This window comes from Dunckerocampus dactyliophorus, chromosome 14, assembly GCF_027744805.1.
Source record: "Dunckerocampus dactyliophorus isolate RoL2022-P2 chromosome 14, RoL_Ddac_1.1, whole genome shotgun sequence".
NCBI lineage: Eukaryota > Metazoa > Chordata > Actinopteri > Syngnathiformes > Syngnathidae > Dunckerocampus > Dunckerocampus dactyliophorus.
The window spans coordinates 10,007,843-10,295,381 of NC_072832.1; the positions used below are offsets into that span (position 1 = coordinate 10,007,843).

At 41.7% G+C, this 287,539-nt stretch overlaps 5 protein-coding genes and 1 long non-coding RNA gene across 16 annotated transcripts; 2 read left to right on the top strand and 4 right to left on the bottom strand.

Annotated features, from left to right (window-relative positions):
- Nucleotides 1-11,430: 11,430 nt before the first annotated feature.
- npas4l (neuronal PAS domain protein 4 like) lies at nucleotides 11,431-35,829 on the bottom strand. The gene is made up of 12 exons (XM_054799245.1): nucleotides 34,374-35,829; nucleotides 28,634-34,106; nucleotides 23,039-23,136; nucleotides 19,940-20,031; nucleotides 18,673-18,836; nucleotides 18,424-18,563; nucleotides 18,215-18,320; nucleotides 15,200-15,452; nucleotides 15,007-15,116; nucleotides 14,189-14,330; nucleotides 12,520-13,643; nucleotides 11,431-12,438 (listed from the first exon to the last, which is right to left on the bottom strand). The coding sequence occupies exons 4-12, from the start codon at nucleotides 19,996-19,998 to the stop codon at nucleotides 12,410-12,412; spliced, it is 2,127 nt and encodes a 708-aa protein (XP_054655220.1). The 5' UTR covers nucleotides 19,999-20,031; nucleotides 23,039-23,136; nucleotides 28,634-34,106; nucleotides 34,374-35,829; the 3' UTR covers nucleotides 11,431-12,409.
- A 43,683-nt stretch (nucleotides 35,830-79,512) lies between these two features.
- Nucleotides 79,513-114,813, top strand: LOC129194105 (uncharacterized). 7 transcript variants are annotated; one of them, XM_054799030.1, is made up of 35 exons: nucleotides 79,513-80,168; nucleotides 80,780-80,869; nucleotides 81,312-81,416; nucleotides 81,925-82,041; nucleotides 84,982-85,128; nucleotides 86,425-86,616; nucleotides 87,028-87,111; nucleotides 87,326-87,444; nucleotides 87,529-87,643; nucleotides 87,729-87,806; nucleotides 87,911-88,026; nucleotides 88,838-89,000; nucleotides 91,198-91,331; nucleotides 91,431-91,527; nucleotides 92,488-92,637; nucleotides 93,426-93,575; nucleotides 94,028-94,284; nucleotides 95,175-95,361; nucleotides 96,118-96,309; nucleotides 96,582-96,734; nucleotides 97,941-98,158; nucleotides 98,460-98,643; nucleotides 98,740-98,895; nucleotides 99,136-99,486; nucleotides 99,654-99,764; nucleotides 102,271-104,148; nucleotides 105,609-105,686; nucleotides 105,777-105,851; nucleotides 105,944-106,030; nucleotides 106,119-106,210; nucleotides 106,316-106,401; nucleotides 106,479-106,542; nucleotides 106,614-106,819; nucleotides 108,685-108,852; nucleotides 108,987-114,813. In XM_054799030.1, exons 1-35 carry the CDS (start codon nucleotides 79,668-79,670, stop codon nucleotides 109,220-109,222), a joined length of 7,137 nt encoding a protein of 2,378 aa, XP_054655005.1. In that variant the 5' UTR covers nucleotides 79,513-79,667; the 3' UTR covers nucleotides 109,223-114,813. The 7 variants fall into 7 exon arrangements, with proteins under 7 accessions (XP_054655005.1, XP_054655009.1, XP_054655006.1 ...); XM_054799034.1 differs by having other exon boundaries at nucleotides 106,698-106,819; XM_054799031.1 differs by having other exon boundaries at nucleotides 91,434-91,527.
- Nucleotides 114,814-117,355: 2,542 nt separating this feature from the next.
- Nucleotides 117,356-121,851, bottom strand: ntpcr (nucleoside-triphosphatase, cancer-related). Of its 2 annotated transcripts, XM_054798780.1 has the most exons (5): nucleotides 121,783-121,851; nucleotides 121,288-121,450; nucleotides 121,097-121,199; nucleotides 119,748-119,957; nucleotides 117,361-118,022 (listed from the first exon to the last, which is right to left on the bottom strand). In XM_054798780.1, the coding sequence occupies exons 1-5, from the start codon at nucleotides 121,814-121,816 to the stop codon at nucleotides 117,945-117,947; spliced, it is 588 nt and encodes a 195-aa protein (XP_054654755.1). In that variant the 5' UTR covers nucleotides 121,817-121,851; the 3' UTR covers nucleotides 117,361-117,944. The 2 variants fall into 2 exon arrangements, with proteins under 2 accessions (XP_054654757.1, XP_054654755.1); XM_054798782.1 differs by lacking the exon at nucleotides 119,748-119,957 and having other exon boundaries at nucleotides 117,356-118,022.
- A 638-nt stretch (nucleotides 121,852-122,489) lies between these two features.
- On the bottom strand, nucleotides 122,490-125,063 carry map10 (microtubule associated protein 10). The gene has a single exon (XM_054798790.1). It carries the CDS (start codon nucleotides 124,963-124,965, stop codon nucleotides 122,644-122,646), a length of 2,322 nt encoding a protein of 773 aa, XP_054654765.1. The 5' UTR covers nucleotides 124,966-125,063; the 3' UTR covers nucleotides 122,490-122,643.
- Nucleotides 125,064-125,880: 817 nt separating this feature from the next.
- On the top strand, nucleotides 125,881-243,258 carry LOC129194454 (signal-induced proliferation-associated 1-like protein 2). 4 transcript variants are annotated; one of them, XM_054799731.1, is made up of 22 exons: nucleotides 125,881-126,043; nucleotides 180,840-182,601; nucleotides 186,700-186,833; nucleotides 189,512-189,700; nucleotides 194,666-194,840; nucleotides 196,335-196,438; nucleotides 197,398-197,555; nucleotides 198,060-198,636; nucleotides 204,244-204,518; nucleotides 211,103-211,357; nucleotides 221,559-221,705; nucleotides 223,633-223,736; nucleotides 223,821-223,909; nucleotides 224,745-225,118; nucleotides 227,569-227,838; nucleotides 228,685-228,738; nucleotides 230,179-230,317; nucleotides 233,815-234,034; nucleotides 235,338-235,469; nucleotides 239,760-239,877; nucleotides 239,950-240,025; nucleotides 241,858-243,258. In XM_054799731.1, exons 2-22 carry the CDS (start codon nucleotides 181,095-181,097, stop codon nucleotides 242,002-242,004), a joined length of 5,244 nt encoding a protein of 1,747 aa, XP_054655706.1. In that variant the 5' UTR covers nucleotides 125,881-126,043; nucleotides 180,840-181,094; the 3' UTR covers nucleotides 242,005-243,258. The 4 variants fall into 4 exon arrangements, with proteins under 4 accessions (XP_054655706.1, XP_054655709.1, XP_054655708.1 ...); XM_054799734.1 differs by lacking the exon at nucleotides 235,338-235,469; XM_054799733.1 differs by lacking the exon at nucleotides 228,685-228,738.
- A 31,550-nt stretch (nucleotides 243,259-274,808) lies between these two features.
- On the bottom strand, nucleotides 274,809-284,645 carry LOC129194127 (uncharacterized). The gene is made up of 4 exons (XR_008573696.1): nucleotides 284,455-284,645; nucleotides 283,348-283,477; nucleotides 281,013-281,077; nucleotides 274,809-275,934 (listed from the first exon to the last, which is right to left on the bottom strand). It is a non-coding gene; the product is annotated as an uncharacterized LOC129194127 (long non-coding RNA).
- Nucleotides 284,646-287,539: the final 2,894 nt, after the last annotated feature.

Genomic DNA, 287,539 nt, shown 5'->3' on the forward strand with positions numbered 1-287,539 from the left:
CCTGCAAATTTGCTGTTTTTTTTTTAATCTTTTTTTGTTTTTGGCAGAAATTCCATCACATTCATAAATATGAGATAATAAAGCAGGAAAATACATACTGCATACAGCCGCCGCTCGCTTAGCGCAGTTAATTGGTTCCAGACTCGACAGCGATAATCCATCCATCCATTTTCTATAGCGCTTCTCCTCTGTAGGGTCGCGGGGGCATGCTGGAGCCTATCCCAGCTGACTTCGGGCGGACAGGCGCCCGAAGTACACCCTGGACTGGTCGCGAGCCAATCGCAGAGCACATATAGACAAACAACCATTCACACTCACTTTCATACTATGGACAATTTAGAGTCACCAATTAACCTAACATGCATGTTTTTGGATGTGGGAGGAAACCAGAGTACCCGGAGAAAACCCACGCACGCACGGGAAGAACATGCAAACTCCGCACAGAAATGCCCAAGGGAGAATCGAACCCAGGTCTTCCCGATCTCCAGACTGTTACTGTGTTGGCCAACATGCTATAACCACTAGACCACCGTGCGGCCGTGGACCGCAATAAGTTTCCGCAAAATAGGATTCAATATAAATAAACTGAATATTTTTGTAGTTAGAGCATAGAAAACCTGTTCACGACTTTGTAAAAACAGGTTTTAACAATATTAGAGCCCTGTAGACATGAAATAACACCCCTATAATCACCTTCACACTCCATTATTCTTTGTTTACACCACATTGCGAAGGCTACAGGATCACTGCAGGGATATAAGAGACGGCCTCCACTAGCACAGCAATCTGCTGAGCTAACTTGTTACCTAGCTAACTAGCTAGCTAGCTCTCCAAGTAACTTATTCTAAACTTCAGAAAGTGTTTCAAACGGAGTGGGGACGGACAAAAAAGCCAAAAACTTCCACACGGAATGGGAGGAGAACTTTCTTTCACTTCATCATGTCGGACATGCCATGGCGACTACATGCAGTGGGAAGGTAATGTCAAATCATGTCTGACCAATGTAACATTACTGACACCTAGTGACCAGAATACTACATATACAGTGACTTGTCTTTTAATATTTTTAACTAATAATAGGCCATAGTCAATGACAAAACAGTGATTATTTATTAATACAATTTTTTTTGAGTGAGGGCGCAATGTTTGAACCGTGATGTAATGAAGAATGACTGTACGTACCTTGTACTTCCTGCTGGTGGCGCCACGTCCACGGGAAAGGAAAGCAACTCGAGACACGCTAGTTGCTCTTGTTCCCCGGCACCTTGTCAAAGTGGTTATTTTTGCCGTGAGTTTTTAGGATTTTTAATGTTGTATTTACGCCCTATGATGCTGTTGACACATCCGACGACATGTCAGGCATCTGCCAAGAAACGTAAGCGCCAGAAGAGTGGTATTGATGCTGCAGGAGAAAGTTCTTCTGCTTTACTGCTTTTAACTAGAACAAAATTGACAGACTTTGATTCAGAAAAGAAGATGCAGTACCAGGAGCAGGAAATGAGCTTTGCATTTTGTGCCGTATTCAAGACACTTCTCATATTCGTCTTGCGCACCACATCACAGACAGTTCACCAGTCATGTTAGCACTGAGCTACGCTTCTAGTCATCTGACAAACAACAGCACGCTACAATCTCTTTTACGCTTCCCCAGTTTAAGTTTTTCCCCTCCTCAGAATCATCTGAATAGGATGTGACATTCAAAAATCCCTCGCGTTTATTATTGAAGTCATACAATTTTCCCGAATGGCTGTTTTTCCACACCACAAAACTACTTTCATTTCGAAATGTGCTGTTGTAACATTGAGACACGGTGTATCAGTGCAGAAAGAAGAAATGACTGAAGACCGACATGCATCAAAGTAATAGAATCGTCTAATACAGAATGAATGGTGTATCATTCTGAAGCCTAAAACTTAATATACTGTACATAAAGAATGCTTAACATCATCAAATCATATTGTGTGCATAAAATGTCATATTTTTGCTGTTGGATTAGAAGCCACGGAAGCTTGAAGGAGGAAAGAAGAAGGAGGAGCAGCCTGTGTGGATTTTTTATTTTTATTAATTAATTAATTTATTTTTTTCCCATTGGTGTGGCAACAATATTGAATAGAATGTCGCAATCTCTTTTCTTCCACAAGTCACTGACTCCACTCAATGACATCAGACGATGGCTTCATGGTATAAATCACAACGTCAATATCAGTGGACATCATACGAATCTTTAAGATGCTATCTCTTCTTGGCTCCAAATTACTTTAAACCGAATGAGATTTGTCTTTCGGGCCGAAAAGGGGGATAGGGGTTTGCACAGGCACATGCGTGTGGTGTGTGCGCACATCCAGAGAAGCTATCGACAATTAGCACACATCGATGAACACGAAGAGGACAACGAACGTATAGTACTTTTGCACGCTAGCGCCCCCATTGCAATACAGAACCATGAGAGAGAGCACCTTTAATTAAAACGCAAAAAAATCAGCTTGAGCTTAATTATTTGAGGCATGAGAGAATTTTGAACATCCACATCCAAATAAACAAAGACTAAGGTTGTCTTTAGCCTTTCTTCCTGCTTCTTTGGACCGCATTGCTATCGGAGAAGTAGTCACTGATCACACTATTTAAAAGGTTTTCAAATTGTACTGAAAATAAGAGCAATATATTTGAGGAACAGCCCAAAATGTATGTACACAGAGTCTATATAGCAGTTGCCGCACCTACAGTGTGTAGAAAGTGCAAGTTAAGTTTGTGTAGAAGTGAGAGTTCAGCTTGTGTGAGTGAGAACAACGCATTTATTGGGTGTCTGCCTCGTCCAGTATTTTTCCATCAGTCACATGTAACTGTTGCGCAAATCTGATTGTGCTGTGTGAGTGTGTGTGTCAAGAAGGCTTTCCATGAGAAGCTATTAGGCTGACAATGTACTGAGGTATGAGACTGAATCTAAAGGTGTAATAACATCTAATAAGGTCCAATATGTATCTTGCAAACAAAAGCAAATGTATGACATAGAAAAAAATAATTACATTTCCAGGAAATAACTATTAACAGAGCAGTCCTTTATTAACTCATTCAATACCAAAGATGTATTTGTACGTCTTTAATAGGGTTTTTGTGCGAGAGGCAAAAAGATGTGATGACACAAGTGCACAATAAAAGGGGGCACTTTTCAAGCAGTTTTAAGCCATAACAACGGCCACAAGGTGGTAGAAGTGCCTTTGATAAGAGCTCGGCATGGATCGTTTGCATGTATTAACATGCTCCACAGCAAGGAGGAAGTGGGAGAGCGTGGAGGAGTGTAGCGTGCAGAAGGTTACCCATTTTAAGGGAAGTTTTAACACAGAGTTTAGTTCCAAATGTGAACATTGTAAATAGTTCATGGTGTTATATTTATGTAAAACAACCCCTTTTTTGTTTTATGTTGTGGTGTAGTTGTTTTAGTTAGTTGTTGTAGATTTTTGAGCTGCCACAAAAGCAAAAAATTGGTGCCAAAGTCAAAGTTCTGCTTGAAATGTATCTTTAAAAAAAAAAAGCTGTTTTAGAACGAAATATTCTGTGTGCTTGAGGAGTCAGTCAAAATCGTCTAAAATGGCCGGTACTGAAAGGGTTGAATTTTGAAAAATGGCTGGGATTGACCTTCAAAAAATACAACAGTGGAGGCTCAGAAGTCAGAAAAAATATTTTTTCACCATAGAAAATCATAGAAATAGAAATACTGTACAATTCTGTTGGTCGACTTCCAAGGTGTCTATATTCAAAAACAATATCTTCTGTTGAAATAAAACAGAAAAAAATAAAACCTAAAACAATGTATGCACGCTCATCTGTTCATCTGCGGGCGCCTCATTAGTGGCGTGAGTCATTGCCGGTGCACAAATTGAGTGAATGCAATCGCGTAGTGGAAGGCATCTCCCAGGGTGGCGCTGGCCGAGAACACTTCCAGTGACGAGATTACTATAAATCATGACATGTCAATGTCTCGGTCTTCGCCACGAGAACTACTGTTAGAGACCCGCATCTGTGCCACCTGACTCATAAAGCAGGGATCGGAGCTAAACACCAGGAAATAAAGGATATCACGGGTGTGAGAATATGCTGTCTCAGTGGGTATTTGAAGGTTAGTTTGTGGAGATCAGGTCTGATTAATATCACTAGGTTTACTTAGAAGGCAAGCTGAATTGTGTGTGTTTCATGATAAAAAGAGTGGTTTCCTGTCCAAAACCTAACAAGATCATGTCTGATTATCTGTAACATATTTATTGGATGCTGTTGGAGCAAAATGCCATTTGGCAACATCAGTGTGTGTACGTGTTTGCATATGGCCAGGGATTGCAAAGTTAACAACGTGTAACAAATGTATTCACATTGCACTTTGTAATGACTAGGGATGAGCCGATAATGCATTTTTGTCAAGTACACCTCGTCATTATCCATAATCCTGATGAAAAAAAAAATCCTCATTATGTATTCACTCTTCACGCTCTGTGATTGGCCCGTCACACACAGTGACCGTCCCTCCCGAGATGCAGAGGAGCTGAGCGGCGCCTCATTCACGTACACGGTGCAATTCAATTGGCAAGTGGACGACGGCTCGTGTGCCGTTGCCCACTGCCTCCACTTTATTAGGCTTTCCCCAGCTCCTGTCTATTTCGGTTTGTATCTAAAGTTACTCGGTAAACTTGTCTCGGAACGTACGCGGTGCATTTGAGAAGACAGCACTGTGCAGGCTTGCGTTGACCAATTTTTTTTCCTTGAAATGTATTTTTGTCTTAGTCCATGAAGTCATCATAAAACTGGCGGGCTACCTGCAATAAGAATTGTGTTAATTTTAACGTTGCAATCTTAAACTTGTTTCGTAAAGTACGAAAGTAGTGCATTTCACAAGACAGCTTCAGTCTCTGCTCTAATTTGGCTGGTGATATCAAGTCAGCTAAAATAATGTACCGATTTAAGCCCCACCCATTTCCGGTTAAACCACGCTCACTTCCGGTCTACGGCCTGCCCACCCCAAGTGCAGATACGCATACAGATAACTTAGATGGGTGAACAGATACAGATAGTGGTGTACTCGCTCATCCCAAGTAATGACATTGTTAGTTCCCATTTGACTGTCAGAGAAAATGACATAATCAGTCTTTCCCGTTCTCCCATGTAGTGCTGAGTCATGAAAAGTGAAGGAAAAGGTCTGCATGACCTTTGATGCCCAAAAAATACATGGAAATGGGGTCCCTGCAAACAATGAGGTCACCGGGATCACAGTGAGTTCATTAATCGGCGAATAAAATGAATAAATTAATCAGCAGTTGACACACGGGCACTGCTGTCTTTAATTATCGTCATTAGTGAGCTTAATAGTTATCAGCTAAAGGGATAGGGCTTATCTCCGCTTGGTATGGCTCTTTAAAAACAGGTTACATATTACACATTAGGTACAACTGCACAATCTAATCACATCAAACACAATAGTGTGCCTTTACAGAGATACTAATAAACTCCAAATTCAAACACAATTAATATACAGAAAGATTCCAACAGGGGAAGCGGGTCTGGTTTGGATTCTATCTCAGTCTGTGTGGAGTGTGCAAGTTCTCCCCAGGTACTTTGTCCAAACACATGCATCTCCAAGGTTAACTGGAGACTAAATTGCCCATAGGTACGTATGAATGGATGTTTATCTATATGTGCATTGTGACCGACTGGCAACCAGTCCAGAGTGTATCCAACTCACATCCAAAGTCAGAGAGCTCCAGCTCAAGGTGTCGGAGTTCCTGCCTTCTCACAGTTATTGAAGAGTCATTGAAGAACCTGATCAACCATATGAGAAGATGTGATGCAAGTAGTAGTCACACCACATACTGACTGGTTTTCTGGTTACTGGTTTTCTGACAACCCACACCCATCCCCCCAACCCCCTGAAACCCTCTCCCCCCCTTTACGGGAGCCTATTAACTGTGCCTACTATACTGTAGTACTATACTAGAGTGTTTTCCCAGTTATGTATGCAAAGGCCTAGTGATGACAGGAAATGGAGTGTCATTGAAACGCAAAGGCATGCTTATGCACTGCACGTCATTCATTTGTCCTCACCCTCCAAACAGCATCTAGGTCACACTCACAATGAACCCCATCAGGCGGAGTGTTTCACCCAATTGAAACATCTCTGAGAACGACATGATGTCTTTGAAGGGCAAAGCCTCACGGCTCAAATTGGTCGCATAAGCCCAGTTCTGGTCGGAGATCCGTGACAAGGAACGTAGTTCCACTTAGCTTCTGGGGCCATTTGGCGAAGGCGCATCTTCTTCCGCGACGGAGCTCTGCGACCATCTTGTTTACGTGTGTGTTGCGCAAGAAGAAGAAGATGCGAGCGTCTTCATCACATGCACAAGAATGGAAAAACGACAGTGCGCAGGCGGGAGACTAATATAACACCGAGTGATTTGCGAGGACTGCTATTTTTGAGGAGGCATTTTTGTAATGCAAGTGTATTACTATTTTGAACGCAAATTGTTTTGAGAAGCCAAACTCTTTACTTAAATGTCCCCAGCAACAACCGTAACGGATACTCGTCTAAAACGAGTATCTGGCTCATCCCTAATGTCATACAACCTCATGTCAAAAAACCTGAACTATCCCTTTAACAAATAAGATCTCGCCTGATCTATCTAGATTCGAATCGAATTGTCTATCACGAAGAGATTTACATCCGTAGTTTTGCCTAACAATAGACCATATTCAACCACTAAATAGCATGATTTAGCAATTATATACTGTATATATAAATGTATATAAAATGTATTTTTGAAAATCGTGACAGAGTGAAGCCACAAAAACTGCAAAGTGGCAAGGGACGACTGCATATAAGGCAAAGTTCTGGTCCTAACTACTGAACTTCTATCAGTGCAATACAAAATGATCTGTCGCTTAATTGCAATGAAATATAGAGTAAACTAACTAAACTGAGCTGAAATCATTTGTATGAGGTACATATTCAGTGTGTTTGTTATTGTGGTTGCTGCAATGGTGCGCTGCATCATAATGACAGATTTTCAATACTGTATTTTCCCTCGTTGATATCATTAAATAAGGTAAATAATATTAAAAAAATAAGCTCAAATATTAGAAACTGCTTGCAGTGCAGTGCACCACAATCAAAACATACTGTGAAATAAATCTCATATTTATTGGATTTGATCTCATGGGATTCTTTTTTTAACCATTTGCAGTGTTTCTGGTGATATATCTGCAGAATGCTCATTCAAATCACATTGATTTTTCCCTGCCTTGCCTTTGAATATGTCGGGTTTGTCCTTTATCACAGAAAGCTGAGAGCCAATTAGCTGCTCAGCTGTTTATTTCCTCATTTGCAAATTGGGTCATGAAATTGGTTGTCAAATTCTAGCCGTTTCACGAGGGTCTGCAGCAGTTCCCACTTTCTTTAAAGTGTATCGGGAAATGTGTTTTTGTATTAATCCCCATTTTAATTTGAATTCTCGATTACGACCTGAACATTTTGTCCGTGCATGGTTCTGCCCACCTCTTTCAGTTGTTTGCATCTTTGACTGATGCAGGTAATCACTTGCAATAAGTGCCATTTGCAACCATTTATGTTTATCTGCAGAGGTCCACCTTATTTAGGGTAACACTCCTGATCCAAATTTTAAGACTGGTTGAAAAATTGCAAGAATTGACATTCGGCACTGTTGGTTCTTAAGGAGAGGCTAAGTAGAGCTTCAAAATCCCAAAAAGAAGAAATGGGAATGAGTCAAAAAATATTTTGGAATAAGCAAATTATTGCTAACAAGCATTAAAGTGAAATCAAAAGTTTAAGACCACCGCCTTTAAAGCTAAAATATTGGCAAACATGTGGATTCAGTGTCATTTTCTGTCCGGTATTCAAACACTGTCATGATCTCATGAAAAAAAGCTTTCTCTCTGAATGCGGTCGGATTGTTGAGCTGCCTCTCACGGTGCGCCATAGCTGCAGAGGTTGGTCACAGTAAGATTTTAAACTTCTTAAAAGATCCTGAGGGTTACAGTATGAAACGAAAAAGTCAACTGGGAGACCCCAACAAATTTCACCGGCCCTGAGCCGGCTGTCCGTCAAGACACGGGATGATCCTCGGCCCAAATGAAGGTTGTTACTGGTGCCGAGTGCAGTCGTGTAACCAAACATGAGACATTGCAAAGTGGAAAAAAGTTTTATTCTCTGATGAGAAAAAATGTAACCTTGCGTGTCCTGATGGCGTCGAAGATCCAACTTTACTGGCAGGACAAGGAGATCCCACCTGAGATGTTCTCCACACAGCACAATGGAGGGGCGTCATCATGATCTTGGGTGCTTTTCCTTCCATGGAGCAATGGAGCTTCAGGTTGCGCGGGGGCGTCAAACAGCAGTTGGCTATGTAGAGATGTTGTAGAGATGTTAACATTTTGATCAGGAGTATACAGTATGCACTATATGGGCCCATTTTCAAACAAAATGACAAAAATCTGTGATTGTGTATTGGATGTTGTTTTTTTTGGTCCAAAGTAATCATCACCAAAGATAGCATGTTTATAAAAAGAGATGCTTAGTGGACAAGAGCTTTGCATCAAGCTACAAGCCCACAACAGCAGAAAATCCATCAAACATTTATGTGCAGGTAAGAAGCCCTCGTAGGCTGTCGTTTATATTCGTCTCCCTCCTGTGAACAAGAAATGTTGACTCTGCACGACAGGAATCTGGTGCTGAATGGGAGCTGAGCAGCTTTCAGCATGGCAACAGGAGGAACTAGAGGGGTCGCGCAGGAAGAGGCTGCAGCCTATTTTGGCTCTTTTTGTTTAACCCAATTAGAGTCCTTGCGCACTGGATGAACCAACAGCAGTCAGGCGGCTTGAGAAGTAGGACAGAAGCAGAATAGACATGGAAATGTGATCCAGCTAAGACAATAGCAGGTGGTTGGAGGAAAAGAATTACAGGCTGAGGGGAGTGGAGAAGCACATGCAGTAACACCACAGGATGGGGTCTCAACACTCTTTGCTGTGAACTATTTGCCTTGTGCATTTGCCGTACAATCCCACAGCAAATCACATTCTTAGCTAAGCTGTCAATAGGGCCCTCAAGCTTTGATAATAAAAAAAGCTGCTGAGGTCCTGTGTTGTCGTGTTGGAGTAGTCACCATTGAGGCGGGATATGAAAACCTGGCTGCTGGTGGGAGGCTGAGCTTTGTCACGAATCCCAATGGTGTGCAGCTCTGTTTAAACTGCACTGATGCACTTTTCCCTCCAACGGTCCACCTGAGAAAGTACTTTTTATGTAGGAGCTTCTCAGGTGGGGCTGATGACAGCTTGGCCGCGTTCTCTCTTTTTGTCAGTTCAACTGTGCACCATCATGTTCCTCCCCAGTGCTGCTCTCGCATCGCAGGTATGAGTCACGGCATCGCCATCCAAATGCCTTTCATCACACATTTCCACTGGCACACTTGAGCAGTCCTGTGAGGTGCTAATTTAATCCCTAGTCAGACTTTAATATCACAGAGACACGAGGCCTACCTGCAGAATAAAGTAATATATTAGTTCTAGCTTGTGATTATAGTGCTTGCTTTTTCATCTCCGTATACTGTACAGTACACCAGTGGTGTCCAAAGTCTGGCACAGGGGCCCTTTTCGTCCCTCACTGTTTTTTTATTGGCCCTCTGCATATTGTAAAAATAAAATGAACTCAGTATGAATGAGTTATATTGTTATATATGTCTCTCACTGAGTAGAGAAGCCCACCATTGCTGATCCAGTCAGAGGAGGGCGGAAGAGCATTGCGCAAGATCTAATTCGCTTTGTCAGGGGATCACAACTGCCTTTTTCATGTCCCCTATCCAAACATTGTCGGAGAATGTCAATGTCAAGCTGACAGGAGGGTTTGGTGGGGGAGGTAGAGCGAGCCGTGGGTCAAAAATGGACATTTTTATGAGCATGCTCCACTTGTGGTGCCAGAACAAAACACTTGGGAAAAACGGGGATCTACTGTCAGGGGTGCTGCCAGAAATTCTGGGCCCCATGAAAAAAAAAAAATCACGTTGATGATTAGTACTACCACAATTAGAACAACCACCAATTGATACAAAGTTAGTATTTGGCCAGTCAAAGCGAGAAAACGCCACCTGGTTAACGCACAAATGTCATTTTTATCACGCAGGGCTGTTGTTTCCTAGTGATGTGTGGAGAGTGTGTGTACTGTATGTGTGTTTGGTGGATTGGTGCAGTGTGCTGTCTCCATGAAGAGTGTGTCACTGTGCCTCAGAGGGATCCTCGCAGTGACTCAAGCAACAGCAGCAGCAGATGCGGAGACTCGTTGCGGATAACTTTATTTGCTATTTTACCCTTCACAGGACATCACTCCTAATTAGGTCTCCGTGGATGTGAGCAAGCTGCTGGACTGTTGCCTCATCATTGGACTGAATGATGTCCCTTCATGCGGAATGCTCACTCACACACAGACACACACACACACAAACACCCACTTTATGTATCACTTAAGAGGAATTGCATTAATGGGATGTTGATGGCAGGTTATTGACACTTGACGCCATCTGGTGGTCGTTTTTCAAACGGGGCAGTCGTAGCGTCAACATGACCACGAGCCTTTTAATCTGACCATTTTAAGGTTAAACGGTTCTTTTGTAATACATGTATACATTACAACTGTGACCAACCCTTTTTTTTAATTTGGTAACTTCACAATAACACCCTCTGATGCAGTGAATAAAGTTAATGATAACATTAAAAAGCTATCATTAACTAGAATGAAAGAACGTTGTATTATTACTTATGAATCACGACAATGAATAGCACATTACTGTAGTTATTTGAAAAAATCCCACAAGTTACTCAAACAAAAGCAGGTCTCATAATATTGTGGCACAACACTGAATGCATTTCAATGAGTGCCCTTTAAAGGGATAATCATCGATCGGTCTCATGAGTTTGTTTCCATCGTTGCTATCAAAAAAAAAAAAAAAAAGTATCACCACATGTAAACAAAGAATAATTGGAGCATAAAGGTGACTCAAGGGGTGTTATTTTATGTCTACAGGCTGCTAATACTGGTAAAAATCATATTTTGTCATTAACAGGTTTTCTGTCCTCAAACTACACAAATATTCCATTTATTAATATTGAATCCTACTTAGCGCAGTCGGTCCTGTAACCGCGATAAACGAGGGGGGCGACTATATCAGCAAGCCAGCATTTTTCAGCTCTACTTAAGATCCAACAGTGCAAAAATGTAAATTCTTGCAGTACACTTATTTACAAGATTGTTATTTGGGGGTAAGGGTATTTATATTGTATTTCAGTAGGTAAATATAAATTGCAGGTGGGGGCATATAAAATCTGCCTAGAGCGCCAATTTGCAGATAAACAAACATATCAAATAATCCACAGAACAGCAAAGCCCAATGTGTTTTAATGTGCTTTATTTACATTTCAAATACAGTATGTGGAAAAAGCTGATGCCACAAAGCAGTGATCATTCATTGTACCATTTCAGACACGCATACAACAATAGGCAGAATTTCATGTTTTGGAATGTAATACAAAAATATCTTTCATAATTATTGGTTGAAGTCAAAATAAATATTGTACAATTATTTCAATTCAGAATAGGAATGTATTGAGAGATGTACCACTGAGGTAGGTTGAGGAAACAATCACTGTTTTTCATCGCAGCTGAGAAAGAAAACAAGTGACAGAAAAGGTCCCTATAGTTTTCAAGGCACAGGACTATAATGACATTAGATGCTATATGCGAGGGGTGTCTTTTTTCCACCAGGGCTGCATATTGGGGACACTTTGATGTTTTTCGTTTTGTAAAAAAGGCTGAAACCAACCCAATATGTAAAGAAAAACAGCCTGCATATCAGTTTGGCGTTATTAGCATCAAGAATGCTTTTTCTCCTTCTGTGCTCCTTTTTCAGTAATTGTACATTTACAGTACAATAAAAAATGAGCTGTGAGTCGGAAATGGCCCCCGGGCCCGTGCTTTGGGCACCCCTGCTTTATATAGTGTGGCTCACATCAGTTTGGAAAGCTATGGAACATTCTGGTGCTACTGAAAGCGATAAAGTGCTGAACGGTGAGATGTGGCTGCTCAGTACAACTAAAGATTTCCATTGTGACGTGAAATGGTAGTCAGACATAAAACAAAATATCAGCAGGGAAAAAAAGAGAAAGATGGCAGCATTTTGCAAAAATGAAGACAAAGCTTAACTGTGGAGTTAGTTAAAATTCAGAGCTGTACACTGGGGAGACATAGTCTTTAAGTACAAGATGTCCTTTAAATATCTTTGCTCGTACTCTTGTTCTTTCAATCTGGCGAGGGCCAATTTTCCTGACAATATGTCATACAAAGGAGAGCGCCGTAAGTCACAGACTTGTTTCAACACAGGTTTTCCTCAGCAAGCCTGTCTGAAAATAGGTAGAAAACAACATTAGCCAAGTGCAATCATTTGTCTTTCAATGTGAATGTCCTTGATAAAAAGAAATTACCTTGCTGAAGGCCACTTTGCATAAAGTGGTTGAGTTGATGCAACTCAGTGTTTTGGTCATGGCATCCCAACTGCAAAGTGAAGGGATCTAAGGCAACGCCACCCGTCGGCAGAGTGTTCTCTGGGAAGGTCGGACCCATGTCCAGGTCCTTGAGGAGGCTGTCTAACATGCCATCGTTCAGAAGTTCACGTTTAGCGTGGAGGCCAGAGGCGAGAGGCCAGTCATATGATGAGGAAGAGGGCATGCAGTCTTGGAGGGGCACAGTTTGGACACTTTGGAGAGGATTCACAGGGCCAAACATGTCAAAACTGCAAGCCAAGGAGGAGATCTGCTGAGCCAGAATGCTGATCTCTGCCTGCTCGCTCTCGTTGTACTGGTCAGACATTATAGATGGAGGGGACTGATTGGGTGTGGGAAGAGCTGACTGCATACCGTACTGGGGAACATGGTGCGCTTGGTGAAGGCTGCCCTCTTGTGGCTGCTCCAGAAGGCTGAAGTCATCTTGATGCAGGGCACAGTCCACTGAGCTCTCACTCATGTCAGACACCGAGAAGCCATCTGGAACTAATCTGGCATCAGATGCACACGCTGGGAAATCATACATTGGAGATGATGGCGAGTGCGGAGACTGGGGATCGAGCGTGGCGAAGACTCCCTGCTCAAAAGTGTGCTGCGGGGGCAGGGAGTCGTGGGGTGAAAGGTGACAGGTGAGTGCGGCTTCCGAGTACGAGTAGTAGGAGGGAGAAGCCTCCGGGGAGGACAGCAGCTGATCCGCGTATCCGTGCATATCTATCAGGAGGTCACGGCTGTGCGCCTCTTGCTGCACAGGGGAGCTGGAGGAGGCAGGGCTGTAGGGAGGAGTGAAGAGAGCAGGGCTGCCCCCCAAAGCAAGAGCTGAGCTATTGCCTTGGGAAGAGGCGTGTACTGTATAGCGGACGTCTTCATCAGACTTCATCCTGGCTCTGGAAGCTGTTTCCTCACTCTGACTGTTAGACATCCTCTGCCTCTTACAGCCTCTGGAGGTGTAACTCTCAGCCTGCTGAGCTTCCACTGATGACGGTGACGAGGATAGGCTCGGTGCATCATTGCTGATTGTCTTCTGCAGAAATCTGGCCTCTGTTTCGCTACAGGTGCAAAACATGAAATATGTGTTTGGTCACAGATGATTCTTTTAAACAATGAACAGTATCCCACACAAGTCTGTTCAATGAACAACACTACAACAATCCCCCTTTTATCGCGGTCAATTGATTCCAGAATTGACCGTGATAAGTGAATTTCCGGAAATTAGGATTCCTTCTTTATCCATTTCTATGCCGCTCGTCCTCACTAGGGTCGCGGGGGTATGCTGGAGCCTATCCCAGCTGACTTTGGGCGAGAGGCGGGGTACATCCTGCCAGCCAATCGCAGAGCACATACAGACAAACAACCATTCACACTCACATAGTTGTTTAATGTGTAAAACCGAATCTAAAGTGTGTTTGTAGGTGTGTCCGTTATTTTTGTTTTTTCTAAGGGATTACTTTACTTAAGAGCAGTCAAGGTCTAGCTTTTATAGCGGTATAGTTTTACTATCCACTGAAAATGACTCAACACACAGTCATTATTGTCTAAATACTGTATCTGGCAACACACATGTGAGATACAGCAGAAAAGTAGTTCATCGTACCTAATGATGAAGTTAGTGCAGCAGATGTAAGTGGCCTGGCTGTCGGAGTCTTTGTTAGCACAAATGTAGCACCAGGTCCATGACAGATCTTTGCATTGAAGTCTCAGCACCATCCTCACCTGGAGGCCCTCCTCGGCTTGAACTGAAGACAGCAAAGAAGAAAAGGCGCATGCACGATTGTTATCATGGGCGCTCATGAACATAGCTCATGCTCTTTTTTAATGGTGCCCTGAATTCCTGGCGGTGCCCCTGATTAGGGCCCCAATTTGGACGGGGGTTAACTGCATACAAAAGCTAGACCTAACACCATAAGATAGACCTTTGGGCATTTATACTTGTGGGAACCGTTTGGGGAAGATCCACTTTGTGCTCCAGTGCACAAAGCAAGGTCCATAAAGGCACGCTTGGATGAGTTTGGTGTGGAAGAAACTACTTGCCCTGACCTCAAGCCCATGAAAAACCTTTGGAATGAATTACAACAGATAGCGTGAGCCAGCAGGCCCTCTCGTCAATGACATTTGACCTCAAACGTCCTTCTGGATGAATGGACAAAAATTCCCACAGTCACGCTCTAGTTGATATGATTACGTAGGTGGGACCAACTGTGTCGGCCCAAAGGCCTGGTGTCCCAATACTTTTGTCATTATTGTTTATAAGCGCTTTATGAACTCAAAGCAAGGTTTTCTTGGCTTGACGTTACATAAATATGTAAAAAATAAATATTTCAAAGGCGGAACCTAACCTCACACATTGTTTGCTGAGGTGGAACACTGTTAGCCTTGTGAGATATTTATGAATCATTCAAACCTTATACTTACGTATCTTTCTGTGGTCACTCACGCTTGAAGAAAGATCTTCAGGGTGGATTAGACTGTACCATGATCGCCCGACCATTTCTTCTGCTGAGCAGCCCAAAAAATATAAAACACTGCAAGACACAACAAAATATTAATGAATAAATGATAAAACACCGATAATATTGACTCATCATAAGATGCGTACTGTATGTACCTGTGTGAGAGCAGAGTGAAGCTCATGTCAAGGCGGTGGATGCTGTTGAAGCAGGGACACAAGTGGTACTCCGTGTCCCTGAGGCGGTCCACCGTGGGGCTGCACAGGGCCACAAAGAGGGGCTCGCTGGTGGGATGGACTGTAGAGAATGGCTGATGGAAGGACTGGAAGCTGCCTCTGACCAGCATGGAGCAGCTGCCATGCTGCTGTCTGAAGGCCCTGGAGGTCTGCATACAACATATGAAGCTCCTCTCTACGGGAAGGAAACAGTAGACCGGTTCAGTTGTGCTGTAAGTACTTTGCACAGGTAGCACATCAACATCAAACCTGCTTTATTTGATTCTCTCAGGAGATAGTTGAGGTTTTAAGGGAAGTATGACCACCGTGAGGGAAATGTTACAGATAAAAACATTTTGTTATTATTGAAAGCAATAGAAAATGTCAAAAACCTACCTAACCCTAACCACTACTCATTAGTCATTAGTTCTTCATTAGTTCCTCAGTAACTACTTTAAATTTATGTGCCTTAGTTCCTCAGTAACGACTCTACTCATTAGTTCCTCATTCATTTTTCATTAGTTCTTCAGTAACTAGTCAAAATTTATGTGCCTTTGCCATTAGTTCCTCATTAGTTCCTCATTAGTTCTTCATTAGGACATCGGTAACTACTGTATTTTTGCGTACCTTATTGTAAAGTGTGACCCAAATATTTGCTGTTATTTTCCAGGTCAAATATGGATGTTTTCACTGGATTGAGAAAGTGTGTAAATTCACTGGACATTATGCGTTTAACATTTTAAACGAGAGAGGTAATAATTAGGGATGTTCCGGGGTTTTAATTCCGATATGATCATCCATGAGTGAGATTGGCCCACGGATCACATGGATTAATTGTACTGTACAATTTTCTATTTATTCATGATGAGTGCTATTGGCCAGGGGTGGCGTTAGACAGTTCCAAAGCCCTTGGGAAATAGGTAATTATTTAAAAAATAAACTTTTGGATAGATTGTTTTGGGGAAGGGGTTGTCTCTATTTGTGTTAAATGATTTTTGCACCATTTGACACAAACCTGAATTTAATTTGATGCATGGTTTGGACTAATACGAATACAGGGGAAATAAATTGTTCAATAATTTATTTTTCTGTTCAAGATAACAAAATTAACATAATAAAATCCATCCATCCATTTTCTATGCCGCTTATCCTCATTAAGGTTGTGGGTATGCTGGAGCCTATCCCAGCTGCCTCCGGGCGAGAGGCGGGATACACCCTGGACTGATCACGTAATAAAATGATAAAAATACATGTCTTTATCAAATAGAAATCTGTCCTATTAGAGCTGTCAACTATTTGTGTTTTATTTATTTATTTATTTATGTATTAATTGTACACTACTTTATTTATAAAGCACATCTCCGCCCAAACAGTATGGCCATCGACTTTATGATATTTTGCGGTCATTTGTCATTAATGTATATAAAGGCAAGTCTGAATTGAACAGTTATAATTGAAAAACCTACTAAGAGTTGAAGCCAATATTCTTTGACCCTTTGTTGAGCTGTTGGTGAGCAAGGAGACCCCTGTCATAGTATCACCATCACAAGGCTGGGCACACTATGCGTTTCTGTTCATTAAACAACCTCACAAATAGTGTTTGAGGACAAGGCATAATTAGAATAATGACAACAAGAGAGCTAAACTGGTCAGTGACACTTGAAAAAGTTAGTACATACCCCATGAACGTGATATACACTTCCGCGTGGGACAAGCATGAGCTCTGAACTAACCGTATTGCTTGTTTTTTGTTTTGAAAACAAAATCACTGTGGTAAAAAGTCACATTTGGAATCCGAAGACCAGAAGCTGGACGGCAAACTCCAGTTAGCTAGCTAGGGAGCTGCCGCCAGTGGCAGCTAGGCAAAGCATGTAAACAAAGATGCATGTCGAACACCACTAAGTGTAGCCTCAAACTGAAGCCAGTGAGGTTTTGCAGACTAGTTTGGATTCTCGCGGGAATACGGGACAAAGTGCGATAGTTGTCGGCTCAATACTGGTATTGGCAACCCTACGTGACACAGCAGACGTGTAGGGTTTGCCGCCGCACTCCGATCCGTTTTTGTGATCGGTTTTGAAAGGCGTTTATCGACATATGCCGATCACATGTTTTTTACGGAAATCGGCCAATACTGATCGGTGGCCGATGGATGCATCCGTGTTAATAATCAGCGATGTTGAAATCCTTGTGAAAAGATATCTGCTCATACACACTGCATTTTCGGGAAATGCATGTTTTGTCGACCAGTCACTGTTAAAAGTACAATTTCCAGTGTCTACTTTTTTTGTTGTTGATAACACCGTATTTGTTTAAATGAACGCCATGTTCTTCGACTGCTGCTTCATTATGACTCGCACGCCTCGTTGCCCCCTGCAGAGCGGAGGAAGCACTGCATGAACGAGCACTTCTCTAGTTAAACTGAATGGTTTGGCGGATCAAATGAAATGTTTTGTCGGGCTACATTGAGAACCCTTGCTGGAAATTCAGTAACGATGCATGTAAAACATTTTTAAATTAAATTAAATGACCTCACACTAGCCATTAAGTCCAAAAATATATACATTTTGGTGAATAATAAAATTAAACATTAACACAGCACAGTTTTACATTTAATTATATAATTCATATTAAGGGATATTCATTTAAACTAAATTAAGTTAATTCAAATCGTATTCATTTGAATTTAATTCATTTTAATTCAATTTAATTTCCTTGCATGGGCCACAAAAGACATAAATACAAACATTTTGTGCGGTTCTGGATGCACAAGTCATTACATTTTTAGCATTTTGATCATTTTTATCGTCAAATGTTTGGCTCACATTGGGATATAAAGCACTTAAGGACACAAGATGTTGTTCCAAATACAACTAAATAATATAACACGTAAAAAAATATTCAGACAAACAATATTGGGTCATTTTTCCCCAAAACTCCATGAAGTGTTGAAAGTATTACCTGATGACGAGCGCCGTTCACTGTATCCTTTAAGAGTGGACTCAACAGCATTGACGTCAGAGCGTTCCACCATGTCGTATATGCTGTCTCCTTGAAGCACATCTGCCTAAGAATGGAATCAAAGGTTTTACCAAAAATATGCAACCAGAAGGTGCAGCATCTTCAACTTCCTTGTGCAATTATTGTACGACACTGAAGGCTAGACTCACCATGGAAAGGCCGAGGTATTCTGCTACATTTTCAGACACATAGACCAGCCTCCCTTGGACAGTAGTGACTAGGATGAAGCCGTGCAGGGCTTGAAGAAAGGCCTCATATGGCAGAGAGCAGCCCTCACCGGTGGGGATCCCTAAAGGGTGAAATGTGTGAGTTAATCCTTAGCACAGCTCTCCAATTTGACCGTGGTGCTGGATGAATGTACATCAAACGCTCTGAGAAATGAAAGCTTAATGACTCACCCTTGAAGAGAACCGACTTCCTGATGTAGGTGCAGATGGCAGACATGGAGTGCAGGTAGGAGAGGCGCTCCTGGTCCTCCTGGGGAATGGGTAGCAGAGCTCTCATATTCCTGATCTCGTGATTGATGTGGTCCCGTCGCGCTTTGGATGCTCCTTTAGTGGATCTGTGAGGAACCATGGTGGCCAAGTTGAAGGGTTTGAACAGAAGAAGCTAAAGTTCAGCACTGCCTCACTTGTATCCCAACAATGACGTTCAAATTCATTATTGGTGTTTAAAATAAAGCCAACTGCCTTAACAGACACCCTTTTTAAAAAAAAAAAAAAAAAAAAAAAAACAGTGTTACAAGTACGGTCGTGTCTTTTCCCCCCCGTATTCAAAAGTAGACTTTGAACATGAAGGGTTCCTATGGCAACTGCTGTGATGAGAAGCTGTCTGCATGGAGGCTGAGAGCTCTCTGTGTGTATGTGTGTGTGTGTGCGTGATCACTATCAGTCCTGAGCCTCTTTATAGCCGCCGGGGCTTCAGTGTGGGGGCGTCACACTCAAAGGGGAGGCTGGGCTTGATCTGAATTACCTTTTAAAGTGACTGCACAGGGAATGGGCGTCCCACGTCACAGGGACGTACAAAAGTGCCACAAAAGAAGAATTACATTCATTTTCGATCCAGGAATTAACATTAAAGACATGTATAATGACATAATTGAGGACAGTGTGTTTGAGGATGTGGTGCAATTATCTAAGCACAATTTTCAGTCAGGAACAGGGATGAAGGTTATTTTCTATATTTTATGTCACAATGTGTGCCTCAAATAGATTTCACAGGACTATTCATCTGGCAGGCTGCTTCTGCACAAATGTGACGCTGATAATGTGCTGGCCATATCATTAAGTACACTTACACACAACATAATATTATCCAATGTATATTGTTTTTATTGTTTTTAGTTATGTAACAAGGCTCAGTTTGCATTCACTGTCAACACAATGATTTCGGTTCGTTATATAGGTTGTGGAATTTCACTTAGCATTGCTAAGGTTACCAAAATAATAGAAACAGCCGATGCAGTGCAGTGCTACACCACCGCAAACCACAGCAATTAAAACACAAATCAGCAGTATTATCTTTTTAAAAGCACAATTGTTGACTACAACTCTTGTACTGATTGTAGAAATTGAATAATGTTAAGGCCATTTTTAATCACGCAAGATATTGTCTGCAGCCATTCATCATCCGGCCACTAGAGGGAGAAGAGTGATTTGCACTGACCTGACCGTCTTTGCAGACCTGGAGATCCACGCACACATGGTGGTCGTGGCGTGGTGCATTTACGTGACCTTTGCAGGTATTGTACCTGTCACCTGAAAGAAAACACATTAGTTCTTCATTCTGTACGGAACAATGTAGAATTTCTGCGAGTTTGCTTCATCAGGGGTGTCCAAACGTTTTATTGGACACATTTTATTGGAAAAATCAAGGATGCCACTTGGATATTTTGTCACATTTTAACATGTTCTATGTAGCTAGATAGCTGCCTAGCTGTAGATAGCTGTTTTTTGGAGAGGACTTTTTTGTCTTCTAATACCCTAGTGTAGTAAATTTGCCCCCAATGTCTCGTTGCTCTATGAGCAAATTTGAAAATGTGATTTTTCATGAAAAAACCTTCTTAGGAAAAATCATTCCATATGGAGTAACACAACCAAAATGTACCTAAACGGACAAAAAAAAGTCCCCATGTGTAATTATTAGTTTTTGGTGTCCACATTTCAGCCTTTTTGTCTTTACATAGTGCCCTTTTTGCTCTCTAGTTTTTTTTTATTTGTTTAATTGTATTTCCGTAATTTGCCACAACCTGCAAATGGCCCCTGGGCCACACTTTGGACTCCCCTGGTCTATGTGAATCAATGCACTGTGTGTCATTTTCTATGAAATGATTCAGATGAACTCCTACTTTTGCAGATGCCAGCTGAGATGACGAGTGTCAGTCTCTTGTATGTGTGTGTGTGTCTGTGTGTCCCTCTTTTACAGCCCAAAACGGAACTCTCTCATCCAAAAGAGGTGTAGTGTTACTTGTGACGTGACGGCAAATCTACTCAGTCGAGAGCCCTAAAAATAGCCTGTTCATTGATGCCAACTCAAACTCACTGATATAACCAGCAATGGCATTCTGATATTAGATGATTTATGCTTAAAATATACGGAATATATATTATAAATAACTTTATTTTTGATTGAATTTTGAAACCAAGTAACTTGTAATATGTATGCATCAGTTTTTAAGCGAGTAACAATTTTATTCTGATAACACACTGACCAGTCTTTCTCATATAAACTTTTTATCACATATTTCTATGGGGGGTCTGATAAGAAGAACCTGGTTGTCCGCCATGGTCAACCGGCAATATCCAATGCACAGCATCATCTCCCAACAGAAGCGCAGTTTCAGTGGCAGATTACTATCACTGCCCTGCTCCACCGAAAGACTGAGCAGATCATTCTTCCCCCACGCCATGCAGTTTTTCAACACAACAGAGGGGGAGCAATAAAAAAACACACGCAGGACTGGACTTATTAAATTATTATGATGTATTATTATTATTATTATTATTAAGTATTATCTACTATTGTACTACAAATTTGATGTGATCTGTTCCATATTTCTGTGTTTATTTATTCTCATTCTATTTTCTTATTTTTCTTTTCTCTCATGTCTTACCTAGGTTGTTTTCTTTTATTTTGTGATTAAGTTCATTATGACATTTTTGCAGAGCTGCTGGAAAAATGTGAATTCCTCTTGGAGATCAATGAAGTATCGCTCTATCTATAATAGCCGTAATTAGTTAAAAAATACAAGATCAAAGAAATGAATAGTTAAATTATATATTAGCATTAAAAAAATATACTGCAGCCTCCAAGACAAGCGCTGTATGAAGATTTTTCTTTATAAAAAGATAATAATTGTTTGTTGTGATTAATAATTTAACCATATGGTGATTATTGTGGCTTAGTCATCTTATTTACCGTAAATTCTGGGATATAAGTTACTTTTTTCTTAAACTTTGAACCCTGCGGCTTATACAGTGCGGCTGACATCTCCTTTCCTTCCAAACTACTACTAATTGTTTAAATACTGTGCCACTCGTGAGTCAGTGAGGAAACGGTTTCTTTGGCAGGAGCCAATCACACAATGAGCCAATGAGCCAGTGAGCCAGTCAACCCACTGGAAATCGCAGGATGTCATTATATATAATAATATAACAATATGACAGTCATGTCATCTTACAAAGAACACTAAACTCATCACACAGCCACTTAACACTCAAAAGGTATGCCTGGGAAATATACAAACATGTACCAATATGAATTTACAATGAAAAAAAACAACTCTTTTAAAGTTTTCCCATAATGCATTGCGTCTGAGCAATGCATTCATTGGGGCGCTGCAATGGCGTCAGCCTCTCTCAGGGCTCCGGGCCGCTCTGGTGAACATTAGCCCCATCCATCAATGTTAAATGCTGCTTGTCCTCCAATGAAATGCTTTGCTCAGACGAAATGCATTAAGGGAAAACTGTAAAATGTTTTTTTTTTTCATTTTAAGCTCATATTGGTACATGGTTGTATATTTATTAGGTATACCTTTTGAGTGTTAAGTTGCTGTGTGATGAGTTTAAGTGTTCCTTGTAAGATGACAGCATGAGTCAGACTGTTATGTTGAGTAATGACCTCCTGCAATTTCCAATGTGTTGACAAGCTTCTTGTGAGTTTTTCATAGCTCATGACTGGCTCCTGTCAAATAAAGAGCTGCCTGGTCCTCACGGACTTGTGTGCGCCACAATATGCCATTTTATGACGTGGAGATGTGCGGCTTATACTGCACACTGGTGCGGCTTATATATGCACAAATCATTTTTTTCTTCTAAATTTAGTGGGTGCGGTTTATACACCGGTGCGACTTATACACCAGAATTTACGGTAACTACAGGAAGAATATTAACAAATGCAGTACAGTTCTAAGTACAACCACAACAATTATACACATATTGTTAAAACTAAGAGCAATCTAACTGAAAGCTGGTATTGGAATCCATCGGATTGTGCAGATCCAACAAAATGTACGACAAAATAATGCTCAACTAAACAGCTTTGCAAAGGTCGTGTGTGATATTCTGGACCTTCAGTCTTCATTAGGAAACAAAAAAAAATGATGAACCATTTTCAATAAAATTTGTCAATTTGTCGTTACTGCTACCATCATGGCACTATTACTGTTCTTGTTTTCTCATACATCTACCCACACTACATTCCTCCACTCTGATCTTTGATCTAATCTGATTTCTCTCAACCAAACAGATCAAAGCAGAGCCTCACCTCCATCCATCCATTTTCTATACCGCTTCATCCTCATTAGGGTCGCGGGGGCATGCTGGAGCCTATCCCAGCTGACTTCGGGCGACGCAGATCCTCACCTATAATAATAAAAAAGTTAAAAAAAACAAAAAAATAACATAAAATAAATATTAATATTTGTCCATTGAACTGTGTTATAAATGTATTTTATGTATGATTCCAATCAGTTTTAACATTTTCTTTCTGAATTTGCACATTTCCTGATGAAATACAAGGCAGAATGCTGACATGAGGATGTGACAAATCTTGGCTCAATGCGCGAGCTGAGCTGAGCGAGCCGTGACATTATTATTCTTGTTAATCGAACAATAAGTTATATAGATATGTCATATGGGGAGGCGGCTGCAGTATTCTCCTCATGCGTGTCAGTGGTGCTTGTCACTGCCGTCCTTACATACAGAGGAAAAGACAGCAATTTTTTTGACAGCAGCACCAGCTAAAGTTAATCACCATGCAAAAACATTTATCACACAGCATGACTTTCTAGAGCCTGTATAATGTCTTTAATGTAAGACGGCAGCACCAGGTAAGAGCTAGATTTAGAAACAAGTCAAATGCATTAAAGATAAGCTAGTGTAAAGATTTGAAAACAAAGTTTTTAACAAATGTTAATTACGTGAATGATTCTGGTTTTTTTTTATAGTTTTGGTGGGTTAAAAGTTACCTAGCGAACAGGAAGCATTTTGTAAAGCTAGGAGAATACACATCTGCAAGTTTAAATATTATGTGTGGAGTACCCCAGGGGTCAATATTGGGACCAAAACTGTTCAAATTGTACATCAATAACATCTGTAAAGTGACGAAAGACTTAAAGTTGGTGGTATTATTTGCGGATGATACTATAACCTTTTGTTCTGGGGAAAGCACACTAGAGCTAATTTTAAAAGTCATGGATGAAATGACTATATTAAAAAGATGGTTTGATAAAAACAGACTATCCTTGAAGTTAAGTAAAACTAAAATAACGCTATTTGGTAATAGCAGAAAGGACACATATGACCAAATACAAATAGACGGAGTGGACATTGAAAGGGTGAACGAAAATACATTTCTGGGGATCATAACAGATGAAAAAATGAGCTGGAAATCTCACATCAAAAATATACAACATAAGGTGGGGGGGTAGTACTTGTATTATATAAGTTTTGCTTCTTACTCCTTTGGACATACAGTATGTAACTGTGAATTGTATTATTTTATGTATTCAACTGTAACTTTGTATGGATGTTGAAATAAAATTAAACCATTACCATTACCATATTTTGGTCAGTGCCTCACCAGCCATGAGCCCCACTGCACATCACTGTTCTCATGGGTATGTTATTGTGTATTAAGTGTACTGTTGTTCTCATTTTACATATAATACGAGTTGGTTTGACTGTAAAAACAACCTCCTCTTTGAAACATTGAGCATTAAAAAAAACTTTCAACTGTGATTTTGCTTGGTTTAACTGCAAAGAGTTCATTAAGTCAAGCCAATTAGATTTATATACTGTAGTCTTAATTCACAACAGAAGTGAACTCAAAGCCCTTAACACGTGGAGCAAGTCTCGATCCACACTCCTCGTGCATTGAAGAAAAGCAGCTAAAGCCAACTGGAGCAAGCACTTTGGTGACAGAGGCAATGAAAAACTTCCCCCCTCGCGATAGAGGAAACGCAAACGTCAGATGATTTTTCATCTGCTGCTAAATTGTTTCAAATACTGCATGGTTATTAATATGCAAGTCTAATATGCAGAAAAGCATCTGTGTGGATGATTGTTTCATGCGGGGGTGTCCAAAGTGCGTTTGCCATTTGCCGCCTATGGCTGTTTTGTTATTCTAGAAATATAATTGAACAAGGAAACTGAAAAAAAAAGAAAAAAACAGCAAAAATGGAAAAATCAGAAAAAAAGGTGTTATCGAAAGAGAAAAAGTCTGAATTTTACAAGAATAGTGTAAAAAAAACCGAAAACATTTTACTTGCATAAGGTTGAAATATTAAAGAAAGGCGTTGAATGCCGTAATATTAGGAAGAACAAACAAAACAACAAATAATGTTGTCATTTTTTGAAAATTTGTGGAAAAAGTTATAATCTTACAGGAATAAAGTCAAAATATTACTAGAAGAAAGTTTAAATAGTTGGAAAATTAATAAAACAGCAGAAATGAAAAAAACATATAATAGTATAAGGAAAATTACTTCGTCATTGGGCCAGGTGGATAGCATATTGGCCACAGATCTGGGAAATGTGAGTGTGAATGGTTGTTTGTGCCCTGTGATTGGCTGGCAACCAGTGCAGGGTGTAACCAAAGTTAATTACCGAAGTTCATACTAACAATCTGCTTTTTTCCCTTATATCACAAAGCTGATTATTTTCCTTGAAATATACTGTATAAAACTTCTTAGCATATCTACATGTGTTGATTTACAAAATACCAAAATGGCCCTTGCATCCTTTCATTTTTCAGTGGTCCTCAGTGGATAAAGTTTGGACACCCCTGGTTTAATGTGTCAGTTTGTCCTCAAAGAGTATTCGTGAATCCTCTAATGGAAGCTACAGGTTTGTGCTACAAAGAGCCTTGGAAGCTCAACCAGTCACTCCAAATGAGAGCCTTTGCCAGATCATGACATTATGGTATCACACAACATGACAATATGATGAGGAGACTTCATGTTTGACAACACCAAGCAGCCATCTGGAGCTGTCCTGCAGCTGTCTTCCTATCAGGCAGGCTCTTTAGAATAAATTCTGATGTTTTTTCAGGCTGCAGTATCGATCCTCTTGGGGCCTCTTTAAACGCCTCTTTTCTCAAATCTCCCAATTTAGTGGCCATCAGCCGAAAACTAGAACTTGAGTGATGGAATTGGAGCAGGACGTGAGAGGACAAGACAAAACAAACCACTCTGAACAAATCCTCAGTCTGATTCTCAAGGGCCGATGGGATCGTCTGAGTCCTAAAGGGAAATTAGAGAGTAATTTGGCTGAGGCTTTCCCCGCATTAACGCCTGTGTTGTGGAGCGAGGAGGGCTCCGGGGCCAGACAGAGGGACACGGCGTAGCCCTGCTTCCTGTGTGCTGCGGTGCCAGGCGGGACAGGGTGTCTCTACTGCCTCACTTTGAGCTCACCCTTCGTCTGTGGCCTGCACTTAACTGTGGAGATAACAGTGACTTTATAGCTGAGGGCTGGTGACAGACAGGAACAAACTGCCAGGACGATACTGGTGGCAGGGGGCAATGACTGGACCTGGGGTTCACACACACTAACAATGGGCACCCCACAAAGCAGCCGCACACGTCCCACTGAAAGTCAAGGGGTGGGGGTGCACAATGTGGTAGACATTGAGGGCTATCAGACACACTGACTGGGGAAGATACGACTCTCCGGAGCTGAACAGGAAGCAGAAAATTGGGGAGCTGAGGGGTTTTGAAGTGATACAAATGGAGCTGGAACAGGAACGTATGAGACGTCAGTGATGAGATAAAGCTTGTCTCATACAAGAAAAAGCCCCCCAAATTATGCATTGAATAATTTATTTAGTTAGGCTATTAAATGTCGTCAACTGTGATGAGAGAATAGTGTAACCTTGACCGTGACATGACAGCAGAGCAGGGTGTCCAAACTTTTTCCACCGAGGGCCACTTTGATAATTTGTAAACCAACACATGAAGATCGGCTAAGTAGATAGGCTATATATATATACTGTATATATATATATATATAACTATATATACTATAATTATATACTGTATATCTATCCATACATTTCCTATGCTGCTTATCCTAATTAGGGTCCGGGGGGTATGCTGGAGCCTATCCCAGCTGACTTCGGGCGAGAGTCGGGGTACACCATGGACTGGCTGCCAGCCAATCACAGGGCACATATAAACAATCAACCATTCACATTCCCATTCATACCTAGGGACAATCTAGAGTCTCTTAATATTTCTCTTAATGTTTCGAGTTTGTTCTGGTAAAATTACAGTCGTTTTTTTGTCATTTATTTTCCAACTATTTCAACTCGTCTCGTAATTATGACTTATTTCTCGTAACACTGACTTTTTAAGCACCCAATTTTTCCAAAATTACAACTTTATTTGTTTTGTTTGTTTCTCATCATATTATGACGTTAAAAAACTTTAATAATTCAACTTTATGCAACTAAAATGACTTTATTTTTCCTCATGATATGATGTTATTCTTGTAAAGTTACGACTATTCCTTTTTGTATTACAACTTTTTTCTCTTAATATTTTGACTTTATTCTTGTAAAATTGTTGCTGATTTTTCCAGCAGGTTGATTTTTTTTAATTATAATTTTAGAATGCATCATAAAAAAAAACGCACTTTGGCCACGCCTGGCCTACAAGGAAACTAAATAAATATTATTATTACACCTATAAGTTTAGCTAATAGCTTCTCATAAAAAGCCTTCTTGACACCCACATTCACATAGCACAACCAGAGTTGTGCAACACTTACATACGTCTCATGGAAAAATACTGGGAGAAGAGCACACACACCCCAATAACTTTCATTTTCTAGAGGGGCGTGGCAACCTCTATATACTGTGTAACTTCCTTCTGGGCTCTTTCCTCGATCTTCCTCATTGGTTATACAGTCCAGCGCTGTAACCAAATATATTGTTCTAATTTTTTTAATACAAGTTGAAAATTGTGTTATCATTGACTACTTCGCCGATAGCAAAGCAGTCCAAAGAAACAGGAAAGCCTAAAGAGAAGCAAGAACCTTTACAATAGCATTCAGGGGAGTTCCACAGTGAATGCAGAAAGTGAACACACCTCAGATTTTTCCTAATATAAAAAAAATGATCATGATAAATCATTTTGGAAAAAATATGAAGCCAGTATAATTGAATTAGAAAAAAAAAATGCATAAGATAGGGGCCAAACCCAATAAACTCATTCAGTGGTAATACTTTGTTAAAGCCTCTTTTGGAGTAAAAAAAATGACCTGATTGAGTCCATTTAACTTAGTCTTTTCCAAACAATTACACAATTGCATCCAACAGCCAAGACTGTGTTTGGCAGTCAGTTTACAAAACATCAAATGGACCTTTATTGTTCAAAGTACTCAGTAGGAGAATGTTTAAAAAAATATATTCATACAGGATACCATGGTTGGCAAGAAGTGGAGAATATATGCAGCCAGCGAGATGTGATGTTTACGCCAAAGTAAAGAGGCTTCGAGCATCAGTGAAGGAGTACTTCACTTTACGTGCCAACAATCTACGGGTTACGGTGTACAGCAGTGGTCCCCAACCTTTTTTGCCCCACGGACCGGCTTGTGTTCCCACAAATCTCCCGCGGACCGGCGGCGGGGGAGTCGTACATTACAGCGATTATGTATTGTGTAAAACTAAGACATGAATAACATCAAATTAAAAGCACAAAATGAACGCCGACCCACCATCCACCTGTTCAAGTTCCAGCCAAGTTTTTCCAGAGAGATTATTACATCCCTGTTTGACGTGTGTGGGAAAAGGCAGTGAGCTAGCATGAATTAACTTGAGACAAATATGCACATTAGCACTCAATAAGTCATCAAAACTTACCTTTATGCATTCCCACATAGTTTCAGCATTTGAGACCAAATATGAGGTGAAAGAAAAATGGTAAAAATACAGTAGTAGTCTATCTGTGTGGCATGAGATAAAGTTAGCACACGCAGAACTGGACAGTGAGACGGATGTAACAGAGAGAATCCGGCCACTTTTCAAAATAAAACCAAAAATAATGAAATAATGGAAATTATTTTTTCTTTGTGTGCGGCTCGGTACCAAATGATCCACCGGGACCAGGCCGTGGCCTGGGGGTTGGGGACCACTGGTGTACAGTGTTCCCTTACACTATCGCCATTCACATTTTGCGGAGTCACTGTTTCGCTGAATTTTTTTTTTGTGCTTCTTTATTTTTTATTACAGCTTATGAAGGCTGTTACAGGGCAATCCTGGACTTTTAAGAAAAATGACATTGTGGGAAGTTCAGTGTCTCTCTTTCTCTCTCTCTCGTCCCTCTCTGTCTGTCTGAACCGCCCTTTGTTTTCTGCGTCCTGATTGGCTGTAGACCATTGTCAATCAATCTCCTTCCTCCTCCTGTGTCATAGCTAGCTTGGTAGCTTGTAAATGAATCTTCGGTTAGAAAGAGGAGGACTGCAACAGGGGTACTGCAGCAATATGAACAGTACAGCAAAACGGCGCCAGGACGAAAAGGCACGGTCACAGGAGTGAAATGCGTGAGTGACTTGGTCATTCAAATTCAAACGAAGGTTTGAACTTTTTGGAGAGTGTTTCCACAAGAGAGACATGTGAGAAAATGTTATTGCCCGTCTGAGAAAACTGTATAAAGTGTATGGTGAGGGGTTCTACGGCATTAATACATACATAATTATAAAAAAAATGAAGTTGGCTACATCACCAATTTCACTTATTGCGGGCTATTTTAGGAACATATACCCCGCGATAAACAAGGAACACTGTATTAGGGGGTGTTGTCCGCAAGACACAAGGCTTTGGTGGTTCTGGGTTCAAACCGAAGCTCAACCAAAGTGAACATGTCCAAACTGGGTCCAAAGTGTCAATATTTAGTGTGAGCATCATTATGTGCAATGCCTTAATCCTCTTGGGCATGAAATTCACCAGAGCCGCACGGGGTGTTAGTGGACTCCTCCTCCACTCTTCCATGATGACATTACTGAGCTGGTGGATGTCAGACACATTGCTGGGTTGCACTATTAAAGTCGTTTGGAGTAAAGTGAGGGAGGTTGGATTTTTCACACAGAGACATGCTGCCAGTGAAGTCGAATTGTCTCAGATTTATTACTGGTATAGTTATAAAGCATATTGCACAGGAAGTCCTGACCAACTTTAACAATCTACTAAGAAAAGTAAAACAAAAGAAAAATAAAATAGCCGAGTGTGTTTGTATGTGGATAATTGAATGTTAATACACTCAAAACTTTGTTCGGTTATATCTAAGTATTTCTTAGGAAGGAATTATTCATCCTATTGATACAACGTCACAAGCCACAATATGTCGTCTGGCACTGTATTCCGAAACCATTTATCATTTTGGAAAGCAAGGCACACCCCTTCAAATTGTATTTAGCCTCCATTTAACAGAGTGGGTTAAATCACAGCCATTAAGAATGTAATGCCACCTCGTGTCAACAAACACGCTCGTTTTCAGCGTTATTAGCACTGAAGGTGTATGCATCATTGAGAGAGAGAATATGTGTTGCCAACACTGTCTTTACCAGGTGTGGCTATCCCTGAAGAGTTCCATCACCTATAATCTTTACACAAAAACACTTTAGAATACGCAGAATCGGTTTTGCTGATGGCCTTTTGGTGTCAAATCGGCATGAGTTGTTTGGCTGATGTACACTGACTGGGGGTACTGAAGTGTATAATTTGCGTGTGTGAGAGAGCGCTTCACAACTCAGACTTGGTTTGTGTCTATACTTGATATAGATACAGCAGCGGCATCTTGCCTGAATGTCCTGATATGCTTAAGTGCAGCAATCTGGTGTCTAAGAACCTGCAATTGAACATACACACATTTGTAAACATTTGCAGTGCAAGCCAGTTCAGTCAAAATAATTCATCAGTCCGTCAAATCAGTGAACCACAGGCTTACTTCTTGTCTTCCACGTGTGAGAAAAAAGCAATCTTGATCCCAGAAACCAAGGCAGAAAAGCACTGATGCAACCAACAGTATGATTACGACATTTGAACATTTGTATTGTAATGCTCAGCAACAGATACAACTTAAGTGTATGGTTCAAAGGCTGAAATAAAGGCAGCACAGCGACTCATTCTCTCCACCTCATTAACGCAGTTATGTTTGGTTCCAATTACTTCTTCCTAGAAAGAAATCACCCAGCTCCACAATGTATCGATCCTACCGCCTGTGTAATCAAAGCCTCACCGAGCCTATTCTTCAAAACCTCCATAACTCTGTTGTTACCCAAAAAAACAAATAACACAGCATCAATGAACGGTTGGTGTGTTTCTTGTATCAAGATGAAAGAACACACAATGATCCTAATGCTGTAAATATGAACATTCCAACATAAGTACTTTATCCGCTCTAGTCTGAGTTATGTTGGCAGTAAAATGATCCCTTGCATATGTGTCCTCTATAAATACTGTAATATGTCATGCTTTGGAACAAACAGGCCGTTGCTGAAGCCATCATGAATATTAGAATATTGGCAGCCTTTAGCTTTACATTTGTAAAGTGTGATTTGCATGAAGATTTGCATTTTACAGTGTGAAATCTAGAGAGAGCCCTTATGCATTGGTATTACGTTGCTTGTAGTGGCTAGAAGCATGTGCATGCTCTCCTGGTTCCTCAGTCAGTAAAGCAGGTCATGAGGAAAGTGTCTTGACACCGCTTGGATTGTCTAAGGCCTGTTGTACACTGTAGCATTTTTGCAGTCTTATCAGAATAAACGGAGGAATAGGACATTGTGTTCACAATTTGGGATGCCAGTGTTACAAACTGCTGGAGGTGAGTCCGGTTGTTAATGCAAGTTTACATAAACAGTTAGCATTCTTTATCCAGCTAACATGACAACAGTGCACTTCTCTTTTGAGTCCCTCATAGATTCTTTTTTTTGCCTATATTGCTCTTGCATTATGAGCTATACAGTCATCGTTTTTGACCATTTTTTTCATCAGTGTTTCCCATACATTCATTTATTCGTGACGGCCTGCCACAAATAAATTTGGCGCTACCTGTTTGCCCTCGCTAATCAACACACTATAACGAGACTGTGTGTAACTCCGCTTGTTAACAAATCTCATAAGCACCTGGTCTGCCAAAAAATAAGAAGACGTAGCAGGAGGGATCAGTGTTACCAACTTAGCGACACTGTCTTTGTATTTAGCGAATACTCAGTCCCCTCTTTTTTGAAAAAGCTACAAGCAACAAATCCAGTGAAGAGACTTATTGAGACTAAAACAGAGAGGCTCTGAATCTCCTGTTATATGTGTGTGTTCAAGTTAAAGAACAGACATTTGTCTTCTATTTGGTGGAATTATTTGGCTGTGGCAGCGTCGGAAAATGTTAGTCATAGGGACTGCTTTTGTTTCTCATTGGACTTAACTGTTATGCTTTCAATGACCGCCAAACAAAATGCTAAATCTTAATGCTTGACGAAAAACATTATCAATAAAAAAAGATATACACATGTAAAAATTGCAGGTTTTCTAACAGAGACTCTTGACATGAAAGCACGTATCGCTCTTCTCAGCCGGTGATGCTGTGGGCCTCTCCCCAATCAGAGCACTCACTGGCAACCCAAAAAGAAGCGACAGAAGAAAGTTAATTTGTAGTTCACAACATATTTGTTGTGCTTTTCATGTTTTCTTTACTCATTTTTTGTCTCCTACATTCATCCTTTGTCTGACAGCATCCATTACAGTTAATGCCAATGCGTCATGGCCAAGTATGCAAATTAGACGATGATGCCATTACGCCGCCACAAATAGATTGCAGTCCTGTGGGAAACACTGCCCATGATTGATCTTTTTTATCTGAGACAGCCAAAATCGTGAAGTGTAGAACAGGCTTAAAAAAACAAGTTGTGTGACGCACGTTAGTGCTACGTCTAAAGCCTAGGTCACAACCGGACGTACAATATTTTTGGTTGTACGATTTTTGGCATTCCCCAAATCACTGCGTTTTTTTGTTTGTTTGTGGAGAACCTAGTTGTGGTGACCATAAAGGTCAAAGGTGATCTCGACATGCATGGAGGACATACAAAATATCTGAACGTGCGTTGGCCACACAAATTACGTATGTGGGGTGCACGTCTGGCGCACGACACACATAGGAGTCGGCAAGCGCGACATTCGAAAAAATTTATATTTTGCCCAAACCTGACACCAGCAAAACGTACGAAAGACACACATTGGCCATACGGACGACGCACAAAGATGTACGAAGTGCATAAGTTTGTACTGCAACCTGAAAACAAAGTAAGCGCCCGCAGAGTTTGTGTGACATGACAAAGAACCTCTGTGGCCAGTCTGCCGCCAGTCTACGCCTCGAAAATCAGCACGTCACACGCGTGCCCTCCATGCGTTTCTTTGCACGTAGACCGGCCGTGGGAGCCTGTACAACCGGTTTGTTACCTCGGCTTAGGGTAGCCTGCAGCTGCTGGGCTGGGATTATATGTAGATGACAACCATATACTTAACACACTACATGATGTGTGTGTACATGATGTATTTGGCACAGAAAGGTGTGGTAGCGTCGGCGGGGGAAGGTAATGGCAGGTATGTGACAATGACAATGACAACCCTTTTGTCAATGTTATCCAAGACAATGATGCATGATGTTGGGGAGGTAGGTGGGTTTTAAGACAACACATGGCCAGGCTGCTTGTAAATGAGCGTTGAGCCACCAAAAGGGCATAGGGTGGCAGTGGGGATGCCAGGTGGAGATGAAGGGGAGCACAAGCGGAGCATTGTAAGATGATCAAACAGGAAATTTCACCAGCACAGTACCCGATAATCAACCTCCCTGCACACCAAAAAAATATAAGTTAGTCTTTTCACCCATTAGCTGCACATGGACATGATATCTACGTAAATGTACATATTCATGACCCTTTAAGTCTCTTAATGTTGAGATTGTGTTATGATTTGTCTCTCAGTGTTAGCTCTCGTGGTCTTTTTTTTTTTGTTTAATTCCTCCTGTGCTTAGGGTTCAAAGTCCATGATTATCATAGGCTGATTGGATTTCTAGAGACAAAAAAAGAAGATAAAAATTGAGCAGGTGTCAGCCATTTTTTTCCTCTTGTGAAACATCCTGAGCATGAGAAAGCCCACTGAGTCCAAAATCTCCTATGCAGGACATTTTGGAAAAATAGAATAAATCCACCACAGATCCATCTTTGACAAAAAAGTCCCTCCATCAGCAATGGATCTGAAAAATAAATTCTGTTCCTTTCAGCCATGTGAGGAGAAGATGGGCCTGCTGATGTTGCTGTTGGTGGTCATAGCAGACAGCTCCCACCTGGAGAGAGCAAGAAATAGAATAAAAAGCAAAATCCTGGCCAAATTATTTATACTCAATAAACTTTACATTCAATTCAGTTTAATCTCATGAAATCTGATTTTGTTGTTTTTTACTCTAATTAAAACATTCCAAAAATATTCCATTCTAGTGAGTATATCAGCATTCTATCAAGTGGTTGCGTGGCATTAGTTGTAAGGATGAGGGAAGGCTGTGATGTAACATGAGAACCAGGAGCACAGGCAGACAACAGGGTCTAGTGCTGACCTGATGACAGGTCAGAGGTTGAGCTCCTGATTGTTATCACTGGCTCTGGTTTCAACACTCACTCCCTCTCAATTGCTTTGTTCGTTTTTTTGGAGTGCGTGTGTGTTGCAGAGGGGAGATTGGCACCAGGGCAGAGGATGCCACTGAGGGGCAGAGGGAGTTACCCAGACTCTGGTGACCTCACGGAGAAGAAAAAACCTTTACAAGTTAGAAAAAACTCCAATCAAGCCTGAGGTGGAGCTTGTGCAAGGTGCCAATGATGATGCAAGAGACATGAGAGGCAAATTACTGTCATGTTACAAACGGTAAAAGTTTAGTTTATTCCTAAATTTATTCATGTAGCGTTCATAAGAATAGGGTTTAACTAACTATTATTGGCTATACAACAATATTATATTCCTGCTACTGTAGAACAATGAGAGATTGAATGTAAACCTGTCATGATGACACCAACATCTGACTTTAACAAGCAGCACAATTTAGTAACGGACACTATTTGAATTACTCAATTAAATGATTTACACTATATATTAAAGATGCTCGATATTGGTTATAAAAAAATATATAATATAAAAAAAAATAATATAATAATAAATAATAATAATTAAAAAAGTGCCAAAACAATGAAGTAAGACGCCTTACTCCTCCCCATGCATAACCAGGACTATATGTCATGTTGGACTTTTCCTTAGTATTCACGTTGTTTCCTGTTTTGTGATCTTACTTTGGTTTTCTGGTGCGATGTGCAGCTGCTTTGCAGTCGCTGGAAAACGCACGCAGCGATACCGGTTTCTCATTAGTCATTTTTTCATTTTTGATGGAGCGACATGACACAAAACGAGCAAAACGTGACACTTCACAGTCATTGCAAATTGCATATTTACAATCCCAAGCGAAACGTGGAAATAATTGCACACCGCAGACATACTGAGCTTGTTGCTGTGTGGCACACAGTACAGTTTGATGAGGTCACTTGTGAGCCGATATCATTATTGGCAGAAAAAAAACGCATCCGATACGAGCCGATATCTCATTTTAATGCAAAAATTATCGAGCATCTCTAATATATGTATGATATGATATGTTGAAAAATTATAATTGAAATGTCAGCAAGGATGTGTAAATATCAAGAAAATTTTAAACAATTCAATCATGTCTCTTGCTGACTTCTAATTAATTGCTCTCATTGTAATGTACGTTTAGTGGAAAAATGTAGTACTGTATAACCGTAGCCTTTTATTACATAGCATTAATAACTTTATAGTTCCAAAATATGTCAACTTTGCTGTCTGTTTTAATACATTTGTTCTGCAACTCAACTTCAAAGACTGTGACAGTGCCAAAACAACATTAAACTTATGAAATAAATGAAGGATAATGAGTGTCATTATTTCTAAAGAATAGTAAATGGTGGCAACACGGACAACAAAATATCTCAATGAGGAAATAGCAGAAATGTTTGTTTGACCTGATATCATGTGGGAGGCCTGACTGCTCCAGACTGTATTGAATTACAGCTATTTTGCATAATGTCTTCAAATTAGGACCTGAAAAAGAAGACAGGATGAGTCACAGGATGACGACAAAAGCAAAGCATTTTTTCAGAACTGAGGCCATGTCAGGTTTACAAATCAGTAAATAAAAGTGGTTAGATGTGTGATGTGTGTGTGACAAAGCAGTTTCTTATCTACTGTAGCTATCCATCCAGCCAGACATTTCTCTGTGAATCTAAATACATAGGGGTGACTGGAGTGGTTCCCAAACTTTTTAACAGTCACATACCCCTTCATTTGACATTTGACTTGAAGCCATGTACCCCCCTACTGCTGCACACTTAAAAAACAAACCATTTTTACATTTCATTAAACTGAAACATGAAACATGATTAACTGGTTAATACATTTTATAGTAAGTAATTCTGTTTGAAATTTTTTTTATTGTGCATGGTCAAATTTTGATCAAAGTTTTACATTAGCACTGATATAAGATGTGAATTTCTCTTGGAGATGAATAAAGTAATTAAGTCTTGGTCCTACATATATTTTATTTCAGCTGGATGTTGGGATCCTTCCCTTTGAATGGGTTGAAGTCGAGCTTCACTTTTGTCCACTTGCAAGCACTATGATTTAAATCTGCATATTAATTTGATACCAAATTGAAAGTGAAAGTTGAACAAACATGATAAAGCAGTATCCAAAGTACAAAAATACATATCAGCAGCGATAAAACCTAATTTTCGGGGGAATCGCCACTCTCTCATCCTGACACGCACATACATTGACATGTTTTCACAGTGCGGAGATTGGAACACCAATATAAATTAAATCTTCAAGATTAAACACTCTTAATACACAACATAATCATCAAACTTACTTACTTATTCATATAACTCACACAGAGCAATGAAGAACTTCATGCCGTGTCTCATTCCTTCTTTCTGCAATGACGGTGTGCTGTGTGCTATGGGGTGTTCAGGTGCGCTCGTGTTGTGAGTGTTAGGCGCTAATTGTTTTTCATTTTTATTCACGTACCGCCAATGATAACGTCCGTACCCGGTACGCCTAACCCAATTTGGGAACCTAGGGTTTACTGCAAGGTGCAAGCTATTTAAAACATTGGAAGTACAGTACAGTACAGAATCTGCTATTTTAATTATTTTTACACTGATAAAAAAAAGCTGAAATTATACATATCCTTTCTCAATCAAGCATGTTCTGAATTTATTGTTGATTTGAATGCCCTACATCAGGCAACACAAACTTAGGCTCAAGATCTAAACTGGGATGTGGGTCCATTTTTATTCGCCGATTGTCAGAGAAAAATGCTGTTAAGTTATTTTAGTGATTATCAAGCAGGCACACAGTTTCTTGGCAAAAGGCTGTTAGATTCATGCTTGTTGTATTAAATCAATGTCTTTTGTGTTCTTCATCATAAACAAAATGTCAAGATTACGACAACACCTGGGACATTTCAGTAAGCGTGATAATCTTGTTAAACTGATGGATGCCCTTCACTGCACAGAATGAATTATTATAATTATAGAGAGAAGGCTATGCGTCATCAGTTGCAATGTCCATGTCTTACTGAAGACAATGTTACACAAACACACAACTCCTGAATACAGCTGCAGTAAAAGCCTTATGAGAAAATGGGAAAACTCAGGTAATTATACATAAATGTAATTATAATTACAGTATATTATATACATGTTTACAACAGACAATGAGCTGTCTATGTTGACAAGTTGTTATTCCTTATTGACATGTTATTGTCAGTTATTTGTATCAAATAAGGGTAAGAACTTTTAAGAAAAAACTTTCGGTGGAGACAGTGGATTTATTTGATCAAGTATCTGCACTGGAAGTCATCATAGTGTGTCATACATCAGCTTATCACACAACCTTGGACTTAATTACTCAGCCCCTTGGCATTAGAGCCGATGTCATGTCACTTCCACCATATGTTTGTGAGGAAAAGCACACGTGAACTGCACGTGCACGTGCATGCCATGCGGGATTCCACTTGGTACCACCAGTCCTGTAAGCTCCCTGTGTCATGCCACCTACACAACAACTGTGAGCATACGTCATCACAGGCTACCCTGAAGCAGGCACGGTTGTGCTATTTTTGGTTGTCCATGAGGCCGGCGTGTGCCATATGATGTCACAAAGGTAGTTCAAGGCCCGGCACATTAAGTGCGGAATGAGGTGTTAAGAGTATGGATAAATTTACATTTTTTGACCATCACCTCTATTTGCAACCACATGGGCCCAAAAAGTATTTTAGATGTCAACCATTTATTTAAAATCCTTCAGATATGACAGAAGTACTCACTGAAATCTAAGACGTAAAGGTCTGAATGATCCATGAGGTTGAATTCATCACCCATTCCTTGCTCAGGACAGGGACTGAAAGGGGAACAAACACAAGACTTTATAATGATCAGCAACAAGTAAAAGACAACTTCCTATCTTCATGAGCATGACATAAAACTGTTAACTGAAACATTCACATTATCCTTCAATTTATTACCATATTTTATCATTAAGGTTAAAGTCATAGGCATAAATGATTAAAAAAAAAAAACACATTAAAAAGTGAGCTGGTCACACATCGTTTGGCTCTCCTTATCATGACTAGCTTGATTTAAGCCCACAGGAAAGAGAACAGTGCAGTAAGGTCGGCTGGCCTATGCAGATAGCCTTCCAGACATGTGCTGCTGTTTATATATCACTGAACATCTGTTTCCTGCCGTGCACGACATACTCACATATACACACACACCTGCAACACACAAGGTGTACCACAGCCAAAACAAATTTCCTTTATGTAACTAATTTATCAAACCTTAAGTTCCAATGAAAAAAATGAAAATGCACGGTAGAATGACATTGGGACACTAGAATAAAACACAATTGACTAATTGGCACAGTTAATTCAAGTCTCAATAAAAAAAGATGGACCGTGATGATAATAATAGTTTAATATTGACAAAAAGCTGGATTTGATGTTGGTCATTTTCACCATTTTAGTGTTACAAACACTTAAATTACACTTTTTTGGTTTGTCTTCCACCATAGTGACTAACATTTAATTTAGCTTAATTTTTACACCGGATGCTCTTCCTGACGCAACCCTCCCATTTATCCCCGCTTGGGTACAGTCCTGGACATCTCCAATGGCTGGTGTTCAGACGTACGTTGGCAAAGCTCACTCCCTGACACCTTACGAGTCGTGCTGGATGTCGAGTTGACAGTCTGGATTTTTAGTTCAATGGCTAGCGCTCTCGACTCATTCTGCACACCATGGTTCATGTCCCGGTGGAATGCAGAGCTGGCTGAGCCCGCAGGTCTGTTCCCGTCTGCATGAAAGGCAGAAATGTGTACATTTACACCAACAGGGGTTGTTACCACTATGACATTATTCTTTTAATTTAACATTTTATGTAATTTCCACAGAGTGGGGCAAGCGGCTAAATAATTAAAAACTCGAGAAGGCCAGACATGCATTGGTACACAATAAGTGGGAATGGTGCATCCCTACTTGGGAGTTGATTAAATCATTTCAGGATGCCCCCACTCTCCTGCTCATCAATCTCTATTTCTCTTTCCCGTTGTTTCCTGCATCGAGTCTCCCTTTCGCTGCGTGTTCAGGATGTTGTAAGGGGTTTACGTTGCTAATCTTTCCTAAACAAACACGGTTGTGGCTTAAAGCAGCCAGGAGAGGTGCAGAGCACGAGCACAGTCGTCCCAGAGGGCCAGCTGTGGAAGTCATTACGCTCCCCGGCCCCCCAGGAGGTGAATCACCCAGGCTTATAAGGAGCCTTCAACCGAATACTTTCATCCACCTAAGTCCCATCACCACAAGGAGTGTAGACTCTTATCTCTAATTCTCGCCCTTCATACAGGGTACTTGCAGAACCATCATTGGGGCTATTCAAATACGAAAGCTTAACTGATATCACAACCTATAAAATGAAACATTTCCAGTTGTGTATAATGAAGTTGTGGGGATGTTGGTATGCCAAAAGAAAATCCCAATAAGTGTGTTAAAATAGATTAAGGAAACATTTGAAAGTATGTATTGTAAATCGATAATTTTAATTCATTTTGGAGGTGATGGTAATCTACATTACAAAAAGCTTGACAACTGACAAACTGAAGAAGAAGATATATCTGTCATCTCCTAAAAGCTATGAGGAACCACTAAATAGTTTCTTCCTTTGTCCAAGCCATACCGTGCCGCAAAGTTTTGAGTAAAACATTTTTGATTTATGATAGTAGCAAACCTGCATAAAATCCCACCTCCTGCCTCTCACTTGGCAGAGATAATGATTATGGCCTTTGATTAAATTAATGAGAAGACTGTGCCTATCATAAATTACATGACTGGGTGATACAACATTGACCATGCCAATGATCAAGAGTTAAATAAAATAAATCAGGTACCAGTCAGGAGCAATGATTAAAAAAAAAAAAAAAGACTCTGACTTTTGAGTGCAGTCAGACAAGATGTAATGCACAGCACTTTTAATGTGAAGACCGGAAGCGTGTTGTTGGTATGCATAAATAGCATTACAGGTATCAGCATCCAGCAGTTGGAGCAAAAAAACAAGGTTGACGTGTGCTATTCATCATCAGTCCACTTTGACACCTCACTTTCTTTTCATCCATCACCTGAGGCTAATGTTATCACGGGCTCAATTTTTCTGTTGGGAAAAACCTCATTAAAAAAAGAGGAGCATTTCCTTATCTTCCCTGTGTGGGAATGACACAAACACCAGCATACTGTCATCATTCCAGAAGAAATGAAAAGTTACTCCACTATCTAAAGAGTACAACGCAATGTGGTAGCTGTCAACAACTCACACTGGGAGAGAGTCTAAGCCTTGGATGCTGATGCGTGAAAAGGTAGAGATAAGAGGAGCAGCGAGAGAAGTGACAACTGTATTGCTGGGACACAGCTTTCTCGCATACTCATGGATAATATTAGCCTGGGTGTGAAATCCAGCAGCAAATTAATGTTTTATTGGCGTTTGTAAAACTGAAAGGGATCATAGAAGCAGGGGAAGGAAAAGGGGTGTTCTTGGATGAGGGAAGGTCACAGTGTTCGACTTTATGTGGCATCCTGGTGTTTGATGGTTCACTTTGTTACTCGATCAGCAAAGTATCACAATGTGTGAATGTGGTCCCCGCCCTCCAAAGCAATGGTGGTTCCCAGTCTGAAAGAAGCCAGGGTGATGCTGCTCCCCCACTAAAAAAAACAGTGGTTGCTATTTCAAACAACACTCAATGAGGGTGTCTAATCACCCAATTGCCGCCCCCTCAAGCAATGCACTCGCACTGGCTACTCCATATCATTATCTTTGAAACAAATCCTCCAAACCAGTACACTCAACTACTGTCCTAAAATGAATGAGGGAACACCGCCGATCCTGGGAACAGTCAACATGACGTTTCTGAAATAGCAAACACTCTGCAAAAGAAATTAAATAGTTAGATAATAAAAATTAAACTTTTTAAATCTGATGTTTAAAAAAAAAATTGTGGCTGTAGTCGGTGTGATTTCAGTGATTTCATTGGCCATATCCTCATTCTTGGAGTGATACCATCTGCATCCTGTTCCTTTCGCTACATCCTATTGAACTTTGGTCCTTCAGGAGAATCTACCACACAGGAACTTATCACACACTACAACTTCCTGCAGAACACCTTATCAGGATGACCAGACATGTATCAAATTATTTCAAAGAAGCCCAAATATATTAGAATTAATTCACAGGAACAGCCAACAGTACAAAGTTAAAACCGTGGTGGGCACTGTCTTAAGATGGGCAATAAGTCCCTTTCCCATAAAATGTCTAGGAACTTGGTAACTACATGTATAGTTCCTGGAACTAAAAGGTTTCTGTGGCCCATTGTCTTTTGCGTTTGCACACCTCAAAGTACTCAGCCAATGTGCAAAGATGGGTCAAATTTGGTTCTTCCAAAATGGGCAGGAACTTCATTTCGGGTCAGTGTCCGTGATACAAATGTGCACAGTTCCAGGGTAAAGTCCCTGTGATGGAAAGGGGGCGCATCACTGTGCAAAATAAGCCCAATTTAAGACCGATTACGAGTCGGCTGAATGATTTCAAGCTCGGACACCACAGACTTACATATATATGTGTCTAGGGGGAAACGAGGAACGACTGTCCACTGGTCGTAGGACGATTGGTTGAATTTCTGCTGGGCTTGACATTTGGTTGTCAGACAGTCATTTTGAAACAAAACCTTTCCTCTCACTGTACCCATCCTAAATGGAGGGACAGTTAAAATCTTGTTATGAAGGTTGTGTGTTCGTATGTGTCCATACTGTGTGAGCCCTTCAATCGTGAGCTTTGACTTTACATCGTGATTTACGCTTAGAATCAACATAGAATTTGGACAAAGGAGCCATGCCTTGCATTGTTGGGACAGTGATTCTGATTCTCAATTTAACATGTAAGCACAACTATATATTCCAACTTTGTTATGTTGTTTGCCACTGTAAAAGCCCTATGAATATTTAGTGTGACTTGGTGTGTCTTTGAAGCTTTATACAAAGTCTTAAAGAAGGTATTAAAACCTTGTAATACACCCTATTTGTTATCACTGATTGGTAGATTCTCGCCCATTTTTTCTGCCTTAAGCTCTGCTGTCTCGTCTAGTCTTACTAACATATCTGTGCCCCCTCCTGTGTGGTGGCTGAAAGGTGGATTAAGACCTGTAGGCCCATGATGAGAGTGAGACAATAGCTACCACTGGCGACCAAAGATGCCTTTATTTAGATTTGACTAAGATGTCAATCGCTAATGAAACTTGCTTCTCAAATTCCAACCCTTGACAACAAAATGTACGTTGCCTCAGTAACGGAATTAAGGAGCACACAACGGAACTAAGGAGCACACAATGGAACTAAGGCATACAGAGGGCCTCTAATGCATTCACTTTTATCGGGACAAATTGTCCTTTTATCAGGGTGTACAGTCATAAACCTGGGGCCTATGAAAACAAGGAAGGAAGACATTAATTTACATTTGGGACCTTGAACACAGCTGGTTAATTTGAAAGTGGTGGTTGAGATGGTATATTACAGTTTGAAAAATTGTTCAGCTATACTGTAATTCTTAAAATGAGCGTCAAGGCCAGCTGACTGAGGACACTAAAAGTTATATACTAATATTGCACAGCAACAGGGTTGTTCTTTTCATGGTTAATCACTCTGAACAATGAAATATTTCCTTCTTGATGATGAGAAATTTCATCTTCAAGCAAAGTAAAGCAATCGAGGAATTGTTATATGACAATAGTTGTCATAGTTGTCAATAGTTGTAAACACTCCCTTTTACAAGTCAGTTTACTTGAACAACATTACAAAGTGACACCTATGTCGGTTGTTTATTTGAGCTGCTGTGTAGCACTCACCCCTATGACACGGCAACATATACAGGCTGTTAGCGGGTTAAGGAGGGTTAAGGTGGAGATGAAATACTATCATGGTCGTGGCTTTGAAGAGTAAATCACTGAGTTGCTGTGCTGCCGAAAGGTCTTGAGCCGCACGTGCGAGATGCCCCAAATCCATCTCAGGTCACCTTCACTGTTTGACAGGTTTTATCGGGGACATATGAAACACACGCGCACACACAAGCAAACAGACAATTAATAAAAGGAAACGTCTGTGGCCTACCCTTTGACACTGAAAGGCAAATGACAACCTGTATAACTAAAGTGTTGATAATCGTGTTCACGTGGAGCCAATTGTCTCAGGAGCCTTTACTGAACAGCAAGTGCAGCTGTAATGGCTGGTTATTTGACGTAATGGCTGTGCTTTGACACTCACGTAACAGTCGGATTTTCCAAGAACTCTTGGTTAAAAACCTTGTAAAAAAAAAAAAGCGGTTCAACCGTAAACTCCGAGTCAGTTCCACGTAGTGTTTAGTCTAACATTTGAACTATCATGTTCAATGGTGATAAGCTACACTTTAGCCAGCTGGACTATCATAACAGCAGCCCTTTCAGCCATTGATAAGGTGCTAAATGGCAATATAGGTGATATCTTGGCACCAGGTTTTTGACCTCCTGATCAGCTAACAAGATCACTTGACACTGAACAAAATCTCTGGCTCAGCAAATTGCTGTTTTGAAATCACTAGTAAAATTCCACCCAGATTAAATATCATGGCGAGATTTTGGTGGTATAAACAAGAGATTTTGGGCTGGGATGTTTTGGCTACCAGTGAGATTACCTGCTTTGTAGTCTCCCTCAAGATCGAGAGTCTCAAGCAATCTAAGCATAATGGTGGTCCAACAAGTTAAACTTTCAATTTAAAATCAATGTTGCCTGGAGTTCAAGCTACATCTAACACAATATACAACAACACTATGGGCTACTTCCATGCATTTAAAAGCTGTATTGAAAAAAAACATATTTATCAACAGAGTTGATTCAAAGTTCTTGAAGAGCCAAAATGGCACAAACACTGAAAATAAGTGTCAGATCTTGTACTTTCAACTAAATCGAAGGAATTAAAAATTGACCAAACTTTTAAGAATGACTGAAGACTTTGTATGAATATGTATTTTGCTGAATGATAATATTAATAGACCTCATTATGACCAAAAAGTCAAAGGACCAGCACGAGATTCTCCCTCATAGATTCCAAGCTGTCTGCTCTCAGCATGCCAATCTGTCATGCCCTTGTTCCCGTTACACCCCTCTGAGGATACCCTGTTCGCAGACCAAAATAATTTGTGTTTTAGCACACTTAGATGTTGTTGTGACAAACAACTTTAACACACTATAAAGTCAGTTAATTCAATCCCTCCGAGGTATAGAATATTGTTTTTTTTACTTTGTTGCTAATTGCTTGTGTAGGTGAAGGTCGGTGCAGGTGGAGTTAGTCATGCATGGGTCATCCTTCGTGGGGCAACGAGCAGGTCTCAGTAAATGAGTGTAGCAGAGGTGCTGAGGGCAGATCAAATTGCATCCGTGAGAAAGAATGCTCCCTAAGGTCATAAATCAGCGATGGGGCAGAATTTCGCGCCTCTCTTATGCTCAGCAGGCCTGTTTACACTGACGTAAGTGGCACTCAATAGACTGCCACTAATGCCCGGCCAGTCAGTTTCCTCATGGAGAAACTGCACATTTTGCCTATTGTATTTTGCACATCCCATATGCTCCAACATACCCATGACCCTAGTGAGGATAAGCGGCATATAAGATGGATGGATATTTTGTACATCCCATGTTTGAAGCACAAAATGCACAGCGTCTTTAAATTAGGTAAACAGCCATAATTGAAGGAAGCATAATTCATGAAAACATTTTTTCAGTTCATCATGCAAAAGCCCATTTGTTTTTATTAATTACAGTCAATACAGTTGCTATATATTGCATTTAGTTTAAGCATAGACCTCTGATCTCAACCGTAAAACCCATTTGCAAACAGGGGAATTGGGGAGTTGAAGAGTTTTATTGTACTTCACTTAAGTAATAAATTATGCCCACACAAATCTTGCACTGGGGATAAATATCAACAGAAGGGTTCTGTTTTAGATCAGTTTGAAAGGACAACCAACCCAGGAAAACAAAATGTGAGCCATAAATTTGAAGACAATTTCCTTGGGCAGACCAACTAAATGAGGAGACCCACAAAAACCACAAGCAAGGTGTCCAGGAAATAATTCATGGTGGCCTGTGCATGCATTTGTCAGCTGCATACAGACAGATACCAATAACTTTTTAGGCCTGTTAACTGCCCTCATGTTGTTAGGTCATGAAAAATAAACACACAGTCATAGCTGCTTTTAAACACAATGGTGAAGTACTTGCACATATTGTAAAACACACCAACTCAGAGACCTTTGTATTAGTGTGTATGTTAGTATAATACAAATTATGACGTTAGCTTCATTGCAAACCATTAAGGCAGGTAATAAGACAAAGATAACAAAGGAATGACCAAGAAACCACTTAGTGTGTGTTTGTGTGTCTTAGGACGTATGTGCTCATGCTTATGGGAGTTCCTGTGTGTAACAAGCTTAAGTGCGCTCAAGTAAATAACAAAACATGCAATGCCAGTCAATACAAGTTGTGTGGTCAGCTTGTAAAGTAACTGCAAGGATCACACTAATTCGTACAGTAACAGGAAACAAGAGCTCGCGTGGGTTGGACTTAAAATAAAATAGAAGTGGACGGAGACAATAGGAGGGGAGGGTGTTGCAACGATGACAACATTGGAAAAATGACATGAATGAATCTTCAGCAATTGTATCGGGGTGTCAGGAAAAACCCAACTCACGAGATGCACGAGATTGGGCCCACGAGCACGTGATGAGATTTTAACATTAATTTTAAGAAAAGTACAATGGAAAAATATGACTGGACAAACAAGCTTTTTTATTTAACTGCGGCACAAAACAATACGGGTGCGTTTTGACATTTTTAGTGTCCCACAAAGTGACGCTGAACGATATTGTCAACATTTTTTGAGACCATTGAAGCGGGGGAGGGGTAGTACTCATAAAATTCCTCCAAGGTTGGCAGGTCTGCTTTTAAATAAATACACAGACAGACAGACAGACTTAATAGACTAGTACTCTGATATGTAAGCAATTGATTGCACTCAGAGCCCACCACATTTCCAAGGCTGAACCACTTGCATAGAAACATCGTCTTTCGAACCCGTTAAACATCATTTTCTGTTAAATTAATGCAAATGTGCATCTGAATCAGGTCTACATTAAACTTGACTTGATCTTGAATAACACAACACATTGTATTCAAATCTAACTTTGGGGGGTTAGTTTTCATGATCAACGAAGTGTGGACTGTCATCACAAATGTAATTGGAACCAGGTTTATATTTTACAAACTGGACAGGATTTTGCACATAAACAAATATTAATTTACTGTCAATGGAGAACATCAAACATTAATGCTTGTGAACAATATGATGCAACATCATCTTTAAATAATCCAGAAAATGTGCAACTTCTCTGATGAATTAATTGAACTTAGGTTACGTTAACCCTTAAACTAAAATGTAAGTTGTACAATAATTAGTCTTATGGTACAGATGAAATATAGATGGATGGGTATGATTACGAGAAATCAGTTCTGATGCATATTAAGGCATGTAGACGTGGGGCTGAGAGGACTGTTATCCACAACCTCACGATCTTCCCTATCAGGTTTCCCAGTGGGGTTGTGGCTGATAACTCTGCCTCATTGATAACAGTAGCCTGGATCCTGGCTATGCTGGGCAATCTTAATGCCGTTAGCTACCTCATTACTCCACTGGCTACTGGCCTATCCCAAGCCCAGTGGCACCTTAGCAGGTACCAGTTATCATTACTGCCTTATGACCACCAATGTAATCATCCCAGACTACCGTCTACAGGAGCCAGACCATCAGTTTGCCAGGAATTTTCAGTAACACACTTTTTCTTTGATTTCTCATGGCGAAGAACTTAAAGAAAAACTGCATCTTTTGGAATTTTGCCCATCATCTACAATCCTTATGTGAGACATGAACACATACACAACACACTTTCTCTTTTCTGTGCACTCTAAAGATATAAAAATAGCTAAAAAGACGCAGCTCAAATGCAAGTAATGGGAAACGCCGAAAAAAAATCCAAAAAGCGCCAACAGCGCTCCATTTACATATAATGTGATGTGGCTCGATTTCCAGAAGGATTTCAAAGGTACCAAAATAGTAAAAGTGTGCAATGTGTGCAACAGCTGAGATACAGCCAGTATTTGTGTTTGTTGTACGAATGCATGAATGAATGTTTGAAATCAGAAATTCTCCCACTGTTGAAATAAATACTGCCCAATGATTACAGTAAAATGTTAATATGACAGCCCTAAAATAAATATTATGTGAATATACAATACATCAAAGCATCATTTTGTCACGACAATACCACAACAGCAAATATCCAACTAATTAACTATTTAGAATTGGTATTTCACCTGGTTCCTCCAAAGAGGATGATTCGATCTCCAACCATGCAGCAGCATTGTCGTCTACGGGGACATGGGCCTTTCCCCTTGGGTTCCACTTTCTTCCAAGAAAAGGCTTCTGTACAGTATAAACACAAGACAAATTTTAATTCCCTGACATTATTTTGGAAGGTAAAATATGTATATTAACTTCCAAAATGTACAAATTAATGATACTTTATATAGTCTTACATCTCCATTGCTGTTTTTTAACAGTTTGACTACGATCTACCCCTGCTGCTTCAGAAAACTGGTGAATTTTGCTACTAGATATTATTATGTTGCAATTGCTGAATTTATCTGGGTGTCCGGAGATGACAAGCTGTGAACTGGCGTATCGAGTCAGCCCTTTGAATTTGCAGACAGAGCCCCTGCAATCTTGAGTGAGCACACACAGGGCTGTTTACACCTTATCACAGAATCAAATGGCAACATGTTATATTAAAAAATAAAAAAAGCTTCAGGCATGTCCTCTTGTTGCTATGGAAACATTTGAAGCAACAATCAAGTTTCCTTATGTTAAAAAGGAAAAGTCTACCCGTCTGTCCATGCAGATAGCAATACATCAATCACACATTAGATCTTGCAACAGGCTTGCAAGCATTTCTGTACCTCGTACAGATATACTCATTCAAACAGAGATGTCGGTACACAACAAAGACAGAACATGGACAAAAAATACACTGGGTAATAATATTATCAGTTATAATTGAATTACTGCCAAGTACGATTTCTTATTTATAAAGCATACATTTTCGTAGGGCATACATAACCTGTTTACGACCTTCTACATACGTTTTTTAACATTAGTAGAGCCCTCTAGACATGAACTCAGACCCCTATAGTCACCTTAACACTCATATTACCCAATATACTACACATAACAAGAAATAATAACGGCATTTAAGTCATACATAAGACTCATGATCATGTGTTGCTAGAAATGCGTGGCGGGTGGACAGGAAGTGATATCGAGTGGTCATAATCGAGTGGGTTACGGCCGCAACAGTAACCCATGTTTTTATTAGGGATTATTGTGCCTGTTGTGAGATGATTTATACCTGCAATAAAAGGCTGTTGTTCCGGAGATTAAGTCTGGTGTTTGTGTATCTGTAACATTACTGACATCTAGTGACCAGTGTAGAATACTACATATCATTTACAGTGTCTTTGATTGCATCTTCTGAATGCATTACCTATATATTTGTATTTTAGTTTATTTAGCCATTTTTATGCTTAAAAAATGCTTAATTTCGGTAAAAAATAAGTTAAATTTGCTTCAATAAGCATTTTTTTTTTTTACTAATAATCGGCCATTTTGAGCATGATTTATTAATTATTTTAATTTTTTTAAAAACTGAAAGCGTAAAGCCGCGAAATTCAAAACGCGAAGTGGCGAGGGAAAATTATGTACAATTGCACAACACAGAATTATTTTCTTGCACATTTCAGGGCCTACATGTGGACATTGTTTTTAATACATTAAATACGGTTTTCCTCCACATTTATATTTTTGAGATTAAAATGCTTTTTAGTTTTCAACAGAATTTTTCATATTGACATTGAAGACAAATGTAGTTTTGAGGCATTATTAATAAATTTAATGTCCATAAATATATGAAGTTGTGTGTTTATGTGAAGTGAAGTTTTTCAAGTGAACTATCTTTATATTCCATATTTTAAGATGACCACTAGCCTGAACTAAATTACCAGAAAACATTTCTACCCATTTCCACAAAGACTGTCTGCACTGCTGCAACAGATCCCGGAGGAGCCTCTGCATTGAGAGATACAACTCTATGGAAAAGTATCAAATTAGTTTACTGCATTCAATATCTTAACATAAAGACTGTGGCTTTATCACAGTTAAGGCGTGTCTGGAATTCAATCAGTTACCTTCTACTGCAAATTCATCTATCTGCTAACAGTAGGACACATATCTAACCTATATTTAAACACAAACCCTTATATTTCATCAATATAAGCAGCTCTGACAGCGTGACAATGTTGACTCTCTATTTTTCTATATCAGGATGCTGCGATTTTCTGGTGAAAAGTATAGAAAATGGATGGATGTGGTGTCCTCAAAAGGCGCTGCCAACTGCATCATTGTATCTCTATGGCAACAGACCATGATTCATTTTAGATAATTGGGATTGGAATTGAGGTGCTGCCATCTAGCGGAAAAAAGTTAGAATGTAATCCAGCCTTCAAAATACTATTGCTTGCACTAAAAAGGCCTTATCGTTGGTTGTTCTACCCATAGCACACATGGCCACCGTCGGTTTATGCAGCACAATATAGTAAAATATCCACAGTGTAGCTTACAACTATGAAAATGAAAAGTAGGTCAACATAAGTCTGCATTGGCACCTTTGGTAATGATCCCTGGAAGATGGGCCACAACTGTGGATTTGAAAATTTTAAATAAATCAATAACATTATAGAAAAAATACAAACACATCACCTGGACTGAATTTCCAGAGATCGTTGAAGTGCTGGTCCAAATGAGCATTGTATCCTCCAAATATGTACAATTCTCCCTTATAGGAAACTATATATGCATGAGAACAAAAGAGGGAAAGCATTTCACTGTTTGCATGTGATGACTAATAAAAAATTGCAGCATAGCATCTAAAATATGAAAGCCATTCAAATTTCCTGGGCTTTATGTCCTTACAGGCTGAATGACTCCTGCGTCCCTCGGGTAACGGTTGTGTCAAGGGAGTGCTCAGCCAGCAGTTGGTCTGTGTGTCAAACACTTCTATCTTGTTGCAGTAGATCTCATTGTTGGAGTGGAACGGACCAAAACGGTCTCCTCGCCCTCCGAATACAAACATCTTTGTGCCTATGATGGTTGCTGAGTGGAAGTCCCGCCAGCTTGCTGGAATACCCTGGAAGCGAGACAAACAAAGACATATTTGTTATTATATGAAATGTATTTAATGGCCTGATTAACATTTTTTTTTTGACAACTTTCAACATGAAACATCAGTGGCATTTGAACACCTCCTTCACTATGGACCACAAGAGAATACTGCCATCTAGTGGACTTAGTTTGTAAGACAGACACCATGTATTTGTAGCAGTTGAAATATTGAAAACAGTGAGCGACTCAGTCAAGATAGCTTGGAAAAATTTTAAATCCAAGCAAAAGCATCAGGTGGAAGTTTAATCTGAAAACATTACTAAATTACAAAGAATGACATAATACCACTTAATAGTTATGTAAAATTTTGCATTCATCAAAAAATTTTCATTATGAAACTCTTTTGAAATCCACCCACGCAGCACGTGAGACATAACAAATGCTGATCAACGAGCATGTTATTGCACAGGTGCTTCACAGACTGGACACAAAGGTAAAAGGTCAATCTAAAGTCGTGTGGTTTATTGTTATGAATGTCTTCATTAGAAAGAGGTCTAGGAGAGAGCCCAGTAATAATCAGGCTAATTGCACTTGTGTAAGAACATCGCACATTTTGAGTGACCTTCTATTGTGACCAGGAAGCTCCTGCACAATAGGTATGCTCTTTGCATCTTTATACAGTATGTCTGACCTGGCATGTAAACAGATTAAAATGCTTACTTAAAAAGGAAACTTCAGTGTTTTGCATACGGCTCGAGAAAAGGCGCCACACTTTGGATCTTAGTTGTTTTTTTCCTCATGTGAAAACAATGTTAAGTAATACAGTGTATGAATGGACATATATATAATACCAAGGGTGTCCATTACGACGATCGCAAAGGGAGTGTTGATGGTGTGTCACCTACATCATAACCGTCACTTCGTAGATGACATAAAGCCCCCTCCTAATTCGTTCTTGTCTCTATGTTTATAGCAGGAGGTACACCTTCGAGACAAAGTAGCCCACAGGCTGAAAAAGTGTGAGCACCCCTGTTCTATATACAGGTAGATACTGTACATGGATAGCCTGTTATTACCACAATTCATTTGAAATAAGATATTTCTCAAATATCATAAAAACGTTTCACTACACTTTATTTTGGAAAACATGCACCGGAATCATCTGTCTGCCCTGTTGGCACTTGACAGATAAGGAGTGGAAGAAAAGGCACAGAGAAAGGCATTTAAAGTTAATTACTGCGTTTGTTGTTCAAGTCTGTGAAAACAACCTTAATGGCGACATTATTACCGACAGTAAAGCTAAATATATTTTTAAAAAAAATTCTTGCCACAGCGACGTAGCAGCGGCATGACAGAGTGGTAGCAGTCGGCCTCCCATGCAGCCCATCACCACAGCTTCAGACAATCCTAAGGGAAACCCTGCGACCTATTAAAAATTCTCCATGACTCCTATTTTTAAACCTTTTACTTTGAAAGTGTCACTTCTGCTTGTGGTTTGTGTGTACGTGCGCGTGTATGTGTGTGTGTGTGTTGCAATCGTTAATGCCATTCTCTCAGGCGATTTCTATGATCTATTGGTGCAGAGGTTGCAGAAATCATCGTCGATGGGAGATTTCTAAGACTTCAAGAATATATTTGAAGTATTAATAGCTTCTCTTAAGTGTGTGTGATATCTTATTGATGCTCTGATATCATCTTCGGAATGACAACTATTATGGCTAAACTGCACATGCTGATTTAAGACTACAGTTTAATTGACACAAGTATGCAGTGTATGTATGCATTGTTTACATTAATATTCCGTTTAAATGCATATAGGATCGAGACAATGAGATTATTTAACTAAAGTATTGGTCTACACTTCAAAGTCCCCAAAGTCGATGAGTTCATCTAATGACTTTGTGTTTTCGGAGCAGAACCACAGAGTGGGCAACAATTCCATACAAGAGTTTCAGGGTTTAATACTCAATACTAGCTATTATGGTACTTGTCCAGGTTGGGGAAATCCATAAAAATTACATGCACGTAGTATCATGGGAAATTATGCAAATTAGAAGATGGAACCCCCACCCATTTTGATTATCTATTTAGAATTGTTATATAAAAATAACATGTTTGTTGATACTCACTCTGGCATTAATTAAAGACCAAATCATGGTGGTGGTGTCCAGCTTGTGGATGTCATTGGAAAAGCAGTCAGCCTACAGAGCAGCAAAGAAAATTAATTCAATGCCTTAATGTTCCCTTGTGCCATACCAAAAGGGAAAACAGGGGCAAAGACTCACCAGCTGCTCATATCCTCCAAATATATACATCGCCTTCCACAGAACACAGGCAGAATGGCCATCTCTTGCCCCTGGAACTGTCCCAGAAATTTTGGGTGTGAACCATCTGTGCGTATCTATAATGAGGAAAGAGTTGACATTAATTCTGGCCACTTTATGTCAAACCTCTGGTAACAAGTGAGCAAACACTGATAGCAGATTACACACTTCATTATGGACAGCTAAAATGTGTAGAGCCTGCCAAAATGTCTGGAAATATTCCAATACCGAGGACAATTTGTTGGAGTAAACAAATTTGCATGCAAAACAGTAACTGACCTTCATCTGCGTTTAAGAAAGGACATCAAGATTGTCAACCCTGACTGATGGTTAATTCTCAATTTAATTTTGTATTTCAAGCTTTGGGCTGGACAAATGACACACTGATATACATACAAGGTCAGAATCATTAGTCAAATAAAGTGGGGGCAATTCGTAATCGATACACTGCTGATTTTGTAAATTTACCCAGCTACAGAAAGACAAACAGTCCAGAATTTTTATTTTAGGTTTATTGCAATAGACTGCTGTAATAGATTGAGATCCTGCAGTGCCCGCAAGGTCCCCTTGCTAAAGAAGGCACATGCACAGGCCTGTATGAAGTTTGCCAATGTAGCAGCAACTAACCTTCATTTGCCACTTCCTCAGCAAGGCATAAAGTTTTCTGACTTGTGCTTCTCCGTACATCAGCCGCTCATAATCCAACAACAAAAGACTAACACCAATGCAAAATAAAAAAAATGAGATGTTTTATTTTCCCTTCCGTCCTGTTGATGAATGACAAGCACATATGAGGTGAAAGAAAAAGGGTAAAAATACAGTATAGTAGTCTGTGTGGATCTCTCTTGGAGATTAATAAAGTGTCTATGTGTGCAGCGTACGACAACGTAAAAAAAGATGTGTTCAAGGACCGTCAAACAAAGTGTGAAAAATCGCAGCTCATATTAAACAGTCAAAAACTAGGGGGTTTGTAACTGTATATTATTTTTTAATGAAATAAGGCCGAAATTTCCAAAAGGCATATCCCTTTACATAAAATTTGATGTAGTTATCGTTGTAGTTGCGTATCGAATTGTTTACCACAAAGAGATTTACATCCCTACTTATTATAAATAAAAACTTATTTTCATCTGCGATTAAATGTGATTGTGAGTTAACTTTGAACAAAATGCGATTAATCACGATAAAATATTTTAATCGATTGCGCGCTCTAATAAAGAAGGAATTCTACTTCACCAGAGTTCACTTATCGCAGTCGCTCTGAAACCAATTAACTGCGACAAACAAGGGATTACTGTAATGGAGCACAGATGCATCAATATTCAAAAGATACAGTACATCAAAGCAAAATACCAATAAAATATAACAAAATGCCAACCATCCAGCCATGTAATCTATTAATGGCTAAATAAAGCATAAACATATGAAATTTGTCATGTTTTTCCCATGGCTTTAACAGCCAATGAACACCTGAATGACTCAGACAAAGCTTGGGCATAGGATCGTATGGGATGTGGTCAAATAAGGGGCTGTTTGTCTGACACCCAACTTCCGCCCCTTTTTTTTATGTTCTGTCTCTCACTGTTGTATTAAACCTACAATAAAAATTGTGAACTGTTCATATCTTTTTAAGTGGGAAACTTACAAAATCAGCAGGGGATCAAATACAGTATCACCATCATTGCTAAAAGATCCTACCACACTATTGATGGAGAGATGGAAGCTGTAAACATATTCTTAGGTGTTTATTGTATAACTGGGCTAAGTGAGTGTGAGTCTACTTACTGACATCGAAGGCATACAGCACATTGCAGGCTCCCTCTGTGTCATTGCGTCCCCCCCACAAGAAGATGGTGTCATCCAGGAGCACTGCTGTGTGACCGTAGCGCATATAGGGCACTTCACGAGCACGCTCATGTCCCACGGGCCTCACTGGGGGTAATTTCATCCAGTGTAGGGACACTAGGATACATAGCAGTTTAACAATTATTTCTATATCAACAACCAGTATAGAAAATGGATGGATGCATAATTGATATTTATTTTACACGTTCAACTTTATACTTTTCTTACATGACAAGACTGTAAAAGATCAGACTAAAATGTACACTTTCATCATTATTTCTGTTTCTTTTACAGTTTCAAGAAGCCGGTACTACTTACTTATTCGAATTTGCTTACGACCACAGTAAAAACAGTTTTAAAAAGAAATTAAAAAACAAAACACAGCAAGCACAGCTGTAAAACTGACATCAAAAGCAAGAAGCACAACGCCTGGGGACCTATAAAATATTGAAACAATAGCAAAGTGATCATCTGTTTGAAGGTTTGCATCCTTGGCGCAGCCCTAAGTCAGGCTCAAGTGACTCCAGGAATACCAGATGTAAATGTAGGCACACTGAGAGAAATGGGAGGTGTATTACGCAAGTGTCGTGGCTCTACTTAAATAACACAACTGTGAGCATGAGCATGATAAATAGCAAGAGAAAAGCAACTGACTTACAAATCTGCAAAGCTGAGAAGTTTAGCGCAAGAGATCACTGAGCAACATGTTTTGCACATTTTGCAAACAGACAAAACATGTCAACATAAAAATATTCCTTAAATGTAGCTATGGATAAATTTAACTTGAACTGACAATGGGGATGATTAAAGACCTGATTGACCCAAATATCAGTCTGAAAAAGTGGGCTCTTCTTGTAGTCAAAGGCTGCATTCACACCGCAAATCAATTCACATTTTTTCTCCTTTTATGTCACCTTTATCTGATTTTTTCATGACAGTGTGAACAATACAATTCAGATTTTTTCAAATGCGACTCAGGCCTCTTTCATATGTAGTGCCATGAGACACTCAGTTTACGCTCCTTAAAGCAGACGTTGCTGTAAGTGCCCCAAAAACTGCCATAGTTAAAATTCTTGCCCTCTTCCCTCTTAATCTCCTATGGAAAATAATTTGGTTAAGAAAATGTTGATTCTGGTTATACAAAATCCTTGAAAATGCCACTAATGTGACAGAAGTACGAGTGGCAATGTTTACTCCTGCAAACAGCACAGTGTGTGACCTGTTTTGTGTGCACGTGCGTCACTTCCCGGACGCACTGCATTCACATTACACACACACACACAAGTCACATTTTTTTGGTAATGTGATTGACTACATAAAAAGAAAAAAAAATCTGAATTGGCCAGCCTACCCTGCAATGTGAATGTAGAAACAATTGTCTTATATCCAGGTCAATATGGTAATCAATTATGTTTCTAAATCCCATTTTTAATGGGGTGGGAGAATCTCTCTTAATGTTTTAAACTCCTGTTTCAAAAATGTTGTTTCCTCGTAGAGTTTCCATAGCAGAGGTCTGCATGGATCTAGTGTAGGTCAACTTCCTCCACCTCTCTAGACTTTTACACTTGTGTACAGTTAAAAATGTCAAACAACGACATGCACAAGACCCATTTGCGACGCAACTTTAGTTACACCCTCTTTATTCATTCATTCATTTTTTATGCCACTTAATCTCCATTAGGTTTGCAGGGCTTTACTGGAGCCTATCCCAGCTGACTTTGGGCAAGAGGTGGGGTACACCCTGGACGCAGGGCACATACAGACAAGCAACCTTTCCTCACATTAATACCTATGGGCAATTAACCTAACATGCATATTTTTTAGAATGTGGGAGGAAGCCGGAGTACCCGGAGAAAACACACGCATGAGGGGAACATGCAAGTCCAATGGAGATTCAAACCCAGATCTTGCAGATCTCCTCACTGTGTGGCCGACACGGCACCCACTTTTTATTCATATTATTTTAACATATCAACATTACAGTGGATGACTGTAAAGAATTATGGAAACAACATTTTCATTATATACAAAGAGCTTTCTTACAGCAGCAATTGATGTTTATACAGTGGTGTGACAAAGTGTTTGCCCCCTTCCTGATTTCTTATTTTTTGTATGTTTGTCATACTTAAATGTTTCAGATAAAAAATAAATAAATATTAGTCAATGAAAACACAACTGAACACAAAATGCAGTTTTTAAATGAAACCTTTTTTTATTAAGTGAGAAAAAAACACAAACCTACATGGCCCTGTGTGGAAAAAGTGATTGCCCCCTAAACCTAATAACTGGTTGGGCCACCCTTAGCAACAACAACTGCAATCACGTGTTTGCGATAACTTGCAGTGAGTCTCTTACAGCGCTGTGGAGGAATTTTGGCCCATTCATCTTTGCAGAATTGTTGTAATTGTTGGGAGGGTTTTCCAGCATGAACCGCCTTTTTAAGGTCATGCCACATCATCTCAATAGGATTCAGGTCAGACCTTTGACTAGGCCACTCCAAAGTCTTCATTTTGTTTTTCTTCAGCCATTCAGAGGTGGATTTGCTGGTGTGTTTTGGATCATTGTGCTGCTGCAGAACCCAAGCTGGTTTCAGCTGGAGGTGAACAACAGATGACCGGACATTCTCCTTCAGGATTTTTTGGCAGACAGTTCAATGGATTCACTGGTTAGAATTCACGATTCCATTTATCGCAGCAAGTCTTCCAGGTCCTGAAGCAGCAAAACAGCCCCAAACCATCACACTACCACCACCATATTTCACTGTTGTTCAATGATGTTCTTTTTCTGAAATGCAGTGTTACGGCAGATGTAATGGGACACACACCTCCCAAAAAGTTAAACTTTTGTCTCGTCAGACCACAAAGTATTTTCCCAAAGGTTTTGGGGATCATCAAGATGTTTTCTGCCAAAATTGAGGCCTTTTTGTTCAGCAGTGGTTTTCGTCTTGAAACTCTGCCATGCAGGCCGTTTTTGCCCAGTGTCTTGTTTATGGTGGAGTCATGAACACTAACTGAGGCAAGTGAGGCCTGCAGTTCTTTGGATGTTGTTGTGGGGTCTTTTGTGACCTCTTGGATGAGTCGGAGCTGCACTCTTGGAGTAATTTTGGTTGCCCGACCACTCCTGCGAAGGTTCACCACTGTTCCATGCTTTCGTCATTTGTGGCTAATGGCTCTTTTTGTGGTTCCTGGAGTCCCAAAGCTTTAAAAATGGCTTTATAACCTTTTCCAGACTGATAAATCTCAGTTAAGTTATGTTTTAACAGGGAGCTTTTTCAGTTTTTCACACAGGGCCACGTAGGTTCGGATTTTTTTCTCACTTAATAATAAAAAGTTTCATTTAAAAACTGCATTTTGTGTTTTGTTAAACCATTACCACTGACTAATATTTAAATTTGTTTGATGTAAAACATTTAAGTGTGACAAACAATATATCAAAATGCAAATAAACAAATCAGGAAGGAGGCACACACCTTTTCACACCACCGTTTAAGGAAATAAAATTTGACAACTTAAGACTTAAAGTGCAGAATATGTGCAACCAATGAAATGGAATGTATGGATATCAGTTTCAACATACCTGTGTTGAAAACATGCACGTCAATCTGACGTAGTGTCTCGTAGTCCTCCCCGGAGCAGTAGCCCCCGAAGGTGTACACCTTGTGCCCCACCGCCACAGCAGCATGGTTGACTCTCCGTGGCCCTCCTTCAAGGTGCACCGACCAACGCAACATTCCACTCAGCAGCACCTCTGTGACTGTTGAGTCCTTAGACCATCACTTTGTCACCTGTTTGGACCCCATCCAGCCAACTACCACCATCAAAACCTGTGACCACAAAAAGATAAGTCAAAAAACACACTCAGGACAGCAGTGGGTTTAAATGAGAGGCGATTCCCCGTCACGGTGGAGAACTGGTCGTCGTCCTGGACTACGACGTGCTTAGCTCTGTTGTCAAGCTCACAAGCCCCTGTATTATTTTAGGTGTGTATTTTAAGACTTGATTAAACCGACACCTACCACTCCTCTTTCTGTCTGCTCAATGATATCCCTGTGAAATACTTTACATACATCATTTTGCATACATTTAAGAGGCATATTGACTCCATTGCACAGTGGCATGTTATAGAATTAATTTATTATATTGGCAAATAAACAATGTCACTTGGACTTGAAATAATTTCATAGTCATGCAAAATGTGAAAAACAAAGACACTGAAAGTACGAGCACATCAAACAAACAGATTGCTAATTTAACAGATTAATACTGACCTTATATACCAACGGTGAGCCACATTTCAGCAAAACATTTGCCCTTCCATATCTTATTTCATTGACCCACTTTCTTATTGACCTCTAACCTATGTTTGCTCTTAAAAATAAATCTCTAAGAGACCCTGTGAGAGATTTCACATCGACGTGTCTATTTCAAGCCCGCATTTCACAACACAACTAGGCAACAATCTGATGTATTCAAGTACTTGCTTTACTTTACGTATATGTCTGGGTACAAGGCAAGTCACTACTAGTAGGTAATCAGTATATATATTTGCAGTAATATTTGCAGTGTGTACGCTCTATAGGGGTGAGATGAACTGAGTAGAGGGCACACTCTCCCCCATGAATGCACAGACCAAAGTGTATAAAAAGACTAGTTTATATAGGTATATAGACATGGCTAACTAAGGCTAATTTACAGCTTGTGGTACTGAGCAGTCCTACGGTTACTCCTGCTACCTTCATACAGCCTCACATTCCACAGAAATTCGCGTGGGCTTTTAAGAAGAGTAGGTTTTATGTCACGTCTGTGTGGGACAACGCCCGTTGGGAATTCATATCACTCCTCCAACTTTATGAGAACCATTTTAAGTAGCCTTACAATTTTAGCACACACGAACTGGACAGTGTTGCCCAGTATGCTAGGCTAAAGCTAATCTGGCGATACCTTATTTAGCGTTAGCGAACTGCCTGAACCGGATAGGAAATGACATTAGTTAAAACAACGGCATGTATTTTTAAAACCGGGCAAGGTTGGTTAGTGGAGGTTAGCTATCGGCCATTATTATATTAACAATGGGTAGTAGTGTATAGCTACCTTGGAGCAGAGTCGGAGGTGGTTCAGTACTGATGTTTTCAGACAGTGGCAGCGACCTCGTGACGTGTCGGCTGGGGGGATCGATCCAAATTTCGATAGTTATGATACCAGGGATCGTATCAGTACTGCACCGATACAAGCGTGCCAAGTTTACACAAATTACCTGTTTTCACGTGCGATGTTCATATTGTTAAACTGTTGATATTTGTATATCTGGTTATACTGTTTACAAACTAAGGGATATTATTGTGTCGCTATTGTTACTTGCTGTGTGTATGTCAATTGTTCACAATTATGTTGATAATACGTTTTTTGTTTGCCTAAAATGTTTGCCATGTTTTGTATTATGTTTTTAATATAAAATAACAAAGTAAAAAAAAAAGGTAAAAGTCAGAAAATCATTCAAATGTTCATGCAACTTGTCGGTATCGGTAGTACTTGCCAAGTGCGGTACCTACTTGGTATCAGAACGACGTCAAAATTTGCGGTATCGCCCACCACCAGTATCGCCTGGGAGAGCGCGCCCCCTATCGATGTGTCAAACTGAAGGAAGTTCAGCCACATTCCTATGAGTGTCACAAGTCCTCAACTAGTAATGCCAGTGTCGTACCTGTCTAACGTGTTGGTTTTGTCGATACAGGAACAAATCTGGTTTGCTTGTTTGCGAGCTAGTTGGATACATTATTCATGATATTATAAATAATAATAAACGTACATAATATAATATAATATTCAACATAAAATTCAGACCTTGCCGAGAACAAGATCAAGAAGTGGCAAAAGCCATTAAGCCGTGCTACACAGCTGTCAGAAAAATACACGCACACAAAGAAAAACATACAACAAAACAATGACACATTCCATAACACTGTTCTCCCCTGTATTATATATAGGTAAATACATTAAGTGATTAAATTGTAAAGTGTCACCAACCAGATTTTTTTTGGAGAAATTGAAACTAAGAGAGTGAATTTATAAGTTCAACAACGTCATTGCAACATAAAACACAATTACAAAGGCGTTGTTAGGTAGATTACTGACATGTCGTACTGGTCTATGTCAGGGCAGCCAGCAGTTATAAGTGGCAAGTTTTTTTTTTTGTGAAAAAGCTGTCTCTCGTTAGCATCAGTAGATGGCGCCCTCTAATTTATCCTCCCATAGCAGAATGGCAGTCCCTCAAATCAATTAAACATGACTTTATTCCAGACTGGTCTCATGGAGGATTGTTTTACTGTAAGTAGTATTTCTAGGGCTGTTAAATGAAGACACTGATGTAGTCATCAACTTTCAACAACATTACAATACAAAGGCGAAAAAGAAGATGTGGAACTGGAAACTTTACACCACACTCAGAAACAATAAAGCAGCAACATTAATTTGACAATAAATTGGCAATTATTTATGTAACAGTAGAAAGCTAGCATGTCGATTGCAACAAAATCAAACAATATGTTTCATGTATAAAACATTACAATAAATTATTGCTTAATTTATATGCTGCATATACAGTATATTCCACATTATACTATGTTTCAGTCAGTTCTTAACTCCTGTATTTATATATTCATTTTCATTCTCTTTAATTATTCGTTATGTTCTATTTATTTATTTCTTCTACTTATTTAATTTCTTCTTCCTTTTCTTTTCATTTTTCCTTCCTCACTGAATAGGTTATCAATTGCTACACATTCTCTATTACTTTCTCTCCCTATAAGAGAATGAACACATAAACACAGGAAGTCAACAAATCTTCAATGATAAAATGTAAAACATGAATTATGTATAAACATGTTAAAATCACAGTGAGAATGAATTATCAGTAAACTACATGGACAAGGAGTAGGATTAAACAAATGATGCTTCTTTCTACTCCTTTTTGGATATGATGAATCGTTCAAGTGTGATGTTCCTTAATGTAACTTGTTAAGCAAGTCCCGAACAAATAAAACCATTCCCATTACCATAATTATCTGAGTTTATTATAACCATTATGGGTATGTGCATTCTTGTTCAGATTTAACAGAAAGTGCCACTTTGCTGCACCTTTTTATTGACTGTGTGTACGCATCAACCAACAGGCTATTATTATCAAATTTTGTGATTCATACAGTAGCCACGTAAAAACATATCCTATAAACTTGGGCTGTCAAAGTTAACGCGTTAATAACAACGCCACCATTTCTTTTGACGCGCGATTAACGTGCTTTTCAGATAATGACTCCATTACAACTTTATTTTCTTCTTGGCAGATTTAACAGTTAATGTATTGTATACTGTTTGAAAAAATGGGAAGGCTTTTTACCGTAAATAAAAAATAAATGTACTTGGATTGACGTCTATAAAAGTGGGTCGCAACTTCATGATCATGGGAAAATGTCTCAGACAGGATCAGACAGGAACGCGTTATAGAGTACAGTATGTATGACACATCATTGGGATGATTTTGCACTTTCATTCTATGAAGCTTTAAACTGCAAAGGGTTGGGTTTACACTGATCAACCAGGTCTCAGATGTTCAGGCTGAAGTGAAAGTAGAGACTTGTCAAAGGATTATGCCACTGAGAAAACAAGTTACAGCTGCCAAGGACCTGCCTGCATCAGGTCCTCTTTAGGGTCGCTTTGATGGATCCATTGTATTGCAGGCATTCCATCTCGTGCCAGCTGCATGTCATGCACAATAGCAGGACTGTGCAAAGCGACAGCTGCCAGTGGTTGCCCTTTGGATCTCTCGTAGGTGATTACATACATGAGATGGACAAAAACTATACAAATCCAAAAGGATCTTAGGCGAATGAAACTGAATCTAGATAAATAAATAATAGGTTTTCTCTCTAATATTTCTCCATCGTGACTGCTAAAATACACACAAAGAAGCTTATACAAACCATGATCACTCAAACGCCCCAAAACCTGTCCACACAGCGGTACTTTCTCACACTGTTGCTATTACACAATTGTAGTTAGATGATGTTATTGCCTGGAAGAAGTCCCAAGAATTTCTAGCTGTTACTTGGGCGAGTGTAATGAATGTGTCTGGGTCGCTTGTTTTGCTTGTGACCTGGTACATGCGAGCCTCATTTAACTCAATGAGCTGGGAAATGATACTGAGGAATTCACACACTGTTCTTCCCACATTTAAATTTAATCAACCTCTCTCTTACGGACTTTTGATGCACGGTTACAGATAACCACGATATATCCCACAGGACGTCTTGTGGATTTTTTCATGCATTCCAATATGGTATGAATGAAAGAACATTTAACAACACTTTCACCTTTATTGAAGACTAGCAAACACAGAGACGAGTGGGAGGAGGGGCGGAAGAGCCACACGGGCACCGTTTCATTCTAGTTTGTTAGAAACGTAACAATAAAGAAAGGATGGTTCGACCAGCACACATGCTCACTGGAAATTTGTTGTCCACTTCAGCAGCAGGTAAACATCATTACACACACTGGTATGGCTCAGCATCTGTTATGTGTCTCCATTAAACCGTTAACCTGTGTTAAAGGTTCCTACCTTTACATTGCAATCCTATTATAACAAACGCTACCTTCGTACTTTGCTACGATGTCTTTCTTGACTTCTTCAGTCGTTATTCTCATTTTCTTGGCCAAAGCTCTGGCACTTTTTTTGCAGCTGTACTCAATAAAAAAAGCACAGAATGTGTGAAAGCAAATTGACTCAGAAATATGCAGCGTGCTTGAACGCCCCACCAGAGCACGGTGTAGCGCTTGAAAGGAGGAAGTAAGGAGACAGATACAAAGTTGGTCATCATTGTATGAACAAATAAACCACCCACACACACATCATAAACCTCATTAAGGGATTCCCGTAATCTGTAAATAGCGGCCCAACCACCACTATCCATTCTTTACAGAGACTGAGTCATTAATGCATGGATGCTTTGTTGAGGCACTCCACTAGTTTGTTAGGTGGACTGTTTAGCCATACAATAATGAAGACAATTTAAGAAACACTGACAAATACGGTATGTGTAAAACCAAATCCTACGCAAACAGAGAAACAGTAAAACCGAGGTGCCACTGTACTACAGTATCGACTCATACATTTTGCTGATGTGACAATTCCCTGTTGACAAATCCACAGACAGAAACGCACCACTGGCGCACCCTCCTGTGCTACTGTCACCAGTGCACCAAAGAAAAAGTGAAAAGTAGGTTGGAATATGTATGGAACCATTCAATGGAAACACCAAAACAATGCATATGATGCCGAACTGAACAGAACCATGCTGTTTTGCAGAAAGGGGACTTTACAGCGTGATTGCTTTATCCAGTAATGGAGTTGTAAACTACAGTTATTGCAGTCCTAACAAACATGTCATAAATCTGTCAAAACTGAACAGATACTGTTCTTCTCCCATATTGCTCTCTTAAGTATCAAAACTCACAAAAGGACGTTTTCATAATGGATCTGTGGCCTGTGTTCTCCACAAAACAAAAATTCCTCAGCAGAATGACCCTAAATCCAAAGTACTGTACGATACAATACAATAATGTGCATGCGTGTGATCTGTTTCTTATCAAACATGGGACAGTTTTAGATACAAAAATTAATACCTCAGTGCTTCTTAAACAATGTCCACATAATCATGGATATTTACATTGAGGTGTTAAAAGAATCTCTAGCCACACTAGTGGAGAATTGAAAAAAACCTCACATTTCACCGGCTGTCATACACATTTTATCCAATCAAAAGCCAGAAAAACCCGCCTGGCTTGGTCTCTCATTCTGTTCATCAATATAGTGCGATATCATACTGTACGTACAAGCACTCATTCACATTGTGCCCTGGAGGCAAGATTTATTTGTTTGTATTAATGTCTCTTCTGTTGTTGTTGCTTAATTTATTGGTATTAATGTTTCTTCTGTTCTTATTCATCTTCTTGTGTTTTCTTCCTTTCTTTTTTTGGGAGAATGAACAGAACAAGAATTTCATTGAATAGTATAACTACCTGTTTTACTGTGCATATGACAATAAAACATTTGAATCTTGACTCGTGAGACTCTGAAAAATAAACAAATAATAAAAGAAAATAAATATCAATATTTGTCCACTAAACTTTATTATAAATGTATTTTTTGTCTGATTTCAATTTTCGTTTTTAACATTTTCTTTAGTAAAAATGGCTGAATTTGTACATTTCCTGATCAAACACAGGGCAGAAACCTCAGATGAGGCTGCGGCGAGCGTCTCAACTCGGCTTAATGCGCAAGCCCCGCCTACAGTCTGAACGCACACAGAGTCGGAGCATGGCGCCTGCCAGTTTCTGTTTGTTAGCATGTTGCCAATAATAGTATGATTATACAACATGACTTTCTACAGCCTGCGTAATGTCTTTAATGTAAGTGTGACATCATTATTCTTGCTAATCGGACCACAAAATACAAAGAAATGTCATACGGAAGGCCCTTGCAGTACTCGCATCATCCTGAAGGGAAGGCGTGCGTGAGCTGGAAGGTGCTTGTCACTGCTGCTTTTCTTTTTTTGACAGTTTTACAGGTTGACAGTCAAATGGAAGATATTTCTATGCTCTGCCGAATGAATGAATGAATGAATTTGACCGCCAAGATGGAGGATTACGTACCCAAGCAACAAAGTGTCAGACCTTTTCCTGTAGAAAGAGAGGATACACGTACTCCATATACAGATATTTGAAAACATCTTTTTCAACGAAAGTGAATTGTTCTCTTCTTTTTCTTGTTGTGCTCTTAACGAGCAACCTGTATTAATATTAAAGAAACTCAGAAGCGGTCGGTCAGTCACCAGCCATGCACTGACTTTTAATGTTTTTTTCCCCAAAAGCTCAGTTTTAAAGACAAAACTGTGTGGACGTTGCCTTATTGAGGTGGTCAGTGAAAGTTTAGCTTCGAACCAGTTTACAGGGTTTGGCCTATCATCCCACCTGTCAGCATTTGCACACATTGCATCATCCATCTGACCCTGCTGAGCCACTCTTTGACACATTTGCTTAGCTGCGTGTTTTGCAAACTTTATAGCCGCCAACACATGTGGTGTCTGTTGTTAGGTCTGACACGGAGAACAGGAGTTGTCCAACTGCAGAACAGCTCCACGTCAACAACAACTGGTAAAACCAACTGCTCTTTGGTATTTTGTGGGTAGGAACCAAGATGGAAGAGCTTTGCAATGCTTTGAGGCAGAGAAAAATATAGCTTGGCTCGGTTGGTTAACCTTTTTCTTCAGCACTGTATATAAATCTTACATGTATTGCTATCATAAGAAGGAAAAACAGCTTTGTGAAAGGACACACAAAGAAATGATTTGTCTGTATTCCCTTGAAGTAGTGAGAAAGACACATTGCACAATCTTTATGAACCTGCCAGCCCTATGGGACACACTATTGGACTTGACTGGTTCATTTATCTTCAAGTTATACATCATGATTGACCCTCTCCTGAGATTACTTCCCAATATGCGTGGTTTCCATTGCATAATCCCAAAATAACCGGGGCAGTCCTGCTACGGGACACAGTCAGGCTCGTATCGACCACGGCCATGTATCTGCTTATACGATCACACTAAAGGACCCGGCGCTACAAAATGTGCACTACGATAGTGCAGACATATTCCCAGGATGTTAAAGGCTCTGATTTGACTTCCGCAATAGCTGGATAAAGTCAACAGCTACAAGCAGTCCAGAATGATGTCATAGAACATGATCTAATTCTGCGGCCAGATGATTGAATCATGCATTTTCCTTTAATTCGGGGCTTATTAAATGAACAGAGCTCTCTGTGAGTTTCTTAAGATGAGGATTGGTATGCGCTTTGGGTTATTTTCTTGCTTGTGGTTCACTTGAATTGCTCAAAATTAATAAAAATTAGTACTTTGTAGCAGCTTTTTATTGACTGGGCTGTGTGTCCAATTACCTATGAACTAACAGGCCTTGCTTTATAAGAAAAGCTTTTTTCAGGAGGATACTTATTCAACAAGAATTCTTAACAATTGAGTAAGTCAGTATATAATAATTTCCATATTGGTTATAAAAACCACACATGCTTACAGAGAACAATACTACAGTGAGAAACACGTGTGATGGCACAACTCAAGGTAGTCAAAAAGTTTACAACACTTTTATCCAAAGTCCCCTTAAATGTCCCTGTCAGTGTATGAATACAGTGTGTGTGTGACTACCGGTAATTTCAATGAGGCACTGAAAAGCACCACCGAGGTGGAAATATACTTAATAATCCACTCCATTTACTTTTTACCATACAAATGCAGCTCTGTGGCTTGTCTTCTTTGGACTTTATCCCTCTATTAGACATACCAGGGAGCAGTTGTTTAGTGCTAGTGGTGCCTTTGTGGCTTCTGCTCACCGACATTAAAAGAAAAAAGCTGCTTTTTGTGTTCCATTTGAGCAAAAACGTTCAGGTGTGCAAGAGCTCTCAGCTAAATTAGAGATAATGTTGCTGTTGCCACGTCGGCATTATGATTATACTGCACTCCCCCGAAACACGTTTTTCCTTCAAAATGTGACACTTTTTTCTTTACAATGATCTTTTTACATTTCCTCCACGTTTTAAGACCCATTTTGTTTTTACAACTGTAATAAACTGCAGACTTTAAACCCCAGTGTATACATTCAACACGCACCAGTCTTTCAGATTGACTGCAACAGGAGAGACAACTGGTAGCATTTTCTCCTGAACCGCTTTAATTATGTGGCTCACTTTCTATTTTTGCCCAAAGGCAGCCGCACCTCACCCGCCTTCCCCCGAAACAGTTGGGACATTGCTCCATGATTGCATGACAACTGTTTGAAACCCAATTGTTATTCCTTGTGTGGTTTCAAGACACTCGCCCCTGCTCCTGCCATACTTCCTTGCTCTATTAATGTTGTGATATAGTCATGGGTGGATCAATACCAAAATATTGACACAGTGGAGCCCGCTTAAGTGAATCCCGCATATGTCTTTGTCTAAGAATTCAAGTCTCGATTCACTGTTATATTAGTATTAAAAAGTGCTCACAAAGCAATACTGTCTTACAATATCGTCCCTCGCCACATTGTGGTTCGAATTTCATGGCTTCACCCTATCATGGTTTTCAATAATACATTAATTAATAAATCATGCTGTTTTGTGGATTTCACTTTTTGCAGGCTATTTTGGGAACCTAAGTTTTTGGCTTCTTACTTTGTCCTTCTTCCCCACTCTGTTTGAAACCCTTTCTTAAGTTTAGAATAAATAAATTGGAGGCTATCTAGTTAGCTCGCTAGCATGCTATGCTTTGCATTCGCAATGTGGTGTAAACAAAGAATAATAGAAGTGTAAAGGTGACTATAGGGTGTTATTTCTCATGCCTACAGGGCTCTAATGATGGTAAAAATTGTATTTAGAAAGTCATAAACAGGTTTTCTTTGCTATAACTACGAAAATATTCCGTTTATTAATATTGAATCCTACTTTGCGGAAATTCACTTATCACGGTCGCATCTGGAACCAATTAACCGCGATAAAGGAGGGACAACTGTAGGCCAGATGTACAGTACATGAAACATGTCTGTGCACTTGCTAATTCTTTGCATAATTTTACTTTTCAGGCAAAGTAATCAGTGAAAAAAAATGTACTATAAGCATCTATTTTGGTAAAATAAGTAACAATGGTGTTTGATATAACAAATTGTGTTAGTGGTAGCCACTGGGCGATAGAAAACTCTGCTTAAGTTGGTAAATTTGGGGTAACGGCCATCACTATTGTGACGTTGCAATCAAGTGCAGATGTAATCAGTTTGTGTAATCATTGGTTGCATTGTCAAATAAAGCTGGATGGATTCATGGTTAAGCAGGTTACCCAGCACTTGCACAGAGTGAAGATAATTATGAGTTGAAATTTGAAACATCTTGCTTTTAATGGTAGTACAGTGTAAGCCGCATAAACAGATTACTCAAACCTAGACAGTGAGTAATGTTTAGGTAGAAGGTCAAATGAATTACCGTTGCTAAGCAGGAGTTGTAATGTTTTTACAAGTGTATGTTTATTTCTATATTTATTTACACAAATTACCTGTGACTTAACCAAAAGGGGGAAAAAATGAAAGCGTATTTTAAGAAGCAGACGCACTTAATGATAATAAAATGTTATTGTATTCCAACTTTATGAAAAAAACATTGTCCTAAAGTTTTATTTTAAGAACACATTTCAGGAGGACTCCCTTTAAAATGTGTTGCTTTTTGTTTGTTTGTTTGCTCGTCACAATGATTCCGTTGTCGGCTGAAGTTTTGCGTCGACTAGCCTGCATAGCTCAGCCTGTTGTCAGCAATGAGCTCATCCATTCCTCTAACGGGAGGCGACATGAGCGAGGCAAACAATAAAGCCCAACTCTCAGGTGGGTCCAAGGTGTTATGTAATGCCCCCGAGGCCACCTTGTATTTTAAATTAAATCCAGGCTGTGATGAGATGAACTTCAAAGTTGTCTTCTACAGTGAGGTCAAATTTGACTACATTTCAAATAAGGGTGTGTTAATTATTAGGCCGACTCATTTTTATTTACCCCTACGTAGAAAATGACAGAGAACACTTACCTCTCCTCAGACATTACGCAAATGTCCAACTGAAATGTGCTGTTGAAAACTGATTCAAGGTGTAAGCTGCAGAAAGCAAATTCACATAGAAGTGACAGTGTGTTTTTGTTTTTTTTCACTGGTGAACCTCCATCAAGTGTAGGATGTTTGTCAATGTAAATGCATTCGTTTTCAATACGGTCTTGTTTGTTTCTGTATTTAAATGAACAATCCATTCCTTTGCAAAGTGTGGTGATGCAGAGGAGAAACACTCCGGGCAGTTTATTCGAGTCAGTTGATTAATACATCACACGACAGCAGGTCAACACAGCTTCCACATCATAAGGCTTGGAGGCCACCAACCTTCCGCGGGAATGACATCATAGATCAGAGGTTAAGCCTCCCTCTCGAAGTGATTGATATCTTTAGAGGGCAAAAACTAAGACAGCCGCCTTCTGTTATTCAACCTTTGATATGAGTAGATTGCTTCCTCCTGCTGGAACACTGTTACCATGGGAACCGATGCTGTTACATGATGGTATGATCTCATACTGCCTGCATGAAGTGCCACCTGAGGGTTGCTTGGAACTCAACTCCGGGAAAAGTATGTGTTTGTGTTCTTGATGTGAACACTGACATGATGTGTAGCCCAGAGCCTAGGTTCCCAAAGTGGGGTACGCGTACCCCCAAAGGGGTACATGAATAAAAATGAAAAACAATTGGGGCCTAATTACGAGTGCCTGACAATTACAAGTGTGCCTGAATGCCTCACAGTGCAGAGCACACAGTCAGAGTGAAAGAAGGAAGGACAGAGCATGAAGTTCTTCAAGTTTAATGATAATAATGTGCATGATAATGTGCATTAAGAGTGTTTAATCTTGAAGATTTAATTTATAAATATGTGACACGCACGTACACTGTCATATATTTATTTAATTTATATTGGCGTGTCAGGATGAGAGAGTGGGAATGAGGCTTTATCACTGGTTGCATGTATTTTTGTACTTTGGATACTGCTTTATCATGTTTATTCAACTTTGCCTGTCAATTTGGTATCAAATTAACATGCAGACCTAAATCATAGCGATTGCAAGTGGACAAAAGTGAAGGTCAAACTCAACCCACTCAAACGGAAAGATCCCAACATCCGGCTGAAATAAAAGATATGTGGGGCGAATACTTGTTAGTGATGGAAATTTCTCTCTTTCGGCTCCCAAGTGTCTCCTCAGACTTTTTTGTTGTCTTAAACTAATTTATTACAAAATGATGTGTATTGTGTAAAATGAATTGCCACTGTAAAAAGACATGATATCAAATGTTTGTTGTTTAATGGATTTATTTAAACCTCAATGAACAGCTACAAAAATATATTATAATATAAGGTTATATTATGAAAACAAAGACCCATCTCAATAGACAAATGAAGTCAAAATCTCTTCATGCAAATATCTCAAGAATGAGATATGTTCTAAGAGCACCACAGAGTGTTTACCCCCCCATGACGCCTTTAACAGAAAAAAAGACGAGGAAAAAAACTAATCAGATCCCAATTGTCTCCCAACGACGCAAACTGGCTACTGTCATTAATTTCAAAGAGCCGGCTCTTAGAGCCGATTCGTCCGCGACCGACACATCACTAATACTTACCTATTTATCAGTGCTCATGTCAAATGTTCATCAAAATTTGACCATGCAAAATATGCAAAACCATGCAAAACACATTTTTATACACAGTTAATCGGTTCCAGAACCGACTGTGATAAGTGAATTTTCGAGATGTAGGATTCCATATTTATAACTCTAATATTTTTGTAGATGGAGCATAGAACAGGTCACAAACATATGGTTTACAACATTATTAGAGCCTTCTAGCCAGGAAATAACACACTTGTAGTCACCTTTACACTTGTATAGTAGACATAATAACAGAAAATTACATGAATAAGTCTCATGCTCCTGTGTGTTGCTGTAAATGTTCCGGTGCAGAGTGGGGCCGGACAGGAAGTGACTCCGGGGATTCAGAGTTGAGTTTCATCTTGCCGTGAGTTACAGCCGCAACAGTGGCCCGTGTTAGCGATTTTTATTAGGAATTATTGTGCCTGCTGTAAGACAATTCAAACCTGCAATAAAAGCCTGTTATTCCAGCGACATTACTGTAACATTACTGACACCAGTGACCAGTGTAGAATACTACTTCAATGTCTTTGAATGCATCTTTTGTATACCTTATATTTGTATTTTAGTTAATTTAGCCGATGCTTGGAAAATGCTTAATTTAGGCAAAAAATACATAACATCAGCTTAAATATGCATATGTATTGACAAATAATGGGCCGTATTCAACCACAATATATCATGACTAATTAATTAATATATTTTTGAAAAAAATGTGACCGAGTGAAGCCAGGTAAATGTCCGTGGCGTGTGCACACGCACAAAAGCAGTCTCAAAGTAGCGACCGACAATTTGGAGTCATCGTGTGGTTTCATTGATAGCCAATGTTAATAGCTAAACTTGACTAAAGGCTTATTGTTAGCTGATAACAAACTATCTACTGTAATGTGCGTGTGTTATCAAGGACGCACGCATCTGTCTTAACTCATGATGTTGAAATGCTACTTAAAACTTGGCCTGTACACTAAATAAAGATTTTATGATTGCGGTTTTGAAATGTGAACAAATTGGCAGTCCACCAGTCATGGAATAAAATTGGAGGCTCCACTGTACTTGTCCTGTCTTGAATATATGGATATATAACTCATTTTTGGGAATGTGTTTTTAAATTGACCTCAACTCAAAGAAGATTTTTGATGATTGAGTCAGGTGAACAGATCTGATGTACTCGATGTGTCATGGCAAACTGTTCCACTGTCTCTGCTTGCCTCTTCCTGCCCATGTGACCATGTGACGATCCTGGCACTCATGCTTTCTAAACAGTGACGAACTTGGCATTTTATTGCATCCAACACTTAAGCCTTTGAGGGTGTGATAAGAGTGGACATGTTCGCAAAAGACCGTGTTTCTGCATGTGTGTGTATGTGTGTGAACGTAAACTGATGCATGCAGTCTCATTAGCTCAACTATAACCACAGGCATACATATAAAAAAGAGAATGATGCAATTAGCTCATTCTTTCGGCAAAAATGACAGGTTTTTGCTGACATGCATCAAAGCTGAAGTTACTCTAAGTAGTTGTCGCTTGGCAAAAAGATTAGCAGTGTGCAAAACAACAAAAACTGTAAACGTGTGGCTTCCGTGATAATGTTATATTCCACTTGGGCCAAGAACTGCAGCTGCCATGTTATTCCAAAACACAAATAATTTAATTGCAAATGTCTGAGCTGAAATACAACAGCCCGCAGGCGACCCGTGTAAAAGGTCATTGTCAAGATGTGGATTCAGATGTGTGAGCTAAGAATTAAGGAATTTAAAGCTGTTGAGACCCACTGATAAGCATCGGAACAAATGTATGACCTCACAATTGAGATGATTCGATGCACCATCGTTTCTAACATCACTCTTGTTTGTTGGATGGAAAGCATTTTCCATTTTAACAGAGCAATAAATAACTTTTTGGGTTTTTGCTTTCACAAAACTCATCTGCAATGAAGTATGCGTAATAGTTCTAGACATTAAAAATGTTTTTCTTTTTCATGAGTTGCCCCCCCTAAATTTGTTGTTTCACATTTAATTACTCCCAAATAATCCTGAAGTTACAAGTCGCTGTACTCTTTGTAACAATATTTACTGAAAATCATGTCGGCCAGGAATTAAAATTTTTTAACATACGGTTAAGCACAATATTCTAAGTATAATTATATAATTATTCATACCCTGGCCACATTTCTAGTTAACGAACCTGAGAAATGGGAATGACACAAGGAAGTGGCAAAAGCCATAAGAAGTTGTGTTAGAGATTCATTCATTTTTTAAAACTCTTATTCAATTCAGGTTGACAGGTTAGCTAGAACCTATTCCGGCTGACTTTGGGCAGAGGGTGGACTACACCCTGAACCTGGTCACCAGTTAACCACAGGGCACATATAGGACACTTCCACCGTCCCTGCTGACTAAAAACCTGACAAGTGAATGAAAATTGAAAGTGGTGGTCCACTCAATTTGGACAATTTGCTCTAATAGTTTTCCAAAAACAATAATTGACTTACTCACAGAATTACTCCTTCATAAATGTAATTAGTTGCCATGGAAAGCAATTATTGTGTTACTGTTTTTAAAAAAAAAACATTTAGCTTTGTAGTGCCGTCGCAGAGTGTCGCAGACAAACACTTTGAAAATGGCAGTTTTACTTATGTCGACTCTTTTGAACTCGATTTGAATCGTTCACTAAAAAAATGTACATGAATAAATGAGACGGTTGCTTCGGGAATGGCATCCATTGTAACAGCTAAGCCAAATCAAACATGTGATCGACTTGCCTGACAACTCCTTAAGGAGAAACCAGGACAAATACACATACTGTACACCGCTTAGCCACATGACTCTTTTTCTGGCTCGATGGTCGTCAACATATTTTTATTATAGGCCTGTATTCTTTCTGTTATGGTGTGCAATAGGTATGAAATTAACAAAGTCAAAGAAAAAGCATAACAATCTTGTGAAATTAAGACTTCATAAATAAAGCCTTGCTCTCTTAGCTGATGTCTTACAAGGCATGTGTGAGGAGACGCATATCAGTTAAGGTTCTAGATTAGCTTTTTCAGCCTTTGAGCTGCTTTTAAAATGGCCAAGTCCAGAAGATCTACTTCCTACTATAAAAATAGAAAACATATATTTACTGTCATGTCTATTGTACATATTGTATATCGGGGTGCATGCACTTTTTCATGATCTATCTCTTACTATAAAACATATACATAAAAAACATAATATATTATATAGTATCATATAGTATTTCACATTCTCAGTTTCAAAGTTTACAGGTAATCAAATTAGCTGATATTGTTCACAAATAATTCACAATTCAATTCAATATGGCAATAAAGATAACTACACGTTATCTTGAATAGTACATAAACTGACGACCGGTAATATGTTCGTCAAAATAGCTACGTAGCGTTCATTAGACACACAGTTCATATGTTACGTCCAGTTAGCGTTTGCTATCAAACATTACTGATATACAAGAAATGAAAATGATTATGCAAATGCATAATTTGCAGCCGAAGTCAAGGCAACATATTAAAAATGTTTCAGCAACGGGCATTTTTCCAATTCATCATGAAATAATAGCTTAAGAAACGGAAGTGTGGAAAAACACGCATTTCTATAGTGGAGTTGATGACGCGAAGCAACGGCTTCAAACAATTCTCTTTTTTCTACATAACTAGCCGCTACAAGTGAACAGATCATTTTTGTTACAGATATAGGCATCCCACCGCCGAGTTAGTTTATCCATAATCGGAATAATAAAGACGAAAATTGCATCTCTGTGTGTAGTTTGAGACGTGACGTTCACCATTGCCGTGAGGGAGGAAGAGCAAATCAGGAGGGGAGCTTCATGACAGCTGACTGATGTCACATGACATCTATGAAGTGATGTTTATGCGATCGACCCAAACTACCTTTGCGATCGACCGGTAGTTCGCGATCGACGTAATGGGAACCCCTGTTCCAGATGTTTGACTTGAGCAGAGGTGTCAACTGCCTTTACATTTTACAACCATTTCTATTTCAACAAAGTTAAAAACACAAACTCGTGTCTGATCATGATTCCAAGCACAAACTTTCTAACTGTGATGAAACTTGACCAGAAGGCCGATCATGCCTTTGTGATGACATGCAGCAAGTGGAAAAGTACAGACCCCCTCTCTAACACCATTGCATGTTCTCCCCTCAGCCACAGCACAGCTATCGCTCTCTTTTCATGCGGGCAATCACGGTGACATCACCCCCGGACATGTCTTCCAAGTCCTACTTAGTGGCTCGAGGAAAATAGAAGAAAATCTCACCAGGCCTGTGGTGAGAAAGCATCAGGTTTTTATTATCAACTTGGGCGGCAGTGATATCAGCCATCAGACTAGAAGCAAACTGGCTTTTACGTTCAAAGCTTCAAAGCTCTCAATAAAGAGATGGCAGAGTTACAGAAGATTCACATCGGAGCAGAAGTTGAAATGGTTATTCATGGATGTGGGCTGAAGAGTTACATACAGGAATGAGTGCTGTGGGGAGACAAGACTTCCAGAGTAAACAACATAAGGAAGGTGTTACAGTAGCCTAATCTGAATTGCTTAGGAGAGATAGGACACCTGGTTTAAATCTTATCTGACAGTGTCTCTGCAAGAAAACAACTTTCCATCCCCTCTAAATATTTACAGTCTCAAGTGCAAGGCATGCAGCGCAACAAAATACGAGAATGCCATGAATTGTACTTGAAATACTGCAACCAGGAGCTCTGGTCTTTTGAAGGTATTTTGTTGTCGTTAAATGCGGCTGTTCATAAACAGCTGACTAAAGAGGCAGGCTTGCTGCACACGCAGCCACCAATAACCGAGGCACACAGCAAACACCGTTTACACAGATTTAAAATTCCAAGGAGCTCAGATCAGCGTGTTTTGATAAAAAAAATGTGCTGCCAAAATTAGTTATCAAGATGAATCAAAAATACAGGATAATCTTTAGAGGTGAAGTTAATTTGACCCTTCCTTAAACTTCTCTAACAAGGCAAAATTCACAACATATCCAAAAAAAAAACACCCCTTCCAGTCTTTCTGTTGCAACCTGCCGATGACAGTCCTGCCACTTCCCTCTGAGAACATCCTGTTTGAAGCCTCGCCTTGGCGAGGTACTTTTTATCAACTCTTAGGTGTCGTCTTAGTCTCATGAGCATGATGAAGATGACTGTTTAAATACCAACTCTAATTGAACCAGGACATTTATTGGTCCATTCATGGATTAAACAACTTTATGAATTTTGCCATTCAGCGACTTGTTAGAGAACTGCAAGGTGTACAAAAAGTACTGAAAGACTGAACGGTTGGACATGTGCATTCAAAAGTTTATAGGAGGTCAAATTAAGTTCATCTGTAAAGTTTAGTAAAGTAAATGACACAACTTCTGAACTCCATCTCTCTGTGAACACCTCATAGCAGAAGCATAGCAGAGCATAGCATAGCAGATGGTGAAACCAGATCTCCTTTGAAAGCATCGGTTATCATGTCGACTGTGGTGCAGTCATGTGTGTCCTGCTGAGTGACTGTGGTACTATCTTCCTTCTGCTTTGACTCTTATCAAGCCATACAAGTTGTGTTATGTTTCTTTCTGTGGTGCATACGGTACTTATTGCATGAGGCTTTCTTTTCAGTTCCTCACATGCATTTTCACGTGCAATTGTCCTGATCAATATTCCTCCATGAGTGTATATCTACAAAAAGGAAATAAGAGTGTTCTTCGACTTAGTATTATGTACCACAGGTGGGAGCAAGTCATTGTTTTGCAAGTCTCAAGTAAGTTTTAAGTCTTTAATCTCAAGTCTCGAGGCAAGTCTCAAGTAGATACATGCAAGTCCAAGTCAAAATACAATACTGAACTGTATTGTGACATTCGCATTTTATATTAGCTACCTAATCCCTCATGGAACGCAGCACAAGACAGTGAAGTCTGTTTGCTGCAAATTACAGCCACCTTTGTCCTTAAACCTGATTGGACACATTCAGCGAGGCAGATTCAAAGGGAAAATGTTGTCTTGCTGGAAATGACATAATAACAATCACGTTAGGTGAATACTTTGAAAGGGCACACATTTCACTCGACACTTCACTGAAAAGCTCGAGTATTTGCAAGTCATCAGACTAAAGTCGGAGTCGAGTCCCGAGTCAGTGATGTCGTAGTCCAAGTCAACTTGTAAGCCTGTGATGATTTGTTTGTTTGATTGTGTGTTTATTGTTTATTTGATGTGGACATCACGTTGTTTGCGTGTTTTAGCACATGTGCTAATTCGCAACGCTGGTCCACAAGAGGCTTTAGACATTATAAAAACATTAGAGAGAGAAAAGAAAGCAATCAGCCAGTGGAAACTATTCATTTGAGCACTGTTACTTTGATTTTAGCTTTTGTTAAAACAATTACTGTTGGTCCGTACTTTTAAATTAGCTGGTAGAGCGTTCCAAAGCTTTACAGAAAGAGACGACTGACAAAATGAATTACTGCATCTTGGGACAAGACAATCACCACTGGTGGAGGCTCCTTTGGCCGCTCTGTGAGTTATCTGATGCCTCGTCAAGTCGAGTTCAAGGTCATTAAAATTGTAACTTGAGTCCACACCTGTTATGTACTACACTTGACTGTATGCTGCACATTATTTTATGATATCATGTGAATTCTGTTTTTATAGTCATCACTTTGTTTTACTTTTTAGGCCGCTTTAATAAGTGATTTCAACCAACGAGAAATTTAAAAAAAAGTGGCATTTGTTAGCTTCATTTTCAAAAGTTTGAGATATGCACTACAGAAAATGCAGAATGTTGTATGTGACTCCTCCAATCGAATATACCGTACTTTAGAAAAAAGTTTAAATTGTTTAAAAAGTAGCAATAATTCAAGTACACTGCAGCAGAAGAAAAGTCTAAATAAGGATACATTTCAGGATCTAGTGCTGCAGGGACAAATCAGGCTTAAACTATTTGGAGAGAAGTCAATCCAAGAGGTAAGAAGCTTGTATATAATCATGTAGTAAGAATATGTGAAATTTGAATTTTTGATGTGTTATTTTGATTTTTCATTCCATCTCTTGTTGTAATTTTTGGATTTGAATGATTTCCTCTTTTGCTTCCTGTGCTGGCCTGATAAAGTACACTGAATGCATGCATTATTTTAGGTTTGATGTAAAAACTGCTGTATTGTGTCAGTGCATTTTAAAATGTGACTAATAACCTCCACATTGTTACACTTTTTTGTTATGAGAGGATGAACTGCAGGCTGGAGTCAAGTTTTAAAGGGCAGCGGAATAAAAAGTGAGAGCTCCTTTTTTGGGAAAGTTTTCACCAATGGGATTATCTCCTCTCTTCCTTGCAAATATTTCCTCTGCTGTCTAATCCCCCGCTGCTTTGACATAGGCAGCCCACCCCTAACATTCCAATCAGTCAGCCCGACATGTGCTCTGCTGAACACCAGCCACCATCTAAGAATGATAGGAGTGAGGCATCATCTGTTTGGCTGAATATTAGCCTTGCACACGTGCGCTACCCGCAGCTATGAGGCTCAAGGAGATGATTGACAGGAGGTTCTGCTCCATTCTGCTCCTGAACCAGCGTGACAACTGTTCCCTGCAGATGGGGGAAGGACAAGGCTTGAGTCTGCGGACTGTGCTCACTTCTCACACAGTTCTGGGCGCACTGAGCTCGAGCATCTCAGACGCTCTTTAAATTTTGGCACTAGCTTTAATTTTCTACATCCAGAGCTTGTTCCTCAAAGAGAGGCAGCGTAGGTGTGTGTGATTTGTGCTGAGGATATTACCTCATGCTGCATGAGCTCTCTAACTTTTAACTCTTGGTCTCTTCTGCAGAAGTTTTCTCTCCCAGTTCAGACTCCTGACATCCAAAGGCTTCTCAGCCCACTCCAAGCTCCTGACAGAAAGAAAAAGAGAATGGAGAGGTGGTGACTTCATCCTATCTTGAACCAGCCCTCTGCTCTCCCCCTCCTTCTTAGAGCCTTTTTTTTCAGCCAGAGCAGAAAGTCATTCAGGCAGCATGCCAGCATTTTTCATCCTGCTGCGGTCCCTGGTTATCAGGCTCCTCAGTAGCAGTGTGGTAGGCTCACTGGTCCAGTTGCTCAGGAGAAGCCTCTCTTCAGCCGTCACCCACCTCGGCACAGCTCTGCGCCACGTATGGGAGCGTGTCAGCTCCCAGGAGTCCAAGGAAGCCATCCTCGGCTGTGTGCTATGTATTCTCAACATGCACAAGAAGGTGGATAACTGAGCACCCTCTTCACTTTCAATCCAACCCTGCACTTGTCTGCAGAACAGAGACTAGACAAGCAGACCTGGTGAGCGAGGAACAGAGGGATGTGAGAGACTTCAACGTGCATTTGGACTCCAGAACATTTTGTTTTCCCATCAGGACACTGGCCATGTCTGAGAGTATTGGAAGGAAGGTACAGCCCTTCACAATCGGGACGAAGCTGTCTGTCCCCGCTGTGCCCAAATGCCAGGAGTTTACGCAGAGTTATCTGCAATGTCAGGACTTTGATAACTGCAAACTCCAGCAGAACCTGAACTCGCTCTACCTCAGTCGACAGCAGGTCTGCGCGCACGGCCCATGTCTGGTCTCGCCCACCGTCCAGCAGGTAGCCCCCGTGGAACACAACCAGGAGGACATGGCCGCAGAGGACCACCTCAACCAAAATGTTGCCCCTTCGTCTGCTGTTTCCAGATCCATCAAGAAGATTACAATCTCTGGGAATAAGGAAAGATCAGAGAACACTATTTTAGTGGGACCGAGACAGCGATCCCTTTTGAGATCTACTTCAGAAAACCACAACAACAACAACAACATCAGCAGCACATCAGATCCCAACATTCCGAGGATTGTGGGAGTCAACTGTGAGAACAAACCTAACTCTCACTTCAAGGTACAAAACACACATTTTATATTGGCAGTGCAACTATTAACAAACCTATATATAAAAAAAACTAATGTCTACAATTATATCGCATATTTTCAGAAACTAGGAAAAGCAATACATTTTATATGTCACTTCTGTCTTAACCCTCATTAATAACTTAAAACTGCTTATAATACTATGTCATTTTTAGAAATATAATACTTTTCACATTTTTATTAGTAGTAGCAGCAGCAGCAGCAGTAAGTAATGTTGGTAGAAGTATACCTTATAGCTTCTATTATAAGGTTTTACTTATTTTTTACAGTTCATTATATTAAAAGGACTGTATGCAGTGTCATCCTCCAGCTGCCTACAGGGCGTCAACATTCAAACATACTGCAAGCATTATTTCCTGCCTCTTCCTGCTTGAAGTTCACAAGCTAAAAACATGTACTCTTGTGCTAAAATGTATAAAGGTACATTTATTGCTGTTGAGACGGTTAGCTTTGATGCTAGTTACTGGCTTAATTTGACAGGTTCGTTCTGCTAGCTTAGCCGTGGTTTGTATAAAGCTTACTTGATAAGAATTAGCACTTTCTTCATCACTACCAATGCTGGAATTTATCTCAAACTTTCAGGTTTTTGTGAAAACTAACAGTTGCGAGGATTATTCAGCTGCGCAGGCACAAACCAGACCCAAACTAAATGGAGAGAAGTCCGTCCAACAGGTAAGGATCACTGCTATGTTTTACCGCTAAATAAGCAAGTAAGCGACAACTCTGGTTTCAGTCAAAAATAAATAAATGGCAATGCATGAAAGTTACTTTATAAAAAAGACGTAATGTTTCTGCTATGGCTGTAGATATGCTACACATCTCTGTCGGAGTTGAATTTATGTTGTTTGCCATGACATATCCTCATTTGAGACATTTAGGAAGCAGTTAACGGGATTGATATGTGAGACAATGTGAACCCTTTTGTTTCCTCATGTTTGGGTGTAACTAATGAAAATGTCATCAGTCAGCAGAATCACCCAATCTGCTGTACTGTATGTTGTGTGTTGTATGACATTGGGCAAAGGGGACTGTTATGTTTGGCTGAGTCCTGGTTGAAGTCATCTGTGTGTGCGTGTGTGTGTGTGTGTGTGTGTGTGCGTGTGTGTTTATGAAGTGCTCTGTTACAGCACACCCTTCAGAGGCAGGGCTCACTGGAAAACATGAGGTCAGGGAAGATGTTAACAAAAGAAAAGACATTCTAAAGTCCACATGGAGGCTGGTAATAATAACACACTAACACAGCGATGGCCCCTTTTGTCCTTTCAGGTCATTCTGCATCTTCATTGTCTGTTATACAACTCGGTTTAACAACCTCTCCTCTTGTCTTATTCAAAGAAATGAACGAAAAACAGTGCTGATTCTTTTGAGAAAGCGCCGTGTTTTCCTTCTCAAGAGTTAAACAATGAACCTACTCTATATAAAGTCGTTCTGAGGTAATCGTCAGATATCCGAAAAACTGCCCGCTCCTGCTTCCTTCATTGGCCAGGTGTTTCCCGATTAGAGAGCTACAGGAATCCATTTCAGATCCTTGTCTTCGGTTGTGTCTAATGCGATGCCGATATGGCTGTGGTGTCTTTTAGAGGTCCACTGCAACAAAACAAACATCCAGTATGTCTTATGAAGTGATTTTGGGAATGCTGAGATTTGTTTTCACGAATAAAGTCTAAGACAGGTATTAAATCACTTTCAGACTGTCACTAAAAACGTTTTCACTGTCTGTATGGCAGGAGAAAGACGCACACAGAAGTCATCTTCACACTCTCAGTGACAAGCCAACAGATGTTATTTTGCAGAGCGACTGTCTCACTCAGCGCACATCTCTCTTCAACAAGGAAGTACTACAGGTAAGGTAGAGGATGCACATTTCTATAAACATCCGTTGTTACCCTCCTACTAATGTGTCATGTAGCTGAAAATTGCAAATGCGTACTGCACGTATGTACAGTCCTGTGCAAAGGTATTAGGTCACCAGTAAACTTGCTGTTTAAGCAATGCTGTAGTGGTCATATAATCAGATTCTCAGGACCTTAAGCATTTAGCAATAGCTTAGACTTAGCAAAGGGGAGGGTTAAATAAATGTCTTTTTCAGACATGTTGGATTGTGCAAACATGATATTCTTCAATGCAGACTTGTTAAGCACGTTTGAAATGAGCTGAACAATTACAATTACCAAATGGTATGGTATGTTTTCTTTCTTTCAGACATGCTTAATAAGGTAGAAGCTCGATTTTCGGACGTCCCCGTTTTCACATGATTCAGTTTTTGATGAAACATTTTGCCAAAATCTTGCCTCGGTTCTCGTACACTGTCTTGGTTATTGTTCAATATTGCGCGTAAAACCTTGTCTCTTACACCTTAGCATGTTGAATCTTGTGGCCTTAGTAAAGATGTGGACACTAATTGGATCACATGGCCAACACTAAATGTTGCAAGACTTAGATTACACAATACAGTCGCCCCTTGTTTATCACGGTTAATTGCAGACCTGACCACAATAAGTGAATTTCCGCCACATAGGATTCAATATTAATGAATGGAATATTTCCGTAGTTAGAGCATACAAAACCTGTTTATGACTTTAAAATAAATGGAATAGATCCCTCAAGATTATATAGATCAAGATTTTATAGATCCCCTAAGATTTGTGGTTTTAATTGGTAAAATGGCTATTGTGAAAAAGGCCATTAAAAGTCATTTGTACATTACTGTATTTTTTTTTTTATCAAGTTTTTAACGTTGGCATTTATGAATTAAAAAGAAGCAAGCTTCTGTTTAATTTATAATCACCATAGTACAGAAGCTGCATGTCGGATCAGCCAAAATATGAACTGCTTCTTATTTTGTCCCGAGAACTGAAAGAGTGGTGTTGAGCTAAAGGGAGGAAAGGAGGGAAAAACGCCACAAGTGAAGCAATTATTTAGGGATGAGATCATTGTTTGGCTCCATCTCTTCACGCCTATGGCCCCGCGAGGCTCTGCTAAGCTGTGGAACGGGTCATGTTATCTCATCTTTGCTTCCATGCCGATGGACCTGTGAGTCTAGTAGAGGGACATTTTGTCCAGTCAATCCGTCAAAGAAAGAAGCAGTTTATTTCTAGTAATAAGAAAGACTGGACGTGTAAAAACTCAAGCTCGTGATGTGTTGAAAACAGTTCTGTAGCACGTTGTTAATGTTTACAACCTTTACCGCCTTTCGCTCTGCGGTGCTTGAATTTAAAAGAAACACCCTGAGAATGTGCCGAGAGTCCAGAATGTCTGTTTGAGCATGTGTGCTGAATAGCTAGACATGTTTGTTTTACATGGAGTTGGTTGCTAGTTCTAATGAATATAGTTTTTTCGTGAATCTAAAGGTGTTTAAGGCTAAGAGTGCAAAGAAACACACCGTTGGTCTCAGGGGCTGCTCTGCAAAACATCACAACTTTCACCAACTCTTTTCCATGACAAAAAATAGAAACCTGCACTCTCACAGTTGTTTTCAGTGCCAAGTTGCATTACCCGAGCCGTTAAAAATGTGGCTGAATGCTCAACCTTTTACAACATGTAAAATGTACTCTCATGTTCTTGTTTTTACCTTAAATTGCTCAAATTAGGCTATTTTAAAACATGCTGGAGTAAAAGGCAGTCTGAAATACAGCCAGTTTTGCTTTCTAAATATTTTCAGCAAAAGATGACTTAACAGCAGGTCTGTTTTTGAGTGCGAGTGCAGATTTTTCACATTAAACTTGCAACATCTGAACTTCCCATATTAGCAGGCTTTTCTTTGTGGCTTGACTAAGGCCCGACTGTACATTAGGATCAACAGGCCATTGTTGCGCAGCGTGGACAGGAAGAAACAAGGGAATCGTAGACTTCCTGTATGAGGTCATTGTGAGCCATGAGAGCCTGCCAGTTTGAGGAGATAGGACCAGGCCCACTTTGTCAAGCTCTTTTCCTTCTGTTCGACACAGAAATACCTTGGATGCCTCTGGGGGCTTGTAAACTTAATGCTTCTCTGAGGCAAAGTGACATCACTTGTTTTCATCTCAGGCAAAGCGTTGTTTAGTGGCCATGGCATGTGTGGTCTTGATGTTAAATGCAGAAGAGGAAATGAGTTTATTCTATTTATTATCTAATATTAGTCACTTTATATACCCTTAGCAAAAATGTGTTGACACGTAATGGCTTATTTGTGCACTGAACTGTAATTTGACATTCTGTAAAGTGCACAAGATCAGCCCTGCGGAAAATAAAAGCTCTACTGGAGCCAACTACAGTGTTGTTTAGAACTGGAAGTACCAGACTTTATTAATGTATTGATTCAATCATTGTGACTCAATGGATCTTTGGCTTCCAAACTGGATGTTTTATAGCAAACAAATGACAACTTTCCACAAGGTTTGGACTTTTGCCACCTGATTTTGAGTTCTCACCCCTTACGTCATTCGCCAGAAAAGTCATCTCTGAATGACAAAGCCTTATGCAACAGTGTCCTGGAATTGGCCAAGCAAAATGTCTGCTCTGAATAATATGACATTGGAGAACAAAGTGCTTTTCTTGAAGTGTCTGAAACACTTGAAGCCAGGGAAGAAAATGTAGCCTCCTTTCGCCCTTGATCAGCACAAATAGCACTATTTACTAACACTATACTACCAATTCTTGAGACATCACACCTCTGATATCATGCGACCAGCAGGTGTGGACTATCCTTCGACAGAAGTTAAACACTTCTGTGAAATGTGTTTATGCATATAAGAAAAGTCCAAACAACTGAAAATGTAACTGACTAGGAGTTAATCTGTTTGTAGGCTGAGATATGGATGAAAAGCAAATTCCAAGACCTTAAGGATGACTCCAAAATTCAGCGCTGCCCCCTGCAGGACTGGGATGAAGCCTCACAGATACTCCAGAGAGACCTCAAAGACTTTGACAACACCCTCATCCAACTCAACCAGGTAACCTAATGCCTTTATAAAATGTTTATTTTAACATTTACCAGATAATGGAGATCTGAACGTGACCACTGTTCACTGTTACTGGGGATGAAGGATGGCATAACATGGTTAACATGCAGAGCCAGCTGGCCCATTAGGCAATAAAGGCATATGCTAAGGGTGCCATGGCCTCCGGGAGGCGGCCAAAAAAATCATGACAAACTTAAACTTTCTGTATAATTCTCTATTAAAACTAGTAATTACTATTAACTGTTAAAATGGAAAAGCTCACCTTAATTCAAATGTAAAGCAATGCCCAATTTATATTACTACAAATGAAAACAAATAACCTTTTTTATACATAATTTTGCAGATAGTTGTATGGAGATATTTTCTATAGTTTTATAATAGATATTTTATTTTGTTTATGAATATAGGATAGCCTAAATGTAGCTTGTATATGGAGTTATTGTGTGCTGTAACTGTGTGGTTGTCGACAAAATTTTGATTTCAGAGGTGGGGGGGACACAACCATTTCATACAGCCATGGAAAAATGATTAGACCACCCTTGTTTCTTCAATTTCTTGTTCATTTTAATGCCTGATACAACTAAAGGTACCTTTTATTTGGACATTTTTTTTGGCAGTACAATGCTATAGCTATTCATGTGACCGCTTAAGTGTTTTTGGTTATGATCAAGGAAACCATGGAAGTTGCTAGATATCAGCTCTTAAATTAAACTCTTATGAGCTGTATTTGTTATCATCATTATATTTGTCCAAACAAATGCACCTGTACCAGGCATTAAAATGGATCAATAAACTGAAGAGGCCATATTTTTTTAAATTATAGTTACTTTTTTTTTATTTTTTTTTTTCCATGACTGTATAACGTAACATTGTTTTTGGATGCTAAAAACTTTAGGGACCAAAACTGCCTCCTCCACTCCCAGACAACAATGCAAGCTGTAGGTTTTTTAAAAGGCTAATAATTGAGGGTGGATTTCAAACATCTGCGCTGACATCAGCACTACAGGTGGTCCTCGTTTTACGACATTCCATGTTACGCCGGTTCGTGGTTACGAACGTGCTCCCATAAATTAATTAAGAACTTGATTTTGGTCTGTAAATATGAGACTTGCTCGAGAGCTAGTTACAGTGCATGCTGCGGAAGAATATAAATGGAGCTCATTCGTAACTCGAGGATCATCTGTACTCAGAAAATAGCAAGTAACAAGAACCAGTAGCCTTTCGGGTTGCTCACTGTGACACTTCTGGTGGACAATGTCTTTTTGTGACTCTCCATTAAAAAAAAAGACAGGTGATCAACTTATCTGCAAGCTGAATCCGACCTCCGACCTTGTGAAGAAGCAACTTAGCCAGCTGAAAGACCAATGGAACATTCTGAAACAGACTGCTAGCAACCAATCCAGGGTGTTGGGAGGGGCCAAAAATTTGCAGGAGTTCAACAAAAAAGTGGACAAGCTAGAGGCCTGGATTAAAGAGAAGGTAAAGTGCTGCAATCCTCAAAGTTACAGCAACAAGAGTTTGGACAAGTTCAGTCAATATAATATATAGGGGTGTCAAAACATTAATTGCGATTAAATAATCACAGTCATATTTAGTGTGCTATCTTTTTTAGTCACATTTATCAAATTTTTAATCTCTAATTTACTGTTTCTGTTTTGGGCTTCTGTTTTGGGCGCTTGAGTTTTTGGCGGTGGAAAACAATAGTCAGTCACACCCTGAAGTGGACACTGACTGCCTGTCATTGTGTTTGGGCTTGTTTAGCATAAGCTGATAGCCTTCCACTGTAGTTGGGAGGGCAAGGTGAGGAGCAGTGAGTAGCAGAGAGGAGACCTGAAAATGGAGAAGAGTGGGGAAGAGGCTACAAATTCTGACTTTTATGTGTGCCAACAGGAAGAGGAGCAGTATCTTGTAAATGTCCTGGGGGCAAATGTTGACAAAATGCAGCTAACAAGAAGAATTTTAGATTTGAAACAGGTGAGCTAGTATCATTGATAAACACAAGCATGCCACATCTAAAAATACAACCATTATTTAGTAAACTTGATAACTACTGTAAATACAGACATTACGTACTATATTTGCTAGTGCTTATTTGATTAAATCTTGTATTAAATCTTCCCAAATAGCCATCTACGACCGAGAACTCCCATCATGGCTGAGTTATGGTTTGCTTTTGTTTTTACTGCAGGATGAGCAGTTATACAGAACCCTCCACGAAGAGATCAATAACTTGGCCCAAAAACTGGAGAAACAAGGGAAGACAGATAGCAAAAGCGTCTCCAGTAGGAGGAAAAACATCAATAAAATGTGAGTGCCCCTCCAGATGAATTGGTAAAATAAATTAAAGATAAGATTTGAAAATTTGAACAGCCCTTTGCTCTGTGTGTGCAGGTGGCTGAAAGTCCAGTCTCATCTGAAAAAACATCAAGACAATCTACATCTCGCACTGGAGGTGTCCTCCTTCTACCAGCAAGCCGACAACACATTGTTTGCTATAAATAACATGGTATTCCTGCCTTTATTTTCACTACTGTAATTGCAGTAACACATGCAAATTACAGTAGATCACTAAAAACTATGCTTACTCTTAGATGAAAAGCATAAATGCTTCCAAAGAGCCGGACCTCTTTGGAGACAGGGAAATCCGTGACATTGCCAGTCAAATCATGGTAGGAAAGATTGATTTACTACTAGTCCACAGCATGGCAGACGTGCAAGTGTTTTGCAGAAGCCTTCACTACCTAACCTACAAACGTGTGTGTGTGTGTGCTAGATGTTAGATGTGACTGTGTCGCAGCTGTCTAATCTCCATCCTGCCTTGGCTGCTGGTGTAACACAGAAGCAGATTGAGCTCAAGAACTGCTGGGCATCTCTTCAGAAGGTTTTCAGGTAAGCCAACAGGCATTTGAGAGATTGTCAGACAACTATGGTGGCCCTGTAAATATGCTCATCCTAACCACACAAACACACACACATTAGTGCATCAAATGTCTGTGTCTGTTGCCAGTATGTGCAAACATGGTTTTGAGTTAATTTTAAGAATGGTTCAGTCTCAACGTCTGGGGTATGACCACACAGCATCAACATTTTTAGTTCAATAGCACGCAATAACAACTGTCATTGGATACAAACACCATAAGATGCGTATAAATGGTACATTATATTGTCCAACATGGAAAAGTGCATCCTTTAAATAATATAATAAGCACATTTGAAGACAAAAACAGGAAATGTTTGGGAAACGGTGATGTGAAAACTTTAATGTACTATAAATAGGATGCCAAATTAAAAGGAAAGGCTGAATGAATTTGTGTAGAAACAACTCGCAGATGGCCTCTACAGTCACCACATCTGAACCCAAGTAAACACCCATGGGAGGATTTGGAGCAACTTTAGACAGTGCTCTCTCCACCACCATCATCATCAAATCCCTAAATGATGAAATATCTCAAGAAGAATCATGCTCATCCCTGCCCAACCCTGAAAAATCTTTCAGACTGACAGCATGTCCTCGTAGGGGAACTATCTTGAGTTCCATAAATTACATAACCTCTGTCGTTTAAGCTGTAAGCCTCAGCTATTTAAATCCAAAAAACAAAAACACTGGCATAAAATTCAGACCCATAATTGGATTTTATTGAGGCCCTCTAAGGCCTTGCTGTCAACGCCACAGCAACCCCCTGCTCTGCTCGTTCTGCAGGAGTGACCGGACCACCCTCTCTCCCACGGGCTCAACATTCACCAGGGAAGATGCTGACCCCTTGACACCAGCCCAAGAAGTCCATTGCAACATGGGAACAGAGAGTCGAAGGATCATGGGAAAGCAGGGGACAGAATGGCCCAGTCACCCTAATGGTTATACGGTAAATAGTGTTGGTAGCATGACTGTATTGTTGCTGTTGGCTGGGAGGGGATATATGCCATCAGTGCCAGCGCCATCTGTGTCCACCGCACATAAAGTGTCAGTTGCTGTGGAAAATGCCTTATTTACAGTTTTAGGATAGTTTTCCTGTTGCTGGGGTCAGATGTACTGTCGTGTGCTGATTCCAGATTGACACACAACACACATGTTCGACAAACTGGTACACTGTAGAATATCACCGGATTCCCCAGTCATGACGCAGTCCCACAACCAATGTTAAACTTTTACAACTTAGTGTTGTATTTTAACCACTTTGTCCTGAAATACTGCAGTTATTCCTCTGTAGGAGCCACAGGAGACATTTTTAGATGTGTACCCTGGCTTAAGTATTTAATTTCATAAGGTTCCATGAATAATGTCAAACTATGACTACATTGCTAAATTCTGGGCCAGAGCAAATACACTTTTCCCTTCAATTCAAAGTCCAACTAGTTTACATATCCTTTTACTTTATGATGGAATAATATCCTGGCTCAACCGGCGTAACAAAGTACAGCCATTGGCGTATTAATAGATGGTGGGTCAATCCAGGGTAAATGGATCATGAGCAGAAATGACATTCTGGCAGCCATGCAGCACATTATTAAGCATGTGAATGCACTTACTTTGACCTGGCTGGCTGTAAACTTATAATGAAAAACTGTTAGTATGCCTTGGAGGAAGAGCTTTCGAGAAATTTGAGCGAGTAGTTAAGCATCAGGGTTAACATAACGTTACTAACGTTAACATAATGTTACTATATATAGTCTCAACATGCATGCATGCATGGTTACACTGAGGTAAAAAACATCACATATTGCATGTGGACCCAGCGCTATGTGAAGCGAATGCATAATTCCTACTGAGTTTCTCAAAGACAACTTGCCCAGAGACTGAATGAGAGAAAACGTCACTCTTTCCATTCTCCTTGTGATTCTATGTCACTTTATTTCCCTGTTTCCTGGTAGGCTCTGACTGGCACATTGCCAGTCGCATGGCCCATTAAGTCTAGTGAGCTGGGCATGCTTATTGGTGTAAAAAAGCAATCTTCTCATCCTTTGCACACTACAGACTTTCAATGGTGTGTTTCTGTGGCCGCACCACTCATTACAATTTATGGAGCGATTAATAAGACAATTGAAAGAAAACCCAAGAAACCAAAAGGCAGACAAGGCAGCCAAAAGCCAGGCCCAAGCAACAATTAAACGGTTAAAGTCATTTGTCACTTATTTTTGCAGTGTTTTAACTCACACACTCCCAGGTGTACTGAACTCATTACAGAATTGTTACAGCTGCACCAGTTTGCATTATGTGCTAGTAGACAGTAGACAGACTTTGGTGTGCAGATTGTTCTGGTGCTAATGGCTCTCCTGATTAAATGTTTTTTAGTTGCCTGCCTGTCCATCATAATCTTGATGTGTGTTTTGATGTGGTGATAGTGGATGCAGTGTAGCTGCCAGTCGTACAGTCTCTTATTGCAGGAAGTAAACTTGGGCATCAGTTGTTTCTCTGGCTAAGTGTAGCCAGATGCTCGGCCTGCGGACCAGATGGACTCGGTGCTAAGTGATAGTTCTTGGCTGACATCACTTCGTAGGAGGACACTAAGAGGATATCAGTTGAAAACAGATGAGGTTCAACACTACTGTCGAGAGAAGTGTTTTGTGAAAAGAGGTAGATGAAAAGCAGAAAAATATTTCAAAAGACATGTCAAATGCAGTGTTTTGCTTTATCATACATCATCACTTTTATATTGTTTTTTTTTTATGTAGAGCACACTTTAAGGGTTATTTTTTCTATATATACAGGAGTAAGAATAGAAGCAAATGTGTAGGGAGTAGATAGTGACCCCATAATCAACTCCATTCATCACAAAAAGGGTTATAGTCCACCTTTCTTGTGTAGTTGTTAACCCCAAATATTTAGAGCTGTTTTTTCTGTGGTTTGAAATATTATTCAAGTGTGACACAGAAAGAAAATAATTCTATCCTTGGAATGGTCTGGTTTATTTTCACTGAGAAAAAAAAGTTAAGTATATTTGTGTCATTTATTCAACACTTGGCAGTTGTCCATGTTTTCCAGCCTCCAGCCCTTCCTATAAGCAGTGAAAAATGTTGCTGATATATTTTATTTTACTTTAGATTTAATTCATTTGTCCACAGAGTACATCTGAAGGCCATGGCAGTGCTAGGCAAAGCCAGCCACAACAATCTGTGAACCACACCTCTTCACCCATGGGAGATGGCCCTGCCTTTGCAGATGATGTCATAGTCAGTCATCAGTCGAGGAGGGAAAGGTGATTTCAGCCGAGCTTCACTCTCTCTAGCGCTCTTACGTAATGAGAGGTATTTATGTAAGTCATAATATGAGTTGCATGTCTCTGTTTTCTTTCCAGCAGGAAGCCTAGAGTTGCGCCCAAGCATGCCACTGCCTCGCAAGGCCACCCACAGCTCCACATCCAGCTCCAAAAGTTCACTGTGTCCGCTGACAAGGTGAACTAACCAGCCACTTCTGCCTTTTTTTTTTTTTTTACATCAAAAGTGCCCTTTTTCTAAACCTCTTGCTGCTTTTAATAGTGTTGTCTTCAAATCTGTCAGTGCTGCACTAATCTCCCAATTAGTGCAGCATCTGTATGGACTGCCTCTTAAAAAATTTCTGTTGTAACGAGGTCCAGACATTATGTCACATTTCATAATGAGTAAACTGACGTGTACACGAGTAATGCTGCATTGTAGCAGTAAATGTCCTAGCTCATTTGTATCAATACAGCCTTCCCTCGTTTATCGCGGTTAATTGGTTCCAGACCCAACCGCCATAAGTGAATTTCCACTAGGTAGTATTCAATAATAATAATTGGAATATTTTCATAGTAAGACCATAGAAAACCTGTTTATGACTTTCTAAATACGGTTTTTACCGTTATTAGAGCCATGTAGATGTGAAATAACACCCCATAGTCACCTTTACACTCCTATTATACTCCTTTGGGACACAAGAGACGGCCGCCGCTTTAAACATAGGATGCTACCAAGCTAACTAGTTAGCCACAAGTTTATTTATTCAAAACTTAAGAAAGGGTTTTAAAACAGAGTGGGGAAGACAGACAAAGTAAGAAGCCAAAAACTTAGCACTTTCACACGGAATGGGAGGAGAACTTTACTATGTCATGACGGACATGCCATGACTGCAGTGTTAAAGGTAATGTCTCTAATGTAACATTACTGATGTTACTGATTACTGATTGATTTTTGAAAAACTGAGAGTGAGGGAGCGATGTTTGAACCACGAAGGGATGAGGGACGACTGTACAAAGATTTTTAGGGGGCAGGCGAGGCAATACCTCATTAAAATGTCAGCTAAAATGTCAGTTTTGTTTTTCTGCGAATAACAATTATTATTGACTAACTTTCCTTCTCTTTAACCTGACTGTGTTCCATAATTATGTATTTCAGACTCTGTCCTGGCTGAAAGATAATGTCTCAATGGCTACACAAGTGTGTTCAATAGCCACTTTCGAGGGCCTGGAGGCAGCCAGGAGGTGCCAGTATGCAGTGCAACAAGAAATCATCACCAATAAAGCCAGAATAGAGGTGGTCAAACGAGTAAGTTACAGTTTGTCTTGAAACAAAAGCGCTGGAAGACAACAAATAATAGTGTATTTTCCAGACTATAAGTTGCATAAGTCAAAAAATGCACCATGAAGAGGAAAAAAAACATAAAAATCGTACTCAGTCAACTTTACCGGTATTTATGATCGAGCTATCATCAGAGCAAGCTTTTTTTTTGGAGTGACTGGCGGTGCTCCTAACATTACATTCACAGGAAAAGAAGACAAAGTCAGAGTTCCCAAAGAAGACACATTTCATATGTGACGTGATGGCTGGATACATCCCAGTGTGTAGAAACGTATCAAACAGATGTATTTTACCACCAAGACTTTATTTTTGTATTCACAAATGAATGAAAATAGACTGAAAATCATCCGTGTCTATCTAACTCGTCAGTGGCTGACCCAGCAGATATATTCGCCGAGCTAGACATAATTACTGTCCTAATTAAATACAACTGCAGTCTAAAATACGACATTTCTCAATCCACACAGGTATCATAATTATAGTTGCACATAACTTCCAGACACATAATCTCCAATTCAGAAGCGTATTAGAAAGCATTCCGTACCAAAAAGCGGCCAGTATGCTCTGTATCATTCAACTACTGTATTGCGGTCATTTGGTGTCACCAAAAAAAAGACAAAAATCCCCAGTTTAACTTAAAGGTACCAAGTAATCAGGAAATGTTATCTGAGATACTACAATATGTCCTCTGAGAATGTTTTAGCTATTGGACGGCTTTGGGTGCATTTTCACGTTATTATTTCATTAAACTTTAGGAGGGCCATGGGCTGGTCCGTGCACAGCACCCAGGCAGCGCCAAGATAGAACAGTTCCTAAGCCAGCTGGAGGTGCTGTGGGAAGAGCTGCAGAGGAGGCACCAGAGGAATGCTGGCTTCTTGCAGGCCTCCGAAGATCTGGGCGTTAGGGTAATATTCTTTACAAATATCTCACAACTGAAGTCTGACTGAAATTACTTTCTTAAAAATGTTGTAGTTATGAAAGATGCTTGTCTTTGTTTTTTTTCTTATGAGCCCAGTGTGTCCTGTTTTCTTCATGTTTGCATAAATGTCTGCAAAAAAATTTTGTCTTTCTTCTACAAAACCAGACCTGCCAACATGTACGCGTTTTTCATCCTCGGCACGCATTTTCATAACATTTATTTAAGATTGATCAGTCTGCAAAACTGTACTATACTGTCATAATGCACACTTTTATTTCTGAATACATGACTGCACATAAAATCTAATCTATTACAACATGTATTGGTGAAAGCATCTCACTCAAGGAATTCTAGTTTGTACATTTTTATACTGTGTATCACCTATGTTAAGGTTTGACAGAGCAGTTGTGACGTTCTGCTTTTTCAATTTGTATAAAGGTTGTAAAAGTACTACAGGCTCTGGGGAGCCTGGAGGCCTGGTTGGAGTCTGTAGAGCTTTCCATGGAGGAGTCCTCACTAGCCAATGACCCTGAAACCATGACCATAGCAGAGCGGGAGAGCTGTCTGCTGGAGAAAGAAGTAGCCATACGCAGCCTGGAGCTCAGTACTCTCCGACAAGAAGTGGCGCGGCTCCACGGCCACGGTCACCCCCACACACAAGGCTTGCCAGCACGTATGGAGGAGGTGGAGAGAAAGTAAGCCTTCGTGTTAATGGAGACCCCGTTTCATTTGTACAATGGTCTCTGCTCTTGTGGTTTAGTAATGCATTATGTTTGGACGAAATTAAAAATTTTGTCAGTGTTTCCAGTTGATCACAATGTTAGAACCCAACATGCAATAGTTTATTTTAACAAAACAATGAACTAATTAAATGTACTAATATGTATTCAAACTGAGGATTATTTTTTTCTCCATATGCTCATCCTTTCAAAGCTTCAGGTTTAGTCATTTCTGATTCATAGAGCACGAGGTTTATCCGATATGCCTTACATGTACTGTACTTCCCCACCCTACAATGAGTGGCACAGTCACCCTTTCCATGCTTCTCACATCGCTCGATTTTAAACACATAGGTTGTTGCCATGGATACTCAGTACAAACTTGTGATTTTGGCTGCGTTATTAGATGAGCCTGTGCTCATAAAAATCAGACTGTGAAGAACACCAAGCCGACGAAGGAAAACAAAGGAAGGTTTCAATTTAGGTTTTTCAAGAGTAGGGCATGAGCTAAGGCTGAGGTAGACAACTTTGCTTTCTGAGGCATGGCTGATGTAGGTAAAACGATCTCACCTGTGGTGGTGTCATTTATTACCACTGCATGCAAGCGGGCGCATTTAATGTGGAAAAATATCCTTTCCCGTCTCAAAAGTAAATTCCTCGGTTATGTAGGTACAATATAACCTTTCTCGGCAGTACAGACTATATTTATGTGACACGTAATGACACTACATCAAAACATCTTTGTTGCATAGTAAAATAAACTTTAGATAATACATGCGATGTGTGAAATGTGGAAATGTGTGCCCTGAAGGGTGCAGGGCTGTGTATACTGATGACTGATTTTCCAATGTTTCACATTTTTTCAGATACCAAAGTGTCCTAAGCGCCCTGACCCAGCAGAGTTCCAAGCTGCAGGACACGCGCATGCTTAATGAGTTCTTGGAGCGTGTGGAGCTGGAGGAGGGTCAGGAGTTTGACAGTAGTCAGTATTGCTCGGTTCAGGTGGGACATACCAAAGAAATCACTTCGAAAGTCACTTCATTAACCCAATTTGTAAGTGTTCCTCCTGAACAAAATTTTAAGCCCAGTTGAAAAACTGCGAGAGTTTACATTTTGCACTGTTGGATCTTAAGGAGATTCTAAGAAGAGCTTCAAAATGTAAAAAGAAGAAATGGGAGTGAGACAAAAAAAAGCAATTTTTGAGTATTGCAAACAGCCACTAAACTGAAATAGGCTGTTCATCAGTTGATCAATGGTTTAAGACCATAGCTAAAAAAAAAAACAGAAGCCCCTCAAAAACAGAAATAACATTTTCAAAAACTACTCAGTAATAAGTAGCTGTGCCATTATTGTTAATCACATCAAAAACTGTGTTGGGCATGCTTGATACTAGTGTTTCCGAAGGGACAATCCGACCGCTTTCAAAGAGAGAATGTTCTTTTGCCTTTGACATGAAGAGATCATGACAGCGTGAATACCTGACAGAAAATGACATTGAATTCACATTTTTGCCAAGATTTGGCCTTTTAAAGACTGTGGTCTTAAACTTTTTTGCCATATATTTTGCTCCCTCAAATTTGTCCCACTCCCATTTCTTTTTTTTTTGGCATTTTAAAGCTCTGCTTAGAACCTCCTTACAATCCAACAGTGCAAAATGTAAATTCTTGCAATTTTTCGACTGGTCTTAAAATTTCGATCAGGAGTGTATATAGTGTACTTTCAACACTGTGCTACGATCAAGTATAAGATTAAAACAGTTGGCATTCTCATCAATGGCGTTCATCAAGTAAAATACATGTGGTTGTATAGCCTCTCCACAGTAAGAACTCATCAATTCCTGACTTGCTGGGACTCCAAAGCAGTGGTGGGGGTGACCTTATGGATGGTATGGGTGACCCTGTGAAAGAATTACGAGAGGCTGTGGAGATGCTGAATGACACTGTGAGGGAGAGAGGCCGGTCACAGAATCACGACCAGGCTTTACAGGAACTACTGAGCAAGGTAAGATCATCATTTTTGCAGAAGCTTATGCATTCATAGTTGGCTTGTTTCTGTAACTTATGCTGCACAAATAAATCTAACGTCGGTTTTGATTTGTGGACTATAGATTTCTTTTTTTTTATGTTTTATAATGCGATTTATTCTAAAATAATGTACCCTGAAATGCAATACACATGCATTTCAGGGTACTATACTTCCACGTTGGGAACTTCATGACACAATCTAAAACATTAATTTGCATGTGTTCTCATGATGACTTTGTGCTACACTAGCAAACCAGACTGGCTGTATGCATAGAGGAATGTCTCTGCTGCTGCAAAGAACTCAACCTGGACATCCTTGAGAAGGAGACAGACATGGCCGTCCAGTGTGAGCTAGATCACTGTGGCCTTGAGGCTCTGCAGGAGAGGCATGACCAGCTGGAGGTGAGAGGAAGATTCTTGGCCATCATTGTATTTTCTTTTTTTTGTAAGGCTAATCGTATAGAGTCAAGTATTAATTGCATTTAAAGCTATTGTTGTTTGTCTTTTTCCTACTTTATTCATGTAAAAAAAAGGGTATTTAATGTACTTGCAACAATTGTCCTGTGCAATCATATGCATTCATAGCAGTGAAGGTCTGAGTTTCGGTGTACATGTGTGTGTGTCACATGTAAATATGTAAGCTTGGGAAAATTAATGATCTGTATGAGTCATGGGCACACACACATACACAGCCACACAGGAAATAAGAGATTCAGAGAGATTCAAGAGATTCAAGAGTTTTATTGTCATGTGCATGGTAAAACAGCAGTTATACCATGCAATGAAAATCTTATTCTGTTCATACTCCCAAGAAAAGAAAGGAAACACAAGAAAGAATAAGAACATAAGAAACATAAACACATAAACATATATACCAATAAATTAAGCAACAACAACAGAAGAGACATTAATACAAGCAAATAATACAAATAAATAAATAAATAAATAAATAAATAAATAAATAAATAAATAAATAAATAAAGTGCTATGAGCGTGTGCGTGTGTTGCGTGCGGCGTGTGCGAGTGCTTCGTTAAGAAGCCTGATGGCCTGTGGGTAAAAGCTGTTTGCCAGCCTTGTGGTCCTGGACTTCAAACTCCTGTAGCGTCTGCCTGACGGTAGGAGTGTGAATAATGAGTGTTGTGGATGTGTGCTGTCCTTGATGAGGTTGTGTGTTCTGCGTAGGACTCTAGATTTATAAATGTCTTGCAGTGAGGGGAGGGCTGCCCCAACAATGTTCTGTGAGCAATAACACTATTGAAGTAAGAATGACCTAACAACACAAAGTGAAATAATTGTGCAGTCAGTAGACAGGCATCCTCCCTCGCTGTTCTTGAGGCTCACTGTTGCAGACATACATGATGAAGTATTGCTCCCAGAGAACCTATAACAGTAATAATTACTGCCTTGTCGAAAGGAAGAAAAAGGTGGTCACGATGGCTAGCTCGCTATAGCGTGATCAAACATATGCAGACCATATGTTCTCCTGCTGAATAGCATCCATAAGCTACGGGGATGAAGTCATGGACAACGTTACAACTGGAGTACGTTCATGTAAAACAGCCAAAGATGATGAGCTATGATAAGACTTTTATTATGATTCTCCACAGATTGACTATGAAGTTCTCACCAACAAAGTGAAGGAGATGGAGAAACAGGCTTCTTGTTTGAAGGAACTGTTCCCAGAGAGAGTGCATGTACTGTGGGCTAAGATTCAGGCAACACTACAGGCCTGGACAGAGTTGGGAAAAAGCGTGACAGAGATCAAATCACGTCTGCAAGAGTTTTGTCATCTCCAAGACTTCTTCAGGAGCTACCTCACCATGATGTAAGCAAGGCACAGGGGTATGACCCCTTTCAGGGCCAGATGTTCTTGTCATAATCCACTTTGTGTAGACATCTATAAACAGTAAAGAACACAAAGTTCTTGTAGTCAAGCACAGGTCCCCAGTGAAATATGACGTGTTGAGGAAGTTCGTACATGTTTCCTGGTCTGAGTCTGACAAGCAGATAAATGTCCTTTCAGGGTGGGGGTCTGGGTATTCTCATATTTTGTGAATGACTTTACTCACAGCTCTGTTCCTTGTCTCTTCCAACATCTCTTACATCATCCTCCCTTCTGTGGTTAGCTCATGGACAGAAGACACCAGGTCATGCATTTTCTCAGAAACTTCCTTGCATCTGAGAGAAGATGGACCGAGTGTGCTGGCCACTGAGCTCGATATACAAATCGAACAAAAGTTTGAGGAGTTTGATGAGCTGGCAGCAACCGGGAGAAACATTTTAGACAAAGAACACCACCTGTCTCAGATGGTGAGCTGCGAGATACACATATGACTCATGGTGGGCCTTGAAAATATCACTGCAATATTTTTTCCACTTTCACTGACCTACAGTAATGTGTTTCAGGTAGGAGAGCGCATGGATGAATTGCAGAGTATGCTTGGGTGGATTTTGTTGCACTGGAGAGCGAAGAAACAAGAGTGGATCCACAAGAAGAGTACACAGGAGCACTCAATTGATAACATTTATTCTGAGGCCACATTGTACTCCCCATTAACAGAGGTACATTTGCAAAGTGTTACTTAACCTAGTCAAAAAAAATGCTTGTTTGTCTAAATAGAAAAATAACTTTTAATGCCTTGAACTTACGTAATATGCATAGAATCTCATACAGACAGTTCATGTTATGATAGATACCATCTGTACAAGACTATACACAGTTTAACTGTAACTCTGTACATAAAGTTTAAAACAAATATTTACAATATTTGCTAACCGTTCTGTCTATGACGTCCTGTACAGGCTATATATTCTTATGAGTCCTGTCAGGCTCCAAATGCAATCTCAGAAGAAAGCAAACCAAAGGCAGAAGGAGAAAGCCAGATCTCAGAACTGTTTCCTGGATATGTGCAGCACCCAGAAGATGGCTATGAAGTCATGAAAAGTATCGGACAACGGGAGGGTGAGCCCCTGATATCAGAGTCTCCCACATCCTCCATCATGGTCATAAAAGAGCCCAGTAGTCCCTCTTTGGGGGGTGAGGTCAACCTCATCCTAAGTTTTGGTAACACAGGAGACAACCAGGTTCAGGTGCTCAACTGTCCTGTTCGGCCCGATGAGGTTGTGGATGTGACTTCTGAGCCTCTCCACAGGGTAAGTACTCCCTTTGTATTCGGGTTTACCCACCGAGTGGGATTCAATTATATATGTTGGACAGCTACAGCATCTAAGCATCTTTCTTCTTGACTTTCTGCTGTTTGTCCATTTCTCTCTCTACTTTGGCCTTCATATCTGTCTTTTATCCCGATTTTCTCCTTCAGCCCATTGTGCCTGCCTGTAAAAACTTTTGGAAGCGCTGCCAAGGGCTTTTGGAAAATACTTTGGGTAGTTTAAAGCGAAAGAAAAAGATTTATCGGCAGAGTGCAAACGAGGTAAATTGCAGGGTGTGAACTGGCATGGCATGTGCTGGGACTGCATGCTGTGTGTAGTTGTTTTCTGTGGGACGCATAATCTTCTTAACCACATAAGGTACAGCTGTTCTGCAGTTTCCCTGTCTTGTCGTTTGTTGTCTAATAGACAATCGGTTGTGTTTGAATTTTAAAAGCTTAAATTCAGACAAATATGATTATTTTACTCACACCCCACCCTGAGTTTGGTTCATGTTTTTGTGACTTTCATTTCATTGTCAATACTCTCTTGCACAGCATGCAAACACAAAACCCAATAAATTCTGGTTTAATAAAGCACATTTACTGGAGTGATATATCAGGGGAGGACAACAGAGGTTGTGTTACTTTTATAATCCATATTATGTATACACATAATAATATTTAATGAGATACAAATATTTAATTACCAAGCCTTTTATACAATCAGCAACATTATGTACACACACGACACTCTGGCTACACAAACCTATTAAGGTTTGCTTTTTAAGCAATATTATGAATGTGTTGTCATTTTAACAACTTGTTTATTATTGTGACAGTAATTTATAGTGGTGACGTAATTCCGTGCATCTTACTGATATGTGGAATGTAATGTTTATACAGTGTAGATCATTATGTATTCTTTGACACATAAATACATCTTCTTCCGCTTAACCGAGGTCGAAGCCCAGACTTCCCTCTCTCCGGCTACTTCGTCCAGTTGCTCCCAGTGGCTCTCGAGGCATCCCCAAGGCAGTTAAGAGACATAGTCTCGCCAACGTGTCCTGGGTCTTCCCAAAGCCTCTTAGCGGTCAGACGTGCCCTGAACACCTCCCCAGGGAGGCGTCCGGGAGGCATCCTGATGAGATGCCCGAGTCACCTCATCTGGCTCCTCTCAATGCAGAGGAGCAGCGGTTCAACTCCAAGTTTCTCCCGTTTGACAGTGCTTCTCACCTTATATCTAAAGGAGAGCCCAGCCACCCTATGGAGAAATTTCAAATTTCATCCGTGACCTTGTCTTTTCGGTCACTACCCAAAGCTCATGACCATAGGTGAGGGTAGGAACGTAGAAAGAGCAGTACATTGAGAGCTTTGCCTTTCGGCTCAGCTCCCTCTTCACCACAACTGACCAATACAGAGTCCGCATCACTGCAGACGCCGCACCAATCCGCCTGTCGATCTCACATTCCATCCTTCCCTCACTTTCATCCCCGACCCAGAGATGGCACTCTATCCTTTTCCAGGCAAGAACCATGGACTGGGACTTGGAGGTGCCGATTCTCATCCCACTTCACACTCGGCTGCGAACCGATACAGTGAAAGTTCAAGGTCATGGCTCAATGAAGCCAGCAGGACGACATCATGTACAAAAAGTAGAGACTCGATCCTGCAGCCATCAAAATGGAACTCCCAGGCAGCGCCTAGAAATTCTGCCCATTAAAGTAATGAACAGAATCTAACCCTCACTGGAAACAATGCGACCCAAACTCTGACACCGGTCATACAGGGAACGAACAGCCTCAATTAGGTGGTCTGGTACCCCACATTCCCGGAGTTCTCCACAGAATTCCTTGAGAAGCATGGAGAAACATGCCTTCTCCAAGTCCACAAACACATGTAGAAGAGGTAACATGGGTCCCCTCTCTCATGAGCTTACCACTCAAGGGAGAGGCTAAAGGGGTCGGGTGCAGAGATAGCTGGGTGGCGGCCAAAGGCGGGAATCTTGTCGATCCGATCCTCGGCTACAGAAGCTAGCTTTTGGTACGTGGAACGTCTTTGATACAAATAAATAATTTGTATAAAATCCAAAATAACTTTGAAATCGTAAGCACTCGTGTAAGATATTCTGTTGCGGTTTCCCAAAATAACAGACAAAAGGTTTGATCATATAGGGGATGATAAACACCAAACAAATTCTAATCAAATGATACAGTGGTGACATATTCAGTGAATATTTTGTGGAATCTAGGTACACAGCCACAGGACCTCTTCAATTTGTTTCATATTTAATTGTGTTCTTCCTCTTTTACAGTTTTAACTACAGCTTCAAAAGCAACTGGCTTTCCTGTCAGATTCCATTTTTAGTTGTTTAGATGTTTTTTTCCCCCACCACAGTTCCAGATGTCTGTACACAGATGTTGTTTTTGAACGTTTAATTTTGAATTACATCATAAATTGGCTACATTTTTCTCAGTGTGATGGAACTTTGGGCTCCCAAATCATACTACTGAAAGAATATACTGTAGATGGACGAACTGTCCTCCTTTATATCATTTGGATTGATAGGTGAAATGTACTGGAATGAAACGCCTGGTGGGTCACCCTAAAAATGTTGATCTTCTTGTGTTATTTATCTGTAAGACATAAAAGAGCTCTTGTTCTTGCTGGCTGCAAAACGGCTGCACATCTCTGTGGGAATAAAACTTCTGTGGCCAAGCATTTTGAGATCTTTCTTCAAATAAAAATTCACTCACATGATGGATAATTCTTTTTTTTTTTTTTTAAACAGGTGAGTACCTACTTGCATGTTAAGGATAACAACTTGGCTGTGGCTCCTGTGTATGAGAGTATCACACTGCCTCGCCAAAAGAGCCTCTCAACAGCCTCTCCTACAATCTCACCGCCCTCCTCGTCACCATCCGCATCAATGCCTGCTCCTCAGACCAGTGTTTCTTTTCACCCTTTGAATGGGAGGACTTGCAACAGCTCCATCTTCAGCAGCCTCAAAAGAATGGGCAAGAAAAGAAAGAGAAAGAGAGACAGTCGCAGGCATACTATCCAAAAAGTAATGGGGGTGGACGAGGAAACAGATGAGCCTCATTACACCAGTGAGACAATCGCATATGACACTCATACATGGCCGCTGAAAGAGGGTCGGAGGAAGAAAAGTGCACCGCAGTGTGAGGATGGAGTTGACGCTGTGTCTGACTTGCAGAGTCCCCTGTTGAGGGACACTGTGACAGAGTGTACTGGAGAGTACACTATTACCCCATATGCTGTTTCACAGGGACCAGCCACCTCCAGTCAAGGGAGAGGCCACTGCAGATTCCTCTCTTTGGGCTCTGTGTTGAGTTTTGACCTTCCCAAGGACATGACCCTCATCCCCAGCATTCCGGATATCATTACCATTGCTCCTCCAGAGTCCAAGAAGGGAGCTGGGACTGATCCAGATGCCAACTTCCAGCGACACATAGCCTTGAGTTCTTTCAAACAAGCTCGACCCTCGACGGCCAATGCAGTAAGTGCAGCCGAAATGCACTCCGAGACACACATGTCTACAGTTGTTAAGAAAGACTTACCTCACAATGGCTGCACTTTCAACACAACTCCTCCTGTCCCACAAGAAGATGAGGATCAGATGGTACCATGTAATAACTTATCCACAAAAAAGTTCAGTCAGCAGGAGGATACAAAGCAGGAGTGGGATAACATGTCATCAGTGAGTAAACCTGGAAATGATGACACCTGCCAGTCTTCCCAGCTCCCCATTTATGTGAACCAACCCCACCTGTCCACTACTGCTGCCCATAAACACCAGTGCCCAAGTGTCCATACTCTTATTCGGGATCTCAATGGACACAAGTACCACAAAAGTGTGCACAACGAGAACCCAGGACAGTGTCCGCATCAAGCTTCTCATGTGGTTGTCAGCCTGAAGTCAGCTGTGAATGTTCGTCAAGACTCGATGGACTCTGGCGTCTCCAGCTCCAGCAGCATCAAACTTTGTCCTGATGCACCTTATCCAGATAATCCTCAAATTACTGGTGTAGTAGGGAAACTCATGTCCCTCCAAGTGGGATGCATTGACTGCAGTAAGATGACAGACTGTATGGGCCCATCAAAAGCCAGTGAAGAGCTACAAGAGCCTGTCCACCTGGATCACCAACAGTTTGAGGAGGAAGAAGAAGAGCTGGAGGACATCTGGAACCAAACTAACAATTTCAGGCAAAGTATCTGTTCAGACATAATATACCAGCCTAACCAGGAAGAATGCATATCTTTGGATCAGCCGACTGAGTCCATTCCCAGCTTGTCGCCCAGCAAAGCTCCAGTTATGCTCTATCGAAACCTGGCCACAGCCTCAGAACCCAACCTCTTTGTGGCTGAGCTGAGACTTCCGTCCGACATCCAGAGCTTCCTGGGTCATGACAAGGATCCCAGTCCCCAAGGCCCACCACAGACCATAAGAGACCGAAGGTCCTGGGCAGCCTTTCCAAATAGGGAACAAGTTGGCAAGACATCAGTTCTTTTGAATGAAACAGCTGCTGATCCAGTGAAGCTTCCAGATGTTGTTGACAATCAGAAATACATTTACCAATACAGAGAAGAGGAGGAGGAGGAGTCAAAGGGTGTGGAGGAGATGGACAAGAACACCGACATTTCAAAGGTGAGGTCAACGTTGGATAAATTGTCACACTAACCTGTTAGAATTCACTTTATTTTACTTCTGTTCACGTGTTTTGGTTTTCTTCTGCTTTGTGTGGCAACGTTTTGTCAGCACAATCCCCAGTAGTGCTCTGCCAAAACCAATGTAAAAAAAAAAAAAGAAAATCTACCCCAAATTAGTTCTTTGGCCCATGCAATACAACTCATTCCAAAATTCCGACAGACAAACTCATTGTTCTGTTTTCGCTGTATAATCACTCATCACCTTCTATAAGCAGGACACACTATTGCATTCTATTGACAGAAAAAAATATACAGGCCTCCCTAGCTACATTGTGGTTTGACTATCGCTATTTGGTTTTCCAAAAATTCATTAATAAATGAACTGTTTTATGGTTGGCTATGGCCTATTATTAATTTAAAAAAACATTCAAATACAAGTTTTATGTAGTATTCTGGCCACTAGGCGTCAGTAATAACACAAGACATGGCATTACATCACTTTACCGTCACACTGCATGTAGTCAGCCATGGCATGTCTTGATATGATAGAATGAAAAGATGTTCTCTTCCTATTCTGGGTGGAAGTGGTAAGTTGTTAGCTTGTTATTTTGTCTGTCTTCTCCACTCCGTTAGAAACCCGTTTTAAAGTTTAAAATAAATAAGTTGGAGGCTAACTTAGTTGCTCACTAGCATACTATGCACCCGTGGCCGTCTCGTGTCCCTGCAGTGATCCCGTAGCATGTGCATTAGCAATGTGGCTTAAACAAAGAATACTAGGAGTGTAAAGGTGACTGCAGGGGTGTTATTTCATGTCTACATGGCTGTAATTATGGTAAGAGATGTGTTTAGAAAGTCAAACATGTTTTCTATGCTCTAACTATAAAAATATTCCATTTACTAACATTGAATCTTACTTTGCGGAAACTCACTTACCTTGGTCGGGTCTGAAACCTATTACCCGCGATAAACGAGTGATGACTTATTTAGAACCAGGGGGAAAAAAAACATCATTGCACATTCATTTTCTACTGCTTAACCTCAGACCAGGATAAGCACAGGGCACAGGACAAATATAAACAACCATTCACACTCACAGTGACACCTATGAATAATTGAGAGTAACCAATTAACCTAACATGCATGTTGTTGGACTGTGAGAGGAAACACAGAGTGCCCAGAGAAAACCCATGCGACTATCATAGTACAGCGCAATACAACAAGTAACATTTCAGTAAGCTATTCAAGAGGTATTTAAACAATGCACCTGACAACGCAGTGACGCCACCTGCCCCTGTAAAAATGAGCAAGCTGTGAAGAAACCAATTCTCAAAGGAAAAACAAATGCAATGTAAAAAAAAAAAAAGGATTAAAAAAAAGAAGTATCACTGGAGAGAAAAAGTTCAAATATTTTGATGAGCTGGAAACATTTTTTGTCAGTGAGAATTTTCCTCTCAACAGCACCAGGCAGCTCAAAAAGTTGAGGTCATGAATCTGCAGGACAGATCAACAGCCACTAGAGGACGCTGTGACACCATGGTGAGCTTGAACACACTTCAGCTGCATCAGAGGCGAGGCTGTGTGGCCTGAACACAGCTATAAACCTGCCATGTTTTGTAACCCTTTTAGGACAGACCTCCTGAGCTGCAATCTATGGAGGGAACTCTTGAGAGGAAGCAAAAGCTGCAACTTGGAGGAAAGAAAGTAAGAAAGATTTCATTCATTGTCCGAGTCAGCGCAGTCAGCAAGTGTAAAGTCCCCAGTCAGCAGCGCACGCTCTTATCTTATTTCCACAGGCAGCCTCCAGAGGCTGGAGCTCATATCATACGGTCTTACATCGACACACCTTGTGCTTCTATCAGGATGGAAAGGATACACTAAGGGTAGGTGGAAGGAACGTGGAGAAGCCATGAATAATTGAAGCGGACAGTAAATTGTGGTCAGCGGTGGTCAGCCTGTGTTGTCCTGCAGAGTTCTGCATGTGGCCTTCCTCTGAACCTCATTGGAGCTGAATGTTCACCTGCACCAGAGTACACCAAAAAGCCAAACTGCTTCCGTTTAAGGTAAGCTTGTAAGATTAATGAATGGCAATGTTATTGATTTCACGCCTACTGAAATATGGATCTTTGAATATCAGGGAAGTCTAACAGTTTATTCATTCAATTCAGGCTGCGTGATGGCTCAGAATATTTATTCAATGCTTTGTCACGCTTCATGATGAAGAAATGGATGATGGGAATACAGGCAAACACAGGTAAACTGAATTGTACTAAAATTAGGACTCGACTAGCTGTCAACGTGAGATTTTAATGTTTTGTTATGTCTTAAAAGGTCCAAGTCAGTCTGCATCTTCATTATCAAGCATGCCAGTAGATCAAGACATCCCCTTTGCCTTGTAAGAAAAGACCCTCTCCAACCTAACAACACCTCTGGTCTTGACACTGATGCATATCTCCGTCCCCATAGAAGCCCTCCTCTTTGCTCAGGCTGCTATGGTCTGGCTAAATGCTTCTGCTCTACCCAGCATGATGTCACCTCCACTTTCCCCAGACGAAAACCCACTACCAAAGCGATGGTTGTCCTCGCCAGAGAATTCAACCACATGCCACAGAGTCACCTGAGACATTTAGAGGAGCATTGGGGCATCTCATCTCCACATGGACACTCCTGCAGTAAGACATTTTCACTTAGAGTGGTTAGGTCACTGTGCATCGGGGCACTGTAGTAAGTATTGTAACTTACAGAGATGTAGAACGCCACTGTGTTATAAGGATGACACATTCCCCGAACCTGCAGAGATCTTAACAAGGATCTTCTATTTTATGTACTGGTATATTATTAAATTGCTAGTCGTAGGTGAAATGGAAATTCCATGGTTGTAATTGTTACATTATTGATGTACAGTTGTTACAAGTTGTATATATGTAGTATTCTTGCCGCTAGCCGTCAGTAATGTTACATTGATAAGACATGACATTAGATTAGATTACCTTCACACTGCATGGAGTCAGCCACGGCATGGCCGACATTCCGTGTGGAAGTGGTAAGTTTTTGCCTTCTTGCATTGTCGTTCTCACCCACTTCATTTGGAAATTTCAGTTTAGAATAAAGAAATTATAGGTTTACTAGTTAGCTCAATAGCATACTATGTTTAAAGCGGCGTCCGTCCGTTAAGTCCCTGCTGCGATCCCGTAGCCTGCGTATTACAGTGGAGCAATGTGTTGTAAACAAGGAATAATAAGAGTGTAGGGCTCTATTATTTAGGAAGTCATAAACGGGTTTTCTATGCTCCAACTATGAATTATCCCATTTACCAATATCGAATGCAACTTTGCGGAAATTCACTTATCACATTCAAGTCTGCAACCAATTAACCGCAAGGGATGACTGTATAGTACTGAAAAAATTAGTTTAGGATTTTGGTCTTTCCTCAATGATGATTTAATCTTAGATATTGTAAAAACGGACACAAAAACCTGCCAGGGATATCATGTTTTTTTGAACACCTCTGATATGAACTTTAATTGCATTCTCTAAAATGATTTGTGCCATTTGCAAAATACACACACAATTTCTGCTACACAAATAATACTGACAAAGTACAGGAAATTTGGAAATCAATTGTTTGCCTCCATCAAGAGTGTTAATTAGCATGGGAAGCGCCTCGAACGCCTTCTGTTTTACTTCTAACACACACAACAGCTGCAAAGCAAGAAGCTGGGTTAAAGTTAATGTGATTAAAACGTTAAGTTAATTATGTATTGATCGCTAAAAATCATGTGGTGTCCAATCATCATGATCGTTATCACTGACATTAATATTCTGGAAGTCCAAGGTTTTCTTTGCCACGTTTTCATGACCTTAGCGTTGTACAATTATCTTTTTACATGTTTTTATGATGTGGCAGTGATTAAACACAGCAAAAAATAAAGACGTTTTGAGTCCACCTCAACTTTAAATTATGACTCCCTTGTCAGGTTTCTTTCGTCAGCAGGTTTGGAGAAAGTGTCATATAGATTATTTTGACCCCTAATATTACAATATTAATGCACAGGGTGATCTCACTAGATCAGAAAAACAGTATTAACTATTAAAAGTATTTGAGAAAAAAAACACATTAGATAAATTTGGTGAGTTCATTACCACTGCAAAAGACAACAACATGAATAACTCTAACAACATTAAAAAATATAGCATTAATAACAACAGTGTCAATCAAAACTGAGCCCTTATATTATTAGCATGCGCAGGTAAGCCAAGCAAGGCGTAGCTTTTTTATATAACTAAAGCTGCCCACTGAATCCGTGTTATCGTTTTACACAGCTGTGCCTTTAAAAGAAGAATTTAAAAAGGGATAATCCGGCTTTGTTGCATTTTGACAGCAATGATAATACGTCGGTGTAGTGAATGCGGGTGTGACATGTACCACTAGGGGGAGCCAACACACTGTGTTACGACACTACACTGCATGTTTTCGTTCATTATTTGTCCTCATTTGCTTAAGTTCTGCCTTTATTTCCTACCTTTCCCTTGACAGATGACGATAATGATGATGATGAGGATGATAATGGCAGCTGTAAGCAGACAGTGACACACAGAAATGAGAGAGAAAGCAGAGACAACACCTCTTCCACGCCTTTGTCCCATTCATGCAGCAGTAAGGACGGGCTGAGCAGCAAGCATCGCTCCCACTCCTTCACTTCTGGTTAGTTTACACTTATTAACCTCCCTGACCTTGTTAATGCCTCCTGTGTGTGTGTGTGTGTGTGAGTGAGTGAGAGAGCGAGAGAGAGAGAGAGAAAAATACACTTCACGTTCATGTTCTGTGTTGTCTCCTAGCAACGTATCAGAAGATCAAGCCTACCCAGCAGACGTCTGGAGGCCTGGAGAGAGGGTCTAACTACTGTGTGACACTGGTGCTGGGAGACAAGCCGTCAGACAGCAGAACCTCTGGAGCTCCTTCAGTGACAGTGGCTGGATGGCAGCAGGACCCCTGCCAGATGAGCTACACCAGCCTGCCACGGCCTCGCAACAAGTCTGTTTTTAAAAAGTTCTTTGGCAAAAAGGACCTGTAAGCGTCTAATGTGCAGTGCACACGTTTTCATTGAGAGCAAAAACTATCTACTACTGACCATATTTATATTTAGCGGAGCTACCACGGTTTTATTTGAATATGCGGGTTAAGATATGTCATTTTTATGAAAGAGTGTGTGTGTGTGTGTGTTTGTGTATAGTTTTTTTGTGCACTGCGTAGTGAGTCTAATTTTCACATTTGCCTTACGTTTCTCTCCAGATAGTCTTTTATCGACGTACGTACAAAACAGCTGTGCAGTAAGTCCATGTAGAAATGACATTTGCATGCTAAGCCAAGTGATAACGCCAACAAAATAATACAACTCATTACGTTATTGCTCCACATAACCGCTCCCCTTCTCCATTTACTCAGTGTGCGCCGCATCCAATTATTTTCTTTTTACACAAAAGTCTGCAGTTTGATACTGCTTGTTTGCTGGACACGTCTTCAATAAGCGTGGACCATTCGTAATAAAACATTCACAACTTTTTTTGTTCCTAACAGTGAGTTATTCACTTCGAACTTAGTTTGTATTGATTTTTGTTGTTTTTGCAAGCTTTGTTGTTTTTGTCCACAGAGGGTCTGGATTGATGAACGATGAAAAGATTTTCTTTTTGCATCGTGGAACCCGCCACCATTAAAAACTGACGGTTCACCTGGTAATCAAGTGTGAAGGCATTGCAGCTGCTTAGTGAGCCATATGCATTATGTTTGCAAAATTGTTTTGTTTAGCCATGCAAATTTATTTTTTAATCTCTTTAAGATGTGAAAGGATTAGCAAAGGGATATCTTTGGAGCTTTTTAAGATTTGAATTTGAATGAAATGTCATACACACGTCCAGCCTTATGGTGCATACCTACTGCTCAACAACAACAGCATGACTGTAACTTAACTGCCATACAGTCAAACGTTGGTTTTCATACGCCCCGGCTTTCGAATGAGTCGCATTTTACCAAATATTTTCACAAAAAGTTTGGCTTGGTTTAGGTACAATATTGCCCTGTGCTGTATCGTTCCACGAAATCAAGTGCCCAAACAAAACACCCTACACGATGCTTCCTCACATTTTTTTATCGAGTGCCTCTGTAAACTAACCCGTCATGAGGCCAATGATAGTTGCGAGTGCCAGCAATTTGATAAAGAAGGTGAGAAACACTCTCGAATTTTGTCTTGCCAGGATTTGCAGGAAGTCCGCATCAACTACAAGTTCCATCCATTCGTCATTTATAATAATAATAATAATAATAATAATAATGGATTCGATTTTATAGTGCTTTTCAGGGCACCCAAAGCACTTCGCAATGAAGTGAACCCGTTATTCATTCACTCCTCAGTCACACACTGGTGGTGGCAATCAACATTTGTAGCCACAGCTGCCCTGGGCTAGTCTGATGGAAACGTGGCTGCCAATTCGTGCAGACGGCCTCTCTGACCACCACCAAACATTCATTCGCATTCATACACCAGTGTGGGCAGCACCGGAGGCAAGGTGGGTGAAGCGTCTTGCCCAGGGACACAACGACACTGACTTTCCGGATTACCTGCTTTACCTCCCGAGCCACTGCCGCCCTGGCAATACTTTATGATTATTTTTGCATGTAAAACTAACCTATAATTATTCTCTATAAAATGTATTTTGGTTAATATTATTGGGTGTCTGGAACTGATTCATTGAATTTACATGATTTCCTATGGGGGAAAATTGCCTCGGTTTTTGTCGGACGTTTTGGAACAAATTGATGACAAAAATCGAGATTCTGCTACACTTTTCAGGAGCAGTGTATCACCAAACAGATGTTTTGGCCCAACAACCGCCTCACCTGTCAGTTTCACATAGCACAGCCAAGATACCGCATATTTGGCACGTACAGTGTGTATACCGTGTGTGTATGCACACATGCACACAGCCGCTGCAGAAACACACGTGATTGAAACAGAACAACAAGCGCCTGCATTTTTTTAGTCCAAATTTGCCAAATTCATCTCTCGGAAGCATCCATCATTGCAGGTCAGCAAGCTGTGAGTCATTACCGCGTCTGCACTGGGTTGCAACCACGCACGGTACATCTTGTTCAATGTATACGGGAATGTGTCCACACTAGTTATTATGTTCTCTCCATGTACTCTCAGGCAAGGTTGGGGCAGTACACACAGAGCATCTACGCTACAGTCTGTGATTCTCGACGTGAAAGAGGGGATCTCTAGATATGTTCAAGGTCTTTTCACACCAAACACACCCAGGCATGGGTTTATGCGTTGTCCTTTCCTTTAGCAGAAGCATCGGAATGTTCGAAATATCTCGGTAAAGTTACACATTAAGATTCAACATAAGACAGAAGATGACGGCCAGCTTGATTTGCGTTCAGTTTGAAAACGACACGCACGTGCACAAAGGGAACACGACCCCAACGATTGATCACCGTGCCCCTAATCTTTGTGTCCTCTCAGTGAACTTTTAACCTCTGCATGATCCGCTGACATTTCTCATCACTTCAACCACTGCTGTAAGGGAGGTTCACCCCTCCCCCTCGGTGACACAGTTGACTGTACAATGCATTTCACTGGTGCGTCACCACTCGTTGAATTGAAGGCCAACAGAGTGAAGTGAGGGATAAACGCAACACAAAATACAACTGTGTAATGTATTGATTGTGCTTTCCACAAAGAACCATCAAGGAAGTGTGATCAGGCCTCTTCCGGTGGTGGTAAGGTTGCTTGGCGATTTGTTTTGCAAGGGAAGTATTTTATAAATTATTAAGGGGAGGGGATGTGCTCATTTCACGCTCGAGCTTTGAACTCGGATGCAAAAGCGGAGTTTTGTTTGAAACCCAACACTCCCTGCAACACTGGGGGGGCTGGGCCGTTAAAATGATGTAAAAGGAAGAGTGGTTTAGGAATCAGGATGGGAAGCAGGATGGAATAGTGGTTAAGAAGCCAGATCCAATGACATTCATTTCACAGTCTTGACATTAACTGCCCACCTGTCAAGGCCAGTCAACCGCGGCGATGCTCATTAGCACGCTGAGCCGGAGAAAAAGTGCTTTTTTTTTTTTTAGGTGTGTAGGGGATCCAAGTGACTGGCTGTTGCAAAACAGTGAAAAGTCACATGCCCTGTAACACGCTCATATTGACTTCTTTCCATGTGTTCCTTCTAAGGAGCTTTAGCTCTTACAGTCTTAAAATAAGTCATGCTCCGCTATAGGCACACGTCATGTGACTTTTACATCCATCTTTGGACAAACAAAAATGTCCTTCTTTGAACCTCATGTCAGACTGCGGGGACTTTTTGACCAACAAGAATCGTTATGTTGTTGTTCTGCAATGAAAAGAAAGCATGTAAAAAAAATATCCCCAATGAATTTGGAGACAACCACTGACAGTGGCCAGTTTGTTTTCATTTCACAGGGGGCCCTGTAGACATGAAGTAACACCCGCACAGTCACCTTTACACTCCTCTTCTTTGTTTACAACAACTCAAGCTCTTATGCTGCAGGGACTCGAGGCGGCTGCTAGCGAGCAAGCTAGTGAGTTTTCGAGCTAACAAGCTAACCAGTAAGCCTCAAATGTATTTCTTCTAAGCTTAAGCCAAAAACCTACCACTTCCACACGGAATGGGAAGAGAACCTTTTTCCTCTTCGTCATGTCGGACATGCCATGGCTGACTTTGTGACTTCATGCAGAGATAAGGTGACGTCTCAATGTTTTGTGCCATTACTGCCACCTAGTGACCAGAATACCACTTGTATTTCAATATGTTTTGATTCATACTAGGCCTTACAAAGTCTACCATGAAAAAACAATCACTTATAAATGAATTCATTTCTGAAAAACCACCATATAGCGAGGTAGCGATACTATTGTGAGGGACTGTACTGTCACATACTGGCCCTTTGTAGGCATTGTTGGAAGTAATTAGCCAGTAAAAAGCAGCTAAAAGCTTGCACAATCAGCAAGCGTCATTGGTCACGGAGTGCCGTACTTGTGTCTCAGGCTAGTTCCTGGTTCCTCGCAGGACAATGAACAGACGGGTGGTTACACCAACTGAATTGTTGTAGTCACATGAAATTGTGAGAGTATTATTTCTGTGCCTTTATCCAGATCCCCATCAACATTTCATGGGTTCCTCCTTACCCCATCCCATGCACCACTCTTTTTCCCAAGTGAGAATCAGGTTAGTATTTTCTGCTAACTCATACTTCTATTTCACTAGGTCAAAAATGACTGCTGTGACTGCGATAAAGGGCAACAAAGCTCAAAGTGGCTAAAGACCATCTCCACAGTACTACAGGCTAGACTAGATGCACAAACATAATATCCATCTAGACAGCAATGTCATCGAGCTCCCCACAGCAAGTTCCCCTTTGTCCTGGATTGTCTGTAAGCTCCGTGCATTTTTCTATACGCCCTATGTATGGAGGGATAAAAGAAGCGGGGGTGCCAGACAGACATCTGTCCCACAGATTTGGCGCGATTGTATCTGGGAGATACGGATATTTAGACCCTTCGTATGCATTTAAGCACGACGCTGCCCGAGCTCAGGGTACATTAATGCTGAAGTGTATCCAACTGTGACGTTTTCACAATGATCACTTGTGGTGTTGGAAATGCCGCTGGGAAGACCAGAATTGTACTGGCATGCTTGTATTTTATTTTGAAAGCCTGACTTTATCTGTGCTGCTGCTTTTTCATTGAAGTTAAAACGTGGGATAAATACGGGAAGGTATTAAAACGGGAGGGCGCGGGGAAAGACAGGCATATGCGGTTTGTTTCTTGCGGAAAAGGGGAGGGCTGACATGCATGCTGGGAGTGAATGCTGAAAGCTGCTGTCGCTTAGCGGAAATGACTAAGAATACATTGAAAATTGTCGATTAGTACGCCGTAGTACATTATAGTCATCCCTCGTTGATCGCGGTAACTGGTACCAGACCTGACAGTGATAAGTGAATTCATATGAAGTATAATTCTTTATATATCAAATATGTTCATAGTTAGAGCATAGAAAGCCAGTTTATGACCTTCTTAATACAGTTTTTAAGATTATTAGAGCCCCCTTGACATGAAATAACACCCTTAATCAGCTTGACAATCGTACCCAAAATAGTAAGCAACATCAGAGAAAATAAGACATAATGTAAACTCACACACGTTAGCATTGGGAGAGTTACTTGTTGATCCTTTCTTCCTTCCGGTTTCTGTACAGTACTTCCTGCGGTGGCGATTGTCTCAACAATGTAACATATTGTCACATTGATGACACCGAGTGACCAGTGTAGAATACAACCGATCAATCTTTCGGTCTTTCAATGCGTTTTCTGAATGCCTTGCATTTGTATATTTGTTTATTTTGCAATTTTTTCTGCCTGAAAATGTTTAATTTAGGCCAAAAATATCAGTACAGAGATGAAATCACAGTATGTACTCTGACTTTGTTACTTATTAAAAGTTGTTCTGATTATGCAAGGTGGCTGTTATTAACTGGCGGGAGACGCAATCAACTGCACTCATTCATTCATTCCCAGACTGAACATGAAACATTAAGGGTGTCACGAGACACTCGGTTCACAAGACGAGACGATACACGAGACTGGGTCTACGAGAACGAAATGAAATGAGATTTTAACATTACTTTTAAGAAAAGTACAATGAAAAAAACCTAAAACAATACATTGCAGTCTACTAATTTAATTTCTACTACATTACCTTGCATTGCTTTTCATGAGGCTACACTCTGTGTGTATGCTACCGGCCCCGCCTCCACCCCCCCCGAGACAAAGACTGTACGACAAATGATAAAAGGGCTCACTCCTTTCATGCCATTGTTCTAGGTGATGAAACCAAAGCACCGTGTCACTACGCAATACGTACCGGAAACGCAATCGGTTCTACGCATGTGCAGAATGCGTCTACAGTACATGGTCGGCCTATTTTTCGGCATGTGTAATCTACGGCATCCTTCGATCTATTTTACGGCAGCAATATACGTAAAAAAAAAACAAAAAACGGCAAAATTATCCAGTTCATTTTCATTTATTGTGTGATTAATTATTTCTTATTGCCCTTGAGACATTTTTTTCGGAACAAGGTATCTTGTCACATTTTAATTTCGTGAGATTTTGTGAGACCCCTACGAAACGTGCACGCTCGCATCTTACCTTTTTACATACGATCGTCGTTTGCATGGAAACGCATTCCTGCACATTTTCACTTCAAGGCCCGCTGCCTTGCAGTCGATGGACATGAAACGCGTTTATTCGCACGTTTTATCTATCGCGGACATTACCAATCCATCACTGCTTTCTATGAGCTCTACTTGATCTTGTTTTGGACACAGAAAACTGCTATCTTACTCATTCTTAACGAGCTGCACATTTTAGTCTTCAAATCCTTGAGAAATGCTTCTTCAGAAGTAAAACAAGAAGACATACAATAAGAAAAATCATGTTTTGTGCCAAATAGCAGCATTAGTGTGGATGCCTGTCTGTGGACAGATGATGTGGCACCTTCCATGCATATACTGACACTTAACCCCCCCCCTTTATAATCACCATATGGACAACATGTCAGCTAATGACATCATGATGCATCAAGAACATCCAAATGGCCTTCATGTGATAAACCTGGCAAAGGTCTGCGTCACTCTTACATAATCCATCTGCTCCCTGACAGCGGGGTGCTAAGAATCACCTGCCAATCAGGAGGCAGCTCCCACCGCTTGGCTTGCGCCGCTGTGGACTGCACCAACTCTCATAATTGCCTGTAAAGTGTGTGCCCAAAATAACACACAATGTCATACTGCAATGGAAGCTGAGAAGTTGTTTTGGATTGCCAGTCAATGAGAGCCGTGTCAGAGGTGGCCACCGAGCAGATGCTGGCGCAGCAGCCTGTCTGACGCGCGTCACAGCTGGGCTGCAGGACAGCTTACATCACTTACGCAAGCAATATGAAACATATTGCCAAAACTGTATTTTTTCCTTTGAAATGACCTGGAAACGCTTAGAGGCTAAAGCAAATATCCTTGCTGGAGGGTTTCTTTTTATTTATTTTTATCTCTATCAAAGTACCGGATTTAAAGCTCACATGAGAATTAAGTTTTCGGTCTGATTTAAATATCTTGATATATGCCTTAATACCTACTATATATGTGAAATTATAATGTCATTATAATGCAATATACAGTATACATTTCTGTGTTGGCACAGGACGTCACTGTTTGACAACACTTGGCTTGATAGCACTTAGCTGCTGTACCACCATCAATCCTTTTTCAGCTACAGCAGCAAACTAATCTCACATCAGTGCAATCGGACAACTCCAAAATCCTTCACTTGGTAATAATATTTATCCTTGACAGTAATCTGAGACCATATGGTTAGAAAATACACTAGTCCCAGGGGAAAGCCAAAAATCCCCAAATGAAGCTTGAAAAAAGCGGAAAAAAAACAGTCAAGCTCAGTATCAGTTCACCAGTTATCATGTTTTAACTACAACTGGAGGATACCTGGCAAGCACAATGTAACCCACCGGACATCATTCATTCAGATTTTTTTTTTAAATCATCATGCATTCTAATGTGTGGATAGGCATAATTATCGATGGGTTGATTTATTGATTGCTAACACCTGTCAATTGTGTGGAATCCAGTGTTGTGTGAAGCAACTGATGCAAAATGAGGTGCGCTACTTGAATGCAACCAGCAGAGTCTCAACTAGTCTCCTCTCTGAAGAACATCACAGCCTGCCAGCTATGCTATTTGCTCCAAAGCATTCCATGTTTCATTTTTTCACCTATGAATATTATTTGGGAAACAACGATGTGTTAAACAACTAATTCATTACGTCTGTATTCATGACTAATATATTCAAATTATTTTAAGTGAAGTTTAGATGGTGGAAAATATTAAAGGAAAGCTTATAAAATAAAATAAATACATCTAAAATTAATGTGTACATAATTGGGGGAAAGAAATAACCATACATTGATCATTAATTTTCCCTGCAGGCAATCCAGTTTAAGGATGATCTCTAATTTCAGTACAATAGTGTATACATTTCTTTTAAAAGAAAAATCACCCTGGAGAGGTTTTATGTAGTTTCATGTGCCCTTCAAATAACTTTAATTCATTTACCACAGGTTTGCGTATTATACCATTTCTGGGCCATGTTGACATCTGACAAAAACACACAAATTCCATACAAAATACCTGTTATTTGTCTTCTGCACTCACAACAAATCAGTGAGTACCTGCAGCATACACTACAGGCATACAAGTCTAATGTATGCCGGTGGGGTAGAAAAATAAGACATGTAATGTAAAAACCTGAAACAACTGTGAAAATAAGTTTATTTTTCAGCATTTTTCACTTACTTATCCAATAAATACAAATTTATAATAAGTGAACACATGACCACTATTACGTTTTGACTGGATTTCAATGAGCGTGCCCTCAAACTCCAAAGGGAAATTATCATTACGCTCAAAAATGAACCCAACTGAAATCAAACAATTGAGATTTTAGGACTAACAGTTGTTTGAGAACGGCAACTTGCATCTCATGATCAATTATTCAGCATTCAATCTATTTTGAGCGGGCAACAGGCAAAAAGTAAAATGTGTACATAAATAAATGCATGCGACACGCCGACTCATCAAGCAACTGGGGGTGTTTAGGTAAAGTCTAAACAAGTAAACAACATATTTTAGTTTTATATAATATTTTCAATGTTAGCTTTGCTGTTTTAAACATTCCTGGAGTGCTGAGAGAATATCCTGCAGAATGAAATTCCTGTTTTCCTTAGACACCTGAACAGGAAAACAAATACAATTGTGGTTAGAATATTTGGTCTTAAACCTCAATGAATACAATGCAAATACTTTACCTCAGTCATATAGTGTTTTCCTTAAATTGCTCATGAATGAAATGACTCACTTAACAAAACATTCCTGTCATACTGCATAGAAAAATAAACAGCTATCAAATACGAGGGAAATTAAGTTGTGATTTTGACACACCTCCCCAGCGAGTTTTCTTAAGTCGCCACCATCTTGGCTGTGACGTCACGACAGGAACATGTTCCGGGAACCAGATTAAAAAACGCAGCCATGAACTCACAGCAAAGCCAAGAAAGTGACATATTCACAATGATAACACAATAATATCGTGTTGTGATGACTATGATATAACACGCAAGCAAAATTGGCCACAAGCATGGTCAGTAAGTGACACTGACGGCTTTATGAACATGCAAAATACAAAATAGCAATTGATGTCGAGAACACTTTCCGGCCGGCAACCAAGTGCAAACAAACACAGCCGTGAACGCATGAAGACAGTGCCATAATCACAACAACAATGCAATAATAACATTCACTGATACTGTGTTGTGTTGAGTATGATGCTGTATGTTTTACTGGCAGTGATAGCCACTGACAGCTCTATGCACACGGCACAGCTGAAAACGAGTGGCAGTGATTGTTGTTTAGCCAGCAATTTGGCATGAAAATCCATGTTATCATTCTACAATTCGTAGTGATGCTGCAAATCAAAGATGAACCTTTGGATTTATTGTTGAATGCTCCAAAAGATAGCACATTAGCCGCCTAGCGTGTCACAACCAAGCCAGTTACAAATCAACACTTCATTAGCCCACCATTAGGCTGACTACCAGAGAGAATATTAGCAGAAAGAAATGTGGACTGACTTACTGCCACCTTGGCACGCTTTTCCACGGTTGAACGTCTTGTGAGTTTTTGACTATTTATTTCAAAAACCATCGGAATCGGCGAATGGCGTCTTTTGGAAATGTGAACAAGCTTACTCTGTCTCCTCGGGTGTTCCAGCAAAAGCCTTCAACACAACGAGCGGGCATAATATTAAAAAAATATCTAAAACAAACAACAGAAATGCATCCAGAACTGGACCATAACGCTTGAGAAAGCATTGGAGTGAACTAAAACTTCCAGGTGGGAACTTCTCGTGTAAACATCACTTGCGCCTCCTTCTCCACTCCCGGCAGAAGTGACGAAAAGTGTAAAGAACGGTAAATACTTCAACATTCGAGCGCGCATAACACGGGAGGAAATATGCCTTTCAATGTTTTTTTTCACGGCGCAAGTAACAAGATTAACATGTGCTTTAGTGTCATGACCACTTTAAAAGTGTTTACGTGGTCCCATAGCCTTGTGTAGTAGTATAAACACGACTTTGGTTTGTAAGTAATCTGCATGGCAATATCCATACCGGAGTCCCCCATGATAAATTATTTCAACATCTGAGTGAATCCTTTGTTGTTTAATCAGTCACGCATGATTAAGAGTTAATCCTGCTATAGTAGAGGGATAATGCAGGGCATGGCATTCTGCTGCACAGAACAGACTGGCTGCTTCATAAGACCATGTGAGATAAAGTGTAAACAGTGTCCAACAGCTACTGAGGGACTTAAAAGCTCTTAAAAGTGACCTAAATATCCCACCCCCGGCCCCCATCTCCCAGTGAGAGTCCTGTACAGTATTAGTGTTTGTACTCACCGTGAAGACTCTGACATCACTCCTAATCCGCACCTCTTCCACCAGGCCTAAGGGTTTGCCCTTGGGAATGGGGATGGTGCCCAAGATGGTGCACGATGAGCAGTCTAGTGTCTGTCTCACTGCCCTGATGAACGGCTGGCTGAACAGTTCCATTTTACCAATCTCGTCGAGGACAAACACTTTCTTGCCTCGCCCGTCATTTACGCCCACCTGAAGAGAGGATAGCATTGAATGCTTTTTAGGAATTGTCGCTTTTGCCCGGACAATGAATGGGGGAACATGCTTTTTTTTTCCAGCTTGGGTAGTGTCAGAGCCGTAACAGAGGCCGGACATCGCTTGTACGTAAGGAAGGGTACTCCGCAATGCCGGGAATGAACGTGAAGTTCGTCCTGTTGTGTTGACAGCAAGTGTCACTGTCCGACATCACACCAAACGCAGGCACTGACGTCGTCACCTCATTTTGTGATCTGACTTGCTGTGCGAACATGCATGCACTTATGCTCCACTGGGTTCTGTGAGAAACGGATAGGCCCATAAATGCAGGAACTACTGTTGGGGCTCTGATGTGCCATATTTGTATTCTCTCTGTGTGAAAGAAGCTTATATTTTCAACCGACTACGGGAACATTATTTAATTTTTTGTAATAATATTTGGATATTTATTTCACAAGTCAGAAAATACTTTGCAGTGTGTTTTTCCCCCCGCACTATCTTTGTTTTAAGTAGGGATGCACATTTTGTTTTCATGCTGATACTGATAACTTCCTGCTTCTCAAGTCTGATACCGACCCCCAGTAACTTTTGTTTTTATTAATAATGCCTTTGCTGGTTGCTGTGTCGCAATCCATTTTGCTTAGATTTCTTTAAGACACAAGAAAACCAACAACGAATTGTGCATGATGGTCCGAATTCCATTATTAAACCATTATTTAATCAACAAAACAGTTATGCTCATAACTAGAATGCATACACGGCAAAAAACATGACAAAGAAACGTATCATGGTATTATGCCACAAAATATAACACAGATGATGGTTTGCCGCAATTACAGAGACAATTTACAAGTGATAAATGGACACCACGACACCTTCCTTTACAGCAAATGTGTAGGCGGAACTCTGGGCTCAGTTTACAAGCAGGATTATTCACGGTCAGTGACAGCCAGACGGCACCACTGCTACTAAAAATGCCACTCTGGAATTCATGTGTTCTCAAGCTTCCAATTATGCCATCAGTTTTAAGAAAATCAAAAGGTTTGATGTCGTTAGGCAGCAAAAAAGGCCAGAGTTTTTCTTTCTATGATCTGTTGACAAGGGTAATTATAACCATGGTGTAGTGTGTGGCATACCTTCTTGAAGAGGGGGAGAGTCAGGCTTTCGAATGAAGGTAAATTAACCACATACTGGCCAACTGTGTGCTCGGGTCTGCCGTGAGAGGCACCAGCAATGTCTCTGTAGGGTGAAATGCAGCCGACGTTACTCAAACCCAACATCAAAAAGAGAAAGTTGTTTGATTTGGCTAGTATGACATTCCTGCTACCTGATTCTGGACAGGTGGCCTCTTTCTCCACTCACTGTGACCACATCAAACCCCACCCGTCGACCACCTTCCCTGACCTCTTCGGTGTAAAAGCCTTCCAAAGCATGACCTGATGACACTAAAGCGTCACAAGCCTTCTGGACCAAAGTGGTTTTGCCCACACCTGCAGGAAAAATACTGTTAGAAAACGGACTCAGTGTATCCTGATGAACACACACTAAATTACTACAATCAACGAAAGGCATTTACTTTTTCTTTATGGTTGCACTTCTACTTGTATTCGTAGATTTATAATTAAACACAGCATTACTGTCACTTTATCTTACATGTATTGCTAATCAAAATGGATTTTATCCGAACAAAAACCACAAAAATGGCTAGGTGCTCAAATAAAATAAGCGTTTTTTGCCCGTTTTCTTCGCAGACAGGAAAGCAAAATATCAGTTTCCAGTGGCTGTTGTTTGGATTACGCAGTTTGTAGATGTTAAAACTTACCTGGAGGTCCTGTCAAAAAAATGTGTTTGAACATGTCTTTGCGGCTGCCGTCGTCAGCCACGCTGCAACACTTCCGCAAACAGATGACGCATGCGCACACGCCTCTCAACCGAAAACTGCCCTGTGAACTCGTGGTGCTGTACTGCACGATAAATGAGTGTTAGTGCTTTTATTAGAGTTCATATATTAGGACAAGCATCAGGAGTTTTGTGTGACTTTGTGTGATATTTATTTATATTTTAATTTTAGCAGTGGTTGGTTAAGATTAAGCACATTTATGAAAGCTATAAAATTGTGTGCAGACATGCCCATTTTCATAACAATAATCAATTGATTCCACTATGTTCAATTATATAATACATGGGAGGAAAAGTCAAACATGCATCCTCATAGGTGTACCTGAACAATAATATAATAGCATGACGTAACGCTTGAGATACACTTTCACATATAAAATAACATACAATGACAATAATGTGAAACTGTAAACAAGTGCATTGTGTTGTGCAATAACACAATCTCAACTGTCTCTCTTTTGCACATGAAATGACTGGTGAACATGCAAAGTGGCGTGTGGGAGTTACATGGAATACGGCAACAAAACTAACAGTTCAAGCTTTATTTGCTATGCGACAAGTAATGCATTATAACATGTCAATTCAATTGAATAAATGGTGCAGTGTGAACAAAAAAACACAAGGATGCAGATCAATAATTAAAGACAGAGCCGAGCAACTGTTTTCTATATTCAATGTATTTATTTAAAATTAAAATGTACACATTACTTCGATACAAACAATACTATGTGCAATACTAGAAAACCATGAAGCCTGAAAATAGAATGTGGTATTTACGTTGTATTTACATTGTATAACCAGGCAGTTTGCAGGCCACAAGCTCAGATATGTGCTGATACTCATTTCTCAAGTCCAGAGATCCAAGCTCGTCTTCCATTTCTTCAGCCTCTAGCGAATCAGAGCACTCAGATTGTGAATCATTTTGTTGAATGTTGCTGCTGCTCTTGTCGGATTCACTCCTTTGACCTCTCAATGATATGTGACTCTTTGCTCCAGATCCCCCCTCCTTTGCTTCTTTCTGGGAGTGTACCGTGTGTACAGTGGCTGATCCTTCCTTATCTTCCTCATCAGAGGAAAATCTGAGTGCAGAGTCTAATGTTCGGATGATGTGCGTGCCTCTCAGAACCCGGTGTAAGGGGCTGTGAGCTCTGATGGGTGCAGGAAGAAGGGGTCTCTCCCGGACCGATTCTGAGCCCGACTCTGAACTGCGGAATCTGCGGAGAACTGGAGCCTTCGGAGGCTCAGCTTGAGCATGCTCAGGACTGCTGCTGGTGGTGTCTGCGTCGCTGGCTTCAAAACTGTCAAAGTCATCTATGTAGTCTTCTACTTTGGTTCCTTCTCTGCTGGAGTCTGATAGTAAAGACCTGTGGCTGCTGTGTCTACTACTTCTTGAAGATTCATCACTTAGGCTCTCTGATTTAGGCCATGCCTGGTTTGTTTCTGGAAGCTTGTAGTTTGTGGCATCATCTTGACAAGCCACACGAGGTATGGGGATGGAAATGTGCTGATATTCACTGTCTTGCTTAGGACTTTCTGAGACAGATTCATCTGCACGTTTTAGCAGTGGTGTGGTGTCCTGCACTACAGAGACCGCTTCCACATTTTGTGTCTTCTTCAGATTTTCTTTGGAAACTGAGCTCTTACTTTTGGTTGGACATTTTGTCTTCCCTTTACTTGACTGTAGCTCATTGTGCATGTGTGTCATCATACACTCACGATGTTTCACCACAGTGGAGTGTTTCTGCAGCCTTAGATTGAATGTTCTTGTTGTTCCATATACTAACTTTTTTCTGTGTGCTTTACTCTCAGTTAAAGCCTCCTTTTTGTTGTTTTCAGATGCATGCTTCACATTTTGGGGAGAAACATCTCTGGGGGAATATAAATGTTTTAAATGACTACCTCCCTGCGTGGTTTCCTGCAATGGCCTGCTTTTTGACATTTTTGCACCCCCTTGGCCATGAGAAGGCTCTGCAAATGCAGGCCTACAAATCCTAGCCAAGTTAGGATGATTTGGCTGTTGTTGATGTAGGTTCTGGACATTTAACTGAGACAACTCGACAAGAAGAGCATTTAAAAGAGGCAGCGGTCTCAAGGCTTCCTCGAGGACATTTCGATTAACACTTGCTTGATGGTCTACTGGTATTTCGGCTGCAGGTTCCACTGACTTGTCCATCACTGAAGAAGTGTCACTTTCATTTTCAGAGAATGTGTCTTTGTGTGTTACAAACTTTGAGTCTGGTTTAAACAGTTTGTACTGCACTCCTTGAGTTTTCTCCTTCCCAGGATTACAATAGTAAAGACGTGGGGGGCAAAATACAGCAAGGTCCTCATCAAAACCTTTCTCGTCTTCTTGGATGGTGTGAGGAATTTGGATGATTGGATCATGTTCTGTCTGGGTGGACACAGCCTGCCTATCCACATTATTCCCACTGTTTAGAATGTCTCTATCAGGATTGTCCAGTGTGGGCAACTGAACTCCCTTACAGCCAGAAGGTATTTTTGAACTGTTCTTCATGTCAACCTCCTGAGCACTCTGTTCTCTGTAGACTGGGATGCTTTTAGTCACCTGTGTCAGTAAACTGGCTCCAACAATTAATAGTTTAAAACTCAAAGATATGGATCCAACAGTCTCCTCTGCAAGGTTGTTTATGCACACAAGTCCCCTTTCACCATATGAGGAGCACGTAGAAACACCATGGTCGTTGGCATCTTGTCTGATTCGGTCCATGATTTTAGCCAGTGAGATGAGGGAGGTCCCAACTAATTTGGGTATATCTTCTTTCACATCCAGAATCATCAAATAGAGAGGAGTGTTTGAGAGTTGCGTATGCAGAGTGTCCAGATTCATTTGGAAGAAACATGACTTGCCTCTGTTAAATGAATATAGCCCTCCTATGGCATGGTGGTTGTTCTGTTGGTGCTGGGTCGCGTCATCACCTCTCAGATCAGGAGGATAAATGAGCAGCGTTGGGAAGTCCAACAGTCGTACTCCAACAGCTAGCGCGTCAGAAACAGTATTGTCGCTGTCAACTTGAATGTATTCCACTATAAGTTCAAATGAAAATAGAGTCTCCTGCTTCAGATTTCCGCCATGTTGTTTTGACATTGTGGTAGCGACGCGGACACACTCACTACAACATAACTACAGATCAACTTAGCATAGGAGCTAGCTGCTTGCTAATGCTGCGATCAAAAGAAAGGTGAAGCCGGATGTTTGAGTTTCTCATCGGATAGAAATCACTGGGACACCTCCTCAACCCGGATATCCGACTCAGACCGCACTATTCTATTTACTTTTTATGTAGCGCACCAATACCGGGTGGAGTGGTAATGAACACTGTACTTACGATAGTGTTGTGCTTTTATGTATTGTGTAAAAAGTTACCATTCGCTAATTTGCTTTAAAATAAAAACGTAACATTAAGATTACATTTTCTGCTACGTCTAACTCATGAATATATTTCTTTCATTCATGCTAGTAAATTATGTTTTCAATATTAATATTACTTAAAAACACTTTCGTCGTCGTCGTTTTTGTTTATGTGAATGCGCTCGTTCATGTGTTTGCGTGTACCTCGTCTTAAAAACAATTTCAATAAAATAAAGCATCACCTTGGACTTGTGTTTTGTTTCTTACTTATATCACATTAAATTATCTGATGAATTCGTTTGATAATTAAATACGGACTTGAATTGATAAAACGGCACATCTTCTAGCTTCCTTCAGTGCCATGGCAACAGACGCCGCACGATTTTTACGTCATCCGTTTGTATGCATGGGTAATGTAGTTTAGTTTCCTACTGTGGCCCATTCGGGTACTTTTGGTAGAGTTCAATGTGTAGCGTTCGGCTGATTTATGATGGCTAATACTGTCAGTTTATATCATTATCATTTAATATAGAATACCTTGTTGTTTTCGTTTATTATACAAATCCATGAGCACTAACATATAAACGCTCATACCAACCGACACACAGGGCAGTAGGAGCGCCGGTGGGCGGGGACTTTCTCCCGGCATGCTGTCATCACCGAGCTCCGTGCTGCTGGATGTCTCGGCTCCAGTCTCAGCTCGCTTCAGTCTGGAGGCTCAGACTAAGAGAGAAAGGTGTGATCCCAACTGCTTTTGACACGATAAGGATACTTTGTTAAACGTCAGCAACGTTAGCGACGCTTTCCATGTAAGGTAAGATTCCCTCAAAGAGTTTTTTTTTTTTTAATTATTATTAATTTTGTCCATTCCGAGCGGTGAAAGTGGAGTTGTAGCTTAAAAGTGTGCAGTGCTATCGAGAGCCACAAGGTTGACAAAATCAAAATATTTGTGCTAACATTAAACATAAATCGTCAAGTTACTTTTTGGCCCATTGGTGCATGTACATACAAAACAAACGGGTAGATTGAGCACGTCTGCCTATCCTTATGCTTTGTTGACTAACATATCAGGATTATTCTGTTCTTCAGTTAAAAAGTAAGATAAAACCATATTCAGTCGTGTTGTTGGTAGTGATTTGTGTGTGAGGCGTTTGATATCATTTATTTTGAATCGTCTTGAAATATTACTGAATGAGTATGTTTAGTGGAGTGGAATCTTTGTCGCCCCCTACGTGAATCGGTAGGGGGCGACAAAGATTTCGTTGTCCCGTTCGATTTTGTTAATAGAGCCTCTCTATTTGAAGATCAGCTTTAAAGTAAATATGCATTTATTCAGAGTTAAACTAGGGCAAGGCCATGTTTGTTTTTCTTTATTTTTTTCTGTGTTTTGTCAGTCTAATCAGTCAACGTCCCATAATTAGAGTTGACTGCACAGTTGTGCATGAATATAATCTGTCAGTTGCCCATGCACAATATGTGCAATCTTGTCTCATTGCTGGCTGCCTCTGTGGCCTATGTCCCCTGAGAGATGGAACAAGTCAAATCATGTTTATCTTCAATCAACCATACGCATTGCTGTCTTCCTGTGGGAAGTTAAGACTCTACAATAGCTAAACTCCTAATAAAGACCTTCAACACATTAAAGACACTCTGGAGTTCAAATGCAAATAATCATTGCATAATTTAATGTGCTGTGCATTATCTCCCTCTGGTTTCAAGGTCCTTGTTTTAATCAAGCAAACGCATTATTCCCTGTTCTCAAAGTGATATATTCATTAAGGCACAGTTATTGTACATAATTTTAGTTGCTGAACTTGGACGACTCTAATATGTTTGCTGACCTGCTATTACATGTAACATATTTTCATTAACACAACAGAGGTCTCCTTATTCTTTCTGGCCATTCTGCCCAGTGGACCTGCACTGATGTATGAATGATATTCTATGATCGTGCACCGAGTCCCATTTATCAGACAGTATTGCTAGCTATGCTTGTGGCTCTTGTACTTACACTAACATTCCTGAACTGTCTCTTGGAAAGTGTTTTTTTCTACACCCCTGGAGGAGAGGCAGTTATCATAAAAGAGGTTAAAAGCACACCTTTCTTGAGTTGAAAATGGGGATGTCTAGTTACAGTGTCTCATTGACTGTCACAAGTGTGCACACATCAACTGAGGTACCTTAACAATGACAGCACAAGGGAACGTCTTTCAGTCTTGCTTTGAATGGAATTCTGTTGCATTCTGCCAGCAATAGTGTGAAGAAAGGGCCGTTGAAGAGGAACTATGTCCTCATCTATTTCTAACAACGTCTTCAGCATGAATACCCAGACAATGGGTAATTGAAGCAGATAGATATGCCTTTCAAAATAAAGTTACATGCACAATGTGTGCTCTGCTGAACAATGAGACACCTGTCAGGTTTTGGCTGGGAGACGGCTTTGTGTGACATGCCCGTAGGACATTTCAAGTTGTTATCATTGCGAAGCTGTTTAGGATGGCTTCTGACCTGGGGACACGGAGACGCCCCTCTAGAGTTACACTGCTTGTCTGTTTGGGACACACTATTTCCCTATTAAGATGTTACCATAACGCATGACTGTTTAGGGAGGGTTTTGTTAGGGGAAATTACCTAACAGCTATGTCTTCTTGTGAAACCACTCCCCCCGAAACACCTGGCACCTGCACTGTGGTTTTCTACTGCCCCTGCTAGGTTATTTTGTACCGCTGTGCTGAGTCATCATTGTTTTACAGACAAATAAAATGAGGTGAAACATTCTTCCTATTCTCAGAGAAGTATGCCAAAGTTGTTGACCTTTGCTCTCCTGCACCCGATGCATGTGATGAGGCTCAGGAAACTGAGTCTGGTCTGGTTGGCAAAGACACACAATAGAACCTCCCCAACCAAATCCTGTTGCTTTAAAACCAACCAACCAGCAGACGGGGATCACATGCTGCCTGCTCTTGTTGTGAGAGCCAGACCTTCTCCTCATCTTTTTTGTCAGCTTTTGTTTTGACTGCAGTCTGGATTTATGGACGATTTAAAGCCCAGTTATCAACGTCAGGGAAAGCAGATGCTGTCATTAGGTTGATGTTTTTTCAAGAATTGGCCATGTGCTCAAGTGAGGCTGGTCTGTGAAAACATGTGTGTGGTTCAATTTGTCCTATGCATGCAGAACTACAAATAGCTGTTGTTCCTTTTAAAGGGAACATTTTTAATACTGATTGCATCCCATTCATTTGTTTGGGATATAAAGCAGCAATAACATGTTCCCCTGAGAAGAAAGCTAAAATCGCCACGATATTTAAGACAGGTAATTTTCTAGTTTCACTGTATTGAGATGCTATTGTAGTTAAGTTGATCTAATGGCATTATATATATATTGCTTGACGGCTTGTGCTATCATATGTCTATGAGACGCCAGCCTTTCAAACCGCCATATATCCATTCTTTATTTGCTATGCAGAAATAGAATGTGATAGATCATTATGAGTTTGTGGCAGACATACATTATATGTCCTCACATGCTGTGGTGCTGGTTTGTTTGTGTACAGTAATGTGTTGTAATCTGACTTTGCTGATGTGTTTGAGCCTCAAAGAGTAGATGCAGATGGGTTTTTATCAGCGTTAAAGATCATCTAAAGCTCCCTAAATGATAGGATAACCTTTTTTTATTTTTAAGGAGAATTGGATCACTGGAATATGTTCATAATATTGAACGAGCGACTCTTCTAATATTGTACAGTTGTACCTTCTGTTTGAAATTGTGCGCATGACACTCATCTAGATAGAAGCTGTGCCAGGCGCATTGGGGTGACATCGTTGTGCCATGGCCGGAGGGGAAGCTTGTTCGATGTAGCAGATGGTATAAAGACAAAAGTCAAGTGCTTATCGTGCCATCCCTGGTGAGGACCCTGTCAACCTCTGGCGATACACAGCCGAGGTTCTGAGAGACGAAAGGAGGAGTTGGGATGTGGAGGTGGGAGGGTGGGGGTTAAAGCTTTGAGCCTGTTGTCTGCTCATGCTCAACAAGACTGCTGAGGTCCACACGGGAACACTCCGAGGATTTTTTTTTTTTTTGGTGGGTTGAAAAAAACTTGTGCCCACACTGTGCCGGATTAGTAAATAGACAGGGGTGAAAAAAATGTAATGCACAAGGCACACCTGCGTGTGGCACTGTGAACAGCCATGCATACGGTACCACGTGACATACCATACTATAGAAGAAGAAAGAACGCATGTGCATAAGTCCGTCATCTTCCACTTTCCAACGGTAATGCCTGTTGGTTACATGTACGTGGTACATGTACTGTGTAATTCTGCAATTATCCACTTACTTTTTATTCCGCTTCTGGTTAGATGCCAATCTACATTCCATTACCGTGTGCTTCTGCATGCGTAATGACAATGCATTTTATTGTAGTCTAATCTAAGATAAGCATTAACCAAATCAGGGTGTGGTGTACCCAACACAACTGAAATGTGGCCAGGCGTCTATTTGATTCTATTTAGTTGTGGAAGGTGGAGACACAACCAGTGATTGAGACACTAGAGACATTAGAGCAGAGGCCACTATTTGAGGATATACAGTAAGCACCACATATTGACTTCCATTTTCCACATATTGAATTATACTTTTTGCCGTTTTCCCAAATCAGTCAACTCAAACCATATCCTTTATGGTATGATCTTTTTAACCACACATAATTTGTCTACTCTCCGCTCAATCATGCACATGCAGCCAACAGATGGAGCTTCATATGATCTGCACTGTAATGATGCGACTTATGTAATGCTGACAAGCTCTTGCGCTTCATAAACAGAGGTGAAAATGAGGTTACCGGAGGGCCTTTCTACTACTGTACTGACACATAATGGTTTGTGGAGCCTAATACATCTGCAATCTTGCAAAAGGAACAAAAGCACCAGATTCCATCAGTGGTTTGGTGCCACAAATACCACAAGTCAAGAGTTTTTGTGCATTCTTTGTCTCTCCTAGCTAGTCATTTCATAGTGTCACTCCGAAAGTTGCCACACTTGGATTTGCAATATTCAAACATGGAACGTGTCCTGCCTAGACAAATTATCTATATCTCTTAGCCCCATTGGGGATCATTAATGTCCGCACTGGAAGTTGCTGACCCTCCCAACATGTTTTGTCTGTATGTCTAACTTGCAACAACAATAGAGTGAATGAACACTAGCCAGTCATTAACCTAACCGCCACAGAGTCCAAGGACCGTTCATGGAGCTTTGGGTCAACTTTGCCTGTGAGTCTCAGTGGGCTCAGAAAATGGTGACAAGTGCCCTTTGTGGTTGCAGCCTCCAGTGGGAGATAAGAAGGGATTTAGTCTGCATACCTCCTTCCCCGCTGTAGTGAAAAAGACTGTCTGATGGGGCTGGCAAGACGGGTTGTATGTCTCTAGAACGGGCGTGACATTTTTTTCTTCCTGATACTATAGATCTGTTTTCTTTAGCCCTTCTTCCAGGTTCTGGAAGAACTATGTGAAGAGTAGTCAATAATCACACATTTTTAAAGGTTTTCAAATTGTATTAAAACATTACAAAACATATTACAGAGCTGCACATTATCAACAATGAAGAAGGTCGAGGAAACAGTACACAGAGTCTATATTGAAGTTGGCGTGCCCCTGTAGAAAGTGAAACTTAAGATTGTGTAGAAGTAAGAGTGAAACTTGTGTGAGTGAGAATAATGCATCTGTGTTTCTCCCAGTATTTTACCATACGCTATCTGTGAGTGTTGTGCAACTCTAGTTGTGCTATGTGAGTGTGTGTGTCAAGAAGGCCTTCTTATGAGAAGCTATTAGAATGAAAATGCACTGAGCTGATAGGCTGAATCTAAAGGTGTAATAATACAAGTAATATCCAACAATACTGTGAAAAATCCAAGGTTGAATACGATCCTGTTCCAGGACACTGGTCGACCTCTGGTGTGTTTGGATTTTGAAACAAATCCCATAGGAAATATTGGAAATTTAAACTCTCCTTATTTTTTATTATACTGTAAGTGACAAAATGTATTCTGGCTGTGGGTTGTTACTACTTTTAATGTGAGTCTGGTAACTTAATTCCGTTTTATCGCCTTCCGCTTCTTACTGGTCCTCCTTTTACAATGAGTTTTGAAAAATGCCAAAGTAAAAACAACACAGAGTTGATCCTTTGGTGTTTGAGTTGAAAACTCTGGGGTCTCGCGCACCTGCAAGACAGCGATCAAATGCGGGATTTTACCCTGGATCTTTCCACCTTACAGGTACCACTTAGGTTTTCCCCGATCCGATTTGATATCGGATATCGGACAAAAAAAAAGGAGTTAAAAAAAGAGCCTGAATCTAAAATCTTCGATCTTGGCACTCAGATACAAGCAGTTGATTCCAGACTCGCCCCAGCATGTGTATCCAGCAGCGGCCGGATAGAACCCACGTGATCACAACAGCGTGTGCTAACGTGCTAAGCAAGTCGGAGTGATGTCGGCCACGTGTATTTTTTGTTAAAGTCCGAAAAGGACCTTGCAACTGAGTGCAACACCTGTCATGCACATGTTTCTCGTGGTGGCACAACACCGAAGTTTAATACGACCAAACTCATCACGCATCCGACACTCCCACGGGACGACAAAAAGTCATTAGCTCTAACAGAAAAGATGACCAGCCCCTGTCGGTGGTGAGTAAAGTCGGGTTTAAACGCTTCATTGAGCAACGCCAACCTCGCTATATTATGCGTAGCCGCCACTATACTGTGGATAAAACTATACGCCAGATCCTTAAAGAAGTACAAGGGTCCATTTTCTCATACCTACTGTTGCTGTTTATTGCTCGCTGTTGGAGTAATATCACTTAATCAAGCCTTTTCTAACATTCCACATTACAAAATAAGTAATACAAGTATGTATGATTCCTGCAGATATCAGATTGATTTCGGTCGTGGACGATAATAAAGGCTGCAATATTGGTATCGGCTCGGAAGTGAAAAAGTTGTATCGGGACACCCCTAGTTCCATTATATTCAGATTATTTAATACCCCAATAAAGTTTTTGAGTTTTACCGTCAGGTAATCACATGCCAATGTAAGTAAGTTGAGATGGTTTATTTCACAGGGACCAGTGAACGGATGACTTTTAAAGCGTAAAAGGCTTGTTTTTCATCGAGGCTGATTGTAATTAACAAGTCAAATGGAGCAGAGCTGTGACAGATGTGCCATAAAGTGGTCAGCCACAGTGTGTGTGTGTGTGTGTGTGTTTGTGTGTGTACCATTTGGGCATTGCTGTCACTATCCTTCACACCAACACAAGCGAGAGCAACTGTATGCCCTACTGAATAGAAGGAACATGGTATGTTTTACATGCAAAACAAAGGCCCAATCTGAGGTGACACAATGAAAGTTTGCCATGTTTTTTTTGTTATGCGCACTTCTGTAATACCGTTGTGTTTGTTGATTTGTGTTGTCCTGCTCTGTTTTGTGTGCACTGTTGTCGGAATGTGGATGTCTGCTGGGTATCTGCCCTTTTTTTTACAGGAAGGAACTTTCTCCCTAAACAGCCCTTTATCAATCGTGAGAAAGCGTCTGGTTTTTGGTTGGGTCCTTTTATGTTACCAGCTGTCTGACGCTAGACATATTAGCGTCTACTTATGGCCTCTCGTCTGTTGTGTTTGCAAAAGCACTGATGAAACATTGGTAGGACGACATTATTCCTGTTTGTGTTTCCAACGACCCATAAATCAGATGGTCATGGATTTAGTTTAACAAACACACATGGTTTATCTTGGGAGCTAGAACAACATCTTGTTCATTTGCAGTTAAACGTATATTTTTAGAATGGTTTAACACTCTGTGGTTCCGTAGTTTAACAGGAGGAGTCTGAATTCATTGCATCATTCTTCCATTTTTTACCCCGTTTTATTTTCTAAAGCTTTATTTAGTTAAAACAAACAAAACCCGCGTCAGGATTTGTGGAATGTTTGTCCCCTGCCTTTCTGTTCTGATTGAACCTTTGAATAATGCACACCGTTAAGCTGCGACATCAGTGTTTGAGTGCTGAAGTACCACGATGACCTCACCTGAATAATCCTTTATACCTTTAGCCAATTCATGAAACTTGTTAGCAAACACGGAGTATTTTCCAGGAGCCTCAGTGTTCTCTAGTGTTCTCTGGGTTTTTTCGATAAACCGACGCGACCGGATATCCGGTTTGACAAGCGAGAGATACGGCTGCATCGGTAGCAGCCTCCTGGGTCGATAAGAATAAGCCATAAATCCTTAGATTAATTGATCATAGAGACGTGCACCGGGTATCGCAAGACTAGCAACCGGTTGACGGTGCGTCTCTTAAACAGCGCGAGAGCATGGGCTGCCAACGAAATGATTGTTGCGCATACGCCGTAGCTTAGCCTGACTGAAGACGAGAATGGATCTAAATAGCATGAGCATCGCCCTAGCTAGTCACCAGGAAAGAATTTCGACACATCAGCAGACAGGAACAACATCAAATTGAAAGCACTAAATGAATACAGACCCACGTTCCACCAGTGCGAGCCTGGAGTTTGTTTTTCAGAGGGGTGAACTGAACAAATATGCACATTAGCACTCAATAACATAATCAAATCTTACGTTTATGCATTCCCACATAGTTTGGGATCAAATATGAAATTAAAGAAAAACTGGAAAAATATACTATAGTAGTCTATCTGTGCAGCGTGGGATAAAGTTAGATGATGCATTCAAGGCACTGTTGCCAGCTCCTCAATACTGGCTGTCCTAGAAGTCACTACACTACACTACAAAGAAGGGCCAGAGTCGCCTCCACCTGCTGAGGAGACTGAGGTCCTTTGGTGTGTGCAGGACTCTCTTACGGACCTTCTATGACTCTGTGGTGGCCTCAGCCATCTTCTATGCTGTGGGCTGCTGGAGAGGGGGCAGCACGGACAGGGACAGGAGCAGGATAAATAGACTGATCAGGCGAGCTAGCTCTGTCCTGGACGGTCCTCTGGACTCTGTGGAGGAAGTGGGGGAGAGAAGGATGTTCGCTAAGCTGACATCCATCATGGACAACACCTCTCACCCGCTACATGACACTGTGGGTTCCCTTAGCAGCTCCTTTAGCAGCAGACTGTTACACCCACGGTGTAAGAAGGAGAGGTTCCGCAGGTCCTTCATACCGACCGCTGTCAGGCTCTACAACACCTGAACCATTTTGTATTCACTATGTCACTATGCATTCTTTACTTGTGTATCTTGCTTGCTGCTGTAACAAGTGAATTTCCCTGCTGTGGGATTAATAAAGTACTACTACTACTACTACTACATGATGTCATTGGCTAATTTGCATATCATTTGCATACAATGTTGTAACAGATGCTGTAGGAAAAAAGCATAACCTCATAGGAGAGACAAAGCAAAGTGAGTAAAAACACCTTAATTACATTTAGAACTACAAATAAACTTGATTCTTTGCTTTGTTAATTTTAAATTGGCTCACTTCATCCCACAATCACTTCATTAAAATCAAATAATTTTAATAATTTATCTCGGCCAGCGCCTCTTAAAGTCTAGACAGCGTAATAATTACATCCAGCCGCCGCCTTTTATCTTGCAGTTAGGACTACTTGTTTAATATATCACACAACGTTCTCCCATCACACCTTCTGACACACTGACAGGTACGCGACCGAGTCTGAATGAGGCTTGAGTGTAATGAACAGTAATTTAATCAAGATTAAGAAACATTTACGATTTCACTCTGCAAAACAGGGCGAGATCCACCCCGGCAGCATCGCGCATGCGTGATTCACGGATGCGTAGAGCTCCACTATGCTCTCAGTGTACTGCACTCGGGAGCTGACAGTGCACTAACCCCTTGTGATTGCATTGAGGCGGGGCGGACACTGCCAACACTGGTTCAGGGACTGTCGAACAAAGTGGGACAAGTCGCCACTTGCAACTTAAACATACACAAACTGTTATTTTTTGATAAAATAATGGCCCATATTTCCAAAATTAAGAACCATTTACATAAAATTTGATGTAGTTGTAGTACAAATTACTTTATTTTTTTAAAAGTGTTTTTTTCTGAACGTTTCCCATGACCCGGTGGTTGGGGACCACTGCCTTACACCATGTTTGGGAATATGTTGTGCTCGTATGGCATTGTCTGTACACTCTATCAAATCGCATTGAATCATTCTGTTTTTAAAATGTATCGTTTTTTAATCGTATCGTAACCCGTGTATCTCGGTGCGTATCGAATTGTCTATCAAAAAGAGATTTACATTCCTCGTGTTCACGGGACAGAGTTTTTTTTAACACAAAGTGGAAGGTAAGGCTCAAATGGAGAGGAGCTGGTTGTCTTCCCAGCCTATTCTTATTTATAACATGATATGTTTAAGGGGCATCACCCCATCCAGGCAGAGCTGATTCAATGTTTGAGTTGTATATTCCAGACTACTCGTGTCTTTCTTCTTCTTCTTTGGAACATGAGGTTGACTGGCCGTCGCTTTAGACTGTTGATGGAGTATAATGATCTGGAGTGACAGTGCCCTGATTTCGTTTTTCCCCCTTCTGTCTGTCTGTGGTCAAGACCAACTGCTCTCCTCCTCCTCTCCACTCAAGTGTATTGATAGCTTTGGATGTTAGCCACAGTGGGTGGGAACACAGTTGGATCCAGAGCCAGGGAGTTAAACACATCTGACAACAAATACTACTCTTTCCTGGCATACATTTGTTTAAAAGAAGGAGCCAGGTATTTAGGCAAACTGTGAGAGGATCTGTTCCATGCAACGAGACGTATAAAAGATATAGTATTTATTCATTCTTACAATGTCATTGCTTCTGTGTGTTTCTTCCCAAACTCTGTTTACTGGAAGCCTCAGGGATCTCTCTGAAATGTAAACAGGCCTGAGGGGCCACATACAGTTCACGATGCTCCATTCTCAGCCAGGTGCTTCTTATAGGACCACGGGAGCAGCTGTGTAACTATATTTATGTCACATCTCTCCGGATATTATGTATTTAGGAGGAGCATGGAAACACCAGAGGTCAGAGTTCAAACTCAGCTGATGGATGTTGTTTGTAATTGTGATGACATTGTGAGAACAACTAGTCGGGGTTTCTTCTGCATGTAATTGTTCGTGGCGGTGCGCCACGGCAAAATAAAAGCCACCACACGTTACAAATGATATAAAAAGTGCTCATCCCGTATTGACGCGCTGTCCTTTATTACCGCGAGAATGAAAAATAGTGTGTAAAATGTGGAGTCAATTGATGACAGCTTGTCACACACAGGCCAAGCCTATTAATGGCAGCGTGTGTGATCGCTCTTCTTTCGGTCTCGTTGTCGTTCCACTTTTCTAGCATATTTGTTTACACATTTTGCCTGACTCTCATGGGTTTTCTGGCAGCAGCTAGCTAGCTCCAATTATCCGCCTAGCCTCTGGTTCACAGACTCCAAATGTAACCCCTTATCCCCCTTTTTTTCTTTAACCACAGGTACATTTTGTCTTCAAAACAAACGAGCAATCCGGTTCCTTCGGAGCTCGTTTGTGCCTCGGGGAAGCTGTGTCTAAGTTGTTTAAGAGAGTGATGCTACCACAGGGGTTTCCAACAGGTAGCTTGTATGCTAGCAGGAGCTCACCAGCTGATGTTGAGTAGCTCACCAAATAATGTTTGCTTCAACTCTTTCTATTTTTATAACTGTTCAATTCAGACTTGACGCCTGTACTTGATGAGAAATGAGCACAAAATAGCATAAAGACAATGAGCACAGGTTTTTGTCAAATAGAACAATTTCTACTTTTGTACTAATAGGTTCTTTAATGGCACACATTTAGTGTGCTGATGACCTTGAGAGCCAGCCGTACTGCCTCCAGTGCCGTGTACCTCCTCCATATTTCTCCAAAGAAAGAAGGGCGCAATAAAGAAATTTGTTGTTTGAAATTAAATTGCTTAAACAATGATGTGGCTAATTTATGGCTAAAAGAACTACAGTTCCCATGAGATTCAGGAAGTAGTGAATTGGAATAGATATCACGTTTTGAATTTTGATCTGACCTGAGTAGAATTACTAGCTCCTGCTTGGACCGCGCGGCAGCTGTTCAACTCGGATGAACGTCTCACTCATTGGAGCTAACGAGTGACACTTGGAACACCGAGTGTACGTAGGATTGCAAGGTTTATAGTGTGTCTTTCTGTGTAAACGTGGACACTTGCAGCTTATAGACAAGTGTTGCCAAAATAGTATGTAAAAAAAAAAAAACAATCTTTAAATTTGGTGGTTGCTGTTTATATTCAGGTGTGCTCAGTAGCCCGGAATTTATGATTGTTATGTATAACGCGCCTGGTCCAGCCAGCCCTGCGATCCGCCGTGACCCGGATGAGAGTGAGGTTTAGCGGGGTGAGTGTAACAGATGCCAGCCAGTATGGCTGTGCGAGTGTACATTAGTGAAACCTCACTATCTTAACTTTAAGAGCCGTGCTGGGGGTCAAGTTGATGGTCAGGGCTTTTAGCTCGACGCCGAGCACTCTTGACTCTCATTCCGAATGTCCTGCGCTTGACCCACGGGGGTGCGCAGGGCCGACTGAACCAGGCGGCTTGCACAGGGTCAAAGATAAGGTAGAAACAGCTGGCCTATGTGTGTGAAGTGGATTTACCCATCAAAGGAGTAATAACGTTTGTTGTTCTTTTTCTAATGCACATTGGGATTGGGAAGTTGTTGTATGTGCATACAAGCGTTTGTGTGTACTTATGCGTAGGTGTGGGTGGCTCCCAGTGGGGGATTAGTCTTTGACACCCTTTTAGAAGCCAAACCTCACTTTAACACACCCACCGCATGCCATGCCAGCTGCAGCTGTTGGGCCTCATTGCTAGAGATGTAGAGAATTCCTCTCACTCTGCAATTAGAGCTGCAGATTGCTGAATAGCACACATTGCGTTGTCTTAAAATGGCACTTGGTTCCCTTTCTACTCACAAGAACACTGAGTAAATAGAAATTGATGAGAGCCAATCATGGCAAACTGGCCCAGTCTGTCTCAAGGCTGACCGTTGGTGTTCTGCGCTATGCGCTGTTACACCAGCTAAAGAAACCAAAGGGTGGAAAAAAAAAAACCCTTTGATGGGGTGGGTTTCTCACGCCTGACTGAGAATGTTCGCTTTCCATCGAGTCAAGTGGTGTATTGTGATTTCAACCAAAGAAATGCAAATATGTGGAACAGATGTACTACTTCTTTTTGCTTGTATGTCAGCAGGAGTAATCCCTCACTGTGATGAAGACCACTATGGATGCAATATTCAAGTGTTAACGAGGGAAAAGCCATGTCACACTGGCGCATGTGATAGGACCCTTTTCTCAATAAGGCTAGATGCTCGGGATAGATAAATGGGGCCTTTTGTGGCCTTTGCCAGAGGGGGAACTACACAATGCAGGACACACACAGAGCTAAGTCTTTTCAAGAGAAAACTGCGAGAAGAAGTACTTCTTTAGCTCCTCCTTTCCTTTTCGCTCTCGCTCTCCTTCTACTTACTTCTGCCTCTTACTCACTTCCCAAATCTTTTCCTCCTCCGTGAGAACAGAACCCTGCTCCCATGTTTCCATAAACGAGCTGAGAGAGTGGAAATAACTCTGGCCATTTCCCATCGCTTCCTTCTATCCACTCTCCCCCTTCTAGCCGTCACTTTTTGACGGAGCTCTGGCCCTAATGATGCACTGTGTTTTACACCTCTCTTAGCGCCATATCAGTGCACTCTTAAGGTGTCTGTGAAGAGACTATTTGTTTCACTGGCATGGCCGGCCAAATTGGTCTTTTTGTAAATACAACTACACATATTTAAATGTGGTAACATGGGACACAAAAGTAGAATTAGTTATTGTCCTTTTACGTTATCATCTGCTCCTTCCAAAATTAGAGTAGTCATCAATTCCTTCCTTACTTCCCATATTTCCCATTGGGCCATTTGCCGAATTGCTCTTGGACTCCTTTAACCCATTGTCATGGACATTAGTTGTCTGCTCTGACTTGTTTGTAGATTGCTGTGCAGGCCACTTGTTGAGGCCACTTCCATCAAAAAAAAGTGTCAACACAAAAGAGATGCATGCATGCATAATTGGAACTGCATGAGTCTCCAAATGTATGAATGTATCTCTGTGCTCTGGAAAGTCCGCCCGTGGAGAATAAGAAGAGTTGTCACTTAATCAGACTTCCCCTTTGGAGACCTTGATTAATTACAGAGGAAGTTGCTGTAGTGGAAAATAATACTCCAGATGGCTAAGCATTACTGACAAAAATATGCATTAGTTATACCCTTGGTTATGTTTTAATTGCTTTGTTTGTTGGTTAGTTAGTTAGCAGGACTATTCATAAACTACATAACCGATTTCTCGAATCTTTCTCGAGTGGTGAAGAAGGCGCAGATGAATTTATTTAGACCTTTTACCATGACAGTCTGCTGGCATTGGGACAATGGGGCAGTGAACCAGCACGCCAAATAGGAAAAAGAAAAACTTGCTATGTGTGGTAAATGGCGCCCATGTTGCAATATGTATTACTGTCGCCTACAGGACTGGGATGGAACAATATCTCTTGGCACGATGTGTTTTTTTAGTCACACAAGTCAGGCAGATGGTTAGGCTGGTTAGGGTCACCGGTCCACCGAAAGTCATTGTCATTATTTTTGCTTCTCAGTTGATCTGAATGCAGCCTTCTGTGTCAACGGGTTGATGTGTTTATAGTTTTTTCTACATTTTAAGTTTAATTGCGCCTCTGTGTGAGTCACACTTGTTGAGTGTCACAATTGCAGATCAACCTGCTTCTTGTTGATCAAAAACAGCTCACCGGTTCAATAGGTATGTAAAGCCAAATCCAAAAAAAACTTGTACACATCTATATGAAAGCCCCATTAAGAATCTGCTTCCTGTTTGTTTGAGACAGCTTCTCCTAGTCGGTCACACTGTAAACATCTGGCATCCTCTGCTGTCATTTAACAGCATTGGGCACCGTGCCTATTACTTCTATTCTGCTGTTTACAGCGGTTTCCAGTGTCATTTTCCTTTTGCTTCCTGTCAACCCACTACCTCTGCACACATCTGCAAAGCAGCACACTCATCTGGCATCCCGCTCCCTCGCCTTTGCCAAATGTCCAATGAAAGGGAGCACTTTGGCACAGAGCATTATTGGGTTGCTAATTTTAATGTGTACAATTGGAAATAAAAATGTAATTTGTGCCCTACAGCTACAGTATAACATCTGTGCTGTTCAAATGTCAGGAAAGACTACTGTCAGCTAACCAGCAATATGCCAGTGCCTGGTTTATACGCTGTGGGAAAGTCAGTACTCCGAAAGGGTTTTCTACTGATATTAAACATCTGTTTGCAATGAAATAGCTATTGCAGTATGAAGATATATAAACAAGAATGCAGGGATGAATAATTACACCCTAAATGCGCCAGTGACAGTGTTGGCCAACCCCAATAAGAGAACTTTTACTCTCGTTGTATCACACAGACAGTGGCAAACCAGTGATTACCGCTTTTCCTGTTCACATGTGCTTGAGCGGAGAAAAGTGAAGTTAAGGTGTTTTTAAATGTGAGTATTCATATTTAGCAATTTTTACTTGCTTTCCCAACTATTCTCTGTAATTTCAAGATGGCTGCCACCCTCGTATCTTCATCCGCTGCGGAACACATACGCAAACAAGAATTAACACGACGTCACAGAAATTAAACCCGAACGATTTGTGAGGTCTGATTTTTTTTTGAGGAGGCGTTTTTGTCATGCAAATGTGTTACTCTTTACTTAAGTAACCCCAGCAACTAACCGGAACTATGTATCTCATCACCGAAATCCGACCAGAACTGGACTTACGGGACCAAGTGTGGTGTAAGTCACTGTTGATGTACTACACTGCTGATGGGGATGTCATACAATGTCATGTCAAAAATCCAAACTATCCCTTTAAGGTATCTATTTTACTGTAGGTCAGTGGCTCTGAATTATTTTATGTCATGCCACCCCAGGGAACAGAAATGTTTTCACGCCCCCCGATTTGAAATGCTATTGAGAAACTGATAATATCTATTTATTTACCTGTACTGTACAGACTGAACTCGAAACTGAAACCAGGAGAATGCAACAAAATGGAGAGCTGTGAAGCATACAAGCGTATTCGAGGGTCAAATTGCATGTTGAGTACTATAAATCTTTACATGTTGGCAGGTCTGCACTAACATTAAAAGTACTCCTCCTTCTCACGCCTCCCCTCCAACAGTTCACTGCGCTCCGTCCCCCCAGGGAGGCACTCCCCAATATTTGAGAAGCACCGCTATAGGTGTAATATTATTGTTGTTGTTGTTCACAGTCATATAGAATTGTGCTGTATCATAATGAGATGTGTTTCTTAAATGTGGTTACTCTATTCAGTTGCCTGCTACTGCATCTCCCTGACAATCGTAGTGGAGCATTATTATCTGTGTACAGTGTACTCGCTGTTTCGCGTTTTTTTTTAGCGCAATCTTGTTTTTTTTACAGCGTGTGAACACGCATTGTGTTCTGCGTCCTTATTGGCTCAAGGAGAACCCGCCCATTTGTGTTCTGCGTCCTTATTTGCTAAGGGAGAACCCGCCCATTGTCTCCTGCATCCTGATTAGCTGTAGACCATTGTCAATCAGTCTCCTTAGTCCCGAACTGCCATGTGTCCTGTTGTCTGATTGCTAGTAAACATCATGCAGAGACACTGAACTTTGTATGTTTGCACATTTTCTCCCTGAAAAAACCCACAATGTCGACCAAATATTCTGCACCCAAACGGCAGAGGAAGACTCTAGCCATCGCACAAAAAGTTGGACTTGTGGACACGCTGAAGGAAGGTAGACATTACGCGGCTGTAGGGCGCTATTGTGGAATGCTGTAAATGAATCTTGGGTTGGAGGAGGAGGAGGACGAGGATACAGCAACAATATGTTTTAACAAGGATACAAAAACTCTTCAGCGGAGCGGTGCCAGGACGAAGAGGCATGGTCAGATGAGTGAAATACGCTCGAGTCACTTAATAATTTCTTGTGTCCAACCTCGAAGGTGGAGCATTAAATTTCAAACGAAGGTTTGGACTTAGAGTGTTTAAACAAGAGAGAAATGTGACAAAATGTTCATGTCTGTCTGAGAAATGTGTATAAAGTGTATAGTGAGGGGTTTTACAGTCTTAAAACATCTATAATAATTGTAAAAAAAAACAAAAGTTTTCTACTTAGCGGATTTCACTTAAATGTGGGCTATTTTGGGAACCTATCCCCCGCGATAAACGAGGGAACAGTGTAATGAATGATATTTTGTTTCATAAAACTCTTGTATTGGATCACATTAGACTGTACAGGTGTAACCACAATACTGTTATGTCTGGTGAGCGTATTGCCTAAATCATAGTCATATGGATCTTCACTGGGTTACTATTCATCCCTGCACCACTATCTCCTTTCTCTCCCCTAACTTCTGTCTTTGTTCATAAAGGACGTCTGCTGTCACTCAAAAGCAAAAAAGTTGCCTAGCAACAAGATCGAGGGATGCGAGCCTCTGTTTACTCTCCACCCCCTCACCTCGTGCCCATAGCCCCATTCTCTTCCATGCTCTGTTGTGCCGAGATGGAATGGCATTGGAGGAAAATGGTGGTAGCTTTGCCCCCTGCTCACTAATGAATCCAGACAAGATTTACAGAACAAACTGAGAGGTGGAGCGGGAGAGGTGGATGAGGGAATGCAGTGATTCTCACAGGTCTGGAGTTAATGTGTGGCGGTGGGTGCAGTGGTGGGTTGGGCTGATGTCATTGTCTAATTTGCATAAATGACCATGACACAAAGATCAATGGGTGTGTGGACAGGTAAGATGGTGCTTTTTGAATTCGTGCCCTAACAAATGCGCAATGTTATGTTTATTATATAAAAGCCTTTCACGATAATCAGTGAATCAGTTAACCACACGATAGATAAAAACAAACTTGATAAATTTGCTGGCCTTAATAAACTGACATGTGCATGCATGTTTGTTAGCGCTAGCAAATGTACACACAGAGTGCTGCAAGTGAGTGTTGTGAGGAGTAACAAGCAAGCAAATGGGTGATTCTTCTGAGAGGGGTACCAGTGAATGAGAGTACAGTTACAATTACAGTTACAGACAGTGCAGTTACTTCATGACACACAGATTAAAATGGTTTGACGCCATAGTCATGTGAAAACATTCTGCAAACATATTGAATAAACAGAGGAAACAGCGTTGAATACTTTCTTTGTGCCTGTTTTGTATAAAACACGATCTGATGTCAGTTTCTGCCCGTTTGCTCATCGTCATTTTGTGACATTAAAAAGTTTGTGACAAAGACAATTAATGGTAATGGTAATGGTTGGTAAGGGTTTAATTTTATTTGAACATGCATAGAAGTTACAATGGAATACACCACATAGTACAATTCACAGTTCCACGTGTCCAAAAGGAGTAGGAAGAAGCAAAGCTTATTTAATCCTACCCCCCCGAACCCCCCATCCGTTTCACATCAATGGCACATCAATTAAATAAATATTACAAAACGGTGGCACTTACGTTTAAGTTGCTGTGATTCCCGAACTATAGCACCTCATTTTAACACGCATTTTGCTACATCCAAAACACGTTCTTTGACCAAACTTTGACAAAACGTTACACCTCATTAAATGTAAACAGCGTATTCCACACAAGGTTGCTAAAATTGAAGCCGGGAAGTGTATATGCAAATGGGCTGACCTCAGCATTGACAACAACAATCGCAACAACAATAACAAAGCAACAGAAACAAACAACAGGACTACATCAGCAGATGTCTATAATGGACTTTAAGACCATAATGGAAGTAACAAAATAATATCAACAGTCACAGTGGTAATACTGTATCGAAACAGTCATACTTATTAGTGGTAACGAAACTATTCGCTGTAATAGTGAACAGACACCCAAACGTTTTACCACGAAACACATTTTATAGACAATAATACAGTTTGACATGCAGAAAATGATGCAAAAATAATTACAAATTCATCTCCAAAATGACTCGTAGAAGTAATTCCACTTTGTCGTAAGTTTAGATGAGCCTTGGAAACCGGAAGACGAGGGGACTAATGCGCATGATTTCTTTTTCTATAGTTTGGTGTGTCACGTAGTTCCGTCTTCGTGACATGTAGGTGTGCCTTGTGTATTACATCCTTTTCACCCAGTGGTCCTTTCGCGTCTGGATGCAACTGTTTACTAATCCAGCGCAGTGTGGGTGCAATTTTTTTTCAACCTGCCAAAAAAAATATATATCCCAGGAACATTCCCATGAGGACAGGGCCTTAATGTATGGGAACCACTGGGATGGATCGGAGTGGCTGTGTCCTGCTTCTGGCCAGCTGTTCAGCCTTGGAAGAAAAGACCATTTACCTTAATGGCTCATCTCCCACTGTGCATAACTAAGAAGGACCGTGTCCTTCCACTGCATGCTGTTATCAGCAGGGCTAAAAATACTGGAGAGCAAATACATCACATGCCTGGCTGTCATCACTCAGACTCAGTCTCGACGGATACAGGTGCCTTTTTTTTCCGGCTGATTCATCAATGGGCTCTGGTGGATGCAATTAGGCAAAAGTCTGTACTCCTTGCTGCATTAATGCAGTTTTACCTGTTTAAGTAGTGTAATTACAGCACGCCTAAATGCCTTCCACACTATCATGCTGAGTTTCTTTGTCCTCCATGTTGACAAAAGGAAGCCACAAGAAGCTAATCTGATATTGTTTTCCTTGCATTCTAACTAAAAACTGTGTCTAACTAAAAAAATGTGTCATTTTGGCAGCTCATTTGTACCACAGTGGCTTCCCCCCCCACAAAAAACGCATACTCATGTTTTTTATGTGCCATGAAAAGATGATAGATATAAACAGATGGCAATGTTCGACTAAATCAAAACAATATCTTATTTCTATTAGGTTCCACTCAATACTAATTACTGACACTAAACATTTTTAAAGTAATTTCCCCACTTTCCCCTTAAACAAACACACATTTAATCATTTAAAAAGTTGAAATAATAGCTGGGGCAGGTTCATTCTCAACTTCAATGTCCATATTAAAAGTTTTCTTTTCCAAGGTTTTACACTGGTTGCTTCATGTCCACATAACTTTAAATTGTCTGCAGGCTTGTTATTAGGGCTGCAAAAAACAATTATTTTCTTAGTCAGTTTATCTGAAGCTTGGTGTTTTGATTTAATCGCGTAATCGGATAGGGCCTAGAATCAATATGAACTAAACATAAACAGTTAGTGGTTTAATAGAGGCATGAGTAGTGGCAAACATGACAAGATATCTTGTTCTGGAAAAAAATGTCTCGTGGGCACTAGGCCTGGGACGACAATAAATTAATCAATTAATCCCACAGTTAATGAAAATAAACTTTAAATTTTTCCGGCCTTGATGTATTGCCATGGTGCATGCGTGTCTGTTTTTGTCGTCTCTCACCTCCAAACACGCAGGAAGTGGGTTCACTGGTGCATGGATGTCAGCACCTTGGCGCGTTTGTTCCATAGAACAAATGGAGTGAGTCCTTTCTTTGTTTCGGTGGTTGGAGGCGGGGCCGGTGGCATACACACAGAGTACAGAAGAGTGTAACGTAGTAGAAATTAAATTAGTAGATTGCAATATATTATCATATATTTTTTTATATTCTTATATTATATTCTTAAAAGTAATGTTAGAATCTTGTCTCGACTCATTCTCATAGAACCAATGTCGCTTAGCATCTCGTCTTGTGAACTGTGAACACCCATACCAAAATAGTTGTCGATGAATTGGATAATAGATTAATTGGCAGCTCTACATGTTATTAATTCTAAGTGTCAAACTCAAATGCAATATTTTAACTGAAGTGTAAACCAAGCCAGGGAATGTGTGTAGGGTATAGGAAGTATACAGCATTTTATGTCAAATGTGAAACTAATCAGAAGTTTTTTGCAGATGTAATCCAGAGAGAAAACATACTGTATGGGAATGAAACGAGCCCCGAATGTCATCGTAAAATTAACAGCTCCTCTTAATGTCTATTCTTTGTATTTGGGTCAAATGGGCATCCACCAAATCCCACCCCCCAATGTCTGTGTTTATTTAAATCACATAACTAACTGTGTGTAGTGTTTCAAAGAAGAGCTGTTGAGATGTGTTTTCAGTGTTTGTGAATGTAGGTCGTTGTGTATGTGTATCCATCTCTATAATGACTACCCTTGCTATATAAATTACCCATCAGACCCAGTCTTCTATGTGCAAACGAGCAGTATTTGTGAATTTGTGTGTTTCTCCACAGTCTCTGCTGCACATGTGTAGGCTGATAGTTTGTCTGTCTCCAAGGATGCAGTGACAAGAAAATTTAAGTGTTGCCTCCTGGGGCTTCCCACTCCTCAAATAAAAATCCTTCCTTCCCCTTCACTCCAATCAACGCTGGGAAAGATGCCTGTGGAGGCTGGATCAAAGCGGAATGTGGCACAAAGATGAGAACTTGCTGCCATTCATTCGTTCAGTCTGATTAAAGTCTGTCGTTTCCTGCTATTATCATGCTCATGCCTCTAACCAGCAAGGGGCTGAGCAAAGCAATCATCGGGAAGTAGTTGCAATGACACCGTTTTACTGTTTTTCCAATTAAGCACACTAAAACCCAATTAGGTTTTACCATAAAAGAGGACTTATATCATCAAAACTCAGTTACCCCACAGGGCAGGTTTTTATTTAGCTGTAGCGTGTTCAAACAAGGTTAACTTTTTCGCAAATAAACAACTTCACATACAGTAAACTTACCAAGGGCACTGATATACTTCTCCTGATAATTCAGCTCTCCACCATTTTTACACCTCACGTTGCACTGTTTGCATGACTGTCGGCAATTCCTCCTTGCTCCTTGCCCCGGCCAGGGCGAGTTGCTCCGCTGCCGTGGTTCTACCCAAGCTCACTGGCTATCATTCATCAGCTCATGTGAGAAGTTATCACATTAATTGACTTTTGTTTTTGACTTGTCATTGTATTATTGAGTAAGCGAGTGTCCCGTGTTTTTGACCTGATGGATTATTTTCAGTTTTTCTATTCATTTTTATGAAAAACGTCCCAGGTCAACTGTCTTCCCGGCATGAAGAAAGGCAGAAAGGCCATTGGAAGTGTCTTTAGAGCTGAACGAGAAAAATGAGAAGATTTCTTTAAAATATAAGCACACTGCAGAAAAACCTGAAAATTCAATTGTAAAAGACAAGAATAGTTGACATAAAGATTCCAAATAAAGTGTCCGTCAGGAGAGACAGCAACATTTGTGACCTTCCGTCGATATGAGCAGATATCTTAACCAAGTAAGGAAATGTCCCTAATGTAAACCAGGTTTTCTTTGATGTGTTCTTGTACATACAGTATGTGAGAGGCCAAATCCACTCTATATCTGGGCCTGGTTTTTAAGACTTTGTATGAGAAAACAGCTGTGTTGTGAGTATTGAACCACAGCTGTTAACGGTGTTGCTCCCCTGCTGTGATGACACCTCCTTTTCCTCTACCACAGCCTTTTACTACTGCCTCTCTGCGAGGTCTCATTGTATGGCATATGGACAGATGGATTATCAGCTTTTAGTGAAGGGCATTTCCCATGTTTGTTTGTTGTGTTTTTTATTGCAGTGTGGTTCTGCTAGGCCTGATAGTTCACAAGATTGGCATATGTGAATTTCTCCATCTTCCAGTGCACCAAATGTCAGCCGTCACAAGGAATTTTGAAGGTCACTGTCTTGACCTGTACATCTTTAGTCAGGGAAAAACTGTTTCCCTCTCTTTTTTCTCTACTTGTCCTTCCTGTCAGGGAGAGGAGCTGTGAATGTCACGGCCCACCCATCCCCCCCAAAACTTCACCACCCAGCAGTATTTCTCCCCCCACCCGCAAAGCCACCTACTTTCTCTTACATATGCTAATGCTAATGTCTCATTCAGCTGTTGGTGGCTTTGTCACAGGGGGAGGGAAAGACTTGTGTGCATTAAGGGGCAGCTGTATGCAGTTCGTCAAATTGACTCCCTGATGGCTGCCAGACTTGTCCTTAATTACTTTTAGCCTCTTATTCCTCAAGCTTTTTCCAAACTTTTGGGATATTGTCTTTGGTAAAAAAGCAGAGGAGAGCTGCAACACTGTTTTTGTTTTAACGAGAGGCTTTCTTCTGTCAATTTTGGATTGCGGAATTCTTCCCCTTGTGTGTTTTTGAGTGGCTTTGCACTCAACAAGTGGCTGATGGATTTAATGCAGATAGATGGCAACTCCACAGTGGGCTCATTATGGCTTACAGAGATTTGTGTCGTCTCCTCTTAGGATTTATGACTGTAATGAAAAAGGACTCTTGTAAGTAGGTAAGCATGACAACTATTGATATACAGTGTTGGTCTTAGATGTAGTGTTTTAAATATTCATGTATACTGGCATTACTTGCATTTCTGTGCACACATATGTTTTTAGATAAATAAGTAGTTCAGTCATTGTAAGTCAAACAAGTATTAGTGTGAGTGTTTTTGGCAGAGGCAGCACAGGAAGCTCTTGCTTGGTTAATAATTGTGATTCATCCACATCTGTGCTCACTCGTGTCCGCCCAGCTTCCCTTCACACTCAATGGTTGACTAAACTTACTCTATTGTCAGTTTTGGAGCTTTCAGCTTCTGACCCCAGGGCTGAATTCTACCTCTAAAAGCCGCCAGATTCGTGTCAACAACACCCGACAAAGTGTGAAAAACATACTTTTGAAAAGAAAATTACTGGCCGTCATCGTGAGTGAGCGGATGTAGAGTTGCTCCTCAGTCCTGACATGTTTTGATGTCACTCTGTACGTGCTTTCTGGTGGTGAGATGTGTTTTTGTTTTGTTGAACAATGTGGGCTCAGATGGAATCCACAGAGGAGCAGCTTCTCGTTTTTGAAAATATGGCGGCTCTTGGGCACTTTTATGACCATCCTGATATTTATTCGTTGTCTTGTTTGGTTCATTACGGATATTTGAAGAACACTCTTCGGCACATTGGGCACATTTTACTCATTTCCCTAAGAGACAATAGAATAATATATATACTGTAATAAATTAATAGAAACAGTAATGACATGGGATTTAAATGGTATACAGAAGTTCCTTGTTTGTTGTAGTTCATTGGTTCCATATACGACCGTCATAAGTGAATTTCCACAAAGTAGTATACCTTATGTATAAATGGAATCTTTTAGTAGCTAGAGCATAGAAAACCTGTTTAATCCTTCTAAATACAGCTTTTTACATTAGAGCCCCCAGACATGAAATAACACCCCTATAGTCACCTTTACACTCGTATTACCCAATATAGTAGACATAATAAAAGAAAATAAGCCATTTAACACATAAATAAGACTCATACGTGTGGGTTGTTGTAAATGCGTCTTAGTGGTGCGGACAGGAAGTAACCTAAGGGGTTCAGAGTTCATGCAGTACTTCCTCTGCTCTGCAGGGGGCATCAGCTACATTTATGCGTCACTATGAAACTATGCGTCAGAATGAAACAGCGGTAGAAGAAAACGGCTGAGACGCCCACACACTGACGCACAAATACACCAGAGCCCAGAGTAACAGCGAAACACGTGACGAGACAGAGAAGGAGAATGAGTGGCAGTAAGTGGGGAAAATATGGGGGAAAAATCTAATAAAGAGTGGGAGAAATAGAGAGCACTTCAGGACTGGATCCTAAGGTGGGAGATGTCTTGAAGGCATTCTATGTGTAAGTGTGAGATACATGCTCACCATGCAGATTTCATTCAGCATGCTTATACCGAGAAGCACAAAAAACTACACCTTTGTCTTCGATGGGGCTAACGGACATGAGTTTCACAGCCCGAAAACACAACGGTACAAGACATATTAACGAGCTAAAAATAGCCACTTGTGACGCCTGTCACATCATTCAGTGCTGTGCATCATCTTGGTGAAGTTATTGGATCTACCGGGACTGACAATGAGGTTAAAATACACCGTACAAAATGCAATGTATTCATTAATCATGCAGTGGTCCCATGCACGTTCACAAACCTCATGAGTGATATTTGAGATGCCCAGTATTACTCTTGTAATAGATTAAAGTTATTTTTTACACTAGGCCTGTGCATGCACATGTCTTTTCTTTTGACCAGGGCGCTGTTTACTGAAATCTCAATTGTAACATGTACATAAAAATGCTCTAATTTGATGATTTCATGATTTTTTATTGACTCTTTTTGTTGAGACAAAATGTTAAAAATAAATATGGCATTTTTTTTTCATTTACATTGCAGTGTTTGTCATATTTTGCACAAACAGTGATTATTTGTGCGTCCAGTGGCATCACAGTAAAAGAAGCGTAATGTGTTCATTTGTTACGTGAGTTGTGACCTGAGGAGTTTAAGGAAAGAGCTGCTGCCCATATCGGTATCGTTTGATATTGGTAGTGCTGAAGTGCTGGACAATATTGGTATACTGGATATTGAAAAAAGCCATTATCACCAGTGGTGCCTTGGTTAATGTCATTATTACGTTCCAGAAGGTCCAACTCAAACTAAAACGGACTTTACCAAAGCAAATTTTCCCATAAAAAATAATGTAAATCCAATTAATCCATTCCAGACACCCCAAAATGTTAACACAAAACACATTTTCTAAACAATAATTATAGTTTTCCATGCACAAAATAGTGCAGACATAATTACAAATGTCAAATGAACAGTTGAGCATTTAACGTCACCTTTACTAGGACGAGGTGATTTCAGCAAAATCCTGATTAATTTAACCTCTAACCTCGATTGTGGATAATGTACAATTGTCCCACTCTCAACTATGTATTCTGTAAATATTTTTACATCCTTATTTTTACATTTTATATCCTTGTACAGAATAAAATAAGCGTCTCATCCTCTTTTTTTTGTGCCATGCACTGTTCCTATTCGGTGACATAATTGTGTTCAAAGTGTTGAAAAAGGTTGAATGTGTTACCTTTGGGCATAGAAACAATTTTTCTGCAGTGTTTCACTTTTTGTGAAGTGTGTCCAAACAACTGACAAGGAATTCCTAATGGGAACAAGCTGCTCGCTTTATACTGTCGACTCCATAGACTTTACAAATGTGCTGCGGTTTGATTCTTCTTCCACGTTTCTGTGTAGTGTAGCAGTCAGACTGGATGGGATAGTGTCATGCGTTTACTTCTTCTGTCTGTGATCTGGCAGCCTTGGTGCTTTGCATCCCCTGGCAGCCTGTTGTGTTGCTAGAGGAGAAAAAAACGCAACAACCGACACGACAGTTTTACGTCGACTTAGAAGCTCTAAATGTCGGCTTCGGTTATTTTTCAATTAATCGCCCGGCCCTAACTTTTACCTAGTTTTGCAAAGACGGAGGAGAGGAGATTATGCTTTGAGGGCAATCCCTTTTTTTTAAAACATTTTCTGCACTCATGCCACAAAGAAATCTACGCAGAGAGGTCTGTTGAAGGCTTTTTAGTATGCACAGTTTTACATTCAAAAAACAATGCCACAAGCACGACATACGACATGGAGAAGTGAACATTTAACACAATTTTACCTGTAGTGGACACCCTTCCACAAAAAGCGGACAACAACCACGTAGCAGCAATTTGTTCACCAAAATGCCATAGTGCTGCTGTCAAATTTGACTAATGTAAAATCCATCAAAGCATGGTTTCACGGATGTGGGAAGTCGTGGTGACAATGCATACCCATGCGGGAACAGTGCGCATCGTGCGTACTATTTTTGTGCACTAGACGTAAACAGTTGTTGACAAGGTGTAAATAAGTCATGCAATAGCGAGGTCATTTCATGTCGCTTACATACCTCTGAAATGACGGCGGTCTTCTCTTTGAGCCGTAAAATTCGGAGGTCTTGCACCCTCGTCTCGGTACAGTCTATCGCCTGTCTCTTTTGTGCGGTCAGTGTGTTCGTTACATCGTGTATCTCTCCCTGGCAGCAGGAAACGCTGATATAAACAAACGCTGATGCACTAAAAATGGCGCCCGCGGCCCACAATGCATTGCAGGATCAAAGATGATGGTGGAAACAAACCGCAACCATATTGAACGCCAACCCAGCGGACGATGCAAACCAAGGCAAAAATAAAACAACAAAAAACGTTAATTGAGGCACCACTGCATTTAAAGTTTTTGTTAACTGTGTTTAATGTAATTTTGCTGTTGCTTATGCATAATGCAATAATAAATGTACTGTATATGTATAACTGTTTTATACAATGCTTGCTGGATAGTTGCAATTAAACAAATCTGTTGCGAAGAACGCTTTTTATAAAAACAAAAAAACCCGAAAAGTAGATGCTAAAAATTTAACTTTTTAACGGCAATTGGACTAGAAAATATGCATTATATATGCATTTACCGAAAATACTTTGGTATATTAATACATTGGCGGACTGGCAGAGTAACATGTAGTTGCACCGCTACACTGAGAGGAAAGACAACATCACTTTTGTTGTTTTAGTTAACTAAATGTAATCTCCTTTATGACTCCCGTGGCAGTGAGGCAGACTCATCTGATGGCAGCCAAAAAAAAGTGAAAGTCGAATTAGACATTGCAAGATGCTTAAAGGATAAATCAACATTGGCTGCATGCCAAGTCCGAGCTGCTGAAACTCAGCGACCGTCATGAAGAATAAAGATGGTATCTTTGAACATGTGAAAGGATCTGATCCTATGAAATGGACAATGATAACAGGATAAGCAGCATAGTGCTTTCATTATTGAGACTTCCGCCTGCCAATAAGATTTCACTCCTTAGTTTGGTTTAAATCTTGCATTTAGTGTTTCATCACTGTGTTTTATGTTTTTCATGTGTTCTGTGACTTCGGAGTAGGTATAATCATATAATTGTAGGTATAAGATCCGACTTACACCAAAACTCGACTTGACAGTCAAGGTACTGAACTTGTACGTAACCCGAGGACTACCTGTATTATGTCCATCCTAATAGCCACTATGGCCAAGTGACCGCAAGACTAATTTCTCCTTTCCCCTTTATGCCTACAGCAGGGCTATTCAACTAAAATTCAATTAAGTCCAGATATAGAACATTTCATCAGCTAAGGTCTGGTCCCTGGCCAACATTGCCGGTGGCCCAGGTGAGGGAGGGCAGGAGTAGCAAGGGGGAGGCGGGAAGGGACATATCGCTCGCCGTTCCCCGTAACTTTCACTTGCGTCGCTGTCGTCGTTATCTGTATGTTTCACTTCTATCTTTTTCCCTGTATGTCTCACTTGTTCTTCGGTGTCAATCGTGTCACTTCTCTTGCCTTTAATCTGTCTCTGTTGTAATTAGAGTTGCAATGTGGATGGATGTTTCGTGCCAATGCACAGATTTGATTGGCTGAGTAGGATCATCAAGTCACATGCAGTTGGTTAGTGGATTTGCTGAGCTGATCAATCAGTACAGATGCGCCGGTCAAAATAGAAGCACCCCGTCAAAACGTAAAATACTTGAAATAATTTATTACTTGAATAATTAGATCCGTATTGGACGGCGTCTGAGTCCGGACGCGGGCCGCCAGTTGGTAATTCCTTTCCCTATAGTGTTCTTCCATTAATAGCCTTGATCCACGGTGCTGAACTAGCTTGGCAATGTTGGACAATGTTTCATGAATTTGATATAAAGCTTATTACCACTGTTCCAACAAAACATTTGAAAAATACTACGTTAGGATCATATTTGTGCATGAGGCTCCATGTGTTCTAAGGTTTCCATTCAACTTCTCACAGATCTGTTAACAGCTCACCCTATTTGTCAAATAAGTGTGCACTTCTCACCATTTCTGTCCTCCCCTTCTTGTTTTTTCCTCACTCCTTTCCCAGGGAATGCTCTGCTGACAGGCTGTCATTATGGAAGTAGCTGGGTGGGCAGCAGGCGGCTGGAGATCAGCAGTACGGAAGGGGGGTGTCTGCAGATAGAAATAGAGAGTACTTTTATTCTGGAGACCCACTAGGCCACATCAAAACTCCTTGTGTCCCTCTGTCTCTCGATTGCAGTGAAGGCTGTTGTGGCTAGCCCCCACTTCAGGGGACAGATGGTCCCTTCTGGAGTGGGGCCACAAAACTGTGCTTTCTCTTCACATGGTCTCTGCTGGAGTTGCCAAAAACGAACACGGTCTCCTTCTGTTGTGAACATACAGGAAGTACATCTTGCAAGACCTGAATAGGCAGGGAGTCACATCAAAAAGTATGGCTTTGTTTACACAATGAAATAGACACATCACTCATGACCGAAGATCCGGTTGTACACAGGACCTAGAAAACAGGAGATATTGCTGTAACTGTGTGTGCTTTTTCCTTGGCAACCTGTCGTTCCAGATTCAGACAAATTGATTAGTGCATCTGCTGTGATGTATAAAATACTTGGAGAGCGTAATTGCTTTCACCCGTGTCCCTCCATCCAGGCATTCACCATTCACACAGGTGTCATCCCTTAGAAGGTGCAATGCTCAAGGAATGACTTGCTGTACCATTTTGTGTGCATGTAGTTTATACAGAACAGCGATCAATGGTCAATAGTATGGAAATCACAGTTGTTGTAATTGAGCAGACCATTACTTATAGTGTATTCTTAAGTAGGGGCCTTTCACTTCTGCATCCACTGTAGTTCATTAAGGGCCCTCAATGTGGTGGCAGAATGCTTTGTTCTCATGTGAATAAACAAGAAAAATCTGTTGTCCTGTCCACTTTAATTCCCAGGTCCCCCTGAAACAACTACAGGCCAATGGTAGTGTGCTGCCTGGCATGTGCTGGGCAGATGGCCAGCTGGATGGCCAACTGGGCAGAGCCTCCCTTTTCAATCACCTCCACTCTTGTGGTGCTGTGGGAGACAAACCACAAACACAAATCTGCCTCACTGCTGCTTTGCACCACACCCTGCTAATGTGATCACATAAAGTCACAGGATTGTGGTTAAGCTGGCACTTGATGGATTGCTGGTCATAATTATGTTCATCTTGGTCTTTAAGTCATTTAGAGCTATGGCAGTAAATTAGTCATTGGCTGTCATTTCAATGGATCTCGAATAAAATAATTTAATTTTGAAGCTGATGAACAAAGCGTCATGTTTGAATTAAAGCGACAGTGATATAATGAATGAAAATCTGAATGCCAGACATCAGCTTATATGGTATTTCCTGCACCCTTCCAGTCGATCTGCCCTTTATGCACCGCACCATACCATATGGGTAACACAAAACACTGCCTATTGTATATTCACCATTGCTGCAGCTTTGTAACTTCTCAGGATACCCATCTAAAAATGATCACACCTATGCTAATGTTGGTTTACCCTGTTATTGTCCCTTAACTCTCCACTCCGCTCTCCACTGCAGCAGTCTGTTTTCTTACTGCCCTCAATCTCCTCGGAAATAACATTTGTCTCCTTATTGTGGCCAACTATTGCATGCAAAGAAGTAAATACCTACCTACCTCTCCCATAGCCATGCACAATTTTGTGCAAAGCTTTAAGCATGTAGACCATTTGTGATGGGAATGAAAATGCTAACTGTGGTGGATAAAAGACTAGAATTATGTTTCCAGAGAAACAAAAACAAAAGCAATGTTTGTTTCTTTTGCCTTGATTAGTATGCACTTAACTGGATTTATTATGATTCTCTTCTCCTGGTTCACTGACATAACACACAACTGTCCCCTGGCAGACCTTTTTCTGTGTCTGTAACTGAGCACATGTAGATATTGAGATTTAAATGTGCACTGGGAATGTAGTTTCTGCTCTGTAAATACTTACTGTTCCCTGAACCAAATAAAATGGAGTCCAATCACGGGTGACCCATGTGCTTTAGACTCATCTGTAGCCAGCACATTCCAGATGGAGCTGCTGCTGGCTAAAAAGCACTCAGAGGAAAACAGACATGCTCCTGTTAGTTAGCTACCTGATAGGGCCTATTAGAAATAACCACCAGTCCAGACCATAAAGTCTATGGCAAAACAAACGGCTATCTTTTGTTAAGTTTTACGCCTGAGAGCACAACTGTTGACAGATGAGGTGCGGCGAGATTGCGGGGCAGTGACCTTGGCTTTGCATTGAAGTTTCTTATGTGCAGCTTCCCTTGCCAGCTGTTGTTGCTCTTCCATCTGTAGATGTCTCCGTCAGTTTTCTGAGGCATTTGGCAGTCTTTTAGTTGGATTCCGTTATCAGTCAATTTCCTCTTTGTGCGGATTGCTGTCTAATCCTCTAGATTCAGAAGCGAAACATGAATTTTATGCAGACAGTGTCTTTTTGAAGCTTGTGCAAGAGGCAACACTCTTGCAGACACTACAGAGTGTGTTTGATGTGTTCTCTCATAAGTCTGTACACCTGGGGATGGGAATTAGCCAATGTGGGTAGGGTATTCCCACAGTGCATAGTGAAAGCAGGCGTAGGAGGAATTATGAGACCGTGTATGCTCTGACCTTATTTTTTATCTCTTCTGCTTATTGTTCTTTGTCTGCAGTGGGGGCGGCCGAGGTCAGTGTGTGCTGCGATCTAAACAAAAAGTATCTGGCCCCTGCTGGCTTCCTCAGTTCAGCCCTTCTTTCTTTAAATAACTAATTATACACACACACATTCCAATAGTGTCCCCTTGTCTTCTCATCTCTACTGTTGACTTGAGCTGATATGTTTGATTCATGTCGACATAACCGAGGAAATGACATGTCGGACTGGTTGGTTGTGTTGACAGGAGGTTTTAGCTTTGGCATTGGTGCATAATGCATAGTAGGATAAATCACTAAAAAAAGATGACAAACTACTCTTTTAGCACGCATGATTGCTTTTGTTACAATAACAGCATTTATTCTGTTCTTCACGTCAAAAAGAAAAGCACAATAAAACAAATGAAAAGCAAAACACATGCAGAGTTCTCTTGAGATACACTTAAGGCCACATCCAAAAATGCTGATGCATAATGCATAATGCATAATGCATAATGGTGGTCCGTATTTTCGAATACAGTAGAACCTCTGTTGGTGTCCGCTTCGGTCAGCGTATTTTTTGGTTAATATTGAAAATGTACGCCAAAATTTTGCCTCCGTTTGTGTACATTTTCCAGTTAGTGTACAATATGGCATGCGTATTGTCGTGTTATTAATACATTTTGCATTAATACATTAATATTTTTAGCACAAAACGTCCTTAGCTGCTAACAAAGAAGAACCGGAAGTCAGCTATGTTGCCCGTCTATGATGTCATCAGCGGTTGACTCTCAAATATGTTAACTCAAAACACATTTTCATAGTTTTCCATGCATAAAACAATTAAAAATGCATAGAAATGACAAATGAAAGGGATAAATGAACATTTAATCTTACTTTTACCTTCAATGAAGATAAGATTGCTCTCTGACACAATGACACACCATCTTCCTGTTTTGTCATGAGTTATTTCTTGAATTCAATAGTATGTCTCACCTTCTTTATCAAAATACTGGCACTTGCAACTTTTTTTGGCTCTATTGGATTATTGAGGTGAGAAGCACTATTGAAATCAAGAAATAAATCACGGCAAAATAGGAAGATGGTGTCCGTGTGGCGTCTCGCTGCCACATTGTGTCTTTGGAAACAGTCACGTCAAGACTGTCGTCTTCAATGAAGGTCCAAAAAAAGTGTTGTTTTCTTTTAAATGCTCATTTATCCCTTTCATCCATCATTTATTATATGCATTTGCACTAATAACGTGGGGTTCTGGAACGGCTTAATTGGATTTACATTGTTTCTTCCATCCATCCATTTTCTATGGCGCTTATCCTCATTAGGGTCGCGGGGGTATGCTGGAGCCTATCAAAGCTGAGTTTGGGCGAGAGGCGGGGTACACCCTGGACTGGTCGCCAGCCAATTGCAGAGCACATATAGACAAACAACCATCCACACTCACATTCATAACTATGGACAATATAGAGTCGCCAATTAACCTAACATGCATGTTTTTGGAATGTGGGAAGAAACCGGAATAGAGAAGAACTCCACACAGGGATGCCCAAGCGGAGATTCGAACACAGGTCTTACCAATCTGATGTGCTAACCACTCGACCACCGTGCGGCTACATTATTTCTTATTTCATATTTGGTTAGCGTCCGTTTTGGTTGGTCTGACCTGGAATGAATTATTGACGCAAACCAAGTTTCTACTGGAAGTGCTTGTACTGTGATGCTTGCTGAACTTGTGTGACTTGTATGCACGTGTTTAGCATTAGGCAGGTTTGTCAGGCTTCAAGGTGCAACTTTGTGACAATTTACATTTGGCCTAAATGTTGCACACAAATAATTTCTTACTGCACCGCCTTTGAATTGCTGTTGCTACCTGCATATATTGTATTTGAACTGCCCAAATATACTTAATAAATGACAGTAACAAAAATGGAGTGTGTATTTCTTCATTAATAGGCACATATTACTCTAAAACAACAGTTATTTGAAGTGTTTCCATGAATGGGGTCACATTCTCGCAGTAGCTGAAAAGCTTATTTAGCACCGTGCCAGATTTGGGTAAGCCTCTGTCTCCTTTTGAGGATTTCACTTGACTTTGCTTTGAATCTGTCTCTCCTGTTTTGTGTGGAAGGACAGATGATATTCTTACTGGCTCTGAGGTGATAGAATGCAAAAAGTCTGACTCGCCCTGACAGAGACGTGATATGAGGGCGATGCAGGGATGCATTCAAACAAACAATCATTTTGGTAGGATTACTTTTTAATAAATTATGGATCCTACAAAACCTAACCTAACCGCGCCGTAAAGATTTTTCAACGGTAGTTAGCGCATCAATCTGTGTGGTTTTTATAGACCTGACATGCACGCTTAACTCATAAGACTCAATAAAGCAGCTGGCAGGAACTCGTTTCATTGCCTTCCATTTCTCCCTCAAGGGTGTGACCCTCACTCTAGTCACACCAGCCTTTATCAGCCCTGCAGGCCATACTAGCACATTAGGGGTGTTTGGTTGGTGGTCTTGCCATAAGAAGAGAGAGTATGGAACTCCATGACGGGGTTATTAAGGGAAAAATTACGTTTTACCGTTATTGGCAGGGTTTTAGCATGTGCTGATTAGTGTCACTTGGTGGTATATTTGTCCATGTTGTGAGGTTACATTTTATTTTGGAACTAAGACATGTTCATAGCAAGAGTGCGTGTGAGCAAAGATATAAAATATCGCAGCCTCTTCAGTGTCTTCCTTGGAAATGACGGATGGAAAGATGGTGAGTCTGGTTTTCCCTTTCCTTGTAATGTAGTCTTAAGCACAATTCATTTGATTTATTGTTAAAATACACATTTCCTAAACACTCACACTCATCTTCCTGCCTGACATAAGCCCCCACCCTCTGACTGCAAGGACAAATTTAAATCATATGCAAGTCTACTGTATATTTATATATATTGGGACTTCAATGTCACAGTTTTAGGAGTTGTTTTGTCACTGTAAGAGCCCCCACTGCTAAGAACAGATGCCTGTATGAAGATTAAAGGATAGTTGACGGCTGTACAAACATTGTCAGAAAGAGTACTCAGGCAGGTTTAAGTTTTGCATTTGCTTTGTCATCTTTGGCCAAATGTTGGCAAAAGCTTCCTTTGCAACAGTTATTTGGGACAACTGCGTACAATAGATTGGCTGACATCTCAGTCGGGTGTGAAACTAAATCAATATAGTATTGAAGCTGATGAATGAAATGTCATATTGGAATTAGAACGGCTGACACTAAAACACTTGGAAATGCATGAAAAAAATACCCAAAAAATCCACAAGCATGCATCCGTTTATCGACTTTCCACTGTCTGTTTGGACATGCAGATGGGCATTTTGATTAAATATAAAAACAGCTCTTGCATGCCTTTCAAGGAGCTGAATTTGGGTACTTTGTGTGCGTGTGCTCTGCAATAGATGACATAACTGGCATTACGTCTGTGTAGGCTCTCAGTCGTACAGGAGTTGTCCATCGAGGAAAAGGCTTCTTGAGACGTCATCTGTACTTCTGTGTAGAAGGTGTCGGACGTTTCGCTCCTCATCCGAAGAGCTTCGTCAGCAAACTAATAAGTGCTGGTAGCTTAGGCCTTAAATACAGTAAGAGTGGGCGGAATTGGTGTGCCAACACCCTCCTCCTATTGGTTCGTTACACTAAGCCTGGGCGGAGCAGTGGTATAATCCTATCCTGTTATTCACACCTACGATAAAAGGGAAGTGTCGCTCCCTGAATTGGGTATGAACGACTCTGATACTGGCTTGTTAGCATCTATTGTTCTGGCTCGGCCCTGCCTTCACCTCATTTGCAAGACTAAGAGCTGTGGGTTTAGGTCTCAGTAACCTGCTGAACACAGGGTCCAAATTAAACCTCAAACCACCATTCCGGTTCAATGATGGGTTCTGTTGTTTGACAAAAATAGCTTCCTTTACTCCTCTTTCAAACCATCTGTTTTCTTTGGCCAAAATCTTTACCTCGCTGTCCTGAAAAGAGTGATTGGTAGCTTTCAGGTGTAGATGTACTGCTGATTGAGGACCACTAGCATTGTCCCTGCGATGTTGATAAAGCCTTTTTTGGAGCATTTGCTTAGTTTCCCCAATGTAGTGCTCTTTGCATTCCTCATCTTTACAGTGGATGGAATAGACCACATTGCTCTGTTTCTGGTTTGGAGCCTTGTCTTTAGGATGCACTAATTTTTGTCTCAGGGTATTTACTGGTTTGAAATAGGTAGGAATTTTGTGTTGCCATAAGATCCTCTGGAGTTTTTCGGAGACCCCCGCTACATAAGGGACTACCACTCCTCTCCTTTTTGCTTCTGTGGGCTTTTGGGTTTCTTTCCCTACTCTCTTCTTTTGACATTTGTTAAAAGCCCACCGTGGGTACCCACAGGTTGAGAGCGCTCTCTGGACATGTTGTGTCTCCTTTTTCTTTCCCTCAGCACTAGTTGGTATTTGTTCCGCTCTATGTTGGAGGGTCCTAATAACCCCTAGTTTATGTTGTAGTGGATGGTTTGATTCAAAAAGCAGGTATTGGTCAGTGTGTGTGGCCTTTCTAAAGACCTCTGTAAGTAGCTGTCTGTCCTTTCCTATAATTACCTTGCAGTCTAAGAAGGCTAGTTGGTTTTCTTTAGTGTCCTCGCGAGTAAATTTGATATTGGTGTCCACCGCATTGATGTGATCTGTGAAAGACAGAATTTCTTGTTTTTTGATTATGACAAAGGTGTCATCCACGTATCTAAACCAGTGCCTTGGTTTTGTCCCTGAGAAGGATGTGAGAGCCTGTTTCTCCATCTCTTCCATGTACAGATTCGCCACTATGGGTGAGACTGGTGAGCCCATAGCACAACCATGAATTTGTCTGTAGAATTTCCCTCTAAACTGAAAATATGTGGTGTTAAGGCAAATTTCCAGTAATTGGCAGATGTGGTCAGCACTAAGTTTTGTTCTCCGATGCAGAGTTGAGTCCTCGAGCAGTCTCTTCCTCACCACCGAGACTGCTGCTGAGGTGGGGACAGATGTGAAAAGTGAAGTCACATCATAAGACACCAAAGTTTCCTCTGGCTCCAATCTGAGGTCTTTGATGCTCGCCACAAACCCTTTTGTGTTCTCTATATGATGATCAGTGTTGCCTACCAAAGGGGATAAGACTGTTTTTACATATTTCGCTACATTGTACGTGGTAGAGTCAATGCTACAGACAATGGGTCTGAGGGGAAACCCTTCCTTGTGGATTTTTGGAAGGCCATAGATACATGGTGTAGCCTCCCCAGGGTATAACCTATGATACATCTGTCTGTCAATTAGTTCTTCCTTCTCTAACTTTTGGAGACAGTGTATGATTTCTTTCTTTCTTTTAACAAATGTCAAAAGAAGAGAGTAGGGAAAGAAACCCAAAAGCCCACAGAAGCAAAAAGGAGAGGAGTGGTAGTCCCTTATGTAGCGGGGGTCTCCGAAAAACTCCAGAGGATCTTATGGCAACACAAAATTCCTACCTATTTCAAACCAGTAAATACCCTGAGACAAAAATTAGTGCATCCTAAAGACAAGGCTCCAAACCAGAAACAGAGCAATGTGGTCTATTCCATCCACTGTAAAGATGAGGAATGCAAAGAGCACTACATTGGGGAAACTAAGCAAATGCTCCAAAAAAGGCTTTATCAACATCGCAGGGACAATGCTAGTGGTCCTCAATCAGCAGTACATCTACACCTGAAAGCTACCAATCACTCTTTTCAGGACAGCGAGGTAAAGATTTTGGCCAAAGAAAACAGATGGTTTGAAAGAGGAGTAAAGGAAGCTATTTTTGTCAAACAACAGAACCCATCATTGAACCGGAATGGTGGTTTGAGGTTTAATTTGGACCCTGTGTTCAGCAGGTTACTGAGACCTAAACCCACAGCTCTTAGTCTTGCAAATGAGGTGAAGGCAGGGCCGAGCCAGAACAATAGATGCTAACAAGCCAGTATCAGAGTCGTTCATACCCAATTCAGGGAGCGACACTTCCCTTTTATCGTAGGTGTGAATAACAGGATAGGATTATACCACTGCTCCGCCCAGGCTTAGTGTAACGAACCAATAGGAGGAGGGTGTTGGCACACCAATTCCGCCCACTCTTACTGTATTTAAGGCCTAAGCTACCAGCACTTATTAGTTTGCTGACGAAGCTCTTCGGATGAGGAGCGAAACGTCCGACACCTTCTACACAGAAGTACAGATGACGTCTCAAGAAGCCTTTTCCTCGATGGACAACTCCTGTACGACTGAGAGCCTACACAGACGCATTGCGACCAACTTTGGGAGAGACATCCTTCTGCTGGTACGTAGCTTAGAAAAGTCCACTCTTAAATTAGCAGATTTAAGGAACCACCTCAGATTTAATCTTAGATGCAGGCAGAGTAGGTTAATCCCCAAATGCATGAGGCAAGCGTCCCTTGAGCAAGGACACTTGGCAAGGAAAATGCAACAAAACTACATCAGAAAAATACAGAATTTGAGAATTAGGAGACTTAACATAGAGATAAAAAATAAACAGTCTGAAGTAGAAACCTTCTATCAGAGATTGCAAACCAAGCTTACGCACGAAACCTATCAGGAGGTTTGTGAATTTACCAAATCAGGTTATATGAAGCACCATAGCAAAACCAAAGAAAGGCATAAGGGAAAATTCCAGAAACTTCTATTGGAAAATCGACCACAGCTTGTCGTAAACACTAAGGATGGGGGGAATCAGACCAATACTAAAGAAAATTGGATCAAAAATCTGTCAGACAGAAGCCTCTCGGAGACAGAGAAGGCAGTATTAACCAAGGGTCTCAACTTCTCAGTGACTCCTAAAACGATACCCACAGTAGACTATATCACAGCAGCTGAATCGGCCATCAGGAACAATAACCTTTCTAGAACAGAGGCAGGGGACCTTCGTCTGAGAATATCGGCCCTTCTCAGTAGTGCCAAACCACCACCGTCCAATATCACATTAGGGGAGAGGAAAGCATTAGCGGCTCTGCAGAAAGATGAGAGCATCACCATCTTACCAGCTGATAAGGGCAGATGCACAGTGGTTCTCAACACATTGGACTACGAGGAAAAAATAACAAGTCTAATTAGTGATGCCAACACATATGAGCAACTTAAAAGGGACCCATCCAGTAGGTATAAGAAAGAAATCATACACTGTCTCCAAAAGTTAGAGAAGGAAGAACTAATTGACAGACAGATGTATCATAGGTTATACCCTGGGGAGGCTACACCATGTATCTATGGCCTTCCAAAAATCCACAAGGAAGGGTTTCCCCTCAGACCCATTGTCTGTAGCATTGACTCTACCACGTACAATGTAGCGAAATATGTAAAAACAGTCTTATCCCCTTTGGTAGGCAACACTGATCATCATATAGAGAACACAAAAGGGTTTGTGGCGAGCATCAAAGACCTCAGATTGGAGCCAGAGGAAACTTTGGTGTCTTATGATGTGACTTCACTTTTCACATCTGTCCCCACCTCAGCAGCAGTCTCGGTGGTGAGGAAGAGACTGCTCGAGGACTCAACTCTGCATCGGAGAACAAAACTTAGTGCTGACCACATCTGCCAATTACTGGAAATTTGCCTTAACACCACATATTTTCAGTTTAGAGGGAAATTCTACAGACAAATTCATGGTTGTGCTATGGGCTCACCAGTCTCACCCATAGTGGCGAATCTGTACATGGAAGAGATGGAGAAACAGGCTCTCACATCCTTCTCAGGGACAAAACCAAGGCACTGGTTTAGATACGTGGATGACACCTTTGTCATAATCAAAAAACAAGAAATTCTGTCTTTCACAGATCACATCAATGCGGTGGACACCAATATCAAATTTACTCGCGAGGACACTAAAGAAAACCAACTAGCCTTCTTAGACTGCAAGGTAATTATAGGAAAGGACAGACAGCTACTTACAGAGGTCTTTAGAAAGGCCACACACACTGACCAATACCTGCTTTTTGAATCAAACCATCCACTACAACATAAACTAGGGGTTATTAGGACCCTCCAACATAGAGCGGAACAAATACCAACTAGTGCTGAGGGAAAGAAAAAGGAGACACAACATGTCCAGAGAGCGCTCTCAACCTGTGGGTACCCACGGTGGGCTTTTAACAAATGTCAAAAGAAGAGAGTAGGGAAAGAAACCCAAAAGCCCACAGAAGCAAAAAGGAGAGGAGTGGTAGTCCCTTATGTAGCGGGGGTCTCCGAAAAACTCCAGAGGATCTTATGGCAACACAAAATTCCTACCTATTTCAAACCAGTAAATACCCTGAGACAAAAATTAGTGCATCCTAAAGACAAGGCTCCAAACCAGAAACAGAGCAATGTGGTCTATTCCATCCACTGTAAAGATGAGGAATGCAAAGAGCACTACATTGGGGAAACTAAGCAAATGCTCCAAAAAAGGCTTTATCAACATCGCAGGGACAATGCTAGTGGTCCTCAATCAGCAGTACATCTACACCTGAAAGCTACCAATCACTCTTTTCAGGACAGCGAGGTAAAGATTTTGGCCAAAGAAAACAGATGGTTTGAAAGAGGAGTAAAGGAAGCTATTTTTGTCAAACAACAGAACCCATCATTGAACCGGAATGGTGGTTTGAGGTTTAATTTGGACCCTGTGTTCAGCAGGTTACTGAGACCTAAACCCACAGCTCTTAGTCTTGCAAATGAGGTGAAGGCAGGGCCGAGCCAGAACAATAGATGCTAACAAGCCAGTATCAGAGTCGTTCATACCCAATTCAGGGAGCGACACTTCCCTTTTATCGTAGGTGTGAATAACAGGATAGGATTATACCACTGCTCCGCCCAGGCTTAGTGTAACGAACCAATAGGAGGAGGGTGTTGGCACACCAATTCCGCCCACTCTTACTGTATTTAAGGCCTAAGCTACCAGCACTTATTAGTTTGCTGACGAAGCTCTTCGGATGAGGAGCGAAACGTCCGACACCTTCTACACAGAAGTACAGATGACGTCTCAAGAAGCCTTTTCCTCGATGGACAACTCCTGTACGACTGAGAGCCTACACAGACGCATTGCGACCAACTTTGGGAGAGACATCCTTCTGCTGGTACGTAGCTTAGAAAAGTCCACTCTTAAATTAGCAGATTTAAGGAACCACCTCAGATTTAATCTTAGATGCAGGCAGAGTAGGTTAATCCCCAAATGCATGAGGCAAGCGTCCCTTGAGCAAGGACACTTGGCAAGGAAAATGCAACAAAACTACATCAGAAAAAATACAGAATTTGAGAATTAGGAGACTTAACATAGAGATAAAAAATAAACAGTCTGAAGTAGAAACCTTCTATCAGAGATTGCAAACCAAGCTTACGCACGAAACCTATCAGGAGGTTTGTGAATTTACCAAATCAGGTTATATGAAGCACCATAGCAAAACCAAAGAAAGGCATAAGGGAAAATTCCAGAAACTTCTATTGGAAAATCGACCACAGCTTGTCGTAAACACTAAGGATGGGGGGAATCAGACCAATACTAAAGAAAATTGGATCAAAAATCTGTCAGACAGAAGCCTCTCGGAGACAGAGAAGGCAGTATTAACCAAGGGTCTCAACTTCTCAGTGACTCCTAAAACGATACCCACAGTAGACTATATCACAGCAGCTGAATCGGCCATCAGGAACAATAACCTTTCTAGAACAGAGGCAGGGGACCTTCGTCTGAGAATATCGGCCCTTCTCAGTAGTGCCAAACCACCACCGTCCAATATCACATTAGGGGAGAGGAAAGCATTAGCGGCTCTGCAGAAAGATGAGAGCATCACCATCTTACCAGCTGATAAGGGCAGATGCACAGTGGTTCTCAACACATTGGACTACGAGGAAAAAATAACAAGTCTAATTAGTGATGCCAACACATATGAGCAACTTAAAAGGGACCCATCCAGTAGGTATAAGAAAGAAATCATACACTGTCTCCAAAAGTTAGAGAAGGAAGAACTAATTGACAGACAGATGTATCATAGGTTATACCCTGGGGAGGCTACACCATGTATCTATGGCCTTCCAAAAATCCACAAGGAAGGGTTTCCCCTCAGACCCATTGTCTGTAGCATTGACTCTACCACGTACAATGTAGCGAAATATGTAAAAACAGTCTTATCCCCTTTGGTAGGCAACACTGATCATCATATAGAGAACACAAAAGGGTTTGTGGCGAGCATCAAAGACCTCAGATTGGAGCCAGAGGAAACTTTGGTGTCTTATGATGTGACTTCACTTTTCACATCTGTCCCCACCTCAGCAGCAGTCTCGGTGGTGAGGAAGAGACTGCTCGAGGACTCAACTCTGCATCGGAGAACAAAACTTAGTGCTGACCACATCTGCCAATTACTGGAAATTTGCCTTAACACCACATATTTTCAGTTTAGAGGGAAATTCTACAGACAAATTCATGGTTGTGCTATGGGCTCACCAGTCTCACCCATAGTGGCGAATCTGTACATGGAAGAGATGGAGAAACAGGCTCTCACATCCTTCTCAGGGACAAAACCAAGGCACTGGTTTAGATACGTGGATGACACCTTTGTCATAATCAAAAAACAAGAAATTCTGTCTTTCACAGATCACATCAATGCGGTGGACACCAATATCAAATTTACTCGCGAGGACACTAAAGAAAACCAACTAGCCTTCTTAGACTGCAAGGTAATTATAGGAAAGGACAGACAGCTACTTACAGAGGTCTTTAGAAAGGCCACACACACTGACCAATACCTGCTTTTTGAATCAAACCATCCACTACAACATAAACTAGGGGTTATTAGGACCCTCCAACATAGAGCGGAACAAATACCAACTAGTGCTGAGGGAAAGAAAAAGGAGACACAACATGTCCAGAGAGCGCTCTCAACCTGTGGGTACCCACGGTGGGCTTTTAACAAATGTCAAAAGAAGAGAGTAGGGAAAGAAACCCAAAAGCCCACAGAAGCAAAAAGGAGAGGAGTGGTAGTCCCTTATGTAGCGGGGGTCTCCGAAAAACTCCAGAGGATCTTATGGCAACACAAAATTCCTACCTATTTCAAACCAGTAAATACCCTGAGACAAAAATTAGTGCATCCTAAAGACAAGGCTCCAAACCAGAAACAGAGCAATGTGGTCTATTCCATCCACTGTAAAGATGAGGAATGCAAAGAGCACTACATTGGGGAAACTAAGCAAATGCTCCAAAAAAGGCTTTATCAACATCGCAGGGACAATGCTAGTGGTCCTCAATCAGCAGTACATCTACACCTGAAAGCTACCAATCACTCTTTTCAGGACAGCGAGGTAAAGATTTTGGCCAAAGAAAACAGATGGTTTGAAAGAGGAGTAAAGGAAGCTATTTTTGTCAAACAACAGAACCCATCATTGAACCGGAATGGTGGTTTGAGGTTTAATTTGGACCCTGTGTTCAGCAGGTTACTGAGACCTAAACCCACAGCTCTTAGTCTTGCAAATGAGGTGAAGGCAGGGCCGAGCCAGAACAATAGATGCTAACAAGCCAGTATCAGAGTCGTTCATACCCAATTCAGGGAGCGACACTTCCCTTTTATCGTAGGTGTGAATAACAGGATAGGATTATACCACTGCTCCGCCCAGGCTTAGTGTAACGAACCAATAGGAGGAGGGTGTTGGCACACCAATTCCGCCCACTCTTACTGTATTTAAGGCCTAAGCTACCAGCACTTATTAGTTTGCTGACGAAGCTCTTCGGATGAGGAGCGAAACGTCCGACACCTTCTACACAGAAGTACAGATGACGTCTCAAGAAGCCTTTTCCTCGATGGACAACTCCTGTACGACTGAGAGCCTACACAGACGCATTGCGACCAACTTTGGGAGAGACATCCTTCTGCTGGTACGTAGCTTAGAAAAGTCCACTCTTAAATTAGCAGATTTAAGGAACCACCTCAGATTTAATCTTAGATGCAGGCAGAGTAGGTTAATCCCCAAATGCATGAGGCAAGCGTCCCTTGAGCAAGGACACTTGGCAAGGAAAATGCAACAAAACTACATCAGAAAAATACAGAATTTGAGAATTAGGAGACTTAACATAGAGATAAAAAATAAACAGTCTGAAGTAGAAACCTTCTATCAGAGATTGCAAACCAAGCTTACGCACGAAACCTATCAGGAGGTTTGTGAATTTACCAAATCAGGTTATATGAAGCACCATAGCAAAACCAAAGAAAGGCATAAGGGAAAATTCCAGAAACTTCTATTGGAAAATCGACCACAGCTTGTCGTAAACACTAAGGATGGGGGGAATCAGACCAATACTAAAGAAAATTGGATCAAAAATCTGTCAGACAGAAGCCTCTCGGAGACAGAGAAGGCAGTATTAACCAAGGGTCTCAACTTCTCAGTGACTCCTAAAACGATACCCACAGTAGACTATATCACAGCAGCTGAATCGGCCATCAGGAACAATAACCTTTCTAGAACAGAGGCAGGGGACCTTCGTCTGAGAATATCGGCCCTTCTCAGTAGTGCCAAACCACCACCGTCCAATATCACATTAGGGGAGAGGAAAGCATTAGCGGCTCTGCAGAAAGATGAGAGCATCACCATCTTACCAGCTGATAAGGGCAGATGCACAGTGGTTCTCAACACATTGGACTACGAGAAAAAATAACAAGTCTAATTAGTGATGCCAACACATATGAGCAACTTAAAAGGGACCCATCCAGTAGGTATAAGAAAGAAATCATACACTGTCTCCAAAAGTTAGAGAAGGAAGAACTAATTGACAGACAGATGTATCATAGGTTATACCCTGGGGAGGCTACACCATGTATCTATGGCCTTCCAAAAATCCACAAGGAAGGGTTTCCCCTCAGACCCATTGTCTGTAGCATTGACTCTACCACGTACAATGTAGCGAAATATGTAAAAACAGTCTTATCCCCTTTGGTAGGCAACACTGATCATCATATAGAGAACACAAAAGGGTTTGTGGCGAGCATCAAAGACCTCAGATTGGAGCCAGAGGAAACTTTGGTGTCTTATGATGTGACTTCACTTTTCACATCTGTCCCCACCTCAGCAGCAGTCTCGGTGGTGAGGAAGAGACTGCTCGAGGACTCAACTCTGCATCGGAGAACAAAACTTAGTGCTGACCACATCTGCCAATTACTGGAAATTTGCCTTAACACCACATATTTTCAGTTTAGAGGGAAATTCTACAGACAAATTCATGGTTGTGCTATGGGCTCACCAGTCTCACCCATAGTGGCGAATCTGTACATGGAAGAGATGGAGAAACAGGCTCTCACATCCTTCTCAGGGACAAAACCAAGGCACTGGTTTAGATACGTGGATGACACCTTTGTCATAATCAAAAAACAAGAAATTCTGTCTTTCACAGATCACATCAATGCGGTGGACACCAATATCAAATTTACTCGCGAGGACACTAAAGAAAACCAACTAGCCTTCTTAGACTGCAAGGTAATTATAGGAAAGGACAGACAGCTACTTACAGAGGTCTTTAGAAAGGCCACACACACTGACCAATACCTGCTTTTTGAATCAAACCATCCACTACAACATAAACTAGGGGTTATTAGGACCCTCCAACATAGAGCGGAACAAATACCAACTAGTGCTGAGGGAAAGAAAAAGGAGACACAACATGTCCAGAGAGCGCTCTCAACCTGTGGGTACCCACGGTGGGCTTTTAACAAATGTCAAAAGAAGAGAGTAGGGAAAGAAACCCAAAAGCCCACAGAAGCAAAAAGGAGAGGAGTGGTAGTCCCTTATGTAGCGGGGGTCTCCGAAAAACTCCAGAGGATCTTATGGCAACACAAAATTCCTACCTATTTCAAACCAGTAAATACCCTGAGACAAAAATTAGTGCATCCTAAAGACAAGGCTCCAAACCAGAAACAGAGCAATGTGGTCTATTCCATCCACTGTAAAGATGAGGAATGCAAAGAGCACTACATTGGGGAAACTAAGCAAATGCTCCAAAAAAGGCTTTATCAACATCGCAGGGACAATGCTAGTGGTCCTCAATCAGCAGTACATCTACACCTGAAAGCTACCAATCACTCTTTTCAGGACAGCGAGGTAAAGATTTTGGCCAAAGAAAACAGATGGTTTGAAAGAGGAGTAAAGGAAGCTATTTTTGTCAAACAACAGAACCCATCATTGAACCGGAATGGTGGTTTGAGGTTTAATTTGGACCCTGTGTTCAGCAGGTTACTGAGACCTAAACCCACAGCTCTTAGTCTTGCAAATGAGGTGAAGGCAGGGCCGAGCCAGAACAATAGATGCTAACAAGCCAGTATCAGAGTCGTTCATACCCAATTCAGGGAGCGACACTTCCCTTTTATCGTAGGTGTGAATAACAGGATAGGATTATACCACTGCTCCGCCCAGGCTTAGTGTAACGAACCAATAGGAGGAGGGTGTTGGCACACCAATTCCGCCCACTCTTACTGTATTTAAGGCCTAAGCTACCAGCACTTATTAGTTTGCTGACGAAGCTCTTCGGATGAGGAGCGAAACGTCCGACACCTTCTACACAGAAGTACAGATGACGTCTCAAGAAGCCTTTTCCTCGATAACTGGCATTACTTCTTGAGTACACAACACAGACCATGTTTTTTTGCTCTCAGAGACCTCATCACTCATGACTAAAGTTGCTTGATATCGGCTTTTTTACCGATATACTAATGTCAGGTCACATCAAAATAATGTCAGTTCACATTTGAAAAATAAGACAAATACTGCAGTATGCAATGTTACTTATACAAAAAGTGTCATATTTATTGTAAACATTTTATATCAACAAAAGTCATTTAAAAATCATGACCAATAGTCAACTTAAATAACATGTTCTTCTACTATCAACAGGTTAGTCTGAATGAATCCAATTAAATAATGCTGGCAAACGCCTTACTCCCCCCTCGCATTACCAACACTTTCATTGCAAATTGCATATTTTTAATCCAAAGGTGAAACTTGGCAATAATTCCAGACGGCAGACATACTGAGCTCGAAAGCTTGTTGCTGTGTGGCTCATTATTGGTAGAAAAATACCGATACCGATATGAACGATTCTTGTTTTTATGTCAGTATCGGACGATATTATCAGACATCCCTAATTTTGACACCTTAACCATCTTACTATAGCAAACTAAAACAGAGGCCTTTCCAGCACAGTTTAAATAATAAGGAGGGTGAAACATAAACACTGTCTGCAGCACAAATGTGATCTCATTTAACTGTGGAGTGACATGGAATGTGCCTCATTGTTTTAATTGTGAGTTGACAGAGGAAGCAAATGGTCAGTGAAGCACAAGCAGCATGCCCTTGGGTTTGTTTGCTTTACACTTAGACGTGCCCCTTCCTGTGGGGTTTTGATAGTGTGACACATCCAAATGTCTGAGCCTGTCACCATGAAACGGTCAGAGCCAATTTACAAGAGGCCAATAATTAACACACAGAACATCTTGGAAATTTGCTTCCCATAGCTATGCTGCCCAATCCACTATATGATGAAGTCCATGAGCTGGAAAATTGGTGTAATCATCTTGGCCTCTAACCTACATTGCACCCTAATTTGGCTGCGGGAGAGAGGATGATTGCATCAAGGCTTGGCCTCTGCCTCTTGAGGTCGAAACATGTTGAGGAGGAGACAGGTTTCTACTTCCTGCCTGCTCGAAACTGAGGCACATTAATATTGCTCAATTGCACACAGCTTTATTAAGCATAATTAGTCATGATCACAGGTCAGCATTGACCTCAAGGTTCAGGGTAGTATAGTTAAAGAGTTAAATAAACACGTTGACCTTCATCTCAGGGCCAACTGGACTGGAGGATCCTACATATCTAAAAGAATGTGGGAATTAAATTGCAATTGCCTTGATACACCTACTTCATTTACGTCAATGTGTTTTTTAATGTGTAGTAAAAATTAATAGGGATGTCCGATATTATCGGCTACCGATAATTATCAGTCCGATAGTGGCATAAAAATCAGCCAACATCGGTACCCCTACAATAAAAGCCGATACAGAGCTTTCAGCGGCAACATCCCAAATTTGCAACACTGTTGAACATGCTGCATCATTATGTTAATACTGTGCTGCTCAAAAGTCTGCGAGGATAAAGTAACTATATTTAAACAAGCAGAGTAACAAGAAAGTTGACAATGAGCACACTGGGAAAGAGGAATCGCTTCTGTCAAAACCATATACGTAGACGCCGCTTCGCTGAGCCGTACGTCAACGTCGCTGCCATATTGGATGTAGCAAGGCTGCTCTGTAAGTGACTACAAGTAAATGTAGTTAATGCCTCTCGTTCATACATTCGCGCACACACTAATATCCTTGGGAAACAATTAGTCACTAAAAACAATGTATTTGATCTTCTCAAATGGCTAAGATACGAACTTTATTGATCCCACCCAGTAGTAGACATCAGCTATAGAGCACCGAAATTCATGTTGCTGCACTTTTATTCATTCTTTCCATTGCTGAATAAGACAAAAATATGAAGAGAGAGAACGAGAGAGGGAAAATCTACAAAAGTAGTTTGATTGAGGGCGACTTCCTTTCAGATGCTTAGTCATACTGCAGAAGTGACCAACAAGGAGTTTGTCAGAGTTGGCTGACATTTTGCTCTGGCAAAGTAAAATGGCATAGTACTGACAGAAAGGAATTCATCTCCGGGTGCTGGGAGGGAATATGGTAATTTTCCTCACTACATTTTATGATGGGGCTGACCTCAAATCAGGCCACAGTGTCGAAGGATTATTTTAAGATCTTGCAGATCAGATGGGTCGCCTACCTCTGAATGAATCAAGATGACTATCTGACATCAGAGAATAAAAATGAAATTAGGGCCTCTCCAGAGGAGAGCTTTATGTCTACTGTGCTGGAAACAAGGATAATTTAACAAAAAAGATTCCACTCTCATTCTGTCTGACTTGTCACCGCCTTTTTTGACATTTTCATGATTAAAGTAGCAAGGGTGCAAAACATTATGATGGGTTGTTAACTTTTATCACCGTCCCTCAAAATTAAATGATTGAATCATAGAAAAATGATGATAGCTTTTTATCTTTTTAACTGGCCCCGTGTCTCTGATAACTGCTCCAAAGTCAGACTACTTTTGACCTAATGACAACTATCGTCTACTGCCTGTCTTCCAGTGGTATGAGCAAGTAAGGGTTTTGCAAGTCTCATGAAGTCTCAAGTCTCAACTCAAGTGTCAAGTAAAGACATCCAAGTCAGATTGAGTCAGGTCTGAAGTCAAACGGTTGAAATTTTTTAGACCTCACAGGTCAGAAACACGATGTCTCCCAAATAAAATGCCATTTTAACAATGTAAAAATCTATTAAATGTGACAAATACAATGAATGCATTTTGAATTGTTTGATTTTGTAAATAAAATGAGACCATTGTGACAAGACTCACATAAAGAGTGCTGATGCAGCATTCAGGATTTAGTCAGTGCATAGAAATGTAATCCACACATCTGTTGTTTGTTCTTAAGCCTGATTGGACGTTAATAGATACATTCAATGAGGCAGAGTCAAATGTTTTGCTGGAAATGACATAAAGATCACGTTAGGCGAATACATAGAATGGGGACACATTTTACTCAACACAATCACTGAAAGTCAAGTATTTTCAAGTCATCAGACTAAAGCCCGAATCAAGTCCTGGGTCATTGAGGTCAAAGTCCAATTCGAGTTGCAAGTCTTTGATGATATTGTCAGGTCGAATCCAAAGTCATCAAAATTGTGACTCGAGTTTGACTCAAGTCCAAGTCGCGTGATTCTATCCATTCCAGAATACTCGTTGACCACCGGTAGAAATTTAGAATCAATTTTTTGTGCATGAAATAACTGATTATCCATCCTGAGCTCAAACTGTTAACATTCTTGACATATTAACTCTATAGACAATGCTTTAAGTAGCATTCTAACAGTCACGCATACTGTACATACATACTTAAACGTATGTCCATAGACAGATGAATCGCTTCACATAAAGACAAAACATAGCTTACATCTTTATGGAGCTGCAACAATGAGTCAATGATTAATCAATCGTCCTATTAATCGACAACTGTTTTGGTATTCGATTAATTTTTTTTAATTAAAAATGTTAATTTAAGCCTTTTAGATGTGAATGTTTTGTAATTTCCTTAGTTATCCATGAAAACAGACCTATTATCTTTGTGTTTTAGGCAAAGCAAGATATTCACACACGCCTTGACTTTGGAAATCAGTCATCAACATTTAACTGTCGGTGTTTGGTTCACATTGATTCGGTCTGTCTAGGGCCTGACCAATTACTTGATTACTAGAAGCTTCAGATTAATTGAAAATAATCGCTAGTTGTAGCCGCATATCTCTGCGTATATTCTATTGTTCTTTTTTTTCTTATGTTTGTCAACCTATTCCCGCGTTGCCCATATGGAGCCGGTCATTTCACATGTCCTTATTGCCAACACTGGTACCCTTCTGTGATGGTATTACAAAAAAACAAAAAGCAAAACACACTTATGGAATTACTCCTTTTAGATGTTCAGCAAGATTGAGGGCATAGTAGGCGATCCGTGCCATGCTTGGGCACCCCTAAAGTCCTGTTCATTTGACTAGTTTGAGCTCTTAGGCCTGTCCTCAGGCACAGTACACTTGGCTGGTCCTAGCATGCCTGGAAGAGCTGTGCATGATTGTTCAAACACAGCCTAGCATAGTCTATTTATGTAATTAATGTAATCACACATCCTGCAAAGTCATTAACGATAACCACCACCTTGTGCAATACAACCAGAACGGTCTTGTGAAAGTGAAAATGATGAAATATGTAAACATGCTGAAGCCCCGAATGCTGTAGAGCAGTGTGAGTGTGCCGGAAAGGGAAAAAAGGGGGAATTGCTCCAGTGTAAGTGCACAAGTCTCTCGAGTAATGCGGATGTCTCAAGTGCATCATCCACTGGTTTTTGTGCCTTTAGAGGCATCTTTTTCCACAAAATGTAGTTTGAACTCTGACTTGTACACCTACTGGAGTTTTGGTCTTTGTTCTAATGCAACTAGGACTTGAATTTTCTCGGGTAGTCCTGTAAAAGATGAAGTGAAGTACTATTAACTATTGTCAATTTAGATGTCACATGTAGGAATAGAGGTTGAGATGTTCATAATGTGCAATACCACCACCATCAGGACTGGACTGGAACATTATCAACGAATTGACTGTCTAACTTTTTTATTCCTACTTGTGGGATGTATGCACTCTCCTGAGCTCTCTTGTTATTATAGCTGTCCTTTGTCTCATTTTTGTCTCTTGTATTTATCCATCCAGCTCTCTGGTTTGTCAGCCCTTGTGTATTAAACATCCATAATAATTATGCTTCACTTTAGTAATAAGAGGCTGTGAGGAAAGCTGCCCGCCTACCCGCCATCTGCTACCTTCTAAGCACACCCTGCCACTACGGAGTAAAAACAGAAAGCAGCCTCCTTTAGGTCACACAATAGACACATTCTGCTGACCATGGAGTCTGCCACACTCTCCATTAGTTGTGGGTGTGGTGTGTTAGAGGTGGAAGGAGACATGGTACAACTGTGTTCATTAATCACTGTCACAGGGAAAGTAGTTAATAGAATGAGGGAAGGAGAACACAGACCACCATGTTCACCACTTCATCCCGACTTGTCTCCCACATGAAATAGAAGCCCTCTCACCTTTTCCTGACCCTCCATAGCAACACAAACAAGCAGGGAAATGATTTAGGCTATTTACCTGGGGCCCGTGGCACCAAACTAGGATAAGGGATTAAGCCGGGATATCATAGTTATCCCGGCCCAATTTATCCATGAACCGGTTGCACAAAAGTGGGATAGTGGAAAGTGGGATATGCTCTGACATGAGTTACCATAGAGATTTATTCTGTGGATTTAGCCTTCTCCAGACCAGGCTAAGGTCCAGGATCTATTTAATCTCATCCCTTATCTCAGTCAGCAGTCACCATAAGTGGAAACCAATAGTTAATCCACTGCCCACTACACATTGTTATCACAATCAACTACACCCACTGTCATTATTTGGGATCATTCATTCCAGTCATTGGAGATAAATGACTTTAGATAATCTTGCAATCATTAGATCATTTATTAGATAATTTACACATACTATATATTAAATACACATCCCATATAAATACAAATACAAGATAAATAGATAAGATCGATATCTACAAGATAAAAGATATACTGTCATGCTTATTTGCTTTTTTATGTTCTCATAAGCCTCCATGAGGATTTCCATGGAAAGTACACCGCTCTCGTTGCCAAGATGAATTAGTGACTCTGTGATCGATAGCAGGGTCTACTTAAGGAAGCTGCATGCACGCACTGATTCGGGATTGGTTTCAACTGGCTTGATGAATTGGTGTCTGCTCATCTTGGCTTGGGCCTTGTGCAACCAATTAAGTCTAGACGCTCTTGTTTTGGGTTGGTTGAGCTCAGCTCAGTCATTTATCCTGGATGTCTGAATCCCACAGTTGTCTGTCCTTTATTGCAGTCAATTCATTCCAGAGCCGACCGTGATAAGTGAATTTCTGCGAAGTAGGATTCAATATTAATAAATGGAATATTTTCATAGTTGGCACAGAAATTGCATAGAAAACCCTTTTACAATCTTCTAAATACAGTTTTTTCCATAGAGACCTCTAGACATGAAATAACACGCCTATAGTCGCCTTTACATTTGTATTACCCAATATAGTAGATATGTATAATCACAAAAAATAAGACCTATTAGACATAAATGAGATAACATAGACTCAGACATTAGCAGTTCCCTGTTTTTTTTGTTGTCTGTACAGTATGTGCCCTGCAATTGACTGGCCATCCAGGGTGTAGCCTGCTGTTGGCCACAGTCAGCTGGGAAAGGCTCTGGGGTCCCTGTGATGTGATCGACAGGAGAGAATGAATAGTTGGACAGTGTCTTTGCCTTTTATTATGAAGCATGCCTTATCAGTCCATTGCCAGTGATTCAGCTGAGCTGAGGCTAGAAGTGAACATTTGTTTGCAGCATGTCACTTTCTTTGTTCATCTGTAAAAAAAAACCCCTCTGTTACACCATTGATAAAGGTATTTACACAGGTGGCATGTTTTGCTGTGTCTTGCTCTATTTGTAAGTATGAAAAGACTGTGTTCAGTCACATGCTGGTTACTAACCAGTCCACAAACATATCTCCCGTCCCTGTCACGCTTGAAAATATGTACCTCAGTTGGATTTGTCTTGACAAGAAAAGCCCTGTGTTAAATAGCCAAACTATAAGCTACTGGAGATATGAAAATATCTCTTTCAGATTTGTTGGCAAGTGTGTTTCCCACATTATTTAAAAAATACATTTTTGCTGCCACTAGCTTACCATGTGATTGACTTTTTCACTTATACATTGTAATATTTCATGGGAAAGGAAGACAAAAGTGTTCCAAATTCATTACTAAACAAGCCCATGGTGAAACTGAGTGCCATAGACATTGTTTAATAGGGGTTTTGCGTGATCTCCTCAACGTGACGATTAGGGATGGGAAGATTCACCGCCTCACATCGAGCCGCCGATGCACGATAAATGCATTGGTAAAGCAAAGTAAAATCTCTGCAATTTAGGGGGAAAATTCAAGGCGCATCGGATTTGACCTTGTATTGATTAAATTGGGGTTTTATGTACTGTATTTTAACAATAATTTTTAAAAAATTACCCAAATTACCAAAAATTACCCAAATTGCATTTTATAACTTCCGTTTAATCAAGCGCAAGTTAGTACTGCGTACGTAACAACACGTTATCTATCATTGAATGTATAATGTATCTAACGACAACATGACTGCAAATTGTTGGTCACCTCTCTGACACTGCTTTTGTGTGTGTACACGCTACTGACATGTACAGAAATACCAACAGCTGTGAGTGACAGCCATGAACGGCCGTTATTCAGGCCAAACAAAAATTTTAAAATCGTTTTTCAAATTTATAGTTTTTTGTACACTCCGTTATTTTAAACCACTATTGGTAACATATGCTGGTTGGCATTGGTGGTCTTGTATTTTTTTGGTTTAAAAAAATGTAATTTGGAGCGACATGCATACAGTCCCTTTAATATATATTTCCGAGATCAATCTTTCTTTGTTTGAAATTGCATTCATATCACACAAACCAATGTCGTGCTGCCTGTGTAAAAGAACTGACCATCTTACACGTGAAAAAAAGCAGGCGCATCGGATTTGACCTTGTATTGATTAAGGCAGCAATGTTGTGCTGCCTGTGTAAAAGAACTGACCATCTTACACTTGTGAAAAAAAGCTGTTTAAAGCCAGACAAAGCCAGCAAAGACATTTACTTGGTAATAATTTGGCAAAATAATTGCATTATCATGACGTATTTTTTAAGCTGAGCTCATATATTTGACTAATACATGTACTGCATTCGGTCCACATGGACACATATGCTTGAATGTGCCCACATTTCCATTCCAAAATAGTTTGTCCTCTTGTTATTGGTAGATGACGGAGAAATATAAACAGTTGTCTGGAAGTAGACTAAATGTTTAGGGCCTTTGGCGAGAGCTGAAACAAAGCCTAGGGGGCCCAGCTTGCCATCATATTTCACAATGGCACTCAAATACAGCAGCCATTACATGACCAATTACATTTGCCAAAGCATGAAACTAGAGGCAGTTCCCCATTTTCTCTGTGATGTTTTAGATGATTGTGGTAGTGAGAGAAATAAACCGCACTTGCCCCAAAGAACAAGAAAGCATACTTTAGGTCAATGTGGTACAGCTGGCATTCTTTGTGGTATAAGCATCTTGTAGATCTTATTTGTGCACGAAGATTAATGCACTCCTAAATGTCCTCTACTGAGCCCACAGGATCTACAAAAACACCTATTAGGGTAGAGGATTATATGTCGATCTTTATTATGTTGTCCATTTAAATTATATGGTCTGTGGTTAAATGAGACTGTACAAGGAGATTAGAAGCTTATGAAAGGAACTTATTCTTTCAATCGGACACGTGTGTACAGTACTTACTTACGTATACTGCATGCGCATTGCTGTCGTGTGTTGTATCAAGGCCAAACACCCATTTACAGTACATAGCCGACTTGGACGCAGCTGGTTTTGAATCGATTCCAGCACAGATCCTTATCCATACCATCACCCTGCGATTGACTGAACCAGTCTACGGTGCACTCTGCCTTTGGCTTTTGTCAGCTGGAATAAATGAAAAGAAAATAAATAAAAGAAAATAAAATCTGTGTTTCCGCCACGCAGTAATGAGTTGGTAAGGTTATCAGTGTACCATTTTGGGTATTAACAGAGAGAGGCACATTGTAAGTCCCATGTACGGTTTACATGAGACTATTGAATACAAATGTCAATAATGTCCCTTTTTGTTTATTATTCTCTTAGCTCAGCTGAGAGGAAAGGGATAAGATCAGCTTCCCTTGTGAATTTATGCTAACAGAGGGGCAGCAGGAATTTCATATCTTTCTGTTTATCACATTTGTTGTCCTCACTTTATCTCTCCAGGGTCTTGTCAATTTTCTTTCAACCAACAAAGTTGCATAAAAAGCAGACCTGGATGTGCAAAAGCATCCCTACTGCTTTATTTGCACGTTTGATCCTGCAGGCAGTTGTATCAGATATTTGTACATGTAAACGTCTAGATGAACATCTGCCTCCTGTTACTGCAATTTGCTTCACCACCATCTGTTCTGCATTGGCCAAGCTGATATACATCTGTTTAGTTATCAGACCATACGTGTAACAACTCTTCTCAAATACTCCAATGAGCTAGCTACATTTCCTGGTATAGTCTACCAAGGTCCAAAACCAATGCAACTATCAATTGTGTTCTTTGTCACAGGATGTGAACACTCATTTGTTTCACAAGTGAGCTGCATCATTTTAAAGACAAACAAGATCTGCTTTTTTGCATGTTTTATATAAAGATGTTCCAGTTATTAGTCAATGTGTGTTAATATTTCTCTCTGTGTTTCTGTCCCTGTGCCGTAGGTCCACCTCTTCCAGTCGACACACTGTGAGAAAAGATTCAACTCTGCAGTATTGCAGCATTCCCTAGACACTTGTCCCTGACATCCAAATGCTGTGTGCCAGTCGTTGCCAGTGTCCTTTTGTGAGTTATGACAACGGCTGCTAAATCCGCTCAATAAAGAGGCTTCTTCTCCTCCTATTAATAGTGAGCACATCACATGATATAATGAAGAAGGGCCATAGAAGTCTGCTCTTCAAGGAGTCTGCTCTCAAGATATGAGTATTTTGAGCCCGGTGATTGATAATAAGTCGAAACTAGTGGGAGTTGTGGGAGGCCCAGAAGAATACACCAGATCCATGCAGTCAGAGGAGTTATTTAGCAGGAAACTCAAAGCACTCAATGGGAGCATGGGACCACCAGGCTCCAACATGCAGGGCAAGCTTGAAGCTCCTGGCAAAACAAATGGTACTCCAGCAATGCCTAAAATGGGCGTTAGAGCCAGGGTGACAGAATGGCCGCCAAGGAAAGACGGCTGGGATGGACGACCATCACCAAACTATCAGAGTGTGATACCAATATTTCAGAACGGCCAGCAGGACCATACTGTAGAAATGCTTGAGCAAGGTGAACCAGTCTGTTTGGAGGAAGACTACTCGGATGCAAAGTATACACTCAGTGAGCTCCTCAGCCACTCGCCGCTAAAAGGTCTTCATCCTATTCGTCAGCGCAGCAACAGTGATGTCACAATCAGCGACATTGACTCTGAAGACGTAGTAGACCAAACTGCTGTTAATCCAAACACTGGAGCGTCTTTACATCGGGAATATGGAAGTACATCCTCTATTGACCGCCAGGGCCTGGGTGAGGATGGCTTTTTTACAATGCTCAAGGGCTACAGAGTGAACACCTTGGACCACCGCAGTGTACAACCCCTGGGTTTTCCTGAGTTGCTGCGGTGCGACGCCTCCCTCTCCCCAAGCTTACAAACAGCAGCCCAGATTGCCAGGGGGGAGATTGTTGCCATTGCAGGATACGACTATATTGACAGCGCTCTCCTTTACAGCAGGGAACGGGAGAAATCTTTCATGAGGCGTCTCAAGTCAGAGTCATCTGAAACTTCTTTGTTCAGGAAATTGCGGACAATTAAAAGTGAAAGTGATGCTTTGAGACTCTCTCTGGAGGATGACCGACGACCGCTCAGCTTTCAAAAATGCTTTGCTCATTATGATGTTCAGAGCGTTCTTTTTAACATCAGTGAAGCTGTAGCAAGCAGAGCTAACCTGAGCCAGAGAAAGAACACAACTACCGGAGCTTCAGCAGCATCAGCTGGACCAGGGGCAGTGTCCGGTGGTGGATCTGGTGCTTTAACGGGAACAGGACTAGATGGTGGAGCAATCGCATATAGTAGTGGAAATTCAGTCTTCTTTGAGTCGCCACTAGGCAGCAGGGAAGACTTGAACCCAAAGGAGAACTTGGATGCTGATGATGGAGACGGAAAGAGCAATAGCCTGGTTTTGGGCTGCCCGCACTTTCGCAACGAAATCGGTGGTGAGGGCGAGAGAAAGATCTCGCTTTCCAGAGCCAACAATGCCAACTACAGTGGTGTGTCAGAGAGCTGCTCCTTTGAATCCTCTCTGAGTTCTCACTGCACCAATGCAGGTGTCTCTGTACTGGAGGTGCCAAGAGAAAACCAGCCTATCCACAGGGAGAAGGTCAAACGTTACATCATTGAGCATATTGACCTTGGTGCATACTATTACCACAAGTTCTTCTACGGGAAGGGTAAGAAATGTTACCAGATTTTACCAGATGACAATGTTTTGTATATAACCCATCATGGCATTGTGTTAAATGTAAAAGTTAGTTTTTATACTATATGGGAGTAATCTGTACAGCCACACACAATCTATAGATTTTGATTGATTGATTATAGACCACTCTAACTCTAACTCTTCTGACCTGAGGAGCAACATGACTACAGCTTCTAATAGTCTTTCACAGGGGTGCCGGCCGACAGTAATGCAAAATGGTGACAATATTCTAAATATAGATTGCAAGTGGCAGTTGGAACTGTGCCATATCTGGTCCGGTGGTGAAAATTAGTTTTGTTTCTTCTCATACCCTTGCAACTTTGTGAAACACCTTCTTTCAAGACGTTTATGTTCAACAAATGCAGACCTGCCAACATGTACGCATTGTTTGTACACGACACACATTTTGATCCTCCAATCAACATTTAATAAATTACATAAAGAAACATAAAAATGACTGCTCTAATGCACCGATTAGGATCCAGCTGCAATAACAATCCCCTTGTGTTTAATTTCCATCATTTTCCAAAATATTCGACAAGAGTTATGGTTGGCCACAGAGTTGAAGTCAGTTGACGAAGCACTATAAAAGCAGGGGTGTCCAAACTGCAGCCCAGGGGCCATTTGCGGCCCGTGGCTCATTGTTATTGGCCTGCGGCACATTGAAGAAATAAAATTAAACAAAAAAAGATGTGCACAAAAATGGGGAAAATACAGCAAAAGGCATAATGTAACATAAAAAAAGTGAAATGTTGATATCAATAACTAATACAGTTATGTCGGAAATATATATCACTGTTTTTTAGCCTTTGTACATCTGTTCCTAAATTCTGTTATTTTTTTATCCAAGTTCTGTTTTTTCCATATTAATTTTTCAGAATTCAGTTTTTTACCATTTGTACTTATTTTACCAGCATAGAGTGTGTACTTTTTTGAGAGTAAATTAAATGTAAATTAAATGCAAAATTCCTTACATTTATTGATGCAATACATCATTGGCCAATTTTGCACAGTATTTCAGAAACGGATGTAATTTGGCTCATTTTTCTAATAGGTTGTTTGCGTCTGCACTACAAAATCTGCACAACAAATGGATGCCCACGCTTGTGGTTACAAAGACATAGTTACAGATGCAATTCCAACTGCTATACATATAAGATATTTTTTATGATACCTGTATTTTGTTGACACAATTAGACAGAATGTGGTCAACAGAGCTCTTATTTTGAAGGCTGGAAGTGTGTTGTGTCTGTTGAGAATGTCAGTTGACTGTGAAGACGAGCTGGGTGCAAGAATAAACGTGCCTCTCATCCTTTCACTCAGAATTTGCACGACGGCAGCGGGCATTGTAAAATGCTCACGTACATTAAGAAGTGGTAAAACACAACAGACTGTAAACACACTCATACAGCCTGAATTGCGCACACACACGGCCGCACTAAACTACGCTAACCCAGCTAGCTTCCAGTGACGCTCCACAAGAGATGAGTTTGGAAGTTTTTACGGCAACTTTCAGGTTGTAGGTCACCGTTTCGTGTTCGGGATGGGGCGGGTTAGTGTTTTTGAGATTCTGCCGCGATTGAGCGGAAGTACTTACAACACACAAATGTTTCTTCTCCTCGTGATGACCGCATTTCATTCACAAATTGGCAATTTCCGGCAGATTCCGCGTTTTTATTGACCAATTCCGTGATTCCGTTAACGCAGAAATCATAGGGCCCCATAAAAATATCAGAGTGAAGCATCCTTCGATTTTTCAAGTGAGGAAGGGTACTCACACAATTTCTTCAAGGTTGGCAGATTTGCAAATGCATGTAAAAGTGATCATCATCGCTACAACTATGATATCATTGAAAATAAACGACTCTGTGGAATCTATTTCCTTGAGAAAAAGCCAGGACAGTGGGAGCGCAAGTTCCCAAATGGAGCAGCTTGAGATCATCATATCAGATATCTTGACCGTCCAGTTATTTGTTCAGGACCAGATGATATAAGGGCCAGAACAATAGCTGACTTGTATTGGGTGGTAGGGCGTATGTTTCTCTTTCTTGGGAGAAGGAGCAGTCATGTCCTCCCAGCGATATTGCTCTCAACCCTGTTGAGAAGCTGTGATTGGTCATGTGAGAAGGAAGAGGTGAGAGAGAGGGTGTGTTGCAGCTGTTCACCATGAGGGCCAGTGGGGTGTGAGGACCCCTCTTATGAAACTATGGGGTCAGCGAAACCACGTCAAGGTCCCCGATCTTCCCATTAAAACACCTGTGAGTGTGGCTGCAAATAACATGCCAGCCCAACCCATCACATCATTATACATATCTGTTTTCCCACTGTCTTAGGATTGGCTGCTCTCAGCAGATTGAATTTCCCATCCTTAAGCTCCACAGAAAACAGCTGCTTCACCTTTAACACTGTTGGATGCCTGAATGTCCTCAAAAACATGTTCTGCTTTAAATTAAGATCAGTGTGTCAGTTCCTTCACTCCAGCTCCTCCTAGCAAGGTTAATGAGACCATTACAGTATGTTTACATGGACCATTGTACTGTACTTCCTCAGATAATTATTGACTGTAAATGCTGCCTCTCTTCATTTTCCAAGAACTGGTTTACTGAGGTGTATATAACATCTCCAGTAACACAGGCCACAACAGATAATGCTTGGATAACTGAAGTACCATGTGCCAATGTCAGTTACAAGAGGATGCTTTTTCACGGAATGTGAATGTAGCTCTTGCCCTTTTTATGAGGTGTTTTATCAGAGAGACAAGTCTGTCATCACCTCACGCACATACACACCCATGCACAAACAAAGCACATTCACAACTGCATGACTGTATGTTATCACTTTAGAGGAAGCTTTTATCAGCCCGGCCTGTTGAACATTGATCTCACTGATTGCCTAAAGCTATCTTAGCGTCAGTCGGGGTGTTGCTCCCCAAGGTGTGCCCTCACGGACAGTGTTTCATCCACATGCAAAAGGCCAAGCACTCTTTTATATAGGTCATGGTCACATATTGTACATAGCAAGGCACTAGGCTAAAGAAGCTGAAGCATTGTAAGAAATGTGTCTTAACATACTGCTGTATATAAAAAGTGAACACATCTGATGTTCGACCTTTAGAGGTTTGAAGTTGCTCTGCATCGCTGTTTGACAGAATGACAAACACGAGGTGTTACTTGACATGACAACCTAAGTCATCTATTTGGCAACCTCTGGCATATTGTCAACACCAAGCGATGTGAGCAAGTGACATGTTATGGAAAATGTGTTGACAAAAAACTTTCCGCTGCAGTCGACACAGTCGGTATTCAGTTGCCTCTTGGCGTCCTACCAGCATTTGACCTCATGCCTCACAGAGCATTTTCCCGCAGTCCACCGTCCCCGACAAGCCACGCATTCCTCACATGGATAACCCTGCATTACCTTTATACAGTTAATTTATTATTCATGCGGATATGCGCTTTGCCTCTTTGTCAATGACGGAGCTGTGCATTTAAGATGCATGCTATACACGGAATGTACGCAACATGTAACCCCCCAGAAATCTTATTATGAACATGAACCAAATAATAGAACAAATCCCAGAAATTTCCCTGTCTTGATCTTAGACGGGTATGATTGTTGTGGGATTCATCTGAAAACAAAAAGATTATCTTACATTGCTGCATCACTGAGCTCCTACAATTTAAGTAAAAAAATCCACCCATATCCGAATTAAATCCGTAGTCCACACACAGTGATGAGTTACTGTTGCTCAATGGAAATTCACAGAGCTATATTTTTCCTTTTTTTATTGTGATAGTGTTTTCACAACTTCAAATCCAGCAGTTCCTGTGTCCTAATCATAAGAAAATTGATTTCAAACCCCTGTTGGACCTTTTGTGTCTCATTTTAAATCCCTTCCCCTTTTTTTTTTTTTTTTAAAGCTCACACACTTTTTACACCATTCAATACATATAAAGATGTTTTCCCGACACAAAAGCTTATTCTATCAGCTTTTCAGCATCTATAGGGTCTGAAATAAATGTGACTTAATCCCGTTAAAGATTAATGCTCTTTTTTAATGCATTTCCAGAGCATCAAAACTATTTTGGTGTAGATGAAAATCTGGGACCTGTGGCAGTCAGCGTCCGCAGGGAGAGGCTGGATGATGGAAAGGAGAAAGATGGAATGCAGTACAACTATCGAATCACCTTCAGAACCAGTCAGGTAAACTTAATACACCGAAGTTTTCTCTTTTTGTGTTGCCGAGTGTCATAAAATTGGACTTGTTCCACAGATCCATGGTCGAGACACCTGCTTGCTTAGTGCTGTCTATTGACCTCTCCTCAGAACATGCTTTTAAAGACTATTTCTCATGTTGCGCTCAGCAAGACATCCATCCATCCATCTTCTCTGCCACTTAGCCTCACTAGGGTTCAGCAAGACATGTTCAAGTCATTGAGGTCATTTTGGAAGTACAAGGGTGTTTTATGATTAGACGACACCACTGCTCTACAGATGGTGTCGCATGGAGACTATAACCAAATATTAAAACACCTCAACATTGCTAACCTGTATAATTAAAAGGATAATATTTATTTTTTACTAAATAAGCACTTTTGCACTACGTCTGCCTTTGCGTGAGATAAAGTGATTATTGAATGAAACTGCAAGATGCCCTGTGGGATACATTGTCGGCATGTATGATAGTTAGGGCTGGGCAAAATGGCTTAAAACTAAACATTTTTGCACAAAAAATGCAATTTGCGATGTATTCCTCCTCTTGGAATTCAAGTGCCAGCTGTTCTGTTGTTTAAAATAATGTTGGCGGGGAATACGGAAGCGCCACACTGCAACAGTTGCACCGTTCCAGGAGGAGAAAAAAACGATCATTTTTAATGTCTTAAATCGTCTGCAACAAAAAACTCAAATGAATTGATGAAATTTATATATCGCCCAGGCCTAATGATACTTTATTCTAACTCAAATACAATACAATACAGTACAATACAATATAATAATTACAAAAAAATGTTATTATTATTAATTTGTTATTATTATTAAAGAACAGTCTGTTTCTGTAAAAGGAGTCAGTTTATGGAACAATCTAAATAAAGAAACTAAAGAATCCAAGTCTGATACCATATTTTAAAAAATGGTTAAAACGAGTATGTTGAGGAAATATGAACTATCTCAGTTATGATTGGCTGTCATACTGTGGTTATTTTTGTTGTGGGAAATGGCATTGGTTGAATTGTAATTGAAATGTGTAACCACCTGTGCGGCAGGTTACTATAGGTATATTTTTTTGTTTTTATTGTTTTTAAATATGACTTTGTTTGTGGCTGAAAAAGGGGCAGAGATAATAAAACTTGTCTTCTTTCTGCTCCCTTTCATTCTGGTTTGAAGAGTGTTTGGTTTTATGTTATAGTGTTTTAATATTGTTCGTTTGTTTTCTTCTTTCTTGAATGGAATACATGTTTCAATCAATCAATCAATCAGTCCAGTTGTGATCGATGGAATGCCCTGAGAATACAATGGCCTGAATGAATGAGAATATTCACAGACATTATTAAAGAAGTTTCCCACTTGTTACTTCAACAAAATAATTATTTTCGGAGGCCGGAAAGTGTGTTCTTGGTTAATGAGAACAAGCAGCAAGTCTCTTTGAACGAAGCCTCATTGCTGTCGTGCCAAACATCCCACCTGTCTTGCCCAACAGCCTCACTTTATGAGTGATTACCACTTCGTTTGTGAAAAGCCTGTAAGTGTGCAGAAACGCTTCAGTGCTCCCGAACAGGAGTCGAGGCAAATGCTTCCCAAGTCTGCATCAACCACCCAAACGTGTCCGATGGTTCTGTGCCAGTTGTGACTTGGTTGGTGTGTCCTGCACTAGCAGACACTGATGCCGTCTCATTGCCATTGGCCTTGTTCACTCTCCCTTACCTACGTGCACACGGCATTATTAATCCACAAACTGGGATGCACAGTCCCATGGTCCCTGGTGGTACAGGAATCTCTCACTGATAGATGCTCGGTGGTCTCAGCCAATGAATAATTCAGGTGCAACAGATGTGTCAGGCAAAGAAATGTCACCGATATCCAGCACTAGTCTTGGGTCGTGGCGGCACTCCCACGATAAAACAATGTATCTGGGTCATGCTAACCCTGCATGTTGCACGCAGACAATGTTTTAACTCCCGAACCACTGGAGCGTCTATTTGCATGGTCTCTTATTATTAAGCCCCAGCTCTCCCAGCTTCTATCCCACTCTCACTTGCTGTTAAGTAATCTGCTTTCCAGCATGCCTTTCTCTCTCTCTCTCTCTCTCAGGAAACCATTGCCTGCTGACATCTAAGTCCACAGGCCGTGCAGATAGCAGCGGGATTCATAGGTGTAAATGTGTCAGTAATGTTCCAAACAACAACACATCGTTACGGGCATCGCACTTTAAAGCTGTTTGCTTCAACCATTACCGGCACATGAATGGCCGTAACACTAAAATAACACTTAACATCGAGTGTACAGTTTAGACGGTTTTAATTATTTATAATGGGAGATGTTAATGCTGCCCATTGGAGCTGTAATGAGCCATTGCCCTAAATAGCACGACATGACATAAAACGGTATCATAACTGGATCTCACAGCAGCAGGCATGAGCTTACCCATTTTCATTTGACTCAAAATGTTTCAAGCCATCATCAAAACACTGTTCCAGACTTACTGACCTAGATGGTAGGAGCACACTGAGATCTAACCCTAATATACTTCCAGGCCACAAAATTGGGTACACCTGCACCATTTAATGAGATCCAGCCCAAGAGATGTATTAAAAGCACTGAGTGATGATTTGACACAGCCATATATTAGTTAGTAGGTAATATTATTATGTGTGTCTTGACAGCTGACCACCCTCCGTGGAGCCATCCTGGAAGATGCGATTCCATCCACGGCACGACACGGGACAGCCCGCGGGTTGCCACTGAAGGAAGTACTTGAATATGTAATCCCGGAGCTCAATATCCAGTGCTTGAGGCTTGCGATCAACTCCCCAAAAGTCCCGGAGCAGCTCCTCAAGCTGGATGAACAGGGGGTGAGTGCGGACTTTTTTAGTGGCTGGTGATTAAGCAGTCAAATGTTAAGTGTCTTGTTCAGGAGCACACGCTTGTGTGGAAAATATGGCAGTCTTCTGAATAATTTGACATTTTGGAAGCACCATGCCATTTATTATTAACTACATAAATGGGGAATGTCACAACAAAATGTTGAACCCAAAAGCCAGCAGCTGAGATAACGACTATGTTGAAGTGAAAACAACAGCAAAGACTCACAGCGGCATACATTGTGGGTGTTTACCAGGAAATGTCTATGGGCCTGAGGGTGGGTGACGAGAATTTGGGGATGAAGCAATTAAAAAGTGTTTGCAAAGTACAGATACTCCAAACAGTACTTTCAATTAATCAATACTGTATAGCAATATTTAGCAATATGTATTTCATATCTATGATATGTGTTGACATTATTTTTCATCAAACAATAAAATAGTAGGAACCTCCCGACCAACATGGAAGGAATAGAAGACAGGCGCTTCATTAGAATCGATGTAAATCCCACACACTGCGTATCCTACATTGATTATTTTGACTTATATCACCTGGTTGCTGGAGGGGCTTATATTTAATAACTTGATTGTGTGCTTGTGATGAGGTATTTTTGCTTGAATGGCAAAGGATGTCACCCGGCTTTATCTCGGTTTGAGTGGTCTTTTAGTGATAAGGGCACAGTCAGGTATTAGCTGACGATTTATCGGTTGGGAAGAAGCGCGCAGGGATTAAGCAGCACTCGCTTGTCTGACTATCAGAGATACGGCTACTTATCAGTGTAATTACATTTGTTAGCAATAAGCCATCCTTCCAAACGACAGGGGCCAGCCTCTTAAAATGTGAATGTGAGTGCCATGTCGCTCTTAATCAGAGTTTTAGTTTTTTTCTCGCAGAGTAAACAGGAGGAGTGCCATCACTAAAGCGAGTTAAATGTAAATAAGATGATAACCGCTTCTCTTATAACCACAAGTTTACTTTATTAAAAGGATGGGTAATTCAAGTAGTGACCAATTTTATGTGTGGGAATCCATATTATTGCACACTCCTGGTTTAATCATTAAAGTCAAACGTTGAACATGGCATCTATCCCACAACCCAAATGGACTTTCAGCACCTCAACAAACTGACAGGAGAAACTCAAAGAAGCCAAGTTTGGTCCGTCTGGCATAATTTTAGCGCACCTACTTTTTCTACTCAATATTTGTGTGTGTGTGTGTGTGTGTGTGCGCACAGTGGCTAGTGTGCAACAGATGTTAGTCTTTTACTTATGTTTTTACGTCTATCAGATTATTTTGTGTGTTTTCTTGGCTAGCGAAGAGAGAAAATCCCTCAAAGCAGCACCACTGTTGGCTGCTGTAATAACCATAATGTAAAAGGAGACAAGCGCACATGTGAATGCATTTCACATGTGCGCAGATGGACTGGAAAACCCATCAGGCGTTTAATCCCATTTTGAGATGTGATTTCAGGTGATAGCATCATGAACTATTTTCCTAAGTAAGCTTTTCATGTAAACCGTCAAGATTAAAAGCTGGAAAAATACCAAACCTCAACTGTCTTAGCTCCATTGTAGTTAGTTGTACATTCATTTTCAGCTTTTGTTTTTTTAATTTGGAGCAACCTGATTTACTACCATTATATGAAATTGTTTACAGTAGAACGTTATTTTTTGTCATTAATTTGTTACAGAAGATCAGACCAAAATTAAAACATATACGAAAACCTAATAAAAAATTTTCCATAAGAAATAATGTAAGTCCAATTCATCCGTTCCAGACACCCAAAAATCTGAACACAAAAACACATTTACAGAGAATAATTATAATTTTTACATGCAGAAAACTGCAAAACACATATCAATGACGAATGACATGGATAAACGTACATTTAACATCACACACAGTGATGAGTGGTGGTGGAGGGAGGGTACGGAAGAGTCCTGTACAACCTTAACCTTAAAGAGTGGACACTTAGAGCTGTATACTTGCTGACTTGAACTTTTATTGTAAACTTCAGCAGCAGGTACAATCATCATCATTTTACGTTATACGAAGCGTAAAATACATGTAAATAGCCTAATTCTTTCCAAGATCTTCCCAAACTCACCCCTTTGGCCCTTCAAAATATTCAAAGTCCACCAAGTATGGTGGGAAAATATAAGAAAAAGTTAGCAAAAACATAGGAGAGTAACATTCCAATATAAAATAAGGTAATAAATAAGATTACTGTAAATGCATAAAACTGAAAAACAAAAACAATCAACTAGTTTAAGGGCGGCTACGATGAGGAAGGGAGGTTGAAGGGAGAAGCCTGTCTCTCACACAAACTCACATAGTCGCTGTATAAATCAGCCAATGAGTTGAGAGCGTAGGCGGTGCCCCGATAATCAGCCAATGAGATGAGAGCGTAGGCGGTGCCCCAGTAATCAGCCAATGAGAGCGTGAAGCGTCGGAAAGCGTCACCAAGTGTACTCTGGTAGTCATAGAAAATGTTTCCCTCTCTCTGTCGCGTGAGCTATTCAAATCGAATTTCTGAACTTGCACCGACTTGACGCTTTACATTATATGGAATTTCTTACGTAATACGATGCAAAAACTTTACATAAATTCTTTACGTTCGGTGGATTTTACGTAAAAGGAGGTTTACGTTATGCAAGGTACTACTGTACTTTTAATTGAAAACCCAATTTGACAAAAAACAGGGTGTACAAAAACCGAGCTTCCACTGTCTTAGAAATATAATATTAAAAACACAAATACTAGTTAAGCAGTCGAGCCAAAACATTCACGACTAACCATATCGCTTTTCAGGTTCCATATGTTCCACAGATTCAACACAATATGTCTCCTACGGAGGCTGTCATTGCAACAACACCCCTCCCTAAAGAATGAATTAAGAAATCAATCCCCTGTCACCATGTTGAGACTTGAGGATTAACCTGAAATTATATCGTGACTCGAATTGAAATTCCTCTTTGTTTATTCAGCACAAGCTCCCGATACTGCTTTCAGTTTGTATGACATAAATGACACTACAAATACATTTTTTTGTTACCATTGAGGGACACAGAGTTATTTGTTTAGTGTTAGATGAGTTGAACGATGGAATACATATTATGTGCTTTATGTCAGGAGCTTTACCCAAACACGTGTCGTGTGCTGATGTGTTTGCACTTTTAAAGGTGTAACATATTTTCACCTGAAGTCAATGTGATTGTCCTTGCCATTGGCAAAAGTCCTAACAAGAGCAAAAGGTTAAGTGAGCCCCAGTAATGTCGGATTTTTTTTCCTCATTTTGCCATTTCCACTGCTTGCCGTGGTATAATAGCCTTCTGTCACTGCTGCCACTTTAGTGCTCTGCAGATTGCCTGATAGAGGAAGTCGCCATGACAACAGTGTCAGCAGTGCATCGGGAGCTGATGACCTGTAGGGGAGGAGAAAGGCAATTCCGCTTTGTTTCCGTTGATTTTCACATCAACAGAAGCCTTTTTGTTTTGCTGTATTGACCCTGGGTCAAGCTCAAGGAGCTGTCTTCAGCTTGAAAATACAGAGCAACAGGTGCCAAATACCGGGGGCTGGGGGGGTCATTTATTATTTCCTCTTTGACTCCCTTGTTTTAGTCAGCATCAAGGAAAAGTGAGCCATTAAAGACTGATGTTGGTGGAGGAGGCGCCACATGTCACTTTAACCTGTCAGACCTTGGCGGTGTCAATACTCACAGTCAAAAAAAACATCAGTGTTATATTTGAACAGTTTGAAGTGTTGACATTTTGACATGTGTCTTTTATGCAATACCAAAATAATAATTATAATTACAAGCAAAGCAAATCAACCCATGATAAATCTTTAGAAGGCACTAAAAGGTGTACCATCCTTGTGTATGTGTCTAATTCACTGGTCGTTACTTAACAGTCATTCCTCTGTTGCAGCTTTCAACCTGGTGAGAGTTAAAGGAAAACTGCACTTTTTTGGAATTTTGCCCATCATCCTCAATCCTTATAAGAGACTTTCTCTTTTCTGTGCATTCCAAAGATAGAAAAACAGCTAAAAATAGACAGCTCTTTACTCCACGTAATGGGACACATTTATGCCGCCTACAAAGACTCTTATTAAAACACCTCCAAAACCCCCCAAAAAGGTTTTATGGTTTTATATACGTGCTGTGACCATGTAGTAACAGGCACATTCATGATACCATGTAATACTTAGAGCATTTTGCTGTATTTTGGTCCTTTTAAGCATTACCGGAACTTCTTTCCTGGGTGCATTGATTTCACATAGCAACATAGAAACGAACGCCTACACCTAGCATTAACTTGTCCGAACTCAAAAACAAAAACACAGCAGCAGTAGCGGCAGCTCCTATATGTAGCTTTACTTCCGGTAGTGGCCTGAGGCGTTGTAAGCACATTGTGACGCGCTGCGGTGTGTCGACAAAGTGTCGATACGCCAGTAATGTAGTTAGATCGGCGAAACAATGTTAATAATATTAATAACAATGTCGCTGTAGCTTGGTTAATATGCACGTCACATTATATGCGAATGTAGCGTTGTTGAAGATTTTTTGGAGTTTTTTTCAGAAGGCTTTATAGGTGGAATATGTGTTTCCCATTACGTGTATTCTTAGTGCTGTCTTTTTAACTTTTTATATCTTTAGAACACACAAAAGAGAAAGACATACTGTATGTGTTCATGTCTCACATAAGGATTGTGGATGATGGGCAAAATTCCAAAGAAGTTTGCAGTTTTCCTTTAAATCAACATGTGGCTCATAAGATTTTTACTTAAGAAAAAGGGAGTTCGGCTCTTTCCTAGAAGAGTTTATGAAAGACAGAAAGTGGGCACTCTCTGGCCTTGAGTGCATCACGCATAGTACGCATAAGTGTTTTGTGTGCTATACATCAGCAACAGGAAATTTACTCACTGAGTGTGTCCTTTTATGTGCTCTATTTTCAGCTAAGTTTCCAGCACAAGGTGGGTGTGCTTTATTGTAAGGCGGGCCAGAGCACAGAGGAAGAGATGTACAATAACGAGAGTGCCGGACCAGCGTTGGAGGAGTTCTTGGATCTACTAGGCCAGAGAGTGCGCCTCAAAGGCTTTACAAAGTACCGAGCGCAGCTAGATAACAAAAGTAAGATGCACCACACAGCACACAAGCTAAACAGTGTAAACCTGTTTACCCAAACTCTAAGCTAAGGGTAGATGATCCCCTATGTTGTTTTCTTTGAAGTTGTATATGTTTGTAAGGGATCTAAATTAGGGATCAGCATAATGGTAAATTAATTAAATTGCCCGTTAAGTATTCTGTCAATGTGGAACTGGTTGTGGTTAATCATGTCCTGCAGAAATTGAGGCTAAATGGGGCGCACTACTTGGGTGCAACCAGCAGAGGCGCTGTTGATTAAGTCTGTACAGGAGGTCTTCAGTCTACGAACGAGTTTAGTTCCAACATTGTAGGTCGCGTTTTAGTGTAAGACGGAACTTATACCTGAATTAACACATAAGAACAAATGAAGTACATAGTAAATACAGTAAAAAAAATTAATAAATACAAGAATGAAATGAAACAGTAATAAAAAAAGAGAGAATAACAACTTACTTTTATCCCCTTGGTTAGCTTGCTTGAAGGGGAGTTGCAAGCGAGGGAGAGAAAGGCTTATTATAAGGTTGAAGTCTGAAACATGAGAAAACTATACTGCTTAGTTATCACTGTCGGTCTCATAGGATCAGATCCCTTCACATGTTCAAGGATACTATCTTTATTTTTCATGATGGTCGCGACAGTCAAACGACTTGGACCAAGCATGCAGCCAGTGTTGGTTGGTACTGTAATTTCCGGACTATAGAGCGAACTGGTATGTAAGCCGCACCCACTAAATTTAAAGAAAAAAAAGATCCGTACATATAAAGGCCGCACCTGTCTATAAACTACAAGTGCCCACGCCGTAACATGGGATATTTAGTACACAGAATGATGTTACACAGAAAGATTCGTTTAACTTTTGATTAAATAAATGCTTTTTTCCAAACCGTGCTGAACAGTGAGTGTAAGATGACTAGTTAAACAGTAGCCTAGCAGAAAAGTTATTCATCGCCATCCTCCTCCTCCTCCTAGGAACTAAAACCACTCAAGTCGTCTTGACAAGCATCATAATTGAACAGCCTCATAATTCCTTCATCACACACTTCAGTCTCTCTCTCCCTCTCTCTCTCTTCCTCTCTCTCGCTCTCTCTCTCTCTTTTGTTGTCGCTTTTTGCTTATTTCGCTTGAGCTATCCTATTAATTCAGTCCAGCTTTTCGAAACCCGTTGGTGATAGTGGACGGTTGGTGGTCCGAGTAGTCTAAACAGAAGCTGTAGTAATTCTACACATGATCATACTTACTTAAGATGTGTCAGAGATCAGTGAGGTGCAACTACTTATTCTTCTGCCACGCACACGTAAATGGTTCTCTTTATTATGGGAACACCAAAAGGGAGGACCGCCTGAACTCCATCCAGAAAGACCTTATTCTATCAATACAACTCCAGCATCCAAACAGGCGTTCAGAGCATTCAAAGAGAAACTGATTCATTATGTATGAAAAATTATAACAAATGTCTGAGTTGTTTGTGTTGTGTTCCAGCTGATTCCACAGGCACACATTCTCTCTACACCACCTATAAGGACTATGAGCTGATGTTTCACGTATCCACCATGCTCCCCTACACCCCTAACAACAGACAGCAGGTCAGTAAACAACACAATCATCAATTTACGTCCAAATGTTCCTCCACACCACCATGCTCTCGTGCCTGTTTGGTAAACCACATTGATGCTGGCTAGGTAGAAGGACAACTCTCCGATTGTACCTTCATTCCAAACTCCTGCCAAAATCCCCCTGAGAGCTCATTTTGCCACGGTAACGACCCATCACTTGAAACTATGAGTATTGCCATGGCAACGATACCTCATAGTAGGATTTTAATCAATGCATCCCCAGGGGCTGGACCTGACTGTATTAGATGTGCCTCTGTGTCTATGCTGACAAGTAGAATTAAGTGATTGTAGTTGCCTGACAACAATTGGCGTGATAAAATTGCAATCACAAAGGTTCACGAGTTGACTATTTACACACCTTTTCCATTTTGCACTTGGGAATACAACCTTGCAGCCACATTAATGATTAACAAACTTAAGGGGCACTGAAACGCCTTAATATGCCTGGTGGTCTTTGTCTCTTATTAACATAGCAAAGTGGGTTTGCGTTATTCAATCGCCCTTGGTGGCCCTGAGGGCCAAATAGATTTTGCCACAATCATCCTGTGAAATTCTCAAATCTCTATTGTAGCTTGGTCCAAATTCACATAATCCCAGAAAATACAGGGTTAGTGGACAACCCAACAAAAGAAGCTGTCAAAATTAGGTTTGGGGGTGGATTTTCTCTACCCTAAATCCTATCCTATCCTATAACGCTGATTGAGTTAAAGTTTGTGATTAAGACTTGATCTACAGTATATTTTATTTATGAGCGTAGTGGCAGACTAAGTAAAACCCTTCCATTTGTGGTTGTGATACAGGGATTAAAATAAATCACATCCTAACAAGAGAATGAAGATTTATGAAGAGCAGGGAGGTTTTAACATAACCTCCCATATACAAAATGTGTCCTTTTTTTAATTTAACTTTTGACCCTGTTTTGTTTTCAGTTATTACGGAAGAGGCACATTGGCAATGATATAGTCACCATCGTGTTCCAGGAGCCCGGGGCCCTTCCTTTTACTCCAAAGAGCATCCGCTCTCATTTCCAGCATGTGTTTGTCATCGTCAAAGTCCACAACCCCTGCACTGAAAATGTCTGCTACAGGTAAATAAAACAAGCGTGCCTTTGAGGATTCTTTAAAGCTATTTTTAAACCTGGACAACAGTTTGTGGTGTCGAGTCAAATCAACAAATATTCCAGCGATAGTGCACTGGAATGAGAGGTAAATGAATATCTTTAAGGCAAAGTAAGTAGGTGTGTTTATCTTTTGATGGGCATAAAGGCCATCATGCCACTTTTAAGATGCATTCATTTAGAAAAATAATGATAAGGTTCCGCCTAGTGCTCTCGGTAGTTTTTGCCATGACTTTATAGTAATTGACAGTAGAAGAACCAGAAGAGTATTTACGTCTTCTCAGTAGTGAAACCGTTATTATCACCTGAAAATTATTACTTACAAGACATGAAAGCCCAGCATTTGTTTAACAGCACATGATTAAAATGAGCTTCACTTTGTATTAGGGTGGTGTAGTTTCCCCATTTACAGTAAATGGGTGATTTTTATATATGCGTTTCAGTTAAACCAATAACTTCATATTGTTTTTCCAGTGTGGCTGTGTCCAGGTCAAAAGACGTGCCTCCATTCGGCCCTCCCATTCCAAAGTCTGTGACTTTCCCAAAGTCTGCAGTTTTTAGGGACTTCCTGCTTGCCAAAGTCATAAATGGAGAAAACGCAGCGCATAAGTCAGAGAAGTTCCGAGCAATGGCGACCCGCACACGTCAGGAGTATCTAAAGGACCTGGCGGAAAACTTTGTTAGCACTGCTACGATTGACTCTGCTGTCAAATTTAGCTTCATCACCCTTGGAGCCAAGAAGAAGGAGAAAGTAAAACCCAGGAAGGATGCCCATGCGTTCAGTGTGGGAGCCATCACCTGGAGTGTTCGGGCCCGGGACTTTGGTCAGTCGATGGATGTGGACTGCTTGCTCGGCATATCCAACGAGTTTATCGTGCTCATTGAGGAGGAATCCAAGAATGTGGTTTTCAACTGCTCTTGTCGCGATGTCATTGGATGGACCTCAGGGATTATGAGTATAAAAATCTTCTATGAGCGCGGGGAATGTGTCATGTTGTCTGCCCATGACAACTGCGGAGAAGACATCCGGGAAATGGTGCAAAGATTAGAGGTGAGTCTTTCAGTCTCAACAATTCCTTCTTTTTCAACTTCCTGAATTTTTGCACCCTTGGAGAGAACAAGTGATAATTTGTATCTTATGTCTCCCAAACCAGATCATTCCCACAGGGGAGATCCCAGGTGATAATTGGATTCATAGTCGACCACCAGAGATTATTTTATGCCCGGAGCACATCAGTTTTATTTGTATCACATTGACAATATTGTGTTTTAGTAACAGTACTAGTAATTAGTACAGTTTATGTCTCATTTGAGTTTTATGGTGTATATCTAGAGTACATACTGTATACAGTATCATAAACATTTGGAGGATGCTTAGTGGAATACATTGCAACCATGTGCAGCCATGCATTTTTGTTTTTTAAAGATTAATTAATGCAAGACTCGCCAACTCTAGCAGTATTTACTGTAAATTATATGTGAATAATAGTTGTTTTTTTATTCTGTATTTGCATAGATGGAGTACAGATAATCACACAACTGTTGGTCTGTTGCAGTTTTCCAAATTGCTAATACTCAGTTGGTTTAGTTGTCTTGGATAGCATACAGTATGTAAGACCCTTGTTGGCATTGGCGAATTTGATCTCGCTATGATTCTGTTGCTGCTTGTTTGATTTGTTATGAAGCTTGCTTGCCATAGACTTAAGAGTGAAATGAACACACAGCACAGCGCAGTTTTGAGTAGTTTGCCATTCGTCCTCACTGTGATTACACAGTAAGGAAAATGAAAAAACATTTTTTTTGTTACCATTAGAATTATTTATGTGGTAAAAATATTTTACTCAGCAAAAATAACTCACTGAAGTTTTACCACAACCCATTTTCTTCTGTCTTTAATTTCCTCTTGTTAATTGTATTACAGTATTCCTATTTTTACATTCTTTTTTTTGTCCTAAACTAATACAGTCCAGAGAGCATTTTTACTCTCCTGTTGATAGCTTACTTTGGCACATGCCACAGAATCAGCAGACTTGCCAGCCATTCAGGTCATATGTTTACATGGAGTGAGTTGCTCTTGATTAAGTAAAACCATTAGGACCAAAAACAGAACATATTCATAAAAAATGAGAGAAATAAACACCAAACCCCGCAGCAAAGAGTTTGTTTAATGGAATGGACAGTAAGTGTTAATGAGATTGGGGGGTAATTTTGGAGTTGATGGACATAATGAGGTAGGTGACTAAAACAGGACACCAAGCCATTTTTTATTGGGAGGAAACACGATGACAGTTTTTGGGTCTGGAAGGCCAACAGCTGAGGACTGGGACCCCTTGCTTCTTTTCAGGTTTATCCTTATTTCAACGAAATAAATCAAATAAATGTTTTAAATCCAACATCTCAACCTGAACTACACATGGCTCGATTTCTACCTGTACTGTATATAGGATTAACTTTCATTTACTATCCTGAAATATCTGAATGAGATGCTGCTTGAAACCCAAACATAAGTACTCTTTGTATATCTTTTGCACCTAAAGCAAAAGGCCTTCTTTTGTGTCATTATTTTGGTCAAATTTGTTGTAAAAATGCACTAGTAAATAATTTCAAAAGGTTATTATTTAACTACATCGTCGCTCGTTTATCATAGCCAATTGGTTGCATACCCTACCGCGATAAGTGAATTTGAAGTAGGATTCAATATTAATAAACAGAATATTTTTGTAGTTAGAGCATAGGAAACCTGTGTATGACTTTCTAAATACATTCTTTACCATTATTAGAGCCCTGTAGACATGAAATAACACCAATAGTCACCTTTACACTGTACATTATTCTTTGTTTACAACACATTGCTCAACTGTAATGCACAGGCTACGGGATCACTGCAGGGACACGAGACGGCCGCTGCTTTGAACATACAGTAGCATGCTACCGAGCTAAATAGTTGGCCTCAAATTTATTTATTCTAAACTTAAGAAAGGGTTTCAAACAAAGTGGGGAAGAAGGACAAAATAAGAGGCAAAAAATGTACCACTTCCACAAGAAATGGGAGGAGAACATCTTTTCCCGATATCATGTCAGACATGTCATGGCTGACCCCATGCAGTGTGACGGTAAGATAATGTCATGTCTAATCAGTGTAACATTACTGATGCCAAGTGACCGGAATACTACATGCAACTTGTAGTTTGACTAATAATAGGCAATAGTCAACCACAAAATAGCAATAATTAATTAATTAATTATTATTTTTTTAAACGCGATCGAGTGAGGAGCGATGTTCAAACCACGATGTAGTGAGGGACGACTGTATTGTTTTCAGTTGGGGAAAAAAATAAACTATCACATTGTTAAAGAGGTTAAACACTGACCCACTTTAATACCTAAAAAGCGATTAGTCTGAAGGTATACTGTCCCATTTGTTTTAGTCACCTTCAACAACAAAAAACATACTGTGCTTACATTATAATTGCAAATCATGAGCATTTATATGGGCCCAAGGACAAAGATTGTGCATAATGTAAATGACATGGAAAGTCCTAGTATTCTTCAAAAGTAGTAACCTTACTGTAGTTGGTACATTCATGATAGGAAGGAACAGAGCAGGCCATATTATTATCATTTGTGATTAGCCGGAGGAGATGTCTTCCTCATTGGACATGCAAATCTCTCACATTTGCAGTGCTCTTGCCCATGGGATTTGTGAAGGGTATTTCACAAAATGAAGTAGTGTAGTCATAGTAAGCCTGTTTGCCTTATAAAACATTCATCAGTATGAAGTGACTCTGCACATTTTAATCCAAAAGGTGTTTTTGTAAATGTCCTGGAAGTTGACCCAAATTATGTTTCATTTGAAGGATTTACAGACTGCCAAGGCGGTGATGTAATGTGAACCAAACAGGCTGCTGTATGATGCAGTATCAGAGCAGCACTGAAAGCTTTGTGGTAACATCCTGCTCTCCAGGGTGATGTTGTGCTCGGGGGGGGCCCCGTGTTTGGATTTTATTGGAGAAGTCATCGCAGTCCTATGTGTGGTCCCTTCCTTCTGAGTTTCATGCGTGTGCATTGGTGAAAGTATTTGGATTAGAATGATGAAAACATAGATTCCATTTTGTGCGACATATTAGTATGTTAAATCTCCTCAGATTGGGACTGCTGGGGTTGTAACATTTTAAGCTGCTCTGCAGAATTTAAATCTGTATTTTTCTTGAAGTCACAGTGCTTCATTTATTATGTAGAGCCTTCTGATTATAATTTGTTTTGGTTCAATCTATGTGTCACATGACAATCACTCGCTGGTAGTCATCATTAGTCAGCTTATTGGAGCTTTGCTAAATTCACTGAAGTTCGTCTTCCACCTGTTTTATCTTTGAAGGGTAGCAAATCTTCAACATAAATTTTGGTAATTTCAATTAACCATATTGTACTGAGCAACCAGGACAGAGATGGGTGTACCATGTGTCCACAAAAGTTCTGTTTCCAGTTCTATGGTCTGAAATGCATTTTTACTTTTTACCCTCTCATATGCAGTACTCTTCAGTTGTGCCATTACAAAAAAAACCTGAAGTCTCACAAAATTAGGTGTAAAGACGTGAGGCATAATTTTCCCCCAAAATGGGTGGTCTTATTCAGACCTGTATGATCTCATGGGAGATTTATCTATTTATTTATTTAACAGTTAGAGATACAGGTGGTCCTCAGGTTACCAACAAGTTCCATTCCTACGACACGTTGTACGTCAGATTTTAGCATAAGTCGGAACTCATATCTAAGTTAACACTTAAGTTACTCACACTGTACCCAGAACATGTGATGGACATAAAATAAGTAATAAAAACACTAAATACAAGAATTAAATTAAACTAGTAACAAAATAAGACAACAAAAAAACCTACGCTGCTTAGTTATTACTGTCGCTTTCAGAAGAGCAGATCCTTTAACATGCTCAACCATACTGTAGCGACCAGTGGGTTATTATTCAGCTGAGTCTTGACTGTGTATGTGTGGGTGCGGGAGGACAATGGCTGAGTGCAAAGAGGACAGTGGGGTTTGCTGATGTTGTTTTGGCGTTTTGTTTTTGCAATAAAGAGATTGTTGATCGACTACCTCGTCATCCTTACAACGTCCGGGTAGAAGGTACAATACGATCTTTATCCTTAATGATGGTCACGACCATAGGTCATGACCATAGGTGAGTGTAAAAACATAGATCGACCTGCAAATTGAGAGCTTTGCCTTTCGGCTCAGCTCCCGCTTCACCACAACGGACCGGTTGCAGAGTCTGCATCACTGCAGACCCCACCACCAATCCACCTGTCGACCTCGTGTTCCATCCTTCCCTCACTCCTGAACAACCTATGGTCATGAGCTTTGGGTAGTGACTGAAAGGACAAGATCGCGGGTACAAGCGGCCGAAATAGGGTGAGAAGCAGTCATCCGGAAGAAACCCGGGGTAGAACCGCTGCTTCTCTGCATTGAGAGGAGCCAGATGAGGTGGCTCGGGCATCTGGTCAGGATGCCTCCCGGACGCCTCCCTGGAGAGGTGTTCTGGTCACATCCGACCGGTAGGAGGCCTCGGGGAAGACCCAGGACACGTTGGAGAGACTACAAGTATGTCCCTCAACCGACCTGAGAACGCCTCAGGAGCTGGACGAAGTAGCTGGGGAGAGGGAAGTCTGGGCTTCCCTGCTTAGGCTGCTGCCGCCACGACCCGACCGCGGATTAGCAGAAGAAGATGGATGGGATGGATTGTCACGACAGTCCAGTGTTGAGAGTAGTGTAGCTGCGCATAAGCCACACATAAAGGGGTGTATTCTTCCGCTATAACTAGTTCTCAAGTGAGTCTCGCGTTGACGGACCAAAATGAACTTTTTCATTAATTTATGGGAGCGCATTTGTAACGTCGTAAAGCGAGGACCATAAGTAGTTTTCTGAACAGATACGCTTTTACCCGACAACAGGTCCCTCAGCGTTCACTTCAATTTGACCACTTTGACATTCCACAATGGACATGGTGGTACACAAGTGATAGGCTAACTAACTAGCCCACACACAAACCAAACTTAATACTGTGTCTCATTTAGAGGACACGGTTGAGCTGTAGTGGGCCATCCTGATTCTTTGTGCTCTCCTCGCACAGCAGGATAGGGTTTCTGCTAGTGTGAGAATCTGGTAGAGTGTTGACAGGCCAAAGTCTGAGTTAATGTGTCCCTAAAGCCAGCTGCTACTCTGAGGTATATAGAGGCAGTCAACCACAACTGAACCGAGACTAATCTGGCGAGTGATTAAAGCTCATTGGGAACAGTGTGATTTCTTCTCCAGTGCTTCTCCTGAAAACACTTTTGGGAAACCATCCAGTAACATGATGCACTTGCACTGGACTGAGGCCTAGGAATAGCTTTGTCAAATTATGTTGTCAGGCTAAAAATAGATGGCAAGCTTTTATCCTTGACCTCTTTTTAGTGTGTTTTACTCCCATAATGCTGTAGAACTGAGGTTTACTGAGCATTGTTTTAGTTTTTGTGTGTTTATAAATAGGATAATGATAATGAAATTGATCCAAATAAATGTATTGTCAGACACGGTCAACACCACTCTCTCTGCAATCAGGTAATTACACTCATATTGCACATAATAACAAAGCTGACTTTTATTCCAGATCACAACCAGAGGCTGTGAGACAACAGAGATGACTTTACGGCGCAACGGATTGGGCCAGCTTGGCTTCCATGTCAACTTTGAGGGAATAGTGGCTGACGTGGAGCCCTTTGGCTTTGCCTGGAAGGCAGGCTTGAGACAGGGCAGCCGACTGGTGGAGATCTGCAAGGTAGCTGTTGCTACTCTCACCCACGAGCAGATGATTGACCTGCTCCGCACCTCCATCACTGTCAAGGTGGTCATAATCCAACCTTATGAAGATGGGACACCTCGAAGGTAATAAAAGTTGCTTGTATTTATTGTTGCTTATGACTATCTTTCGGCTGCTATTAATTACAGAGGACACTCTCATGTATGTGTATCAGGTGACATTTCTGCTCGTATTTTGCATAATTAGCATAGGAAAAAATGCTTACGTGTGTTTTTTGTTGAAAGCTTGCTTCCTCTGGAGATGAAGCTCTCTGTATGTTGATGTAGCTGTGTCACACAATCTGTCAGCATGTCTCGCCAATAATAATGAGGAATGTTAGGATTAACGACTCAACGCTCCTGCTTTTGTCTAATGGCTCACATTTGCAGATGAGGTTTTTTCAATGTCCTCCCCATTCTTTTGTTCAGCAATTAGAGTGGGAGCGGCTGGTTTTTTGGGCACACTCACTCATGGTGAGACATAATCACCTATGAAATAAAAAAAAAAAAAAAGAGGAGCATATTTCAGATATTATGATGAGATGAAATGGACTGTGTCAAAATGATTTTTTTCAGTCCTGTTTTCAGTCCTGTGAGCTCTATCTAGAAAGGCTCTATCCCTTGGTTTCTCAAATTAGGTTTCTCCCTGGGACCTACGCTTACAAAAATAGATAATATATGGGCATAACATTGACAACGATCACGTCATGCATTCAAAATGCTATCAATAAAATGCACTTGTTTTGTGGATGGAGTGGCCCATGATGGCGGTGGAGTTGTTGGGCAGGCGTATGTTGTGGACAACGAGCACAGGTACATTTTATTGATTGCATTTTGAATGAGATGTTGTGCATTTTGAATGAGATGTCGTGACGAGATCCTGGAGCTCATTGTTGTGCATGATAATGTTGCAGCATGATAATGCACGGCCCCATGTTGCAAGCATCTGTACACAATTCCTGGAAGCTGAAAACATCCCAGTTCCTGCATGGCCAGCATACTCACTGGACATGACACCCACTGAGCATGTTTGGGATGCTATGGATCGACCTACAGTACAGTATATGGTATTTGATACAGATACTGACTGCTTTTTGGACCACCCAGACGCCCTCATAACAGTTACACTGCACATTTGGGAGTGGCCTTTATTGCGCCCAACCTAAGGCACACCTGTGAAATAATCATGCTATCTAATCAGCATCTTGATATGCCACACATGTGAGGTGGATGAATTATGAATTATTAATGCCCACTAATACAGACTTAGACAGATTTGTGAACAATATTTGTGAGAGAAAGGCCTTTTGTGTATGCAGATAAAGTTTTAGATCTTTTGAGTTCAGCTCATGAAAAATTAGAGCATACGTTTAAGTTTATACTTTGTTTGGGTGTATGTTTATGGTGTGTATGGGTGTGTATGGGTGTAAGCCTTGGTGTCTGCTTGACAATGAATTAAATATCTTACAGAGTTTTATGTGAAAAATCAGTAACTTCATAAACAACCGACCAAGGACTCAACAGCAGCCCAGTTCATCAGTACTTGCACTTACAAATAATCATGGCAGAATGTCAAGTCCAGTCACTTCCTACCACTTCCAACTAATTGTAGAAATTAATAAGTTGGGTTTTAAAAGCAATATTGTACAGTATTTGCGATGGATGAATGTTTTGGAATCATGGGAGTGAAGGAACAGATCAACAGAAGATGAAAGGACACACCCCTGTATATTTGTATTAATAATTAGGTCAAACATCGCACATTAAGCACAGATTTGTTATAAGGGTGTGTTCCCATCTGGCAACAGAGGAGCAGCATATTTGTTTCCCCATATGATGGCACATAACATGCTCCCTCTGTGATGTGATGATCTGATGTATAATCTTCTCACCAAGATCAGCAAACATACATGACAATCAGAATTGTAGTTCGGGGAAGCTAACAAATGAAAACAAAACAATCATCCCGCAAAGCTTGATCCAGCATCCAAGAGCAGTGGTTACACCATGCATGGAGGACGGAAGCAACTAAAGCTCTTGCTGTCGTCATTGTGCCGTGTAAGACTTCCAGCTGGGTTTGTGTGACACTGGGGAATACTGTAATTCAGTCATTTCACTAGGACATGACACAAGCAGGGTACCAGGACTTGAAAGTCAGAAGGAATTGTACAGAGGGTGACATACAGTTCATATTGAACTGTGTTTGATCCAGAAGTGGCATTTGCTAACAGATGCATCTGACAGATTCACAGTTCTGTGCTGTTGAGCATTCCCTCACTTGCTGAGCACATAAATTATTGCTGCCTCATGAGAACCTGAAGGGTCTCTTTCAGGGTCTTGTGAATATTCTCTCAAGGTTCCAACAAATCAAGAGGCGAGAGGTCAGGTGAAGAATCTTGAGAGCTCTCAATTCCTTTTGCTGGTTGCATCTTTGAGTTTCTTAAGTGATGTAGTCAACAATGAGTGCTCCACTTTCTCCACAATTATCTCAAAGGAAAGGAATTCAGCAGGGGCTCGAAGGCCCCAGTCAGTCTCCATGGCCTGAAAGATGGGGGCAAGCTTAACAATGGACTCGAGTCTCATGACCTCTTGACAATGTAACCTGCTTCACACTGCCTCTATGACATGAAAAAATATTTTCTTAACCAAATATGGGTTTGGCAGGGATGTATTTTTTATTCATTTGGAATTCCTGTCACATCATGATGGATCTAGTCCTGTCCTTTTTTATAGCCAATCCCCTAAAGCTGCTCAACTGCTTAAACACTTTTACCCACTATGTCTGAAGCCATAGCAGATATGTATCTAACATGAGTTGTATGGAGTACTGGGGGAAGGATGTGGTTTTACCCAATTGCAGCACCGGAGGCTATTCCATTGTCATGCTAGCGATTTTGGGTTCAAACTAATGAGTAAAAGATAAAAAAGAATGGCTGCTTTGGTAGTGTTTTGATAAATGGGCTTTATGTTTAATGTATAAAATCCAAATTAAAATGTAAAGAAATGGAGCCAAAAGATATTTTAACTGTGTTTTCCTAAATTAGCAATCTGTTTTTATTTTACCTAATATCACCCGAGAGCTTTTCAGCCAAGGGTTTAATGTTTATTTCAAATTAAAGTGGTTTCAGCCTGCCACAGACCCCCATGCTGATAACGAGTATTACTTGTGACATTTAGAAGGCCACTTGTGACCTTTTCTTTGAAGTGCCATCAGACTAGTCATCATGGATTTTCATCTGGACTCAAGTAAAGCCGGATTTCTCACTTCCCATGATGACACTCTGTGAAAGAAAGCGCTGCTAAACAAAAACTGAGAACCTGCATCACAAATTGCTCGGTTTAATCCCCCTTCGCTTTCGACGCAGGAGACCCTCTTTCCTTCAGAAACACTTAGCAATGAAATCCCTGAGGAGACTTTTTTCCCCATTTTTTGTGTGCAAAGTATACACTTTGGAGCACACCTTCTTAATGAACCTCTGACAATGCTCCACAAAGGGCTGGTGGAGGTCACAACCTCTCTGGCTCTTTGCTGTGACACGGACTGTGGGAATGGATTAGCATGTCCTTCATTCCCTGGCCATGTCATTGAAGTGACAGCTCTCTGACTAGGGTCCAAGGTCCTGTTGTCACATTCATCTATTCTATTTTGTTAAGAGCCAATAGCGGATTACCCACCCAACTTGCCAAGTGAGTTGTTTTAATGTTGTTTTTTTGTTGTTGACTAATCTCACTTCAAATTGTTGCACTTATGTGTATAAAATGATTTCCTCCTAAGCAAGGCATGACTGTTCTTGGTTGATGGTTTTAAGTTGTTTTTGTCCTATTTCTTGACAAACTTATAGGCCATTGTGGTTGAATTTATAGCCTCTTAAGTAAAGCTGTATTAGCTTGTGTTGTAGCCGTTCTTGTTGGAATTGAGAGAAAGCAGACAGCGTGTCATTTCACACCAGTTCCTCTCCTTTAAAGCTGGATGAATGTGTCTACTGCCCTTTTTTCCACCGCCATGCTTAAGCTCAGGTTTAGTGCTGGTTTCCTGCAGTTTTGCCTTGATTTATACAGAGAGACAGAGTCGCCCCCTATACATTACAGCACAGAAAAACATTCAGACAGTATGACGGTTGTTTCCAAAAGTCAGGACTGAGCCGGAATATTAGGATCATACCTTGTCTCCTCTTGACCATCGTGGTGTTAAAAAAAAGAAAAGAAAAGCAAAAGCAAGCGCAGCTAGAAACCAAATTGAGACCTTTCCTGTTGACAAGCTGTTACCCACATTTAGTCTTTCAAGGAGTAATCATGTGTGGCAGCCTGGCATTATCATATACACACAGTTCATCAAGGTGTTGATGGGTGGGTCAGCAATACTGTGGAGGACAATTTAGCGACATTCCTGAGGATTTACCACATTTTCAACCCTCATTAAAAAAGTAAGGACAGATTAAAATCTGGATTAGTAGAACGGAGAAGCAAGTGTTACATCAATCCGTCGTTTTCTTTTCCACATCAGAGTGGCAGGGGAGTTGGAGTCTATTTCAGCAGATTCAGGGTAACAGGCAGGGTAGCTACAATATATGAACCACTACACTACCAATGGCGCCCCCTCCCCCGTACGTTTTTCAAAGAAGACAAATCTTTGGTCACCCGATGCTGTCAATAATCTCACTGTACCAGGCATCAAGCCAACGGTGCATGGCACATACTACACATGAAGTAAATTAATCATTTAAACCACAAGATCTGGAGGTTGTTGTGCATGCCATCAACAGCAATTTCAGCATGATATGTTCTTGACATTAGCCAGATGGGTGAGATGGATGCATGGAGGAAGCTGTGGATGATTTTATGGTTGGATCATGTAACACTCGCAGCCTCAGTCAGATGCCAGCTGTAAACAGTCAGCCAGCCATGGCCTAGTTTGATGAAAGCGTCTCTGTTACGTGGATTACTCGCTTCCTTCACAATCAGTCAGTGCACCCTCCTCGAGCCTCTCCGTTTGTACGTTTGACCACAGCAATGTATACATCGATTTCCACCCGTCGGTGGGTTCTACAAAATAGACTTTGGAGGAGCAGGGAAGTGTAATCATGAGGGTCATGCTTGAGATGCTTTTGGCCAGCTTGCACAACATCCAGGCTACTTAACCCTGACCCATCGCCCTGTAAGCCCCTTCCTCCCAAACATTCACTGAAAAGCTCAAGCTCGCAGATTAATGTTGCATGAAACAGCATCCCTAGGCCTGTCCACTGCGGAGATCTTCACTGTTGTTAAAATTAATAGGATGGAGGCAGCTGAAAACCCCCCTTAGATTGTCGGCTTTATTATGACAGGCAAAATGCATTGTGACTGCTCACTACATGGGCAAGCAAATGTGTGCCTATTTTGGGTAATTTTGCCAGTAGTGTTTGATTTTGGTTGATTGCAAACAGTGTTCCACCAATAAAAACTATTGTATTAATAACTAAATGTAAATACAGGTGGTCCACAGGTTCCATCGTAGGAGCAAATTCCGTTCCTATGATGCATTGTGAGTGAAATTTTAGTGTACGTCGCAACTCACACCTAAATTAACACTTTACACAGAACACGTGAAGGATGTAAAATAATGTAATAAACCACTAAATGCAAGAACTAAAGGAAACAGTAAGAAAAAAAGAGAGAAAAAAAAGCCACTATGCTGCTTAGTTGTCACTGTCGCTTTCATAGGAGATGGATCCTTTAATATGCTGAAGGATGCTGGAGTGACCTGTCAGTTATGTGTCGTGAATTTTGTGATTTACGACACTCTGTGAAGCCACGAACGTGGCATAAGTCCTGGCAGTGTGGGTGCGTGTGTGCTGAGGAGGACGGCTGCGTGCAGAGAGGACATTTGAGTTTGCTGATTGTTTTGACACAGTTCAGCCTACAGAGGCCGGTTTTGTCATGGTTGTCACAGTCAAGCGCTTGAGACAAGTGCGGCCACTATTGAGCACATGGCGTATTCTTCCGTTGCTGTAACTAGTTCTCGAAGGACTGTCGTGTTTACGCGTCAAAATACTACGTTTTTGGTTAATTCATGAGAGCGTCTTCGTAACACCGAAACGTCATAACACGGAACGCCGTAACCCGAGGACCACCTGTACCAAATGGATACAATCTGATACACTAACAATAATTAGTTATTGTTAATATAGAGGTACTTTTGGTCCATAGTAGGTGTTCTCTGACTTCAGTGTAAGATTTTCTTTTCGTTCTCGAAGATGAATGCACTAATTTGCATCTTAATAAGTCTTTGATAGTTTTGTATTAATAGTGTGCTAGGCTTCAATTCAGTCTCACCTTCACAGAGCTTTTTATCGCCTTTCAGCGTAATGTTCCATCTCACTGCTTTTTCCAACCCTGTTTGCGGGGCAGCTCCTTTAACTCCGTATACTACTCAGCAGTAATTGACACAGTTAATGTGCTGTTAGTACTTAGCTAATTGTTCAACATCATGCATGACAAATATAGCTTCCCTTGAACTGATTTCCCAAAGGCCTGAGATGAGGTCATAAACAGGCAGAAGCAGAAGTCGCTAATGTGTTACGCATAACAACCTGGTAGAATATTGATTGTAGACAGCTTTTACTCCAAACAAGGAACAACTATGCTTTGCCTTTATGCTATGTTTGCCTTTAACTTTTCCCATCTCCTCTCAGGGGCTGCTCTGAGCTTTACCGCATTCCCATGGTGGAGTACAAAGTTGACAGTGAGGGTACACCCTGTGAGTACAAGACCCCCTTCAGGAGGAACACCACTTGGCATAGGGTGCCCACAGCTGCTGGAGCTCCTTTATCCCGAGGATCACCTACTCAAGGCCCCGATCGCCTCCAGTGCCAACAGATCCTGCAACAGCATCAGGCGGCTATCCCACGAAGCACCTCCTTTGATAGGAAGTTACCAGATGGATCCAGGTACTGTCATTGTTTAAATTATCTTCACTGTAGTCCTTTGTAAGATGGAGTGAATAGATATCAACGTGTTGTGTCATAATTCAGTTGATGCATTTTATGTTGCATGTAGATCAGAAATGTTAGGAGCAGAAGACTGCATCCAAATCTATACAGGAGAAACGTAACGCCACTGCACCAGTGGCTATACGCTAAGCTGTAAAACAGCAACATGTGCTACGTAACCCGCTTTAAATGAATTGATTGGCTGCATAAGTGAATACCAACAGGATCTCATCATTGGCTGGAAAGTAGGGATCGACTGCCAATCCGCTGTATTTGTGAAGATCGGATAATATCGGCTTTCGGCATGAGATCTGACCGATCCAGTTGCTGTATCACGTTCATAACTCCGAGCCACACTCCAACATGATAGGTGCAGTAATGCGCCTCAAAGCTGATTGCCACTCGACTCGTGCCACCCGCAAAAAGAACAAAACGTAACACCGCCCTGTGTGCATGTCCGTGGTGTACCATGGTGAAGTTAGTTTCATATTCGGCTCCACAGCTACAGCGATAGTTCCCTCTCACTGTGCCCGGACTGCTGCGTCATGGTGAAGGGAGCTCACATGGGAAGTGCCGCTCTAACTGCTGGTTGATAATAGGGACCGCACAAACACTACTAAACATGTCGAAACGGCGGCGGAAAACCTTGGAAATTCCTCTATTTTAAAACGTGAATGGAAGCTAGCGGAGTTAGCTTAGTTTGGCTAGTGCAGCTGTGTGTGTGTGCGACCCAGGCTGGATGAGTATATTTTCACTGTGTTGTGTTTTCCTGCTTTAATGTAAGGACCATTTGACATTGACCACTGATGACGTGCAGGTTCTGAGTGAAAAAAGACGAGAGGCACGTTTATCAACTGTCAATTGCCATTCTCAACACACACATTTGTCATTGTTGTAATTGTGTAAACAAAATAAGGGTGTAAATTACATAACATTAACATCTTACATTAATAACGCGATTTGAATTACATCTGTGACTCCATCTTCCTTAATCACAAGCACGGGCATTACTGTTTGTTGAAGATTTTGTAGCAATATGTGCTGCGGCTGACATCCCATTAGAAAAGTTAGCCAAGCTACATCCATTTCTCAGTTACTGGACAAAATGGGCCAATGATATATTGTATCAATAAATGTAAGGATTTTTGCATTTATTCACTAACCCAAATAGCACACACTCTATGCAGGTAAAATAAGTGGAAAAGGTAAAAAACTGAATTCCAAAAAATTAAAACGGAGAAAACGGAAATGGGGAAAAAATGAAATGAATTTCATAGGGCCCTCAGAGAGTTTGTTTCAAAAATTTGTATTCTAAATCACACCACAAATTCATCTATAATCATGTCACATGATTAGTCCTACCCTAAAGTATTTTTGCATGCCCATTTTTTTCGAATTTGATCTTTTATTGGATAATTTATTGGATTATGGACCTGACTCAGAGGTTTGTTACAAAAGCCAAACAATATTGTTGGTCATGCTGTGTAATAAAAAAGTAAATTCAGCAATACTGAATGCTTTGAAGCTCTATTATCAGAACCATATTAAATTCCACAAATTCATGTTTGTAACAAAAGCTTATTATTATTATTATTATTATTAAAACAAACAAAAAAAAACGACCGGATTGGATCGGCAAGACTATTAAAAAAAATCGTATCGGCTCAGAAACCAAAAAATGTGGATCGGGACATCCCTACCGGACAGTGTTCATCACTGTGTTGCTACCGCTTGTTGCCTGTCACTCACGGGGTTGCATTGCAAAATGGTATAGAAATTATTATATGTTTATTTTATTGACAGTTCAAGTTGGATTTTGTGTGTGAACACAAGATCAGTTTGCAGTTGCGCACGTGCGCAGTTTAAAGGGAACATTGATTAGGGCCGCACGATTTGGCAAACAATGTGAATCACAATTTTCTTGCTTAGAATTGAGCTCACGACTCCGTGGGACGATTTTTTTCACACGCCCACACACGCTTGTGTCACTCACTCCATAATACAGTCGTGACCAAAATGTTTTTTTTTTTTGCTTCAATAACATTGCTGCTTCACTTTTCATTTTTGTGATCCTCACAAAACTTGCTTGTTTTTTCAGTATATAACAGACACGTAAAATGTTTTGTTAAAAACGACTGATTCCTTCAGAGTTATTGAAACACCAAATTTCATGACCACTATGACTATAAATTATTATTTGGGCCGCACGGTGGTCTAGTGGTTAGCACGTTGGCCAATACAGGAACAGCCTGGAGATCGGGTTCGATTCTCCCCTGGGCATTTTTGTGTGGAGTTTGCATGTTCTCCCCGTGTGTGTTCTCCCACTCTGGCTTCCTCCCACATTCCCAAAAACATGCAGGTGAGGTTAATTGGCGACTCTAAATTGTCCATAGGTATGAATGTGAGTGTGAATGGTTGTTTGTCTATATGTGCCCTGCGATTGGCTGGCGACCAGTCCAGGGTGTACCCCGCCTGTCGCCCGAAGTCAGCTGGGATAGGCTCCAGCATGCCCCCTCATCCCTAATGAGGATGAAGCGGTATAGAAAATGGATGGATGGATATGACTATAAATTCATGCACGTTTAAAGACAATGTCAAAAGAAAACTCAATGAATGGGGTAGATTATCCTGTGAGAGGTCAGCGCCTCACTCACCAGGGCAAGTTGGCCCCACTGCCCTGGCCGAGGACGGCGAGAGTGAGCAGGAAGCGTCAGTCGTTCTGCTAACAACGGAGTCCTTTTGTTTGTGAGTCAGCTCTATAAATGAAATTTAAAAAATCGTAGATTGCATGTTTGAATTTAGATGGCTTTTTTGTTTTTTTTTTCACATAAGTTTAAGTGTATATTCTTGTTCTTGCCTCCTCTTCTTTGCCTTGTTGAGGTCGGTCACAAAAAAGCAGAAAGAAAGAAAAAGCATTTTTAGAAAGCTTTTGAGGCTCACTGAACTGATGTCTCATGTCTCATGTTGTTGAATATGCTGATCATATAGAGGACATTTGTTTGAGGTTGCTCGCATAAAAACAAGCATAATCGCAAAACATACTGTGAAGGACATAAAGTGTTCTCAACCAAAATGGTCAAATGAAAAAAAACTGAGCGCTTCTTGAGAGGCCCCACCGTTTGACAGAAGCATTGATTTCAATCAAAAATCATAAACCCAAAGATCTAATCCTTTGAGGTGCATCTTTGAATCTTCAACCTTTTGAGATTCAGGAAAAACAAAAGCTAGAGAAACTCTTGTAAAGGCTGCTTTTGTGTTTTTCTATTTGCATACATACAAATGGAACATTTTAGTCCAATGAATTCAGTGCTTCTCTTTCATCTCTCTTTGATGATAGAGTCTCGCTCAGTTTTTAGATGGCCCCTTTCGGACATCTCCATCCAGCCATGTAAAGCAGTGATTTGTTCATCCTAATGAAACCCCTACAGTCATGATAACCTTTCCACAGTGTCACAATGACCCCCTGTGGTTTTGCCCGCTCTCGCTGTACTGGGACAACGACCGCCTCCCCTGCCTAATCAGAGTTCCTGTCAGTGGGAGCACTCCATTTTCCATTCTTTCTTTCTCTGCATGTATGCCTCCCACTCCATGCTCCCTGCGCCTCTGCGCACCGCTGAAGAGGAGGTGATGGGGACACTGACACAGCTCAGCTCATCTCATCCAATTACTGCAGAAACAAAGAGTGTTCCATTCTAGACCAGGATATGAAGAAGCCCAGTGGGTGTGGGAGCAGAGGAGAAAATATTGCACTAGTACAAGAAATATATTGTAATATCTGTGATTTGTGTTCCTGGGCCTTTAAGGGGCGGGGCTTGGAAAGTGGCGGTGCGACGTCACGAGCGAGTGGTGGGGGTGTTGAGAAGTGTGGGGGAAAGTTGGAGTTGTTGTGGATGTTGGCGTGGGTTGTGGCCTACAGCAGCCCTGGTGTGAATGTGAACTGTTGGAAAGTTCTCCGCTGTGAATAAAGCGATTGAAGTGCATCGGCGACGTGAGTCTCTCCTTCCCCACAACCAGGGGCATTACATTGGTGTCAGAAGTTTCGGTTTCAACCCCGCTGCACGACCGCTGTTGTGGGGGGAGCATGCCCAGTGAGTTCGGCGCTCGACCGAAGGTGAAGGAGGGAGCTGACCAGTGCGTGATTGAAATGCCTGGTGAGTTCGGCGCTCGACCGACGGTGAAAGAGGAAGACGGCGAGTGTGTAATAAGCATGCATGAGACAAAGTTCGCGGAGCACGGACTCCATGACTCCGGCGTTTCCCGCCAAAATGAGAGCGCGGCGGCCATGTTGGAGCTGCGTCAAGACGCTGAGAGGAACAAACATGGCGGCGCCCATCAGCACATGTGGGACCTTATGAAAGCACTGAAATTCTCTGGCAAAGGGAGCTGGGAAGCCTATAAGGCACAGTTTGAGCTTGTGGCTGATGCAGCAGGCTGGACTGAGAGGTTGAAGGCGGTGCTGCTGGCATTATCGTTGACAGATGACGCTGCGTCCTGCTTACTGCTGCTGGGCCCGGAAGAGAGGCTTAATTATTGCACGCTAGTGGGCGCACTGCACAGGCGTTTCGGGGTGTGTAATGTTAAAGACACCACACGCTGTGAATTCAAGCACCGTGAGCGTCAGCCAGGTGAGCAGCTTCGTTGCCTCGCCCATGACATCGAGGCCCTGGGTCGGCGCGCATATGCAGGGATGCCGGGCTCAATCCAGAGCGAGCTGATTCGTGACCAGTTCGTCCAAGCACTGAGACCAGACGAGCTGCGCCTGCATGTCCAGCTCGCCCACCCCACCACTCTGGATGAGGCCCTTGCGCTCGCCATGGAGAGGGAGATTGCAGCCAAGGGGGCGCTGCAGACGCCGTCCCACCCTGTTTCGGCTGCGATAGTGGCAGAAGGGATGGAGAAAAGGCCGCCGTGGGTGGAGGAACTGGTCTGTGCAGTAATGGCCCGTTCAGCCCAGCGTGAGGAAGGGGGTGACCGACGCACGCGCCCCATGACCTGCTGGGGGTGTGGTCAACCAGGTCACCTGCTGCGCCGCTGCCCCAAGTTGAAAGACGCGTGGGGAAACGGGAAGGGGCCCGTGTAGCCCGGATGGCACGGGCCCTTTCAGTGGTCAACCGGGAACTTCCGCCTGCAAACGCGGGGGTTGCGTGCAGGGACCAGCACACTGACGATACAGCTGTTGTGGCTGTGGGCTGGACGGAGGTGGGAGACCCCTGTCATGTCTGTGTGCAGATTGGAGATGTTGCCTGCACGGCCCTGGTGGATACTGGTTCTTCGGCCACGATAGTAAGGTCTGACATCGTTCCAGTGGGAACCGTTATAGAGCCAACCTTGACAAGGCTGAGAACAGTGACCGGGGAGACAGCCCAGATGAAAGGAAAAGGGAAGTTCAAGTTTGTCCTAGGGGGTCTCTCCAAGTCCTTTGTGGCCTGGGTGGCAGATGTGTGCGACTCATGCATATTAGGCCGGGACTTCCTGAAGGCTGCAAGTTGTGTGGTGGACCTGGGAGCTGCAGTGATTATCCTGCCAGGGGGTCAGCGTGTGAAGCTTATCAGCCCCACTCAACGGACTGCAGCAGCGTCCATTGACACCGCGGTTGCAGACATCGCGGTGCACAGTGAGACCCCATCTGATCCGCACAGGTGGGCGGTGTTATCGTTACCAGAGCAGCCGTCGTTGACAGGGGCAGAGTCCGCTCGCCTGAAGAGGTTCCGTCCCCAGAGGGGGGCGACACCAGAGCAGCCGTCGTTGACAGGGGCAGAGTCCGCTCGCCTGAAGAGGTCCTGTCCCCACAGGGGGGCGACAACAGAGCAGCCGTCGTTGACAGGGGCAGAGTCCGCTCGCCTGAAGAGGTCCCGTCGCCAGAGGGGGGCGACACCAGAGCAGCCGTTGTCGACATGGGCAGAGTCTGCTCGCCTGAAGAGGGCTTGTGCCCAGCAGGGGGCGACACCACAGCAGCTGGCGAGTAGACGGGTAGAGTTTGCTAGCCCTGAGAGGCTTGGTCCAAAGTGGGGGGCAGTGCCACCCAGCCTGCCTACTGTGGAGGACCGGATGGAGCCAATCCGATCCATCTGGGAAAAGAACTGCACTGGCCTAGATGCTGGTCAGCAAGAGCAGTTGTGGCGAGTGCTGTGGGACTTTAAAGACATTTTTGCCCTCAATGAAAATGAGGTGGGCCTCACGCACCTTGTTGAACACCATATCGACACTGGGGACGCACGTCCAGTGAAGGTGCGGCCTCGTCGCCTGCCCATGGTCCGGCAGGAGGCGGCTGATAAAGAGATCCAGGCCATGCTTGAGGCGGGGATCATCGAGCCCTCTGACAGTCCGTGGGCGTCAGGCGTTGTGATGGTCCCCAGGAAGAACAGCTCTCGGCCGCGGTTCTGTGTGGACTACAGACCGCTGAATAAGGTCACGAGGAAGGACTGTTACCCGCTTCCTCGGGTTGATGAGACGTTGGACCTGGTGTTGGGGTCCGCGTGGTTCTCATCGCTCGACCTGCGCAGTGGATACTGGCAGGTCCCCCTCACCCCTGAGTCAAGACCAAAGACCGCGTTCTGCACCACCAGGGGGCACTGGCAATTCAAGGTCATGAGTTTCGGACTTTGCAATGCACCAGGGACTTTTGAGCGGCTGATGGACACTGTGCTTGCAAATATTCCCAGGCAGCAGTGTTTAGTGTACCTGGACGATGTCCTCGTCCATGGGAGGTCCTTCCAGGCCGCACTAGATTCCCTGAGGCTAGTGTTGGGGAGGATTGCGGCGGCTGGACTGAAGCTGCATCCTGAGAAGTGCCATTTTATGCGGCGAGAGGTGGCGTTCCTGGGCCACAAGGTGGATGCAAGTGGTATCAGCACACTGGAGGAGAAAGTCAGCGCCATCAGAGACTGGCCGGCCCCGAGAGACCAAAAGCAGCTCAAGAGTTTCTTGGGCCTAGCTTCATATTACCGGAGGTTCGTGAAGGGATTTTCCTGCATCGGTGCACCCTTGTTTCGCCTCCTCCAGAACGGCCAGGCCTTCTCATGGACGCCAGACTGTCAGGAGGCGTTTTCCAACCTCAAGAGGGCCCTCACGAACGCTCCTGTCCTCACCGCTCCAGACCCAGCTTTGCCCTTTGTGCTGGACACGGACGCTAGCAATGTCGGCATGGGGGCGGTGTTATCGCAGATGGGGCCAGAAGGTGAACAGGTGGTAGCCTACTTCAGCCGAACATTCAATAAAAGTGAGCGGCGCTACTGTGTGACCAGGCGTGAACTGTTGGCTGTTGTGCTGGCTGCACGCCACTTTAAGTACTACCTCTGTGGCGTGCCCTTCACCATTAGAACTGATCATGCAGCACTCCAGTGGTTGATGACCTTCCGAGAACCGGAAGGCCAGGTGGCGCGATGGTTAGAGGAGCTGCAATCCTTCCACTTCAGTGTGATCCATAGAGCAGGTACTCGGCATGCTAACGCTGACGGCCTTTCCCGGCGGCCGTGTGCTGTGGACGGCTGCAGCTACTGCGACCGGCGCGACGCCAGAGAAAAGGAGCTGTGCGGTGATGAAACAGCTGGTGGACCGTCATGCTGCACGCTGGAGGCAGTGGATGCTGCAGAGTGGGCGGTCAAGCAGGAAGAGGACGCCGATCTCAAACCGGTGCGACAGTGGGTCCAGAGTGGCAGGAGGCCAACTTGGGAGAGCGCGATGGGACTGTCGGTTGGCACAAAGGGCCTGTGGAGCAAGTTTGCAGTGCTGCGCATCAAGGATGGTGTGTTGCAGCGTGCTTGGAAGGAGCCAGCGACTGGGGAAGAGAGGTGGCAGGTGGTGGTGCCTGTAGCTCTCAGGGAGGCGGTGCTGAGAGCATGTCATGGAGGCACCGGGTCAGGCCATTTCGGGAGCACAAAGACCCTCAGACGGCTGCGCCAGGGATTCTACTGGGGTCAGCACCGACGAGATGTGGAGGACTTCTGCCGGCGCTGTGACCAGTGTGCAGCGTACAAGGGGCCCCAGGACCAGTCGCACGCACCACTCCAGCAGCAAGGGGTCGGGGCGCCTATGGAGAGGGTAGCCGTGGACATTATGGGGCCTTTTCCTGAAACGGACAGAGGGAACAAGTATGTGCTGTGTGCAATGGACTACTTCACTAAATGGCCGGAAGCATATGCGCTGCCAGATCAGGAAGCAGAGTCTGTGGCAGATGCGCTCCTGGAAGGCATGTTTAGTCGGTTTGGCACTGCGGACATCCTCCACAGTGACCAGGGCAGGAATTTCGAGTCCAGAGTGTTCGCTGCCCTGTGTGAGCGTCTGGATATGCAAAAGACTCGCACCACGCCCCTGCACCCGCAAAGTGATGGCCTAGTGGAGCGGTTTAATCGCACTATGCAGCAGCAGCTGGCCATCCTCACCTCTAACCATCAGCGTGACTGGGACCGGCACATTCCTTTAGTGTTGATGGCCTACCGTTCAGCAGTCCAGAGTTCCACAAGCTGTACTCCTGCCCTGTTGATGTTGGGCCGGGAGATCCGGACACCGGCGGAGTTGGCGTTTGGGAGGCCACCAGGCAGTGCAGAGGACCGGCCGGGACTGGAGTATGCCCGGAAGTTGCAGGATCGGCTGGAAGCGGCGCATGCCTTTGCTCGAGGTCAGCTAGAGAAGGCTGGTATGAGGCAGAAGAGGAACCATGATGTGCGCAGCAAGGGGCGTGACTTTCAGCCGGGTGAGCTGGTTTGGGTTTTCACGCCCAAACGGAAAAAAGGGCGTTGCCCTAAATTAGACAGTCATTGGGATGGACCGTGCAGGGTGCTAGAGCGGGTGGGGGAAGTAGTCTACAGAGTTGCAGTTCCCCCTAGAGGCAGAAGAGTTGCCCTGCACCGGGACCGGTTGGCACCTTACAGGGGCCGGGATGTTCCCCAGTTCGAGGCAGAGCCTGCTTCACCAGCTGGCTTGGGACGTGGGGTGGACTCAAGTTCACCGGGTCCCACCACAGTTGTTCTTGTTCAGCCGCTGGCGCCAAGGGGAGGCGCACAGGAGTCAAGCCAGGGCCGGCCACAGAGACAGAGGCGGAGGCCGCCAAGGTTTGGGGATTTTGTTGTTGACCCCTCGGGGCGAGGGGCTTATTAAAGAGGGGGGCAGTGTAATATCTGTGATTTGTGTTCCTGGGCCTTTAAGGGGCGGGGCTTGGAAAGTGGCGGTGCGACGTCACGAGCGAGTGGTGGGGGTGTTGAGAAGTGTGGGGGAAAGTTGGAGTTGTTGTGGATGTTGGCGTGGGTTGTGGCCTACAGCAGCCCTGGTGTGAATGTGAACTGTTGGAAAGTTCTCCGCTGTGAATAAAGCGATTGAAGTGCATCGGCGACGTGAGTCTCTCCTTCCCCACAACCAGGGGCATTACAATATCAACAAAGACATTGATTGACACAAAATAGTACCGTTGCGATTTTTTTTAAATGTCCATCTTTTCTTAAATGTTTATTTCATGTGGACATGCAGAGACATTTTTTTCACTTTTATTACATCCATATACTCCATATTAACAGCTGGCACGTTCCATGCAGGCCACCGTGCTTGCCTTTTGTGGTGACAGCCTAAAAACAAAGTTTGATGCGATGCAGTTCTACAATGCTGCAATGTGCAACCATAGTAATAGATACATTGTTAAATGAATACTTCTGTGACAGTGTCAATCAAAATTATTTCATTCATTCATTAACACATTTTCTATACGGCTTTTCCTCATTAGGGTCACAGGTGAGCTGGAGCTGACTTCAGGAAAGAGGTGGGGTTGTTGTGGGGAGAAAAAAAAAGTCTAGCTCAACTAAAAAAAAAGACAATGCCTGAAATAAAGACACAGAACTTTATTACCTTTGCAAATGGGTCAGATAACAGCTGACAGAAACATATTGCATAGAGGTTTGCAGTTGTCAGGCCAAGAGTGCCTTTCTGATTGAAATTCTTCTACCTCATCACACGCAAATGAATCACAGTCTCAGAAGGACGTTATATTAACAGAAGACACTTCTTTACTCATTTGAATGCACATGCCCAGATTGAGGGTCCACTGCTAGGGGAGAGGGTCTGACGACTGAGGCGTGAACAGCAGATGGCTCACCCCATTACTTGTCACACCTATGGTACAGACGACATTATGACAATGTCTAAAATATGTTATATACCTTTCTGTCTGCAGAATGATGCAGGACTTGGAGAATCCCCAGGTTACTTCCTGTAACAAGGGAGAACAGCATTACCGCAGCTCCCCCAGTAACCAGTCCTCCTCCAGTGATCCAGGACCATGTGGCAGCAGCTCCTGGTCCCAACAGCCTGGATATGATGGGTGTGTGGTATTTCAGTCCTAGAAGAATAGAGGACTCATGAAGGCAGATACTGTATATTCAGTTCACATTTAGAGGACTTAGGGTTATATCTGACTCTGTTCATTCAATATTTATTTGAAACTTCCATATTGTGCTTATTCATTGCTGCTTCATTGTAACGGTTGTGTGAAAATGGAACATGTTGATAAAACACACACCTGAGATGTCATGATAGTAATTGTATAATTTACAAGAGTGAAGAACAGAGTGCATTCATATTATGTTGTGATGAACAGGCCAAAGTAGACTGGATACAATTTGATCAAAAACACTTGTATGACTATGCATGACTATTTGAGTGTTCGGTAAGTAGTACCGTAAATTCCGATGTATAAGCGGCTACTTTGAACCCTGCGGCTTAGACAGCAGTGGAGCTCATTTATGGCTATGTTCTAATCTTGTGACATCTCCTTTACTTCAAGCTACTACTCGTTTAAACACTGTGCCGCTCACGTGTCAGTGAGGAAACGGTAGCTCGCTCTTTGGCATGATGCAATCATGAGCTATAAGGGAACTCACGAGGATCTTGTCAACCCATTAGAAACCACAGGAGGTCATTAGTCAATATAACGCTGTCATCTCAGAAAGAACGCTAAAACCACAGCAGCTTAATACGCAAAACATGGGTAAGAAATATACAAGACAAGTACCAATACGAGTGCAGTATAAACAACAACAATTTTAACTCCTTCCCGTCATGCACTGCTTCCCATCAAAGCAGTTCATTCAGTTGCAGTGACGGCAATGGCTGTAGAGGGAGCCGGGGCGCCCTTCGTCGGACACAGCCTGCCATTGCCGTCATTGTGTTATTGCAACTGAATGCTTGATGGGGAGCAGTGCATGATGGGAATAAGTTAAAATCGTTTTTTATTCTACACTCATATTGGTACTTGTCTTGTATAGTTCTTATTTACTTTTTGCGTTTTAAGTTGCTGTGTGATGATTTTAGCGTTCTTTCTAAGATGACACGGTGGAGATGTGCGGTTTATAGTCCGGTGCGGCTTTTATTTGTACAAATCTGTTTTTCTCTGTGCATTTAGTGGGTGTAGCCTAAACACCGGTGTGTCTTATACACCGGAGATTAGTCTTTATTTACAAGTCTACTAAAAAGATAAATGCCCCCTTAATTCAGTGTTACTTTCTTTTGTGACTCCAGACCATTTCCTGCTTCTGTTCTCAGAACACTCAATGTAATGACAAACCATTACACAGAATTGCTGACTTCAGCTGGAGTTTAGCCAAAGGAACTACACAGGGCCTTCAAAAAGTCCTTATTGAAAGTGAATTAAATAAATGAGTTATGCTTCCAAAAATGTCAAATTTGGAGAGACCAAGAGGTTTGTTGTCGTCTCTTATCCTAGTTTGTTGGAAGCTGTGTAATGCAGACTGCTCAGGCTTAACAGCTTTCACTCTGAGACTGGCACCAGAGCAGAATGCACCAGAGACCAATATCTCTCTGTAAGAGGTTACAGACCATGACAAGAAGCTTTGCTTGCACTAAACTTTGCAGGGATCCGTATCGCTGTGGTCTGTCAGCGCTGACACCATGCAGAAAAGAACAAGACCTATTGACGAGCCGATTGATCTCCAGCTAGAGTCGCTCTGAAAGATCACTAGTCACTGTGACCTCTGCTCAGAAGATAGAACCCCTATTAGCTCTAATAGCTTTCATTAAAAGCAAGTTGGAAAAATTGTCTCCTCATTTTCTGAAGAGCAAGACAGTTCCTGGAATGCTGAGTCATTGAAAGGTCTTTTGTGTGCTTCTCAAGTGTTTGAGACCTCAGTGATTGCACACTAATTGCCTTACATCTGCGGGAAATCTATCACAGCTTTTCTTTTTGTGGAATACACTTCTCAAAGTATCCTTCTTCCTCCTTTTCTCTGCAGATGTCCCTCTCCAATCCTCCATGAGCATGCAGGAGACATCCCAGGGGGTGATGGCGATATCCACAGGGAGAGAGAACCCACACTGGAGAGGACCAGGTCCGCAGGTGAGTCCTTCATTTGACTGCACCAGCAGGATATAATGCAGATTTCATTTTACATGCCTGTGTTTTCTTCATGGTGATCTGCAGAGGCCAAGTGGCACATCCCATGCACTAAGATTCTGAACCCACTGAAACAGCGAGAAGGAAGCAAAGACTCACCCAACAAGCTCTCCAGGGTAAAAGTTCAAATGTCTCTTTTGATGTGACATTTACCGGACAAGATTTTTGGACAATTAATTCTTTCACCCCTGATCAGACTTGATTATGGGCTTTCCAGCAACTCTATTTTGTTGGCCACCCCCATGTCGTTCCCTCAAGCTGCACTTAACATTCATCACTTTGTCTCACTCTTTGCTCAGACACATTTCCCCGAAAGCTTCAATACATTTAATACCTAAACCTTTCTCTCTGCTGTGTATTGTTCCAAAACTCAGCCCTTTGTTCCTTCTTTGCATTTTACTGTGACGCCAATGGCAGGCACATCAACAGCATCCCTGGCTTTCAGTTGGTGTTACATCAAACCAGGGGCGATGGATAAAAAAATTAAACCATTCCCTTGGCACTGTAGAGTGTGTCCCTAATGCAGAGGGCTCGTGTTTTAATATAAGTGTAACTCTTTTTGATATAATGTGATATGATTTTATTTTGCCCCCGTGACTTTGCAGTCTTTAACAAGCATACTGAAGGAAATGTGATAGGTCATGATCCCATTTTAGTTCAAATGCTCCAATAAAGAGTTCTATTTAGCTTGTTGTACTCGTCAAATAAATAAGTTGTATGACTGTGTGGATCTAAGTTGAGAAGTGACTTAAAGTTGGTGGTGCTGACAACATTCTACTACCCAAATATGACATCTTACTGTGGGCAGAGTTTCTTAGAAGTAGGTCAGGGATACATGTAGCCTCCTATTTGGTATCAGTACACACCTGTAACAATTATTTGCAGCCGCTGTTTGACTTGTCTGACATACCTCTCTGTCCCTCTCTCCCTCTCTCTCTTTCTCTGTACTAGATGGGCGATAAGAATTCAAGCCACTCAAGTAGCAACACTCTGTCAAGCAATGCCTCCAGCAACAGTGATGATAAGCACTTTGGCTCAGGAGACTTGATGGACCCGGAGATGTTGGGTCTCACTTACATCAAAGGGGCCTCCACAGACAGTGGCATCGACACCAACCCCTGCATGGTCCCCGGGACTCGGGTGTTGATGCAGAGCAGGGTGGGAGAGCAGGGCCATGCATGGGTATCAGAGCACCACGAGGACATGGCATCAGAAGAGGATCATGGAAAACCATACCTACCACAGGGTTACGCCTCCGCCTTAATGGCCAGTAATGTGACAGATGGCAGCATCGGAGACCTGAGCGAGATATCGTCACACTCAAGGTATCACAGATGCCCTAAACCTAGTTAAGATTATTATTTTTAGCGCAGACTTCCGCTGTTTTTTGGACCATGTCTTTATGTGCATATGGCAACCAAACATTTCAAAGCAATGCACAGCAAGGGAGGCTTAAGCATTACTATACTTTTCTTGACCATGAAAACTACTGAGGTGACAAAATGATAGCCTAAACATAATGGCAGGGTGGCGGGTCACGGACATTTCAAGAGCAAACATAAACGCACACGTTGCAATAGCTTTACACTTCTTGCCGTAGCCAGGAAATGTCTTATTTGTCGCTTGCTTGCTAAAATGGAAGTCACATTTTTTAAAAACTGATCTGAAAATGCAAATGATGACATCAGGAAGGCATCATCAAATAAGATAAAAAGCTTTGCAAGGCTAAAATAACGAGGGAGGAAATCATGTGCCTCGATATTGGCCGTTGATGAACGATGAACGTTAATTACATCCTAGAGACTGCCTGGTAGAGGATTAAGCGGTGTGGAAAATGTATGAATGAATGAATGAATGAGGCTGCCTGGTAACCAGATCTAAACTGGACAGAATGGCAACAAGAGAGTTAGTTTTATGGAACAAATAGTGGGCTATGGTTTCCATGGTGATGTGTTAATTTTTGGAAACGATGAAAACATTAGTCTAACAAGAACTTTGTAACAAAGAACACTTAACAGCTGCAAAAAGATGTTATAATTACTGTATACCTATAAATATGACAGCCATAATGTGTCCCACTGGACATGTCTCATGCACAATACACAATTAACCATTTAGTAAATTTGTCAAAATAAAATGTTTAGTTCTAACATGTTTAGAACTCAAGTTTTAAGTCATAATTATTTGAAATAGGAGCAGAACTATGACCTATTCTGCACAAAACCTAGTATGACAAAATGAGTTATTTATTTATTTTATAATGACATCATGGCACCTCATGTTGTGTTACCATTAGCATCATTGTTGCATCATAGCTGTTCTTCGGACGGACCATTTTTCCATAGTGGTCTAAAAGTACAATATCACAGGCAAGGAACAAAGACAGGAAAAAAAACAAAACTTCTCTGATGTTTGTCTCTCTCACTGGGCCATTGTGTGACTCTTGTGGTTTATTTCTAGTCTTTTTGTCATGTTATTGATTTGCCCACGTATATTCACACTTTTATAGTACTTTGATTGGTCCATGTTATTAAACACAAAGACATGCACAAAGGGGTATTTGCTGGTTATGGTTGAACTTTTCACCTCTTACTCATGACCCTGAGACTGACTCATCCAGCTGTGTCGACGCTTCTTAGTGGAGCATGTTGTCAAGCTGGAGCAACATGGGGGGTCTTCATCACATTCTCATCCAAGTGCCCTTCACCAGTCTGGCGCCCATCTGGGAAAGAAGAGAGTGAGAAAAAGACTGGGTTCAGAACTCGCTGGTCACAGTCTCCGTGGAATAGAAAAAAGAGTCTTTTTTTATGTCACAAAGGATTATGACCGTAGAATCATCTTAAATCAATGGTCTGTGTTGGGTTGGAACTGTCACAACTCTTGAGTCGCCTCAGAGCAGCGTTGAAAAAGAGCCCCGTGGCATCACCTTAACCACTTCCCATCGCTTTCATGTAATTGTTTTTGACACCAGTGTCATTTGAACCAACAGTGCAGCAGCAGGAGCACATTTAGCAGGGTGTGGCCCAGATGGTCATGAATATGTAAGTGGTGCATGGAGTGACACCAACTCATGCCAACTTTGAGTGTTAAGTTGACCAGAAAACAACAAGATTTGGATCAAACCCCGAAATCTTAATCTTAGTCCAGCAAACGAGCCAAGCCTGGTTGAAAATGACGTTTTATTTTATCATTACAATAAAAACTGCTCACTGCTACTTCAAACTGAATCTTTCTCAGCCTGGAGATAATAAAGATAGCATATCCACCATCAAATTGATTTAACAGGAAAGTACAGTCCTCGTGCTATTTTGTAGAGCATCCCAGATTTATGAATTGAAGCATTGTCTAAAAGCTCTTCCACTTTTACACTATTTAATCATTTTATGTCCTGTGACAAATGTATCTTGAACACCATCAGGAATAAGAAAATAACAGGTGTACCAATTAATTTTGTTTTGTATGTTATTATATTGTAGTAATACATACAAAGAAAATACAATTCTTGTTATTTTGTTTCATTTGTCAATGCACTGACCTATCACACATTGAATTTACAGTATATATTTATTGACTTACCATATCACGTGTTCCGTTCAGATTTTTAACAGAAATAATTGCATTTAGTTTTTGTATGAAGTGATGTCCTCCTGAGAGAAGCTTTCATAAATCATTTTGTCATCTCATATTTATTTTTGTCTGCTTTTTAAACCCTTCATTTGCTCAACTTTTGAGTTGCATTCTGCTTTGTTTTCTTTATTTTTTGCTGTCTGGTCAGTGGCTCACATCACTCTGGCAGTCCCTTGGCGCGTGGTGCCAGATACTGTATGTCTGCCGACTCCTCCAAGGTGTACACCATCCCTCAGACCAGCAGCTCAGGTGCAGGGTCAGAGCCGGGGCCAGGACCGGAGTGTGGCCTGGGTCCCAGCTCAGAAGCTTGTGGACAAACACGCACACAGCCAGATGGCAACCCCCCAGTGAAGACAACTGATAGTGATGATGCTGATGCTCACAGCAATGAGGGACCTCCCAACATTTCAGAGTGTGGGTGAGTGTGTTTGTGAACAAGACACAGACAGAAAGATGGTTACAATTTATTATGCGCAGTATCAGCCAGACTCATTGTAAAAGTCCCCGCTTCGCCTATTGGCAACCCCATTGTGCATAAACTCAGCCTGATTGAGGCCGACAGCTACAAAATAAATACACTCAATGAAGCTAGGAAAATAACACACTTGGCACATGTCACTTGTGGTTATTGATTGTTCCCGAGAAGCCGCATCCCTGTGGACTACCAGCCTGAGTCTCTATCAGATCTCTAGTGGATGCCAAGCAGAGATCCGCAAAGTTATGCAAAATATTGCAAAGGGAGATCAATGCATGCAGCCTGGTTGGGGCTGTTTCCCCCCACAGGCTGGCTGATGATAAAATGGTGGTCTGTAAGTAACAGAGATCCATTGATGCCATTGATTGTGTGTGAGTTTATGTATAGTGTATGTATGTGTGAGGGTGTTTAAGAGGCAGAGGCTCATTTCCAAAGAGAGGATGGAGCCAAACTTTGCTCCAGTGTTTAAATAATTCCATTTAGCCTGTGAAATTTGGTTCTTAAGGGCCCTGTGATTGATCACATGTGCTGAAGTCATCTTCTGCAAACTTATGAAAAAGCTCTGTAATTCAGTTATCCTCCCCATTGGGTTGTTTATTATTTATTTAGCTTACATAAGCCAGTCTCATGATAAATCACATAATATTTTTCACATATATTGTTCTAACATAATTAAGTTTCTCATGACCCTTTCCAAAAGAGTTCCTCATCTGCTCTAACACTATGCATTGTGTGCAGCCGTGTTCCTAACACCTTTTTTTCTCTTTCACTAACTCCGTCTTGTTCCAGAGGAGCGGAGAGCTTGTTAGCACTCCTTCTCAAAATGCTGTCTGAGCGTGCAAGGTATACAATCAATGGAAATCAACCCTTTGGCCCCCAGCGCTGAACCATTGTGACCCTCCCCCTCACACACACTTACCTCCACTTTTTTCCCAGACCACCACATCACTCCCTCAAGACGGGTTTCTTTCTATGAATGGAGGTTAACGAGCTGTGCACCAGTGACTATGACATTTCTGCTGCAGAATAATGTTACTGTGCACTACTCACCCAAACATCCTCGTGTCAGCCCCCTAGCCGATACACTGTGAGGTTCTAGCTGTAGAATAATAATCATTTAGTCAAGCTTATATCCTGCAAACAAAGTGAGCATCTGTCCGTTTTTTCACTGTGTGACAAAACACCATCGTAACTTTGCATGAATTATTTCCTCAATTGATCCACAAATACGTCAACTTCTTTGTGGCTTGGCATGAACATGTACTTTATTATTATTATTGTTGTTATTATTATTATTATTATTATTATTATTATTATTATTATTATTATTATTATTATTATGTAGCAGCCTCATGAGGATGCATTTGGAGCAATGATGCACTTCTTTGCATATTCAGTTACAGTATGGCCAATAAAGCGCAGTTGCATTTGGACACAAAACATAGGAAAAAAGAGCATTTCGCCACGTATTTCTGCAAGTGACACATCAATGTCCGCATAAAGAAGCAGGGGACTCAAGTTGGCTGTGGACAAAACTGAAAACAAGAAAATGTCCCTGCTTTTTTAGAGCAAAGGTAGTTTAGTGCTCAGAATAGTCTAACCTTTTAGCTATAAATCTAATGCATAAGTAAAAAGGTGCGAATAACCTGCCACTGTGCAGCTCTTCACATAAGTGTCTCTAGATTTACCATTGCAGCCAGGCTACAGCCAACTGATACTATGCCAACAGCAGTGCCTAGAGCACTGCCAACATGTGTCATCCTGACTGGCTGCTCACTTAAAGCTGAGCTCTCTGCCACATGACTTCACCAGCCAGGTCGGTCACATCCGAGCACTCCTTTTAAAAGAAGAGTTATGAATGTCCTTTTGCAAGTAGCTCCCTTATAACCGCCCACAAACCAAAACATGCCATCTTTTCTGGGTCCAACAGCTCTCATGTCTTCATCTAGTCTTCTAGTGTTGTGTGAACACTCCTCTAGAGTCCAATCCTTATGTACTTGTTTCTGGATGTTTCTCCACAATTACCTCTTTTTCCCCTCCGTCCCTCTATCCTCTCACGGTGCTCGGCTGTGGTCTTCACTCTCCAGTTCTGCTCCTTCACATGCTCTTGACGCCTGATGTTGGCATGCAAAATCTGATCCACATAACATGTATTGTGTGACACTGACATACTTAACTCCCCTGAACCCAGGCTACCATGGCCCAAGGCCTCTCCTGCAGGATGTGGCTTGCATGACCCTGCTGATGAGCTCTGCTGTTGTGTTCCCTGTGCATTGTCTTTAGGCAACTGTATGCACAGGAGGCCGCCTGCCGCCTCCAGGCTGCCGATCGAGATGGAAAATCACTGCAGAGACTTTCAAAGGAGCAATACCTGAAAATGATGCTGCCTGACAGTCCACCAGGAGAAGCCAGGAGTCACAAGGTGAGGCCACCGGCTACCTAGCTTACTATATCTCGCCTGGCATGTGTATAAATTAAACATGTGAAACTTTAACATGAGAGAATATACGAACAAATACCCCTTTGGCTATTTTATCATGCTGACAAGTAACGTATGGCGTAGCAGATAACCTCTCACCACAAAGACAGAAAAAGAAGGGCAGACATCTGCCACAGCTCCTCCCTTCCAACACAAGAGCCTTTCTTTCACTATTGACTGTTAAATTCAATTTATAACAGAGCCTGCCTTTGCTCTATTGGGATGTCATGGGTTAAAGGCGGAGAGTGGAATGATGTTTGCGGTTGCTGGGTTCTACAGGCTCTATTAATTGCATCATCTTTCCCCCTCCTGCTGTCCTCTATCCATTATCTTCCTGGAAGGGACCCTAGAGATGACAAATGGGTTATTTTTGGATAGTGCTCAATTCTTGTACAAAATTCACTTCCCCTCTTGAGAGAAGAAACATACACAGCCGTGTCCTCTGGCAAAGGAGGGTCTTGTCCCTCGCACACAGCATTTCAGTCCACTGATTAGTTTGTCATTTTTCTGTGCGCTGGCCTTACGCTTTAAAACACAGATCCCTTCCTGTGTAAAATGAACACAGATGTGCATGGGCTACTGTCTGTCATTTCCCTTCATTTTCTCTTTTTTTTTTCGTAAGGAGAGCTCACAAAGTAGCCTTCCTGGTTGGATGCTAAGCCTTTGTGTGCACACATCCTTCAGTCCGATAACGTGCACACATGGAAAAGCAATCTGGGAGCAAGATGCATGCCCATGGACGCCCAAACTACACATACATCTAATCTTAATGAAAACAAGCTGCTCTTTTTGTTGGGTGTGAATGTTTTCAGTCATCAGCTTGCACATAAAGGAATCAAATTACATTAATGGCATTGTTGGAAAAATCATTTAATCATTTCTAATTTAATACAATGTGACGTGATTGGGCCTCTTTGTAATCAAGCAGAGTATACAGTAAAGGTTAACGCATGTGTCACTTCCGGCAGTCACCCGATGCTATTCTTTGTGTGGGTGAGCAGGTGCTGAAAGATTTTCTTTGGCAGCCATGTTGTCCGCGGGGACGTCCCTTCCACAGACAGGCTCACTATTGTGCGGCTGACGTAAAGGAAAAGGCCCTTTTCAGCTTATTCTTCACCACAAGGTTCCTCTTATAGGAAAAAGGCAACTGTATAGGTGGTTGCCTAACACATCCTCCCAAGTGGCACCTCAAAGCGTTGCATATGCCGCTTGTTGGCTTTGTTCATTGAGGAAAATTCAGGAGAAAAAAACCTAGGTGGGTGTGTTAGTGCTACAGATAAGAGCTTGCGCTAAAGAATTCATTATAGTCTGAATCAGGCATGACCACTGGCACAGAGAAATGGCTTAAAGTGTTATGTTAAATATATTTTCTGTATAATACTGCAGGTTCAATGAAGCACTGCCAAGATAACTTCAGAGAGCCGTGATTGAAGCTGTAGATGCCATAATAAGATGGTTTCTATAAATCATTAAGCTCTATTGCAAATGTCGCCATGACTACATTTATATGCTCTCTAATCGGCGCTATTTTTGCTTCACATGAGGAAAAGTTCTGAATCCTGGTTAAAGTTGTTTTGATGAGTGAGAAGTTTGCAGGGTCTAATCTTGCAGATTTGAACAGGAAAAGTTGCAATCACAGACAACCTTATTAAGTTAAAGCCTCTGAGAGCTTCTAAGATGGCAAAATGTGTACGCTCCCAGTATATGTTCCACTTTAAAGATGTACTAGATGTTTGTTAAATTCTCACTGTGGGATTTGTGGGAGCCGCGTCTTTGAAATAGAGATGGCTGGGTGTTGGCTTGCGTGGATGCCAGTCAATGTTGGTTACAGTTGGGAAGCCGAAGGTAGACATTTACCCATCTGGCTGACGGCCCTGCATATCATTTGTGGCTACTTTTGATGCCTCTCCAGCAATATTTATGTAAGCTAAACGGAGCAATGATGGATTTGGTTGCTCTATGTGGTTTTTGTGTGTTTCAAGAGGAGATCCCTGTCAAAATTCTGGCCAAGGCCACAAAACTGTTGTGTGTCCATTGTGGAATACTTCTTCACATACGAGCATCCCCTCAGGAAAAAAACAGCTTCTCCATCTCTCTCTGTACGTGGCTGTTCATTACTTTGTGTAATCTATGACACCTCTGAGTCTATTCTGGAGAGCATACACACATTCACAGGAAGCTTGCAATGTGTATGCCTATACACAAAACCTGAAAGAACCAAACAGGTGTGTGTGTTAGATTTCTACTAGACTAGATGAATAGTGCTTTGGGAGGTGCCATGTGACTTCAGGGGAGTGCAACAGCCTGACAAAAATAAAGAAAAAACATATTTTTCAAACATGCTAAGCTAACTTCAGTTATGTGAAAGACAAAATTTATTCATTTTTAGTTTCTATAGAGAGAGACAAAACAGTCTAGGGTGAGCACGGAACTCCACAGAGTGTGCTCCACAAAATCTTACTGTACCACCCCACTTTGACAACCCCTGTTGTAGACGCATTCTATTGTGCTGTACGTTACAGGGTGGGTACACTTGAATTAGAATATTAATATAGGACATCTTCACTATGGTTTCCAACATTTCTGATGCAGAGGTTGATGCGCTTTGCAAGATTCATGTGAACTCCATGCACTCCACATTTCCTTTATGTACAAACTTTAGTGACACCCTGTAGTTTGGATTTAGACAAAACGACAGAGAAGTGTACAGATTTCCAACATTGCCGCTGCACAGAGTTCAATTTCGGGGCCGGTGGCTATCATTATATTTGTCTTCTTTGCCATTGCTGGTACCATGTAGTGTAGTGGCGTCTCACACTCACACACACACACAAAAGGAAAACACTAGTGGAGGTAATGGTCCATTTCAATAATAGGACCACTATGCTGCGTAGTTATTACTGGTGTAGATCCGTTAAATTGCTCAAAGATTCTGTAGCAACCTGGCAGTTACGTGTAGCGTTAAAGAGCTTTGGGATTTTCATTCCAGGTCCTGACTGTGTGTGTGTGTGTGTGAGAGTCCTGCCTGTGCGTGCTTGCATGCGCGGGAGGAGGATAGGTTTGTACAGAAAGGACAGTTGAGTTTGCTGAATTTCTTTTGGCATGGTACGGCCGACAATACCCTGTTTTGTTTTTGCAATAAAGAGATTGTTGCTCAACCACCTCGTCATCCGTACAACATGCGGGTAGACGTTCCTTTCCTCAATGATGATCGCAATTGTTGAGAATAGTATTCTTTTGCTGTAACTAGTTCTCAAGCAAGTCTCATGTTTACGGACCAAAATTACTTTGTTTATGGGAGCACATATGTAACCATGAAACGCCGAAACCCATAACGCAGTAAAACAAGAACCACCTGTACAAGACTGCCTGACTGTTGGGCATTTCTGTTCTTCATGTTGTTCCCTTCTGATAAGTCTCTTTCTGTCCGATGCACACAGCTGTCCATGACTGGAAGTCTGTCACCGCGTCGCTCCCTATACCGGACGCTATCAGACGAGAGTGTGTGTAGCAACCGCAAGGGCTCATCCTATGCCAGCTCTCACAGCTCCATGCTGGACCAAGCCATGCCTAACGACATCCTGTTCAGCACCACGCCACCGTACCACAGCACGCTCCCCCCTCGCATGGTCCACAACCAGGCGCCATCAAACCTGAGGAGTAAGTACAAACTTGATGCACAAGAAACTAATTAAAAATGAGTCAATATTTACAAAATGGTTCAATGTGAACAAACTGTTGAAGTATTGAAGTGCCTCTTAGAAAAAGGCAAGTTAATATGGACTTGGCTCCAGATGAAAGCCGGCATATAGATACTTGTTTGGAGAGCTACTTGTGTCGAAACAATTTCACTGACTCCGACGGCAAAACACTTGAGCAAAACCCCTCAGCAAAGACAGCTAATTAGAAGTGTGTGTGAGGCGGTGTGATGCTACAAGAGGCTAGCCGTGCCGTCTGCATTGACCAGACAGCTGTCACTGCTGGCTAGCGGTGCCACGGCGTCCTCTGAATATGTATAAGAGGTGTGATGTGTCCTGCTTGCACCACCGCAGGTCTTTAAGCTCTCTGACATGAACATGCCTGTATTTCCATCCCAGCGTGACAGTGTGTGTCAAACACGATGCTTCATTCACTCATCAGTCACTGTCTGCTTCTCCTCTCTGTCCCCCGTGTCTCATTTCCATATTATTCCTCAGCCGTCTCCAGCTGCCGCTGTTAGACAGAAAACAGCTTTTTTTTGGTCGGGGGGGGGGGGCCTTGGCTCCTTAGCCTCGTCTAGCTGTCATCCTGATGGATTCCTGATTGTTTTGAAGGGCAGTTGAGAACACTGGCTCGAGCTATTCCATTCTAAAACAGCCCAATTTGGTAAACAGTGAATCACTCAAGCTGTTGGCTAAATTGAACAGAAGCGTCAGCATCAGCTCCAGCTTGCTCACGGTCTCTCTGTGCTTCTCATCTCACGCTTCTCGAAATGCCTCTCTGCCGAATGGGAGCTTGGTGATTGCATTGGATGTTTTGAGGGCCGAGGAAAGGGTGAAGACAGACGCAGAGAAGGGTGATATCGATTGAAACATGAAGACATTCACTTTGACAAGTAATTTATTGCCTCTCAGTCAGCCTTTTGCAATAGCAAGTTTTATGAGAGAAGGTTTAATGTGACGCCACACAGTCTCTTTCAAGTTAGTTTACAAATTGAGGCATTTAGAGCCAATATTGACTTAAATGCCAGACTTTAACGGGCTGTTTAACTAAGCATATATTGAAGGCATTCTTGATGGCCCATACACATCATTCCTTATGACGTGAGATTACTACTCCCACTCCTCCCGAACGCCCACCCCCTTTCCTTACCCCTTACCCTACACATCTGCCCCGATGCAAATTAACGGGCAACTCCCAAGATTGAGCCCTAAACTCAGCGCCAGGCCCAGACACTGATCTGAGTGCCCGCCTGTCTCTGCAGGTGAGTTTTGGTTCTCTGACGGCTCCTTGGCAGACAGGTCCAAGTTCAGCGACCCGGGCCTCATGCCCCTCCCAGACACTGCCACAGGCCTGGACTGGTCTCACCTGGTTGACGCAGCAAAAGCCTTTGAAGGTAATCTGCCTTCTTCAAGATGCTAGTGCGACCCCCCCTCCAGCCCTTCTTAGCCCTTGCTGCTTAGCTTGTGTGTTTGTCTGTCTGCGGTCTGCAAGAACTTCCTCTCTTGCATGTGTAGATTTCAGATGGCCATGTTTGTGTTTCTTCCTGGGCCTCACCTTTGGGAATCATTTGCTTTTTACACCTCTGTTTTCATCCCTATTGTGATTCCCACTGAGTCATGTAACTTGGAAACGGAACCGATTTTGACACTGTACTCCCAGCAGGATTCAACCACTCAGCACTTCAGCCTTCAGGTGGATTGTGGCTTTTTCTAGTGGATACCTGATTCTGTCTTTAATTCTACAATAATCTTAGATCCTTGATTTCCGCTAAACTGTTTTATTGGCAGTAAGTCAGTATATTTTTGTTTCTGGCTCGTCCATTCTTCATGCAAACATGTCACACATGTCTGGTGCATTGCTCTCAACTTTGGTTCCAATGTCTATTGGAAGTCATTAAAATTAGTGATTAGAATGACATTTACAGCTTAGACTGGGCTGAGCCGTCCTAACATGTCCACCTAACCTGTGGATCATGATGTGCAAGGCCACACTGCTGCCTCACTTGGCCCCAATGCAAGGAGACTATAACTCCATTGCTCATGTCGCAGCCCATTTAGTCACATCCTCACCAAAATTGAATAGGTTCTTGCACTCCTCCTTTAGGTTATGTAGTAAAATGTGTTGGCAAAGATAAAGATTTTTAAAGCACATACCGGTACCTCCGCCAAGACCAAACAGTATTTATAGACCCTGGAGTGTCATCATTTTTTCACATAACATGTATTATTTGTGACCCCCTACGAGTTGTGCTCAAAATGCTTTGGAAGACATGCTAGCATACATGTAATACAGATATCCTCTTAAGTTTTATAATCATTAGACAAATGGTCAATGACTTATGTACAATGAGTTGGTAAGACCCGTCCAGGCCCCTGAAAAGATATGGTTGATGGTGTCCATGTTTTTCCAATCAATCCTGCTCAAATTTTACACACATGCTTGTCAGTCCCCTAAAAGTAGGTACCAAATTCCGTGATTTAAACAACAAACACGTTAAAGTTACAGTGTGTTCTTATGAGAGTGCTCACAGCTGTGTGAGAAATTTCAAATCAATCAAGTCGAGGGCCACTATGTGGTGTATTTGTTAGATATCATAGCACAAACAACACAGCCGAGGTGCGTGTTTTGCCAAATTTGCTCCCTTTTTTGTGCAGCGCTTCAAGTGTAGAAGAGCTAGCTGACATAAACAAGCACTTGGTATTGTAAAAAAAAATAAAAAATTAGAGCACCACGTATTAATAACAGATATGGCGCCGAAGTGTAGCTGTTCTCAGGAATTAAACCATTTTAAAAACAGTTCTGCTGTAAGTAAAAAAAAAAACAACAACAAAAAAAACATGTATACAAACTACAGTGTATCCCCGTTTGGTCCAAAAATACTTGTGTGGATTATTCAGATAACACGGGACGAGCCTGCGAAGCCGCGTACCACTGCTTTCAAGGGGGATGGGGGCGGTGCTACAGTAGACAGAAGCACGGTTGTAGCACTAGCCTGACAGCCAGGCTTAAGGCTGACTGTGACTCCAATTCCATCTGTTCTATCGATCGTCTTTCATTGTCATACTTTCATGGTGAGTCCCTGTACCTTTTTATGATTTAAAATGCATTTAATAAGTGTGTGAGGCATATTTAGAGTTTAAACCTGGATTGTGCTTCCCTGCACTTAGCTAGTAGCCTCCTTGGTCGGGAGGTAATTGAAGCGAGACGGTGAGGGTTGTAGAGTTGAATATAATCTAATAATTACAGCTTTATTGAAAATGCTGATCCAAAATTGGAGGAGAACATCAACGTCCTACAAGCAGGAGGATTTGGAGGGGGAGGAGTGAGCCGGTCCAGAGTACGGTGGTGCCTTGAGTGTTAATCCCCACTCTATATTGTTCCACTTCAAGCGTCCACTTCAAGTGTTGCAACAACTAAACAAATGAAGCGGAGTGATTTTTGGTGTAATATAACAAACACAAACATAGAAACAGACATGACCAAAACATTACCTCCTTAACAAAAGTAGTATTTGTAGTAGGAGGAGTAGGTAGGTGTTTTTTATCTGATCCTTTAACAATTTATATTGAACTCTATGGTGTCTTGTCAAGTGGACACGAGTGACTGGTTTCTGTCAAATCCGAGAGCTCTTTAATGGCATTTAAGTAGCGATGACACATCTCATCATCACTTCATGGTCACCATGGTGCTTTTTTCCCCCCATTTCCTTCAAGTTAAAGTACCTTTACGAGGCGGCTTGCACAGTATTTCCCATTTGTCACGGAAAACTGCTAGCATGCCTGAACTCCCTCTGACCCCTGGGTCCAATGAGCAGGCATTGTAGCATGTGACCACTCATTTGTCATAATTAATGAGCACTCTGTACGGATTCCTCTCTGCCACATTTTCTGCTACTTTGCACTCAGCATAAATGTAAAGAGGAATAAAAACAGTGATGATGATGCAGAGTGTGACAGGCAGCCATGACTGTCCGTGAACGATGCTGTAGTGGCTCGTTGCTGGAGCGCAGTGTGGCTTCAGGCTGTTGTGGTGCCAGGTTTGTTTAACCAGCTCTGCTTGGAGCAAAGCATTTGTGACTGTTGGTCACTTGGAACCTGAGACACACACACACACACACACACACAACGGTGGACTCCAAAGTTAATGCAGATAGGATTAAGATGGGTCTTATTTTGTTTATGTGAGTTGCAGGATAGTTTCAGTAAGCTTGTACATATACATTTTCAGAAAGCGTTTATCGTGGTTAGGCACACCCGATTGTGATAAGTGAATTTCCACAAAGTAGGATTATTCTTTGTTTACACCACATTGCACAACTGTAATGCTCAGGCTACAGGATCACTGCAGGGACACAACAGATGGCCGCCACTTTAAACATAGTGTGCTACAAAGCTAACTGGCTAGCCTTCAATTTGTTTATTCTAAACATAACAAAGTGTTTCAAATGGAGTGAGGAAGAAGGACAAAGTAAGAAACCAAAAAATTACCACTTCCACACGGAACGGGAGGATAAGTTTTTTCCACTACATCATGTCAGACATGCCATGGCTGACACCATGCAGTGTGAAGGTAATTGAATGTAATGTCATGTCTCATCAATGTAACATTACTGATGCCTAGTGACCAGAATATTACATATTTTTAAAGAGTTTTTGACAAATAGGCCAAAGTCAACGACTAAACTGTGATCATTTATTAATTAATTAGTTTTTGAGATGTAGAGAGGGACGACTGTATTAGACTAAACATAAATAAGAAATAACATGGACTCACACGTTAGCATTGGGATAGTTTTCTGGACAGCTATTGTCACATCAGTGTAACATTACTGACACCTAGTGACCAGTGTAGAATACTACATATTATTATTATCTTTAAATGCGTCTACTGAATGCCTTTTTATTTGTGTATTTTTGTTCATGTAGCCATTTTTATGCTTGAAAATGCTTCATTTAGGCCAAGAATACGTAACATTTTTGGCGGGACTGTACATGCAATGCATTTAAGCTGCATCCTCCTAAACACACTAACTACTTTTCCGTGCCTTTTAATCTTTCAAACACACTCGTGTATATGAAGAAAATATTCATTCATATTTAAATGACAGCTTGGTGTCCTTTTCCTGGCTCGCCTGAGCAACCACCTCCAGACTCAATTAGCTTTTGTCTCCGACTGGATTAGTTGTAATGTGGGGGCTACATTAAATGAAGGGTTTTCTTAATCTCTTCTATGAATATGCAGATCCTCCTATCTTTGCTCTCACACCAGCGGAGCATGACACGCAGAGGGTGCTTACTGAAGAAAAGAGCATTATGCCTCAAAACTGAGCAGTCCCAAGCATAACATGCTAAGTTTGGGTTTTCTAGTGGGATTTGTGGAAGCTTAAGGGCTTGATACGGTAAAACAAGCATGTCTGATGCCTCTTGGCGCTGTGAGAATCAGCCCATTAAGAACCAAACAGCTGCTACAGGAAACTCTGAGAGGGGGATGGACTTGATGCTCTGTTTACCACCTTGTTCCATACTGTCAGCATCCTGATCGCTCTATGGAAGGGCGCGAGTATCCAAGTCGCTTTTAACGCAAACATTCAGTCACGCCAGGCTTGAACAAATCACATCATCCTGCCAAAAAAACCTGCGTTTTTAGCTGGGTTTCTGACGTCAGATCATTGTTGTGTCTATAGACCAGCGCGTGGCATCTTTCTGCACTATGACGGACATGCAGCGTGCAGAAGCTCTGGAGATTTCAAGAGAGCTGACCAGGCGAGTGGTGGAGGCGGAAGGAGCGGCACTGGCGGCAGAGTACGTAGACACACGAGCACACACACTTCATGCACGGCATGTTCTTGAATAACACTCTCTCTCGTTCTGCAGTTCCCCGTCAACACTAACTGGCAAAGTCAACCAGCTGGAGGTGATCCTCAGGCAGCTGCAGCATGACCTCCGCAAGGTAGCATCAAATATTTTAATTTGTTCTCTTTGCTCTCCTGTCCAGCTCAAAATAGACTCTGAGTCATTTGTGCCCTGTGAGGTCTGCACAATACCAACTTGCCCCCTTCATTCAATATCCTGCTTCCCTTTCTTCTCTGTATCAGACCTTCATGTTTTCCCACCTCTAATCATGCACTTAAAAAAGAGGAGGAAGTGCACTTTTATCAAACTAAAAAGGGCTTCTTTGCTATGTTAATGCCACCCATTAGTAGCTCAATGATTAAAACCGGATGTGTCTGTAATTGTGCTGCTTTCATCCACCTAAATTTTTGTAGAACGTATTGAGGTTTGCCTTGTTACCTCCACTGTGCAGGGTTATGTTTTCTTTTTAGCAACTTAACTCCGGCTTCCTCCACATCCTAAAAAGGTTAATACGTTAATAGGAGACGCTAAGTTGTCCATAGGTGTGAAGGTGAGTGTGAATGATTGTGTTTGTGCGTCCTGTGATTGACTGATCCACAATCCGGAGGTTACCCCCACCTCTCATCCAAAGACAGCTGGAGTAGGATCCATCCATCCATTTTCTTTGCCGCTTTTCCTCGCTAGGTTTGCGGGGTTATGTTGGAGCCTAGCCCAGCTGACTTTGGGCGAGAGGCGGGGTATAATCGCAGGGCACATATAGACAAAAGACGCACGGGGAGAACATGCAAACTCCACGCAGAACTGCCCAAAAGGAGATTCGAATCCAGATCTTCCCGATCAACTGATTGTGTGGCCAACATGCTCACCACTAGGCCGCCGTGTGGCTTTTTTTTTTTAAATCAGCATTTAAAAATTACAATAACACACAGAAGAGGCGTTTTTAAAATAAATACATAAATACATTTGGAGTTTTAAGTTTTTTGCCCAGGCAAAGACCCCACGACCCACTAGCTGCGCTAAATACAAATACATTTGCCTATTGAGGACCAATGACCTCCAACCACACACAGGTCTGGGCAGCAATACCACACTGCTCAACACACATTTGGCCTCTAAACAGGAGTTCAGAACAGTCAGATATGATCCCTTTATAATTATATATTAGTTTTTTATAATATACAGTATGTAGTATTAACAATTAATGAATTAATGCATAGTACATATTGCTAGTACATGATTAGTACATTTTCCCAATGGACAAGGAATTATTGTCGTTGAATATTGCGTTTCTTCAAAATATATTAATTATGATGCTGTTTCGTGGATGACTACGGCCTATTAGAAAAAAAAAGAAATGAATGTTTAAGCAAAACTTGCACATTTGTAGCCTAAATTAAGCATTTTTGTGCATAAAACTGACTTAATTTGTGTTATGCAGTATTTTTCACTGGTCACTCTCCCAATGCTAACACGTGTGAGTCTATGTTACGTCTTATTTTCTATTATCATGTCTTCTATATTGGGCAATACGAGTGTAACAGTGACTGTAGAGGTGTTATTTAATGCCTAGAGGGCTCTCATACTGTTAAAAAAGGTATTTAGATGGTCATAAACAGGTTTTCTATGCTACAAAAATATTTGATTTATAACTAAGGAGTCCCCCTCGGCGGAAATTCACTTATCACGGTCAGGTCTGGAAACAGTTAACTACGATAAACAAGGGATTACTGTAATCTTATAATAGGTCGGTGTTTTTCGAAAAGGCTTCCAGATTCGCACCATGATTCACCTATTGCGGAGCTTTGATTTTGAAAATCCATGGCATGTTTAGAAGCATCTCAACGGTCTTAAGTTTTATGCAAAAACCTAACGTATAAAATAATGTTTGACACTGCACCTTCTAAGCCCTCTTGTTTTGTGTGTGTTTAGGAGAAGGAGGACAAGGCCATGCTACAGGAGGAGGTGCAGCACCTGAGGCAGGACAACATGCGGCTGCAGGAGGAGAGTCAGACGGCGGCGGCTCAGCTCAGGAAGTTCACAGAGTGGTTCTTTCACAGTATTGACAAAAAGCCCTGAGCCTCACACTGAAGATTGGGAATTGCCTTGGGAGGACGAAAGAAAGCATTCCTGTGTGGAGAGACAGCGCAGGGCCGTATGTACACTAACAGTTTCTCCATCACGTCAACTGAGATACCTTCTGGGAAATTCCCTCATCTCCAGCACGGGAGAGGAATTCTTCCAGAGGATCATCTTGCAGTAGTTGAATGTAAAGCTCCTTGACTGTAGTCAACTTGGATCCTACTTTACATACAGTACTGTCTGTCACGTCCATCTACTGTACTTGCAGCTGTACTCCACCGTACTCCACACACTGTCTGTGTTTGGGAAGCAGGAATGTTGTGTTACACACTCTCTGAATGAAGGAGAATTCCAGTCACCATGAGAAGTACAACCAGTGGATTAATGAATGTAGCTCAACTTGAGACTTTTTGATTCCCAAAGTAACTGTTCTGTCATTTCACCCCACTTTTGCTTTCCTTCAGTGTTGTGATGAAGCATCACATACGCAGCAGTTGTGACGTTCGAAGGTGCTTTTCTCTACACATGATTGTCGGTAGTCTCCATTCACTGTCACGCTGTCCTAGCAATAATAAAAAGTTGTAGTTAACAAAACTTTGTTAGGGAGAAAAAATGATGAAGAGGTTAGCACAAACACGGAGAGACGACGCGGTTCTGAAACAGGAGATTGTGCCTAAAACTCTTGGGTGTAAATTGGATTGTCTCTCTCGGCTTTTTTTAAACACATGCCTTGTCTGTGGCTCACTGATAGAAAATTGTGTGTCTGTGTGCGAGTATGCCTGTGTGTATGTGTGTGTTTGTGTAGTTTATAACAGCAAAATGTGTTCTTATGCAGTGGTTTTTCGAGAGCATTAGAGCAGAAGCGCCAGTGAACCACAATTACAATGCCAAATGTGTTTATTTGTGTACATATCGGCCACAGAAGTGTCTTGTATTTAACACTGTTATTTAAGCTTATTTAACCTAAAGTTGTTTATTTTATTAAGGGTATTTTCTTTTTTTCTGCACTAAGGAGAGATAAAGCTCTGTGTATGTTGTAAAGTGTGTAGCTTGGCAGGGCTTAAAAAAACTATATATTTAAATATATAAATGATGTTTTTGGAGATTCCAACATTTGGATGCTGCTAGATGACAGTTTGCTGGTTTGTATGCTTTTCAACATGTCGCTGTCTCATCCCATGGGGGGACACTGGTTGTTGTTTTTGTGTTTTTGTTCTATTGTTTTTTTTAAATAAATGTAGTTGGGAAATATTTGTTTGCTTTGTAGTCATTTAATTAGGAAATTTGACAAAGGAACAACCCATTACATTTTATTGAGGATCTGGATAAATGTTCAGGAATTTGTTTTAAGGACTTTACATCTCAAAAGCATCAATGGCACAACCCATCTGTCTACCGGTCAAAAGTTCAGACACACTTGCCTATAGTGTTGAATGAGAATGTGTCTTAAAACCTTTGAAGGAAACAATAGTAGCGGTGGCTGAAGACTTTTACAGCACAGTACTGTTCATCAAAGGCTGGAAAAAGTCAGTGTTTTGCAAGTCTCAAGTCTTTAATTCCAGGTCTCGAGTCAAGGCTCAAGTAAAAACATGCAAGTCCAAGGCAAAACAGGACCGTTCAAGTCAAGTCCAAAGACGTATGCTTGAAATTTTCGAGTCATTAGCAGTTTAGGGTTCACCAAATGAAATGCCATTTTCAATTTTGAGGTTTCACTCTCGCGGTTTTTCAGAAATATGTGAATAAATCACGCTGTTTCGTGGTTGAATATGGCCTATTGTTAGTCACAACATAGGCATATTTAAGCAAAAGTTTAGTATGTTTTTCCTCATTTCCAAGCTTAAAAATAACTAAGTGAAGTAAAATACAAATATAAGGCATATAAAGACGCATTCAAAGATGTTGATGAACTGTAGTAGTTTACACTGGTCACTCTGTGTCGGCAGTAATGTTACAGTAAAATGTATTTTCTTGCTGGAAATGACATTTTAACAGTCATGTCAGTTGAATACCTTGAATGGGGGACACATTTTACTGAAAAATCTCAAGTATTTTCAAGTCAACAGAGTCAGAGTCAAGTCCCAAGTCAGTGATGTCTAAGTCCAAGTCAAATTGTAAGTCTTTGACGACATTGTCAAGTCTGAAGTCAACAAAAATGTGACTCCACTCTGACTCGAATCCAACTCACATGACTCAAGTCCACACCGCTGCTGTACGTCACCTTCACAAGCTGACAGAAACTGTGTGGTAAAGGGCACGTCAACTCATGCCTCTCTCTTGGAAAAATAATAATAACACCAGTGGGCCCAAAATTGAGCCCTGTGGAACCTCAAACTTGACTTTTAATGATTTGGATTTTGAGTTTCCCAGCCGGCTGAATGCTTCTAAACCCATCAGTCAGTGTTTCTTGATTAGGTAAGTTGAAAGAAGCAAACAAAAAATGGCTTCTATGGCAACATCCATGCTAATCCTTGCAGGTGCTATGTGTAGCAAGCTTGCAGAAGCTTTGAAAAAAAACAACAAAACTTGCAGTGATGTCCAGCTGCCAGGCATTGCTAATAATAGCCTGCGGTGTAAAATAATGTTTGCTACAGCTGTTAATTATGAAAGACAAACTAGTGAAAAATGTAGAATAGCAGAATAAAGTGAAAGTCAACTGTCCTATCTTTTAAATTAACTTAGTGATGGATTTGTTTACCTGGAATGAACATTTTAATGTGTCTTCTGTGTTCTTCTTGGCATTCACATATACAATAGATGCATGAAACTCTAATCTGTTTGTGAGATGATTCCCTGCAAGAGTCTTTAAATAAATGACAGATGTTGCGTTCACTGCAGGGACAGCAAAGGACCGGCTGAATAATTAATCACAAATCTTTTTGAGTGTGCACAGAAAAACAGTCCAATTTGCCTGCCACCTCCTTGCAGGAACTTCCAGTCCTTATCATGTATCACGTATCATGGACTGAGGCAGCTGCTGCATTGTGGGTAGAGCCAAAATGAGTTGGTGTGTCTTTCCATTAGGTTCACTTGTTATAAACTGTTATAAACTAGGGACGCTCCAATCGGTCGGCAATGCAGCTAGTTCAGAGGTCGGTTTTGTCCCACGGCGAAGTGGATATCACGTTCATGGCGTACGTTCTTTTCAAGTGTCATTGAACACTTTTGAACATCTTGGCTCATCATGGCTGAGTTTTAAAAAATTCTGATTTCCTCACTCGCTAGCCAACAGACACTAGTCCTATAGGTGGGGGGTTTCCTTTGACATTCCATTTTGGCTTAGTTCTCATGGCAACGCGTCCTGTCTTATGTTATAGCTCTCTGAATCTAGTGTTTCCTGCTCGTAAACACCTCTTAACATCCTAGTGTTGTATTGTGTGAGGCTTTTAGCCTGACCATATGTGCTCTGGGTTAACTGTTGTTAAGATAAGCAGGCCAGCAATTAAGTTTGGTTACAACTGCATCCCATGTGTCCGATGTAACCGTTAGCATGCAGAAATATGGTGAGAAAAGTCAATACAGGTGGATATCAGGTTACATTTGAGTTCCATTCCTGGACTGTCATGTAAGTCGGATCTTATACCTAAATTGAAGCTAAATTAACACGTAAGACACTCACACTGTACACAGAACATCTGAAAGATATAAAATACAGGAATAAAACACTAAATACAAGAAGTTAATGAAGCAGTAAAAAGAGAACAACTTACTTTTATTCCTGTGCTTTATTGTGAGGAGGAAGTAAAAGGAGAATCTGCAGAAGATGCTGCCATAGAGAGTACAGGACCACTTGCAGGCTTTTTAACCTTTTTAAAATATTGCCCGAGGCTAGTCTTCTCCAGAGCACAAGCAACCTCTCCAGCTCAATGATGAGACCACTACGTTGCTTACTTATTACTGCTGGTATCATAGGAGCAGATCATATTACAGTACATGGTCAAGGAGATGATCTTTATCCTTAATGATAGGCGTCACAACTGCACAGCTCAGACCAAAAGTGTGGCCAATATGGGAGGTTGTTTCTCCTCTCTCAGAGCTTCTGATGATGTCCATTTTCACTTCAGTGGTGATGGCTTTTCTTTTTCTCAGCGCTCTTCCGTAGCCATTCCGTAATGAGAGACGTTATTCGCTATGTGCAGCTGTGAATGGGGCAGTGGCGTAACCAGAATTTTTTCATTGGGGTGGCCAAGGTGAGACCGTTACTCACATAGGGGTGGCAATAAGCTGATACCTGCATTGTCTAGATGGCTAGTGGGGTGGCCGGAGCTCCGCCGCTGCTCTTGGACCGTCTATTCAAGCAATTAATATAGGAGCAGTGTGCCGAGGATATGTTTTCAATGCATAGTTTCTGGATTCTGCTCACCATAATGGAGGCCAAACCCGCGCATGGCATAATATGGAAGTGGATGCCGATCGGCACTCATGGTTTACATGCCCACGCATGCTGCTACAGAGAGCTTCCATTAATAACAGATGGATGTGTTGAATCACACTTCAGAATTTAAGTCAGAGTCAACATAGTGAGAAAACTTGACCGGAACCGACCAAAGGAATCATGGAAAGTTTACCTAGCGCTTGCAGTTCATGCAAGAATCTCTTTTATTGACAGCTCCTCAACAAAATAGGAAAGTTGTGTGCTGCAGTGAAATGCATCAAAGCAGAAACGGTGGTTAGGATGGACTAATGTTCTGTACCACAGAGCCACGTTTGTCAAAATTGTTCCCCCGCCGTGGGGTGGCCACTGGTGTGGCCAGAGAGTGACCAAGAGTGGCCACGGCCACCCCTGGCCACACCATAGCTCCGCCACTGGAATGGGGCACACACTGTATCAATCCGGGGTGCGCCTCACCACCAGTGTGCACTGTAACTAGTTCTTGAGCAAGTCCAGTGTTTACAGAAGAAAATTAAGTAATTAATTAATTAATGGCAGTACGTACGTAACCACGAAAAGGTGAAACTTAAAGTCGTAACCCATTTTATCATATTATATGTTGCATTTCTCTTGGAGATGTATAAAGTATCCACAGTATCTATCCAAATATATGACTAAAATACTCCTTTACGACAAAGTGAGTGAGCTCATGAGGAAGTTCTTGCAGAGGTCGTGTTACCAGTCTCCCTGCCTTCACTCTCTTGGGAGCCTATCTGACCTCCGTCCAGCCAAAGATGGCAGGATGGCTGTGTGTGTGCATGTGGAGGCGCTGCGGTTTTTCAGCAGTGAGATTAAGGAGATAATCTCCATGCATGTGCACGCTGCCAGGACTGCAGATGGGGCCGTACTGGCCCAAGGTGCAAGTGTTGCCGCTGTTGTTTCAGATGGGGGAGATTTGCAAGGAGCGCTGTGCAGGCAGACTGTGATCGGGAGTTCACGTGGCGGCCAAAGACAGGTGCCAAATGGAGAGAGCTGGAGTGAGAAAACTGGATGTCAATTCATATTTTGAGGAGATGCATACCTCTAATCCAGGAATGACACAGTGGGACACTTTTGGCTTTCTAAACATGCTGACAAGCAGTTAAGTTAAATCCAATTGGCTAAAAACTGCTTTTAACCAGATAGTGAGTCAGTCAAGCAAGTATTGATTGTGATATTTGTTAGCGTCAGCAGTTCATGGGACAAACCTCAAAATTGCACACACACACATTGGAAGCTCATCCCACATAAACAGCATGTGAGTGGGACACAGTTGTCCCACAGCAGATGCTCGCCTGCTGTGAGTGTCACCATAGTTGGGATCATGTTACCCAGAATAGGACTCAAAGTACCCACAGCTGGCACAGCGCAGACGGCGAGGGCAGGGGGGGTGTACGGACAGGGTGGGGTAGAATATCTATTGACCGGGTGTAGGTCAGCCGCTGTTGATTGTCTGTATTGTATTCAAAAACAGTATCAGATGGAACTGCTTGATCAAAGAAAAACTACACTCTTTGGTACGTTGACTCTTGGATCACACACCCAACGCCAATTCTCTCAATACTTAGCTTACACAATAATACGGTTTCCTTAAGGCACATTCACTTGGCACACTCATGTGAGTATGTTACACAAACTAGTTCCATACTGGTTCCATGCTAGTGAAAAAAGTAAAAAAAATCAAGGACGCCAAAGTCGCAAAAGGGGTAAAGGTGTTAACAAAACCGAGATCCAATCCAATCCAATCCACTTTATTTATATAGCACATTTTATAAACACTGTTTCCAAAGTGCTGCACAGACTAGCAAAACCATAAATAATAAGTAAATAAAGGAATGTAAATGTAAATAATAAGTAAAAATTACGACAATAAAAACTAAAAGATCAAATAGAAACAAAGAAACGGACTACAATAAAATATTTAAAACAAGAAATCGAAACAATAAAAGCCAAAAGTCCAAGAAGTAGGTAAAAAATAAATAAGTAAATTTAATTAAAAAAACTAAAATAAATAGAACCAATAAAAACTTAAAAAATAATAAAAGACACAGAGGACCACACGACTCACGCCGAGTTAAAAGCCAGAGAATAAAAGTGGGTTTTAAGACGAGACTTAAAGCTTTCAATTGTGGGGGCCGTTTTTACATGAGGGGGGAGAGTGTTCCACAGCTTTGGGCCGACAACAGAAAAATCACAAACAGTCGAAGATGTCGGGAAGTTTTTTTTGGTGTGGATCTCGTTCTGTCTCTCCCTTCCTCTCCGCTCCTCACTGTCTTCCCAACAACAGTCTTCAATAAAGATAAAAGCGGTTTTAAATGTTCATTTATCCATTTCATCCGTCATTTATTTCATCCGTCATTTATAATTATTTTGCATAGTTTTTTTACATGTAAAACTACAGGGAACGTGAGACTGTCACATGTGACATGTAAAACTATAACTATTCTCTATAAAAATGTATTTTTTGTTAATATCTTTGGGTGTCTGGAACGGATTCATTGGATTTACATTATTTACTTTGGGAAAAATTGCTTCGGTTTTTGTACGTTTCACTTTTCGTCTGACCTTTTGGAACAAATTAATAACATAAACCGAGGTACCACTGTATGTACTAAAATCTAAGACATACAATCTTATGAAGACATGCTCAAACACAAGCACACACACACAAACACACAAGCGCCCAACCTGTATGTTGTGTTATTAATGATAACCACCACCCTGCACCATTTGAATAAAACAAAAATACAAGCGAAATAATGAACTAACAAGGCAAGCTTCCAACAAGGGTGCAACATAAATCTGCCATGGAGTGGCAGTGAAATTAAAATCATTATGGTCATAGTTGTTTTTCGACATGCTTATCAAGTTACATTACTATTTTATTCCCATTATTAATGATGAACGTCACCCTGCACAATACCAATAAGAATAAGAACTTGAAATAAGTCACAAAGTTAGGAAAGTTGCAGACATAGAGTGTCGTGTTATGAAGTGATGGCGCACACAACTATGCTGAAGGCTGTATGAGTGGAGGGAGGGTAATCATGCTGAGTGCACCCTGAATGTATAGAAATGTATTATGCTCTTGCTCTTTTATGCTAAAAAGTACAAAACACAAAGAAAAACAAAATTCAGTGCCGGGCATTCCACCCCCATCCTGTAGGGGGCAATAGTATGCATTAAAAGGTGGTGTTAAAAGAGGCAAACATATGAACAAGAAGATTCTGTGACTTGTTTTGGCAATAATAAATGCTACGTTTCTGGATCTGCTGTCTACATTCCCTCCAAAATGAATCATATCTTCTACTTGGCCCATGTAAAACCCTCCATAAAGTTCAGTGGAAATTGGCTGAGTAGTTTTGGGGTTTTCCTGCAAAAACAAACATATAAAGACTGGCTGGCCTCTGGTCAGGCCAAAAAATCTCAAGTGTTGTGTGGCTGTGAGGCATAACAGCAGGATTAAGCCTCTCAGCGGGACTGCTTATCTGTCATGTCTCCACTTTGAAACTCCCTCTTGCCCTCTGGGGAGCGGCCATCCCTCATCCCTCGTCGACAGACCAGATGCAGAGACAAGGAGGAGGAGGAAGCTCACCCAGAGCAAATCAGCATGCAGTCATCTCTTGTCTCCATCTGTCTCTCAGGGTCCAACAGTCCATCACTATAAATGTCAATCAAGTCACAGGTGAGCAGCCTCATCATGAGGCAAGTGATGGGCAGCGCCCTATAAGTAGGGGCGCATGCCGAAACTCGGTATGATAATGGAACCGGCGCCAACTTAAATGATAGTAACTTGGCTGGGAAAAAAAAGTAACTATCGGTGCCTCATTTTAGTTCTAAATTATTGCCGACGCAGCCACAGGCAACAAGTGTGACCTGCCACTATGAAAGAATAACATAACATTGCGAGTTTATATTGTGACCTTCTTGGATCACTTGATCACATTTATTTGCATTTTGCTCATTTATTTATTTATTTTAATTAAAATGAATTGAATTGCAGGCTTCGCCACAGTAGACTGCATTGAGAACTGCATTGTGTTTATTTAGAAAGAGAGGTTAGCATGTTGGCCACACAGTCACAGTCAGGAGATCGGGAAAACCTGGGTTCGAATCTCCGTTGGGCATTTCTGTGTGGAGTTTGCATGTTCTCCCCGTGCGTGCGTGGGGTTTCCTCCCACATTCCCAAAACATGCAGGTGAGGTTAAATGGCGACTCTAAATTGCCCATAGGTATGAATGTGAGTGTGAATGGTTGTTTGTCTATATGTGCCCTGCGATTGGCTGTCAACCAGTCCAGGATGTACCCCGCCTGTCGCCCGAAGTCAGCTGGGATAAGCCCCAGCATACCCCCGCGATCCTAATGAGGAGAAGCGGCATAGAAAATGGATGGATGGATGTTCCACTTTCATTGTATTATATTATATGTTTAAAAAATGACTGTTTTGATTGGACTTTTTTCTCTTTTCAAAAGAACACATTTTAGAGCTGTAATATTACTGCGAAACCATCAAACTGTGATATTTTTACCCAAGGTTATCACACCAGTACTCATCATCCCAGCCCAGGCCTGCCACGCACACATTTGTCCTTCACTGTCCACAACAGAGACACAACACTTCCTCATTGTCCACCAATTATGGTCACGGCGAGCGAAGTGCATTTAAGAGCAGCTGAATTCTAAACATTGGCGGGTTGTTTTTTTTGCACATTCTGTGTTCTGTATTGCTGTTGGTTTGGGCAATTTGCTGTGGATTTGATTTCATATCGGTGAATTTATTACTTAGTTATCATTTTATTTCTATTGTTGAAGTGTTTGAATTGCTACTCTGTTCACTTGCACGTCACAACATTTTGTAAAAATGAAAAGGCATTGCTTTTGGACGGAGTTTGTATGTTTTCAGGTGTTTAAGCCTTGTCAGAAGTACTGATTTGGCACCGGTATCAGATGATATCTAAACGACACCCAACCCTGCTGATAGTATGGCAATGGACACAGGACACAATGAATGGACAGATCTCATTGCTACACACATGGGACACGCAATGCTTGATGAAGATTCTGACTTGCAAACAGGTGTACATCAACTTGACTAACAGCCCACTAGTTGTGGCATGGGTAAACATAAATATGCAGGACTTTAACCGTATATGCCAAGGCATGTCTGTTCAACTTGAGAGCTGCACTTTTACTCAGATTTCAGTCTGCAGAGAGCATTCTTCGTAGAGACATTCATGATATCACCTACCTATAAGTGATGGCCACCCTGCTTGCCCACCTGGCCTTCAACACATCCGTTGCAATAAGAAGATAGTGAGAGCCTTTTAAAAAGGTCACTGGTGGCTTTCTGGTGGCGAGGGTGTTACGTGATAGCCAAACTCACACTCACGCTCATAATTGAGTAATCGTACCGTGCTTGGGCCCACTTCACACCTAAAGGTTTGTCATATTTGGCTGGTGTCGGGATCAGTGCTCAGGTCTGACACGATTGGAATAGGTAGGCCAGGGAACGGCACATTGGGATGCACACGCACACATACATAGCGGCGTCATAGAACGACTCTAATGCGATCGCTCCTCGCGCCTTCTGGTGATTTAATAACAACAGACACATTTTATAATAGAAATAAATAGAAAGACTCGTAATAATCCAAAAGTCAAGTCATTCACTCGCAAAAAATAGATGTGTCCTTTAAGTAGTGCAATTGCTCCACTGGCAAGTGAATTTCCGCAGTAGGGTTCCTTATTTATAAAAGGAATATTTTTGTCGTTAGAACATTGAAAACCTGTTTATGACCTTCTAAATACCTTTTTTAACAGTATTAGAGCCCTCTAGACATTAAATAACACACCTATAGTCTCTTTACTCTCATATTGCCCAATATAGTAGACATAATAATAGAAAACAAGGCATAATGTAGACTCACACGTTAGCATTGGGAGAGTTCCTTGTTGTTGTTTTTTACTTTGGGTTTCTGTAGAGTACTTCCTGCTGTGGCTGCGGTCTCACCAATGTAGCCTAATGTAACATCACTGACACCTAGTGACCAGTACTACACATCACGTGTCTTTCGATGCGTTTTCTGAATGCCTTATATGTGTCTTTGTGTTCATTTGGTCATTTTTATTCTTGAAAATGCTTAATTTAGACCCAAAAAATTTGCTAAAACATGCATACTGTTTGATTAATAATAGGCCGTAGTCAACTACGAACCGTTATAGAGTGAAGCTGCGAAATTCAAAGCGTGACGTCGTGAGGGACAACTGTAAACCACAAAGTCAAGGAAAATGTAGTAAAACAGCAGAAAAGGAGTGATGGGAAAAGCAAACAGGCTGAAGCTCAGTTTATGCGCAGGCCAGTGGGCCTAGGACGTGTAGGGGGGATCACACCCAAGTCCAGCACGGTCCGAATGGGCTAGTGTGTGTATGCCCTAAGAGAAATAGACAGGAACAAATAGATACAACAGGGCCACATTATCTCCATGTGCCAGGGTGTCCTTGACTGTTGTCCTTTTCAGCCTCCGAGCAATCGATTCCCAATTGGCCTCCTCCTCCTCTAGTCAGGTGGGAGGCGCTGAGGTGTTCAAACTCACATCTCTGCACTTGCTTTTTTTTCTCTTTTTCCCCAGCATATTGATTATGCAAAGTTGCACTAGTCTGGCACGGCCCGCGTGGTTCTTTCCAAGGGTCATGGGAATATCGATGTCCCGCAGGGTGAATGGAAGGTGTGATAGTGGGGGCGTTTCGTGGGGAATAACAAACAAGCCTCACTGACCCATCATCAGCAATAAAAGCCACAATCGATCCAACATGTGAGAGCAGAAGGTCAAACACAAATTGCAATCAAGTGTTGGCACAGTGAGCTCCGCAATGAAAATTACCATTACTCTTTTTTCACGGCTGCATTTGCGACAAACTGCTTTTCATCCTTGTCGGGTTTATGGTGCGCTATCAAAACAACTACCGCTCTCCACGCGGGAAGTGTGGCTAAAAATAATGTTTATTTTCCTAATGAATCTCTACATTTCCACCAGTGTATGTTTTCAACATGTTCCAGATGTGTTTAGTGTGCAGTAAAAGCCAGGATGACGACATACAGTAGTTAATGTTGCGTACTTGTCTCTTCAATGGGATTGTAACACAGTGTATCATCTGGACTTGGTGCCACTAAACTGAACAACTGGACCAGTGCCCCAGGCCAGATGAGAAGCAGACTTGGATCATGGAAGCAGCCATATGTCAGGACTGATAACCTCAAGCTTGTGGTCCTAGAATGGGCACCATCAACTTAGCCATCTGGGTTTCTGGCTGTTCTGTTCGGTTGTTTTCTGTCCAGTTACTCTTGTGAAGTGGCTTTTATGCGCACACTTTCTTCAGCATGCCAGCAAAAACATCACATTGGGTTTTTGATTTATGGTCAATTAGTCAACTTTTTGCTTACAAAGAACTACAGCTACTTATGAATACTGTATAGTGGACCTTCTGACATCCAATGATTTTTTACTATAATGAAAAGAAATAATCCACTCCACTGTCAAACTCCAAAAAGAGTTCACATCAATGAACTTTAGTGAAAAACTAATATATAGTACATAGGAAATAAATACATAATATACATGTATATATACATCCCTAAAAAACATTAAACCAAAAAAAATCCACTTCTTGGGTCCGGGCAGTGGGGGAAACATCCCATACCCTCACCCGAGGACCCAAAAATGGCAAAAGATGTCCCTTTTTTTAGGGGTCGATTTTCATTACTTACTAAATCAAATTTTTTAAGGTCACTTCAACTGCACTGTTAAGGCCGGAGAGTTTGGGGAAACCTCTTACACAAAAATTGCAGAAAAGTACACTTTCCCGAAGGGGTCCACTTTCGGCAATTTTTCAGTCTGATTTTTGCCCTTCAAAAAACATCTAGACTTTGCAGTCGTTACATCACTTGAATTAATTGTCTGTATCTATTTAGCAACTGGACGCTCAACCGGAATGTTCTAGTTTGTGGTCTTTACTCATGTTACGCATGCACAATGTAATTAAACCCATGAATAATATCTTCACGTTGACCCTTGACCCGATGCATGATTGTGCATCGATTCCCTACGTAATCAATATAGTGGAACATAAAAAGCCTGAGCGGAAATGCGCACAACCATTATCTCATGATGAAAACATTCCATCTCAGCAAAACAACACTGCACTCATCAGACAGCATGGTTTGGTTTTTTTGTCTTCCCTGGAGTGACATCACATGCTCATTGTGCTGCCTGTCTAATTTATGTGTGCAATAACACAGACTCCCAATCAAACAAGTCAGCATTTCATTTTAGATAGTAAATGCTCCTTCATCTTCATCAGCCCTCCTGAGCAAGAAAGCATGCAGCTGTTAGCAATGTCTTTCCTTTTCCTGTAGGGCTTGCTTTTCTCCAGCTTTTGCCTGATGTAATTGTGCCCTTCCGCTCTCCAGTGTCTAATCATCATCCTCCATCCCCACACCATGTGACAAGCCCATGCTTCCATCGAACACAGCTTCAAATCATCACGAATGCACTTCGAAAACAGCCATACTTGAAAGAAGCTCAAATTATCTGAAAATGAGACCACTTTTCTTATTTCAAAATTTCCTAGGGTAGAATTCTTATAACTATAATATTTTTCTTGCGACTTTTAAGAACATAATGAGTCCTCCATTGATTCCTAAATTGGGATACAAGTTTGCTTATATGAGGCTAGATTTAAGCAAAATGCTTTTGAGTGTTATTCTTGGATTTTCCTAGAGACTAACAGCCATTCATTCTTCGTCACCGGTCTAAGCTTTTCAACAAGCATGAAGCAAATTATATGGATGGAAGTTTTTTATTTAAAAAGAAAAGAGTGTGATTGTATCTAAAATTCATGTAATTTAGCAAAACTTATTGTCATAAACACTTGTCATAAAACATTTTCCTGAGAATCCACTACTTTTTAGATTAATACTAGATTAAAAAAAGAAAAAATAAAAAGAGAGTAATGTTTTCTTGAATCGAGTAAAATATTGTTTGGCATTTACACAGATTTTATGACTAGATTTAATATGATAAATCTTATTCTCTATGAAATTTGCTGTGCAGCCTTCACATTGACCAAAATCAGCAAATCTTCAAGAAATGGTCGCTTAAAATGGGACTTTATTACTTGCTTGAAATGTACTTTTTGCAGGGTTGATATATTTTCTGTGTGTGAGTCCATTCTTAAATTTACAAAGTTTAGAAACCAGACTTTTTTTTCTCTTCTTTTCGAAAAAGATATTCCAAAATAACACGATTTAGAGCTGTAATTGTAATAATACAGTAAAACCGTGAATTTTTGTTAATTTTTTGGTGTGTTTACAGTGAAAACAGATTCCCTAAAGTTACATTGTTGTGACGTTTCCGAAAAGTTTGGGTATCTACTTCACCTCACTTGACAACCACAAATATATACAGTATTTGTGTGTGTGTGTGTGTGTGTGTGTGTGTTTGTGGGTGTTTGTGGGTGTGTGTTTTCTTCCTGTCATTCTCCTCATTCGATCATGCAGAACTTCCAAACAGAGAAAATGAACATTCTAATATGGTTTCAGCCATTTCACACACACACAGACGCACACACACACACACGCACACACACACACACCCACTGACACATTTCTGTCATAGTTCCCACTGCTAGTTTTCATTTCAGGACACTGTGTGATTAATGGTGCGAAAGACATGGACAAATTCTTACATTCCTGGAATAATCTGTCACATGAAATTGTTCCAAGAATGTAAATAGGCATGTATTTTTAATACATGTACCCACAAGTGCTGCAGTTTTTAAAAAATGTCGACAAATAATGTCAATGGTAATCATTGCGGCACCTCTGTGTCCTTCACTTTAAACTCAGTTCATCCGCACTAATATTATTATTATATTATAGTATATTATTATTAGTGGATGCCCCGTATTCACGATTCAACATTCACGGAAAAATTACAGATTTTTGATTTTAAAAAACTTTATATATTTGAATTATCCGCAAAAAGCAGGGATCTACTCTATTTCAAACAACAGAGGCTCAGCAGCTTTACCATTACATTACAAAACAACAACACCAGATGTGAAACCAGGGGTGGGCAAACTTATTGACTTGCAGGCCTCACTGAGTTTACAAAATTGGCCGGGGGGCCAGACTATATATTTCATACACGCACACTAGTTTAAGATTATGATTCCAACAGTCCACCTGGAATTTTTTGTCTTATTTTATCTGTAAAAGCGTCATACTCTATGTGCTATATGTGCTTGTGTCCCTTTTTTCAGGAGCACTTTAAACATCAGACCACATCAAAAAACAAAATTGAATTTTACCGTACAGTCGTACCTCGCATAACATAAACCTCCTTCAACGTAAATTCCACTGAACGTAAAGAATTTATGTAAAGTTTTTGCATCGTATTCCGTAAGAAATTCCACATAACGTAATGCGTCAAGTCGGTGCACTTGGTTAATAAAGTTGATTTAAAAAAAAAAAAGAGTACACTTGGTGACGCCTTCTGACGCTTCACGTTCTCATTGGCTGATTATCGGGGCACCGCCTACGCTCTCATCTCATTGGCTGACTTACACAGCAGGTACGTGTGTTTGTGTGAGAGACAGGATTCTCCCTTAAACCTCCTTTCCTTTTTGTAGTCGCCCTTAAACTAACTTAAACAATTAAGCTAAGTTACAAATTAAAATTTTGCACACAGCATTATCGTGTCGTGCGTGTGCGTTTGTCTGTGAGACCAGCTGACTCTTAAGACTCTTTGAGTCGCGTTTCGACTCAGGCTAGTCCTCCTCCTCCTCTCCACTTGGCTTCTCCTGATCAAGACATCTCGTGAACGGTAAGATTGTTGTTGTTTTTCAGTTTTATTCATTTACAGTAATCTTATTTATTACCTTGTTTTATATTGAAATGTTACTCTACTATGTTCTGGTAACGTGTTCCTATATTTTCCCACCATATTTGGTGGACTTTGAATATTTTGAAGGGCCAAAGGGGTGAGTTTGGGAAGCTCTTGGAACAGATTAGGCTATTTACATGTATTTTACGCTTCGTATAACGTAAAAACCCTATAACGTAAAGGTTCTCAGAACGGATTATTTACGTTGTAGGGGCGTCTACTGAATTTCATTTTTTTTACTGAATAAGACACCCGGAATGTACAGTACATGAATGAAGGGTGTGATATACAATATGAACAATGGCTATTGAAGAGTATATGAACGTCCCTCATGTTGCCAGCTTGTATGTTAAAAGTTTAAATTAAATACTTTGGAAGCAACTCGCGGGCCGGACTCATACGCTCGGAAGGCCAGTAGTGGCCCCCAGGCTGTAGTTTGCCCACCCCTGTGTTAAAGAATATTCCACTTAGGCTTCATTCATATTAAATCCATTGATGTTAGTTTTAGTGTAACAGTTCCTCCCATTATACGTCACTCTTGCCAGGCATCATGGAGACGTCATGAAGCCAGAATGTGGTAGATGTAAGTAAATAGCACCTCACACTAAACACACAACATACAAGATCTAATAAACCACCATCTGGTGCTACAGCAGACCTGGCACCTGGTAGCATGCAATACTGTCAGAAGAAGTCCCATCAAATGTTCACACACGATGCTGTCGGCCAAAAATATATTCTCATTGTATTACGCCTTAAAATGGGCCTTAAAATATTGCCGCCATACTATAACATATAAGTGACAATCTCATTTGGGAAAGGTGAGTGATTACTTTTCGCAATATAAAGCTGAGATATTGGACTTTTTATTCAAGTTGACTTCCTTGTGTCAGTTCATTGTCTCCTTATTAGCTTCACCCACGTGCTGCCGTGGGCCTGTACTATGAAGCAAGTTGAACTTATCCAGGATCTCTTCTTTGTTTTCCAGTTTAACCAAGCCAAACATTGAAGGTGTGGGGTAAGCGGTGCTACGAAGCTGGAAGTCAGAATTTTCTACTCTTGTCATGCGCGCGTTCATGTAAAAGGGGCGGGGGCACCAGCAGTTCACCAATCACAAAGAGCACATTGGCTTACTTCACTCTGGAAGAACAATCTATTGGATTCAGTATGCAGAATATAAACATACTGTACTTGCTAAAGGAAATACGGTTGCATTTGTTGAAGACGAGAGAAGGCTGTCAGGAAATCGCAGACTTTGCCGCCTCTTTAACGGACAAATACATAATATACACGTGAATTTCAATACATTAACACTTTGCTTTGATGGGCTAGTGGACCATTTTGTTTAATTCCTTCAGTTTCAACCTGGGTAGTGTCAAGTGAACGTGGAAGCATATGAACGTGAAATGCAGCGGAACCTTGGTTAGCGTCATAAATTTGTTCCAGAAGGTCCCATTCTAACCCAAACGGACGCAAACTGAATAAATGTTTCCCTTAAGACATCAAATCAATTCAATTAATCTGTTTCTGAAAGCCAAAAATGCGAACACAAAACATGCTTTTTTGAGTTTACAATTATAGTTTTACATGCAGAAAACAAATGCATATATATATCCGGATATCCGGCTTGACAAGCGAGGGATGCGGCTGCAGCGGCAGCAGCCTCTTCGATCGATAAGAATCAGCCATAAATCCTTAGATTGATCGATTGTAGACACATGCACGGGTATTGCAAGACTAGCAAACCGGTTGACAGTCCGTCTTTTAAACAATGCGAGACTGGAGCGCTACTCACAGTTGGAATTGCAAGATGACGATATCAGATGTCACGCATTAACGTTGCCAAAGTTAATGTGTTGCCAACTTAGAAGTTTATATAAACTACATCGATCTGTCTTTGTTACACTGGGTATCACACTTTAACACAACCTGTTCAGCATGTAAACTCACTCTATCCTCGCTGAGACAAGTCATTTCGAGGCCGATAGTTTTCTGCATTTGGATTTTAAGGCATCTCTAATCCCAAACAACATGCTTATTGAAGTCGTTAGCCAAGTTTGTTGGTTTACTTCCAATTGGAACGCTTTGAGGTCAAACCTTGAAAGCTCCAAGTAGGATATTTCCTACTTCCCCAGCATTCTGGAATAAGCATTGAAGATGTATGCATTGAATCCCTGCCTATCAATGTCGAGACCTGCTCGGGGGTATATTTTTGGTGCATATTTTAGGATTTGGGCCGCACGGTGGCCTAGTACTTAGCATATTGGCCACACAGTCAGGATATCTGGAAGATCTGGATTCAAATCTCCATGTGGAGTTTGCATGTTCTGCCTGTGCATGTGTGGGTTTTCTCCGGGTTGGTTAATAACTCTAAATTATCCATATGAATGTGAGCATGGATGATTGTTTGTCAATATAATATGTGCCCTGCGATTGACTGGGATAGGCTCCAGCATACTCCTACGACCCTTGTGAGGATAAGCAGCATAGAAGATGGATGGATCTAATATGTTATGATGTATTGCAGTTGTTTTAAATCTCCAAACTGCACTTTTTTGACAGCTGCAGACCTGAAAAAATCTCCAAAAACTGACCCAGGGAAAGGATAGGATTTTGTGACACTTTTGTGTCCCGAAATGAGGCCACAGCTGTCACAAAGTTGCATTTCGGAATGACGCTGAAGATGAAAAACATGGCAGAAAATTGACAGATAAAACTTGGATTATATGCCATTTTTATGGGCTCATTCTACTAACATGCAAGATACACTTTTGAGCTTGATTGATGTTTGGTTATTCTTTGCAGGAATGAATGAATGAACACAGGGAGCCAGACTAAGCTTGGAAGAAACGTGTACTGTACAATAAAGAGATGTCTGTTCTTTGTGCCTGAAGGAGAAATGACATGGGATGAAGGTGCACACATCCAGTAGGTCTACTTCAGCACACAAAGGCTGCATGTTTTCTGGTGGAAAAGTGAGCAACAGCAGAAATGACTAGCAGCTAAAAGGGGTGAATGGCATGTCTCATTAAAAGCAAAAAGAGCGGCAAATAGTCTTCACCATTGAAGGTGGTTTCTTTTGAACTTCACAATGCTACAGGATTGTAGTGTTTTTTTTTTAGGAAAAAGGTCTTCTTTTGTCTACCTACACTGCTTCCAGGGCATAAGGGTTTAGTCACCCTCTAGGCTCAGCTGATGGTGGGTTTCCACGGCAACGGAGGCGCGAGAAACATGCCCTGTGGCCATATCGTGGAGCATGAGAGGGTCCATTCTCTCGCTATGTCTCTGTTATCTGTACATTTGGAGAATCATTTTTGGTTTGCAGCAAAAAAAATCAATACACTCACACATGCATGTGGTAAGTTTCTACAAACACAGCCTTCAGAGCTCCTCTTGCCTTTTTTAGCCATTTCAGCGGGGAGATGAGAGGGTGAAAGGCCATCAACAGCAGTGAGGAAAAATCCCCTCAGACTAAACATTTTATTTTGGATTTCCTGAAAAATATTTCTGTTCAACGAATAATGGAATGCAAAGATATTTTGGAATTTCCTAGATATGGAGTCACAATTATGAACTTCGTTGCGATTAAGAATAATGTATAAAGTTAATAACAACTCGTTACCCAAAAACCTAATAAAGTATTTCTCAATCAGAGAGGAGAAATATGATCTTAGAGGAAAATTAAACCTAAAACATTTACATGCGAGAACAACGCTGAAAACCCACAGCATTTCCGTGTGTGGAGTTAAATTATGGAACGGATTGAGTAAAGAACTCAAACAATGTACAGAGATGAGCAAATTCAAAAAACAATACAAGCAGTTGATGTTTGCTAAATACAAGGCAGAAGAGTCCTGATTGTTCTGTCAGGTTTGTTATTTTATTTTTTTTATTTTATTTTATTTTATTTTTTATTTTTTATGTTTTATTTTTTATTTTTATTTTTATTTTTATTTTTATTTTTATATTTATTTTTTTTTATTATTTTTATTTTTATTTTTATTTTTATTTTTTAAATTATTTTTCTTTGTTTTGTTTAAAAAAAAAGAAAAAAAAGAAAAAAGCTTTGTTCTTTTTTATTTATTTATTTAGTATTGTCATCATCATTATTATTATTATTAATGTATGTGTATATATATATATATATATATATATATATATATATATATATATATATATATATAATTTTTTTTTATTTTTCTTTTTTTGGGGGGGAGGGCTATCTTACCGTTATCTATTATGTATTATTCTGACTATCACTGAAAACATGACATGGAATGCAGGAAGTGAACAACATGTACTGTACATTAAGTAGATTAGAAGGGGGGTAGGATTAAATAAGCTTTGCTTCTTCCTACTCCTTTTGGACATGCAGAACTGTGAAAAAAAATGATTCATGAGATGTATTCCATTGTAACCTTCATGTTCAAATAAACGAAACCAAACCAAACCATTATGAAAGCAGCAATATGCAGGAAGAAGACCTTTAAAATAACTTCAAATGGTAATATTTTACACCAGACTATTATTTAGAGCAGTCTCAATCTATGGTAACCTAAGAATGCGAAAACCCCCCAAAACCCCCCAAACATTTAACGGGGGTCCCGGCAGGACTCAAAGATGGCAAAACACCCAACTTTTCGGAGGGGTCGATTTTCACCCGTTTCGACAGTTTGCACTGTCGCGAAATCGCATTTTTTCAAGCTGCTGAAACGCCACTTTTCCGGCCCGGGAGGTGGGCCAAACCCCCCAAACATTCATCGGGGGTCCCGGCAGGACTCAAAGATGGCAAAAAACCCAACTTTTCCGAGGCGTCGTTTTTCACCCGTTTCGACAGTGCCGGCACGGTCGCAAAATCGCATTTTTTCAAGCTGCTGAAACGCCACTTTTCCGGCCCGGGAGGTGGGCCAAACCCCCCAAACATTCATCGGGGGTCCCGGCAGGACTCAAAGATGGCAAAAAACCCAACTTTTCCCAGGGGTCGTTTTTCACCCGTTTCGACAGTGCCGGCACTGTCGCGAAATCGCATTTTTTCAAGCTGCTGAAACGCCACTTTTCCGGCCCGGGAGATGGGCCAAACCCCCCAAACATTCATCGGGGGTCCCGGCAGGACTCAAAGATGGCAAAAAACCCAACTTTTCCGAGGGGTCGTTTTTCACCCGTTTCGACAGTGCCGGCACTGTCGCGAAATCGCATTTTTTCAAGCTGCTGAAACGCCACTTTTCCGGCCCGGGAGGTGGGCCAAACCCCCCAAACATTCATCGGGGGTCCCGGCAGGACTCAAAGATGGCAAAAAACCCAACTTTTCCGAGGGGTCGTTTTTCACCCGTTTCGACAGTGCCGGCACTGTCGCGAAATCGCATTTTTTCAAGCTGCTGAAACGCCACTTTTCCGGCCCGGGAGGTGGGCCAAACCCCCCAAACATTCATCGGGGGTCCCGGCAGGACTCAAAGATGGCAAAAAACCCAACTTTTCCGAGGGGTCGTTTTTCACCCGTTTCGACAGTGCCGGCAGTGTCGCGAAATCGCATTCTTTCAAGCTGCTGAAACGCCACTTTTCCGGCCCGGGAGGTGGGCCAAACCCCCCAAACATTCATCGGGGGTCCCGGCAGGACTCAAAGATGGCAAAAAACCCAACTTTTCCGAGGGGTCGTTTTTCACCCGTTTCAACAGTGCCGGCACTGTCGCGAAATCGCATTTTTTCAAGCTGCTGAAACGCCACTTTTCCGGCCCGGGAGGTGGGCCAAACCCCCCAAACATTCATCGGGGGTCCCGGCAGGACTCAAAGATGGCAAAAAACCCAACTTTTCCGAGGGGTCGTTTTTCACCCGTTTCGACAGTGCCGGCACTGTCGCGAAATCGCATTTTTTCAAGCTGCTGAAACGCCACTTTTCCGGCCCGGGAGGTGGGCCAAACCCCCCAAACATTCATCGGGGGTCCCGGCAGGACTCAAAGATGGCAAAAAACCCAACTTTTCCGAGGGGTCGTTTTTCACCCGTTTCGACAGTGCCGGCACTGTCGCGAAATCGCATTTTTTCAAGCTGCTGAAACGCCACTTTTCCGGCCCGGGAGGTGGGCCAAACCCCCCAAACATTCATCGGGGGTCCCGGCAGGACTCAAAGATGGCAAAAAACCCAACTTTTCCGAGGGGTCGTTTTTCACCCGTTTCGACAGTGCCGGCACTGTCGCGAAATCGCATTTTTTCAAGCTGCTGAAACGCCACTTTTCCGGCCCGGGAGGTGGGCCAAACCCCCCAAACATTCATCGGGGGTCCCGGCAGGACTCAAAGATGGCAAAAAACCCAACTTTTCCGAGGGGTCGTTTTTCACCCGTTTCGACAGTGCCGGCACTGTCGCGAAATCGCATTTTTTCAAGCTGCTGAAACGCCACTTTTCCGGCCCGGGAGGTGGGCCAAACCCCCCAAACATTCATCGGGGGTCCCGGCAGGACTCAAAGATGGCAAAAAACCCAACTTTTCCGAGGGGTCGTTTTTCACCCGTTTCGACAGTGCCGGCACTGTCGCGAAATCGCATTTTTTCAAGCTGCTGAAACGCCACTTTTCCGGCCCGGGAGGTGGGCCAAACCCCCCAAACATTCATCGGGGGTCCCGGCAGGACTCAAAGATGGCAAAAAACCCAACTTTTCCGAGGGGTCGTTTTTCACCCGTTTCGACAGTGCCGGCACTGTCGCGAAATCGCATTTTTTCAAGCTGCTGAAACGCCACTTTTCCGGCCCGGGAGGTGGGCCAAACCCCCCAAACATTCATCGGGGGTCCCGGCAGGACTCAAAGATGGCAAAAAACCCAACTTTTCCGAGGGGTCGTTTTTCACCCGTTTCGACAGTGCCGGCACTGTCGCGAAATCGCATTTTTTCAAGCTGCTGAAACGCCACTTTTCCGGCCCGGGAGGTGGGCCAAACCCCCCAAACATTCATCGGGGGTCCCGGCAGGACTCAAAGATGGCAAAAAACCCAACTTTTCCGAGGGGTCGTTTTTCACCCGTTTCGACAGTGCCGGCACTGTCGCGAAATCGCATTTTTTCAAGCTGCTGAAACGCCACTTTTCCGGCCCGGGAGGTGGGCCAAACCCCCCAAACATTCATCGGGGGTCCCGGCAGGACTCAAAGATGGCAAAAAACCCAACTTTTCCGAGGGGTCGTTTTTCACCCGTTTCGACAGTGCCGGCACTGTCGCGAAATCGCATTCTTTCAAGCTGCTGAAACGCCACTTTTCCGGCCCGGGAGGTGGGCCAAACCCCCCAAACATTCATCGGGGGTCCCGGCAGGACTCAAAGATGGCAAAAAACCCAACTTTTCCGAGGGGTCGTTTTTCACCCGTTTCGACAGTGCCGGCAGTGTCGCGAAATCGCATTCTTTCAAGCTGCTGAAACGCCACTTTTCCGGCCCGGGAGGTGGGCCAAACCCCCCAAACATTCATCGGGGGTCCCGGCAGGACTCAAAGATGGCAAAAAACCCAACTTTTCCGAGGGGTCGTTTTTCACCCGTTTCGACAGTGCCGGCACGGTCGCGAAATCGCAATTTTTCAAGCTGCTGAAACGCCACTTTTCCGGCCCGGGAGGTGGGCCAAACCCCCCAAACATTCATCGGGGGTCCCGGCAGGACTCAAAGATGGCAAAAAACCCAACTTTTCCGAGGGGTCGTTTTTCACCCGTTTCGACAGTGCCGGCACTGTCGCGAAATCGCATTTTTTCAAGCTGCTGAAACGCCACTTTTCCGGCCCGGGAGGTGGGCCAAACCCCCCAAACATTCATCGGGGGTCCCGGCAGGACTCAAAGATGGCAAAAAACCCAACTTTTCCGAGGGGTCGTTTTTCACCCGTTTCGACAGTGCCGGCACTGTCGCAAAATCGCATTTTTTCAAGCTGCTGAAACGCCACTTTTCCGGCCCGGGAGGTGGGCCAAACCCCCCAAACATTCATCGGGGGTCCCGGCAGGACTCAAAGATGGCAAAAAACCCAACTTTTCCGAGGGGTCGTTTTTCACCCGTTTCGACAGTGCCGGCACTGTCGCGAAATCGCATTTTTTCAAGCTGCTGAAACGCCACTTTTCCGGCCCGGGAGGTGGGCCAAACCCCCCAAACATTCATCGGGGGTCCCGGCAGGACTCAAAGATGGCAAAAAACCCAACTTTTCCGAGGGGTCGTTTTTCACCCGTTTCGACAGTGCCGGCACTGTCGCGAAATCGCATTTTTTCAAGCTGCTGAAACGCCACTTTTCCGGCCCGGGAGGTGGGCCAAACCCCCCAAACATTCATCGGGGGTCCCGGCAGGACTCAAAGATGGCAAAAAACCCAACTTTTCCGAGGGGTCGTTTTTCACCCGTTTCGACAGTGTCGGCACTGTCGCGAAATCGCATTTTTTCAAGCTGCTGAAACGCCACTTTTCCGGCCCGGGAGGTGGGCCAAACCCCCCAAACATTCATCGGGGGTCCCGGCAGGACTCAAAGATGGCAAAAAACCCAACTTTTCCGAGGGGTCGTTTTTCACCCGTTTCGACAGTGCCGGCACTGTCGCGAAATCGCATTTTTTCAAGCTGCTGAAACGCCACTTTTCCGGCCCGGGAGGTGGGCCAAACCCCCCAAACATTCATCGGGGGTCCCGGCAGGACTCAAAGATGGCAAAAAACCCAACTTTTCCGAGGGGTCGTTTTTCACCCGTTTCGACAGTGCCGGCACGGTCGCGAAATCGCATTTTTTCAAGCTGCTGAAACGCCACTTTTCCGGCCCGGGAGGTGGGCCAAACCCCCCAAACATTCATCGGGGGTCCCGGCAGGACTCAAAGATGGCAAAAAACCCAACTTTTCCGAGGGGTCGTTTTTCACCCGTTTCGACAGTGCCGGCACTGTCGCGAAATCGCATTTTTTCAAGCTGCTGAAACGCCACTTTTCCGGCCCGGGAGGTGGGCCAAACCCCCCAAACATTCATCGGGGGTCCCGGCAGGACTCAAAGATGGCAAAAAACCCAACTTTTCCGAGGGGTCGTTTTTCACCCGTTTCGACAGTGCCGGCACTGTCGCAAAATCGCATTTTTTCAAGCTGCTGAAACGCCACTTTTCCGGCCCGGGAGGTGGGCCAAACCCCCCAAACATTCATCGGGGGTCCCGGCAGGACTCAAAGATGGCAAAAAACCCAACTTTTCCGAGGGGTCGTTTTTCACCCGTTTCGACAGTGCCGGCACTGTCGCGAAATCGCATTTTTTCAAGCTGCTGAAACGCCACTTTTCCGGCCCGGGAGGTGGGCCAAACCCCCCAAACATTCATCGGGGGTCCCGGCAGGACTCAAAGATGGCAAAAAACCCAACTTTTCCGAGGGGTCGTTTTTCACCCGTTTCGACAGTGCCGGCACTGTCGCAAAATCGCATTTTTTCAAGCTGCTGAAACGCCACTTTTCCGGCCCGGGAGGTGGGCCAAACCCCCCAAACATTCATCGGGGGTCCCGGCAGGACTCAAAGATGGCAAAAAACCCAACTTTTCCGAGGGGTCGTTTTTCACCCGTTTCGACAGTGCCGGCACGGTCGCGAAATCGCATTTTTTCAAGCTGCTGAAACGCCACTTTTCCGGCCCGGGAGGTGGGCCAAACCCCCCAAACATTCATCGGGGGTCCCGGCAGGACTCAAAGATGGCAAAAAACCCAACTTTTCCGAGGGGTCGTTTTTCACCCGTTTCGACAGTGCCGGCACTGTCGCGAAATCGCATTTTTTCAAGCTGCTGAAACGCCACTTTTCCGGCCCGGGAGGTGGGCCAAACCCCCCAAACATTCATCGGGGGTCCCGGCAGGACTCAAAGATGGCAAAAAACCCAACTTTTCCGAGGGGTCGTTTTTCACCCGTTTCGACAGTGCCGGCACTGTCGCAAAATCGCATTTTTTCAAGCTGCTGAAACGCCACTTTTCCGGCCCGGGAGGTGGGCCAAACCCCCCAAACATTCATCGGGGGTCCCGGCAGGACTCAAAGATGGCAAAAAACCCAACTTTTCCGAGGGGTCGTTTTTCACCCGTTTCGACAGTGCCGGCACTGTCGCGAAATCGCATTTTTTCAAGCTGCTGAAACGCCACTTTTCCGGCCCGGGAGGTGGGCCAAACCCCCCAAACATTCATCGGGGGTCCCGGCAGGACTCAAAGATGGCAAAAAACCCAACTTTTCCGAGGGGTCGTTTTTCACCCGTTTCGACAGTGCCGGCACTGTCGCAAAATCGCATTTTTTCAAGCTGCTGAAACGCCACTTTTCCGGCCCGGGAGGTGGGCCAAACCCCCCAAACATTCATCGGGGGTCCCGGCAGGACTCAAAGATGGCAAAAAACCCAACTTTTCCGAGGGGTCGTTTTTCACCCGTTTCGACAGTGCCGGCACGGTCGCGAAATCGCATTTTTTCAAGCTGCTGAAACGCCACTTTTCCGGCCCGGGAGGTGGGCCAAACCCCCCAAACATTCATCGGGGGTCCCGGCAGGACTCAAAGATGGCAAAAAACCCAACTTTTCCGAGGGGTCGTTTTTCACCCGTTTCGACAGTGCCGGCACTGTCGCGAAATCGCATTTTTTCAAGCTGCTGAAACGCCACTTTTCCGGCCCGGGAGGTGGGCCAAACCCCCCAAACATTCATCGGGGGTCCCGGCAGGACTCAAAGATGGCAAAAAACCCAACTTTTCCGAGGGGTCGTTTTTCACCCGTTTCGACAGTGCCGGCACTGTCGCAAAATCGCATTTTTTCAAGCTGCTGAAACGCCACTTTTCCGGCCCGGGAGGTGGGCCAAACCCCCCAAACATTCATCGGGGGTCCCGGCAGGACTCAAAGATGGCAAAAAACCCAACTTTTCCGAGGGGTCGTTTTTCACCCGTTTCGACAGTGCCGGCACTGTCGCGAAATCGCATTTTTTCAAGCTGCTGAAACGCCACTTTTCCGGCCCGGGAGGTGGGCCAAACCCCCCAAACATTCATCGGGGGTCCCGGCAGGACTCAAAGATGGCAAAAAACCCAACTTTTCCGAGGGGTCGTTTTTCACCCGTTTCGACAGTGCCGGCACTGTCGCAAAATCGCATTTTTTCAAGCTGCTGAAACGCCACTTTTCCGGCCCGGGAGGTGGGCCAAACCCCCCAAACATTCATCGGGGGTCCCGGCAGGACTCAAAGATGGCAAAAAACCCAACTTTTCCGAGGGGTCGTTTTTCACCCGTTTCGACAGTGCCGGCACGGTCGCGAAATCGCATTTTTTCAAGCTGCTGAAACGCCACTTTTCCGGCCCGGGAGGTGGGCCAAACCCCCCAAACATTCATCGGGGGTCCCGGCAGGACTCAAAGATGGCAAAAAACCCAACTTTTCCGAGGGGTCGTTTTTCACCCGTTTCGACAGTGCCGGCACTGTCGCGAAATCGCATTTTTTCAAGCTGCTGAAACGCCACTTTTCCGGCCCGGGAGGTGGGCCAAACCCCCCAAACATTCATCGGGGGTCCCGGCAGGACTCAAAGATGGCAAAAAACCCAACTTTTCCGAGGGGTCGTTTTTCACCCGTTTCGACAGTGCCGGCACTGTCGCAAAATCGCATTTTTTCAAGCTGCTGAAACGCCACTTTTCCGGCCCGGGAGGTGGGCCAAACCCCCCAAACATTCATCGGGGGTCCCGGCAGGACTCAAAGATGGCAAAAAACCCAACTTTTCCGAGGGGTCGTTTTTCACCCGTTTCGACAGTGCCGGCACGGTCGCGAAATCGCATTTTTTCAAGCTGCTGAAACGCCACTTTTCCGGCCCGGGAGGTGGGCCAAACCCCCCAAACATTCATCGGGGGTCCCGGCAGGACTCAAAGATGGCAAAAAACCCAACTTTTCCGAGGGGTCGTTTTTCACCCGTTTCGACAGTGCCGGCACTGTCGCGAAATCGCATTTTTTCAAGCTGCTGAAACGCCACTTTTCCGGCCCGGGAGGTGGGCCAAACCCCCCAAACATTCATCGGGGGTCCCGGCAGGACTCAAAGATGGCAAAAAACCCAACTTTTCCGAGGGGTCGTTTTTCACCCGTTTCGACAGTGCCGGCACTGTCGCAAAATCGCATTTTTTCAAGCTGCTGAAACGCCACTTTTCCGGCCCGGGAGGTGGGCCAAACCCCCCAAACATTCATCGGGGGTCCCGGCAGGACTCAAAGATGGCAAAAAACCCAACTTTTCCGAGGGGTCGTTTTTCACCCGTTTCGACAGTGCCGGCACTGTCGCGAAATCGCATTTTTTCAAGCTGCTGAAACGCCACTTTTCCGGCCCGGGAGGTGGGCCAAACCCCCCAAACATTCATCGGGGGTCCCGGCAGGACTCAAAGATGGCAAAAAACCCAACTTTTCCGAGGGGTCGTTTTTCACCCGTTTCGACAGTGCCGGCACTGTCGCGAAATCGCATTTTTTCAAGCTGCTGAAACGCCACTTTTCCGGCCCGGGAGGTGGGCCAAACCCCTCAAACATTCATCGGGGGTTCCAGAAGGACTCAAAGATGGCAAAAAAAACAACTTTTCCGAGGGGTCGATTTTCATCTGTTTCGACAGTGCCGGCACTGTCGCGAAATCGCGTTTTTTCAAGCTGCTGAAACGCCACTTTTCCGGCCCGGGAGGTGGGCCAAACCCCCCAAACATTCATCGGGGGTCCCGGCAGGACTCAAAGATGGCAAAAAACCCAACTTTTCCGAGGGGTCGTTTTTCACCCGTTTCGACAGTGCCGGCACTGTCGCGAAATCGCATTTTTTCAAGCTGCTGAAACGCCACTTTTCCGGCCCGGGAGGTGGGCCAAACCCCCCAAACATTCATCGGGGGTCCCGGCAGGACTCAAAGACTCAAAGATGGCAAAAAACCCAACTTTTCCAAGGGGTCGTTTTTCACCCGTTTCGACAGTGCCGGCACTGTCGCGAAATCGCATTTTTTCAAGCTGCTGAAACGCCACTTTTCCGGCCCGGGAGGTGGGCCAAACCCCCCAAACATTCATCGGGGGTCCCGGCAGGACTCAAAGATGGCAAAAAACCCAACTTTTCCGAGGGGTCGTTTTTCACCCGTTTCAACAGTGCCGGCACTGTCGCGAAATCGCATTTTTTCAAGCTGCTGAAACGCCACTTTTCCGGCCCGGGAGGTGGGCCAAACCCCCCAAACATTCATCGGGGGTCCCGGCAGGACTCAAAGATGGCAAAAAACCCAACTTTTCCGAGGGGTCGTTTTTCACCCGTTTCGACAGTGCCGGCACTGTCGCGAAATCGCATTTTTTCAAGCTGCTGAAACGCCACTTTTCCGGCCCGGGAGGTGGGCCAAACCCCCCAAACATTCATCGGGGGTCCCGGCAGGACTCAAAGATGGCAAAAAACCCAACTTTTCCGAGGGGTCGTTTTTCACCCGTTTCGACAGTGCCGGCACTGTCGCGAAATCGCATTTTTTCAAGCTGCTGAAACGCCACTTTTCCGGCCCGGGAGGTGGGCCAAACCCCCCAAACATTCATCGGGGGTCCGGAAGGACTCAAAGATGGAAAAAAACCCCAACTTTTCCGAGGGGCCGATTTTCACCCGTTTCGACAGTGCCGGCACTGTCGCGAAATCGCATTTTTTCAAGCTGCTGAAATGCCACTTTTCCGGCCCGGGAGGTGGGCCAAACCCCCTAAACATTCATCGGGGTCCCGGCAGGACTCAAAGATGGCAAAAAACCCAACTTTTCCGAGGCGTCGATTTTCACCCGTTTCGACAGTGCCGGCACTGTCGCGAAATCGCATTTTTTCAAGCTGCTGAAACGCCACTTTTCCGGCCCGGGAGGTGGGCCAAACCCCTCAAACATTCATCGGGGGTTCCAGAAGGACTCAAAGATGGCAAAAAAAACAACTTTTCCGAGGGGTCGATTTTCACCTGTTTCGACAGTGCCGGCACTGTCGCGAAATCGCGTTTTTTCAAGCTGCTGAAACGCCACTTTTCCGGCCCGGGAGGTGGGCCAAACCCCCCAAACATTCATCGGGGGTCCCGGCAGGACTCAAAGATGGCAAAAAACCCAACTTTTCCGAGGGGTCGTTTTTCACCCGTTTCGACAGTGCCGGCACTGTCGCGAAATCGCATTTTTTCAAGCTGCTGAAACGCCACTTTTCCGGCCCGGGAGGTGGGCCAAACCCCCCAAACATTCATCGGGGGTCCCGGCAGGACTCAAAGACTCAAAGATGGCAAAAAACCCAACTTTTCCAAGGGGTCGTTTTTCACCCGTTTCGACAGTGCCGGCACTGTCGCGAAATCGCATTTTTTCAAGCTGCTGAAACGCCACTTTTCCGGCCCGGGAGGTGGGCCAAACCCCCTAAACATTCATCGGGGTCCCGGCAGGACTCAAAGATGGCAAAAAACCCAACTTTTCCGAGGCGTCGATTTTCACCCGTTTCGACAGTGCCGGCACTGTCGCGAAATCGCATTTTTTCAAGCTGCTGAAACGCCACTTTTCCGGCCCGGGAGGTGGGCCAAACCCCTCAAACATTCATCGGGGGTTCCAGAAGGACTCAAAGATGGCAAAAAAAACAACTTTTCCGAGGGGTCGATTTTCACCTGTTTCGACAGTGCCGGCACTGTCGCGAAATCGCGTTTTTTCAAGCTGCTGAAACGCCACTTTTCCGGCCCGGGAGGTGGGCCAAACCCCCCAAACATTCATCGGGGGTCCCAGAAGGACCAAAGATGGCAAAAAACTGCACTTTTCTGAGGGGTTGATGTTCACTCCTTTTTAATGGCTCGTTTCTTTCTCTTTTTCCGGCTGCAGCGTGATATTGACCGGTGCAGCTTCTTACTGCAGTTATGTGGCTGTTGTACCAGTCCATTGTCGTGATGAGAGAGCTGAGCCAGAAGGCAAAGACCTCTGGGCAGGCAGGCCTAAAGTCATCCTGGAGGGATCATGTCTCACAGCTGACCTGGGAACGCTTTGGTGTCCTCCCAGTCGTACAGGAAGAATTGGTTGTAAACCAGGAAGTCAAGACTTCCCTGCTGCCCCGCGACCCAGGAAGAAAATGGATAAATGATGGATGGGTCGAAGTGCAATTTTGCTGCTACTTTAAAATATTATTTATGAGTCATACGTAATTGCAGTGTATTGTTGTAGGATGGTTTCCTTTCAATCCACCGTCTCAGCAGTGCCTCTGCAACCATTGACTTTGCGTAAGCCAGCCACTGATTAAATGCGGTCGCGGTCGCATGAGTTGACTCGACTTCTTGTCCTTTGCCAGCTGCTGTGCATTCAGTCTGCGCTCTTCCACGCAGACCTGTTAGCACATTCTTCGGGTAGATTAATGTCACTTCTGAGCAGTGGTTACCGAGTTGACTTCTCATATCTGGGAACCCTACCAAATACTTTTGCCATTTGCCATTCAGATAATCACAATCTAATTTAATGTTAGGAGCAGTGTGACTAAATCAATTTGTGATGTACATAAGAAAAGCAATTTTTTAAAAAAGGGCATTTAATGAGGCACCAAAGAGAGCCCAAACCTCCACCGCAATGAAAAAAATGCAGGAAGGTTTGGAGAGATTAGGAGCAAGTCATTTATTAAAAATGATATTTTTGTGGGCACATCAATACAGAGGTTTCATTTTGGTGCAATTCTGCTACTAACACACAAACCAGGAAATGTAATGTGTAATGCAACATGGTTGACAACTGCCAAACAAGACGATGAAACCATGTAATCTAAAAATGCTTGTCCCAGCTGCATCAGTGCAGTGCTTTGGGAACTTGTGATTTTACATACTGTCTTTTAATGTTTGTTCTGTGGAGATAATGTTAGTAGTGCTTTTAGAACCAATTAACTATACTATATAATGATTGGAAAGAATGATTGGAAAGAATGAAGATTTTGTCTAATGGAAGTTGCTGTCAACATTTCCCACAAATTAGCATTTTTTTTCCCTTCCAAAATACAGTTTGCCTTCCTCTTTCTGTAAGTGCATTTACACATGTAGTAGACATGGTGAGTGCAAAAAGTAGGAGGCAGAGGCCTCGTAAAATCTCCAGTCTGCAGTCTCGTTCAGCATAGGAAGTGATCTGAATGAGACTGGAAGAAAATAAATAATTCGTGTCGACAGTTGAAAGGAACAGTCGGTGTTCACCAGTGTCATGTTGTGATATAGCATCAGAGGAAGCTCTCATCTCTAGCCAAAACCTACAAAGAGCTTGACAGTGAGAGCACAGGAGGGAGGGAGCGAGTGGACATGAGCTCAAGGACAAGGCTGCATAGAAGGAAGCATTCAAATGCAGCGCCACTTTAGAGTGAGTGACTTTGCAATGTTTCTCTCTCTCTCTCTCTCCTGGCTCCTCACACTGCCACAGGCAGGAGAATATCAGCTGATGTCTGCACAAACACAATGACCTCAGGTTCAGCGCGTACTTGAACCAGCAAACCTGCAAAGAAAAAAGACAAGGAGAGCTAAAAGAGGATTGCATCTTTTGAAGAACTGGGGAAAAGTACTCAAAGCAGTATTAATAATGTTGGAACTCCTGTTTTTTACTGAAAACGGATGTTGGTTTGGACTGCCAGTTTACAGAACTAAGGCATTGTCAAGACATTCAATATGGGTTTCAAAGTGCCACCTTTTGAAAATGATGAAAATGATGTTTATATTTGTTATCATCATTATATTTGTCCAAAGAAATGTATGTTAAGTTGTACCAAGCACCAGTGATTGATGTGTGCATGTCCTGTTTGAGCCTCAGCCTACACCGAACATAGAGGGAGACTGGGGACAGTTGCAGTAGTTGCAACCGTCCCCATAGTATCAGTCACGACAAAACACCATGTGCCAACTAGCCACAGTAACACTGACAAATGTAAGCAATGTTGCTGAATAGTCAACAAAACAGTGATTCAAACCAGGTAGGTTTGGAGTAATTCATACTAAATATTAGGATAGTATGACAAAAATACAGCTCGTGAAAAAAGCTACTTTCATACCTCCAAAACAACTTTGTCTTGATAGAAGCTGGACCAGATGCGCAATATGGCCGCTTTCTTCTTGGCGAGTAGAGGGTCTAACTGAGCATGTGCAGTATGAGTGTCATCACTCTAGCATGTTACTGATTAGACAAATAAGGCTTGTTGCAACCGTCCCCTGTTGCAACTGTCCCCAGTCTACCCTACTTTGAGGAAATGCAGCTGTGGATGTGGAGCCACAAGGGCGTCGAACAAAGTGGGACACGTCACCGCTCGCATTAAACATGCAAAAATTGTGGGGTTTCTACTTTCTAAAAAGTTGTTTTTACAGACCAGAGTTAGCTATAGCATGGAATTTCCAACTGTATATAATTTTTTTAATAAAATAATGGCCCATATTTCCAAAATTGATACAGAGGATAAGCAGCTTAGAAAATGAATGAATAAATGAATGATATCCCTTTACATCAAATCTGATGCAGTTATTTACATATTACTTTATTTTTTTTAATGTTTTTTTTTATCATTGCACATGAAGGTTTTCCACAGCCAGGTGGTTTGGGACCCCCCATACACATTTTATAGAATTGGTTTCATTATTTTATGTAAGATTAATGTCTGCATCAACAAATGCAACTGTCAATTTGTATCAAATTGGTGTTTTTAAACTATATCATTTCTGAATCATATCTTAACCTATGTTGTATCTACATGTGCATCGAATCACTGACCACAAAGAGATTTACTTTCCTACTTATTATAGATAAAAATGCCTAACAGTTATTATTTGTGATTAATTATGAGTTAACTATGGACAAATGCAGTTAATCAGGATTAAATATATTCATCGGATGACAGCCCTAATATAGATATTTGCAAATACATAGATAGATAGATAATTTATCCATTTTAATGCGTGGTACAACTAAAGGCACATTTGTTTGCACAAATATAATGGTGATAACAAATATAGCTCATAAGAGTTTAATTTAAGGGCTGATATCTAGCAACTTCCATGGTTTTTTTGATAATAACCAAAATCACTTAAGTTCTTACATGAATAGCTATAGCATTGTACTGCCAAAAGGTGTAACTCTTTTGTTGTCATTGTTATATTTGTCCAAACAAATGTACCTTTAGTTGTATCAGGAATTAAAATGAACGAGAAACAACAAACAAGAAAACAAAAAAAAAAGGGTGGTCTAATATTTTTGTCCATGACTGTATAATCTAAATAAGTGTAGCTGGCAGCACAAGTGAGTACACCTCACAGTTAACGTGTCCAAAGTGTGTCCAACGTGAGAATATTTAGTGTGAGTAGTGAGCACCATTTGGGGGATGGAATTCACCAGCCCTGCACAATTTGTTACTGGAATCCTCCTCCAGTCCTCCATAATTACACCACAAAGCTTTGGACATCTTGCACTCCTACACCTTCCTTTCGCTGGAGGATGTCCCACAGGTGCTCAGGTCCTCATCAAGGCACTTGTCATCTCGGAGGCGTGTTTGGGCTCAATATTACGTTGGAAAACTGCCATGCATCCCAGCTTGCCAAGGGAGGGGATCATGCCCTGCTTTGAAATGTCACTGGAATTCTTGTTTCCCCTCAGTGAACCGTAGCTCTTCAGTGCCAGCAGCACTCCTGCAGCCCCAGACCATGACACGACCACCACCATGCTTGACTGTAAGCGAGACAAGAAATGATTGTACTTGTGTCAACAGCTATTTAGACAGTTTGATAGTAGATGATAGTAACTCTGCTCTACTATACAGGCTGTACACTACTACTCTAAAGTGAAGTATATCCAAGTTTCATTTCTATACTGTAGTGTTGTCCCCTTGAGGAGATATACTGTAATAAAAATTGTTCCTGAAATGTATGAAACATACAAATGCATTCAACAACAAGGACTGGAGGATGCTAAAAATAAACATATCAGTCATCATTTATAAGTGTGTTTTTTTTGCCCTTTGTCAGCTGCGTTTTATTTTGGTCTGACAATGCGAATGGCAGAGAAGGCCTACAGGCACGCTTACCTGAATGTCACTGTTTATCTAGGTCAGTCGGGTTTAATGTATCTGTACAACAGCTCAGGCCAACAGGCCATGAAGGACCAGACTTCAGTTCTGTAGTGATGACTGTGTATGCAAGCTGCGTGGATGTGTACTGTACATACTGACATGATTCAGTGGAACACCATCTTATCGTCATATTACAGGATAAGTACTTATTATTTTTCAGTGTTGTTTTGCTGGGAGGAACGTACAGTTTGACTGTCTCATAGTGAAGAGTATGTGGTCCATTTTGAACACCCGCTGAAGTTACCAAATATGGTTCCTTGCCTGAAGCCATTTCTGGGTCAAGCCTGTACCCCAGAGGCAGATTTACTGATCTTACAGCCTTCCTGGCTAAAAAAAAAAAAAAGAAACACTTTGCTGGCGGTCATCACAAAACACAAAAATTTGACAAAAGAAATGGCTCTCAAAGTAGGGTTTAAGGCTATTTTGAAGCCGGGGGGGGGCTTGAAGCGAGATGTCATATTTTTCTCAGCCTTCTTGGCCCAAAATAAAAGGTGGTGCTCGGGGGGACCAGCAAAAACTCTCACAGGGTGACTCAAGTTAAAGTTTCTACGGAGCCTTGGTTGGGGACATGGTGGGAAAAAAAACATGATGAAAAATATGGCAAAATCCTGAGAAAGGTTTGTGAGATCCTGAGAAATTATTGTGAGATCAGGAACGTTTTTAAAACCTTTCTGTACTTCCGGATCAGCCAGTGTTTTGTAACGATGAAGGACACGCACCCACGGGCCAGCTTGATAGGATTTTATTTTGAGCAAATATAAAGACATGCAACGTGTTCTTTACTGTGCACGTGGCTTTCATATAAGTGAGAGACATTTGAAGAAGATTTTGCGTGCAAAGGGATTGTCGCATCGTAGCCTTTCTCGCAATACTTTCTCGAGATCTCACAATTGTTTGTCAGGGTTTTGCGTTTTTTTTCCCCTCTCATCATTTTTTTCATCATGTTCCAAGACCAAGAAGAAAGCAAATTTCATGAAATCCTACATGCTTACTATCAATCTAGCTATGCATTTAGCTTTTTTTTTTGCTATTAACATTACTCACGGTGCTTGTTTTATTTATTTGGTGCTTGTTTTTGTTAAAGGCTAGGCTAAAGGTCATGCACACATTCTCTGTGTTGTTGTGTCAACATTTCTAGCTGGCAGGTTGTGGAGCTTTTTTTTTTTTCCTTAACAAGGACTTTCCCAACCAGTGAACGTAGATTTTATCTGACAGTGTTGAGATGCTTGTTTGCAGGCAATGACACCAAACTTCCACAACGTTCCTTCAGGGCTTGAAGAAGAAGCCGTTTGGGTCAGTGGTTATCGGGTTTCTTTGGCAGCTTCCTTGTCACTTTCTTCTCTCAGCTGCCTTGTTTTACAGTTTGTACAAAACAGAATCTCTTACGAGGGACAATGAGGGATCATAGTTTTGCTGACAAAAGCCTGGTTTTAGATTACTTATATATTATTCTTGATGCATATGTGTGTGTGTGTTGACAGAGAGCGCTGCCGTCCTTCATATTGACTCTGATTCACACAAATGTGTACAGCGTGATCCATACTGTAGGCTGCACTGTGAGACATACCGTAACAATAATAACACATATTAAACCAAAAGCAAATTTAGATCTCCTTTGTGCCTTCAGGCTTCAACATTGTACAAAATATCAATCAACCTGTACAGCACAATACTGATATTTTTATACTAATTATCCTGGTACTGGAGCATGTCCTGGCTGATTTTATTGGTCATACTATTTTTTTTTCTCTAAGGGAAATTAAGACAAAAAAAGAAAATAATAGTAGTAGTCGCGGTTAGAATTTTGCGGCTTCACACTAGCATGGTTTTCAAAAACATATTAATGAATAAATTATGCTATTTTGCAGTTCAACATCACCACGCTTCAAATTATCTGATCTCAGGAATGTCCTGCTAAGGTGGGTTCAGTGTAAAGAACAATAGCACGTAAATCCCAAGTCTCCTATTTGCCAATTTCCTGTGGAGGACTCATACTAGGCCATTCATACCATGAGTCCCCGTCCCCCGTCCCCCGTTCTCCGTCCCCGTCCTCCGTCCCCGCCTATGTTGGCCTGCACTAACACTGAAGGTTCATGCTTCAGCCCGTTTCATTGCATGCCACTGTATTACAGTCGTCCCTCATTTATCGCGCGTAACTGGTTCCAAAACCGACCGCAATGAGTGAATTTTCGAGAAGTAGGATTCAGTATTAACATACAGAATATTTTCATAGTTAGAGAACATAAAACATGTTTATGACTTGGTAGATATGGGTTTTAACATTATTAGAGTCCTGTTGACATTAAATAACACACCAACAGTCACTGTCACACCCTATTATTCTTTGTTTACATCACATTGCGTAGCCTACGGGATCACTGCAGGGACATAACAGACGGCCGCCGCTAGCGTGGCAAGCTACCGAGCTAATTAGTTAGCCTGTCCAATTTACTTATTCTAAATTTAAGAAAGTGTTTCAAATGCAGTGGGGAAGAAGGACAAAGAAGCCACAACTTACCACTTCTACACGGAGTGAGAGTAGAATCTTTTCTTCATTCAATCTCAGCCATGGCATGTTGGCTCGGCTCTGCTGGCTCAATAGCCAGTCTCCATGCAGCGTGAAAAGTAATGTAAAATAACGTCATGTCTAATAACATTATTGACGCCTAGTGACCAGAAAACTACATATAAATTGTCTTTCAATATTTTTTGACTAATAATAGGCCATAGTTAACCATGAAACAGCAATGATTGATTAATTACTTTTTGAAAAAGCGCGATATAGGCAGGGAACGATATTTGAATATATACAGTATATAGTGAGGGACGAGTGTACTGCTATTTATTTAGCTTCATTGTGCTTATTGCTATTACGAAATGTGGTAGTTAAGAAGTGACGAAGAGTGATGACATTATTCTATTAAATGATAAATCTTTATTATGTGCTCGAATGTGCAAGCGTGAATGACTGTGGATCATTTTGAGTATTCCAATGTATTAGGATTATGAAATGTGGTGGTTATCATGAAGAACTGGCAAGGAGTGATCCGATTACAGTCATTCTGTGACTGGGACTGTTGCATATGTGCGCGCATGCCCAAGCTCACCTCTTTCAGTCACGCCAAAGGCACAGATCAAAACATTCACATGAGCTAAACATGCAGGACTTTGTAAATTGTAAAGTGGGAAAGTGGCTTTTGATAACAAGTGACGACGCTTGCGGTGAAGAATGTGAGTCCACTTAGTTCACATAATTCCCGGTGTATATTCTTGTTCTTCTTACATTCTTTCAACCCATTGAGGGTGGTCCTCTCTTCACGTTCAGCTTTTTCCTGTCAGGGGTCGCCACAGCGAGCCAATCGCATGAATGGTTTTGGCTTAGTTTTAACACTTGATGCCCTTCTTGACACAAACCCTCACCGGGAATCAAACCCATGCCTTCTGCCACAAATGGCAGAAATGATACCATTACACAACCGGGGATGTGGTCCTTTCTGAATAAGTGTTGCAAAAGGCCAGTACAAGCAAAATGCACTGAAGTCAATCTTGAACCGAGCTTGTGTGAGTTATGGTCATGTCTCGAGTGATCACCTCATGTCACATGTCTTGCAAAAAAAAAAAAAACTAAGGATAATTAATGCCATTTGAAATACCGTGCACATCCTCAACGAGGGCAAGTTAAACAATGTCTAGCTCAACACCAGATGTGGCAATTCCATATGTTATTGCCATGTCGTGTGTGGTTATACTAAAGAGCATGGCAATTGTGCTTGGGAACAGCTTTGGAGGGTAATTGTGCGTGGTGAGCAGGGTGTCTATACAGAGGCCCCGCAGGCACCAAGGGGGGTTTAAAGGGTTTGAGATGTGTGGGGGGTATGACTGATCACAGCTTTACATCAGATCTTCTTTTCATCACCAACACACACCCTGCTGGCATTAAGACAATCTGTCAATCTACATGTCGACATGCTACAAATGCTTGAGTGGAAGAATCTGTTTGTGCCAGTCCACAGGAGTGGAGCAGTGGTGCGTCCGAGCTTGTGTGAAGTTGTTGACATTGCTCACCATTGGTTGAGGTCTCTGGACTGAAAGCATGATGGGAAGCGGCATATAAATCTGTCCCGAGAAAAGATTAGTCTTCTCACAATTGAAGTTATATCTCCTCTAATTCAGCATGGAGATGCATTGAGGTGGAGGGTGTCTCATGTATCCGCTGCTACTGTTTTTCGACCTCCAAGTAGTTTCTAACTGAATGACCTGTGTTCATTGTCCTCTGACTGTGAAACTGATTTGCTCTTGTAACTGTTCTGATTACACTGGCTGTCTTTGTGTGGGTGGACAAGCATCATTTTGATTCACGAAATAACTACCTCTCCTCCTATGCTCACTTGTACCCTCAGGGAAAAATCTTGTGCGTGCTGGAGAGTCTAAACATTTTTTATGATTAGAAGTGTTTGTCGAAGGAGGTCATTTATCAGTATTGAGTCTTTTGCTTCTCTAATGGAGATGGAACACAAAGCTGGCAGAGAGACACGCCACACCTACACAAGCCATGAAATTAGCTCAGAGTGACAAATTTACCAGCGTGGATTGTTGTGGAAAGGTTTCATTGATATCCCGCTGCTGAAAAGAAAAGAAATGGATAATCTACTTTCTGATTTATATCATTTATATCTACCTGTAAAAGGGCAGCAGGATGACAAACACATCACCCGGCTTGGGATTGGTGATTGATGAGGAGTGCTGCAAGAAGCACAGAGTAGATCCGCTGACCCTTTGCAACTGTGACATGTACTGATGGCATATGAAAGAGCAACAAATCAAAACAGCAGACATCCTGAAATGCGCAACTCAAATATAATTGACAGCAGTGGTCGGAAATTATATTTGGCTCCGGGCCAAATATTTCCCAAGCCATTACATGGCTGGCCAGGAGAAATAGAAAGTGAATCAAATTTACAACAAATGCCTTGTAAGACAGGCATTAGATGTGTCTGAGCTCAATTAGCGAGAGGCACCGAACGGCTTGCTGGTGAAGAGTGTGAAGTGAGGGGCGGGGCCACTTTAGAGACATCTGCATTGGTCGACCACTGTCATTGCAAACTCCCCACATTGAAATTGTCTGTAATGAGTCAAATTTGGGCAGCCCTCGGGCACGGGGCGCCATGCATTTGCCTCCCTATATTGCTGCATACATGTGAAAAAAAAACGTTACAAACAGTAATGGCTCATTTATCGCGGTGAACTGGTCCCAGACGCAACTGTGATAAGTGAATTTCCACAGTGTAGGATTCCTAATTTACAAATCGAATATTTTCATAGTTAGAGCATAGACAACCCGTTTACAACCTTCTAAATACGTTTATTGACATTATTAGAGCCGTCTAGATATGAACCAACGCCCCTTTAGTCACCGTTACACTCGTATTACCCAATATACTAGATATAATAACAGTCAATAAGACATTAGACTTGTGATTGTGTGTGTTGCTATAAATGTGTTCCCAAGGGGAGCAGAGTGTGTGGTGAACGGGACGTGATGTCAGGTGTTTAGAGTTGAATTTCAGCTTGCTGTGGCTTTCGGCCGCAACAGTAGCCCATGTTTTTGTTCGGGATTTTTATTGGGATTATTGTGCCTGGAGTCAGATAATTCAATTTTGCAATAAAAAGCCTGTTGTTCCGGCAATCAAGTCTAGTGTGTGTGTCTCACCGAACATTACAGTAACATTACTGACACTTGGTGACCAGTGTAGAATACTACATAGTTTCAGCATCTCTGAATGAGTCTTTTGAAAGCCTTATATTTGTATTTTATTTAATTTAACCATTTTTATGCCTGAAAATGCTTAATGTAGGAAAACATTTGCTTAAATATGCATATTTTTAACCTACTAATAGGCTGTATTCAGCCACAAAATTGCATGATTTATTTAATTTACAATATTTAATATATTTTTGAAAACCCGTGATAGAGTTAAGCAGCGAGATTCGAACCGCGAAGTGGCAAGGGACGACTGTACTCTCAAACCAATCTGGTGGGTCGCCTATTGCCATTAGGTGAGCTATAGAAAATGTTTAAAACATGGGATTGATTTCAATAATTTGTTCAGTGTTAATTACGTTTTATAGCATATTCAGTCGTAGTGTACTGTAGTGGTTTACACTAATTATTTTCTTGTTGCTGGTCCTGGCGCCATTCAGTTCAATGCAACTCGCATAAAATACTCAATGTAAACTTGAATGACCAAAACTTGCATGTACTGCATACATTGTGCAGAACCATAACATCTACCTTTATTTAACACTGGTAAATCCCAGTGTCTAATTTCTGCTCTTGTGAGAGCTACTTTTATAAAATGAAAATGCCCAAGAGGTTCTCATTTTCGCAACATTGATTTTCATAGCCAATTTCAACCCAAACAAACCGAATGTGCGTGTTTTACCAGAACATTAACAAAATGCTGATATCCACACCTCCCATTTTGTATTTCCGAATGCATTTCTTTCTGGTGTTCTCACATTATTAACCGGAAGCCTGAATGAAAAGCAGGCTTGCGGGTACGTCATGTGGTCATGGAGGGCTACCTGCCCGCGGGCACCATGTTGGTGACCCCTGAGCTAAAGTAATCAATTAAATTCACTCAAAACAGTGATAGAGAACATGAGTTATCGTTAGAATAGCAGATCACATGTTATTGAAGACGTAGGGGAGGCTCTGACTATTACACGACAGCCTTTGAAATCTGCATGCTCTGCTTGGACATCAATTATTGGCGACGGTGTGGTGATTGATTTCGGTTCCAGGACATGAGTTGATTGGACAAGCCTATGGGGAGAATCACATTGATTAAATGGATCCTGTTTCTGCTTGGGTGAAGGCGCTTCTCTGACACTCTGAAGGTCCTCTTGCGCTTTTTCTCTCCGCCTGTCTGTCTCACTCTCTCCTCAGAGATCATCCACAAAAAGGTATACAAATCAGCCCCCTCTTCTCCTACCGTATCCTCTTGCCTCACCTTTCCCCCAGGTAGGAAACAGAAGAGATGACGGGGGCGCAGGTGCAGCTGAGTGCAGAGCAATCGCAGGAGAAATGATTAGAATATCAGGGAGTGAGTGCTTTGTGCTTGAGAGACAGCATCTGTGTGTCTAAGAGATCAGGGGAAGAGCAGATATGGAAAATGATGATTACAAACACTTGGAAATATGACACATGGTAGTCTAGTTTGACTGCTGATGTCTGAAGCACATGGACAGATGTTCAAATCATTTCAATATGTCATCTTGATTTTATTTTTTTTTTCCAATCTCGCACTGTAGAACAAGGATTGACAAAAATGTAACATTTAAAAATGATTAAAAATGATTCTCAAACTTTGCATCAGTATAAAACCTTTCTGGTCGTCATCTTTCGCTGCAGTGATGGCGACAGAGTGACCCCTTCTGGTCTGCTGCCCAGTACATAAACCCAGAGCTCCCAGTACCGACATTCTCAGGCATTGCCAGATGGATGGATTAAAGCCTCGAGTGAGCAAATGAAAGCCTATCTTTATAGCTCTTTGCTGCTGTGTGCGCGCAACATTTGCTTGTAGGCAACTGTAGCTTAAATACAAGGCATAAAGAAACAATGCGACTATATTATGATGTTGTGTTATTCCCTCCATTCATTATATCTGAGCAGCTGCATGAATAAGATTTTAAATTTGGTGATCTAATTGTAGTCGACAGAGACTGATTGATTAACACATTGGATTCATCATTTTTTATGACTGACCTGAGATTAAATAGGGTATTTTTCAGTGTAGTTTTCTTACTTGGCAGGCACCCTGAGTGAAGTTTTAAATCAATAAAAAGCCCTTTGTTAAATTCTTACACCATAGCGTGTTGCTGCTGCCGGTGCCAAACATAACATTACAGCCCTTGTTAGCATGCTAGCTTACATATTTATCAGATGGGTCGATTGCATCACATACCTACTTGGCTTGCCACACTCTACTTGCTAATAACAAATACAGTACTACAAAGTACTATTAGTCTCGTCAGTCTGGGTTCCAAGTGTGCCGAACTGCTATGGTTTGAGTTATGTAAACATTGCTGGTCATTCATTCATAAACACCAATGCTAACCTTAGCTTACGCTGTTGTTGTACCAGGCTCAGGAAGCTGAAGTGTTACTGTATACTCCACAGTCTCCACTTTGATGCGGCAGTCCGTTTTCTTGCTGCCCTGAGTCTTGTATTAAATAGAATTCAGCTCTTCACTGTGACCTAGTGAGAAGTAAATACAGGTCACATGGGTTCTCCTACATTGTTGTTATATGTTAGCAAGCCTGGTTCAGAATGATGCATTCAAAATGGCTTGGTTTTTGTACTTTCTTACAGTACCATTTTTAATTGGGAAAACTGACCACACCTGACTGGACCTTAGATGCAAAATCAAAGTGAAAGCTGATCCAGTACAGAATGTTGCCGTTATGCAGCATTTTGTGTACACTCGAACCAGCTAATTCTTCCATTATTTATGACAGGAGTGTAATTCTAGCATTTTTGTTCATTGTATGCATTAGTGACTGGCTGACAGTGAATGCAGCACAGTTGCTGGTTTATTTTAACTACAGTTCCCTATGTGTTTCTGGCGTCCACTTCACTTCCTCTGTTTGCTTCCTTTTTCCTGCTGTTTTGTTTGATCACCTGTGTCTTGTTAGTGACCACTTCTGTGTTTATAGCTCCTGCTATGTGTTACTGTCTGACTGCTTCAACTCCCACTTGATTTGTCTCATTTTCATGAGGGTCCGTATTGTATGTTTGAATTGGTCACTCCCTTGTTTGCTTTATTTGTAGACCATCCTCTGTTTAAAAACTTGCAGTGCTTTTGGCCGAGCACATTTTGGCTCAGTAAACTTAACGTGCTGACATCTGAGCCTTTTAGTCAAACTTATTTTAGTAAACTCCAAAGAGGTTGTGGTTTCATCGCCGTTTTCGTGTACATTTTTTCATTAAATGTGATCCAATTTTCTCCACATTTTGTGGAAGCTAAGACATGGGCAAAGAATGCACTAATTATATTCTGATCATAATATGGATAAGCGTGTGGTCTTTTTTTGTAAGGAGAGTTTCTCATCACGAGTATCAAGGAAGATGTACGCAAAGCATGACACAATATACTATGGCAATGGACTGCGGTTTGTTTCTATTTTGTTTGTTAGCAAGATTGTATACAGTGGTGTGAAAAAGTGTTTGCCCGCTTCCTGATTTCTTATCCCCAAGACCTTTGGGAAAATACTCTGTGGTCTGACGAGACAAAAGCTGAACTTTTTGGAAGGTGCGTGTGACATTGCATCTGGTATAAAAGTAACACCGCATTTTAGAAAAAGAACATCACACTAACGGTAAAATATGGTGGTGGTAGTGTGATGGTCTGGGGCTGTTTTTCTGCTTCAGGACCTGGAAGACTTGTTGTGATAAATGGAACCATGAATTCTGCTGTCTACCAAAAAATCCTGAAGGAAAATGTATGGCCATCTATTTGTGACCTCAAGCTGAAACCAACTTGGGTTCTGCAGCAAGAAAATGATCCAAAATACACCAGCAAGTCCACTCTGAATGGCTGAAGAAAAACAAACTGAAGACGTTGGAGTGGCCTAGTCAAAGTCCTGACCTGAATCCTATTGAGATGCTGTGACATGACCTTAAAAAGGTGGTTCATGCTGGAAAACCCTCCAATGTGGCTGAATTACAACAATTCTGCAAAGATGAATGGGCCAAAATTCTCATTGCAAGTTATCGCAAACACCTGATTGCTGCTAACGGTGACCCAACCAGTTATTAGGTTTAGGGGGCAATCACTTTTTCACACAGGGCCGTGTAGGTTTGGATTTTTTTTTCTACCGTAATAATAAAAAGTTTCATTTAAAAACTGCATTTTGTGTTCAGTTGTGTTGTCATTGACTCATATTTAAATTAGTTTGATGATGTGAAACATTTAAGTGTGACAAACAAAAAAATAAGAAATCAGGAATTGGGCAAACACTTTTTCACACCACTGTAACTCGGTAGGCAGGGAGTGCATGGGCCTTGGAGCACCCCGGTTCGGAAGAAAAGCCTTGCTTAATTAGCACTCTGACATTTGAGTGATGCGAGATTGACAGGCGGGTTGGTGGACACAGTGGAATGGTGGAAGTAGGGGAGGTGGCTGGACAGAGGGAAGTCTGTTGCCCCTGTTGTGGAAACATTTGAAAAACAGTGGACTAGAGGTAATGACCCTCTTGAAATCCACCAATGAAAAATGGGTATCCATCCCATCAAGAGCACGTACACATGACAAGCAATCAATGCAGCAGTGATAGAAAGTGAGACATAAAATTTAGATTGTTAAAGTGTCATGTGAAATGTTATTGCTGGTTGAATCACTGATCCATACTGTGTCTAGTAGTGTATGTGGGTCAGTCAGTGGGCCAAAGAGTGGGCTGGAGAATCCATTGGTATCCTTGCACTCATTCTCTCACCTAATTTGTCCCTCTACACCTGAGCGCTTGTGGTTTGACCTTTGGTGAGGTGCGCCATCTATGATCCCACTGCTCTCTTGACAAATCTACCGTCCTCAACAGTGTTGTTGATATGCCAGTGATAAGTGCCCCTTTATTTAAAAAGATTAGTCATTTCAAATGTCTGTATTGTTTTCAACCAAGAAAATTATTGACATGTGCGTCCGAATCATCCCTCTAGGCTGTTTTTGTCTAAAATGTAACATGTATGTCCACAGGGTTAGAACATTATACAGTCTTTTATCGCTCGGACACCACTAATCACCTCTAAATCAGAGGCCTCCAGCTATTTCGGAGCACAATAGTGACGGTATACGGTTTGCCTCAAGGCCGTTCGCCATACGGCGAAGGAGCAGGAGGTATCACTTGCTCAGTGGAAGCACCATATGTTTTCTCAAAGATTTTTTTACGGCACTTTTCCGTGAAACAATAAAAGTGATGTCATATCTCACAATTCAGCCAACTGCACTTGAGATTCTTTATCTATCGACAGAGAGAAGGAAGTTACAAAGGCAAGCCCTTAGCGCAACGTCTATAATGGTTATGGCACAACCTTATTTAGATAAAAAATCTACTGCAGGGGTCTTCAATTAAAATTGAGTACACTCCCTTTATAAACAATTTTTCACAGCGAAGGTCCGAACCTTAATTTGCCTTAAAGTACATCAA

Bases quoted from the DNA above. Each gene is read 5' to 3' on its own strand.
- npas4l (XM_054799245.1), bottom strand. From the start codon at position 19,998: ATGCACCACGCCACGACCACCATGTGTGCGTGGATCTCCAGGTCTGCA. The intron at 18,837-19,939 runs GTCAGTGCAAAT...GGTTCCTCACAG, and splicing joins AGGTCTGCAAAGACGGTCAG to ATCCACTAAAGGAGCATCCA. The intron at 15,453-18,214 runs GTAATACTTTCA...TCCTTCCCGTAG, and splicing joins TGAACGGCGCTCGTCATCAG to AGAGGAGCTTCATATGTTGT.
- map10 (XM_054798790.1), bottom strand. From the start codon at position 124,965: ATGTCAAAACAACATGGCGGAAATCTGAAGCAGGAGACTCTATTTTCA.
- ntpcr (XM_054798780.1), bottom strand. From the start codon at position 121,816: ATGTTCAAACACATTTTTTTGACAGGACCTCCAG. The intron at 121,200-121,287 runs GTAGCAGGAATG...TTCACCCTACAG, and splicing joins GGCCACCTGTCCAGAATCAG to AGACATTGCTGGTGCCTCTC. The intron at 118,023-119,747 runs GTGAGTACAAAC...TTTCCTGTTCAG, and splicing joins GTGATGTCAGAGTCTTCACG to GTGTCTAAGGAAAACAGGAA.
- LOC129194454 (XM_054799731.1), top strand. From the start codon at position 181,095: ATGAGTATTTTGAGCCCGGTGATTGATAATAAGTCGAAACTAGTGGGA. The intron at 223,910-224,744 runs GTAAAAGTTCAA...TCTCTGTACTAG, and splicing joins CACCCAACAAGCTCTCCAGG to ATGGGCGATAAGAATTCAAG. The intron at 225,119-227,568 runs GTATCACAGATG...CTGTCTGGTCAG, and splicing joins GAGATATCGTCACACTCAAG to TGGCTCACATCACTCTGGCA.
- LOC129194105 (XM_054799030.1), top strand. From the start codon at position 79,668: ATGTCTGAGAGTATTGGAAGGAAGGTACAGCCCTTCACAATCGGGACG. The intron at 93,576-94,027 runs GTAATATTCTTT...ATTTGTATAAAG, and splicing joins CCGAAGATCTGGGCGTTAGG to GTTGTAAAAGTACTACAGGC. The intron at 106,820-108,684 runs GTAAGACATTTT...TTCCCTTGACAG, and splicing joins TCCACATGGACACTCCTGCA to ATGACGATAATGATGATGAT.